The sequence below is a fragment of the Phyllostomus discolor genome, chromosome 7 (genome assembly GCF_004126475.2).
Source record: "Phyllostomus discolor isolate MPI-MPIP mPhyDis1 chromosome 7, mPhyDis1.pri.v3, whole genome shotgun sequence".
Taxonomy (NCBI): domain Eukaryota; kingdom Metazoa; phylum Chordata; class Mammalia; order Chiroptera; family Phyllostomidae; genus Phyllostomus; species Phyllostomus discolor.
Genome location: NC_040909.2, coordinates 85,015,357 through 85,273,209, shown reverse-complemented (window position 1 = coordinate 85,273,209; position 257,853 = coordinate 85,015,357). Strand labels below are relative to the sequence as shown.

General features: G+C 39.5%; 4 protein-coding genes, 1 long non-coding RNA gene and 1 pseudogene across 16 annotated transcripts; 2 read left to right on the top strand and 4 right to left on the bottom strand.

Annotated features, from left to right (window-relative positions):
* Nucleotides 1-28,370: 28,370 nt before the first annotated feature.
* On the bottom strand, nt 28,371-28,531 carry LOC114502223 (annotated as a pseudogene).
* Nucleotides 28,532-85,563: 57,032 nt separating this feature from the next.
* On the bottom strand, nt 85,564-135,611 carry LOC114502079 (carbonic anhydrase 13). Of its 3 annotated transcripts, none has more exons than XM_036031072.1 (7): nt 135,439-135,611; nt 119,334-119,531; nt 113,563-113,681; nt 108,736-108,831; nt 107,606-107,668; nt 104,931-105,086; nt 85,564-87,655 (listed from the first exon to the last, which is right to left on the bottom strand). In XM_036031072.1, the coding sequence occupies exons 2-7, from the start codon at nt 119,347-119,349 to the stop codon at nt 87,536-87,538; spliced, it is 570 nt and encodes a 189-aa protein (XP_035886965.1). In that variant the 5' UTR covers nt 119,350-119,531; nt 135,439-135,611; the 3' UTR covers nt 85,564-87,535. The 3 variants fall into 3 exon arrangements, with proteins under 3 accessions (XP_035886965.1, XP_028374716.1, XP_035886964.1); XM_028518915.2 differs by lacking the exon at nt 135,439-135,611 and adding an exon at nt 126,310-126,845; XM_036031071.1 differs by lacking the exons at nt 104,931-105,086; nt 135,439-135,611 and adding an exon at nt 126,310-126,490 and having other exon boundaries at nt 85,568-87,655.
* LOC118501699 lies at nt 126,525-131,679 on the top strand. The gene is made up of 2 exons (XR_004904335.1): nt 126,525-126,643; nt 130,148-131,679. It is a non-coding gene; the product is annotated as an uncharacterized LOC118501699 (long non-coding RNA).
* Nucleotides 135,612-135,789: 178 nt separating the features above from the next.
* RBIS (ribosomal biogenesis factor) lies at nt 135,790-145,133 on the top strand. 4 transcript variants are annotated; one of them, XM_036031074.1, is made up of 4 exons: nt 135,790-135,904; nt 142,626-142,742; nt 144,602-144,718; nt 144,999-145,133. In XM_036031074.1, the coding sequence occupies exons 2-4, from the start codon at nt 142,629-142,631 to the stop codon at nt 145,068-145,070; spliced, it is 303 nt and encodes a 100-aa protein (XP_035886967.1). In that variant the 5' UTR covers nt 135,790-135,904; nt 142,626-142,628; the 3' UTR covers nt 145,071-145,133. The 4 variants fall into 4 exon arrangements, with proteins under 4 accessions (XP_035886967.1, XP_035886968.1, XP_028374412.1 ...); XM_036031075.1 differs by having other exon boundaries at nt 135,790-135,911; XM_028518611.2 differs by having other exon boundaries at nt 135,790-135,915.
* A 155-nt stretch (nt 145,134-145,288) lies between these two features.
* Nucleotides 145,289-160,380, bottom strand: E2F5 (E2F transcription factor 5). 2 transcript variants are annotated; one of them, XM_028518610.2, is made up of 8 exons: nt 160,133-160,380; nt 153,772-153,881; nt 152,734-152,895; nt 151,460-151,503; nt 150,102-150,166; nt 148,811-149,078; nt 146,950-146,994; nt 145,289-145,867 (listed from the first exon to the last, which is right to left on the bottom strand). In XM_028518610.2, the coding sequence occupies exons 1-8, from the start codon at nt 160,343-160,345 to the stop codon at nt 145,758-145,760; spliced, it is 1,017 nt and encodes a 338-aa protein (XP_028374411.1). In that variant the 5' UTR covers nt 160,346-160,380; the 3' UTR covers nt 145,289-145,757. The 2 variants fall into 2 exon arrangements, with proteins under 2 accessions (XP_028374411.1, XP_035886963.1); XM_036031070.1 differs by having other exon boundaries at nt 146,950-146,997; nt 160,133-160,379.
* Nucleotides 160,381-162,714: 2,334 nt separating this feature from the next.
* LRRCC1 (leucine rich repeat and coiled-coil centrosomal protein 1) lies at nt 162,715-217,703 on the bottom strand. 6 transcript variants are annotated; one of them, XM_036031065.1, is made up of 20 exons: nt 217,692-217,703; nt 205,025-205,146; nt 202,908-203,113; nt 202,526-202,591; nt 198,873-199,040; nt 198,323-198,498; nt 198,021-198,230; nt 189,477-189,673; nt 189,063-189,210; nt 187,761-187,909; nt 186,513-186,717; nt 185,530-185,669; nt 175,583-175,784; nt 174,893-175,078; nt 173,980-174,154; nt 172,971-173,134; nt 169,573-169,781; nt 169,343-169,480; nt 166,247-166,382; nt 162,715-163,228 (listed from the first exon to the last, which is right to left on the bottom strand). In XM_036031065.1, the coding sequence occupies exons 2-20, from the start codon at nt 205,111-205,113 to the stop codon at nt 163,106-163,108; spliced, it is 3,087 nt and encodes a 1,028-aa protein (XP_035886958.1). In that variant the 5' UTR covers nt 205,114-205,146; nt 217,692-217,703; the 3' UTR covers nt 162,715-163,105. The 6 variants fall into 6 exon arrangements, with proteins under 6 accessions (XP_035886958.1, XP_028373844.1, XP_035886961.1 ...); XM_036031066.1 differs by lacking the exon at nt 217,692-217,703 and adding an exon at nt 164,596-164,740 and having other exon boundaries at nt 163,118-163,228; nt 205,025-205,171; XM_028518043.2 differs by lacking the exon at nt 217,692-217,703 and having other exon boundaries at nt 205,025-205,209.
* Between the last annotated feature and the right edge of the window lie 40,150 nt (nt 217,704-257,853).

Below are 257,853 nucleotides of genomic sequence, written 5' to 3'. Positions count from 1 at the left end.
AAAAGCCTGGGTGGAAATACTCATATCAGACAAAATAGACTTCCAAACAAGGGCCATAAAGAGAAACCCAGAAGGTGACTTCATAATACTTAAGAGAAGACTCCACCAAGAAGACATAAACATTGTAAATATATATGCACCCAACATAGGAGCACCCAAATACATAAAGAAAATCTTAGAGGACTTCAAGAAAGATATTGACAGCAACACAATTGTACCAGGGGATTTTAACACCCCACTGTCAAAAATGGACAGACCTTCCAAACAAATATCAACAAATATATTGTGGCATTGGACTTCCGGCAAGATGGAGGCATAGGTGGATACACTGTACCTCTACGCAAAACCAAGATTAGAACAACAACAATTTAGAGGCAGAATAACACCCAGAACTGACACAGAATTTATCTGAATGAAAGTCGTTCAGCCAAGAAGTTGAAGCAGACCCGTTCATTCAGACCGGTAGGAGGGGTGGAGACAAGCAGCTGGGCGCGGGGTCTCGGCACAGAGAACAGGGAGAGTTGGGCACATAAGGCAACTGGGAGTGCGTAAGGCATCTGGGGCGCACAAGATCACAGCTGGTGGACCCAGTGAGGCGGCAATAGTGGACCAGGGCAGAGTGCACAACCCTGGATCCCAGAGAAGGGACTGAGGTCCCAGGAGAATGGAGCTGCCGCCATTGTTCCCTCCCGCCCCCACATACAACGTCACAATCTACCGACTGGGGTGCCCAGCCCAGATGATCACCTAAGGCTCCACCCCTCACCATAACAAGAGCGACCAGACCAAAAAAAAAAGAGAGAGAGAAAGACATTTCTCAAACAGAAGAACAGATCAATGCCCCAGGACTCATCCTTTTGAGCAATCAAGAGATAGCCAATCTATCAGATGCACAGTTCAAAACACTGGTGATCAGGAAGCTCACAGAATTGGATGATTTTGGGTGCAAATTAGATGAAAAAATGCAGGTTACCATAAAAGAGATGAAGGAAGATGCACGGAGAACCAATAGCGATGGGAAGTAAACTGGGACTGAAAACAATAGAGTGGACCAGAAGGAAGAAAAAAACAACCAAACAGGAAAGGATGAAGAAATAAGAATTCAAAACAATGAGGAGAGGCTTAGGAACCTCCAGGACATCTTTAAACATTCCAACATCCGAATTATAGGGGTACCAGAAGGGGAAGAGGAAAAGCAACAGATTGAATACGTATTTGAACAAATAATAAAGGAGAACTTCCCCGTTCTGGCAAAGGAAATAGACTTCCAGGAAATCCAGGAAGCTCAGAGAGCCCCAAAGAAGTTGGACTCAAGAAGAAACACACCAAGGCACATCATAATTACATTAGCCAAGGTAAAAATGAAGGAGAGAATCCTAGAAGCAGCAAGAGATAAGGGGACAGTAACCTACAAAGGAGTTCCCATCAGGCTGTCAGCTGATTTCTCAAAAGAGACCTTACAGGCAAGAAGGGGCTGGAAAGAAATATTCCAAGTCATGAAAGGCAAGGGCCTGTATCCCAGATTACTCTATCCAGCAAAGCTTTCATTTAGAATGGAAGGGCAGATAAAGTGCTTCTCAGATAAGGTCAAGTTAAAGGAGTTCATCATCACCAAGCCCTTATTTTATAAAATGTTAAAGGGACTTATCTAAGAAAACAAGATAAAGAAAAAACATGTATAGTAGAAGGACAGCAAACTTACAGTTATTAACAACCACACCTAAAACAAAACCAAAAACAAACTAAGCAAACAACTAGAACAGGAACAGAATCACAGAAATGGAGATCACATGGAGGGTTAGCAACAGGGGAGTGGGAGGAGGAGAGATGGGGAAAAGGTACAGAGAATAAGTAGCATAGATTGCAGGTTGAAAATAGATAGGGGAGGGTAAGAATAGTATGGGAAACGTAGAAGCTAAAGAACTTATAAGTATGACACATGGACTTGACTAAAGTGGGGAAGTGGGTGGGAGAAGGTGTACAGGGTGGAGGGGAGTGAAGGGGGGGGAATGGGACAACTGCAATACCATAATCAATAAAATATATTTAAAAAAGATATTGTGGCATTGAACAATGACCCAGATGTAATCAACTTAACTGATATAATAGAGACTTCCATCCCAAAGAAGCTAAATACACATTCTTTTCAAATTCACGTGGAATATTTTCAAAGATAGACCACATGATAGGACACAAAACAAGCCTCAACAATTTTAAGAAAATTAAAATCATATCAAGCATTTTCTCTGACCACAAGGGAATGAAATTGGAAACCAACCTCAAACGAACCTCAAGGAAAAAAGAAACCCAAACACTCAAAATCATGGAGATTGAATAGCATACTATTAAACAATGAACGAGTCAAGAATGAAATTAGGGAAGAAATCAAAAAGTCTCTGGAAGTAACAAAAATGAACTCACAACAACTCAAAACTTATGGGAAACAGTGAAGGCAGTCCTGAGAGGGAACTTCATAGCGACACAGGCCTACCTAAAAAAGATAGAAACATTTCAACAAACAACGAACCCTACACCTACAAGAACTCGAGGAACAACAACAAAGACAGCCCAGAGCAAGTAAAAGGAAGGAAATAACCAAGATCAGAGCAGAATTAAATGACATAGACATTAAAAGCACAATTTTAAGGATCAATGAATCCAGGAGCTGGTTCTTTGAAAAGATAAACAACATCAACAAACCTTTAAGCAGGCTCATCAAGAAAAATAGAGGACCCAAATAAACACAACAGAAATGAAAGAGGAGAGATTACAACTGATACCACAGAAATACAAAGGATTGTAAGAATTCACTATGAAGAACTGTATGCCAGGAAATTTGAAAACCTGGGTGAAATGGACAAATTTCTAGAAAAATATAATCTTCCAAAACTCAATGAAGAAGCAGCAAAAAGCCTGAACAGACCAATAACAGCAGATGAAATGGAAGTAGTAATCAAAAAACTCCTGACACACAAAAGCCCTGGACCAGATGGTTTCACAGAATTCTACAAAGCATTTAAGGAAGAGCTAACCCACATCCTTCCCAGACTATTCCAAAAAATGGAAAATGATTGATGGTTCCCAAACTCTTTTTATGAAGCCAAAAATTGTCCTAAACACAAAACCAGATACAGACACAACGAAGAAAGAAAACTTCAGGCCAATATTGCTGATGAACATAGACACTAAAATCCTCAAAAAAATATTGGCAAACTGCATCAAGAACACATTAAGAAGATCATACATCATGACCAAGTGGGATTCATCTCAGGGATGCAAGGATGGTACAATATTCACAAATCAGTAAATGTAATACATCATATAAACAAAAGCAAACACAAAAATCACTTGATCGTATCAAGAAATACAGAAACAGCATTTGATAAGGTACAGCACCCATTTATGATAAAAACACTCAGCAAAGTGGGAATAGAGGGAGCATTCCTCAACATAATAAAGGCCATATATGAGAAACCTACAGCCAACATCATACTCAATGGGCAAAAATTAAAATCTTTTCCACTAAGATCAGGAACAAGGCAAGGTTGGCCACTTTCACCACTTCTATTCAACATAGCATTGGAAGTTTTAGCCACAGTGATCAGACAAGAAAAGGAAATAAAAGATATTTTATTCCAAATATCAGAAAGGAGGAAAGATATTCCAAATCAGAAAGGAGGAAACAAAACTGACATTGTTTGCAGATGACATGATAGTGTACCTAGAAAATCCAATAGACTCAGCCAAAAAAACTGTTTGACCTAATAAATGAATGTGGCAAAACAGTGGGATACAAAGTCAATATCCAGAAATCAAAGGCATTTTTGTATACCAACAATGAAACAGCAGAAGCAGAAATCAAGAAAAAAATCCCATTTGATACAGCAACAAGAAAAATAAAATACCTAGGTATAAACCTAACCAAGGAAGTAAAAGACCTGTATTCAGAAAACTGCATAACACTCAGGAAAGAAATCAAGGAAGACACAAACAAATGGAAACATATACTGTGTTCATGGATCAGAAGATTTAACATCATCAAAATGTCCATACTGCCCAAAGCAATTTACAGATTCAATGTAATACCTATTAAAGTACCAATGGCATATTTCACAGACATAGAACAAATACTTCAAAAATTTATATGGAACCATAAATGACCCCAAATAGCTGGTGCAATTTTGACAAAGAAAAGCAAAGTAGGAGGGATCACAATACATGATACCAAACTGTATTACAAGGCCACAGTAATCAAAACAGCCTGGTACAAACATAAAACAGGCACATGGACCAATGGAACGGAACAGAGAGCCCAGAAATGAACCCAAATCTCTATAGTCAATTAATATTCAGTAAAGGGGGCAGCAACATAAAATGGAGTAAAAATAGCCTCTTCCACAAATGGTGGAAGAAGTGACTTGAACAGACACTTCTCCAAGGAGGACATTACAGAGGATACAGAGACACATGGAAAGATGCTCAGTACGGCTAGTTATCAGAGAGATGCAAATTAAAACCACAATGAGATATCACTTCACACCGGTCAGAATGGCCATCATAAAGAAAGCAGCAAACAACAAGTGTTGGAGAGGCTGTGGAGAAAAGGGGGCCCTAGTACACTGTTGGTGGGATTGCAGACTGGTACAACCACTATGGAAAACAGTTCGGAATTTTCTCAGAAAACTAAAGATAGATATGCCTTTTGACCCAGCAATTCCACTGCTAGGATTATATCCTAAGAACCCGGAAACACCAATCCAAAATAACCTATGCACCCCAATGTTCACAGCAGCAAATTTACAATGACCAAGTGTTGGAAGCAACCTAGGTGCCCATCAGTAAATGAATGGATCAAAAAACTATTGTGTATATTTACACAATGGAATTCTATGCAGCAGAAAGAAAGAAGAAGCTCCTATCCTTTGCAACAACATGAATGGAACTGGAAAGCATTATGCTAAGCAAAATAAGCCAGGTGATGAGGGACAAATACTATATGATCTCACCTTTAACAGGAACCTAAACAAAAAAACAAAGAAACAAGCAAAATATAACCAAAGACACTGGAATAGAGAACAGGCTGACCAGAGTGGAGAAGGGAGGGAATTTCAGAGGAAAAGGGGTAGGGTTTGCAGGAACAAGTATATAAAGGACACATAGGCAAAAACTAGGAGGTGTGGAAATGGAAGGGAGTTGAGGAGGGCTGGGGGTTTGGCTAGGATGGGAGTAAAAGACAGAAAACTGTACTTGAACAACAATTAAATAAAAAAGAAGAAGAAGAAGTGCCAGAAAATCAAACTGCATGGAACTCCAACAACCTAGGAGTTAAAGAAATATTCATCCAGACTAGTAGGAGGGGCAGAGATGGGAAGCCAAGCAGAGAGGATGTGTGGCAAGGTAGCAAACCTGGCAGGAGAGGCAGGACTGGCTGAACAGGAAACTAAAGACTCAAAACCTGAGGCTCTAAAACATTGTGGGTGTTGCAATGGCAGGAGAAACTCCCTGTCTCACAGGAGAATTAGAAAGTAGGGCTAGAGTGGAGAGGCATTTTTCCCTCTCTGACCCCTCCCCTACAGACAGCACCAAAATGCAGCAAAGAGGGTTGCCCTGCCCTAGTGAATACCTAATGCTCCACCCCTATACAATGTAACAGGAGTACCCAGGCAAAGAAATATGGCTCAAACAAAACAACAGATCAAAATTCCAAAAAAAGAGCTAAATGATGAGGAGATAGATAACTATCTGACGCAGAGTTCAAAACACTGGTAATCAGGATGCTCACAGAATTCACTAAGCTTGGCCACAAAATGAAGGAAGAAATGAAGGCTACACAAAATGAAAAAAAGCAAAATATACAGGAAGTCAACAGTGGAGAGAAGGAAACCAGGACTCAAATCAACATCTAGAACAAAAAGAAGAAATAAATATCCAATCAGAGCAGAATAAAGAAATAGAATTTAAAAAATGAGGAGAGGCTTAGGAACTAGTAGGACAACTTTAATCACTACAACATCTGAATCATAGGGGTGCCAGAAGAAGAGCAAGAAATTGAAAACTTATTTGAACAAATAATGAAGGAAAACTTCCCCAATCTGATAAAAGAACTAAACTTCCAGAAAGTCCAGAAAGCCCAGAAAGTCTCAAAGAAATTGGACACAAGGAAGCACACACCAAGGCTCATCATAATTACATTAGCCAAGATTAAAGATAAGGAGAGAATCTTAAGAGCAGCAAGAGGAAAGGAGACAATTACCTACAAAGGAGTTCCCATGAGACTATCAGCTGATTTCTCAAAAGAAACCTCAGGGGCAAGGAGGGGCTTGAAAGAAGTCCTGACAGGCAAGGACCTACATCCAAGATTGCTCTATCCAGCAAAGCTATCATTTAGAATAAAAGGGAAGAAAAATGCTTCCAAGATAAGGTGAAGTTAAAGGAGTTTATCATTACCAAGCCTTTATTATATGAAATGAAAAGGGACTTATCTAAGAAATAGAAGATAAAAAACTATGACCAGTAAAATGACAACAAACTCATAACTATCAACAACTGAACCTAAAAAACAAAAACTAAGCAAACAACTAGAACAGGAACATAATCAGAGGAACAGAGATCACAGGGAGCGTTATCAGTGGGGAGGGGGAGGGGAAGAATTTGGGGAGAGTTTCAGGGAATAAAAAAATAGACATAAAATAGCCAAGGGGGAGTTTAACAATAGTATAGGAAACAGATAAGCTAAAGAACTTATATGTACAACCCATGGATGTGAACTAAGTAGGGGAATGCTGCTGGGGCGGGGGGGGGGGGGGGCATGCAGGGCAGAAGGAGAATAAAGGGGAAAAAATTGAGACAACTGTAATATTATAATTAGTAAAATATACTTAAAAAGTAAATAAACAATTGTATTAAACCATCAGCCATAAGATATGCTTTCAAATCTTTGCAAATGACCGTGTTATTTCTCTTCTCCCATCACCCTCTGCATTGCCTGCATTTTCATATTGAGTTAAACACCCCTAGTGACTTGGTTCACTCTCCTGATCATTCTCTTCTGAATAACAGCTGAAAAAATCTGAACGATATACTTCAGAATTGTGTGATAAGAGCAATGACCAGAAGTGCAATGACCTTCCTTTTTCTGGACTCTGTAATTCTTTTAACGCAGGATAAGGCACCTCAGTTTTTTGGCTTACACCTTCGGATCATACTGAGCTTGCTCTCAATTAAAACATCCAAGTCTTTTTCATGTGAATACCCATTAAGCCAGTTGCCCCTGCATCCTGTATTACTGTCAGCTCAGAGTTCCAGTCTGACAAAATCTTTTTGAATCCTGACTCTTTCTTTGAGCATATTAATGGTCATGCCCAGCTTTATGTCAGCAACAAATGTGGCCTGCCTGTCTGCTCTCTGTGTCTTCATTTAAGTTGTTGATAAGTCTATCAAATAAGATCCAGTATTGGGCAGAAGCCTGTCCTTTTTGGTTGAGATAAGACCATGAATTAACTTTTTTCTGCCTAGAGTTAGCCAACTCTTTGTGAGTCTCCCTAATTACATGGTCACTTCATTCCCATTCTCATGGGCTTTCAAGCCAAACATAACTGGGTTCAAATCCTTGCTTTGTCACATACTGCCTGAGCTTCTCTCTTTTAATTTACAGGATACTTTTTGATTAGTAGACTAGTTCCATGAACTGTTTTTTCTTGATTAATTACACTGGCTATGTCTTCAGTACAATGTTGGATTGTACATTGAATGTTGCAGTGCTGAGAGTATATATCCTTGCTCTGTTCCTGATTTGAGGAGAAAGCTTTCAGTCTTTCCCCTTTAAGTTTCATGTTAGCTGTTGGTTGTTTATAGGTGCTCTCTCTCAAGTTGGGGGAGTTTCCCTCTATTTCAACTAATTTTGAAAACTCTAAGTTAACTAATGTTAAATTCAATATCTCATATGCAAAAATAGAAAGCAGCCTATCCATTTTTTACTTCTTTACCACAGACCCGTCATTTGAATTAGCAAAAGAGTCTCTTAAATCTGTAGCCTGGAGAAGTATTGGTGGCATTCCTCCAAGCACATTAATATTGTCTAAGGATGTTCATCGTCAAAGAATTTTTCATTACAGGGAGTTTCATGGGGCTGAGATAAAATTCCTAAAATTTCAGAGCAGCAGGATTCCAAATGTTGGGGGTGATGTTTTCTTCAGTAGGATGGAAAGAGATAGAAATTACCCCTATTTTGCCATGTATAACACACAGTTTTTGCCCAAATTTTTGAGGGAAAAATAAGGATGCGCATTATACATACATGGTGCTAATTCCATATCTATATAAATGTTAATTCTTTTATTTATGCTTATGCATTAAAAATGTACATCTAGAAAGCAATAATGATATCCATATGCAAAATAATACCTGGGAATATGATCACCAGTTTTGTTTCTAAATATAAATTAAGAAATTGAATTAAAAAATTAAAACAAAAGATTTTTTTCCTGAAAGTTTGGGCAAAAAACATGGGTGCACATTATACATCGCAAAATATGGTAGCATGTGTTGAGCATCTACTAGACATAAAGCCCTTCCATGGTCCTCATGTCAACACAAAAAGCCAGAACCTACTATCTCCCATGTGAAAAATGATGCACTGATGTTGCACAGCTCCTGACAGAGATGAGACTCCAAACTGTCCTGAAGACCAAAGCCTGTCTTTTCAGCCATTCATGTAATAATAGAACTCAGGCTAGACCCATCCCAAATAGTAGAGCCTACAGAAATCCAAACCATAAAAACTGAGTAGCCAAACACAGAATGGTTGAGTCACGTCCAATCTGTACTCAGGAACAGTTTGTGGAAAAAAAAATAGCAATTTACATGAAAAATCAATGTTTGGTTTGTGACAGAAAAAGCAAAGAGAGACCCATATCCCTGCTCCTCCCTAACATATACAAAAGAGAAAATGTTTTATTCTTGTACCTTATACAATTCTCTTCAAAACTTTTATTTTCAGCATAGTTTAGGAAGCATGGCAAATATCTAACAAATATAAAAGTGTAAAATAACATAGTGGTGAACATTCAAGATGGGCATGTGAATCTTCCTTCAAGTGCAAAGTATACAAGCAGAGGTTCTCTCCTTCACTTTGCAAGGCTGGTATCACACAGCTCCTGAGATCCAGTCCCTCCTAATGAGTACCCAGGGACAGGTCCCCAGGGGTCTGATCTCCCCAAAGGGCAGTCAACTCTGCCCTGTGGGAAACTTCATTGCACAACCACAGACAACACTTAACCTTGGCCAGACATGGTGAAAATTCATTTCCCTGGTCAATAAAGGGATTGTGAAAGGACTGTGTATAACCTGGCACCCATACAAAGCATCCTTACTGGAAAAAAACCAGCTTGGTTGCCCAGTTTAACTGAGGAGCTGTCATTAGTGTTAGTACGGTGACCACATAATTTATCATCCAAACCAGTACCCTTTGAAGGGGGTGTTAATAAATACTCTGGGATAATAGGCATGAACTTGGGTTGCACAAGACAGTGGAGGACTTACATACCCTAGCAATAAGCATCACCTTCATCATGAGAAGGAGACAAATATCTAAATGAGACAGAATTGTAAGAAGCTAAAAAATTTCCTGGACAAGTGAAATGGGGAAACTGAAATAAGAAAATCAAACAAGGCTAAACAGTATGAGCAATTTTCAGCCAGCTAGTGAATTGCAAGACCCTATCTCTTCTGACCAAGGACACTTGAGAGTAAATGGTTTGTTTATACATCTCCTCCATTACCAAAGAATACATAACCTCCCATTCTAATGCAAATGGACAGATAACATTGAGATAAGTCAGAACCAGCTCTGGAAGGAGCTGAGGACTTCCCTTTCAGCTCTCCCTCCCAAGAGAAACCGTGCATCTGCTCTCCCCCTAGAAATTTCCCTGTCCCAAATTCTTACATTTCCCAATTTAAAATTGCTTATGAAAGCTCAAGGATTGTTAGGGTTTTAACCCACCACCTTCTCAGACTTTTAGCCTCTGATATTAATAAAAGTGCAAGTGTTAACCAGAAGCTCGGTTCTTCTCACTGATGGAATGCAGAATTACAGATCAGAGAGACAAAAGTGTATGAGTAAGAGTTTTATTAGTACGTTCTCAGGTGAGAGAACGGGCCTGCTGAAGGTGGCAAGAAAGGTTTAGCATAGAAGCAACAAGAGAGCCCAGGCTGGACAGCCTTAGATCACTGGGAAGTCAGAGAAATGGGGCCTTAGGGATAGGTTCAGGGGATTAGGCTGGGACAAGCTGCCAACTTCCCATTGCCTTAGAGTTTAGGAGTCAAGTGCTTTGAAGAAAGAAGTAGGGAGCAGGGGGAGAAGGAAAAGGAAGATGGCACTGGCTGCTCCCTGGAGGATGAGCTCATGCGCTGGGTCCTTTATCTTGAGGCTTTTACCTCTTTATTGCAGGCAAGAATCTTAGAGAAGGTCTCAGGGGAGAATTTCAGAAGAGTATTTGTCAGTTCTCCAGGTGTGTCCTTTCAGGGTTATGGTCTCTTCTGATTGGTCAATGGCAGAGCAAGGGGTCTTTAGTCATTACAGTTGGTTCTGGTGTCACCCACCTGGGCTTTTCTGGGCCTGGAGCTGGAACACAACTGAGGCCTAGATGTTATCTCTAAGAAGGTGACCTTTTGTATCTGACTGTAAATTGCTTGGCCATTGTGTTCACCTATCTGTCTCAGTTTCCCTATTCCACTTACCAAGGAAATTTTCTAGCTTCTTACTATCCTGTTTCACAATTATAATCCAATCACTGTCTCTCCTTTTTGGCTGAGTGGTAACAAGCAGCACACGCCCTGTACTCCATTGCCCCCCAGTTTCATAAACTGTCTACATGCACCATGTAGTGTTGCCAGCGCTCTGGGACCATTTGGGTGGAGGAAGTCTGCGTGTCAGGACCAGCTAGAAGCATAGCCCATCATCTTCTAACAGAGGGCCCTGTGTACAACAAGACCACTGTTCAATTTTGCTTTTTGTCCCAAGAATACAAGCTCTGAGGCAAAGTGCAGGAATATGGAGAAAACAACTGCCCTCTTTTCTGTGGCCTTATAGCATTTTGTTCATATTTAAGTTCTAGCACTTAGCAGGGTCTATGGCCCTTTTTCTGATTCTGTGTCTACCTGGGAGAAACTCAAGAACAAAGGTCATCTCTGTGGCCCAGTATTTAACAAGAACTGCACATGTGTCTTCTGTAAATAAATGCATAAGTGGTAAAGGCAAATGGTGGGAATAATGTTCTTAATTCTGAAACTATAGGATTTACTGCATGGATTAACATTGAGCTCAAGAAATGATTTTTCTCTCTTGCTTATTATAAACAAACCAACTGAATTTCAGAAAGAACCTCCATGAAAATCTGAGTGTTCCTCACCCTCACTTCTCCTTTGGTTTCAAATGCAAATGTAAGAATGAAAGCAAATAGACCTTTTCAGGTTTTTTTCCAAGGGAGCAGCAGGCTGAGAAGCTACTTTGGCTTCATGGTTACTACAAATTTTCTTCCAAATTTGTAGACCTTCTTGTTACTTGAGTTTGGTCCCATAGGTTATCAGTTTTACCAGCATATTTCTGAATCTGCTGTGCAGATCATGGCAGTGTTTCCCAAGATGATCAGAATGACAGATATTCTGTTTAAACTCACCCTCCACTGTACCTTCCTTTCTTCTCAGCCACCATGGAAACAGAGCACTAAATAGAGAGCTGACATGTGTCTTCAAGCAGCCAAATTCACCTCTGTTTATTTCACCTCCAGGAATATTCTTTGGCCAGAGGCCCTGGGCCTTTAGTGATCGCTGCTCAGTTGAAACAGACAATGACAGACTTCCAAGATTGCCTTTGGGCAAAAGTCCACTTGGGCCTCGCCAAAGTCTTTTTAGAAGTCCACAGGCACATGTGCATGTGTTTTTGGTAGCAGCTATGGAAGAGTTGAAGCATCATATCTCTTAGGAATGAGGTGGGATATAAATAAATGGAAATGATGCAGTTTCATTCCAGATATTTGTTTACAAGGAAAAGATGTGATCCTTCCCCCAATCCTCCATACTGCTGCCAGTGTCATAGTCCCAAAGTGAGAAACTGATCCTAGCATGGCTCTGCCTCCAATACCTCAAGCCTCTTTTGACCTATACCAGTTCACATTCCTTCCTTCCACTTACCAGGCCTGGGAACCATAGATCTCTCCACTCACTTCCCACCACTCTGTGACATGCCCCTTCCATTCCTTCCTGGTGACAGACTCATGGTGAACATGGCCCCTATTCCTTACACTGTACACTCTGCTAGGTGACTGTGCAGTGTCCATGGATTGCCCCACTCCCTCCATTTGGACTGGCCTAGAGACTTGCTTTGCTCAGACAGTGTGATGGCATGCTGGTCTCATGTACCAAGTACATAGGTTGCTGGTCTCAAGCGACCTATGTACTTCTACTCTTTCATAGACTCCTGCCTCTCTCAGAACCAAGTACGCATCAGTCTGGTGGAAGACGAGCTTTCACACAGAGCAGAGACAAGTCACCCTGGTGGAGGACTTATAGGTGAGCCAGCCCCCAGCTCTGGGAGGGTCCCAGCTGATCCCAGACACATGAGTGAGTCCTGCTTAGATGGGCAGAATGCAGTAGACCCATGTACTCTCCCAGCTACCCTACCTACAGATTCATAAAATATATGAAATACTGGTTGTAAGTCATTGAATTTAGGATGATTTATCATACACTGTCACTTTAGTGTGACCAAACACAACTGATAACACAACCCAACTGCTGACAGTTCCTGCCCCCATTCTTTCACTGCTTCAGTGTTTTTCAAGATGCTGTTTTCTGTGCTTAGAATGTCCCAATTTGGTCCATAATTATTAATATATCACCATATTGCTAACATTTTGCTCCCTCTCCTTGTCCTTACAACTCCATGTGCCCCTGCCAAACTCAGCAACATTGCAATGGACTAGGGTCTCCCTCATTTCTCTTCTCTCTCACCCCAATGTTATTTGCTCTCTTCTTCCTGCTTCTTAGCACTTTCAAGTTGTCACATTATATTGAATTTATTTTACTTTTCTGTCTCCACTAGATTGTAAGCTCCTTGGGAGGAAAGACCACCTTAGAGCAGCCAGAGCTCTAAGACAAAGCTACACATTTTAGTTGCACAACTAGATTAATTTTCTACTAAGAGTTTGCCTCTTATCAATGAAGCTCTACACTCATAAAATAAAGGTATAGAAATATGATATAACACAGATGAGGACAATATTTTAGGTACCTTTCTGTTGTGTGTTAGCATGATGCCAGCATTGAGGTAATAAAAAGCAGGTTAATTAAACCTATAAAAGAGATGAGCTAAGGTCAATGCAAAGATTCATGGGAGAGGTAACCCCTAAGTGATCAGATTTATCAAGACTTTTTTTTTCTTACTTTATCTAGAAACCAGAGGGCATATTCTTATTGGGGGTTTTCATTGTATAGTAACTCTGTATTGGCAAACATGTTTGATTACTACATGCAATTCCCACTTACAGGGTGTATTTTCTGACCAGAGGAGATGGCTTGATAAGTTCATGGATTGAATTTGTTTTATGTTACAGTGTGTTCTTCCTTTTTCATGGCACCCATGTTAAGTAGATATTTTGGAATTCATGGAATAAAGACTCAATCCAGATAGTTCAAGTGATGGTAGGTAATTACAAAGATACAAAGATAAGGCCAACAGAATCCTTAGTTGAAAAACTTTGAGGACAGAGACCCCTGGACAGCTGTGTTATAAAGAAAGGAATTGGGAAGGTGATAACCATGTGACCTGTCCCATCAGCTGCAGGAGTCACACATGCTCCCTGCCCTGTGATCTCCACTGACACTTACATTCAACTTCTTGAGATTCTGATCTGCCTCCTTCAGGGCCTCTCTCTCAAACCGACCCACCAGCTTCTGCTGCTGCCTGAGAATTGTTCCAGTTCATGTTTCTGAACTCTGATTGCCAAGAGAAATAATCTGATTGACACAAGTCTTTCCCACTTGGCTCAAACTTTCCATAGCATGCCTTACAAGCTACTGGCCACCCCGAGGTTGACCACTTCACTCCTTTGGGAAGAAGTGCTATGTCAGCATAGGAGTGAAGAATGAGATGCACATTTCCTCTGGGGCTTTAAATACTCATCATTAGCTTAGACTTTTTTTCCAAGAGAAGAACAGAAACAAAATTTTAAAATCCTGATGATTGACTTGTTTGAAAAAAGTAGACTTTGTTTTTTACAGCAGTTTTAGGTGCACAGCAAAATTGGGCAGAAACTACAGAGAGTTTCCATGTACCCTCTGTCCCTATGTTTACAGTCTCAGCCACTATCAACATCCTTCACTAGATGAAATATTTGTTATAATCCATGAACCTATACTAACACATCTTTGTCATCCAAAAGCCACAGTTTACATTAGGGTTCACTCTCAACATTGTACAATCTATGGGTTTTGACAAATGTATGGCATGTATCCATCATTATACTACCAGACAGAATAGTTCCATTGCTCTGAAAACCCTCTGTTCTCTGCCTAGTCTCCCTCCTGTCTCTCCAACTCCTGACAACCACTAATCTTTTTACTGTCTCCATAGTTTTGCCTTTTCCAGAACATCACATTGTTGGAATTACACAGTATAAAGCCTTTCTAGATTGGCTCCTTTCACTTAGTCATATGCATTTAAGTTTCCTCCATGTCCCTTCATGGCTTGATTGTTCTTTTATTTTTTTTTAAGCACTGAATAATATTCCATTGTCTGTATGGACCATAGTTTATTCATCCATCCACCTATTCTAGGATATCTTCGTGGCTTCCAAGTTTTGGCAACTATGAATAAAACTGCTATAAACATCCATATGACGGTTTTTGTGTGGACATCAGTTTTCAGCTTAAACGGTTGCTGGGTCATATGATAAGAGTATGCTTAGTTTTGTAAGAAACTACCAGACTGTTTTCCAATTGGTGGACTTTGAGACTTCTTGCTCTGAAAATCTTAATACTTTCTTCTCTGAGGCATGGGATTCTGTTATGTAAAATAACACAGCTATGCTCTGGTTAGTCCATGAAAACCCTCTGCCCAGGAGCCTTCTTGCCTCATACTCTTGTTTCTCTCAAAAACCTCGTAATCCTCTACCCCTCGCCCATTACCCACCCCCAATACAAGTCTGCAGTTTCAGACAATATGAGGTGACCAGGTTTGATACTCTTTGACTCTAAAATTACCTGCCCCCTACCCATCCTTTTGTTTGACACAAAGACCACTCTTCCAACAAAACATGGTCCTTTGCTGAATTCCAGGCATTCTGTACATTAAAGCATGATCTTATTTAATTAAGCCTTACAAGCGCGCTATGCGGTTGATACATATAATCACTTTTACAGATAAGGAAACTAAGTCTGAGAAACACTGGGAACTTTGTCAATGGCCCATTATTGTGACTAGTTCAGGTGGAACCCAGCCCTCTGGCAGGCGACTTGCTTTTGCACAGCAGAGTCCTAATAGTTAACACCTGCCAACAGGGTATCTGTATGCCGTGAATAAACTAACAATGTAAAATTACACTCACAAAAGAGGGACATCATTAGGACAATACTTACCTTAGATTGTTTAGTTCATCATTTATCTTCTAATAGACTTGGCTGGTCTTTATTTCGCCTCTCTTTTATCAGAACCAAGCTTAGTGTTATATAAATATATAATCATATTTCCCACAAGACAAGGTAGTCAGAGAAAGCCAGTGATGATGACATGTACTGGACATTAAGGAAGCCTGAAGCCACGCTTAAATTTCAGGTGGAGTCAGTTGTCCTCTTAGATGTCATCATTGCCAACAAGGGTTTTTATACTCTGGCTTCAGAGTGCTGGATTTCGAGTGATAGTTCCAAATGGTTGATTAAAATCTGGGATCAAAAAGCTACAGTGATGGTAGTGAATCTAAGGGCAAGATTGATTAATTGTATATTTATAGGCATGGCAGTTTTGAAATGATAATTTAGAGCAGCAATTTTTAACCAGTGTGCCACAAGAATTTTTAAAACATGCAATACCTGATTAGTCAGGGGCACTGACCTCCTTTTCCTTAGATTGTCAAATAAAAAAATGACAACAGCCAACACAACAATAGCTCTCTGGTGTGAATGAATCAAAACTATACCTATATTTTTGTCAGATTGACAAAAAATAAAATATATTTTTTGGCATGCCACATAAAATTTATGTGTGCCATGAGATAAGAAAGGTTGAAAATCACTAACTTAAGTAATCAACTTACCCTTCTCCCATTTCTCCAAGATTTATGGAGAATAGCTTTATTTTTGGAGAGTTTTCTTACTTTAGAGATGATGCTTCAGTTTTAGTACCACTCTGACATCAGGACTGATTTAGAAGAACATGCCAAAGCATTTAATATTTTTCCATAATAATCATATTAAAATATTTTAAAATGTAAAATAAATTTTCCCTAAGATATTCATAACCAGTTCTAAACTAAAGTAAAATCTGAACACAGAATTTATAAATTATCTGTATTCTGTGTCTCTCCTTTTGTTTTTACCTGGCTGTTGTCCAGCTATTAAAAGCCTCATAGAAATGAGAAAATAGGGAAAACAACTGTGTATATGCTTTTAAAAAAGAAAAAAAAATGGAAATTAACATGTCTGCATTCCAGTTAGTCATAGATTAAATTTTCCATATATTTGTTCCTTATTCTTGTTACCTTCTGGTAAAGAAACTTAGAAAGGTTTCTTCTTTGAGCATATATCCAAGTTTGTCTTGTAAAATTTAAATAAAGTCACCCTGAACATGGATTATAATGGGCAGCTTCTCTTTATAAGAAATAAAAACTGTTGACTAAAGGAAAAAATATAAATAAAATCATTAGAATGATTGAGTTCTCTTTTTCACTTTTGGTGATAAGCTGATGAGTAACCCAGTGTATTGCAAAGGAGGTTTCAGTGTGTTAAAGAGTTAAATAGATTTGGAACTGTATTTTCATCCTACTGCTAATGCCCAGTGTCCCAGCCTTAGACCCTTTCCCTTTTTTTTTTTTTTTGAGTGTCTGCCTCAAATACAGTCAGTGCATGGCCATCACCCCTGAGTAGAGCAGTTGTCTATGCTTTCAAATGTTGCCCAGCTCAGAATCTTTCAGCCCAGCTACACATCCTCTCCAGTGACCTTCAGCCAGCCTGGTCCTGGCATTGACATAAGAACAGGATATTAAAACATTCCTGTGCATGTTTGAAGTTGACATTCAATTCCCATCTTTATAGTGTCTTCAGACAGGTGTTGAGAATACACCATCCAAGAGAGTCAGGAGCCATCAAGGCACTATTTGTGAAATGAAGGCTCTATTGTGATGTTATTCATGGAACACAACCACAAAGCTTACAGGTCATCTTGTCCAACTCTCTATCTAACTCAAGAATTCCTTCTTTATTATCGTGGATGGAGGAAAGATAAGGAAGAACATGGAATTCATGGAATCAGGAGTTTTTGGCCTGGCCCTGGCTGGTATGGCTCAGTAGACTGAGTGCCAGCCTGTGAACCAAAGGGTCATCAGTTCAATTCCCAATCAGGGCACATGCCTGGGTTGTGGGACAGGCCCCCAGTGGGGGGCATGTGAGAGGCAACCACACACTGATGTTTCTCTCCTTGTCTTTCTTCCTCCCTTCCCCTCTTTCTAAAAATAAATAAATAAAATCTTTAAAATAAAGAAGTTTGGCTCCGGCTTACTCAACTCTGTTGTTACCTTTGATTTTGGGAAAATGCAAAGCATCTAAACAGCAGTTGCCCATGTACTGGGTACATTATTAATAAATAATCCCGCTGCATGAACAGGACAGTCCCTTGGAGTTGTATGTACAGTTCTCTAAATCATTCTCTTTGTCTCAGCTGTGCCCTTGGGCATTGCATGCTCTGTCTGGGATAACCTTTGCCATCTCTCTCACCATATCACTTGGTTAACTTGTACTTGTCTAAGGAAATTTCTGCATGAGAGCCCTACCCCTGTCACCTGCAGTCTAAGGGACCACTGTTAAGGAGCATGTGCTTATGTCTGTCATTGAACAAATCATGGGGCAATCATGCCTCTCCCTATGCCTGACTGCTAGACTGTGACATCCCTGAGGACAGGGACTGTTTTACCCCTTTACTTATGTACTAAATTATGTGACCAATTATACTACTGAGTCCTGTTTTAAAAAGTGAGACAAATAAGGCTTGAGTGATTTTGCTTGTTGCACAGCTCAGGTCTGCTTTGTGATACCTGAAAAACTCCAAGTTCTCCCCCATGATTGTAATTCAACCCTCTACCATGTTAAGCCCCGATGGGACCAAGCCCAATGTCAACACAATGCTTCCAAGGATCAGGATACTGCTAATACCATCACCTCTCCTGACTAAAGTGTAACTTTACCAAAGTATCCACCCTGTGCACCCTCCTAGGGCTGACAGAATTCTTCTGACTTCCCAGTGCTCAAACCATTCATTCTCATCCCCTTCTTTTCCTCCTCACCATTTGCAGCAGCAACACCTCCACCTGTCTCTCCTCTCCTCAAGTGTCTACTCTTCTTGCCTTCCAAAAGACTACAAAAAGGTAAAATTGACCCCACCCCTCAGATATGAGAACAGACCTCTGACCTATATGTACATCGGACTGGAGTGGCCTCTCACACACTGACTCTCTGTAACTGTTGGACTTGCCATCAGCCTACTTCCACATACCCCACAACACACATTTATCTGGTTGATGTCTGGCTAGAGAAGGAAAGTATTAGGAAATTCACACATATTCCAAATTGCTATCTCCCCTGGGGCAAGTTGCAACTGCTCTCATGTTTCCTTTATATCCCCAGAAGCAATGCACAAGGGTTCCAATTTTTCTGCATCATTGCTGACACCTATTTTATGTTTTGATTTGTTTTGTTTTGCTTTGTTTTTAATGATACTATCTACTGCATGTGAAATACATTTCCCACAGATGGCTCCCCAAAACCTGGGTCTCCCCTGGAGTTTAAAATTTTATTTGTGCAGATCTGAAAGTATCTATCAGAACTTTGCTGCTCTGTAATTACTTTGTGCAATTAAGTTCTTATCAATAGTAAAATTGTTATTCTTTCTCTAATGCTCACTCATGCTAGGCAAATTATTTTATTGCCTCATAAAGTAATAAATCAAAGGATATCTTTGGGTATTTATTTTTAAGTATATTTTATTGATTATGCTATTACAGTTTTCCCAATTTTTCCCCTTGATCCCCACTCCACCCTGCATCCCCCAACCCTCCAGCATTCCCTCCCTTAGTTCTTGTTCATAGATTGTACTTATAAGTTCTTTGAATTCTGTTTCCTATACCATTTTGACCTTTCCTTATCTATTTTGTGTGTATCAATTATGCTTCTTATTCCCTGTACCTTTTGTCCCTATTAACCCCCTTCCCCTCCCCAGTAAAAACCCTCCATGCAATGTCCATTTCTCTGATTCTGTTCCTGATCTAGTTATTTGCTTAGTTTTTGTTTTCTTTCTTTCTTTTTTTAGGTTCATTTGTTGATAGTTGTGAGTTTGTTGTCATTTTACTGTCCATAGTTTTTGATCTTCAATTTCTTAGATAAGTTCCTTTAACATTTCATATAAGGGCTTGGTGATGATGAACTCCTTTAACTTGACCTTATCTGGGAAGTACTTTATCTGCCCTTCCATTCTAAATGATAGCTTTTCTGGATAGAGTAATCTTGGATGTAGGCCCTTGCCTTTCATGACTTCAAATACTTCTTTCTAGCCCCTTCTTACCTGTAAAGTCTCTTTTGAGAAATCAGCTGATAGTCTCATGAGAACTTTTTTGTAGGTAACTGTCTCCTTTCCTCTTGCTGTTTTTAAGATTCTCTTCTTAACTTTAATCTTGGCTAACATAATTATGATGTGCCTTGGTATGTGCTTCCTTGGATCCAACATCTTTAGGACTCTCTGGGCTCCCTGGACTTCCTGGAAGCCTATTTCCTTCACAGATTGGGGAAGTTTTCCTGCATTATTTTTTCAAATAAGTTTTCAATTTCTTGCTCTTGTTCTTCTCCTTCTGGCACTTCTATAATTTGGATATTGGAACATCTAAAGTTGTCCCAGAAGTTCCTAAGCTTCTCTTCATTTTTCTGAATTCTTGTTTCTTTATTCTGTTCCAGTTGGATGATTATTTCTTCCTGTTGTTCCAAATCATTGATTCCAGTCCTGGTTTCCTTCCCGTCATTTTTGGTTCCCTGAACATTTTGCCTTATTTCACTTTGGGTATCTTTCATTTGCTCTCATTTTGTGACCAAGCTCAATCAGTTCTGTGAGCATGTTGATTACTAGGGCTTTGAACTCCCCATCAGATAGGTTGGTTATCTCCTCATCACTTAGCTCTCTTTCTGGAGTCTTGCTCTGTTCTTTCATTTGGGCCATACTTCTTTGTCTCAGCGCACCAGTCTGGTTTGTCTGGTTGACTGTTTCTTTAATTCCTTGGTTGTTAGAGTTCCATGCAGTTTGATTTTCTGGCACTTCTGGTTGCTTGTTGATTTCAGATTGATTGTTATCCTTCTTTTGGTTGGGGGAGGAAGCAAAGAGTTTCTACCTATGCCTTCATCTTGGCCAGAACTCCTTCTTTGGGTATTTCTTTAGAGAAATATTGTACTGAGAGGACTTTACCTATTTCTGACCAAATTTTGGTGTCCCAAAGGACAAGATAGGGTAGATGGCATGCATTTCTGGGTGCTTCCTTCACTGGGCTGATTTCTGCTTGGGTGTGTTACATGGAACACTAAAATTTGAAATATTTGGGGATCCCATTCTGATGTGGGCCTTGGGGTTCACAAAAACTCTGAAATTTGGGTATGTGTCTGAGAACACACTCCTGTCCATGCCATTCCACCAATGGAAACACATCCCCTTATTTATGACACTTTAAGTTTAAAATCATCATATAAAACACAGATGTGACTGAACGAAGTGAACATCTTAAATCATTTCCTGCCATTAAGACACTGGTGTGAATTGTTTTCAAGATGATTAACCAAGCAAGGTTAAACAAATTTGGATTTGGAGTTTGATAGGTCACAACTTCTTTGTTTTATATACAAAATCGGTTTCTCTGCACTTCACTTTTTATACTTAAGATACCACAAATGCAGTTGCCTACTATCATGATTTCATCTATCAGCCTTTAGGTTATTTTGAAATGCCTGCTCTTATAATATATTACATATTATTTCAAATATTTCATATTATACTTTACATATATTTCAAATTATTCTTGTTAAATTTTCAATAGCAATGAGCTCTGCATTGGGACCCAACTTTATGTACATTTTAAATTCAAATAAATATTATAAACTAGTGATTATAGCATGTTCTATTTCCACAAATAGTATTATCAAGTTTGTAAATTTTGCCCTCCCCTCATGCCCTCCCCCAGTCCCTATGGCTTCTCATCATTTTGATTTTCATTCGTACACTACTGGCCACAGGTGGACAAAGGGGCAAAGGTGATGTGTCTCTGTTTCAGAGGAGAAAGAGCACAGTGGACTTCACCCTCAACTGTGTGGATTAACCAGTTCTGCTCAAGGTTGCAGTTCTTCCCCAGAGATACTAGAAGCCACTTGCCCACTGTACCCTGGACCTGCTGACTCTACTGGCTGAATCTTGCCAATGGGACCTTGGCAAGGAGAGGGGGTCACAGACTGGAATCAAACTATCAACTTTCCCAGTTCCTTGTGTTTTCTTCATCTGTGTGCCCAAAGATAGTGGCCACAGTTGTTCTCCATGAACTTAAAAATAAATTAACAAGTCCAGGCTACATTGAAAGTAAAGGGGAAAAATTATTTAACTACTAAATGTGAATCAACCCTTTATTAAGTTATTTAGAATAAAACACAAGCAAAATCTACTAAGTGATCTACCAGTTCTTCCAAATGCTAATCTTAAAGTCTAAGTTCTGTGTGTTGGGGGGGTCCACAATGCTGTGAAGTCATGAAGACTGTGACTTCCCAGCTTGAAATGTGAGAAATTCCTTTTACCATAATCATATTAGCGAAGTTGTGTCCAGCCAAGCAGGCTTCACTTTCTTACATCATAGAGCTTTATAAGGTCAGGCAACATTTCAGAACAACTTAATCTCATCTTTCATCATCCACTGTGGTGGAGCTGAAGCTGTCTACTTCCAGATTCATATGCTTGTAAGTTTTTCATGTTGTACTAAAATTAGGCACCTATGTGTTTACTCTCCAGGTAATCTTGTGTGGAATATAGAAGTTATTCTTTTTTATAACTGAGGTAATATTGTCTTTCAAAACAAATGTTATAACTCAGTTCAGATGCCTTCATTGTTTTACAGACTGATGACAATCTAACTAATCATCCTGTTTCCTATAGCCCAGTTCATCTCTGATCCCAGACTCTTCCTCTGAACTCCATTAGTACCCCCATCTCTCCATATCATCTTCTATCTCTGTGCTGTTAGACTTCCTCATCCATCTCTTGGCTATAGAGGGAGAGCAGAGGGTTGCCTTCTGACCCAGTACCAGGAGCAGAGTGAGCACTCTCTCCCCAGCCTTCTCCAGCAGCTCCGCCCACCTGCCCTTCAGCTGGCTCTGCAGGTGGCTAACAGTCAGGTTAACTCAATATTCCCAGCTGTGTCACAGTTCATGAGCTATTAAAATTTGAAACATATTTATTCTCTAGTTAGGGAGGTTCAGATTTCTGGTACTAATATTAGACTAAGCCTTAGGCAAAGGGATGGTATCTCTCTCCTGAAAATGGGGCACTGAGATTCTACTACATTTTTCAGAGATAAGATTTCCTAGCTTGGTGTTATTTTAGCCATTATACCTGATTGAAAGGTCTGTTATTTCATTTCCAGGTGCATCTTATTCTTGTGGTCTTAAATGGCTTATTCACGTCATTGCAGACTTCCATGAAAATAAATGAACAAATTCAATTCACTTGTTTACCCATCTCAACATTTAACAAGTGTTTTTTTATCTGCTAAGAATAGTGGGAAATTCCTGGAATCTTATAATCTACCAAAAAGACAAGTATATGCATAAATATAACCAAGGTTTGAACTAGGAGAAGTATCATAAGAAAGACACAAAACAAATTCTATAGCCACTTAAACATCTTTTCCAAATTGGGACAATACAGATTTCATAAAAGACTCAATAAGGAGCTACATGTATCATATGAAATGCACTTTGAGTAATAGGTTAGATTTTCACAAGTGGATATGTGTATTCAGAACAGGATGCTGGGTGGTTTCCATGAAAGAGCAGCACAGGGCAGAGCCTGGTGGTAGAGAGATACAGAATCAATTTGGGAATAACACTTAGTCCTGCTTTCCTTAAATATAAAAAAATATAAAGGGAACTAGCAAAACATAAGATGGAAAAGTAGATCTGAGGCCCTTGAAAACCAGGCAGCAATTTTACCTTTTACATACAGAAATGGGAAGCTGTTGAAAGTTAATGGACCAGTGAGACTGGGTCAAAGATGGCAGCATACAAAGACCCTGAGCTCACTCTTCTCACAGAGACAACAAATATAGAGCTGCACGTGGAATAATTTTCCTCTGGAAAGAATCTGACAGCTACTTAAATATTGCCTCCACAATGAAATATAAAAGAGATGCATGGAGATGGGCAAGAGAGCAGAGACAGAATCTCTCCTGGGACCCCACCTAACCATGAAGACCCACAACTGGGAGGGATCAAAACAAATATGGAATTCTCCTCTGAAGAGTGAAGGGACTGTGCCTCACATCAGGCACCCTGACCCTTGGATTTGATGCTGGGAAGATGAGCCCCCAAGTGACTGTTTTACAGAATTAATGAGGATTAAATCTAGGAGAACCACAGGAGTGTAGGGAATGAAGAACCTGCTGGGTTTTTGGGTTTTTAAAAAAATCTTTATGGGCACTTTATTCAAATGGCCGGCAATCTGAGAAGACTGTAGGTTTGTACCCTAACAGACTGTCTTGAAGAACCTGCTCTTAAAGGGCACATGCATAGAGCCTTTCACACTGAGATTCGGTGCAAAAGCAGCAGATTGAAAGTACCTGTGTAACAGGGTGCAGCCAGGCCCCCCCCTCCCCACCTGAGTAGGGATTTGTAGTGTAGTCAAGAACTCAGGGTGTCCATGAAATATTAAAAAACTATAGGGTGTCCTCACCCCTACATGGGGGATGGGACATATGGAGCAGGAATATTGAGAGTTGTTCTGTATAGCAACAGTTTTGCAACTGACCTCAGGAATGGTCATTTAATACATCTATAACTTTTAACTGGTTTCATGGATATGTTAAATAGCTATGACCATGCTTTGAGCCAGGGAGATAGGAGTGACCTCAACCCATGATGTAACAAGGAGGCAACTCCCCCTGGCTACAGTGCCTGCATGAGAGCTTGGAGATGATTGGCTCCATGCCTGCCCAGACTTATTATGGCAGCCCAGTAAAGCTGGAAAAATACAGGGATGCTGGCAGGTGTAGTCAATTGTGGGAGGAGTTGGAAATGGGGTTGCATAGGAAGATTGGCACTGGCATTTAAACTTAGGTGCCATAACTATGCTAGGTTAGGGCCCACATGGCTTTGGCAAGAAGAGAGAACCACATGGCTTTGGGGTTCCCATGCCATGCAGTTAGGAAGCTGGGAAGCAAGGTATAGCAGCAATGTAGAGCTCTCTCTTAGCAGTTTGGAAGAATGCAAGAGAGATGCTTCAGGAAGGAAAGGGGTGAAAGGACTCTTGCTGATAGGCCATGAGAAGGTACCACTCGGGTTTGGATTAAGAACTGGAGATCATGGGGGTGATACAGCTGATGGTGCTGGGAACCAAGGGAGGCCTTCCATGGCCAACCACAGACTAGTGGGAAGAATCAGGGGCTACCTGAGCTTCTATTTCTTTTCCTAAGATACAGTACCCCAGACTGGGCAAACGGGGGAAGGAAGGACTGTGTGTGCTTATGGGTGTTTTAAGAGACTGGGATTTTAATGAAAACATTAAGTCATTACTCTTAAGTCTGTATAACTTTTGAATAGATCATTCCTCTCCCTTTCGCCAGTCTCTGACACTGAGAGCTATAATTCCCTGGTGGTGGGCAAGGCAAACTTAGTACAGGGGGCCCTGAAAGAGGGGGAGGGGAGTCCATTTGGTAATAGTATATCATTCATTACCACCCCGGGGCCTGTTCTGTAACATCTAGACAATAAGTAAGGGAGACACACTTACTGAACTTATAGCAACTGCCAGAGAAAAAGTAATCTACTGGGGCTTTCTCCAGGGACAGAACTGCTGGTGAGTGCCATTTTTACAATGTCATCCTAACATGCTCGTAACAGAGCTGGCTGGTGCCATTTTTTGGTGACCTTCCTCTATGCTGCTAATACTGGAAGGCATTCTCCACCTACTCCATGCAAGAACTAGACTGGACAAGCTCCCCACCCCTGCCTGCCCCACGGTGATTCACAACACAACTGAACCAGGTGAATATCCTGAGCCCTGCTCACTCCACAAGGCAGCTGCACTGCCACCAACCAACGCAGTACACCATAGCCCATATTCCCTGTGCCACAACAGCTAGGTAAGCATACCATGCCCTATCCTCACTTAGCAACCATGCCATAAATAAGCAGGAGAGCACACCAAGCTCACCACACTCAGGAGAAAAATAGATGAACATAGTGAGAACTTGAACAAAGAGATAGAAAATTTAAAACAAAATACCAAACAGAAGTTATAACAGAACTGAACAATACACTAGAGGGGTTCTACAGCAGACTAGATGAAGTAGATGTACATATGAATCAGTGAGCTGGAGGACAAAACAATGAACGTACCCAGACAGAGCAGCTAAATGAAAAAGTAATTTCAAACAGTGTTAATATCATAAGGGGCCTCTGGGATAGCATCAAGAATAAAATTTGCAATATAGGTGTCCCAGAGGCAAAGACAGAGAGAATCAGAAAGATTATTTTAAAAAATAAATGCTGAAAACTTCCCTAATCTGGGAAAAAAAACAAACATCCAGTCACAGCATAGGGTAAATGGAGGCAGTCTGGCTTCCTCACCCAGATGTCTGGGGAACTAAGATAAGCTGTGTTCCCATAGCCTTGAGACTGGGTCCAATAAGCTGTTCCCATAGCCTTGAGTGGGCCAGCACGTGCAGAATCATACTGTATTATACAATATTCTGGCTCTCTGTTGTCTTTGTGTACAGGTAGCCTATTAGGGAGTTAGGGGCTTCCTGCTTGGGGACACATGTGACTCACACAGTGGGACACATGGCTTGCAGCATGTGTGGATCGCCCACCCTTGTATAAAGAAAGACATGTCAAGCATCCCCATGGCTCCATGCATTTTCTTCTGTCCAAATCCAGAGTGAGTCTATCTGGCCTTGAATGGTCGCAACACACCCAGGAAGCCCAGAGAGTTCCAGATAATATAAACCCAAATTGAACTACACCAAGATACATTAAAATTAAAATGGTAAAAGTTAAAATAACCTTAAATGTTAAAAGACAAGAGAAGAAAAATGAACTAAAATTACAATAATTATTAAGGGAAGCATAAAATAGAAAGGTATAAAATGTGCCATTGAAAATACAAAACTTAAGGAAGAAGTAAAAGTGTAAAGCTTTGGAATGTGTTCAAATTTAATTTGCTATCAACTTAAAAGAGACTGTTATATATAGGATAGTATATGTGAACCTCACAGTAACTACAAAAACAAATGTAAACACACAAAAGAAAAAGAAAAAGGAATCTACTACAGAAAGTCATCAAACCATAAGGAAAGAGGGAAGAAGAAAGTAACAAAAAGGAATTACAAAACAGCCAGAAAATAATGAACAGAATGGCATACTTACTTTTCAGTAGTTACTTCAAATGTAAATAGTCCAAATTTGTTAATCCAATGAAAGAGAGTAAGAATGGCTGCCCAATCCAGGTGTGGATCATTTGGTTGGAGCTTCATCCCATAACCAAAAGCTTGCAGATTTAATTCCCCATCAGGACACATACCTTGGTTACAGGTTCACTCCCTGGTCTGGGTGAGTATGGGAGGCAACTTATTGATGCTTCTCTCTTGCATCAGTGTTTCTCTCCCTTTCTCTCTCTCTAAAATAATGAAAAAATGTCCCAAGGTGAACAGAAAATAAAGAGAGAAAGAGAGAGAGAGAGGAAGAAGAAGAAGAAGAAGAAGAAGAAGAAGGAGAAGGAGAACAAGGAGAGAAAGAAAGAAAGAAAGAAAGAAAGAAAGAAAGAAAGAAAGAAGAAAGAAAGAAAGAAAGAAAGAAGAAAGAAAGAAAGAAAGAAAAGAAAAAGAGAGGAAGGAAGGAAGGAAGGAAGGAAGGGAGGGAGGGAGGGAAAGAGGCTAAATAGGTAAAAAAATACACAATATGGAAATGCCACCTACAAGAGACTTCAGAAGTAAGGACACACATAGATGGAAAGTAAAGAGATAGAAAAAGATATTCCATGCAAATAGACACAAAAAGAAAGCTGGGGCCACTATACTTACATCAACAAAGCAGACTTGAAAACAAAGACTGTAATATAAGATGAAAGAAGGGCACTATATAATGATAAAGGGATCAATAGAGCAAGAAGGCTTTATATATATATACATACCCAACATAGGACAAGCAAAGTATAGAAAGCAAATATTAATAAACTAAATGGAGAAACTAAAACCAATACAATAATTGCAGGAACTTTAATCCCCTACTTAACAGCAATGGATAGACCACCCAGACAGAAAATCAATAAGGAAACATGGCAGAAAATTATTCTGAGTTCATCTGGAGGCAAGAAGAGTTCAGAGTGAGGGCAAATCTCTGTTCATGTTGACCCTTTTGCAGGAATGCTGAGTAGATGAGTTTTTAGTAAAAAGAGTAACATTTTCACAGGTATGCCTCAAAAGTATGTAAATCTGCATTTCTTAAATGATTAGCAGAGTACTTGACAGCATTTATCACCTGCATGAACAGAAATATTTATTGTGCATGGCACTCTTCCAAGGTCTGGAAAGTTGTGGGCAAAGGTTAGTTTTAAAATTAACGGTTAAAAACTGGAGTTTTTCTCAGTTGTAGTAAATGCAACAATGGGCTACTGGAAGCAAAAGTATTGAGAAAAATCAATGTTCCCTTTACTTTATTCTGTGAGTGGCTGCACATGCCACAAAATACTAAACATGACCATTAAGCAAACCTGTGTAGACTTAGCATCTATGCAGTGAACACCACTGTACTTCAGATATTGTGCTAAATGCTTTACATATATCATCTAATTTTGTCTATTTATTATCATTTTTGTTGTTGTTGGTTTCCTTTTTGCAGAGTAGATAGAGCAAGTTCCTATTCCATCTCCCAGCTGCAAAAATTTATTTAATATTATGTCCTCAGATAGAGGACATATCAGATATTAAAGTGATAAGAACAGATACTATACTTGATCTTAGCCAAAAGGCCAAGAAGCAATTATTTATTACCAGTGTTGAATCTGAGATATACAGTGCTTATCTTCTTGAGTAACTGGTGGTTTCCGATTGTGATTTCCTGTTTTGGTCATTATTTGTGGGAGTCCTGAGTTCTAAATTGGATGTCTTTCCTTCAGAGAAGTCAACAATTAGTGGCCATCACCAACCATGAACCAATTCAGTCCCTTAAAAATCTTAGGTCAACAGGAGAGTCACGTGTTCAGCTTCCAGAGGCCTAAGCCTCACAATTTGCTATTGGTACCCATTCTCAGGGTGATATCTCGCCTGGGTATCCAGTTCTCACTCTTGGGGGATTTTATTTTGGTTTTTATCAGAGAGAATGGATTTCCTGGAGAGATCAATTACTTCTCACATGACCAACATTTTCTCCAAAAGTGTGATTTCTCCAAAACTGGTGGTTCCACAAAAGAGAAATTAATGTGGAAGAGGATATTGCTAGGAAATTGGATAAAGTAGATAAACTTAAAATATATTTTGGAGGAAGAAACTACTAACTTTGCTAGTGATTTTATATGTAGGTTTCATGAAAGGAAATATTCTTAGGACTTCCAGAGTTCACCCCTGAGAAATTGGGATGGTGGTAATACCTTTACAGAGGCTTCCTGGGACTGCAGACAAGGGTTGCATTTTGCACACATTAATTTTGCTAGCTCCTGCTTTTATTCAGAAAAAACTTTAATGTTAAGTGCCCAGACCAACTTTGATATTTAATTTTTACCTTGTAAATTGATGAGAAAATGTCAGTAATATCTTGAGAATACATGTGTGCCTGTTCTCAGGGAATGCTGATACTTCGTCTCTTTTTTAAAAAAAATATTATCATCCTCACTTGAGGACATTTCTCATTGTTTTTAGAGAGAGAGGAAGGGAGAGATAAAGCAATGTGAGAAATATCAATCGGTTGCCTCCCATATGCACCCCAATTGGGGATCAAACCCACAACCTAGGTACGTGGCTTGAGCGAGGACCAAATCTGCAACCTTTCAATCCACAGTACAATACCCAACCAACTGAACCACACTTGCCAGGGTGGTATTTCATCTTGCAAATAAAACCTGGTTGGTTTGATTTTCTATTTAAGATAAGAAGCTAGTGAATATTTCAGGCAAGTATGATTAAAGGAGATAAATGAATGTAAAATCTTAATATTTTTTAAATCTTTCTGGAAGGATTTATGGAAAAAGGGCTGTGGAATTTGTCCCCAAAGACTGGATGACAAGGATTTAATGTGGCTTAAGCTATCTCTCTGTATCTTTATTTCTTGTTTGGTTTTTAATTTCTTTTTTTAACTAAATTCTGCAACCAGGAAACATAATCTGTGTGAAGGATCAGTACATGTTCTCCGGTTCCTCCCTGGAACCTGGTCTTCTTGTTGGTGTATCATATATAATATCAGTAAATGGGTTTTGAGTCAGCTGTGTTGACTTTGGTTTTCAGAGAATCTAGAAGCTCCAGGGTGTTGAAAGGAGGTCCATGCTCAGAGACAACATATGCCCACATTATCATAGCCCTGGTGAAAGGAGTTATGTTGTGACCTTCACTAAGTGGTCAATAAGATGTGAGGTGCCTTTGCAAGCAGCTTCCACTGGGTTCTTGCACAAATGAAGAAAAACAGACAGTAACCATTGACAAAAGTGCTCTTTCTGCAGCTTCCCCTTCTGCCACAGTGGATGGGGTAGAGGTGGGAGGTCATTCTACTGCATTTTCCTGGACTCGCTCATACAGCTTACGTAACTGGAATGTGGGCAAGTGGTGAGTCTGATAGGGGAACTCAAGAGTTAAAGATTTTAGCCTTAGTTGGTAGGCTTAAGTGACTAATACATGTGAAAGCTGTTATTCCAGGAACTGGAATGCATGATTTCAGGAGGTAGACAAGCAATTCAACCTTTGTGTTCCAGGGGTCTGCCAGTGATGGAGATGGTATCTTAGCCATTGCTTTCCAGGGAGGAAATGGCTCTGATGAAGATAAAGAATGGTGGATTAATAGGTAGTGTAGTAATAGAAAAATCAATTCTGAACTGCAACTCTTATCCAATTAACCTTTTTTTTTCTAAACTCCTTACCTACCCTTCTATCCAATTAACCTTTTCCCAAACCCTTTACTGACCATTTCTTCTCCTTATAAAAATGTCAGCTTGAAAGAAAATGTTAAGATGGTTCTTAAGGGTACCTAACCTGCCATCTTCTAAGATCATTGGCCATCTAAATAACATACCCATAAAGATTCAGTCCTTGTCTCTACTTATTGGTTCTGGTAGTGACAGACAGCACAAACTCCAACTTTTCTAGTTTCAAGTCCATTTGAAACCCTGGGATAATATAGCCTAGCTCTCCCAGTAGTATTTCCTCTTGAAAAAGGTAGAAACTTGGCCATGCTTTCTCACATAGTTTATGTGTGTTCTAAACACACACTTACCAAACTTCTGCTTGTGTTATCTGCTGATGTCCCATTGGCTAAAAATGTCATGTGACCAAGCCCACCATCAGTATGGTGGGGGATCCATGAGGACATGGATTCCAGAAGGCAGCATATTCAATGGATCCCTGGTGGCCAGTAATGTGACCAAACCCAAAACCCTGACTCATTTCCCAGAATACACCAAGATCTTTTTCACCTCAGGGTGTTTTCACAGTCTCTTCTTTTATTCATTCAGCCAGTGTTTTGAAACCCACCAATACTGGGCAAAATGCTCAGTGCTCTGGTGAATCTTCCCTTCCAAAGAGGGGAAGCACACAATTAGCAAGAGCAGAAATAAACCAGGTAACTTTAGATGTTGAGAAGAGCTCTAGAGAAATCAATCAGGGCAGTGGGTAGAAAGCACTTGCCTGGCAGAGTGGAGAAGTGGAGTGAAGTGAGGTCAGGAAGGCCTTCTGAAGGGATGGCACTGAAGTCTGAATGATGACAAGGCTGTGTGGCATAGAGGCTGTGAGTTCCAGACAAGACCCAGCTTCATGCCCCTGCACCAAAGCCCTCTCTCACCTGCCCTTTCCCATGTCCTCTTGGCACAACTGGTAGCTTCTCCTCTTGGCCTCATGCTCTCTTCCTTCCTTAGGGTTTCTCTGTCTGCCCAATGGAAAGTGGCCAGACTGCCCTCACCACTCCCCACCTCATTTACTCCTTAGGAGAACTCACCACAATTCTTTACTTAAGTACCCAATAAACTATAATTCTGTGAAGATAGTATTGTGTCTGAATTTTTCTGAAATGTTTTCATAGATTATGCTTATTCAACATTGAAAATAATTGCTAATAGAAAGCATACATGCATGCACAGTTACCCCATAGCTGGAAGTGTGACCACAGGGGTCTGGAGTGCTGGGTGGAGTAGGTTCCTGTGTCTGGTTCCTGATAACAACAACTTCTGCTGCCCCTGTCTCCAGACTGGGTTGGATTCTTTCTGGAGGCTTCATTGCAGGGGCTCTTCAGAAATTCCCTGACTCCACATTTAAGGTCAGCACTGCCCAATAGTTTTCAATAAATTTAAATCCCAGAGAGAAAGCCTCAAAGTCTTGACCATTGTTCCATAGTGGACTTTCCTGGGATTCTTACAAAAAATTCCTAACTCTTTCTCCTGCTGCCTTCAAATATTTCACTAAAAAAAGATTTAATGATGTTTCATTAGACACTACTTCCTGTGAACAATGATAGCAGTTCTCAATCATAGTGTGCTTTCCACATACCAGACACATGAAGCATATTATCACCTCCCCTTACTACAGTCCTACAATTTAGAAGTTCTCTTATCCAGCTTTCAGATGAGAAGGCAGAGGCTTGCTGAAGTCCAGCAACTTCCACAATGTTATTCAAGGATGAAATGGTAGATGGGGCCTTCAGACCCTCATGAGTCTGGATCTGATGATCTTCCTACCACCCCCACTGCTGTTATGGTGACCCATTCAGCATAAGAAATGGAAATACAGACCACTGTGCCTTGCTCCCAAATTTGAAATCCAAAACTTTCTAAAAAAACAAAAGTTTTTCTGCAAAAAACAAACCTGACTTGACCTGAGCTCATTTTTCAGTAAAACCTAAATGGATGCAAATCTCTTTATAGAAATGGCTTATTTCATTTGTTATGACTATGCATGCTTTTTGCCTCAAAAATATAATGTGTTAGGGACTTCCAGTCAAAATGGAGGCATAATTAAACACAACCCACCTCCTCACACAACTACAGAAAAAAATTAAAACTAGACCACAAAACAAATATCATCCAGAAGCATCAGAAAATAGAGCTGTCTGATAGCCAAGGATTTAAAGAAGCCACATTTATCCAGATGGGTGCCTTTTCTACAATAGACCATGCTACTAAGACAAGGAGTCAAAGCAGCTCTACCTAATACAGAGAAACAAACACAGGGAGGCTGCCAAATTGAGGAGACAAAGAAATATGGCCCAAATGAAAGAACAGAACAAAACCCCAGGAAAAAAAAAACTAAACAAAATAGAGATAACCAATGTATCAGATGCAGAGTTCAAAACACTGGTTTTCAGGATTCTCTAAGAACTTACTGAGTATGACAACAGCATAAAAAGACCCAGGATGAAATGAAGCTTACATTAAATGAAATAAAGAAAAATCTACAGGGAACCGAAAGTGGAGGGGCTTACTTTCCATCAGGCACTTAATATACATCATTAGACAGCCTTACAACTCAATAAGGTTGCTTTTATTATCTCTGTTTTACAAAAAAAGAAAATTGAGGTTCAATGAGCTTAAATATCTGCTTCCAATTGTACAGACAGAGGGTTAGGGTGAGCACTGAGGGTCCAGGTCCTCTCTGGAGCTTCACAGGAGCATCTTCTGAGATCAACACTCCCTGTGGATCAGCTTCAGGAGAGTTGTGGGAAGAAGGTACATTTTTCTGCTCTTCTATTCTTACTAGCATTAAGTGATAAGATGAAATATGTTTTTAATCTTAATACTCCTGAATGTGGTAGGAAGAGCCCTTGACCTGGAGGGATCAAATATCAATACAGCTACTCTGGTGTATGATTTAAGACAAGTGAAAAAATATTTTGGCCTCAATCTCTTCATTTGTGAAACAAACACCATTATATTCAGTCCCCATGTTGTTATGGGAATTACATTAAGTAAGAGGAAGACTAAATGCATAGACCACTTTTCCCTCCACATAAGGGTCACTATTAGAATCTTAGTAGAACATAGCTGAAAAGACATTGAAAAGAACAAAAATCTACATTTATAAGGTTTTAATATTATCACTCCTTCTTTATACAGTACTTCTTTTCTCAGTGCCCAGTAAAATATGCCATTAATTTCAACATTGTTTATAATGACTAGCAGTAACCCAAAGCCCACCAATGGAGATGGCTAAATAAAGAGTGGTGATCCATACAATAGAATATTGTGAAATCCCCAAAGAAGTGTTCTTTAGGTAGTGATACAGCCACATTTCAACATGCTAAGGGGAAAAAGTAAAGGCCAAAAAGTAATTATAGTATTTGTGTTTTTAAAATAAGAAAACAGATCCATTTATTGTCATGTTAGGCATCAAATACCTCTAAAAGAATATGAAAGAAATTGGCTTGGTTCTCTCTGGGCTGGAGGAGAGAAGGGAGATGTTTTTATTTAGTAGCTTTTTATTCCTTTCAATTTAGAACACCATGAATATATTATCCATTAAACATTAAAGTTACAAATAAAAATATCTGTACATGATTTTTTGTAATATGGAGAACTCCAAGCTCAAATGCTACACAAATTCACAGTCTTCTCTCATTATGTGTCATTAGAGTGGCTCATAGCTAATGGGTTCTGTTCTTAGTTTCACCGTGTTCTCATTTAGGTTATGTTTTTCCTCCCATTTTGGTCACTGGAGAGCATACACTGCCCTTTGCTGCTAGGTCAGGCTAGCCTACACTGTCCTCCTGCTGCTGGGGTCCCCATGCAGTATTGTTCCTTGGCCTGAACTCTCAGCCTCTGGTCCAAGCAATCACCTGGGCCTGGACTCAACCTTTGGTCAGTGTCAGGTCACAGAATTGGGGACAAGAGGAACCTGAACTTGAAGATGGGCTAGACTGGTGGGCAGGAGCCCTGAGAGGGTCTGTGGTGACCAAAGCCAAAGGCAAGGTCAGAGCCTGGGGTAGAGTAGGAGGAGAAGGGCTTGGGCCAAGGTCCAGAGAGCAAAGCTGCTCAGATGGCATCAGACAGGACTGAAACCCAGCACAAAAGTATAGGTTTGTCATTCAAGCTGGTACTAGGAAGAGAGGTCAATTTCCAGAAAAAACAGCTTCACAGATGTCCACACCAGGAAAGACTATGACACTGGCCCTGGACTGGCTTTAAGCACTTTTCCTGCTGAGGACACATGGGAGACACAGGATTTTGTAAGTGCACAGGTTACATGTAGCGAGACAGAATGACATTCTCGCTTCTCCTACATCCAGTGTGTCTAGCCCAAATTTTACCCCCTAAGAAGCCATTGGTCATGGTGATCTCAACATACCTTTACCATCAGTTCCCTGGAGTTGGGTTGAATGATTTTGGGTCAGCCCTGATGGTTCAGGAGGCAGACTGGTGATTTCAGTGGCATTGTGTAATTGTGTCACAAAATAAATTCCACAACCAGTATTGTGGGACTGAAGGCAGTGCCCAACTGCCGTGGAGCTATGTGTTCTTTGTTCCTATTATGATGAAGGGATTTAAGTTGTGCCCAATTTAGTCCCATCTGGATGCAAATCCTCTGTCAGAGCTGTTTTTCAGTCCTCCTGGATTGAATAGCCATAGTCAGAATCTCCAAGGTGCATTCATTGATCATTAATCCTTGTGCTGGTTCAATAGCAGCCTTAAAGTGACAAATACTATATCAGGTCCCACCTGTAGGCTCTCTGCAGAGGTAGTACAAATGCCTGGATTGTCAAGTTCAGGTTGAAGAGGCAAGTGGGAAGGAAAATGAACACAGATCATCATAAATCAGTTGTTTTAGGCAGGACACCTGCCCCGTCAGTCTCTGTGACATCCAAAGGAAAAAATGGTGATCTAGGGTTACCCTCAGGCGATGCCAGCAGCCACAGCACTGAAAGGTCATATCTATTACCATCAGCATTTCTCTCCCCTGGGATGTTTTTTGAGTGGATGTCAATCATACTTATCTCATGCAGAAGGCATGTTCATCAGGCCACAACATTGCCGCTCATATTTGGTCTGATAAAAGATACCCTGTCTTTCTTTTTTTCAGAATTTGTTTAGCTGCTGTTAAAAGGTGACTCCTTTCTTCCTCACCACTCCACCTTTATGTTTAAAGGACTCAAGTTCTTAAGCCAAGTTTTATTTGCCTCCTCTTATTTTAAAGTTAAAAATGATTATTTTAAAAACATTATAGTAACCAAAACACCTGGTACTGTCATCCCCATGCCCAGAAGGGATCGATGCTTTTCTGGAAGAAGACACTGGCCTTTACTAATCATATCATGTTCAGCAGAAAACAATTTGGCACTCTGTATGTAATATCAGAAGTCAGGGGAGGGCTCCAAACACAATCTTCACCAAAAACAAAATCAAGACAGAAAAGCGTAGCAACTGCTGGTGCCAGCTGCAAGCACCACACAGCAGAACCCTTCCAGCTCCACAGAGGTCTCTGAGAATGGAGCCAGGCAGGAGCACAAAAGACACACTGTGACAACCTCCAGTGGAAGCCAACTAGCACCCCAGGGCCAACCAACAGGAAGAATTGATAGCACTGCCTGGAATTCTCCACCCCCAGATCAAGTCAGTGCATACTCAGCTTCTTTATTCTGAAAAGTCTGCGCTGTACATGGCATTCCAACTGAAGCTTCATCCTTAGTCACTCAGGCCCTCATGGACCCCTGTGGACTCTATGGGTCTCCACTTTAAAAGCATTATTGACATGAACCTGGGAGGTGATTTTCCTGGCATTCTTTCTCACCAGACTCTTTCCAGCTCCCTCCTAGCTGATGATAGAAAACTTTCCAACATGTCATTCTCTCATTTTGTCATCCTTGGGTAGCTGTGCAAAGGTTATATGGAACGTTACTTGCTAGTTAAAGAGAATCTAGGACAGTCTTAGAGGGTTTAGGAATATTACTGCAATGTCTGACCATTGCCTGTTAAGAAACTCTGCCCCAGGGCCAGATAAACTAGGTATAAGGGGATGTGGTTAGGAGGCTTTTACTGAGCACTTTCCACTCTAAGCCCTGGAGGTTTGAAAGCCAAGACCTTTCAAGTCACAGTTGAGAACCTTTGCCCAAGCAATCTATCCAAAGTTTTCTGATTCCAGAAGCTAAAGAAGCCCTAAGAAACCATGGAAGACCATGTGCCCTCTGTCAGAGATCTTTCAGAGTTCTTAAAATTCTTCACTTACTTGCAGCCAAACCCATCTCAAAGATCAGCTTAGTATAACATATATTTTTAGGTAGCTCCTACTTGTTTGGAACAACTTGGAAAACAAATTGAAAAATAGAGCAAACTCAGACTAAAACACATAGCCTCTACTAACTAAATTAATTGCCAGAGTAATCTTTTGTATAAGAAAGACAGGATCAGAGAGGACTTTCATTAAAATCTTGCTATCTTATCTTTAGTTAAAAAGACAGGTATCTTGTATCTTCTCTGAAATCTTGTCATGAGACGTTTCATATAAACTTACTTTTTTTCTTCTCTCCCTAGAAATAGAAAGAAGGAAGATTTATTATGTTGCATCCTGTGTTCTGATCCTTCACCCCAGAACTAGGAGAAATGAAGTTGATTTTTGTGGAAATATGTGTTTACCAATTACATTGGACACAAGGAGTTTAAATTATGTATTGTTGGTTTCTCCACAAAAATGCTGGAGAGATGTATATCATGCTCCATGGGCCTGGAGAGGATGGATTTTGGGACACAAACACCAGAGTACGCACTCATTCAGGAGAGTTAATGGCCCACATCATACCTGGACCCCCATGGACCAACCCAAGTCCTGTCTGTGTTGAAGGTGCGGTGTTAAAGGTGTGGGGTTAAAGGTGTATTTTAGGGAAATTACAAACGACTGTTTGGAAGTAATAGATCACCAGATCACTGAACTCTTGTAGTAATGAAGTACAAAGTGATAGGAAAAAAAAAAAACCTCTTGTTAGTTTGATTTTTATAATTTGTCTTAGTGGAATGAATGCTTGGCACCATTTGAAGACCTGATATTTTAACGCTCACATCTGACCTTGGATAAGTGGCTCAGGGTCTTCATCTGTGAAAGCCTTTTTCTTCATTTTGTAATAGGAATGCTGATATTTATTCTATACACCTCTCCAAAGCCATAAATAAGATCATGTGAGCAAAAGTACAGTGAGTAAAAGCCCTTATTTGATGGGCTATTTTCAAAAAAAGAATTTCTGTCTAGAGAAGGCCTGTAATCATTCCATTTACTCCTTACCCATTTCTTAGCAAAAGCCCTGGAGAGAATTATGTCCCATGCTTTCAAGGCTGATTAGGCAATCACTTCATCTATCAAAGTCTTGGCAGTTCTGACACAGCCTCATGTCCTCCTTAACTCTCTCCCACCCACTTAACCAGAGTCCATGTAGTTTTCCATTATTACCAGTATATTCAGTAAAAAAATAATAGTAGTCTCTAATGGCATGCCTGTTAATGTGTCTTTCTGTCATTCTCATGAAGTTCTCTGCAAGGTGACTATTATTATTAATTCAGTTCACATTAAAGAAATAGTATTACCCAAAGAATGGGGTAGGCAGATAGAGAATTTTATACTTAATGGTAATACCTGAAAATGGCTGGAAAAAAAGATAGTCTTTAGAGATGGAAGGGTTACTGTGTATATGGCTTCATACCCATAGGTGTCTGTGTTCATTGTTTAAGATCAATAAACAAGACCTGTGTATAGTACTTCTGTGCACTCCACCATTGAATAACATGGTATTCTGCAGACCCTTGGTTCAATTAGTGCTCTGGCCCATTTTCTTTGATAGACCAACCAGGACAAGGATCATCTAAGATAATTTTCTGCAAGTAGCAGTTAGTATTTCCACTACAAAAAGCATTTGGTTATTAAGCCTTTCGTGAGCATTTTATTCAAATCCCACTACTGAGCAAGTCAGCACTATGTATTTACCATGCTGACCCAATGGATAAAAGGGCATTACAAAAATTAAATGTAAAAAAGAATTTGTTCTCTGGAATTGGGTACTAGTAAAGCCATTACAGAATTTAAGAAATATTATGGGGGAAAAATTAATTTAGTAAAACAGTATATTTTGAAGTGGCTGTGAGAATTCAGTATTGTTCCTAAAGGAGAAAGCATGAGAATGATAACATTTTGGGTCATTAAAAAGTGTTTGTAAAAGTAACCAAATGTGTTTTTAAAATACAACTTGAGAATGTTTGTCAAAAATACAGGTTCCCAGGCCTCATGTGCAGCAATTTAGATGCAATAGGTGCTATATTTACATATTACCTCAGTACAAATAATGGTTTTGTTCATATAATCTAATGCATAATAAAAATGCTTAATAGGGACTTCCAGCCAAAATGAAGGCGTAGGTAGACACACTGTGCCTCCTTGCATGACCAAAATAAAGACAACAACAGTTTAGAAACAAAAAACAACCAGTACTGAGAGAAAATTGAATTGTATGGAAGTCCAACAACCAAGGAGTTAAAGTAGACACATTTATCCAGATCAGTAGGAGGGGCAGACTGAGTGCAGTCAGGTGCACTCAGGCCACAGCAAAGCAGTGGCTAGTGGACCCCAGGCACAGAAGGTGACTGTAGGCATTCCCAATGAGGTGGCAGATTATGGAGGGGTGAGGGACACAAGGCAGCTGGCAGACCAAGTGGTCCCACATTCTCTCTCAGATAAACAAGGCAAAACTGGGAAGTGAGACAGACCACACAAACCAGGGTTCCAGTGCAGGGAAATAAAGCCTCAAATCACCAATTGAAAACACCTGTGGGGGTTGAGGTGCCAGGAGAAACACCCAGCTTCACTGGAGAGTTCGTTGGAGAGACCCACAGGATCTAGAAAGTACACAAACCCATGCACCCGGGAATCAGCACCAGAAGGGCCCAATTTGCTTGGGGGAAATGGGGAAAGTGAATGAAATCTGGCAGAGAGCAGAGCAAGCACCATAGTTCCCTCTAGGACCCTTGCCCCACATACAGCATCACAACCCAGTAAGTGTGTTGTCCTGCCCTGGTGAACACCTAAGGCTCCACCCCTCACTATGTAACAGGCATGTCAAGGCAAAAAAAAAAAAAAAATGGCCCAAATGAAAGAACAGATCAAAGCTCCAGAACAAATACAACTAAATGACGAAGAAATAGCCAACCTTTCAGATGCACAGTTCAAAGCACTGGTGACCAGGATGCTCACAGAACTGGTTAAATTTGGTCACAAATTAGATTAAAAAAATGAAGGGTATGCTAAGTGAAATAAAAGAAAATGTACAGGGAACCAATAGTGATGGGAAGGAAACTGGGACTCAAATCAATGGAGTGAACCAGAAGGAAGAAAAAAATATGCAATCAGAAAAGAATGAAGAAACAAGAATTCAAGAAAATGAGGAGAGGCTTAGGACCCTCCAGGACATCTTTAAACATTTCAACATCCAAATTATAGGGGTACCAGAAGGGGAAGAGGAAGAGCAACAAGTGGAAAAGTGATTTGAACAAGTAATAAAGGAGAACTACCCCAATCTGGCAAAGGAAATAGACTTCCAGGAAGTCCAGGAAGCTCAGAGAATCCCTAAGAAGTTGGGCCCAAGGAAGCACACACCAAAGCACATCATAATTACCTTAGCCAAGATTAAAGATAAGGAGAGAATCTCAGAAGCAGCAAGAGAAAAGGAGACAGTTATCTACAAAGGAGTTCCCAGAAGACTATCAGCTGATTTCTCAAAAGAGACTTTATAGGCAAGAAGGGGCTAGAAAGAAGTATTCCAAGTCATGAAAGGCAAGGACCTGCATCCCAGATTGCTCTATCCAGCAAAGCTTTCATTTAGAATGGAAGGGCAGATAAAGTGCTTCTCAGATAACGTCAAGTTAAAGGAATTCATCATCACCAAGCCCTTATTATATGAAATTGTGGAGGATATTGGCCCCCAGTATCCATCGCTGCAGATGCCCATTGAAACACGAGAAGAACATACACATGGACAACCAAATCCTATGGAGAAATAGGTACAAAACAGCCACTCTCTCTAGTGGTGAACACCCTGAGTTGCCACCTGAGCAGGCTTTTGTTAAGAATACAGACAGTTTGTGGATTACAGTCTGGCAGGGAAGATCAAAAGGAATAGGTAGCTTTCAAAGGTGCTGGTAGATCTTCCACTGGGATTCTGGGCAGAGTTTGAGGTTTTATCGCTTAAAGAGACTACAGGACCTAAAAGGCTAGTTTTGTTTCCTGCCTGTGCCTTCATATTCTAATTCAATAGCATCCTCCAGCAAGCAGATCTCACAGGATCTTGCATATTCTATGTCCCAGGCCTGATTACCCCAGGGGTCCGCCAACTCTGGTCTGGACTGCACCACCCCTGTTATTTCTGCAAGCCTGAGTCAGGCAGAGGAGACAAAGGCAGCCAGGAGACTGGGATTTCTCACAACTAAGAACAAGGACTCAGGCTTTGACAAAGCTGAGGGGGCAGGGGTTGATATCGATCACCCCTTAATTTCCATAGGCCCCTGAGCCTCTTCCCTGAGGCCTCCATGTGATCATGCTTATCTTAGGTGATTCCCCCCTTGGGAAATCTTACCCTTCACTGGCTAACTGATCAAGCATTGGGGGCCAGCACAGAACAGGCAGCGTTCATGCCAGGGAAATAAGTTTTGTCTCCTTAGTGTCTCCTGGTTTGGAGGTCTCTTACTCAGCCTTAGCCACGGGGGGGTTATAGCTTCCCTGAGACCAGGCAGGGTGGACCCCAACATGAAATGTTAAAGGAACTTATCTAAGAAAAAGAAGATAAAAAACATGTACAGTAAAATGACAGCAAACTCACAATTATTAACAACCACACCTAAAACAAAAACAAAAACAAACTAAGCAAACAACTAGAACAGGAACAGAATCACAGAAATGGAGATCACATGGAGGGTTAGCAACAGGGGAATGGGAGGAGGAGAGAGGGGGAAAAGGTACTGAGAATAAGTAGCATAGATGGTAGGTAGAAAATAAACAGGGGGAGGGTAAGAATAGTATGGGAAATGTAGAAGCTAAAGAACTTATAAGTATGACACATGGATATGAACTACAGGGGGGTAATGTGGGTGGGAGGGGGTTTGCAGAGTTGAGGGGAGTGAAGGGGGGAAATGGGACAACTGTAATAGCATAATCAATGAAATATATTTTTAAAAAATGGAAAAAAAAGAAAAGAATGTGTAATAGCATTCTAACCAGGATGTAACACCTTCAGAAGTGGCTATATTTGCCACTGGAGGGTTTAATACTAAATTAACACTAGAAGGCTTCTAATTTACTACAAAAGATTTGAGAAATAATTTTATTTTATTTAATTTTTTATACATTTTTTAAAAATTATTTTATTGTTGTTGAAAACAGTTGTCTGCATTTACCCCCCACCACTGCCTCCTACGCCAGCCATCCCCACCTTCTTCTGCCGCTTCCACCTTGCCTTGATTTGGTCCATTGTCCTTTATAGTTGTTTCTGAAAACCCTTCCCCACTTATCCCCATTATCCCCTCCCATCCCCCCTCTGGCTACTGCCAGGTCATTCTTAATTTCAATGATTCTGGTATATTTTGCTTACTTGTTTGTTTTGTTGAGTAGGTTCCAGCTAAAGGTGAGATCATATGCTATTTTTCCCTCACTGTATGGCTTATTTCACTTAATCATAATGCTCTCCAGTTCCATCCATGCTGTTGCGAAGGTTAGGAGCTCCTTCTTTCTGCTGTGTAGTATTCCATTGTATAAGTTTGCCACAGTTTTTTATCCACTCATTTACTGATGGTCACTTAGGTTGCTTCCAGCAGTTGGCTATTGTAAATTGTGATGCTATGAATATTGGGGTGCATAGGTTCTTTTGGATTAGGTTTTCAGGATTCTTAGGGTACAATCCCAGCAGCATAATTGCTGGGTCAAAAGGCACTTCCACTTTTAGTTTAGTTTTTTTTTTCCCCCAGGAAATTCCATACTGTTTTCCACAATGGTTTCACCACCAGTCTGCATTCCCACCAACAGTGAACTAGAGTTTCCTTTTCTCCACATCCTCTCCAACACTTGTTGTTTGTTGCTTTGTTTGTGATGGCCATTCTGACCGCTGTGAAGTGGTGTCTCATTGTGGTTTTAATTTGCATTTATCTGATGGCTAGTGATGCTTACCATCTTTTCATATGTCTCTGGGCCCTCTGTATGTCCTGCTTGGAGAAATGTCTGCTCAAGTCTTTTGCCATTTCTTAATTGGGTTGTTTGTCTTCCTGGAATGGAGTTGTGTGAGTTCTTTATACATTTTGGAAATCAAACCCTTGTCTGAGGTATCATTGGCAAGTATTATTTCCCATATGTGGGGGAGCTTTGTCCAGCAGAGACCCCTGGCCATGGTGGATGAGAATAAGTTTACCAAGACATGATCTTCTTGGAGAGATCTGCTCTCATAGAAGAAGAGCCTTGAACCTGTTCCTCAATGGGCTTTTATTGGGTTCAATTTGCACAGGAATACAAGTAAAGTTTATCAATTATTGTCAGGTAGGAATGATCAAACAATAGATAACATTCAAGGAACTATAAGGGCTTATTCTGAGTATGGTCAGTTAGCTAAAGGGCAATAAAACTTTGGGAAACTAACTCATTTTATGTTTGGGTTCTTATCAGAAAATTGAGGTCATTCTTAGCAAATCAAGTTTCAAAGGATTTTATGCATTCTTTCTTAGGCTTGATTGCACCGGTTAACCATCCATTCCTGCCCAGGGTTGCACTGCCCTCTGGCACTGTTTCAGGCTAAGACAGGCAGGGAGAAGTAAGGCAGCCAAGAGATTAGGAGACTTCTTGCAGACAGAATGAGGACTCAGGCTATTTCAAAGCCAAGTGGTGAGAGTCCATCACCCCCTTTTTCTATAGTCCCCTAAGTCCTTCCCTGATGGCCCCTTCATGACCATGCCTGTCTTAGGCCTTCCCTCCCTTGAGGAATCTTTCTGGTCATTGTTTAACCAGTTATTTGCCCAGGGCCAACTAGGGTGAAGTAAATGGGGAAGAGGAGGCGACCCTGCAAGAAGATAAGATTTCTCTCCTTAGTGGCTTATGGCCTCAAGGTCTTTTATTCAGTCTTAGCCATGGAAGGGTTACAGCTTCTGAAACCAGGCAGGGTGGTTCCCAACACTCATATAGTTGCCTCTCTTCTCATTTTAATGCTTTTATCTTTAGCCATGCAGAAGCTTTTTAATTTGATGAGGTCCCATTTGTTTATTCTTTCCTTTATGTACCTTGCTGTAGGAGACATATTGGTGAAAACATTGCTGTGTGGAATATCTGAGATTTTCCTGCCTATGTTCTCCTGTAAGACTTTTATGGTGTCACGACTTATATTTAAATGTTTTATCCACCTTGAATTTATTTTTGTGTATGGTGTAAGTTGTGATTGAGTTTCATTTTTTGGCACGTAGCTGTACAGATCTCCTAACACCATTTGTTGAAAAGGCTATTTTAACTCCATTTTATGCTTCTTCCCCCTTTGCCAAATAGAGACTCAGGTTTATTTCTGGGCTCTCTATTTTGTTCCATTGGTCTATATGTCTATTCTTATGTCAGTACTAGTCTGTTTTGATTACAGTACCCTTGTAATACAGTTTGATATCAGGTATTGTGATCCCTCCTACTTTGTTCTTCTTTCACAAAATTGCTGTGGTTATTTGGGGTCATTTATGGTTAAATATAATCTTTTTAAATGTTTGCTCTATATCTATGAAATATATCATTGGTACTTTAATAGGGATTGCATTGAATCTATAGATTGCTTTCAGTAGTATGAACATTTTGATTATGTTAATTCTTCTAATTGAAGAACATGGTACATACTTTCATTTGTTCGTGTGTCCCTTAATTTCTTTCTTCCATGTTGTGTAGTTTTCTGAGTATAGATCTTTTACATCCTTGGTTAGGTACTTTATTTTTCTTGTTGCTATAGCAAATGGGATTTTTTTCCTGATTTCTGTTTCTGATATTTCTTGCTGGTGTACAAAAACGCCTTTGATTTCTCAATATTGATATTATATCCTGCTGTTTTGTCCAATTCACTTATTAGGTTGAGTGGTTTTTTGGTGGAGCCTATAGGATTTTCTATGTACACTATCATGTCATCTGCAAACAATGACAGTTTTGCTTCCTCTTTTCCAATTTAGATGTGTTTTATTTCTTTTTCTTGTCTGATTGCTATAGGACTTCCAATACTATGTTGAATAAGAGTGATGAAAGCAGACATCCTTGTCTTTTTTCTGGTCCTAGTGAAAAAACTTTTAGTTTTTGCCCATTGAGTATGAAGTTGTCTGTAGGTCTCCCATATATGGCCTTTATTATGTTGAGGAATGCTCCCTCTATTCCCACTTTGCTGATTGTTTTTATCATAAATGGGTGCTATTCCTTATCAACTGCTTTTCCCCCATCCATTGATATGATCATGTGATTTTTGTCTTTCATTTTGTTTATGTGATGTATTACATTTATTGGTTTGCAAATGTTGTACCATCCTTGCATCCCTGGGATGAATCCCACTCGGTGATGGTGTATGATCTTTTCAATGTATTGCCGAATGAGGTTAGCCAATATTTGTTGAGGATTTTAGTGTCTATGTTCATCAGCAATATTGTCCTGTAGTTTTCTGTCTTTGTTGTTTCTTTATTTGGCTTTTGGATTAAGATGATGCTGGCTTCATAAGAAGAGTTTGGGAGTCTTCCATCTTCTTGGATTTTTTGGAATAGCCTCTGAGGATAGGGGTTAGCTCTTCCTTAAATGCTTTGCAAAATTCTTCTACAAAACTGTATGGTCCAGGGCTTTTGTGTTGGGAGTTTTGTGATTACTGGTTCAATTTCATCAGTTGTTATTGATCTGTTCCAGCTTTCTGCTTCTTCTTCATTCAGTTTTGGAAAATTATATTTTTCTAGGAATTTGTCCATTTTACCCAGGTTTCAAATTTCTTGGCATATAGTTCTTTGTAGCAATTTCTTACAATCCTTCATATTTCTGTGGTATGATTGTAATCTTTCCTCTTTCATTTCTGATTGTGTTTATTTGGGTCTTCTCTCTTTTTTTCTAGATGAGTCTGCTTAAAGGCTTGTTGATGTTCTTTTCAAAGAACCAGCTCCTGGATTTATTGATCCTTAGAATTGTGTTTGTATTCTCTATGTCATTTAGTTCTGCTCTGGTCTTGATTATTTCCTTCCTTCTACTTGCTCTGGGCTGTCTTTATTGTTGTTCCTCCAGTTCTTGTAGGTGTAGGGTTAGGTTGTTTATTTTAAATGTTTCTATTTTTTTAGATAGTTCTGTATTGCTATGAACTTCCCTCTCAGGTCTGCCTTCACTGTGTCACATGAGTTTTTGGTTGTTGTGAGTTCATTTTCATTTGTTTCCAGTAACTTTTTGATTTCTTCCTTAACCTCATTTTTGACCCATTCATTATTTAATAACTATCATTGTTTAATGCTATTCAATCTCCATGAGTTTGAGTGTTTTGGTGTTTTGCCTTGAGGTTGGTTTCTATTTTTAGTACCTTGTGGTTAGAGAAGTGCTTGATATGATTTCAATTTTCTTGAATTTGCTGAGGCTTGTTTTGTGTCCTATCATGTGGCCTATCTTTGAAAATGTTCCATGTGCATTTGAATAAATGTGCATTTTACTTCTTTGGGATGGAAGGTTCTCAATATATGTTAAGTCCATTTGATCTGGAACTTTGTTCAATGCCACAATATCTTTGTTGATATTTTGTTTGGAAGATCTATCTGTTTTTGACACCAGGGTGTTGCAATGCCCTAGTATAATTGTGTTGCTGTCAATACCTTTTTTGAAGTCTTCCAAGATTTTCCTTCTGTATTTGGGTGCTCCTATATTGAATGCATATATATTTACAATGTTTATGTCTTCTTGATGGTTTCTTCCGTTGAGGTTTATGAAGTAACCTTCTGAGTCTCTTTTCATGGCTCTTGTTTTGAAGCCTGTTTTGTCTGATGTGAGTATTTCTACCCTGGCTTTTTTTCCCCTGTCTGTTTGCTTGGAATATTTGTTTCCACCCCTTCAGTTTCAGCCTGTGTAGGTCTTTTGTTCTGAGGTGGGTCTCTTGTAGGTAGCATACGGATGGGTCACAATTTCTTACCCACTCAGCTATTCTATGTCTTTTGATTGGAGCATTTAATCCATTTACATTTAAGATTATTGATAGGGACTGATTCATTGCCATTTTACTTCCTTTTTGTACCTGTTTTCTCTCTCTCTCTATTTCTTTTTTTTAAAGGAGACCCTTTAGCATCTCTTGCAGAGCTGGTTTGAAGGAGGTGTATTCTTTGAGGCTTCTTTTGGAAGTTCCTTATTTGGCCTGGCTGTGTAGACTAGTTTTGGTTTCAATCCTTTGTTTTATATTACTTGCAATATTTCTTGCCATTCCCTTCTGGCTTGGAGCATTTTCATTGAGAAGTCAGTTGTTAGTCTTATTGGGGCTCCCTTGTATGTTACCTCCTGTTTCTCCCTTGCTGCCTTTAAGATTCTTTTTTTGTCTTGGAATTTTGCCATTTTAATTATGGTGTGTCTTGAAGTGATCCTCTTTGAGTTCCTCTTGACTGGCATCCTCTGTGTTTCCTGGATTCGTATGACTTTTTCTCTCATGAAATCAGGGAATTTTTCCATCATTACTTTTTCAAATAGATTTGCTATCCCTTGCTCTTCTTCTTCTGCTTTTGGTATCCCTATTATATGGATATTATTATGTTTAATGTTGTCTTGCAGTTCCCTTAACACCTGTTCATTCTTTCTGAATCTTTTTTCCTTTTCTTTCTCTTTCTGCATGTTTTTTTCTACCTTGTTCTCCAGCTCATTGATATAGTCCTCTGTTTCATTAAGCCTGCTTTTGATTCCTTCTACTATGTTCTTCAATTCAGAAATTGTATTCTTCATTTCTTCTTGGCCCTTATTGATAGTTTCTATTTCCTTCTTCATGTTGATATAGTTTGCAGTGAGTTAATCATAGATTCCCTGTAGTTTTTGGTAATTCTCTGTGAGTTCATTGAGTTTCCTTATGACCATTGCTTTGAACTCAGTATATGATCATTGACTTGTCTCTATTTCATTTAGTATTCTTTCTGAGGCTTCCTCCTTTCCTTTCATTAGGGTTTTGTTTGTTTGTCTTCCCACTTTTTGTGAAACTCTTCTTGTTAGCCTCTGCTTCTAAATTGATCTGTTCTGACTCTCTAGGTTTGTGGTGTAAACTTCTATGGTAGGAGATCTGTGAGATTCAGTGGTGCATTCTCCTTGATCTCCTGAACTTGCTGGTCTTGGGCTGTTGTTTATGTTGGTTCCTGGATGTTGGTGGGCCTTTCTTTGGTGGCTCCTTCCCTCCAGCTGCTTAGCTGAGGGTCATTATGCCCACCATATCTTATATGCTATTGTGCAGGTGTGGACAAGTTGTGTCAAACCTGGTTCTTCTGTCTGTCCAAAGTTTTGAGGGTTCTCTTTCACTATGGTTCAGTTTTTTGTTTTGGGTAATTTCTCCAGTATTTAGTTGTAATTCCAGATTGCTCTTGGGTGGAAGTTAGTGTGGCTTTCACTCCTTCACCATCTTCCTTTATTATCTGTTGGTGATTCCTTTGTTGGTGGGTTCTCTCTTCAAGCAGGTATATTGGTGTTCACGTTTCCCACCTACTCTTTTATGTGGTCAGTTGTTTGGGGAAGGCAAAATGGATTAAGACAGTGTGAATGTATTCTATGGGATCTGAAGTACCAACACGTAAAGAAGAGACAGGAGACCCTTTGGATAAGTATAGTGTTAACCTTGATATTTCACCCAACTAGCCAATTTTTAGAAAGGGTGGAGAAAAGATAAGACTCTTGTTAGAGGGGGGAGGATTGTGAGTTTAATCCAGAAAATATTGAACTTGTGAGGTCAGATTATGAGATATCATGAGAGTAAAGGATAGAGAATAGGCACAGTATGTGAAAGAATGGAGTTAACTACAACAGTAATAAAGTTCTGAAAGACAGTGAAATGGGCTAATCTGGGAGGGGTACTGTATAGTATTTGAAATTGTATGGAAAAACAATTATTTACAATAATATTTGAACAATAATCATATGACAGAATCTATATGATTTGAATAACAAAAATAGGAAGTACACGACCTAGAGTAGTGTGCTATTGGAACAGAAGTGAAGTGAAAGAAGAAAAATTAAAATACAATATGAAAGAGAGAATAAGGAAAAGCAGTCAACAATGCAATTAAACAAACAAAATGAAGAAAACTAAACAGAAAGAAGAGAAATAGAAAAATACTAATAAAATAAAAGAAGTAAAAATAATGAAAAAATATTAATACAAATGAAGAAAAACTTGAAAGCTCTCTGGAATAGCAAAGTGAAATTTTTCTGTTTCTCAGTTGTTGGGATGATCCCTCTTTCAGTCCGACTCTGGTCCTTTCATAGCTCTAGGTCTTATTTCTCACTTGTGGGTGAAAAAATGTTAAGGAAAAAAAGCCTCTTGCTGGCTTTAAACAGGCCAAGGGAGTTCTGCTAGTGTTCCTGGCTGCAGCAGGCTCAGGAGGGTTGGGTTTCGATTTTCTCCCTTCCTATGGCTTTACTAGATGGAGGCCAGATCTGGGTGGCTCTATTCATAGTTTCCCATCCTCCAGCCTAGTTCCTTAGTTTGTTCCCAGGCCCCCAAGTACCCTTCTGCACCAAGCCTGTTCCTTCAGTCCACCAGTTGTGCTGTCCTTGAGGTAGACCAGTTAGGGGCAACTGAAACACCATCTTCTCACTCTTTGCTGTCCTTGGTGCCAGGCACTCTCAAAGTCTCTTCAGGGTAGCTCAGCTTCCCCACCGAGTTAAGTCTTTCTGGTGACTGCTAACTCCCTGAGCCCTGCTGTTCTCCTCTGAGGACTGCCTCCTCCTTCCTCTTAGAGAGCTAGTCTGGTCCCGAAGGGTGGGGGTGCCACCATACCTATGGTGGTGGGTGCAGGTGCACACTGCTGGGGCTCCAGGTGTGGGCAGGCACCCTCCACTTCTGTAGCTGGTTGGAGGGTAATGGTGCATCTGTGGTCATGGTGGCAGGGGTCGACTGGTGGCTGAGGCTCTGTTGGCTTCAGGGGCACAGCCAGGGAGGTGGGTGTGGGCACTACGGGAGAGTTCTCTAAATAGCCATTGAGAGCCTTTTGTTTGTTTGTTTTTAACAAAATCCTCCTGTTCAAGCCTGCTGCTCCTAATAAGCACCCCACCTCTCACACATCCCAACTTTCTGACCAGATCAGACACTATCTGGGTCAGGGTCCATTGTGGCCCAACTCTTTTCCCTTCTCCAAGTGTCACCCAGCTCCCCAGTTTCTCTGGTAATGATCCAGCTGGTGTCCATAGTCTTAACAGTTGAACACTGCCCCTGTGGGTTTGCCACTTCATCTTTATTCCCCCCAGCGACTTCAAGCATCCAGTCTATCCTGGTGTTGTTCTAACCTGCCTGTTTGGCAGGGGAGAGAGCTGTTGATCTGGCTCTCTTCGAAGAATTCTGGGGCAGGCCTGGCAGGCACCAGGCCTGGGGCTGCAGTTGCCCTGGTCCCTGTGCTGGTCCCAGGGACCTTACCATCCCAAAGCAATCTTCTTACCATTTGTTTTTCAATGTACAGTTTTGGCCTCCAACCTTCATATATGCTAGTTTACCAGTGGCTGTTCACTCTGTTCTTCAGAAGATCAGCTAGATGTTCTACCTATGAGCAGGGGGAAGTGGACTGTGCTCCCACTTATCTCACCACCATCTTCTCTGCCAGAAATAATTTTATACTCATTAATGGTATCAAGAGTAGTGACTAACTAGGAAGAATTTGCTCTTGAATAAACAAGACACATGAGTGGACAAGTTCTGCCCTTGAATGACATTGCTGTAGCATATCAATCTAGGCCCCACAGGACCCAGCTGCCTGACTTGCAATCAAGATTACCAGCTCTGATGTCACCAAAGCCTATTTACAGTGAATCCTTCCTGCCAGGTGCTGATGGGTGAGCTTCACTTGCAGCCAGCCTTCCTGACAAGTTGAATGATTATTTTGCAACTGTTGGCTAAGAACAAATATACACTTGGGGAGTTTAGTCAAACTCAAGTTTGGTCTGCTTTCATTGAAATATATACCTTTGGGTAATTAGATTGTGGAGGTAGATGCATATAGCCCCCAGATATGTCTAAAAAGGCTACCAATACTTACTGAAAAAGCTTGATAACTGTTAGCCTTCCAACTTAGCTTGGGTCACTTCACAAAAGTGAAGGACTGGATGAGACACACATATGCATTTTAATTCACACATATGTGAGTCTGAGACAAGTGATCTACCAACCAGATATTAAAAAATACTGGTTTAAGAAAGGTCACATTCAATTACAAATGAGTTTTAGAAATCTAGTCTTTGATAAAAGAGTTTGAGAGCTAGCACAATCACCAGGGGAGTCTCCAGAAACTTTTTTTAAATCTTTAGATAACTTTTATGTAGATGGACCCCAAAAATGGTTGCACAAAAGATGTTATGTCAAGGTGACTGGTTTATCTGACCTTTATCTCCCTTAATATTTACACTTGAGAACTTCTTACATAGTTACATGGAAGATTTGGTTAAATCTGTAGCAAGCAAGTTTCTGTTATGCAATAGTTTGAATTTCTGGCCACATGTAATCATTTTAATTATTTTATTTTATTTAATCATGTATTTACCTGAAAGTTAAAATAAATCTCTTTTTGAGGGTGAGGGACACTAGAGTTGATCATTTATATCTGTGCATTATTTTGTGGTTTATGAAAGATTATCCATGTTTTTTAGATGAAAAATAGTGCTTAATAATGTTATCTTTTATAGAAGGACTCATCAATTCCCCTAAACAGTCATAGAAGATAAGATACAAATAGTATTTGGTCAGTTGTAAAAAATAAATGTAAAAATACAATTAACCCTTTCAGGTAACCCATTCATCCAGTAGAAGACATTCCTAATCATTAGCTTGAAATTTACCAGCCTGTATTCTTAGTGTCTCAGTATATCTGTCCAAGCACTAATTTCAATAAACATGAGAGTCAACCGGGTATATTTAAAATTTAATGTTTGCACAGGCATGATATTGTAAGAAACTGAGAATGCCTCTATGCTGTGGATTAAAATAGCCACCAATGTAGAGTTGACTTAGTTGTTAATAAAAAATACTCATCAGTGGATTTAAAAATTGCCCTAAAAATAAATATAAAATGTTCCAAAACAGGAAATATAAGGTTGAAAGTGTTAGAGTGATTACAGTGATAAAAGCCATAAATTTTTGAAATTCATGTCAAAAAGTTCAAACCACATTGTAGGAGTTAAGTTTTGACACTTACAAAGACCAACTTACCACTCTCCTGGCAATGAGTGACAAATACAGGTGGGTCACTTCATCTTTCCCATGCACAGAACTGAGAAAGGAAAGGCTTTTTCCTTAGTTCCAAATACGAGCATGAGTTCACCTGCAGCAAATCTTATTCACAGGTCCACACATCAGTGTGTCACACATCCCTGAGTTCAGATTAGCAGATCTGGGCCATTGCAAGCCCTGCAGAACTTTCTTCCCTTCTAAGTCTTTATAAAACATAATCATTGAATTTAAAAATGACTATTTAATCATCCTCTCTGAGTATTTATTGGGCACCACTGTTTTCCAGGCATATTATAAATCAAATGAACAGTGTTTAAAAATATACTCAAGGTCCTATAATCATTTTAGAGATGGTTATAGACATGAAGCAAGTAAATTAATTTCAAGATGCAACAAATGTTGTGGAAGAAATAATGAAGAATTGTATAATGGAGTTGTCGGGAGGTCATGAATGTCATCTCTGTGCAAAGATCTGAATTCAGAGCAATCCAAAGGGGACAGCAAGTGCAAAAGTCCAAACATGGAGAGAAGCTGGTTATGGCTGGAAACAAACACATCCATTGGAAAAAATAAAGCTGGTAAGACATCTTGTACCTGTGAATAAAAAGATCGGTTTGAAGGAAATGAGAGCTATGAAACCCAGGTAAGCCATCCTACCACTGAAATCAATTCATGGGATTTCCAGCTGTCTTGCTGCAGAAATGCCTAAGCTAATATGGAATGTTGATTCTCCAAAATCCACTTCTCCACCAGAAAAAAAAAAAAAGCTTTATCTCACCATTCTAAACAATACCACTTGTGATGGGGAAGGGAAGTTAGGGGGCAACATGAGAAGCACTCCAAATTGAAATTAAGAGCAAACTGACAGTAACCAGAGGGGAGGTGGAAGGGGATAAAGGAGGAAGGGTTTTCAGGAACATGTATAAAAGACACAGGGACAAAATCAAAGGGGAGGTAGGATCAAGGGTGGGAAGTGGGGATGGCTGGGGTGGGGGAAAATGGAGACAACTTTACTTGAACAACAATAAAAAATGTGAAAAAATATTAGTCATAAGATAAAAAAATTAAAAGCACCTGCAACCCTTTTAAAAAAAACAAATTTAATCATTTAAAATGACACTGGAGTTCTGGCTGGGTGGCTTAGTTGGTTGGAATGTAGTCCTATGCGCCAGAAAGTTGCAGTTTCAATTCCCAGTCATGGCACATGCTTGGTTTGTGGGTCTGATCCCCCATGGGGGTACTTGTGGGAGGCAGCCAGTCAATGTTTTTCTTTCACATTGATGTTTCTCTCTCTCTTTCTCTCCCTCCCTCACTCTCTAAAATCAATAAAAACATATTTTTAAATGACACTTGGTTTTTCTTAAGTGTATTTCCTTATTTCTAACCTAACCCTCACCCCTTAGCATAATGCACTATGAAATATTTCTCCTCAATAATAATAATAATGGTAAATATGTTAGCACTCTCCAAATTTCTTTTTGTTTTTATTTTTTGTAAAAGAATTTATTTACTTTGAAGGGAGAGGTAAAATTCTAGTATATGGTTTAAGGGTGGTTCTTCTTAGGATAATATATCAACAATTTATCTTTTAAATGTTTTCAGTAGTATTTGGCCTCTGAAATGGCTTTTCATAAGGTAAAGGAAGATAATTTATCTCTTTTTCCCCTTCAGCCTACTAATACATTTTCATCAAATTTTAAAATTAACCAATGCAATTATTAAAATTAAACCATTCTATACAGCATTCTTCCAACATTTAAAAATCTCTCTTTGCTAAAATCTTCATGCTTATTTTTCCCACTTTTATTAAAACATAATTGACATATAACTTGACACTCTTTCATGTTATTAACTAAGCAATTCTGTATCAAATTTATATATGTAGTTTTGCACTACTTTTAAAAAAATATTTGTGTTTGTTTTTTTTTCAAACAGCCTTGTTGGTCCTGATTCTTTTTCAAGTACATATGGATTTATTTGGCTGATTCTATCAGAAAAAACAAAGAACCTTCCTTCCTCACTGTGTGTTCATTTGAGGCCTTTCAGAAATAAACTGTTGAGAAGAGCAGAGGCTGAGAGGCTGAACTCAATATGCAAAAGCTGTCTGAAGACTACATACAGCTCAGGACAAGAACTTGGGAGGGGCCACAGTAAAGGTGAAGTGCAACATAAGAGGTTGAAATTTCATATGGATTTTTAAGTTGAAAAAGGCAAAGTTTATAAGCAGAAAAAGGGGTAAAATAAAAAATGGGTAGAGTGTTAGGACTCTAACCCTAGTGCTCATTAAATTTTACACCTTCTCTCTAGGGTTTTCTGGTCATGGGGACACAGGCACACCTTGGGTACACAATGCAGTAAAGGCTCATGGTAGTTCAGATTCAAAGTAATTGTGCCTCAACTTCTGGCCAAAATGGAGGCATAGGTAGATACACTGTGCCTCCTCGCACAATGAAAAGGACAACAACAAATTTAAAAACAAAAAACCAACCAGAACTGCCAGAAAAATCTAACTGTATGAAAGTCCAACAACCAAGGAGTTCAAGAAGAAGCATTCATCTAGACTGGTAGGAGGGGCAAAGACAGGCAGTGGGGGTGGGAAAGACTCATGGCAAGACAGAGGCTGAAGTACCAGGGAACGTGGTGGCCAGCAGAACAGAGGCACCTGCTGGCACAGTGGGCAGTCTCACAGCTGTGTGTGGATAAACTGGGAAAACAACTGGGAAGTGAGACAGATTGTGCAACCCATGGTTCCAGCGTGGGGGAAATAAAGTCTCAAAATCTCTGGCTGTAAAAACATGTGGGCATTGTGGCAGTGGGAGAAATTCCCAGCCTCATAGGAGAGTTTGTTGGAGAGGCCCACAGCATCTTAGAACATACACAAAACCACCCGCATGGGAATCAGCACCAGAAGGCCCCAATTTGTTTGTGGGTAGTGGGGGAAGTGACTGAAAGCTGGCCAAGAGCTGAGCAAGCAGCACTGTTCCTTCTCAGAGCCCTCCCCCACATACAGTACCACAACAGACCTAAATGGGTTGCCTTACCCTGGTGAATATCTAAGGCTCTGCCCTTTACTATGTAACAGGTAAGCCCAGACCCCCCCGCAAAAAAATATGCCCCCAATTTAATCTGTCCCAAGAACAGATCAAAATAAAACTAAGTGATGAAGAGATACAGGGTTCAAAACACTGGTAATCAGAAAGCTCACAGAAATTATTGAGTATGGTCACAAAATAGAAGAAAAAGTGAAGGCTATGAAAAGTGAAATAAAGGAAAATGCACAAGAAACCAAACAGTGTTGGGAAGGAAACCAGGACTCAAATCAATGGTTTGGAGCAGAAGGAGGAAATAAACATTCAACCAGAACAGAATGAAAAAACGAGAATTCAAAAAAATGAGGAGAGGCTTAGAACCCTCCAGGACATCTTTAAATATTCCAACATCTAAATCATAGGGATGCCAGAAGGAGAAGAGCAAGAGTAAGAAACTGAAAAATTTATTTGAAAACATAATGAAGGAGAACTTCCCAATCTGTCAAAGGAAATAGACTTCCAGGAAGTCAAGGAAGCTCAGAGAGTCCCCAAAAAGTTGGACCTAAGGAAGCACACAACAAGGCACATCATAATTACAATACCCAGGATTAACGATAAGGAGAGAATCTTAAAAGCAGCAAGAGAAAAGGAGACAGTTACCTACAAAGGAGTTCCCATAAGGCTATCAGCTGATTTCTTAAAAGAGACCTTACAGGCAAGAAGGGGCTAGAAAGAAGTATTTGAAGTCATGAAAGGCAAGGACCTACATCCAAGATTACTCTCTCCAGCAAAGCTATCATTTAGAATTCAAGGGCAGATAAAGTGCTTCTCAGATAAGGTCAAGTTAAAGGAATTTATCATCACCAAGCTCTTATTATATGAAATGTTAAAGGGACTTATCTAAGAAAAAGAAGATAAAAAATATGAACAGTAAAATGACAACAAACTCACAACTATCAACAACTGAATGTAAAAAAGCAAAAACTAAAACAAACTAAGTAAACAACTAGAACAGGAAAAGGATAACAGAAATGGAGATCACATGGAGGGTTATCAGTGGGGAGGGGGAGAGGGGAGAATGGAGAAAAAGATACAGGGAATAAGTATCATGAATGGTAGGTACAAAATAGAAAGGGGGAGGTTAAGAATAGCATAGGAAGTGGAGAAGCCAAAGAACTTATATGTATGACCCATGGACATGAGCTAAGGGAGGGGCAGACACAGAATGTGGGTGGGGGGGGAGTATAGGACTGAGGGGAATTAAGGGGAGAAAATGGGACAACTGCAATAACATAATCAATAAAATATATTAAAAAACAAAGTAATTGTGTCTGAAACTTTAAATTAATTACCATCCTGTATGAATTTTGGTGAATCACCATGTCATCATGTAATCAAAAAGGGGGTTGTCTTTTTTTCAAATATGTTGGTTAATATATTGGCTTAGCTTAAAGTTATTTTTTACCAAATATTAGGAGGGAAATCATTTGGCAAAGCATTGCTTGCTGCTGTTACTGTAAATGCTTTGGCCACCTGTGCCTGCAGGGCTGGCATGCAGTGAGCCTGAGGATTAAGCTTGACAACTGCTCATGTGAACCAGACCAAACTAGATCCACAAATTCAACCCTCTAGAAAACAGAGTCAAGTGCAGGCCAACAGGCATCTGGTGATGGTGGATGGTTAAGAAAGAGCATGTGGTTTGGAATTAGAGAGATCTACCTTTAAAACTGAGTCTTAAGGGATGTCAGCCACCCCTTACATGTTGTAACCCCAACAAGGTGTCCTTGCTTCTGTAAAGTGTCAATGTTTTCTTATGTAGAATACAAATTTGAATGCCAAATTTGGTTCTTATGAGAATTAAATGAATGATTGTAAAGTTTTTAGCATAGCATTTGAGATATGCTGGGTCCTCAATAAATTGAACCTTAAAAATAAATGTTTCGTTTTCAGTCAACTAGTTCCTTCTGCCTACTAGGACATGAAGAAGAAACCAGCGTCTTCCCTCTCTGTTCATGAGGTACAGTCACTCCACATCCCAGTTGACCATGATTAGCCAAAAAGAGGCAAACAACATGTCTGCTCTGGCTTGGTAAAGATTGCACCAGCCCTCGTCATCTACCAGAAAATTTCTGAGCAAGAGAGGAGTCCTGACCACCAGGCACAAAAAGCATCACTTTATTCTCTGGTGCTGAGTCCTCTGAACACAATTAAAGCATTGGAAGTGAAGACCCACCCAGGTTACAGGCAGTCAGATAAAGCACAACAAGTCGTTATAGGTTCCATATGGTTTATTAGTAAAAGATTCAACACTTTAAAGAGCAAAGAGAGAATTTTTGTAATGTTACTGTATATTCAGAAAACTGAGGAAGATTCCAAATGTTTCCTGCTTGACAAAGCTGACTGAGTCTAATCAAAGAGAGCTGGAGGACAGTGCAGCCTGCCCAGAAAACTCCTGACAAGCAGTATATATTGTGACCCAATTTTCTGTGACTTGATGGACTTGTGTGATGAGCTCCTTTGACTCAAGGAGACAGAGGCCAAGAAGCTGTTTACACTTGTACTAAACATAATTGTGCAACAGTATTAGACCAGTTTCACTGGGAACTTCTCTATATGACTATCAGTCTTTGGTAAGAATGCACTCACTTTGCAATTCAAAGTATTAAAACAATATCTTCAGATTAATTCACATGGAAATAAAGACATATGATAGTGGTGTTAAAATGCTGTGGGCACAATTCACTACAAGAAACATTTACTCAACAACCATAATGTGCTAGGCCCACCAACAGTACCTTATTCCAGAGCTCTCCTAATCTTACTTGTCATTTCCATTTCCATAGCTCTGTCAAGGTCATTGTTTCCCCTGGGATCATGGCTGCCCCAACTGGTGTCTCTGCCTCTGTTCTTGGCCTTCTCCAGGGCACGATTCAATGTAAACTAGTTCCTCTCCTGTAAAAACCCTGTAGGGTCTTCCTTGGCTCTTATAACTTCCATCTCCCAACGTAATTCTCTTACTTCACCTCCCACCACTTTCTGGTAGTTTCCTATATTCCAGATGTGTTTGAAATTCCCTGAACAGGCCACACTACCAAATACCTCAGTGCCTTTGCATACACTGTCAGCACCACACCCCACATGGCTCTGCTCCAAGGTGCAAACAAACATCTGCCTCATCTAAAAAATTCCTTGGTCCTTTAGGTAGTGAGTACACAGTGTTTCCCTCAGACCCAAGCAAGAAGGACCCTCGGCAGGGCCCTGCACTGAGGAGCCCCTCACACATCATAAAAATAAGTTCAAGAAAGAATAGACAGACACCTCTTTAAGGATCTGGTGCTCAGCATTGGGCAAGAGTCACAACCCTAAACGTCTGCTCTCAGGACTAGCATGACTCAAGCTCCAAGGAAACACGGCTCCATCTCTATGTCCCTGAAGCATAAAGCACTTCAGCTGGAAAATGCAGAGGTCTGTGGGTTGTGCTACTGCTGATGTGGGAAAAACTGCTTCAGAATGTGGGGAAAATCTGATCAGCAATTTTGCTTAAGTGACAGAGAGGCCGCAGTCATTACGCTTTCCAGATAGCATGTGCAGTAGATTCTCACAAAAGAAGCCGTGATTCCCAGTACAGCTAAATTCTCATTTTCTTGTTTGGCTATGTGCTCAAATTTACAGTTCCACAGCTACTCATGAATTAGTGAGTATTCACAATAGTTGTACAGGGCAAATAGAAATGTTTTGAAACTTTAAACAATTCACTTGACTGTTAAATTTGTAAAAAGATGTAACCTGGGATTTATCAATCTGATTAGCAACTACATGGACATTGGTTTCTACAATCCAAAATCATTTTATTTTTATAAAAATATTTAATAAAGTTTATTTAAAGCCCTGGCTACCATGGCTCAGTTGGTTGAGCACTGTCTAGCAAAGTGAAGTGTGACTGGTTTGATTCCCAGTCAGGGCACATACATACCTGGGTTGGGGGTTCAGCCCCCTGTCAGGGCATGTGCAAGAGGCAACCACCTCACATTGATGTTTCTCTCCCTCTTTCTCACTCCCCTCCCCTCTCTCTAAAACATAAATAAATAATTTAAAAAATAAAATAAACTTTATTTACATTTTCAAAACATTAAATTAGAAATTTAAATTTAAATTAAATTTCTAATTAATTGCCAATTAAAATTTGTGTTTTCTTTTATATTTTATTTTCATGTATAACTATTAATACTTCTCATAAAAATAAATTTTTGAAAAATTATGAAAATAATTTAAATTTGTGCACTTGTTTTAATTTATAATTTGATGATTATATATTCAAATTTTATATGCTTTGAACAAAAATATATATTTAGGCACATAATATTTATTTATAAATATATATTTATACATGTTTATATATAAATATACATAAAAAACCCATATTTAGACACATAATACTATATAATTAAGAGAAATTTTTTATTATAAAATTATTAGTTATTTTGATAAAATTAAGGTCATAACATTCATTTGTAGGATAAATAAATTTTATTTATGAATTACTTTTATTTTATTACTCAAACAGAGCCTTTCAACAAAATACCGAAACATGCCATTAATATTTAAATTCAGTTGTCTTTGATATTCTGCCAACTTTTAGTAATAAAAATTCATGGATTTATGCATACTTTTGATTTTTTTCATTATAAAAGCAGCTTTGTGAAATTCAACTTATAATTTCAAATATTTGGACACATAGAATGTGGTGTTCCACCTCTTCCCCAGCCTCTCCCATCTTAAGAGTGGGCCTTTGGTTACACTGCATCTCCACTCAGATTCCATAGCCACTATGTATGTGTCTTCTATGGATAGACAACATTGTCTCTTTTCCCAAATCTCTCTTTACCACCACACTAAGACTTTATCTTTGGAACCCAAGTGCCTAGGACAACTTGCAACACATGGTAGGGGTTAAGTAATTGGTTGAATTAATACATAAATAAAACAAGGCAACACTAAGATCATGAATTTCTAAATCTAATTGCCCAGGTAGGATTCCTGGCCCTGATTTTCTTCTAACCTGGAGTATTTACCTTAACCTCTCAGCCCCTCAGTTTCCTCATCTATAAAGTAGAAATGCAACAGTGTTGTTAAGTGTTGGTATTAGCATTGAAATAATAAATGAATTAATACATCCATTAATATTTGCAAAGACTTAGAGCTGTGGCTACACATTTTTAGCTAAATAAATGCCCAGTGAAGTCATTTTAACACATTCTTAGGTTTCTCTAGAAACTAACTTTTAGTATTTTTTTTAAAGATTGTATTTATTATTAGAGGGAAAGGGAAAGAGAAAGAGAAGGAGAGAAACATCAATGTGTGGTTGCCCCTCACATGTCCCCGAATGGGGACCTGGCCTGCAACCCAGGCATGTGCCCTAACTTTGGTTTGCAGGCCCATACTCAATCCATGGAGCTACATCAGCCAGGGCTAGAAACTAATTTTTCTTAAATTATCATAAAAAGATTTTAAAGGAAAAACATATTTTGAATATCAGTAACAAAACAATTAAAAGTTTAGTAGGCAATAAGTAAAAAAAAAAGTCATTTTATTGCTAAGTGTGATTAAAAGCAATGAGCTTAAATATTAGCCCCTAGAAATGCAGTATGCTCCTAAATGATCTTGGATATTGCAGTATTTTATGAGTACTATTGTACTTATTCTATGGTAAAGGAAGTACATGAGAATTATGAGTATCTTCCTGGTGAAAAAAATTATATGAAATTACTTCTGTCAGGTCATGTTCAGAGCTTAGATGATGATTTCCATGCTCCTTCCCAGAACAAATTAGAATTATTTTAGCACCATAGATGTTTGTGACTAAGTGACTTCTCACTGTTTCTATGCCATTAAGTTCATAAACTTTTTGTGAGACATTCTCTACCCACAAAAATGTTATAATCTAACAGGACAATAAAATCAACAGGCAGAGGTTTCATAAAATGTACCTGCTGGCAGGGCCAGACAGAGGGGGGATTTAATTTTATAAATCCAGGGATGTCGCATCATTCTTTGTTCATGCTGGCATTCTGAACTCAACAGTGTAGTCAGAAAGACACAGTGGGAAGTAGAGGAAATGTCACTGGAGGAATCATGCATGGAAGGAGAGGACCAGCCGTTTCCCTGCTGAAGCAAGAACATTGCACATGAGATATGGTCAAGAGGATGGTGTCATACTAGGAATGTCATAGATTTATACCAAATCCATAAACTGGTCATTTACCTGCTGGAACTGTAGAAAGGATCCACAAAAGGAGCAGAGAGAACCCCAAGATCATTGCATCTTGAAATGCAATTTTTCTTCTGTGAGCACTTTATCCTGTTTATGTATTTACTGCATATTCTTTAAGAATTTGTTTGCTGTACTTAGAGTGTATATCATAGACCACAGAGGCACGAATAACAGTAACTTTTAAGAGGAGTCATTAAAGAAAGAGAAAGAATGAAAGTAATCAATGTCCCCATGGAGTCCATCTCCCCAGCACTTGCCACACTTGTAATTACTGACTGGTATTTGTGACCTCCATGAGGTCAGGGATCCTATCATTTCACTGCCACATTCCAAACTCCCTAACCCATAGTAGGTGCTCCATAAATATTATTCATTTATACAGATAATTCCTTTGTCAATAAGGTAAGTTTGTTTTGTTTCTGTTCTGGGTGAAATTTTGTTGTTCTTGGGAGAGGAAAAAGTAAAGCAGATTTGTGGAAACAAACAGAAAATGTCTGCCAGAATTCTCATGGAAGAGTAACAAGGCTTACATAGAAAATACACTATATTCCTTATTAACTTCCAAAATCTTCCATTTCCTAAACTTTACAAATGGAACAAATACACTTAAAAGAACATGACCAGGAAAAGAGGATGGACTGGAGTGGGGCAAATTGGGAGGAGGGAAAACAGATTAGTAGACAGACTAAAGCAACCATCTGCACCTCATTTTCTAATGTGCAAACTGGGAATAATTTTTTGAGATGAGTAATTTTTGAATATTCTAAAGAACTACATATTAAAGAACATAATGCAATATCCATATTCAATGCATGTTTGTTCAATCTATTTAGTAGAAATATTGTCTTTTAAAAGAGATATTCTTAGGAGAAAAAGAGAAAGTTGATTAAGTTTAGGTAAGAACTTGGGTACAGAAAACTTTAAGAGCCCATTAGAAAGACCTTGCTATGAAATTCCCCATATCCACCAGAAGTTCTTAATCATTTTCTTGTTTACTGAGATGAAGATATGCTTCTTTCCTTAAACACTCTCAACCTGATTGAGGAAGGAACCTAATCCTTGTCTGCATAGTTTCATTTTTTAAACATCCTCCTCCATCTGTGTCCTGATGCCTTTAGATCTGTTGTATTTCCCTTCAGGACCTTGTGAGTGGGCGACTCTGGAAAAACAGATTTAGAGACCAAACACTTACCTGCTCAGCCCAACCTGTTTCAGAAGTAACTTTAAAAATTAATTTGAAAAATGCCCACATTTCACTCTGTGGTATAACATATTAAAGTTCAGTTTTAGTACTTTATTTAAATCTTCTAAATGAATATACAGATGAACTAAGAAGTAGTGAACTCATTTTTTACCACTGTACCCTATTGACAGCCTGAGTGCGATTAGATCAGCTAGTGTCAGTGTGGAAAAAAGACGATTTGGACATTCAATTAACAAAGCAACTGAAAGATAATACTCTGCTGAAATGAACTCTGAGCCAGTGCCTTTGTAGAACATTAAAGTTACCATAACACTGCTTGCTTACTTCCTGAACACATAAGTCACGTATAAGAACTGATTCTGTTGGCAAGAGCTAGACTCTTATCTAGCAAAGATTTTAATATTTGTTAGTAATCACACTGTGCTCTGAATTTGGGTGGGTGTCCCTTGTTAAATCATCTGGCATGGAAACATTGCCCTAATAATTCTGAGCTAAAAAAAATGCAGAATACAAAGGTATCTAACAGCAGTAACTGGCAACATTCTCCTTTTCCGTGAGCAAACTAGGACGATTTGTCATTGCTGAACCATCTTCATCTTGGGCATCTGCTGCCCTGTGGGATTCTATCTTGCTGGTCTTCTCTAGGAAGAATTCAGAACTCTTTAAAGGTTACCCAGAATGCTATGCTGTCTTCTGAACCTATGGAGACCTGGAGGTATAACATTGTAGATATGCAGAATCCGCTCCTTTGTGAGTAGAAGTGTGGGATTTTCCAGGATGTGAGAGTGGAAGACATGGGACTGTAAACAAGTTCATTGTATAAAATTTATGAAGTGTAAATAATCCTATGAATGAATAAAACATGTCCATTATCCTACTACCCAAATACTACTACTAAGATTTTAATCTTTGTCTCCCTATTTTGTCAGCCTCTTGTGTTTGTTCCTATGTATTATGTAGAGCTGCTATGACTCCCTGTCTTGGTAGCATGGCCTAATGTAGTAGGTATCCTATAGGGTCCACTGGTACTGTCTTCCCTATCACCCAAGCTGGGTATTCTAGGTGCGCCCTTTTGTGGATTGTGTACACCTTCCTTTTATAGTTAAGACTTGATTGCTTTTGGTAGGTCAATGGGAGGGATTTATCCAGGCTAGTCAATTGCAAGGACTGGCTGTGACCACTGACCACCAACCACCAGCCTCCACCCTACATCGAGGATCAGCTGTGTAGAAGTAGGGAGGTGGTGCTCCAATGTGGTCTGTAGCTGTCCACTGGGTGTGCAGGCTCTGGGGTTTCCCCAGGTGGTACAGTCCAAAGTCAGCCCCTATCTGTGTTCTGCCTGGGGTCACCCTGCCTGAGCTATAAAGCAATCTGAGATGGCTGCTACTTTTACTAGGCTTGGAGATTTCCAGGTGAAGCTGTGAGCCAAGCTGTGAATCTAGGCTGTCTGCTGCTAATGTTGGGCCTGGGAACACTTATAAGAGGTACAGGGACTAAGGGATCACTGAGGCCAGCTGTTGCTTGTTTGAAAGGATTTAGGAAGTTGTGAAGCATGAGCCAAGACAAGCCATTCATATGGAAAAATCAGTTAACAGTTTGGGTAGGCCTGTAAATTGACTGGGACAGAGTCTCAGGGGATCTCCAGGGTGGAGATAATCATATTAGCCAGGTTGATGGAGTATCAGATACAGCACCCACCTGTTGGCTCTGTAGCTCTGTCGGGGAGGGCTCAGAAAAGGGACAGTGCCTTCTGCCCCCCTTTCTGTCTGGAAGAAAGCTCTCCTCCAGCTCCCACCTTGTTTCCATACACTTCAGTTCCTCCCTGTATGCCACTAGGTGTCTTTAAGGCTACTACCCTGGTGCTAGAGCTCAGAGAGAATGAATCTGAGGAAGTCTGTGTATGGGTTCTTTAAAGGGAACTGCTTGGGACTCTAGGAGTTTCTTCCAGCATCTCAATTCCCACTGGTTTTTCCAGACAGAAGTTATGGGGACTAATTTCTCTGGCACTGGAACCCTGGGCTGTGGGTCATGGTGTGGGGCTGTAACTCCTCACTCCCAAGATATCACTGTAGAATATTTATCCACCACATATAGGCGTGGGACCATCACCTTCCACATCTCTACCCCTCCTATCAGTCTGGATAGATGTGGTTTCTTCAATTCTGTAGTTGTCAGACTTCCATTCAACTCAATTTCTGATGTTTCTGAGTGATGGCTGTTCTATATTTTAGTTGTAATTTTGATGTGATGTGGAAGGAGGTGAGCTGTGTTTACCTATGCCACCATCTTGACTGGAAGTACTCCCTTTCTTCTATATATTACATACACTTCTCTATTGCACAAAATTTGTCCATCTGCAGTTTATTCTCTGTGCCTGAATCTCCTCCTATAGGACTGGATCTTCCTAAAACAGAGCCAGAGATAGAACACTGGAGATATGAAGGTAACTGGGGGAGTCATAGTGAATACCTGATAATGATTTAAAGTGCACAAAACTGAAGGAAATTGAGGGAAGGAATCCAACTTTAACATCATGGAAAGACAACTTAAAATAGTTTCCACTCATGGTAGTCAAAAATTTTAGCAACTGCTTGAAGTATAAAAGCTTATTGGTATAACAAGATACCACATTACACCTACCAGGATGGTATTGGGAGGATATGAAGAAATTGGAACCCTTGTGTATTACTGGTGATCATGTAAAAATATGCATCCACTGTAGAAAACGGTTACACTAAATATAAAACTACCATATGGTCCAACAACTCTACTCCTAGATACATATATACCCCATAGAATCGAAAGCAAGGACTCAGATGGATACTTGCAGGCCAGTGTTCATAGCTGCATCATTCTCAACAGCCAAAAGGTGGAAGTAACCCAAATGTCCATCAGTAATGATGGATAAACAAAATACAGTTATACATGCAATGAAATATTATTCAGCCATAAAAAGAAATGAAGTTCTGATATATGTTGCAATATGAATAAACCTTGAAAACACTATGGTAAGTAAACAAATCAGACAAAAAAAAGATAAGTATTATATGAGTCTACTTATACAAAATATCTAAAATAGATAAATTCATAAAAACAGGAAGTGGATTAGAGTTTACCAGGGCTGGGAAGAGGAAGAAATGGAGAATTATTGCTTAATGAGTACAGAGTTCCCTTTTGTGGTGATGAAAATGTTTTGGAAACAGTGGTTATGGTTACACAACGTTGTAAGTGTAATTGAATGTCACTAAATTTTACACATAAAAATGTCAAAAACAGAAAATTTTGATATATATATTTTATCACAACTTTTAAAAATCAATAATGCAATACCAAAAAATATTGAATTGTACACTTTCCACAGGGTGAATTGTATTGTGTAGGGATTATATCTCCATAAAGATAATTTTTTAAAGTTCATTCATAAAAATTCTCCCTCCCTGTATCTGAATTACTATGATTAGAAGACTTAAGTAAATTTGAAAAATACTTTTAGAATTATGTTTCAGTAGCTAATTCTCCTTTTCATACTTTCAGTTCCTGGTAATACAGAAAAATGACTTTCCTGCACTGTTATATTTTAACCATATTTTTTAAGTGTGCATATTCTTATATATAGCAGCTTAACTCATGTTATTCGAATAAAACAATAGCTGATACTATTGGTTTCCATCAGAGCTGGGCTTCCTGCTATGAAAAGGATGAAAACCACTGTAATGAAGTTAGAAAGTATCAGCTAACCTGAGGCTGAATTAACCCCCATTTAAAAATTTTTTTAAATATGTTCAAAAACAGTTTTGAGAAAGTAATATATATTCATTTTTGTTCCATACATGTAAAAGAAAACCCAGATTTTGGAGAAAATCTTTCTTGTGCCCCAATACTCAAGGATATATAATAAGATTAGGAAAGAGAATGACCATTCTATGGTACAAACTATCTGCTTTGAGAATCAAAGAGAATCTTCCTGGTATTGTGGTAGCTTGGAGCCCTTTCTCAACCCTGATGGATGGAACATTTAACATCTTACCCCTAGTTTCTGTTAACTTATGACCTGAAGTTTTTCTCATGTAAAATAGAAATGATACAAACCAGGATACTTGTGAAGATCAAATGAGATGCTTTGTAAAGTGATCAGTAAATGTTAATTTTCAGCAATGAACTAGAAAAATCAGCTGAGGGGAATTTGTATGATCTTCTCCAGATTTTTCAGGCAGGAGCTGAAGATTTATTTCTTCCTTATTCCAACAGAACAGTCAGATCCCTCCAACTGAGCCACCAGACAGGGTGGGAACTGCCTGCCCACAGCCCCATGAAGAACCACAAGGAGATGTGCACTGCATCCTTCTATGCACCAGACCCAACTCCTCTTGTCAGGTATTTATGATTATTATCATAATACATCCTTGTACAAGTTTTCTGTTGCTACCATAAAAAATTAGCAACTCCTAGTGGCTTAAAACAATACTGATGTATTATCTTATACTTTTTAGGTCAGATATTCTACATAGCTCTCATTGAGCAAAAATCAAATTATTAGCAGGGCTGAATTCCTATTTTGGAAACTCTAAGAGTGAATCTACTTATTTAACTTTTGCAGCTTCTAAAGGAAGCTGCAGTCACCTGCATTCCTTGGCTCATATCTGTTGCCACCATCTTTAAAGCACACAAACATACAAATGGCCAACAGGTACATAAGAAGATGTTCAACATTACTAATTATCAGGGAAATACAAATCAAAACCACAATGAGATATCACTTCACACCTATTGGAATAGCAATCACACAAAAGACAAGAGATAACAGGTGTTGACCGGGCTGTGGAGAAAGTGGAACTCATCTACTGTTGGTGGGAATGAAGACTGGTACAGTCACTATGGAAAATAGTATGGAGGTTCCTCAAAAAATTAAAAATTGAACTGCCACATGACCCAGCAAACCCACTTATGGATAAATATCCATGGTAATGAAATCAGTATCTCAAAAAGATATCTGCACTCCTAAATTCATTGCATAATCATTCATAATATTTGGATATGAAAACAACCTAAATGTCAATGGATAAGTAGATAAAGAAAATGTGTATGCATATAATTAATAAATACAAGAATGACCTCTGTTTTGCATACTCACAACTATTTATGCCTACCCCTGTGTATGTCATATATAATAATGTACTGTAATTTATTCAACCATAAAAAAAGAAATTCTGCCATTTGTGACAACATAGATGAACCCAAAGGACATTATTCTAAGTGAAATAGGCCAATACAGAAAGACAAATACTAGATGATCTCACTTTTATATTAAATCTAAAAAGGTGAACTTATAGAAACAGGGTCAAATAGTGGTTACCAGGGACTAAGGGGTGGGGAAATTGAGGAGATGTTGGTCAAAAAGTACAAGCTTTTAGTTATAGATGAGTGAGTTCTGGGGATCTGATATACAGTATGATTAATAATAGTTAATATAGCTAATAATATTGTATTATATACTTAAAATTGGCTGAGAGAGTAGCAATTCTTAACACACAAGCAAAAAGGTAACCATTAGCTTGATTATAGTAATCATTTCATAGTGTATACATATATTAAATCATCACATTGTACGTATTAAAAATCACATTGCATAGCCCTGACTGGCATGGCTCAGCTGGTTGAGCTGATCCTACAAAGCTAAAGGTCACCAGTTCAATTCCAAGTCAGGGCAAATGCCTGGGCTGTGGGCCAAGTTTCCAGTTGAGACATGTGTGAGAGGCAACCTTTGACTATTTCCTCTCTTTCTCCCTCTGTTTCACTCTCTCTAAAAATAAATAAAATCTTTTAAAAAGTCATATAATATAACTTAAATATATATTATTATTTGTCAAACATACCTCAACAAAGTTAGGGGAATATAGTAAAAAATAATATTTTATTCCCCTATACCCTGTACCCACCACCTACCATCATTCCCCGACCTTAGTTCATGTCCATGGGTCATACATATAAGTTCTTTGGCTTCTCCATTTCCCTTACTATTCTTAACCTCCCCCTTTCTATTTTGTACTTACAATTTATGCTCCTTGTTCCCTGTACCATTTCCCCCATTTTCTCCCCTTACCCCTCCTCACTGATAATTCTCAATGTGATCTTTATTTCTGTGAATCTTTTCTTGTTCTAGTTGTTACTTAGTTCATTTTTATTTATGTTTTTGTTTTAGGGTTCAGTTGTTGGTAGTTGTGAGTTTGTTGTAATTTTACTGTTTGTATTTTGATCATCTTCTTTTTCTTAGATAAGTCCCTTTAACATTTCATATAATAAGGATGTGGTGATGATGAATTCCTTTAATTTGATCTTATATGGGAAGCACTTTATCTGCCCTTCCATTCTAAATGATAGCTTTGCTGGAGAGAGTAATCTTGGATGTAGGTCCTTGCCTTTCATGACTTGGAATACTTCTTTCTAGCCCCTTCTTGCCTGTAAAGTCTCTTTTAAGAAATCAGCTGATAGCCTTATGGGAACTCCTTTGTAGGTAACTGTCTCCTTTTCTCTTGTTGCTTTTAAAATTCTCTCCTTATCTTTAATCCTGGGTAATGTAATTATGATGTGCCTTGTTGTGTGCTTCCTTGGGTCCAACTTCTTTGGGACTCTCTCAGCTTCCTGGACTTCCTGGAAGTCTATTTCCTTTGCCAGATTGGGGAAGTTCTCCTTCATTATGTTTTCAAATAAATATTTCAATTTCTTACTCTTGCTCTTCTCCTTCTGGCACCCCTATGATTCAGATGTTGGAATATTTAAAGTTGTCCTGGAGGGTCCTAAGCCTCTCCTTATTTTTTTGAACTCTTGTTTTTTCATTCTGTTCTGGTTGAATGTTTATTTCCTCCTTCTGCTCCAAACCTTTGATTTGAGTCCTGGTTTCCTTCCCTTCACTGTTGGTTCCCTGTATATTTCCTTTATTTCACTTTTCATAACCTTCACTTTTTCCTCTATTTTATGACCATACTCAATAATTTCTGTGAGCTTTCTGATTGCCACTGTTTTGAACCCTGTATCTGAGATGTTGGCTATCTCTTCTTTGCTTAGTTGTATTTTTTCTGGAGCTTGAACTGTTCTTTCATTTGGGATATATATTTTGGTCTGGTCTTGCCTGCTACACAGTAAGGGGTGGAGCCTTGGGTATTCTCCAGGGCAGGGCAACCCACTTCATTACACTGTGGCACTGTATGTGAGGGAGGGGTCTGAAAGGGATTAATGCCTTTTCCCTAGCTCTCGGCAACTTTCAGTCACTTCCAGGGCTACCTACAAGCAAAGTGGGCCCTTCTAGTGCTGATTCCTGAGTGGGTGGGTTTGTGTATGTTCTAGGACCCTGTGGGTCTCTCCAATGAACTCCCCTGTGAGACTGGGAATTTCTCCCGCTGCCTCAACCCCCACAGATCTTTTCAGTCAAAGGTTTTCAGGCTTTATTTCCCTGCACTAGAATCCTGGGTTGTGGGGTCTGTCTCACTCTTTAGTTGTTCCTCCTGGTTTATCTGCATGCAAATGTGAGACTGCCTGCTCCACTAGCAACCATATTGCTATGAGTCTTCTCCACCCTGATTGCCAGTCTCTGCCCCTCCTACTGGTTTGGATGAATATTTCTTCTTTAACTCCTTGGTTGTCGAACTTCCATACAGTTCAATTTTCTGGCAGTTCTGGTTGTTTTTTAAATTTGTTGTTGTCCTTTGTTTGGTTGTATGAGGAGGCAAAGTGTATCTACCTATGCCTCCATCTTGGCCAGAAGTTTTATTTTTTAATTAAGAATAAATAAATCACTACTAGGAATGGTTCTCTGCTTTCAAAGATTTATGTGATTAGATAGGACCCACATGGAATAGTGAGATAATTTTCCACCTCAAAGTCTGTACCTTTATTCACATTTGTAAAGTCCCTTTTGCCATGTGAGGTAACTGAGTTGTGGCTTCTAAGGATTAGGATGTGAGCATCTGTAGGGGCCAGTATTCTACCTATCAGAATTTTGAGCAATTCAAGGATTTTTAATAAAAATGAGCAGAGAAACCTCCATACAATACTCACAGAGAACGCTTTTCCCTACGCCTATCCCATAAAGCTCTCTGACCTCAGACTGAATACCTAATCTACACAAGCATTGCACAAGTCATGGTTGAATTAAGCCAAAACTTACCTTTTTTGTCATTGTCCAGGACAATTTTACAGATTCTCATATCACACATTGACAGACTAAATTTCCATTGTGCCTGTTACTCTTTTCTGGATAGTGGTAGCAAAAGGCATCATATTTTTCTCAAAAAAACTGTATTGAACTTTAAGAAAGGAGACAAGGGAGGGAAGAAAGACAATACATTAAAATAGTTAATTAAAATAGTTGCAAATAACACCACAAAAGGATTGGTAAATGATAAATATTATTATTTATACTATGAAGAGCTTATTGTTGCTTTGCTGAAAATCTTCTTAATAAACTCTTCTGATCCTCCAGTCCATCCTATGTTAATGGGTTTGCATGTTCACACCTGGAGCCAATACTCACTCCTATGGCCCAAAGAAGTCCACTTCCCTCTACTGTAGGGTTGACATTTCTGCCTACAATGTCTTCAAAGGCCTTACAGGGTCATATTGACTCACATTGTGATACAATAGCTGGAACACTGTATTATTTTCCATACTCTTAAGAGAGCTCACTCTCAAAAGATGAGCAAAGAAAACTAACAGTATAGGTAAGGAAATCATGAACTATCTTAAGGTTTCCATCTGTACTTCTAGCAGTTCCATGCTATTCTAGAACATCAGCTCACACACCATGCAGATGTTACCTGGGCCATTTGCTGGTAAAACATTTGTCTTCCAAAGTAAAATCCAGGTTATTGTGTTCATTCTATTCGCCCTTGGATTTTGAATGTTTGAATGTCCTCCTATTCAATATAAGGGCTGCCTTACCTCATTTCCTGAAGTTCCTGCTAGTCTAGTCACCTGGATTATCTTCCTTCTGATGGGAAAGAATGACAGCTGTCTCTGCATCTGTCCTTTTAGAGGGATTTCTGACTTTTACCAAGTACCAGTTGACTATCTCAGGCTGTCCCTTTACCTAACACAGTTCATTTATAGCTGGCTTGCTTGGCCCAACTCTAGTAAACTCTTGCTCTAAGCCTGTGAGATGGGCTGATACTAAAATAAAGCCTGATGCAAGACTCCTATGCTTACTTGTTAAACTCTGCCCATGACGATGCCACACATTGGTGCCAGGCTGTGGATTGCTGGGCCCACAGAGTCTGGGTGGGGCTGTGGCCCTGGAGGAAGCTGCCTCTCTTGGCTCTCAGTCTAGGCTGTGGCAGGGGTGGCTGCTGTGGGAGGACAGTGCCACTCCAAATATCCAGCACATCCAGTAGAAACACTAGGATTGCTTCCTTGCTGGTAAAGGAAAGAGGAATTGCTCTTAAACACACCTTTTCTGGGAAGTGCAGATGAGAAATTAGATGTTATCTATGTATTTTTGCTACTAAAACTCTTAAAATGACCCTAACCACTCTAATTTCATGAAGGACACCATCCAAATTTAAGAACATCTTTCTATTACAGAATAAATAAATGGCCATAATTCATGCTTATAAGTCCATATCTCTCACAAGACTGGTGGTTTCAACTCAGGAGCAATGTCTACTCATCTTTGCACACCAGAACCTGTCACAATGCCTGGCATAGAGTGGGGACTCAGTAAAAGACAGCCGAATATGTAAATAACAAATACTGGAGAATAACCACTACTTACTTTTTATTAATATACCAGTAGTTATAACCTACTTACAAATAAATGAGTTTGTTCAATAATATTAAATGTGCATGAACACTACTATATGCCTGACAATATGTTAGTTCTGGGAATGGAAATATGAAGTAGACCTGACATGCACCCATCCCTGAGGAGCTGTCATCAGCCAAGAGTGGGAGAGGCAGCTAGAGGCCCCTGCATTTAAGGTGGGCTGAGTGTGAACAGAGCAGTCAAGGCTGAGATGAGGAGCTGTAGCTCTGCCCCATGGAAACAAAGAGTAACCAGGATACTCAGAGGAGGCTGCACATACACTGGTTTCCAGGACAAAGAAATGGAGGAAGGGGATTTAATGGGAGAGGAAGAAGCATGTGTGAGAAGAGGGAGGAGGAACAGGGTGTGTAGAGAATGGCAGGTGTGTCTGGACACAGCACAGAGGGCTAGTGCTGGGGATCCTGCAGGCAGGACCTCTGGAGAGTTTGGATTCTGCTCTGAGGCTGTGGCCATCACCAAATGTGTGACCAGGGAGCATCACTAGCCCTGCATCTTAGAGATGATGAGTTCAGAGGTGAGGCAGCAGCTGAAAGCAAGAGAGGTAGATGGTGACAGCCTGAGTGGGGGCCATGGGTAAGGATGAGTCCCTGCTCCAAGGAGACCTTCATGGTACACACAGTTCTGGGACCCAAGTGAATGTGTGAGGTTGGGGATTCTGTGGCCCTATTAATCCACTCCTGATTGTGCCCCACAGAGACAAACTTAACATAACATTTTCTATGTGAAAGACAAACATGACTCCCAATAAAAATCTGGGCATCTTCTCAAACACATATTTAATAAAGGCATTCTTTCCTTGTTTGTGTCATCCTTATTGCTGGCATCTGTGGACACTGGAATGTCTCTGCTTTATGAGAAGAGAGATTGCCACTTTGGGGCAGTGTGTGACATTCCCCAACCTTGGGCCACCACCTTGCCCTGGCTGATGTCACCTGGAGATGACAGAATGGTACAGCTGCACTGTTCTCTGCTGAGCTCAAAGGCAGAAAGGCCAGCGAGAGGGTTTACATGCTTGACTGAGGAAAGTAAAGTCATGCTTTAGAAAGCAGCCCTTGCCCTTCACATTATCAAGTACATTGGAAATTACTGCAAAATGTGGGATTCACAAGCATGGAGTCACATCTGATTTATCTGGTTCCTTCAATACTCCACTGCTTTATTCAATTCATAAAAAGTAAAAAAAAAAAAAAAAACCAAACCTTTATAAGAGCAAGATGCACTAGAGATTCACTTTTTAATCACTGAAAGGCAAAATGATCAGAGTTGTTAATTGGTGTGGAAGTGAGAATATGAGTGATTTTATATTTTTTCTTGCCTTTAATGTGATGTTTTAAATCCACTATCTGCATGAGTTAAATACATTAACATTTCCTGGTAGTGCTCTGATGATTCAGGCATTCTCATCTGTAAAATGGAAATAATGGCAGTGCCCATGTACTGAACGTTCAATAAGTTTATTTGTGTACAGTGCTGAGAACAGTCAGCAGGTTTTAGCTGTTATAAGTAATATCATTACTCATTGGACTCAGTTGTCATTAAAAAAGAGAGAGAGATTCCATCTCTTTCACTCAGGGTGGTAGGTTCCTGCCCAGCTCTATAGGCTGGAGCTGAGACACCTTAGAACTCAGCAGTTGCGGTGCTTCCACAGACCTACCTCTTTGTAATACTTGAGAAAATAGCATTTCCATCTTCAGACGGAGGTCTGAGTACCCCATATAGTAAGTACACTCAGTACAGGGATTCAAAGCTCCATCTCACATAGATCCTGACCCCAGGAATTTTTACTTTAGACTGTAGTTTTTCCTTTAACCTGATATAGACACACAGATCAGAGAAGGGACTTAAAATAAGGTTTGAATATGTAAATCCATGAACTACATATTGAATGGGAAGAAGATTCCTGTTTAGATAATGCTACCTGCCATACAAATAGAGTGTTGTGCCTCCTAAGGATGTTTTGGTCAACATTGGGCCCACATACAATGATGCACCCAACAGACTGCAATGTAATGAGGAATTTCTACATCTAGAGAGTCCAGGAGTGCTGATGTCACAGTCATGCTGACATCTTAGCATCATTACTTACATGTTTGTGGTATTGCTGATGCAAAGAGACCTACTGCACTGCCAGTCATATAAAAGTATAACACATACAGCTATGTATACTACATAGCACTTGATAATAATAATAAGTAACTGTGTTACTGGTTGGTGTACTTACTATACTATAATTTTGATTGTTATTTTAGAGTGTAAATTTTCTGTAAACAGTAGCGGTGTTATAACAGCAACAGCCTCACGCATCTTGTGTTTACCATGTCTCTCAATGACATTTTCTCTTGTGCTTTATTAATCTCATGTTGTTTGTGTGGTAATGTGCTGTGCAAGCTTATAGCCCAGGAGCAATGACTACACCATGTAGCCCAGGTGTGCAGCAGGCTAAAACATCAAGATCTGTGTAAAAGCCCTTATGATGTTCACACAATAATGAAATCACCTATCAATGCATTTTTCTGAACTTGTCCCTGTTATTAAGCCATGTGTGAAGATATGTTACAGAACAAACAAGGGGGGGCCTGGGACGATATACTATTATTGAAAGAAGGCCCCGGGTCCGTTATGTCCGCCACCCTAGGAAAGACGTCTCTCAATGCCAGAGATTCCTGAAAAGGAAAGGAAATGTTTATTTAATGCTATACTAACTTAAAGTAGTGACCTAATGTCTTTATCAAAAATCCTAAAGTCCCTAAAAACACCCACAAACACACACAGTCCTTCCTTCCTTCCCCCTTTGCCCAGTCCAGAGTACCATATCTCAGGAAAGGAAATAGAAGTCCATGGCTCAGGCAGTCCTCTGGTTCTTCGTTAGTACTCCATCTTGACTGGGAGACCTCCCTGGGGTCCCGGCACCCTCGGCTGAGTCGCCAGAATCTCTGCTAAAACCAGGTGGTGGATCCCCCTTCTAAAGCTGTGGGGGTCCCCACTCTGTCAAGGCACGTGGTCCTCTCTCCCAGGGCCATGGGAGTCCCCACTCTGCCAGGCTGCGTGGTTCTCCCTCTCTCAGGGCTGCGGGAAGGGAGAGTCCCCACTCTGTCCAGGCTGCGTGGTTCTCCCCCAATGGCTGCTGTGTCTGGGTTTAAATCCCCCGCGCCAATCTTCTTTTGCAGCCCCATTTCCGACTCCTCCTACACTTGCCCTCAATATGCTGTCTTCTCCAGCTTTTCTGGTCGCCATCGTGGGTCTGGGCAGTGTCACCCCATGTCCTGGAGCCAATCTTCTCCCAGCTCCCATGCAGGAGGTGTAACTCAGGGGACCTGCCCCCCAGTCACATGTTGGGGGGAGATCCCTTTCCATCCCCCTGGCCTTGAGCATGGCCATAGCTATTTAGCATATCTAAGTGACAAGCCAAAGGCTATAGGTATGCTAAATGACCATGCCATGGATTAGCTGCAAAGCTGCCCTGCATGTTCTTGCTCTGTGTGCCCCTTCCCCCAACTCACACCTGTGGGAGAAGGGGTGAAGACACCTTAAAATCTCCTGGACACCTTGAGTTCTGGACCCCTTTTCAAATGCCTATTTGGGATCCCCCCTCTTGGCTGCACCCTGTAACAGATACAGGGGTAGTAGGATACTTTATCTGTTTTTTTCCTCCTGTTATGCAGCTGTTTTCTAATGTCCCCTACACATCCACATCCAAGCCTTTAATTTCAGGGTCACATCAGAAGTAGCCAGCTTCTTAAATATAGCATCAGCATCACTTTTGTATCCACATCACTCAGTAACTCTGCAAAGTGCACTGGTAAACTTGCTGTCTAAATATGTTGACTAAAGCCTTACAGTTTTTCTAAGGCTGACTCACTTTTAATGTAGTATTAGGGAAAAGCTTCCAGGCTTATGTTCTTACCAAAGTAATCCCCCCTTTACCCTCTTTTTTCTTTAGGACTTTCTAAACATGACTTTGGGGAGCATGAAACATGAACAGTGACACCTAGTGCCCGAATCTAGAAGGCACCTGGAATTACTCAATTATTATTCTATCTTCCTAGTTGACAGGTACTGAGGGTGCCAGGGCCTATGAAAACTCTACTGAGTGCCCCAGCTCCTCTCAGAGGTATGACATGTTTGTTATGTTGATACTATTCTGCTTTGTGTGTGTGTGTTGGGGTGGGGGGTAGGAAAGTGAGACCTGGAGCAGTGCAGAGACTCACCACCACTGCTCTTCCTCCTCCTTCCTCCAGATGAAAATAGGTACTTTCTTCTTGGTCACTGCCCTTGACCTCAGATCCAAAATCCTGCAGAAAGAAGAGCTTAGAGTTGGCCTTGTGGAGTCTGTGGAGGAGAGACAAGCCCCAGAGGAGTAAGGACACCGAGGGCAGGTGTCAGGATGCTCCCAGCAGGGATGGTGACCTGGAGATGCACTTGGGGGAGGTGAGAGTACATTAGAGGACACCTAGTGTGAGCTGATTTAACTTAACCTTGAGCTCAAATGAGACATTCCCTGGGAACACTTGGGGGGCTGTCAGCACCCACAGATGGAGCAAAGCGGTGGTCACATGTTAAAAGCCATGTTGTCCAGTTTCCTGCAAGCCAGTCCAAGCCAGTAGAGCAAACCAGCTTTTCTTTTCCAACAGCACCGCTTGTGATTAATGAAGGAACAACCTCCTCTTGTCTAACACCTGCCCTTTTCACCCTTTAGGGAGATTATGCTCATTTTTCCTCTTAAAGTTTAATTCCTGTTAAAATATTCTTTTTTCTTTTGCTGCATATTCTCCTTTTCAAATAGTGGCTATTCACTGTGAGGACATCTTCCTCCCTATCCCCTTTTGAGCTTCACCCTGGTAGTATTGTTCTGGATGGTAAGGGGTCCACGGCAAAGCTACCACCTGACTATGAAAACATAGCATTCACTGAATTATGAGTGAGGGTCTTTGAGTGAATCCACTGCCTGGTAGTAAGAGTTATACCTTTGAACACTGCAAGAAAACTTTTGGAAACCTTTCAAGGTACTAAAGCACTATTAAAAATAACTTGTGAATATATATATATATATATATATATATATATATATATTCTCACTAACATGCTAAAGACTTCTTTCTAAAGTATTTTTAAAGTAATATTCCTATTTATGGAATTCTGCATACTCTATATAAAGCAAAGTTAATATACAATTATAACTATATACCCAGTCTTCTACAGAAGAACAAAACTAAACCAGAAAATTAAAGATTATATTGTTAATGTTATTTCATTTTTGTTGAGATGTAATTGACATATAACACTGTGTAAGTTTAAAATGTACAGTGTGATGATTTGATATCATTACATATCACAATGTGATTTCCATCATAGGGTTAGCTACCACCTCTACCACTTCATGTAATTATCATTTCCTTTTCTGTGGTGAGAACATTTATGATATAGTCTTTCAGCAGCTTTGAAGTTTATAATACAGTATCGTTGACTGTTACCACTAGGATGGGCATTATATCCCAGGACTTATTCATCTTCTAATTGCAAGTTTGAGCCCTTTGAACAACTATGTATGTTATGTAATGTACATGGAAAAATATTCATTTTCTCATTAAATATTTATTGATATTTATCATAAGCCAAGCACTACTAGATGCTGGGAACACTGGTTAGAAAAATAAAATCCCTGTTCTTAACAAGTTACATTCTGGTGGTACAGACAGAAAGACAACATTAGAAATCGATAGCCTAATGTTCTGTGCCTCATGTTAAGTGCTGTGGAAGAACATAAAGCAAGGTCAGGAGAAACAGAATAATAGTGCAACTTGGGAGCAATTAGGGAAAGCCTCTTTGAGGAGGTGACATTAGAAGAAATGAGGATGAACCACATGAAAACCCGGGCGGGGGGCTTCTAGCACAAAAGTTCAGATATGAAGGTCAGGAGGTCTGAGGAGGAAGGAATATGGGGGTTAGAGACTGGAGCATGGGACAGCAGCTGAGAGTGGGGCAGCAGATGCACAGACCATGTAGAGCCCTGTAAGCCAACTCAGGACTTGGATTTTCTTCTAGTGGTCACTGAGCAAGGACCTATGAGGAAAAGACCAGGGAGCTGAGAGCAGCGGGGAGCCCTGGGGTAGAAGAGTCCTCAGGTTTTGCTCACAGATGGTGGTTCAAAGACAGCGTTGAACATGGTTTTGAGTCTTGAAGATATGCTTATGCCATTTGCTGACACAACACTCCTGGGAGGGGGAGGTCGAAGGAATGGAGGTTTCTATGTGGATGGGTGGTTGGGTTGTTAGGTGTCTATCACACATGCCAGGGAGCTGTCCCAAAGGCAGCTGGACAGTTAGAAGTTCAGGGAAAGGTCTGGGGCTGGAGGTATGAATATAGGTGTAATCAATACAGTGAATGTTATATAAAGTCATGGGTCAGAAAAAATCACCCAGAGAGGGAATGAAGTGGAGAAAGAAGTACAAACCATAATGGAGCAGCTGGAGGGGAGGGAGGAAACCAGATGTCTCAGCAGAGGATGGAAGAGGTGGAGATGCACATCCGCACATACATCTGTATGGGTGCACGTGTGTGTATGCATGTCTGGTAAGTCATTAAATTGATGCATATGGTATTTCTTGGATTCTGTGCCAAGACTAAGGGGGACTAAGGGATGTGGAGAGGAGCAGCAGAGGCAACTTTGGCTTTGTTTATGACTTAGTTGCAGAGTATTCACAGGTAAGCTCGCCTGTATGAAATTATCACAGAACAACAGTATTTGAGTCATTTGAAAGATATTACCTGACTTGGTGGTAAATAACACATTTACAATAAACATTAATCAGAGGGACTAATTCAAGTATTTATTTTTAAACACTAGAAAATAATAGATATTATCTCAGTTCTTTCTTTTATTAAAAATTTCAAATGGAGTGTGTCCCTATATCATTTCCATCTTACTAATTGTTAACAAGGATATAGTTTCATTACCCATGACAAGAAGATTTTGCTCGCCATAGGAAGTATATCCTTGTAATCAGAAAACAGAGCTCTCTGCTTCCTCTTTTACTCCATATTGGTCAGAAGCCTGATTCAACTTTGCTTTTTCTTAATAGAGTCCGTTAAGTAGAAGAATCATTGGGGCTCAAATTTCAGGCTTGTGGTGAGTGAGCAAATGGCTAAATGTGCACCTCTAGAAAGCTACAAACACAACAGACAATTTCCTTGTTTAGTTGGGAGCACTCCAAGCCCATGTATGTCCAGCACCAGTTTCTAAAGAAAAAAGCTCAGACAATAAAGTGATGACACAGCTCACAGGACCAAGTAGGTGGGGGCTGTGGCTGTGTTGTTTCACTGCCTCACTGCAGATGTCTAATGGGCACAGTTGCCATGCCAAGAGAAAGGTTAGGTCAGTGATACTGGGGGGACCCTTGGGATCAGGGCTGTAGGAGCTTCGTGGATCCCAAAGATTCTTATTTTTTTTTATTTTTATTTTTTAATATATTTTATTGATTATGCTATTACAGTTGTCCCATTTTCCCCCTTCTCTCCCCTCCACCCTGTACCCCCCTCCCACCCACATTTCCCCCTTTAGTTCATGTCCATGTGTCATGAGTTCTTTAGTTTCTACATTTCCCGTACTATTCTTGCCCTCCCCCTATCTATTTTCAACCTACATTCTATGCTACTTATTCTCTATACCTTTTCCCCCTCTCTCCTCCTCCCACCCCCCTGCTGCTAACCCTCCATGTGCCCTCCATTTCTGTGGTTCTGTTCCTGTTCTAATTGTTTACTTAGTTTCTTTTGGTTTTGCTTTAGGTGTGGTTGTTGATATTTGTGAGTTTGCTGTCCTTTTACTATACATGTCTTTTCTTTATCTTCTTTTCTTAGATAAGTCCCTTTAGCATTTCATAAAGTAAGGGCTTGGTGATGATGAACTCCTTTAACTTGACCTTATCTGAGAAGCACTTTATCTGCCCTTCCATTCTAAATGAGAGCTTTGCTGGATAGAGCAATCTGGGATGTAGGTCCTTGTCTTTCATGACTTGGAATATTTCTTTCCAGCCCCTTCTTGCCTGTAAGGTCTCTTTGGAGAAATCAGCTGACAGTCTGATGGGAACTCCTTTGTAGGTTACTGTCCCCTTACCTCTTGCTGCTTCTAGGATTCTCTCCTTCATTTTTACCTTGGCTAATGTAATTATGATGTGCCTTGGTGTGTTTCTTCTTGAGTCCAACTTCTTCGGGGCTCTCTGAGCTTCTTGGATTTCTTGGAAGACTGTTCCCTTTGCCAGATTGGGGAAGTTCTCCTTTATTATTTGTTCAAATACGTGCTCAATCTGTTGCTTTTCCCCTTCCGATTCTGGTACCCTTATAATTCGGATATTGGAACGTTTAAAGGTGTCTTGGATGCTCTTAATCTTTTCCTCAATTTTTTGAATTCTTATTTCATCATGCTTTCCTGCTTGGTTGATTCTATCTTCCTTCTGGTCCACTGTATTGTTTTGAGACTCATATTCCTTCCTTTCACTATTGGCTCTCCTCCGCGTGTCTTCCTGCATCTGTTTTATGGTAATCTGCATTCTTTCATCTAAATTTCGTCCAAAATCCACCAGTTCCGTGAGCTTTCTGATCACCAGTGTTTTGAACTGCGCATCTGATAGATTGGCTAATTCTTGGTCGCTCAAAAGGATGAGTCCTGGGGGATTGATCTGCTCTGTTGAAAACATATTTTTTTTTTTCCCCGTCTCTCCTTTTTTTTTTTCGGTCTGGTTGCTCCTGTTACGGCACCGGGGCTGGGCACCCCAGTCGCTAGATTGTGACGTTATATGTGGGGGTGGGGTGGGAGCGGGGCGGGAGAAAACAATGGCGGTAGTTCCGTTCCCCTGGACTCAGACCCTTGTCTGGGCTTCTGGGCCGCGAGTTCTGCCCTGGTCCACAATCGCCACCCCTCTGGGTCTGCCAGCCGCAGCTTGCGTACTCAGGGATCACCGCTGCCTTCTTGCGCCCCCAGATGGCTTTTGCGCCGATTTCGCGCCAAACCTTCCCCGACCTCCGCGAGCCGCCGACCGGAGCCAGCTCCACACCCGCCGGCTCGTCTTCTCCTACCAGTCCGGATGAACGCGTCTACTTCAACTTCTTGGCTGCCTGACTTCCAATCAGATAAATCTTCTGCCGGATCTGGGTGTTATTCTGATAGTAAATTATTGTTGTAAATTATTGGTTTTCTAATCTTGGTTGTACGAGGAGGTACGGTGCGTCCACCTATTCCTCCATCTTGCCGGAAGTCCCCCAAAGATTCTTATTATATAACAACCCTGAAAATTGTCTTCTAAAGTCTCTATACCTGCAAAACATCTACTTGGTCACAGAACTGTGACTAGCCTGACTCAAATGGATCAGTCAATGCCTCTCATGTCATCTATCTTCTTGATTTTATCCTACTGCTTCTCATCTGCATCAAAAGGTAAGTTTTCCTGGAAGAAAATTCCATGAAAATAAAACACAGTGAAATGAAGAAACAGGCTATATTAAATTATTTTAGGTATGCTATATCATTTTACTTTTTTTTCTATAAAAATGAAACATCATTTTTGATACTATAACATCAACATTGTGTACTTGGGGAGTCTACTGGGACTTTCCAAAAAAAAATCTGAAAATAAGAAAAAGAAGTTTAATTCTTTTTCCCTAAGGAACCCGCCTTTTCCAGCACCGGGGTGCAGCCATTGCACCCCGCTTAAAGGCTTAAGGCATTGTTTCAGGCTTAAATCAGGCAGGGGAAGTAAGGCAGCCAAGAAGTAAAGTTCTATACATCAGCAAAAAGAGCTCTAAGAGTTGGGTCTTATAATCTATACCTTATAGATAAAAGTAGACATATAAAAATTTTCTTAAAGGTCAGAGCGTCCTTTAGATTTGAAACTACTTGATTTGAGTGAATGTATTGACACATTCAAAGAATCAGGGAAAGGTTGATTTGTCACAGAAGAATAGAAAATGGAAAACCACAGAAGTACATATTAATGGAGTTTATCCAAGTATGATCCAACATTAAGAAAACATTATCCAACAGACAAACAATTTTAGTCCTGTTAGAAAAATAATCCATATTTTGGAGATAATGCTGAGAGATACAGCCAACAAAATTCTATTTTTATGAAGTCACTTTGAAAATCACCCTTTGGTGAGTTGGAGTTTTCAGACTATTCCAGGTCTAATAATATAATATAAAGCACTTACTTCTATTTGTATCCTTTGTTCTGAGTTCCATACTCACCAAGCCAACTGCTGATTCTGTTGAACTATCATGCTGATTGGAATATTCCAGCTAATGCATTACTCATTATGCATTAATAACTTGACTTTTACTCTATATATCAGACTTGTAAACTCGGTTATGGTGTCTGTACCTGAGAAAGGAATTTATTTTGCTAACAAATTAGGTTTCTGACCTTGCACAGGTAAGGGCTTAACTCTGGACCTGAAGTATTTTATCAAGATGTATCAATTTACAAAACTCCTTAAGAAAATAGCCCCTTGACTTACACCCAGACACACATTCCCTTTTGCATGGCTATGACCTAGTAAGTGTTAGGGATCTTTGCTCACAGAGTCCCCTGTCCATCGAGGATGAGAATAAGTCTACCAAGACATGACCTGCTTGGGGAGGAAAAGTGGCCAATCTCTCAGAGGAGAAGGACCAAGAGCCTTTTCCTCAATGGGCTTTTATTGGGTTCGTTTTGCACAGGAATACAGGTAAAGCTTATTAATCATTATCAGGCAGTAAGGATCAAACAAGAGATAACATACAAAGAACTCTGAGGGCCTATTTTGAGTCAGGGTCAGATAGCTAAAGAGCCATAAAACTTTGAGGAACAAACTCACTTCCTGCTTGGACCCTTATCATTTAATTGAGAGAATTCTAAACAAAGCAGGTTTCACAGGATTTTACATATTCCTTCTTAGGCCTGATCACCCTAAGGAACCCGCCTTTTCCAGCACCGGGGTGCAGCCATTGCACCCCGCTTAAAGGCTTAAGGCATTGTTTCAGGCTTAAATCAGGCAGGGGAAGTAAGGCAGCCAAGAGATTAGGAGACTTCTCGAAGACAGAATAAGAACTCAGGCTATGTCAAAGCCAAGGGGTGAGGACCCATCACCCCCTTTTGCTATAGCCCCCCAAGTCCTTCCCTGGGGCCTCCCCATGATTGTGCCTTAGGTCATTCCCCCTTGGGGAATCCTACCCGTCATTGGCTAACTGATCAAGCATTAGGGGCCAGGCAGGGTGAAGAAAAAGGAGCAGAAGCAGCACTCTGCGAGGGAGATAAGCTGTGTCTCCTTAGTGGCTTATGGTCCTAAGGTCACTCACTCAGCCTTAGCCATGGGGGGGTTACAGCTTCTGAAACCAGGCAGGGCAGTTCCCAACAAGCAAGAAAGCTAGCTCATCCCCAATCTGCCAAGATAGATTATGGCTTATTTCTGAGAGAAGGAGCCAGAACTTGAAGAGAGGGCCCTGGACACCCTGTGAGGGTAAAGGAGAGGGATGAGAGCGAGGGCAGTAAAATACAAGGTGAGACTGGGACAGGATGTGGCACAGAAACATGGAATTCATGGTCAGACCATACAAAAATACATGATCAGGAACGGGAGAGGGCTGAGAAGGAGTTTTTAAAAACTGAGTGCTCAGAACAGGAGTGACAATATGCTAGAAGCAAACATAGGTGAGAGATTTATGTTGGCAAAATCCAGGGAACTTCTCAGCCAGGACCTTGAGTGACAACAGTTTGCACTCGAATTTAAGTACTTAACCCAAATTTAGAGAAAATGATACAGTTCCTCCAGAACCTAAGCAGAAATTAACACAAATTGGTTGGCTTAGAGTTGATGTTGGGAAATAAAGTGATAAGAACGATGTAACAGTAAAAGTGAGGAAGGGCCAGAAAGGAAGAGTGAACCCACAAGTACCTGAAACAATAATTAATCCTGTGTCAGATAATGTGAGATGATGGGATTGTGATTCACCTTTTATAGTAAATTGCATCAGAAAGCAAGGAAGTGGAAACATGATGAAGGACACAGGCCAGCTTGAATACAATCCTATTGGCCAAATTAAAATCAATCTGCCAGTGAAAACAGATGGCAATAATGATAATAGACTAGAGTCCACTGAATTAAATAAAAAATGCTAAGTCCATACTGGAAATAAATGAATAAATTAGAAGTTTAATGAGGTACAGGATTATTTATGTGGTCTCAGTGAACATCCCTGCACAAATATGTTTCCTACAGAGGATAAAATAGTAAGCACAGTGGAGAAGCCCCACAGATGCCACCTTAGCCAGTGCTGAAAGTGAATATATGCTATAAGAAAAGTCTGAGGTTTCCTGATCACAGACAGTGTGGGGGGTGCAGCATGGGCATTGCTTTGGGAATAGTCCTTCCACCCATGCATAATCATAATCTAATCCCAATGAAGCAGGGAACAAACCCAAATTGAGGGACATTCTATAAAATAACTGGCCTTGCCCTGACCAGTGTGGCTCAGTTGGTGGGGCATCATCCTGCAGAGCAAAAGATTGCTGGTTCAATTTCCAGTTAGGGCATATGCCTGGGTTGAGGGCATTGCTGTGGTTGGGGTGTGTACAAAAGGCAACCAGTTGATGTTTCTCACTTGCATCAATGTTTCTCTTCCTCTCTTTCTTCCTCCCTTCCCTGCTCTGTAAAAATAAATAAATAAAATCTTAAAAATAATTTGCTTATCACCTTCAAAAGAGTAGGCTCCTGAAAAGCAAAGACTGAGGAACGGTACCCAGTTTCTAAGGAAGAAGGTGATGACAAGGCCAGTTCACCTCACGGTCAGCTGTTTTATGTCATGTAGGATAAATGTGCTAGCTCACAGGACAGATATTCAAGTTTGTAGCAGCAGGTTGGCAATTTACTGTCAAATAATTGAAAACAAAAATGTTTTTTGCTCTGCTTGCACTTTTTCTGTGAATTTGAAATTATTGTCTAAATAAAAACTGTTAAAATGTAATCTCATTCTGTGTCTTACAGATACAGGTCCCTAATACAGTTCAAAGTTTGTCTCATTTTCTTTATTGTGGTTGAATCCAATTTAAATTAAAATACAAAATGCCTAACAAACATACATCCAATATATGTTGTGGGAAACAAGATAGAACTCTACTAGCTTTTACAGCTCTTTAATAGTCTCAGAAGATGACAACTTGAACACGTCCTGACAGCTTTTGCCTCTGAGAGATAAATAAATTAGCAAACAATCTTCAAGGTAACATTTTTAGTCCATGAAAATCCAATTTGTAGCATGGAACCAACCCAACACTGTAGCAGAAACCACAAGTTACAAAGAGGTACCTCTCACACCCAGTAATTAGAATCCCCACCCCACACAGGTACACCCCTCCAGGTACAACAACTTACCTTCTCTGAGTATAAAACACTTCTTTCTCAGACTAGGATACTTCACAACATGTCTTTCTAAACTAAAGAAGTGCCTTCCCATTGGTATTTTTAAAACCATTAGAATGGCTGGTTACACAAGTAGATTTAATAAGTATTCTTTTAAGAAGAAACCATTTTCAAGAGATAGCTCACATTTTACTTGTTACATTAACTTAGAGGGCATTGATCCCAAGCAGTAAGAGAATTACCAAAGATAAAATAAAATTAGAAAAAAATAGTTGATTCATTAGATATTTATTACATCATTAGAATTCTCTGCAAGGTCTCAAGCTGGATACTGGGGTGTGGGGGTGGGGAGGGTAAGAATCACAGTGACTAAGCTGTCATCCTCAGTCTCCAGAAGCCTGTCTTTTGCAACCACATGCATAACTATTACACAATTTACTGACACTCAGTTACCTTGTCAGGAAGACTATCACAGAATATTTTCAATGACAAAATCTACACCCTGAAGAAGAGAGGTGTCCTAAACAAATCATCAAAATCAAGGAAACTTGGTTAAACTTCTCTCAGAAGATGACAGCATGTGGTCAGGTCTTCTGTGTGGCTACTAAGTTAATGAATAATGTTACTCCTTGTACCAGAAAGAGCAAAGAGATCCCCCACCCCATCCTCCTTCACCCAAAACAAATACAAATATACCAGAGTAACAGGTTAAAGTGAACATTAAGAGCCACCTTGCAAAATTACTTAAAGACTAAAGGACATGGTTAAGGGGAGATGAGTTTTGCCCCAGAAATGGATGGGTTTATGGATGGCTTGTACATTTATCTAAGACTCAGGTAAGTTTTCCCAGCCATTGACAGAAGAATGAGCTGCAGAGATGGCCATGCTCTGTGGCCAAAATGCAGGGCGGAGAAGGCCATGCATCAACATGTCTCAGCAGCTTGCACTGTGTCTGTGAGCTGTTCCTTTCTAAGGACCTCTTGCCCTGAATTGGCCAGCACTGCATCTCATCAGTCTTTAGCCAGTTTATCATTAACATCACCAGTGAATGTAATGAGCAACAATTCATTCAAGTTTAAACAGACACATATCCTGAGGAATTCTTCACCAAAACTGTGGGCTATTGCTGAGCATGTAGTAGACACAGGAAGTGGTTATATTCCACCACCACTCCCAACAACTCTCATATTGTTCATTTTGCCAAAGGCATCATCAATCAGCAACATAATCAAAACCAAATGCTCTTTAAAATTGGAAATATTATCAATTTTTTTATGAACTGGAATGATACCAAGATATTAAGCAGAATCACTCATTTAGAAAAAGGTGTTCCAATTCTATCATTCTGGAAATGAATTTAAGTTTTTCACAAACATCACAGACAGACATGATCAATTTGGTCTATACAACAAGGGAAAATATTTCATACATTCTAAGATTTGCCTTGCCAGCATGTTTTCCCTCAGGTTGAAGAGGACATATTTTATGGGTTTTAACACACATGACACAGTGTTTCCTGCTTGAAGACCCAAGAGTGCAAATCTGAGATGGACAAGTCAAGTCGGTTTGATTAAAGGGATCTGATTTTCTTGGTGTTCCTGGAACTCACAGCACAATGGTACCTGTAAACTAGAATTCTAGGGAAGAACCATCAGTAGGAATTTTTGTGTCCCGATTGGTTTTGTTTTCTCTCTGCAGGCATGTTTGGGGTGGTCCACTGGCAGCACCATTTAGTAGAATGAGGCCCTCACTTGTCGGCCCTTCAGAGGCTGAGGTGGACGGTGATTGCTCAGCAAGAAGGTGGCTGCTTCACCCTCCTCGGTGCAGAGGAGGGTACGGAATGTGGCCAGCTGTCAATGAGAAGAGAAGACCATGTCAACATACAATGTGAGCAGTGTTAGTGCAGTGACCTGCTCAGAAAGCTGAGAAACATCACCTTCCCTCTACCAGGAACTAAAAATATTATAATGAAAATTTTCTAAGTTATAGGTCATATCTGATAAAGCAACTGTTTTGCTAAATTCTCACCATTGTACAAATACAATGGATTCAAAAATTAAGTATATCAGCATTCTTCATTTGAAGAGCGAAGTCATGAGAGGAAACATTTGGAGCGTTTGAAATGTACATATCCAGAAATCAGAGTGTTACCTCAAAGGCAGAATGGGACAGTGAAATGGGGCTCAGGCTTTCTGAGCAAGGACCCAGGTCTGGTTCTGCCACAACCTACATGACCTTGGCTTCACTTTCCTCAGCATGAAGTGAAGCCTTGGATTAGGTCACCTCAGGGGGTATCTTCAGCTCTTGGAATCACACTGAACACCTGTAAGCTCCCCAGTATCAGCCAGGCCCAATTTTCATAATAACCATGTTCATCCTGAAACATTTTGACTTTTATGTATTATTTTCCTTTAACTAGAAAATGTTGCTTATTTTCAACATGTTTGTGCCTTGTAAACAACTATCTGTGGGAAAAGCCTGAGGCCTTTCAACTTTTGATAATGTTTAAGCACAATTTAAGTGGTATACACGTATTTCCCACCAAAAGGGATTAGTTTTTCTTATTACAAAAAGCATACTTACCTTACAAACTTCATACAATACCCAAGTATCAAGAAAAAAATAGAAATTACTAGTAACTGCATCACAAGATGTAACCACTGTTAACATTATAAAGTGTTTTCCTATATATAAACACACACATATTTAAGATGTTTTATTACAAAAAGTGTGCTTAACAAAAATGTTCTTTTGAAACCTTATTTTTTCTATGTACAGGGTATGAAAAGGTAGGTTTACAGGTAAGAGTATGCAAAACACAAAGTTTATTCTTGTATTATTATTAATTACTCTATTATTTTCCATAAGAACTATAAACCTACTTTTGCCCCACCCTGTGCATATACATCTCTGCATATCAATAAATATGAATTACTGTCACTATTCTTAATTTCTAAAAATTTTGTATTATAAGCATGTTTAATATTATTTATTAGATTTAGCATAGGTCTACAGCAGTAAAATAAAGATAGGGTAAATGGGGTAAATGCCTTGAGTAATTTTACTCAAAATAACTCAGGTCCTGCACTTGAGGGGAGGTTTCTAAGTTTCCCCTTTTAAGCTTTCAACATGTTTAGTTGCACTTTGTTTCAATAAAGTTGTTGCATTCCAAAACAAACAAACAAAAATCTTAAAAATGTTCACCAAGCTCTGGTCAGCATGGCTCAGTTGTTTGGATATCATCCCATAAAGTGAAAGACCACTGCACTGGTTCAATTCCCAGTCAAGGCACATGCTTGGGTTGCAGATTTTGTTCCCTGTCAGGCTGTGTGCGAGAAGCAGCTGATGGATGTTTCTCACATTGATGTTTCTCTCCCTCTTTTTCTCCCTCCTTTCCCCTCTCTCTAAAAATAAATAAACATTAAAAGAAATGTTCACCAAAAAGATATTGCCAGTTAATACAAGTAAGTTTTTGATATTTGTTTTGCTGTTTTCAGTGAAAACAAATAATTAAATTACTGAAAATGACAGCCTCCATTCTCTAAGTTTTGCTAGTCACTTAATCACTAAGTCAAGCAAATTCAGACCAGGACCCTTCAGTTAGGTTCCCACCATCATCATGAACCTAAACCATTTCTCACAGAGCACTTGCCAGACTGGGAGGAAGAGGCAGGGAGGGCCCTTCTTGTAAAAGGCAGCTTATAACCACACTTTGTGGATGTAAATTCAGATCATGTACAAGCAGCTGTGCATTTCCACAAATGATATTTTGAGGCGTCCTTTATTTATTTATTTTTTTAAGATTTTATTTATTTATTTTTAGAGAGGGAAGAGAGGGAGAGAGAGAGAGAAACATCAGTGTGCGGTTGCTGGGGGTTATGGCCTGCAACCCAGGAATGTACCCTGGCTGGGAATCGAACCTGGGACACTTTGGTTCCCAGCCCGCACTCAATCCACTGAGCTACACCAGCCAGGGCTTGAGGTGTCCTTTAAAAGGGTATAGGTTTGGGAAGGATAAGACAAGTATTTACAATTTGCTGTCATTCATGTGTCATTAGACCAAACCATTGCAGGTAAGCCAGATGAGATAGGTTATTCTTAGAAAAGTCAAGCAGCAGAGGCCATAGGGAAGACTCCCCCAGCTTAGAGCAAACCCCAGTAACCCTGGTCTGTGTGAAGCAGCCATTCCAAGTAGGAGGCTGTACAGGAATCCAGAATTCTGAATCAGGGCACTGCTGCACCAGCCTCACAGAGCACAACCAGCCTCCCAGGGAAACTGAAGCCTCTCTCAAAAACCCCCTCCCTTTCTTACCACCCTGCAAGCTCACCATGGCTCCCTATCTCTCTGATACATTAGCCTCATGGGTCTCAGGCTGGAACTTACTCTAGAACTTTCTCTGACCTGGTTGCTCATTTTGGTAAGACTTCCTGGACCTGTCTTGATGTCCCATTAAACTCCTTCCCTTCCTCACTCTGCCTCCCACTTACTTAGCCCAGTAAGGTAGGCCCTGCACCTGCCAGTCCCCACTTATATTTCTCCCAGCTTCTCCCAGCTCTGGTGTTGACAGATTAAAGGGACATTAAGAATCCTCCCTGTTTATGCGCAAGCCATGACCTTTATTGGAAGAATGAAATATAGGCATGCTATCTCTCAGGGAGAGCTGGCCCTTCTCCCTGGGAGATTAATACCTTTAATATTTAACTCTTCCTTCACGGAGAACTGGCTCTTCTCCCAGAGGTACCTGTTGGTTAGTTAAGTTACACAAGGCCTTTGGTGCATAGCCACTTTTGTCTAAAACATATTTAACCATATCCCCAAAGTGAGACTTTGGATTCTCACCCAAGAGAAGAACGCTTGGCTTGGGACTTTCCCAGTCGGACCCTGAATGCTATCTCTGGGATTCCCCAGCATCTACATTAGGGTGTTGATTTCCCATCTGGTGATGTGTGATCTTGATTCTTGCTTTCACTTTGCTCTCACTTAATAAAGTGCTTAGCTATTCACCTTTGACTTGGGGTTTTTATTGTCTGCACATCCAAACCTCCAAGTTAAGTGGCCAGGATGTTGTACATGCCCCTTAACTACACAGGTGTCCCCTGCCACTGCCCTGGCCTTGAAATGCACACCTTGGCTGGTCCCTAACAGTCTCATCCCTTTGGTGCCCTAGGTTCATTAAGGCAAAAAATCTACTCCTCTGCCACTAAAGCTGACTCTGCATTCACCTGGTTCTGGGCAGGGGGCCTCCCAGGTGAGCCTGGAGGCTCAGGTGGGTGTGACTTGTTTTGCTATTTTCTTTGGCTCAATAATGCAATTTTTATTTCTTTCTGTAGTAACCCCAGTAAACAGAAATACACGGTGTAGCATAAGTAATGCCCCTCTTTTATTACAAAACCATAGGCATGTAATTCTGTAACATAACAATGTCACACTCAAGCACACCACATGACATTTCAAGTGAAATGTTCAAATAGCTGTCCATTTAGTGTGAGACATAAGTATGGTACCCTACCAACCACACTCAAGTGTTAGTTGTGCTGGACCCTGTCCTCTTTTCTAGTGCTTTGTAAATAGATTTCTGTCACTCTGGTGCTCAAATGTCTGCCAAAGTTGAATCATAATAAAATAAGCTCTATTATGGAACATGGTGGGACAGGCACTGTGCTAAGTGCTTTACATTACATTATCTCAACCCCCCAAACAACCCTGTCAATAATGTACTGTTATTCCCATTTAAAGGTGAGAAACTTGCCCTGGCTGGCGTAGCTCAGTGGATTGAGTGTGGGCTGCGAACCAAAGTGTCATAGGTTCGATTCCCAGTCAGGATATATGCCTGGGTTGCAGGCCATGACCCCCAGCAACCGCACATTGATGTTTCTCTCTCTCTCTCTTTCTCCCTTCCTTCCCTCTCTAAAAATAAATAAAATAAAATGTTAAAAAAAAATAAAGATGAGAAACTTGAAGGATAGCAAGGAAGGTTTGTAGACAAGCCATCTGGCAAACAAGCCACAGCACCTTAGTGCATCTCTAACTTTGTCTATTTTTTCCTTTTTTCCCCCCATTTTCCCCCAATCTCTTTTTATTTACTTTTTTGTTATGAAAACTTTCAAACATGCACAAATGTAGAATAATAAAGCATAGTGAACCCATCACCAGCTTTAACAACTACCTATCTACATGTGGCCAAGTTAACATCATCCATACTCTCACCCATTCTCTCTCTCTACCTCCTGCCTGTCCAACTGGATTATTTTTATGTAAATTCCAAATACTATATAATTTCAGGTATAAATTATATAGTACAGGTGTAACTCTAAAATAAGGGACATTTCTACCTCTATAAAGGCACTTGTTACCATGGCTTCTGAGCATCTCTACCACCCAGTTCCAATTAACCTAGATTATCTCCGGTCACTTCTATACACATTTCCCACTTTCAGCCAGTTGGTGACAAGTGGTCCCCGAACACCTGAATAAACACCTGAACACCTTTGGGCGATTTAAAAAATTCATGTACCTAGATCATCTCCCAGAGCTTCTGAATCAGAATTTCTGCTAAGGCCCAAGGATCGACATTCTGACAAGCTTTCCTAGGTCATTCTTGCAGGCACTGAAGTTTGAGAACCTCAGGTATAGATTCACCACTTTCCCTTTCCTGCTGTTTCTTCTTGAAATTCCCCCTTATCCTGATTCCCCCCAGCCCATAGTCATCTTCTGACCAGGCCACATACCAGGCCTTTCATGAAGTTTTTTCCTGATTTTCCAGTGAAAAATCATCTTGCCCCTTCTGGACTTCCCATATACCTATGCTCTCTTCTAGTACCAGGAATAGCCAAGTTGTCACAGTTTTTATGCATTCCTTTTATCTGCTCTGTTAGATTATAAACTACTAGAGAACAAGTGATACTTTTTAATACCTCTTTGTATCTCTTGCATGAATTAGCAATTATTAAACAATTTTAGAGTTAACTTGTACTACCTCCTGTAGTTTAGAAATTTAATTTCAAAGCTAATCATACAGAATTTTATATATTGAATTAAAATTAATGTTCAAGTAAATGAATTCTTTCCTCATTTCATAACTAGTCTGAAGATGCAGAAGTAAAAAAACACATTATTAGGTCATTAGTTATCACTAATATAAAATATTAAATTTTACTATTAAAAAATGACACTAGGAGATTTGCTTCCAGATTTGCTGGACTAAGACCCTGCAGACCACCTCCACATAGAAAACAACTCTAAAACCAGCCATGGTGCAAAAGAATCTGGCTGCTGGAACTGCAGCAGGAACATAAGCACAGGGACTCAGCAGTGTTCTTAACTACACCCTTAACTACATGGGAAGGAGTGGTGGGAGATGTACAGTAAATTCTTGTCTCTCCAGTTTATCACCAGGAGCTGGTGGAGTCTACAATGAGGACACCTGTTTTACAAAAAATGAGCCAGAGAGAAATCTCCAACTCTATACCCACAAACCATGCAGGGCTGAACTGAAACAAGACCTGCAATACAAGAAAAAAAACTGCAGTTCGAGCCTAGCCAAGAAAATTATGTGCTAACACCAAGGAAACAATACTCATCAGAGAAAAATAACAGAATCCAGAATCTCTATATCTTAACATTCATAATACATAGAATACAATAAAAAAATCACTCAATATGAAGAAAATGGAACACATTCTCAAAAAAAGAAAAATTAACAGAGTCCGACCCAAGATGAACCAAATTTGAAACTTACAAGGGTGTTAAATTGGCTACATGAAATTGAACAAAGCATCTATTTGGATGTATGAGAAATCTCAGCAGAGTAATGGGAAGTCTCAGCAGAAAACAGAAATAATAAAAGAAAACCAAACAAATTTTAGAACTAAAACTATTTTTAAAACAAAAAGTTCACAGGATAGACTTAACAGTCATATTGATATGCCAGAGGAAAGTAAATGAACTTGAATACAGATAGATAGAAATTATCCACAGTGAAGAACAACAGAGATAAAAAAATTTAATAGAGCTTAAAGGATGATATTAAAAGGTTAAATACAGGTGTAATTAGAATATCAGAAAGAAAAGAGAGAATGGGTGTGGCATACATAAAATTTAACTCATAAATAATCAAAAACTTAAATGTAAAAGCTCAAACAATGTAGCAAAATATTTTGTCGTATATAGTTAGGGAAAAAACTTCTTAAACAGAGTTATTTTGCACAAACTATAAAAGATAGGTAGATAGAATGGATTTAATTACAATGAAGAACTTTTCCTCTTCAAAAAACAAAGTAAAAAAAAAAGCAATCCACAGACTGTGAAAAAACTTTTACAGAAACATGTATTGAAAAGGGGCTCTTTCAGAAAACCAAAAATGGAACTGCCTTTTGACCTGGCAATTCCACTGCTGGGACTATATCCTAAGAACCCTGAAACACCAACCCAAGAGAACCTATGCACCCCAATGTTCAGAGCAGTACAATTTACAATAGTCAAGTGCTGGAAGCAACCTAAGTGCCCATCGATAAATGAATGGATCAAACAACTATGGTACATTTACACAACAGAATACTACATAGCAGAAAGAAAGAAGGAGCTCCTACCCTTTGCAAAAGCATCAGTGGAACTGGAGAGCATTATGTTAAGTGAAATAAGCCAGGCAGTGAGGGACAAATACCCTTTAACTAGAATCTAATCAACAAAACAAACAAGCAAGCAAAATATAACCAGAGACATTGAAATTAATTTTGCCCTGTCTGGTCTGTTTTTCTTTCTTCTTTTTCTCTTTTATCCTGCCATTTTTCCTTTTTTCCCTTTTTCTTTTTCCATCTCAAATTTTAATTTTTCCTTCTTAGCCTGGTTTTCATTCCTCACGCTGTATTCCCTCTTCCTCTCTCATCTCAAAATCACTTCCCATTCCTCTAACATCTCTTAAGCCTTTCCGTCTTTCTTTTTCCCGTTATTCTCATCCCACCTATATTAATTTTAGCTCATTTGTTGTTGATAGTGCTGTGGTAGGTCTTTTTCTCCAATTAGGCTCCTATATTTTTATCATTTATTTAATTTTTCCTTCCTTTTTCTTTCTATCACTTTATATTATGTTAATATCTGTTTAAACCTAATACTATACACTTTCCTCCTCTTATTCCAAACTACCTTCTTCATTCCCTTTTTTATTTACTTTACAAATTTTACTTTCTCTCTTTGCATTGCTCTGATTCACAACTCTTATTTATGCTCCTCCCTCTATCCTCTCAAAATCATTTTTCTTTTAGTAGGTCATCTCATATTCACTCTCCTTTCCTATAATAATAGTCTTAATCTCTTTACACCCTTATTTTGTTTTAAATTGAATTAGATGATTTTTTAAAAGATTTTATTTATTTATTTTAGAGAGGGAAGGGAAGGAGAAAGAGAGAGAGAGAGAAACATCAATGTGTGGTTGCTGGGAGTCATGGCCTGCAACCCAGGCATGTACCCTGACTGGGAACCGAACCTGCGACACTTTGGTTCGCAGCCCACACTCAATCCACTGAGCCATGCCAGCCAGGGCCCTCTTTACACCCTTATTAATACTGGTTAATTTGCTATTGATAGTGGGATTGAAGGAGGGAGTTATTTTGGTGGGTGTGGGTTTGTTTCCTGGGCTTTGTGTTTTTTTTCTGGCAGTACCTGCACAAGAGCATACAAGATGTCGTGGTGGGCAGAGTGACCATCAGTCAATCAGCTGGAGGGAAGGATCCATCAAGTGACCCAATAATTAAAACCCAATTACATCTAGGAAGGGTGTAATGGTATAAAACATAACTGGTATAAACAGTTATAAACCAATATAAATGGTATAAAAGGCATCCCAAGAGCATCAAGTTCAGGAGATCAAGAAGACTGCACCACTGAATCACACATGTCTCCTACCATAGAAGTTCACACCACAAATTCATGGAGTCAAAACAGATGTCCCAAAAAATGGGAAGGCAAAGAAGTAACTCCCAATCCAAAAAAAGTAGAAATTCTCAGAAACAGTAGTAAAGGAAATAGAGGCAAATCAACTATCAGATATTGAGTTCAAAACAATGGTTACAAAAAGGCTCGATGAGCTCAGTAAGAATTACCAAAAACTACAGGGAAGCTACAAGGAACTTAGTGTGAACTGTATCAGCATGAAAAAGTACATAGAAACTGTCAACAAGAGACATGAGGAAATGAAGAATACAATTCCTGAACTAAGTAGAAGGAATTAAAGAACACATTAGAAGAACACAGTAGAAGAAATTAAAGGCAGGCTGGATAACACAGAGGATTGAATCAGCAAGCTGGAGGACAAAGTAGAAAAAGATTCCTGGAAAGAGCAAGAAAAGGAAAAAAGACACAAAAAGAATGAATAGGGGTTAAGGGAACTTCAGGACAACATGAAATGTAATAATATCCACATAATAGGGATACCAGGAGAAGAAGAGTAGCAAGGGATGGGAAACCTGTTTGAAAATGTAATGATGGGAAATTTCCCTAATTTGGAGAGAGAAAAGGTCATACAAGTCCAGGAAGTACATAGGGTATCAATCAGGATGAGCCCAAACAGACCAACTCCAAGAAACTATTTATATGATTAAATAGTTAATCATAATTAAAATGGCAAAATCCAAAAACAAAGAGAGAATCTTAAAGGCACCAAGGGAGACATAGGAAGTGACATATAAGGGAGCTCTGATAAGGCTAGCAGCTTACTTCTCAACAGAAACAAGCCAGAGGGAGTTGGAAGAAATATTCCAGGTAATGAAAAGCAAAGGCCTGCAACCAAGAGTACACTACCCATCAAGGCTCTTAACTAAAATGGAAGGTGAAATAAGGAGTTTCCCAGACAAAAGAAGGCTAAAAGAATACCCCTCCAACAAACCAGCATTAAAAGGTATCCTAAAGGGATTGCTTTAAGAAAATAAAGACAAAGAGCATGTGTGAGAGAGACACAGGAAACCAGGTACAAAGGGGAAAAATGAATAAATACCTATAAATAAACCATAAGTGTAAACAGATGAAATGCTCCAATCAAAAGACATAGGGTAGCTGAATGAATAAGAAAACATGAGCCACAATAATACTGCCTACAAGAGACCCACCTCAGAACAAAAGACCTACACAGACTGAAAGTGAAGGGTTGGAAAAAAATATTCCAAACAAATAGACAGGAAAAAAAAAGCTGGAATACCAATACTTATATCAGACAAACAGACTTCAAAAGGAAGGCCATAAACAGAGGCCCAGAAGAACACTTCATAATACTCAAAGGAAGAATCCATAAAGAAGGCATAAATATTGTAAACATATATGCACCCAACATAGGAGAATCCAAATATATAAGGAAAATCTTGGAGATTTCAAGAAAGATATTGACAGTAACACAATTATAGTAGGAAGTTTTAACACCCCACTGTAAACAATGGATAGATCTTCCAAACAAACTATCAATAAACATATTGTGGCACTGAACAATGTCCTAGATCAATTGGACTTAACTGACATATATAGAGCCTTTCATCCCAAAGAAGCAAAATACATATTCTTTTCAAATGCACATGGAACATTTTCAAAGACAGATCACATGATAGCACACAAAACAAGCCTCCACAAATTCAAGAAAATTGAAATCATATCAAGTATTTTCTCAGACCACAAGGGTTTGAAATGAGAACCAACCTCAGGGAAAAAACTCAAAATTTTCAAACACATGGAGACTGAATAGCATGGTATTAAAAATGAATGGGTTAATAATGAGATCAAGGAGGAAATCAAGGCTTCTGGAAACAAATGAAAACAACACATGACAGTCCAAAACCTATGGGACACAGCAAAGGCAGTCCTGAGAGAGAAGTTCATAGCAATACAGGCCTACCAAAAAAACATAGAAAAATTTCAAATAAACCACCTAACCCCGCATCTACAAGAAGTGGAGGAACAACAACAAACAAAGCTCAGGGAGAATAGAAGGAATGAAATAATCATGACCAGAACAGAATTAAATGACATAGAGAATAAAAGAACAATTCAAAGGATCAATAAATCCAGGAGCTGGTTCTTTGAAAAGATTAACAAAATGGACAAACCTTTAACCAGACTCATCAAGAAAAAAAGAGAGAGTACCCAAGTAAATAAAATCAGAAATGAAAGAGGAGAAATTACAACCGATACCACAGAAATACAAAGGATTGTAAGAAATTACTACGAACAACTATGCCAGGAAATTTGAAAACCTAGGTGAAATGGACAAATTTCTAGAAACATATTATCTTTCCAAAATAAATCAAGAAGAAGCAGAAAGCCTGAACAGACTGAGAAAAGCTAGTAAAATTGAAGCAGTAATTAAAAAAAAAAAAAAACTCCTGGCACACAAAAACCCTGGGCCAGGAAATTTCACAGGAGAATTTTACCAAACATTTAAGAAAGAGCTAACCCTGATCCTTCTCAAACTATTCCAAGAAATCCAAGAAGAGAGAAGACTCCCATACTCTTTTTAGGAAGCCACCATTATCCTGATCCTAAAATCAGACAAAGAGACAACAAAGAAAGAAAACTGCAGGCCAATATTGCTGATGAACATAGATACTAAAATCCTTAACAAAATATTGGCAAACTGGATCCAGCAATACAGTGAAAAGATCATACACCATAATCAAGTGGGATTCATCCCAGGGATGCAAGGATGGTACAATATTAACAATTCAATAAATGTAATACATAAACAAAAGGGAAGACAAAAATCACATGATGATATCAACAGATATGGAAAAGCATTTGATAAGGTACAGCACCCATATATGAAAAAAAAACCTCATTGAAGTGAAAGTAGAGGGAGCATACCTCAGCATAATAAAGGCCATATAGGAGAAACCTATAACCAACATTTTACTCAATGGGCAAAACCTAAAAGTTTTCCCACTAAGATCAAGACAACTGTGTCTGCTTTCACCACTTCTATTCAACATTGTATTGGAAGTCCCAGCCACAGCAAGCAGACAAGAAAAAGAAATAAGAGGCATCCAAATTGGACAGAGGAAGCAAAACTGTCATTATTTGCAGATGACATGATAGTGTACATAGAAAATCCTATAGACTGCACCAAAAAAACTGCTTGACCTAATAAAGAAATCTGGCAAAACAGCGGAATACAAAGCCAATATCCAGAAATTAAAGATATTTTTTGTATACCAACAATGAAACATCAGAAACAGAAATCAGGAAAAAAAAATCTCATTTGATATAGCAACAAGTAAAATAAAATACCTAGGAATAAACCTAACTAAGGAGGTAAAAAAAGACCTGTACTCAGAAAACTACACAACTTAAAGAAAGAAATTAAGGAAAACTCAAATAAATGGAAGTATATACCATGTTCATGAATTCTAAGAATTAACATCATCAAAATGTCTATACAACCCAAAGCAATCTATAGATTCAAGGCAATCACAATGACGTATTTCATAGATAAAGAAAAACACTTCAAAAATTTATATGAAACCATAAACAACCCCATATAGCCACAGCAATTTTGAGAGAAAAGAACCAAGTAGGAAGGATCACGATACATGCTATCAAACTATATTACAAGGCCACAGTAATCAAAACTGTCTGGTACTGGCATAAGAACAGACACATAGCTCAATGGAACAGAATAGAGAGCCCAGAAATAAACTCATGTCTCTGTGGTCAATTAATATTCAACAAAGGGAGCAGAAGCATAAAATGGAGTAAAAATAGCCTCTTCAGGAAATAGTGTTGGGAGATCTGCACAGCTACATGCAAAAAAAAAAAATGAAACTTGATCACAAACTTATACCATACAAAAAATGAACTTGAGGTTGATAAAAGACTTAAACATAAGCCATAACACCATAAAAGTCCTAGAGAAGAACATAGGCAGGAGACTTTCAGATATTCTACCCAGCAATATTTTCCCCAATATGTTCCCTAGAACAAGGGACATAAAGGAAAGAATAAACAAATGGGACCTAATCAAATTAAAAAGTTTCTGGGCCCTGGCTGGCGTAGCTCAGTGGATTGAGCACGGGCTGGGAACCAAAGTGTCCCAGGTTCGATTCCCAGCCAGGGTACATTCCTGGGTTGTAGGCCAGAACCCCCAGCAACCGCACATTGATGTTTCTCTCTCTCTCTCTCTCCCTCCCTTCCCTCTCTGAAAAAAATAAATAAAATCTTTAAAAAAAAAAGTTTCTGCACGGCTAAAGAAAAAATCAGCAAAATAAAAAGCGAACCAACTGTATGAGAAAATGTATTTGCCAGTGATACCTGAGACAAGGGTTTAATCTCCAAAACATATAAAGAACTCACATGACTCCACACCAGGAAGACAAATAGTCCAATTAAAAAATGGCAAAGGACTTAAACACTTCTCCAAGGAGGACATACAGAGGGCCCAGGGGCATATGAAAGGATGCTCAGTATCAGAAGCCATCAGAGGGATGCAAATTAAAACCACAATGAGATACCACTTCACAGCAGTCAAAATGGCCATCAAAAATAAATCAAGAAACAAGTGTTCGAAAGGATGTGGAGAAAAGAGAATCCTAGTGCACTGTTGGTGGGAATGCAGACTGGTGCAGCCACTGTGAAAAACAGTATGGAATTTCCTCAAAAACTCAAAGATGTAACTGCCTTTTGACCCAGCAATTCTACTGCTGGGATTATAACCTAAGAATCCTGAAACACCAATTCAAAAGGACCTATGGACCCCATTGTTCAAAGCAGCTCAACTTACAATAGTCAAGTTTTGGAAGAATCCTAAATGCCCATTAGTAAATGAATGGATCAAAAAACTGTGGTACATTCACACAATAGAATACTATGAAGTAGAAAGAAAGGAGTCCCACCCTTCTCAACATCAAGGATGGAACTGGATAGCATTATGCTAAGTGAAAAAAGAAAGGCGCTGAAAGACAAATATCATATGATCTCACCTATAAGTGGAACCTAATCAACAAAACAAACAAAATAGAACTGGAGACTTGTAAATAAAGAACCACCTGACAGTAACCAGGGGTTGGGGAAGGGGAATTACAAGGCAAAGAAGGGAAAGGGTCATCAAGGAACATGTATAAAGGACCCATGGACAATAAAAATAAGGACAGAGGAGGACTGAATGTGGAAGGTGTGGGTGGGTTGGGTGGGGGAAAGTAATCGGGTAAAATGGGGACAACTGTAATTAAACAATAGAAATATGTCTTTGGGAAAAAAGAAGACAATATGGCAGTGCCTTATAACATCAAACATGAGTTTATCCAGTAATGACAGTCCTAGGTATTGCCACAAGACATAAAAATGTGTTCATAGAAGTGTGTATATCAATTATTCCTAACATATAAATATGGATAGCTACATTCATAACATCTCCAAACTAAAAGTTACCATAATATTCATCAATTGGTAAACAGATTTTTTAAAAAAGTTGTGATAATATTTGTACCATAGAATATGAGTAACAAAAATAAATAAATCGGGTGAATCTTTAAATCACTATACTGAGCAAAAGAAATAAACACAGAAGTGTATATCTGTGTGACTCTATTTGAGTAAAATTCTAGTGACAGTATCTCAGTGGTGTCCCAAGGCCATGGGTGAATGGAGTGCAAAGGGGTATGAGGAAACCCTCTTGCCCAGGGATGTATTCTTTACCTTGATTGTAGTGGTAGTGGTTGCTTTATTGCATAGTAATATACAATAACCACAACCATGAACTGCACACTGAAATTCATGAATGTTGTTATATGCAAATAATATCACAACAACAAAAAAGAATTTTAACAAAGAAACCTAGAATTAAAGCCAAGTATCCTACACATTGAGTTTCAGCAAATGAATAAGCCAAAGTAGATAATTTAGGATAACCCCAAAGAGACTTGGCAAGAAAAGTTAGCCTGCCAAAGAGAATGACAGATCTGTTACCCAAAGTGTCAGAAAACAGAGTACCTGTTTCCTGACCTGGCAGTTCAATCAAGCATTTCAATCAAGCATTTCTGGGGAGAAAAATGGACTTAAATCAAGAAAAAGAAAAACAATAGAATCTGCCCTTTAGGTCAAACAGTGGCTTGACAAAAAAGAGCAATGGGAAAAATACTGGCACCAACTTACTAGAAAGTGAATTTATGGTTGGATTAAAAAATTTAAAAAATGGCCTGGTTGGCGTGGCTCAGTGGATTGAGTGCTATCCTGCAAAGCAAAGGGTTGCTGGTTCGCTTCTCAATCAGGGCACATGCCTGGGTTGTGGACCAGGTCCCCAGTAGGGGGTATCAGCACACGCTGATGCTTCTCTCCCTCTCTTTCTCCATTCTTTCCCCCCTCTCTCAAAATAAATAAAGAAAATCTTTTAAAAAATTAAAAAATGACATTTTTTAAAAGATTTTATTTATTTATTTTTAGAGAGGGAAGGGAGGGAGATCGAGAGAGAGAGAGAGAAACATCAATGTGTGGTTGCTGGGGTTCTGGCCTGCAACCCAGGAATGTACCCTGGCTGGGAATCGAACCTGGGACACTTTGGTTCCCAGCCCGCGCTCAATCCACTGAGCTACGCCAGCCAGGGCATAAAAAAAATGACATTTTCCATCAACTTCAAAAATAAAGAGCTGTCATCATCAAGATAAAAGTCATGTTCTGAAAAGTACTTCTTAGGTCAGTGGCATGCACAAAAGATATTTTCATTTTATTTTATATAAAAGAGACTGGCAACTGAATAATCTTATCAACCCTCTTGTGTTTTGGATTTTTAAATGTATTTTTATAACAGTTTTAGGTTTACATAATTATTGCAAAGATAGTACAAAGGTTTCTTGTATACCTCACACTCAATTTATTCTATTTTTACCATTTTTATTAGTATGTTACATTTTCAAAATTAATGAACCAAGATTAATCTTATCCATAACTACTAAATTCATCCTTTGTTCAGATTTCCTTTGTTTGTACCTAATGTCTTTCTCTGCTCCAGGATCCCACCAGGAAATAGCATTACACTTAGTAGTCATGTCTCCTTGAACATTTCTTTATTATGATGATTTCTCAGACTTCCCTTGTTTTCTGGTAATATTGACAGTTTTGCAGAATGTTCCTTAATTGGGCTTTGCCTGATGTTTTTCTCATGGTTAAAACTGGGATTGAACTTTTAAAATTTCAATCCTTTATTCTTATATTGTTTTATCTTTTCCTTTATTCTTGTCTTAAAATCACTATAACATTACATTGTAATACTTTGGATTATTACTCAGATAATCATTTTAATCTAGTTACAAATAAAAATGTCTGAAAGTGTTTCTGCTACTGCAGGTTTAAGTGAATGCTTGAAAGTGAATTATCAATCACACTAAAGCTCTAAAATTCAGCTATTATTTTATGTACTGTATTGTACAAAAAACAAATTAATAATTAACATTAACTAATTGAGCCTCAAAAAAGATACAGTAGTAAATCCACAGCCAGGCAACCATAATTTCAAAACTTGCAAAAAGTTATTCTTGATTAGGTTAACTTTATGCATTTTAAGAAACAAATATATACTTTGATATATCTCTTTCAAATCACATGTAGATTGTTAAAAAGCTATTTTCCAAGTGGCTTTAAGAAATAAAGATACCCTTGAAATATCAGAAAAAAAACATGACCCCTTTACTGTTACTGCCTTGATATTATAATGTTTTAACTCTTACTATTTCTCTAACTCTTCAAATTTAACAATGAGTTGTGAAAGTAAACACTTTGGCACATGATGGATATAAAATAAAATCTATTAGTAAGGCCACTGACTCACTGACAGGTGATTATTCTCATTACACAACTCACTTTCTTTATAACAGAATAAATTCACAGGAATTTTTGTGTCAAACTCTGGATTTCTATCCACACCTTTGTAAAATTTTAAATTAAGTATGTCCCAAGTATTATTTGGCTTTTATCCTAAAGACAAAGTTAACAGAATTTGCATGTGTTCCTCACACAAGGGGAAATATTCCCTCACATTCCCTTGGTAAATATCAACTAGCTCTAGTCTTTGGGGGAAAAGTAGACAGGTAGGCAGATGGGCCAGACCCAAACAGAAGGGCTTTATTAGCTGCAAAAATTACTATACTATGTTCTTGCTATGGTTTTGTGCACACAATTCAAAAAGGAAAAAAAAAAAAAAACTTACTAAGCACAGCATTCCAGTATACATAGCATCTATCTGTCAGGTGGGTCAGCCACAGAGTTCCCAGCCCCTGAGCAGAGCCTCTGGCAATGGCATCCTGAAGCTGCAGACTTATCAGAAAAGTGAGTGGGGAAGTGTTTTCACAAGAGCACAAGGGGCCACCCACAACCTCTTAGTAAATGCTTAATGCTCCTGAGGCAGCCCCACAGAAACTATGTCAACAAAGGGCAAAAAATCACATAGATTTCTTCTTATACTCAGCGGGCACCCACATTTGTGGCTGCTCTCACTGTCTGTTCTGAATGTGAAACTTGTAGGAGGGGCAAGTCTAGGGACAGGTCGAAAGGAGAATGCCACCTTTTAAGAGCAGCATCTCTCCTTATTTTTCTTTTATATCAGCCCCTTTATTTCCCAGGCCAAACAAAAGGAAGCAGAAGTAAAAAATGATGCCTTCAGCGAGGTGCCTCACTTCCTGCAGTGTGACCGTGGACATGGCATCCATGAGAGGTGGGGAAGAAATCACCAAATCCCAGAAAGTCAAAAAAGAACAGGACATAAATCTCATCTGGTGCAACCCCATTTAATTAATGAGGGGAAAGCACAGACTTCATCTTGTAGCAGAAATTAGAGCAGAATTGAAAAAAAATCAGCCCAGTTTCTTCTAGGGCGATTTTCAACTGGTGTGCCACAAAAATCTTTAAAGTATGCAATACCTGATAACTTAGCCAAGGGCACTGACCTCTTTTCCCTTAGACTGTCAAATAATGAAATGAAAACATCCAACACAACAATAGCCATCCAGTGGGAATAAATCAAATTACACCCATTTTTTTGTTAGATTGAAAAAATATATTTTTTGGTGTGTTGCAGAATTTTAGTAATTAGTTTATGTGTGTCATGAGATGAAAGGGTTGAAAATCACTCCTCTAGGGGATTAGATGATCCTGGAGAAGTGAAGTACCTGTTGAGAGCTGATACTTATAGGTTGTTTTAAAACGATCCACGTGACACTCTCAAGAAGAGGTGGGACTGTAAGAGACCCAGGGTAAGTCCAGTAATCCCAGGATGGAGGAAGCAGACATAATGGGTCAAAATTCGTGAATCGAGTTTGTTTACCCTGGGGCAGAAAAGAGAATGCCACAGATTACATTGAGAAAACTTTCCAGAGACCTCAAAAACATACACCCAATGAAATATAATTTCACGGGAATTCATTAATTTATGGAATTATTTAGTGCTCCTTTTGTACTTTTAAATATATTTTATTGATTATGCTATTACAGTTGTCCCATTTTACCCCTTCACTCCCCTCCATCCTGCATACCCTCTCCCACCCACATTCCCCCTCTTTAGTTCATGTCCATGTGTCATAAGTTTTTTATCTTCTACATTTCCCAAACTATTCTTGCTGTCCCCCTGTCTATTTTCTACCTACTATCTATGCTACTTATTCTCTATACCTTTTCCCCCTCTCTCCTTCTCCCACTCCCCTGTTGCTAACCCTCCATGTGATTTCTATTTCTGTGGTTCTGTTCCTGTTCTAGTTGTTTGCTTAGTTTGTTTTTGTTTTAGCTGTGGTAGTTAATAATTGTGAGTTTGCTATCATTTTACTGTACATGTTTTTTATCTTCTTTTTAGATAAGTCCCTTCAACATTTCATAAAATAAGGGCTTGGTGATGATGAACTCCTTTAACTTGACCTTATCTGAGAAGCACTTTATCTGCCCCTCCATTCTAAATGTAAGCTTTGCTGGATAGAGCAATCTGGGATGTAGGTCCTTGCCTTTCATGACTTGGAATACTTCTTTCCAGCCCCTTCTTGCCTGCAAGATCTCTTTTGAGAAATCAGCTGATAGTCCTATGGGCACTCCTTTGCAGGTAACTGTCTCCTTTTCTCTTGCTGCTTTTAAGATTCTCTCCTTCATTTTAATCTTGGCTAATGTAATTATGATGTGCCTTGGTGTGTTCCTCCTTGGGTCCAACTTCTTTGGGACTCTCTGAGTTTCCTGGACTTCCTGGAAGTCTATTTCCTTTGCCAGATTGGGGAAGTTCTCCTTTATTATTTGTTCAAATAACTTTTCCACTTGCTGCTCTTCCTCTTCCCCTTCTGGTTCCCCTTATAATTCAGATGTTGGAACATTTAAAGATGTCCTGGAGGTTCCTAAGCCTCTCCTCATTTTTTAAAATTCTTGTTTCTTCATTCTTTTCTGTTTGGTTGTTTCTTTCTTCCCTCTGGTCCATTCCATTAATTTGAGTCCCAGCTTTCTTCCCATCACTATTGGTTTCCTGTGCATTTTCCTTTATTTCACTTAGCATAGCCTTCATTTTTTCATCTAATTTGTGACCAAATTCAGCCAATTCTGTGAGCATCCTGATCACCAGTGCTTTGAACTGTGCATCTGATAGGCTGGCTATCTCTTCGTTGCTTAGTTTTAATTTTTCCAGAGCTTTGATCTGTTCTGTCTTTTGGGCCATTTCTTTTTGTCTTGATGATGCACCTGTTACTTAGTGAGGGGCAGAGGCTTAGGTATTCCCAAGGGTGGGGCAACCCAGCTGCTAGGTTGTGATGTTGTTTGTGGGGGAGGAGTACACATTGGTACTCCTCTGAGTACCCTGAGAGGGAACAATGGTGCTTGCTCTGCTCTCTGCTGGATTTCAGTCCCTTCCATAACTTCCCCCAAGAAACTGGGCCTTTCTGTTGCTGATTCCCATGTGGGTGGGTTTGTGTATGTTCTAGGACCCTATAGGTCTTGCCAACTAACTCTCCTGTGAGGCTGGGAGTCTCTCCTGGCACCTCAACCCCCACAGTTTTTCAACTGATGTTTTGAGGCTTTATTTCTGTGAGCTGGAGCCCTGGATTGTGTGATCTGTCTCGCCCCCCAGTTTTGCCTGGTTTATCTGCACTTGAATGTGGGACCACCTGGCCCACCAGCTGCCTTGTGTGCTGCACCCCACCACAGTCCACTGCCTCACTGGGTTTGCAAGCTGCCACCCCACACCTGGGGTCTGCCAGCCGCTGCCTGTGTACCTCGTGTCCACCAGCCACCGCTTTTTTTTGCCGTGACCCCTCTCTGCCCTGCTACCCGACTCCGCCCCACCTACCATTCTTGATGAACATGTGTATTTTAAATTCTTGATTGTTGGATTTCCATACAGTTCAATTTTCTGTCAGTACTGGTTGTTTTTTGTTTCTAAATTTTTGTTGTCCTTATTTTGGTTGTGTGAGGAGGAACACTGTGTCTACCTACACCTCCATCATGGCTGGAAGTCTCTAGTGCTGCCTTTCACATTTTAAAAAGAGAATTTGCCTTAATCTAAACAATTTAGAGGAAGCCAAGTATCACTTAGATTTATTTGAAAAGGACAAGATTTTTTTCATATAAGTGGTTTTAAAATGTGTTGCAGCTAAAGACTTATTTTGTAACACTCCAATAACAGAAATTAATTATTCATAAATTGATTTCAGGAGATAAATAGTGACAGATTACTTCTGCTCTATTGGTCAAGGTTGCTCCAACCTGCTTCAAAGACGGCAGCACATATGTCATCTCAGGCCTACATTTTTAAAAGGAGATAAGAGAATTCAGCTGAAAACAGTGAATATATTAGTCATTAGTCAACAGGAATTAATTTTACCTTTTCTTTAATGGAATCCAAAAGGTCAATAATCTTTTCCAGTTGGGGATTAAATTCACCAATCTGAAAACATGAAATTTTATAAGAAGTGGTTACTGTCTCAGATCAGGTCTGAATTATTCCATTTCAGTCACTATTTTAAAATTCCTTAAAAAACAAAACAAACAAAACAAAACTAAGCCAGCCCAGAACAAACAGTGATTATTCCATAATGAAACTCTCTTTCTACTTCTGGCCTTATCCTGCTTAAAGAATCTGAACAAGATAATATTACAGGGGCTTCCTGGACAAACTATAAGTTTCATTCCCAAACTGGTAGTAACAGCTTCCTATTTCTTCAGCTTCAGATGCAGGTGACCTTGAGAGAAACCTGGCTTAGCAAACTCTCATCATACCTGCACTATGAAACCAGGTGTGACTTTCAGACCCTCCACCCAAATGGACTATTGTGACATCAAAACATTAGAGAAAAAACTTCTCCCACATTCATCCTGAAATGACTGGAGGTCCTGAATCAAGGCAATGTGTCATCCTGAGCGGAATTCCTCAGAAAAATATATGTACTTCTTTCCTGTTAGAGTGGGTGTTGGAACAAAAAGGAACACCCTACAAGAATGTGGTTCCAGGAGGAGTAGAGCAAACCGCACCCACCCACAGGTATGACCACAGCAACACCTGTCTGACCACATGTAAATAAGACACAAAAAATACAACCAAAAAAATGGCCATTGCATTTGGGACAATAAGCCATTGTGGTCAAACCAGTGCTTCAAGAATCAGGGAGTTAAGCTCCACTCTCCCCTGTGTCTCTAAATGCTGTGCAATCAGAAGAACCTAGACTAAAAATTTCTTTCTTGGGGGCTTAGTTGTTCCTTTGGGCACTACTGTTGCTGCTGCTAGTCAATAAAAATGATCAGTGGACAACAGGAGGGATCATAAGACAAAGCTCCCAGGGCAGTTCTGAGCCCTGAGATGAACCATAAACATATAGAATTTTAATATCCACTTCACAAGAAAAACATTAAACCTAGAACTAGTTTGCTATTAAATAGTAGAATGTCTGCTCCATGAGTGTAACTCTACCCAACACAGTTGATTAATTATTTCAAATGAAACCAGTGGGTTCTCACCTGTAAAAATACTCCCAAGACAGCTAGTCCATCAGGCTCATGAGCTGCCTCCACAAAGCTGGGGTATTTGTCAGAATTCCAGTGAACAATGTGGAGCTGAGAAGGAAGAACACAGCTTCACTCCAACATTATTTTTTTAAAACATTCTCAAAAACATAAATGTAAATGAAGCATATATACAGATGTTCTGGGGCTGTGCATTTATATGTATAATGTATTACACACATTCATGTCTACATTGCTGTTTAGAAGGGCTATAGAGCTTCCTGCCACACCCCTGGAGCCCAAACAGTCTTCAGCCATTGTTCTGAAGTGACTTAGGGCTCCCACATATCCCACACCCAGGACTGCAATCGGGCAGCCTGAGATCAGACCCCAGCTAGTGGCAGAGTCAAGGCTGAGAGGCAGGTGGGAAGGTCAGTGGGTACCCAGGGACAATCCTGCCATGAGGACAGCGTCAGTGGTTCTTGGGACTGCCCAGTCAGATGCTCATCATTGTAGCTAAAGACTTTTTATGACTTGAAAATGTGAATTCCTCACAGGAGTAACTATTTTAAGTAGTATTCACATACTTACTACCTTCTTGGACTATGTTCAGATTCTTTACTAAGGTCACATTTTAATAGGGAAAAAGCGGCTTTGGGTCCTGGAAACAGCAGTGTCAGAGGAAGAAAAGGAGAGGCAGCTGCTCCTACTGAGGAAGGGGGAGAAAGAAGGGGAGGTGGGCAGTGGAGAACCTGGAACTCTAGAAAAGTGGCTTCACCAACTTCCTAACTCATCCCCAGTGCATCTGGCCTTCTGCCAAACCCAAAGGTGTCCACATGTCCTCCCACCATACACTACACAGTATCCTAAAGATATGGACAAGTGGACAGGCTACAGAATAGTATACATTAAGGCAGATAGCCATTCCTGGAAAGCCTGCATTCCTGGTTAAGGAAAGGACAAACTGAAATGGAAGCCACAGGACAATGTGACACATCCTGATGACGTGGCCAAGGTCATGACCAAGCCATGCTGTCCAAGGACCTGTGAGAGGGACCAGTTTAGATGAGACATCCTTCAAGGGACTTCTCTGACCCTTCAGGGAGGAAACATGAAGGGCTTCAGGCACAAATCACCTTTCTAGCTAACTGTTAGAGAATTTAGCATACTCAGACATGTTTTATTTCATTCTTTAAATATAACTTACATCTTATGGGCAATTAATATGGGGGATTTCTGAATAATGAAGAATGACTATAAGTAGTGAACTATAAAACTATGAAACAGTGCATATTCCTCACCCCAAACAGTGGAGGAAGACTGGCTACCCAGACAGAGAGACAGTGTTTTCCATCTTCCAACTTGTGAGACAGTGGGAGGAAGAAGCCCTGAGATACTGGATAATGAAACACACTCCACTCAGCTCACAGAAGATAGGTAATGCTCCACCAGGAGGGCTAGGAAAGGATGTCAGTGTTGATGCCCATGCACTAGCACACCTGGTAAGAGATGACACCACAGACAGAAACATGGGAAGCAACTTCTTACTTCATGACCACCACTGATTAGAAAATGAACGTGTAACCAAAGAGAGAAGAACCTATATCCTTCCACTAGTTCAAGAGCAACGACTGTTTGAAACATTATGGGAAACTAGAGCAAGAAAAATCTTTTGTTTGTTTTAAATGAGTCCTTCTCTCTCCCACACACCTTGCTTAACTGTCTCCAACACCTTCAGAGGAGCTGGTGTCACCCCCATTAGCATTTGTGTTTGAACTGAGAAAAAGCAAACTCACATTTCCTGACTAACACTGAAAGCTGAAGTGATTTGAGCTATAGGAAAGAAGTTATTGTAGCTAATGCAAAAATAGAAATGATTAAGATTCTCCCCTATTTGAAAACAATTTCTGAATAACAGTATCATTCAATGTACTTTTAAACTGTATTATTGACACAGAATATGCTTAGCATGCCAAAAATCACCATAATGTTGAAAACATGGTTTTACACTCAACTACATATTTAACATACTTGTGTATACTAGGCATAAACTGTAATCAGATAAAGTTCCAAACGTGCTGTGACTGTTAGCTTACTTTTCCTAGAAGCGTAACTCTTGGAATAAAGCTTTTTAGGACTTACATTCCGTCAATCTGTCTATAGCATCACAAGCCATCAGATTTGGCTCCAAATCAAATTTTAATATGTTACAGCTTTAAATGGTGTTTTCCTTTTGTTTTTTCTTTTCTTTTTCTTTTTTCTTTTCTGTTTATTAAGAGGACACAACATGATGATGGTCCTGAAGTCAGGTACAAAAGTAGTTGGAAAAACTGCTTCCACAACCTTCTAATCTTGTCTCCAGAGTTCCCAGTTAGTCCAGCCTCTTCTCCACAGAGAGCTAGTTGTGTTTATAAAATAGGGCATAGCACTGTCACCCCCCTGCTCAAAATCTCCCATTGTCTTTTTCCTGCTACACCTTTATGAATGTTTCAGATGGTTAACCCTAACTGCTTGCTGGGCCCTACACAGCTGACATGGCATGGCTCCACCTTCATCTCTAGGACATGGCTATGATTTTTCTCCCATTAATTCCAATCCTAGAAGCCAACAACTTTGTCTTCTCAAAAATGCCGACCTCATTCCTGCCCAAGAGCACCTGTACCTACCATTCTCTCTCTTGCTGGATTTTCTCAGAGTGGCTTCTGGTCATTCCGTCTCAATTCACATAGTGTCTCAAAGGGACCCTTCCTAAGCACTCAGCCACTCTACAGGATCACATGGTAATGCTCCTGTCAGAGAATTTACCCTTTACCATTCATGTGGTTAGTCTGCCTGTAGCAGCATGTCAACTCTGAGCTGTCACCAGATTTCTCCCTCTCTTGCAGCATCCCTATGTCACAGCATACACCTGCCTCCTTCCTCTGTCACCCTCAAATCCCATCAACCAATGGATCCCATGGATCCTGCACCTCTTACCAGCCATCTGGCCACCAGCACTGTCACCTGGACTCCCCCAGAGCTGTGACCATTTTTGCACTTTAAAATACCATTCAAATCTTTTAAGTGCAAAAATAGGTGCAATTTAAAGACAGTCAGTGACTTATAACAGTTCACAGCCCTACCAACCTCAGCCACTGAGCCTCTGCCACACCCACTATGGTCTGTGCTCTAATCACACTGCATTGTCTCTTTCCAGTGTATGGACTCTCTCCCAGCCTGAGCCACACATGATTCTGGGCAGGCCCACTGCAGTCTGTCCCACTGCCTGCCTCACTCCTGCTTTTCCAAAGGAATGCATCCCTGCCCATCCCCACTTCTGCTGGGCACTCCCTTTGGGACAAGCGCGGAAAGCTGGGCAAAGGTGGGGGATGATTGGAATCTCAATGAGTTCTTGGAGTAAATGAAGGAATGCAGGAGTTCAGAGACAAATGAACTAATGAAACGAGAAAAATCCTCTAATATTCATTAAAGCCCAGTAAGCAATTCCAGTCAAAGTCTTACCCACTTCAAAAGGAACCCCACAAAGAGTCCTTGCAAGTCAGAATTCTGAGCCTCTGGGCACAACTAAGGATAATGAGGTCATTCTTGGGAGACCATGTCAACTCAGAATAACCTCCCTGAGTGTCCACATTCAAGTGTGTGGAAGATGGAACCACTTTTCCAGACCTGCTTCAGAAAATGACAAGTCAGTGACTCAAAGCCAGAGCTCTTCTGCCCCACAAAAAGTTTTGAGGTGTAGAATATGTTAAGTTTAGACACAACACTTTACAAAGCAAACAAAAACTACTTGACAGTATAAACTGAGGCACCATACGGACTCAGGGTCCCACTTTCCACATTCTGGGCATCTCTGTTCATTGTCACAGAGCAGTTCCCATACTGGGAGACCCTGGTCTCAAACAAAGTGCTTCAGGAGGCAAGTGGACCTTTGGTTAATAGCCCCAAACAGCACATGTACACGTGCTACAAAGGAGGGTCTAACTCCCAAGTTCAGTAACCCTGAGAAAATGAAGGAACCTGCCTGGAACATCCTCTGTCTGCCTAGATGGCCCTCAGGCCACATGATTCTCTCTGAAATAGCCTTAGCTGAGTCATATGATAATTCACTTGTATCTCAGTCTCATGGTAAAGTTAGGGGTTAACAGTATCTAACTGTATTAAAACTTGAGCATGGTATGATTTTTCTTTTAGCCACAGGATTAGAAAAAGTAGAATATGCTTAATGAATATAATCATAAAAAGAAAGCAACTTCCCAGTGAAAAAGAAGTCAGAAACACTTTATTGTGTTCTGTTTTACTGGCAACTAAATGATTCACAGAGATCCCATTTCATACTTGTAAATGTAGAGGTAATGGAGGGTTGAAGAGTTTATGTCTTTGTTTTTTTTTCTCCAAGAGGTGCTTTGCCATTTATTTTCACCTCTGTAATATGGACTTTATCTGATATAAGCATATATCTGTGTCTGGACCAAATATGCACACAGCTGGGCCTAAAACAAATCTTTCCCTTCTCACTGGCCTTTCAGGAAATAGGACAAACATTGTAGAGTCTATAACTGGTATCAGACAGACCTGATGCTTCCTGGATCAGTTAATCTCCCCTAGTGTCCAGTTTGCTCATTTTTACAATGGGCACAAGACCCCAACTCTCAGAGGCTGGGAAGGGCCATTCACAGCTCTTACACTGACAAACTTTTATACTGATGGAATAAAGCAATTTCATAGACTGAGATACCTAATAGGCTTGGGACCTATTGGGGGTTGAGTAAGTCATTCTCCATGTCTCTTTCCTCCCAACAGAAAGGACATCTCTGAGTCATAAACCTGCACTGGATGGCTTACCTCGGCAGCATACCTCACTCCATCCACCACATGCTCCGAGCCGTGGTCATCAGCAGACCCCCAGTGTAGGTGAAATTGTCGCAACCTATATCTTCCAGTGAGTGGGCCCCCATGCAGAACTAAACATGAACATATTTTAAATTGTTAACAAGATAAAGTGTTTCTGTGTGCTCCCCAACCCACAACATCTCCCTGAATTGCTCAACATGTCCATGTCCTCCGAGGAATGTTTTACAAATGTGCCATTGAGTTTGCTGACAGGCATCCAACTTTTAAGTGTATGAGGAGTGAAAACAAACATTTTAAAAAGTGAGAGAGTTCAAAATATGGGTTGTATGGAACATGTGGTTAAGAATTTATTCTGCTTACTGGAGGATGTCACGCTCTGTGCATAAGGACATGATATGCAGGGTGCATCGTGAACTCCATGGAGCAGCCCAGCTCTCCAAGATGGTTCACAGATAAGTAACTTGAAAAGCACATGTTCCTAAGTGATGGCACACAGCACGGATGCACCAGTTGTTAAGTGAAATCAACACATTGGTTGTCCTGTGTTTTCTTTACTGTGACACAATAAGATCTGAGCTGAGCCAGAAATTCACCCTTTCACAACTAAAACCTGTATTAGATTGGATCAAGTAATCAGTGTGGAATTGACTTTGGGAGAACACATGAACAAGCTGGCTCTGGAGAAACACCGTGATACCAAAAAATACACACCATCAGAGGAAAGTCCAAGCATCATGGCTGATCTCTGGCAAGCCTGCTTTGAATCCAGAGTTTAAACTCAGATTAGCACAGCTCCACTTAGTTATGCAGAAAAGCTTGCCTGGCACTTTACATAACTGGACTCCACATGTGAGTGTTTCCTCTAAAATATCCAACCTATGACCATGACTGGAAAATGCCTAATGTGAAGACTACCTCTCAGAGCAGGGCTTTACACAGGGTGGGGAAAATGAGTCAAAATATCATGGTTAACTCAGGACTAACTTTGAGATAGTTTGTAATAAAACAGTTAAACTATGGTATAAATAAATAATGGTGGCAACATTATTTTTAATGAGAATTATTTAGTGCTGTCAAATGTCAATTTATTCATCTTATTATCCAGCCTAGATAAGTAAATATATATCACTGACTCCATCTTAAGTCTAAAAATAAGAAATCATTTCTCCAAAATCACACTTGGCATACATATAGAGTTCACTTACCATTTTATTCAGAATTTTTAAGATTTTTATTTATTTATTTATTTTTTTTAGAGAGGGAAGGGAGGGAAAGAGACAGACAAACAGACAGACACAGACAGACATCAATGTGCGGTTGCTGGGGGTTATGGCCTGCAACCCAGGAATGTACCCTGGCTGGGAATCGAACCTGGGACACTTTGGTTCCCAGCCCGCACTCAATCCACTGAGCTACACCAGCCAGGGCTTATTCAGAATTTTTTAAAAAATCTATTTCAAATAATGCACTCAGATAAAGAGGTCTACACAGATTAAGAAACCAGGGTTAAATGCCACAAAAGATTGGGAAACACATAATATCGTAGTAGAAGAGTCACTGTTATTTGCTATATGCCTCAAAGTTCAACAATGTTGTGATACTAAAAACATAAGTGGTACTCGATTGCATTTGACTTTTTCTTTTTATTATTTATTTAAAATTATTTTATTGATTATGCTATTATAGTTATCCTGATTTTCCCCCTTTGCCATCCTCCACCAAGCACCCCCACTCTCTCAGGAAATCCCCCAACCATTGTTCATGCCCATGGGTCATGCATATAAGTTCTTTGGTTGCTCCATTTCCTATATTGTATGGTACGTCCCCATGACTATTTGATACTCTCTATTTGTACTTCTTAATCCCCTCACCTCTTCAACCATCCTCCCACACCACCTCCCATCTGACAACCATGGAAATATTCTCCATATCCATGATTCTGTCTCTGCTCTTCTTTGCTTAGTTTGATTTTTACATTCAATTGTTTATAGATAGGTATTCTAGCCATTTCACTGTTCATAGTTTTGATTTTCTTTTTCTTAAATAAGTCCCTATAACATTTCCTATGATAACAGTTTGGTGATAATAAACTCCTTTAGTTTTTTCTTGTCTGGGAAACTCTTTATCTGCCCTTAGATTCAAAATGATATCTTTGCTGGGTAGGGCAATTTTGGCTGTAGGTCCCTGCTTTTCATGACTTTGCATATTTCTTGCCAATTCCTTCTAGCCTGCAAAGTTTCTTTTGAGAAATCAACTGACAGTCTTATGTGAACTCCTTTGTAGGTAATTCTCTGCTTTTCTCTTGCTACTTTTTTTTAAGATTCTCTCTTGATCTTTAACCTTTGGCATTTTGATTATAATATGTCTTGGAGTAGGCCTCTTTGAATCCATCTTGTCTGGGACTCTGTGTTTCCTAGACTTGCATGTCAATTTTCTTCACCAAATTAGGTAAGTTTTCTTTCATTATTTTTCCAAATAGATTTCCAGTGTCTTGTTCTTTTTCATCTCCTTTCCGGCACCCCTATAATGAGAATGTTGGACCTCTTAAAGTTGTCCCAAAGGCTCCTTACACTATCCTCATTTTTTCGATTCTTTTTTCTTCTTGTTCTCCTGATTGGTTGTTTTTTGCTTCCTTACATTCCAAATCATTGATTTGATTCTTGACTTCATCCACTCTACTGTTGTTTCCCTGTAAATTATTTTTTATTTCAATTAGTGTACCTTCATTTCTGACTGGATCTTTTTTTATGTCACTAAGGTCTTATTATGTCCCTTGAGCACCCTTATAACTAGGGTTTTGAACTCTGCATCTGATATATTGCTTATCTCCATTTCATTTAGCTCTTTTTCTGGAGTTTTGATCTGTCCTTTCACTTGGGCCATATTTCTTTGTCTCCTCATTTTGGCAGCCTCCCTGTGTTTCTTTTTATGTATTAGGTAGAGCTGCTTTGACTCTGTGTCTTGGTAGTATGGCTTAATGTAGTAGGTCCTGTAGGGTCCAATGGCACAGCCTCCCCTATCACCCAAGCTGAGCACTCGAGGTGTGACCCTTATGTGAGTTGAGTACACCCTCCTCTTGTAGTTGACCCTTTGTTGCTGTTGGCAGATCAATGGGAGGGATTTATCTAGGCCAGTCAGCTGCAAACATTGGCTGTGACCACTAACCACCACCCTCTGCCCTCCAAGGAGAATCAGCTGTGCAGCAGTAGGGTGGTGGTGCTCTGATGTGGCGTGTAGCACACTGGAACACATACATACGAGGCAGTCTACTGGGTGCACTGGCCCTGGGGTTTCCTGGGTGGTGCAGGCTAAGGTCAGCCCCCTATCTGTGTTTTGCCCACGGACACCCTGCCTCAGCTATAAAGCAATCTGAGATGGATGCTGGGCTTGGAGATTTTCAGGCAAAGTCAAGCTGTGAATCTAGGCTGGCTTCTGTTAGTCCCAGGCCTGGGTGTGGAGAGCCAAGCAAGATAATGTGTGCCAGGGGAGTTGGAAGCAGGCCTCGGGTTCAGCACAGCTGCCCTAGGCCATGGAAGGCTGCTTGATAGATTGTTGTAAGGAAAGAATGACTTGGCTGCTTGCTATATCACTGTACCAAGAAGGAGCAGCAAATATTCTTAAAAAATAAAATGTAGCTAGCCTTGCAGTTTGTCTTTTTCATGCTCTGCTTCAAAGCTTACTCAATATATACAGCCTGACTTCAGCAATAAACAGTTCCCTCCTCTGCATCCCAGAGAAGGGACTCCACCTGACCCTGCTTCGATTCTGTCTCTTTATTTCTTAATCCCCCATTGCCTTCCCTCAGGACCTGACCTGACTGATCCAGCCACGCAGATTGCAGCACCTGGGACTCACTGAGGCAAGCTGTTGCTTGTTTGAGAGGATTTAGAAAGTTGCGCAGCATTGTGCTGCATGAGCCAAGATCAGCCATTCGTATGGAAAAGCAGCTTGAGTGGGGGCTGAGTCTCTGGGGATCTCCAAGGTGAATCAGACAGCATTAACCAGGTTGATGGAATTTCAGATATGGCACCAGCTTGCTGGGTAGGTTTTAGAAAAGGGACAATGACAACTGCTTGTCTTCATGCCAGATACTTCATTTCTCCCAGTATGCTGGTGCCATTTAAGCTGCTACCCTGGTGCTGGAGTTCAGCAGGCATGAGTCTGAGTAGGTGAGTCCATGTGTGGGTTCTTTAAGAGGAAGTTATGGGGACTTACCTTCCTGGCACTGCAACCCTGGCTGAGTGGCCTGGTATGGGGCTAGGACTCCTCACTTCCAAGATATCCCCCCTGAATTTTTATCCACCATATTCAGTGTAGGACTAGACTGTTCCACATCAATGTCCCTCCTACCAGTCTGGATGGATGTGGTTCCCTCAATTCCATAGTTGTCAGACTTCCATTCAACTCAATTTCTGGCAGTTCTGAGTGATTGTTTTTGTATATTTTAGTTGTAATTTTGATGTGGTTGTGCGAAGAGGTGAGCCACATCTGCCTATACTGCCAGCTTGACTAGAAAACTCTCATTTGACTTTTAACATTGTTAGTAACTTCCAAATCCTACTCATTTTCTGAAACTATATTGCAGTAAGCTGCCTTAAATAGTAAGCAAGGCTAGCAACACAATCAGAAAAAAACTAATTTAAAAACCACCACATTTGTGTCTTCATACAACTTCTGTCTATCCCATTATGATACAAACTCCATTAAGGTGGCTCTATCTTGTTCCTTTGTGTCCTCAATACCTAGGACAATAACCAATCAATTAATACACTGGCATAAGTGCAAGGTTGCTACTGAAGTGACCTGGGAATCACCAAAGAGCATACTCTAGGACTAGTGAGTGTAATGGTGAAGTGCAATCTAATCACTTCTTATTCTAGAACTAGCAGTGTAGCCTCAGTTTTTTTTTACATGTGAGATATTATAAACAGTATCCAGCTATGACTGTGGGTGGTATAACTTTATATTGAAAGCCTTGGACTACTTATTGTATGACCATATCTATGAGCCCATTACATCAACCATCTCTATTAACTCAGATTCAGATGAGTGTATAAAAAAAGACAATTGCACATATGAAAAGCAAGGTCCCTCCTCCCCCCAAAAGTTGAAAATACCAAGTGTTAATCTTTCTTTGTGCATTTTTGCAATGCTCTGAATAATAATGATCACTTTTACAAATTTGACAAGTATGAGGAAGAAATTTTATGGGCTTATAATTTTTACTAACAATATGGCATTACATAAATATAGGAAATATTTATGTAATTATTAAACCAAAGTTGAGCTTAGTAAGTGAAAACTTTCTTCCATTTAAGAATTAAAAATTTTTAACTATATGTATCAAGTAGGGCAACTACAGTGTCATCCTAATATTAGACTAAAAGTAAAAGTAATTTGTGAGAAGCCTTAAAATATTATTCTCTCTAATCTCTCATCTTGCTTTTAAAATCTGTAGCATCTATTTCTCTGGACCGTAGCTCTGCTTGAGGAAGGATTAATTATTTATTTTAAGGAAATACTCTTTTCTACTTCATTTAGCTAATTTGTTATATATAAATAATACTAAAGTTTTGCTTGGTCAGTCCATTATTTATTGACAGTGTAAAAGACACTGTCCTATGAACTTCAAACAGAACTTTTATTATAAGTTCCAGCAAAGTAAAACAAGGCCATACACTGCATAGGTGTTTCAAATATGAGAGAAAAGAAGGTACCATCCAAACACCCAAGTTCCTCATTTCTACCCCCAAAAAGCCAACCTGATTTGTCTTCCATGTCATCAAAGTCAACGTTGAAGGAATGGCCACTGTTACTGATGATTTTTGCTGAGCTTGCATCATACTTGATACAAAGTGGTTGGAGGGAAGAGTCATACTTCACTTCCTTGGTTTTAATCTCAATTGGGGATTGCTGGTCCCCATCAGCAATAGGGAAAAGCTCATTCCAGTGAACAGGACCTTGAATACAGGGGGCCAAAAGAAAAGGACTAAACAAGTGATTTCATTCAACAGGTACTTGTTGCATGCAATGCATTGTGCTTGAGATTGAAGAGAGAATAAGGATTAATAAAATGAGGTTTTCATGTTCAAGACCTTCACATTTAATTGTGTGTTGATGTTTTTAAAAGACTAGTTGCTCTTATTATAGGTATGGAAACTTCCTGGTTTACCTTCATTCCTTTTCAGAATTAAACAAATCCTTGCAGACAAATGAGCATGTACGCTTTATAAGGTACTTTCCAAAGGTACTGTTGTACCAAAGTAAAAACAATAGCACAATTCTTCACTGAGAACAATGAGGTTCAGTCTCAGCTCCAAGAATGAGCTGTGGTAGCTGCAGAGCTCACCAAGTTTATGACTGAAAGAATTTAAAGACCTGAATGAGCACAGAGAGTGTGAGTTCTTAAGAATGCCTCCTTCTTTCTTCCATCACTTGGTGGTATCTTCAGATGTCACCCAGCCCTTACTCAATGACCTGTGATATGCAACAGGCAATATATAAATTCTCACATGGGATAATCCAATACAATGGCCGCACCATGTTAGGAAATGTAGTGTTGTAGATGATCTGCAGTGCAGTCAGGTAACAATTTATTATTCTCCTTCTATATTTCAGGATGTCCTTCTGTGGTTATTTTGCCTATGCTACATTTGAATTCCAAAACACAGGACAATGATCACCCTGATCCTCTACTCAAACGCCAAAACTGCATCAAGTTCCCAAACCAGACATGTTTGGTAAATTAATGTGAACCAATAGGCCAACAATTCCCTTGTCTGGTCTCTGCATTTCTCTGGGAGAATCAGTGTGAGTTCTGCCTTTCGGAAGCAACAGCAAGGTGGCAGCTCTACATAAGCTCCAGGTCCATGGACAGAGCCTCATCACTCCGAGTCAGAGGATATTGTCTCCTCTAATGATCTGTAGCCAAAACAGCCACCATCAGCTAAGAAAAGCTAATGGCCACTGGCTAAGCTCTTCCCTTCTTACCAACCAACTTACCTGGTTTCTCCAAAACTCAAGTACTTGTAAAAATGACACAGCATGACAATTAGCTAAACATTGGTGATTAACAACACAAATATTTTTAAAAGATAAGGTTAAGAATAATATTTCATGAAAGGTAATAATATCACAATTAAAGATGAAGGCATAGGTATACACACTGTGCCACATCGCACAACCAAGATAGGGACAACAATAATTTAGAAACAGAATAACAACCAGAACTGACAGAAAATTCATCTGAATGGAAGTCGGACAACCAAGAAGTTAAAATAGACACTTTCATCCAGACTGGTAGGAAGGGTGGAGTCAGGCCACTGGGCTCGGGTTGAGGCGGAGAGCAGACAGTGTTGGGACTGGGCATGTAAGGCACCCAGGGTGCACAAGACCGCAGCAGGTGACCCTGAGCACGCAAGCAGTGGCTGGCAGACCCCAGCTGAGAGGTGGCAACCTCAGACCCAGCGAGGCAGCGATTGTGAAGCAAGGCACTGCGTGCAACCCAGGATCTCAGTGCTGGGAAATAGAGTGTTGGGCCACTGAATGAAAACACCTGTCGGGGTTGAGGAGCAGGGAGAGACTCCCAGCCTCACAAGAGAGGTCCTTGGAAAGTCCCATGGGGTGCACAAGCCCACCCACACAGGAATTGGCACCAGAGGGGCCCAGTTTGCTCGGGGGAAGCAGAGGAAGGGACTGAGGTCTGATGGAGAGCAGGGCAAACACCATTGTTCCCTCTCAGATCCTGCCCCCACATACAATGTCACATCCCAGCAACTGGGGTACCCTGCCCTGGTGAACACCTAAGGCTCTGACCCTCATATGTAACAGGCGAGACAAGGCCAAAGGGTGGGGGGAGATGGCTCAAACAGAATTGAAAGGTCCACAACCAGTACTTTTAAGTGACTGAGAAATAGCCAACCTATCAGATGCACAGTTCCGAGCATTGGTGACCAGGATGCTCATAGAATTGGTTGATTTTGGTCGCAAATTAGATGAAAAAAATGAAGGCTACACTAAGTGAAATGAAGAAAAATGCACACGGAACCTATAGTGATGGAATGAAAACTGGGTCTCACATCAATGGAGTGGACCAGAAGGATGAAAAAAACATACAACCAGAAAAGAATGAAGAAATAAGAATTCAAAAAAAATGAGGAGAGGCTTAGGAACCTCCAGGATATCTTGAAATGATCCAACATCTGAATTATAGGGGTACCAGAAGAAGAAGAGGAAGAGCAACAAGTAGAAAACTTATTTGAACAAATAATAAAGAACTTCCCCAATCTGGTCAAGAAAATAGACTTCCAGAAAGTCCAGGAAGCTCAGAGAGTCCCAAAGAAGTTGGATCCAAGAAGAAACACACCAAGGCACATCATAACTACATTAGCCAAGATTAAAATGAAAGAGAGAATCCTAGAAGCAGCAAGAGATAAGGAGACAGTCACCTACAAAGGAGTGCCCATCAGACTGTCAGCTGATTTCTCAAAAGAGACCTTACAGGCAAGAAGGGGCTGGAAAGAAGTGTTCCAAGTCATGAAATGCAAGCACCTACATCCCAGATTACTCTATCCAGCAAAGCTTTCATTTAGAATGGAGGGGCAGATAATATGCTTCTCAGATAAGGTCAAGTTAAAGGAGTTCATCATCACTAAGCCCTTATTTTATGAAATGTTAAAGGGACTTATCTAAGAAAGAGAAGATAAAAAACATGTACAGTAAAATGACAGCAAACTCACAATTATTAACAACCACACCTAAAACAAAAACAAAAAGAAACTAAGCAAACAAGAACAGGAAACTAGAACAGGAACAGAACCACAGAAATGGAGATCACATGGAGGGTTAGCAACAGGGGAGTGGGAGGAGGAGAGAGGGGGGAAAGGTACTGAGAATAAGTAGCATAGATGGTAGGTAGAAAAAAGACAGGGGGGAGGCAGGAACAGTATGGGAAATGTAGAAGATAAAGAACTTATGACACATGGACATGAACTAAGGGGGGGAATGTGGGTGGGAGAGGGTGTGTGGGTGGAGGGGAATGAAGAGGGGAAAATGAGACAACTGTAATAGCATAATCAATAAAATATATTTTTTAAAAATGTCACAATTAGTAACAACTTCGATCTTTAAATCTCATATCCCTGATTACTCATTTTGGCAAAAAAGGAAGCATAAATGTCTTCCTTTACATAAGCTTCGGGTACAAAACATCCCAACATGAATACACACCCACACATGCAACTCAAAAGTTGTTCTCTCACAAATCTGACATTTTGGACTTCAAGGCAACTTGAACATTGGAAGTTCTTCCTTACAACTTACTACAGAAAAAAATTGCTATTCCTTATTTATTAAGTATTCTCACATACCTTTCTAGTACTCTCAATGTCTACAATCTAGTCTTTTTTTTAAAAAGATCTTATTTATTTAGTTTTTGAGAGAAGGGAAGGGAAGGAGAAAGAGAGGGAGAGAAACATCAATGTGGGTTGCCTCTCGCGTGCCCCCTAGTGGGGACCTAGGCATGTGCCCTAGACTGGGAATTGAACCAGCTACGCTTTGGTTTGCAGGCCTGTGCTCAATCCACTGAGCTATACCAGCCAGGGCTAGTTCTGTTTTTTTGTTTGTTTGTTTGTTTGTTTTTAATGTTCAAGTTTTCTATCTCATAGCCATCAAGTATGACTTAACAGAGAGAGAATTAGATTTCAAATATGCAATGCATGTGTCACAACATGTTGTTGACTTTTTTCCAATCAGGAAACAGTTTTTTTCTCCTCCTAATTACTTTACTCTCCTCTTTCCAGTTCTTTATAACCAAAACCATTTTGAAATACTCAATTTTAAATATTAACTATTAGGGTAGGTTCATTTCCCTGCCTTTTAAGAGACCCCTTTTTAGAAAGTTTTTCAAAACCTTCAACTTTAAAAACATTTAAACATGGTTCTTAAGGAGAGATATATGAGGTCTGTCCAGAAGGAATACAGTCATGTAATATGAAAAACAGAGACATTTATAGAAGATACAGGATATAAGAAACATTGTGCATAGGGCAATGTCACCTCAGTCTTCTTCAACGTAGGCACCTTAGAGCCTCACACAGTTCTCCCAGTCAACATCAGCTGCCGTATCAGATTTTCATGAATCTCAACAAAAGTCTGAAATCACTTCCCTTTCAAAGCTCATTTTGGCTTTGGGAAAAGCCAGAAGTCACAAGGCCCCAAATCTGGGCGGAATCTCCTGGGTGATTTGATGTTTTGCCAAAAACTGTGCACGAGATGTGATACATGAGCAAACATTTTGTTGTGATGAAGCTGCCAATCACCAGATGCCAATAGCTGCAGCCTTCTGAACCATCAAAATAGTTTCTGCAGAGAAATGTTCAAGTTTAACACAAAATTTGATGCAGATTTGTTGCACTACTTGCTCAGTCATTGTGAATGTGATGGCCACACAGTACACATGCTCACTCAATGGCATCTATCCCCCCACTGACTAGTACAGTGAAGCTGCCATTGTTCACACATGCACATTCTACCATTCCAGTCCAGTCTCCTTGGTTGCCAGGTTACACTGATATCCCAGAAACAATTCTCGTTATATTAACAATGGCTGGACATTTTCTGGACAGACCTCATATGTTGTTTCTTCCTTTTATTCTGGAGCTTTTGAATATCCATAGTGATATATAGTTTTCAGTAATTGTCACACTTTCTAAACTAAGCCAATAAATCTTTCTAAGTTTAGTGAAAGATATTCTAAGTTGTTTGTGAAGGTGGTTGCCCCCTTCCAAAGCCTCATGTCACCTGCTCATTTATGGCCTTTGCCAGTCTAAGCAGAAAAGATCAGACCCACCAGCCAGGATGCATAACTTCCAGCACGATTTTTGGCACAGGTGAGCCTTTGGAGTGCTACTTCTTCTAAAGCAGGGAATGGCCCAGCAATTCGTAGAGAACTATGAAATCAGTCTTTGCTCATGGCTTTCCTGAGGGTTTTTAAACGTTCTAAAGACACCTTCAGTGTTTTCTAACATATTAGAAAGTAATGAATACTCATTGATCAAAAATATTTTTCCTAACCATAATTACTATTGTTACATAGTAACTATTAATTAATAATAATAATACAACCCTAGCCAGGTGGCTCAGTTGGTTGGCATGTTGTCCAAAAGGTTACAGGTTCCATTACTGGTTATGGTACATACCTAGGTTGTGCCATACAATCCCTGGTTAGAGTACGTATGGGAGGCAAGTGACCCATGTTTTTCTCTTACACTGATGTTTCTCTATCCCTCTCCATCTCTCCCCCTCTCCCACTCTCTCCCCCTCCTCTCTCTTTAAAAATCAATAAACATATCCTAGGGTGAGGATTAAAAAGATAATACTACAAATTTTTCCAACAGAGAGGAAAATTTCTAAAAATTCAAACATAAATTAGAAATTAGCAAAATGTAAGATTATAATTGTAGCTTTTATCAAAAGTAATCTACCCAAATTATTTGTTTCATTTTTAAAGTCTTAAATTTTACCTGCTGCCATTTTTAATTGGCAAGTTAATCATAATTCAAAAGGCTAAAGTTAGAAGTGAAACTTTTCTGCCCTGGTCAGTGCAGCTCAGTTGGTTGGAGCTTAGTTCTGGAACTAAAGGGTTGTTGGTTTCCAGACCCAGCACATGCCTGGGTTCTGGTGTTTGATCCCTGGTCCAGGTGTGTACAGGAAGCAACCAATGGATGTTTCTCTCTCTCCCGTCCTCTGTCTGTAAAAAGCAGTGAGAAAAAAATGTCCTCTGGTGAAATTAAAAAAAGAAGTGAAAATTTTCTTTTTTGTGTGTGAAAGTTTTTATAAAACTATAGTATAGAATACCATTCAATAATAAACACATTAGTCAAAAAATATTATTATCACTATGATTCCTAGGACGTATCTGAGAGTGATTCACTATAAGGCTTTATCGGTGTCACTTTGCAATTAGTTTAAATAAACAGTATTTGAAACAATAAGTTTGGTTCAATTTAATATAAAAACATAAGGAAATGTTTTACTTTCGATAGTTTAAAATAGATAAGAAGTATTGTACATGCCTAATTACTGCTGTACCCATCAGTAAATGCATTTTGCCCACCTGTTTTAATTTCAATAACACTTTGCTGATCATCAGTGTCCACAGGGTGTATGCCAAAGAAGAGAAGGGGAAGACTGCAAGAAGCCTGAACTCCTTCCAGAGAGAACCTAAGTCTGAGTCTGAGCCAAGTAGGGACTCAGGGCGGTGTCCAGTGTCATAGTTAACCCAGAAACCAGCAGCCTTGGGGTTCTCAAGCAGGCAGGCTGAATTTTCAGAACTGCAATTCAAGTTATTCAAATTTCTTAAATATATTTCCCCATGTCTCCATTATTTGTTTCCCCGGAGTGAATAATGAACTTACAAGACTGAAAGGAAAGTTGTCCTCGAGTCATTAAAGTGTGTCCTCAGACCACATTTAACCCAAAGGTGCTGTCGCTAGGGCAAGTCCCCCCACACAGTCCGCTTCCGAAGGGCGGTGCACGGACCAAAGTAAAGTTTGGGGTCTGGTAACCCCTGGCAGGCTGTCATCCCTGTACCAACACCCCAAGAGCCACCCCCCCGCACGCAGTCCGCGAGGGCCTCATGGCAGGGGACCCTTGTGTCCTGGCGACTGTGTGCGCTAAGTGGGACTCCTAGCCCCCAACCCCCTGGCTCCCCAGGCTGTCTGTCAGCGGGGCACTCACCGTTGTGCTCTGCATACCCCCAGCTATGCCGCGACATGGTCCCGGTAGGAGGTTGGAAGGAGGTTGGAAGGGCGGGATAGCAGGGAGCTCGGGCGGTGCCGAAGTGGGGGTGGTGTGCATACTTGGCCGGTAGCCTGAGGGGTGCTTGGTCTGCCGCCAGGGGACTCGCGCAGGGCTGGCTGAGCCAGGGGCCTGGGTCCCATGCTGCTCTGAACCCAGAAAAAGGTGGGTGGTGGGGAGGGGAAGAAGGAAGGAGGAAAAGGACTCTGGGGACTTCCCGCCTGCTGCAGGAGTCCCAGGAAAAGGAAGCACTGCCTGTAAGCTGCCCCAGATGGTGAGTCACAGGAGGTGGCCCTGGTAGGGGTTTAAGCCCAGAACTAGGACGGTGGCAAAGCCCAAAAACAACAGCAATATTCATGAAGGGCACGCTCAGGTCAGGCCAGCACATTTATCCACATTTTACAAGACGTCCTCCCAGCATCTGCTGAGGAAGATACGCCAAATGCCAGAGTCAAAGGGCTCAGTGACCGTTTTTGGCCCTACTGGGCCTGCAGGTCCCTCCCACCCCCACATCCCATTGGCTCTCTGTCATCCTTTGCATCATTAGGCACTGGGTGCCTAATAATGCTGCCCTTTGCATCCCACAGGAGCAGGGTGTTCAGGCCTCTCCTGGATGCTCAGTGGCCTTGCTGCCCTGGACAGAAGTGAACTTTCTGTCTTGGAAGGGTGGCTGTGCTGAGCTCCCAGTGAAAAACAGACACAGTGTGATCTGCTGGGATTATAATTACTGTCTCAGAGACTAAGGCTTTGAGTTTAGTCCCTTGGAAATTTCAGACTGAACTCTGTAGTTTTTTATGAATAAACTAGTGCCAAGGGCTTCTTGATGGCATGAAACTTCGATTAAGATGGAAGAGTGGCTGTTTAAATACCATCCTTCCTTTCCTCTTGAGGGGGGCATAGGAAGAACTCTGAGACTGCAGTGCTGTTACTGATCAGCGTTTGGCATCCTGGTTGCCAGGGAATGCCTTTTATAACTTAGGTAGTTTGAATAGTAAACCGAGGCAGGGAGGAGGAAGGAGACAAGTCTCACACACTAACTCAGCAGTCCTGAGCCTGGTCTGATAATATTGCCAGGTGTTCCAGCATCACAAGAGACACTATTTTAACAAGAAAGAAAGGAAGTCCTTGAAATTCTATGTAGCGTTCCCACTATCTGGGAAAGAAGGCCTTGAAACTGTGCTTTCATCCCAAGGCCTGTAATGTGGGAGAGGGTCCCCAGTGTCCAAAGAAGAAGCCCATTAAACAACTTTGGTTAATTGTCTACCTCTGGTCACTATCTGTTTTATGAGGGAGTCCCTGATGCTTACAGAAAGAGCCCATAAATAACTTTGGAAAGTGCCCCAATTTTAATTAACTGCCTCCTGTCACATATTTGTTTTACAATGAGATGAACAAATGGGGTCTGGAGCAAGATAAGGATTTGGGCTAACAGACCCCCACACATACCTAAGTTTAGGTAGTCACATTCCCCCAGGAAAGCTGGCACACACTTACTTGTTAATCAACATGTAACTTTTTTCCCCCTATCCCACCAGCTATATAAGTCCTCAGAATAAAAGACTTGTTCTCTCTCTTGGGGGTTGGGGTACTCCTGGCCTTCTTAGCTCTTGGGCCACGGGGCCTCTGGCCACCGGGCCTTGAGCCACGTGGGGGCTTGCCACCCTGGTCTTTAGCTGCTCTTCCATGTTTGCTGCCCTTCTTTACCCTGAAACTTTGCCTTTCACCTGTCATTCTAGCTAGGCCCCTATTTCATGGGAACAGATCACTAATAAACTGATTGCATGCTAATAGATTTGCTGTTCTATAATTCTTTACATGCGTCAGCAAGAAGAGCCAAGTCTCTCCCATCACACTTTTGCCCTCCACACAGCAGCTGCACATGTGGTAACTGCATGTACCAGTAGGTACCTCTTGATACTGCTGTGTTGTTTAGGGATGACTAAAATAGGCTCAATTTGAGCTATTCTTTAGATTTCACCTGAACACCTCATAGTGCAGCCTGTCTTCCTTCTGCTTCTGTGATTATCACTGGGGTTATAGCACAGCAGGAGGAAAAGTTTTCTACAGAACTAAGTACAGTCAACTTCATGCTCCTCTTGCACCTAAGGGAAAGTCCTGCATCCTTCATCCACCTCTCTGGCACATTTGGGTTCATTTGTGCCAATATAATAGGAACCAAACTTTGAGGAATAAGTTTGAATATATATTAAAGGACTTATCCAAAATTACATAAAAACTCTTAAAAGTCAAAAATAAGCAAACAAACAACCACTTGGGCCCATATAAAAATAGGCCAAAGACCTTAACAGATACCTCATCAAACAAGATACAATACACAGATGGCAAATAAGCATATAAAAGATGCTCCACAGCACCTGTCATTAGGGAACTGCCAATTATAACAACAGCAAGATCCCACTACACATCTATCAGAGTGTCCAAAATCCAGAACACTGACAACATGAAGTTCTGACCAGGTTGTGGAGTATCAGGAACACAGACTGACTCATAGCTGGTGAGGATGGGAATGGTTGCAGCCACTTTGGAAGACAGTTTGGTGGTTTCTTACAAAACAAAACATACTTTTTCTATGATCCAAATGAGCTGAAAACTGTTTATAGCAGCTTTGTTCATAACTGCCAAATCTTGGAAGCACCCAAGATATCCATCAGTAGGTAAATGGCTGATTAAATTGTGGTTCATCGAGACAGTGGAATATTATTCATCACTAAAGAGAAATGAGTTATCAAGTCATGAAAAGACAGAGAGGCACATTAAATATATATTGCTAATTGAAAGAAGCCAATCTGAAAAGGCAACATACTGTATGATTTCAACTATGTGACATTCTGGAAAAGGCAAAACTATGGAGACAGTAAAGAGATCAGTGGTTGTCAAGGGCTGGGAAGATAGGGGATATATAGAGCACAAAGGATTACAGAACAGTGAAAATAATCTATATGATTCTATAATGATGGATGCATGTCATTATGCATTTTTCCAAACCCACAGAATATACAGCACCAAAAATGAACCTAAGGTAAGTTATGAACTTTGGGTGATAAGATGTCAATGTAGATTCATCATTTGTAACAAATGTACCCTTTGGTGGGAGGAGTTAATAATAGAGGAAGCTATGCATTCATAGGGGCAAAGGGTATATGGGAAATATTCTGTACTTCCTTCTCAATATTCCTATGAACCTAAAGTTATTCTTAAAAAATAAAGTCTTAAAAAAAGGTAAACTCACAAAAAACTAACAGGGTCATGTAAAATATACAACACTTACACAGGAGCTAGACTATAAGAGGTCCCATACCAAATTTGGGATCATTCGGCCATCAAAAAGAATAATAATTGTAAGAGATTATAATATCCTACCCCAAAAATACCCATGAGGAGAGAGAGAGAGAGAGAGAGAGAGAGAGAGAGAGAATGCTTCTTTATGAGAGAATGCCAGCTATTGGATACAGATGAAATGATAAAATTTTAAAACAATCATTTTTTGCAAGGCCAATGTAATATCTGGTTCAGGCAAAGCTCAATCATGGGAGCTAAACCTTCTGGATAAAAGGTTATAGACAGACAGGATATTTACACAGTCTAGGATTCAGAGATAAAATATACATAAAAACCAAACACAATGTGTGATTCTCAGTTAAGTCCTACACTGGTAAAGGGGGTGGAAGGAAGCTAAAATAGGTGCTTTGGGTCAACTGGAGAAATGTTGATATGGACAGCATGTAGGTGGCCTCATTGTATTGATGATAATTTGTAGGTGCCATGATGTGCTGAGGAGACTGTAGAATATGAATGCCGAAGCCATCGGGCTGAAGTACCCTGGTGCCTGCAACTGACTCACATGTCTTGGTCAGTAACTGATGGATCCAACTGAAGGATATGTGGATGCTCAAGAGATTATTTTTACAATTTCTCTGTATATATTAAATTTTTTCAAAAAAATTTGGAGTCAATTAACCCATTAACTTGCTAAATAACCCTTCATAACTATTTGTGGGTTTTCTTCTTAAAAAAGAACCCATTTCCAGATTCACAACCATCAAGTACAAACAAATAAAAGACTAACACTAACCAGTGAACTCAGGATTCCTGACCACAGTCATCATCTCCACTTCACTCTTGAACCAACTGGATCTGGCTCAATCTCTGTGCAGCAAACATGGTTAATCAGCTCTTCAAAGCATCAGACACTATGTTGTAAGCTGCACTCATTAAGTTATAACCTTTCACATAAAAATATTTAATGAAGTGTACTAATATAGTAAGGGAAAATTAAAGTGATGTTGTTGATACTGAGTGAATTGATGCTGTTTTATCAGAGCATATGCATAGGCTCTCTGAGGTGCACATTTTCCCCAAGTACTTCCTTTTGGAAAGCCTAAATGTGAACCCAAGTGGCTATTTTCATCTGATTTTACCAAGCAGAGTAAATAGCTGAGTAAGATTCCTCAGTTACCCAGACAGGCCAGCCACACAGTGGGACATAGTGCCAGTCTGCAGAGTCCCAAGTCCAAGGTGCTCTCCAGTAGTGCCTGTTTCTTACTTTCATTGCGTCCTGTGGTTTGTACAGCTGGGACTTATTAACCACAGGAATGTCTTATCATTTGCTATCTTGTGAAGGGTGTTGATTTTATGGAGCTGACGTATGGAGTTTCTATTATTTTACCTCCCCATTCTTCAGGTTACCCTACCATGGGGATGCATAATGCAAGCTGCCTAGGAGAGATCTCTCTGACAGATTGCACAGAGGCCCAAGGGGCCAAAGGACTTGCTCAATGACCCAGGTTTCATGTCAGAAGGAGAATTCTCTGACCAAAATTGAAAGGGTAACTCCAGTGAATCATGGCTCAAGACACTTCTCAGATTCCAGTTTTAGAAACTGGAGGCAAACATTTTGTCAGACAAGAATACAATCATTGCTAAAACCCTACATTGTACATTTCTATTCTGTTTCTTCTCATATAGTTTTTAAATAATTTGTCCAATTCCTATTTTTAGTGTTTCATATCTTATTTGAGCATATCACAAAAGTAAAGTATGAAAAATAAAAGGAGATAAGATTATTTAAAAGGAAGTAAAGTTGTATAGACATCAGATCAATGTTGAAAAGCCCTGATAATTCAGGCCAAAATAATCCAGCTGTCAAATAATTTAGTTAATTATTCCCTGGATTCAATAAATAAGTCAGTCTTATTCTATGGCTATATTATAAATGTTCATAACCTTACATCATATTCCCAGACATGCTCCCTACAAAGCTTTATTTAAAATGGTGTTCATCATAACGGAGTTATAACAGAAAAAATCTAGAAACAGAAATGCAAATGGTAAGAATTGAAATAACTTATTGTGTATCAAAAAGATGTAATTTTAGAAAGACATGAAATACTGCATTTAAAAGTACACTTATTTGTGTTTATATTTATAAATTTTTATCTAGAGAGATAATTCTCATTTTTCATTAACAACATAGTATATTGCACAGAAAAAAAGGCTGCAAAGAAATCTATTTTTAAAAATCTCAGTGATGGAATATCTTCATTGTTCAAAAATATTTATTGGGTTCTCTTTATGTGCTGGCACTGTTTCCAGCACAGGGGATGGAGCAGCTGCATAGCCAGCCCCTTGTGGCATCTCCTTCCTCCCTGAATTGGACTGGCAAAGTGACAGTGTGTGACATCTGCGTCCAAGTCACAAGAGACATTGCAGTGTCTTCTTCTCTTGGATCCTCAGTCTGAAGGCTGTCAACTTCCATGTCATGGGGACACTCAGGCCTGCAGAAATGTCCTTCTAAAAGGAGTCAGGTACTTGGCAGTGGCCAGTGCCAGTGGCAGCCCTGAGCAATGTGCTTGGCTAGCCAATCCCCATCCCCAGCTGAGCCTTGAGGTGACTGCAACTCAGCCAACATCTAACTGAAACCTCATGAAAGACCTGAACCAGATCCATCCAGACAAGCCCCTTTCAAAGTCCATCCCCACAGAAATTATGAGATAATAAATGATGACTATTGTTTCGAGCAACTCAATTTTTGAGTGATTTGTTACACTTTAGAAAACAAATACAGCAGAAAACAAAGCCAGATAGAAAAGCTCTGCCTTTATGGAGCTTACATTCTAGCAGAAGACAGATAATAAGCAAAATATATAAACTATATACGATATGATAATAATGGCATAGCAGGATGGGGGTAGGGGAGTAAGAGGACCCCTGATTTTACAGAGGTACTCATGAAGCCCTCTCTGAAAAGATGCCTTTTGAAATAAGACCTGAGAGGTGAGGGAGGAGCCTAGCAGATATTTAGGGGTAAATGCCCTGGAAGATGGTCTGGAGAAGCAGGAACACACAGGTGCCATGATTAGAGGACAGTGAGAAAGCAGTGGGGGTTGATGCATCAGAGGGGCCACGGAGGGGCTGCAGGCCGTTGTAAGTATTTGGCTTTTATTCTGAGTAATGTGGGAGCATCAGAAGTTTGGAGCTTATGAATGACATGATCTGATCGCCATTGCAGCAGGACTCCTCTAGCTGGTGGGATGGGTACAGATGAAAGCAAAGGAACCAGTTAGGAAGCTGTTACAACAATCTGAGTGAGACAAAGAAGATGGTGAGCTAGATCTGGACCCAGTCATGTCATGGCTAGTGGTGCATTTCTTTTTTATGCTTTTTTTTTTAAAGATTTTATTCATGTATTTCTAGAGAGGGAAGGGAGGGAGAAAGAGAGAGAGAGAGAGAGAGAGGGAGAAACATCAATGTGTGGTTGCTGGGGGTCATGGCTTGCAACCCAGACATGTACCCTGACTGGAAATTGAACCTGCGACACTTTGGTTTGCGCAGCCTGTGCTCAATCCACTGAGCTACGCCAGCCAGGGCTTTTTTATGCTTTTTTGAATTTCCAAGTTTCTAAATGACTCTCCGTGACTTTTATAATCCAAAAGGAGAAAAAGAAATTTTTAAGGAGCCAGATGTTTGTTTTTGGTTCTATTTAATCACAGTATAGACACCCATGTAATTCTTAACAAAATTTCAGCACAACAGGGTTCTAAAACACCACAGGTCAAACACTGTCGACTTTGGTCTGTGAAAACTAACAATTTTAACTGAAAAACAAAATCACTGTTGAGCTTTAGAAAGTTTGAATGTTGACTTATCAACTAAACTTGATAATTACAAAGCACAGCATCTGCTTTTTTTTCTTTGAACACTGCTGAAATTGAAAGGTCAAATCCTAATTTAATAACACACATCCTTCTTTGCCCTTGGTGATTTTCTGGGTTTTAAACATGTACCTGCTGCTTCACAATTCCTGTCCTTTTTACCATTACTTTCATTTTAACCAAGCATCATAAAAAATGTGAAAGGACTTTATGTACCCTTTAAATATTTTTATGGCCTTTGTGATATGTATTTGATTGTTCCCAACCTTCAGTTATTGCATACGTCCTTGGTGACTGTCATTAGTTCAGATTCTGGATTTCTAGGTATTAGGCCAGGAGGTTACTCTGGATAAAATCTGCTTCTTTAAATTGAAAACATATTTGTGGAGAACCAATCACTTGAAGGAACAGAGATAAAAAGAAGTATTCCTCTAGGTATTTTAGAGTCGTTTTCCATGGACTGGCTACAGTCCCTGTTTCTTACACATCAGAGGATTTTCTGTCATTGAGGAAATGTTACGTCACAACTCCATGCACTGGAATTACAGAACCCTGGGTGGGATACAAACATGGCATAGTAAAAAACCCGACAGACTGCATGCGTGATTGCAGACAAGCAGACATACAGGTCATGTGATGTTTGAATAATAGAAAATGCAGAGTGATTCCAATTCTTGGCTATTGCAAATAACACTGCTATGAACATAGGGGTGCATAAGTTCTTTTGAGTGGATTAAAAAACTGTGGTACATTTACATAATGGAGTACTATGCAGCAGACAGAAGGAATTCCTACTTTTTGTGACAGCATGGATGAAACGAAAGACTATCACGTTAAGTGAAACAAGCTAGTCAGTGAAAGACAAATACCATATGATCTCACCTGTAAGAGGGATCTACTGAACAAAATAAACTAATGAGCAAAATAGAACCAGAGGCATAGAATCACAGAATAGACTGCTGGAGGTAGGAGGGGAGGAGGGAGGGTGGGGGGCTATTTGAAAGAAGGTGAAGGGATTATTAGTCAATGAACATACATGAAAGACTCATGGACATGGACAATGGGGTGGGGATTGACTTGTGGAAGTTGTGGGGTGGGCTGGGCAGAAGGGGACTGAGGGGAAAATAATTGGAACTGTAAAACAGTAAAAAAAAAAAAAAAGAAACAAAATACAGAGTGAACAGTTAACACCTGAGACCTGTGTCCTGTGGAAGGGAGTCATTTTCCTTCACTACAAACAGCTAACTGTTTTCTATTCAAAATGAAATCAGTACCTGTACCTTTGTTTGAAACCTGGCTTTTCCATGACAGCAACAAAGGAATTAGCAGAACACGTGACACTTTAATGCAGAGATGCTCTTGGAAGCATGGGATCACTTTCCTAGAAAAGTCAACCCATAGGTCTTAACTGGGACATCTGCACACACACAGCCAGAAGGCAGACATCATCGGAATTCAGGCTGCCTGTCATGCACAGAACCCAATAAGCTGAGACAGGGATTGAATTTTTAAGGGCGCTTTATTCAGATGGCCAGCAATCTGAGAAGATGGAGGGTTTGCACCCTAACAAACTGTCTTACCTTTTCTTTCCAAGCCAGTGTTTTTATAACAGGGAATAAAGAAGGTGTGGTGAGTGTTTTTGAAATGCAGGGAAAATTTAGGTGAAAGAAACTGCAGCATTCTCGTGCTGGGCAGTTGGCTGTACCCAAGGGGCATGTGGTTGTCTGTCTCTTCCTGGAACTCGATGGCCTGGATGCCTCCACCTGTTTCCCAGACGGTAACCTCTAACAGTACCCCAGGAAGTCCGCTGTCTGCTGGGAGTGGTGTGCCTTATCTGCAGTTCCTGAAACAAAAGCTTTAACATATGCATTACCTCCTAGACTTATTAACTACTTACCTTAAACTAAAATTTTCCAATTCTTGAGTCGCCTATCATTTCCTGGGCGTTTTTGAAGCTCCCTGATACTCGTGTGACAACATCTTCAAAACGCCCTGCGCTCCTCCCCTGCTGCACACAGTGCTCTGAAGCAGGGAAACAACCCGGAAGAAAAACACCTTGGCTCCTCCTTTGCGCACGCCGCCGGAGATAGCGCGCCCCCGACCGCCTGAGAGCTTACGTCAGGGAGCGGAGGGCGCAGAAGGGCGGAAGCAGGTCCATTTTGTTAAAGGGCGGGGTTTCATTTACGAGTTGGGCCGGGATTGTCTCCTAGGGACTGGTAGGACTTCGCCTTGTGGGCGGGGCATTTCTGGGTGGAACCACAAACTTGGAGAGGAAGCTTAATTGGCTTCCTCACCTTAAACTTCCTGAATCCGGCTCGTAAAGGAGTGCTGGGGCGACTGTTCGAGTGTCTGCAGTCTCTCTGGTGAGAGGTTGGTGGGCCAGGGAGGGGCTGGCTGGGCTCGCACCGCTGCAGCCCGGGGTCGGGATCCGCCGCGCTCCTTCAGGCTGTTCTCTTCAGGGGCGGCCCCGCCGGTGGGCCTCAGCCCTGGGCCAGGGATCAGTTTTTGGTTGTGTCTGTTGTTATCATGGTTTCCATGTGGTTGGCAGGGATATTCCCCGTCCCCCCTGGATAGAATATTACCTTCTCCATGAACCTGCCTTTGACAGACCCTGTCATTATGTGTGTGCCATACCTGGTAAATAATAGTAATTGATTAATGAGTACTAGATGAGTGGTTGGATTTTGGTTAATATTGGGAGGATTGTAGATCATTTAATTTAATTTAGTATGTGTATGTTCTGTTTCTTCTATATTAATGTATTTTTATCGTGTTCGTTATTTTTAAGTACTGTTGGGGTCAAAAGCGTTGCTATTACGTAGTTGTCTGAGGTCAGACGTGGAGGATGTAAACTTTAGTCAAGAGATACAATGTGAGCAAAAGGAAGAAAGTAAGAATGTTCAAGTATCTTCAAAGAACAATATGCAGAGCAGGTGGGTGCAAATGGAGAGGTAGCAGGGTAGTGTGACAGATGTATTGTGGATCCGTGGTTCCAACAGTAAAGACAGAGCATATTGCTTCTTGTGCTCTGGAGGAGCTGTCACAGGTTTTTAACATTGGAAGGTTCATTTCATAGATTATGCTGGACAGACTTTAATGCATGTGGCTCATGTCAGAGGTGGGCAATCTTTCTGTAAAGGTCCAGATAGTAAATACTTAAGGCTTTGTGGGTCACAGTTGTAGCAGGAAAGCATCCATAGACATAATCAATTGGTCATAGATGTATTCTAATAATATTTTACAAAGACGGGTACCTGACTTGCTTTGGACTATAGGTATAGCTTGCCCAGCCAATTCTAACCAAATATACCTAGGGATGATAGCAGTAACCCAGTAAATATTATGTCATATTTTTGTATTGCATTTTTACTTATATAGGGTTGACCAAATGCAGGTTTAGTTGTCTGTGGGGAAAATAATACAATAATTAATAAATAATACAAGAATGAATTGTCTCACATACTTACAACTGTAAACCTACTTATGCCCCTCCCTGTACAAGAGAGGCCACCAGGTCTACCTTTGAAACTTGACATTACCCGATTATTCCCAGTGTGATAATGGGCACATTAACTTCCCTTCATATCAGTTTTTCTTTTTTGTTAATTTGTAGAATGGGAATAAACAGTACCTTCAACAAAGTTTTATGAGGAGTAAATTAGTCAAAGCACATAAAACATAAGCATGGTACACCTAGTAAAAGCTCAGTAAATCTTAACTATTAATATTTTTAAATATATTTTGATTATGCTATTATAGTTGTCACATTTTTTTCTCTCTTTTATTCCCCTCCACCCAGCACCCACCATCATTCCCCATCCTTAGTTCGTAGCCATGTGTTGTGCATATAAGTTCTTTGACTTCTCCATTTCCTGCATTATTTTTAACCTCCACTTGTCTACTTTGTATATACAATTTATGCTTCCTATTCTTTGTACTGTTGCCCCATGCTCCCATGCCCCCTCCCCACTAATAACCCACCATGTGTTCTCCATTTCTGTGATTCTCTTCCTGTTCTACTTATTTGCATAGTTTTTGTTTTTGTTTTTTTGTTGTTGTTGTTGATAGTTGGGAGTTTGTTGTCACATCACTTTTATTGTGATTATCTTTTTTTTCCGTAGATAAGTCTCTTTAACATTTCATATAATAAGGGCTTAGTGATGATAAATTCCTTTAACCTGACCTTATCTGGGAAGCACTTTATCTACCCTTCCATTCTAAATGATAGCTTTGCTGGATAGAGTAATCTTGGATGCAGGCCCTTGCTTTTCATGCCTTTGAATATATCTGTCCAGCCCCTTCTTGCCTGCAAGGTCTCTTTTGAGAAATCAGCTGATAGTCTTCTGGGAACTCCTTTGTAGGTAACTGTCTCCTTTTCTCTGGTGCTTTTAGGGTTCTCTCCTTATCTTATTTTTCTAAATATATTTTATTGATTATGCTATTATAGTTGTCCCATTTTTCCCCCTTCATTCCCCTCCACACCCTCTCCCACCCACATTCCCCCCCTTTAGTTCATGTCCATGTGTCATAGGTTCATCTTCTACATTTCCCATACTATTCTGGCCTCCCCCCCGTCTTTTTTCTACCTACCATCAATGCTACTTATTCTCCATACCTTTCCCCCCTCTCTCCTCCCCCCCACTCCCCTGTTGCTAACCCTCCATGTGATCTCCATTTCTGTGGTTCTATTCCTGTTCTAGTTGTTTGCTTAGTTTTTGTTTTAGGTGTGGTTGTTAATAATTGTGAGTTTGCTGTCATTTTACTGTATATGTTTTTTATCTTCTCTTTCTTAGATAAGTCCCTTTAACATTTCATAAAATAAGGGCTTAGTGATGATGAACTCCTTTAACTTGACCTTATTTGAGAAGCATATTATCTGCCCTTCCATTCTAAATGAAAGCTTTTCTGGATAGAGCAGTCTTGGATATAGGTCCTTGCCTTCCATGACTTGGAATACTTCTTTCCAGCCCCTTCTTGCCTGCAAGGTCTCTTTTGAGAAATCAGCTGACAGTCTGATGGGCACTCCTTTGTAGGTAACTATCTCCTTATATCTTGCTGCTTCTAGGATTCACTCTTTCATTTTAATCTGGCTAATGTAATTATGATGTGCCTTGGTGTGTTCCTTCTTGGGTCCAACTTCTTTGGGACTCCCTGAGCTTCCTGGACTTCCTGGAAGTCTATTTCCTTTGCCAGATTGGGGAAGTTCTCCTTTATTATTTGTTCAAATAACTTTTCCACTTGTTGCTCTTCCTCTTCCCCTTCTGGTACCCCTATAATTCAGATGTTGGAACGTTTTAAGATATCCTGGAGGTTCCTAAGCCTCTCCTCATTTTCTTGAATTCTTGTTTCTTCATTCTTTTCTGGTTGTATGTTTTATTCTTCCTTCTGATCCACTCCATTGATTTGAGTCCCTGTTTTCTTCCCATCACTATTGGTTCCCTGTGCATTTTCCTTTTTTTCACTTATTGTAGCCTGCATTTTTTCATCTAATTTTCGACCAAAATCAACCAATTCTGTGAGCATCCTGATCACCAGTGCTTTGAACTGTATGCCTGGTAGGTTGGCTATTTCTTCATTGCTTAGTTGCATTTGCTCTGGAGCTTTGATCTGTTCTTCCATTTGGGCCTTGTTTGTTTGTTTGTTTGTCTTGTCACGCCTGTTATGTATGAGGGGCAGAGCCTTAGGTGTTCACCGGGGGGGGGGCAACCCAAGTCACTGGGTTTTGAAGATGTATGTAGGGGCGGGGTCCAAGAGGGAACAGTGGTGCTTGTTCCACTCTATGGGATTTTAGTCCCTTCCGCAGCTTCCCCTAAGCAAACTGGACCTTTCTGGTGCAGATTCCTGTGTGGGTGGGCTTGTGTACGTTCTAGGACCCTGTAGGTCTCTCCAACTAACTCTCCTGTGTGGCTGGGAGTCTCTCCCTGTGCCTCAACCGCAACACAGGTGTTTTCAATTGGTGTTTTGAGGCTTTATTTCCCCGTGCTGGAGCCCTGGGTTGTATGGTCTGTCTTGCTCCCAAGTTTCACCTGGTTTATCTGTGCGTGAATGTGGGACCACCCAGTTAGCCAGCTGCCTTGTGCGCCATGCCTTGTTTCACACTTGCCACCTCACTAGGTCTGCCCGCTGCCACCCTGTGCCTGGGGTCTGTCAGCCACCTGGGCACCCAGGGTCTATCCGCTGCTGTCTTGTGTGCCTGGGGTTTGTCAGCTGCTGCCTTGTGCACCTGGTGCCACTGCTGTTTTGCCTCGACCCCTCTGTGCTAGGTAGCCCGACTTCACCCCTCCTACTGGTCTGGATGAGTGTGCCTATTTTAACTCCCTGGTTGTCAGACTTCCATGCAGTTCAATTTTCTGTCAGTTTGCTTGTTATTTTGTTTCTACATTGTTGTTGTCCTTATTTTGGTTGTGGGAGGAGGCACAGTGTCTACCTATGCCTCCATCTTGGCTGGAAGGTCTTTCCTTTTCTTTAATCTTGAGTTATGTAATTATGATGTGCCTGGGTGTGTGCTTCCTTGGATCCAACTTTGGGGCTCTCTGAGCTTCCTGGACTTTCCAGAAGTCTATTTGCTTTGCCAGATTAGGGAAGTTCTCCTTCGTGATTTTTTCAAATAAGTTTTCAATTTCTTGCTCTTCCTCTTCTCCTTCTGGCACCCCTGTGATTTGGATGTTGGAACGTTTCGAGGTGTCCCAGAGGTTCCTAAGCCTCTCCTCATTTTTAAAAAAGTCTTTATCTACTTTGAGACAAGGGAGGGAGAAAGAGAAGGAAAGAAACACCAATGTGTGGTTGTTTCTCACACTCCCCTTACTGGAGACCTGGTCCGCAACCCAGGCATGTGCCCTGACTGGGAATCAAACCTGAGACCCTTTGGTTTGCAGGCTGACACTCAGTCTACTGAGCCATACCAGCCAGGGCCTTCTCATTTTTTTGAATTCTTGTTTCTTCATTCTGTTCTGGCTGAATGTTTATTTCTTCCTTCTGCTCCAAATCGTTGATTTGAGTCCTGGTTTCCTTCCTGTCACTGTTGGTTCACTATTTTTCTTTATTTCATTGCATATCCTATTTTTCTTTGCGTATCCTTCACTTCCTCCTCTGTTTTGTGACCTTACGCAGCCTTTTCTGTGAGCATCCTGATTACCAGTGTTTTGAACTCTGCATCTTGTAGGTTGGCTATCTCTTCCTTGCTTAGGTCTGTTTTTAGATCTTTGATCTGTTCTTTCATTTGGGCCAATTTTTTTTTTGTCTTGGGGTGCCTGTTACATTCTAAGAGGTGGAGCCTTAGGTATATGCTAGGGCAGGGCAACCCACGCCACCGAGTAGTGGTGCTGTATGTGGGGAAGGGGTCCAAAAGGGAACAATGTCTCTTGCTTAGCTCTGGGTCACCTTTCAGTCACTTCTCCTGCTTCCCACAAACAAATCAGGCCCTTCTGGTGCTGAATATGGAGTGGATTGGTTTGTGTATGTTCTAGGACCCTGTGGGCCTCCCCAGTGAACTCTCCTGTGAGGCTGGGAGTTTCTTCTGCCTCCACAATTCCCACAGGTTCTGAGACTTTGTCTCCACCAGAACCCTGGGTTGTGGGCTGTCTCATTCCCCAGTTGTTCCTCCTGGTTTATCTGCATGTGAAAATGGGACCACTGGGTTGACCAGCTGCTGCCTTGCCCATGTGGTTCTCCAGCTGTTGCCCTGCTCTGCATCCTGTCTGCCCTGTCCGCCCATCTCTGCGCCTTCTACCAGTGTGGATGAATGTTTCTTCATTAACACCTTTGTTGTCAGACTTCCACATAGTTTGATTTTCTGGCAATTGTAGTTTTTTTTTATATTTATCCTTTTGGTTGTGGGAGGTGGCAAGTGTAACTACCCATGCCTTCATCTGGGCTGGAAATCCTTAACTATTAATATTTTAAAAATTGTTCCTCATGTTCATTGCTAGATTGGAGAGCTGTGTCTGAGGTTGAATTTACAGGCTAACTGCACATTTGGCTATAAAATGAAGAATATCTGAAGTTTCAAGGCAAGAGCTTTTCACAGAGAGGAGACCTGAAAATGGTGAAAGTAATTTAAGGGAGGAGAGGTAGGAAATGCAAGATTAATTACTGATTTTGAGGAGGGGCACACAGGAGAGGATGTCGGATAAGTAGGCAAGAATGGAAAGAAGGTAGGAGTCAGTCCTAGGGTATGATGGGCACCAGGGTGGTACAGTAGCATGTGAACTAGCAGGATGGATAGTGATGGTGCACTTGGTCAGATGTGCTGCAGGGAGCTGAAAAAACAATTGTGTTGATGTTAATAATTCAACCAGCAGAAATGAATGTGACGTCTTCTATGGGCCAGGTGCTGGAGATGCAGACAAGAATTAGATACATACCCTGCACTCCAATAGCAGAAGACATGGAAATAATTTAATACATACAGCAAATTAAAAAAAAAAACAGCAGTAGCCCTCACTGGTGTGGCTCAGGGGATTGAATGCTGGTCTGGAAACTTAAGGGTCGCCAGTTTGATTCCCAGTCAGGGCATGTGCCTGGATTGTGGGCTAGGTCCCCAGTTCAGGGCGCACGAGTGGCGTCCACACACTGATGCTCTCTCCTCATCTTTCTCCCTCCCTTCCCCTCTCTCTAAAAATAAATAAGTAAAAGCTATCTATTTTAAAAAATAAAAATAATCAGCAGTAAGATGGAATTTTTTTTTTATTTTTAATTATTGTTCAAGTAGTTTTCTGCCTTTTACTCCCATCCCCCCCCCCCCCCAGTCCTCCCTCCCTCCCACCCACCCCCCACCTCTTGTTTTTCTCCATGTGTCCTTTATACTTGTTCTTGCAAACCCCTCCCCTTTTCCCCTGAAATTTCCTCCCCTCTCTCCTCTGGTCACTGTCAGCATTTTCTCTGTTCAGTGTCTTTGGTTATATTTTGCTTGCTTGTTTGTTTTGTTGATTAGGTTCCTGTTAAAGGTGAGATCATATGGTATTTGTCTTCAACCCTAGTGCACTGTTGGTGGAATTTCTTAGATTTTAGTTGGTCTCTTTACTCTAAAAACTCTGATTTAGTCATAAATGTGGGCAGCTTAATTGAGCTCCTTTTCTTTTCTAGACAATGGCTAAGAACAAACGAAAAGGGCAGAAGTCCAGGAATGTATTTCACATAGCCAGCCAAAAAAACTTTAAGGTTAAGAATAAAGCAAAACCAGTTACCACTAAGCTTAAGAAGGTGAGTATTAAGCACCCTGACTTGAATGTTTACAAGCAAAGCATAATGGTCAAGCTACTGAGAAACTGAACGCTTTTATTTAAAACAGGTTGTTAGCCTTTCCTACGAGGGCAAGAGTATTTTAAACATTTGTTTTAAAAAATGGAGAAGAATAACGTCCCTTTCTTGAATCCAAATGTACAAAAAGAAAAGAAATTAATTGTGAATGTGTGAGGCTGCAAATAAGTTTGAGCACTTTATTAGAATACAGAAAAAAAAGAAACCCGGTATCAGAACCAGTTCTTATCTCTGAACTCACATATTCAAGAACCTGTCAAATGAAGATAAAATATTGTTTCTTAAATGCAAAATCTGAAAAGGAGCGTATCTTCTTTGTTTTTACTGAAAATATTTGGGAAATGGGAAATTTCTTCATTAAGATATAGTATATTACTCAAGAAAATGTTTTGAAGTTTAATATGTGGTGGCAGCTCATCGGGTCTTGGTAATTATCATAATAGCCCACTGAAATGTAACATTTTATTTTTCAGTTTTCATGAACTAGTTAAGTTCAGCTTTCTGACTAAGCAGTTTTATGACTGGAAATCCTATGAAGTACAGCTGGGTAATATGATGGGGTTTTGGAGTGACAGTTGTCTTCCGAGTTGACACTGGAGCCAAGACCTGAAGGATATAAGGAGCTAGTGGTGCAGAGCAGGGAGGTGCTGGGAGCAGCATTTTCCAGGCAGTGAACAGCAAAGGTCCTGAATATTATTTCATTAGGTGAAAGTGCTGGAAGCTTCATGTATGCTGGTGGGAAACAGTGGAGAGGGAAGTCCGTGGGTAGGCAGCCTGATGGTGTTCTCTTAGAAACGAGCCTAACATGAGGGGAGTGCATAAGGTTACCAGGCACTATGTAAATGGTAAGTTGAAGTTTGTGGCCATGGATTTAAAGAGAAGCCACTCACCTAATTATGATTTTCTATGGCTTCCATTGTAGGCTCAGGAAAGTCTGAGAGTTGACTAGGTTGCCAAGCAAGTATGGCTAAGGAAGAGAAGTTAAGGAAAGTTAAGTGATTGGTGAAGTAATGGTCATGGAATTTGTGCTGGCTAAAGGAAAAAGTGAGGGTAGGGAAGTGAAAAATAATGGAATTGGAGGTTTAGTGAGATTTAAGAATTGTGAATAAACTAGGTGAACAAGGATAGGAGATGAGCACCCAGAGAGGTGACGAGGCCATAGGATTAGGTTTCTGCTGAAGCCACTAAGCAGTGACATCAGACCTCAGAGATCAGTTAGCTGAGGTTCAACAACGTTCATGAAGGAGCAAGTAATTCTGGAGTTGGCAGGTGACAGTGGGGAAAGAGAGGGTAATAGGTCCAGGGGTATAAGGTACACAGGAGGTGAGTTTTGAAGGAGAAATGGTTTGGGAGCAGCAGGAAGAATAGGACCACTACTCCACTGTTCACATTTAATAGAGGAGGGCTGCCAAGGTGGTTGGCTTGATTGCCAGGGATTTCTACCAGGCCAAGGAGGGGCTGAGAGGTACTGTTAGCAGGACACTAAGCATGGGATCCAGGCTCCTTGTTTCACAGGTGAGAGATGACAGCTCTATCTAGAAAAAGTGTAGTCCATGCTTTGGTCTGCTTATACCAGTGAAATCAAGGTATGGGGTATTCCACATAATTCTTTTAAAAAATAGAAACTTTTGTCTAAAATTCCCCAATAAGACTAAGAGTTTTGGTGCAAATCCTCCCTGCAAATTGGTATGATTAAGTTTTTTTAGATTTTAGGCTTAAAAAGGTTAAATTAAGATTGAATATATTTTAAGTTTAATGGTCAGGAGATCATGGATTAATGTTATTTTTTCTTTTTAAAAAAGATGAACATTATGAATGATGAAAAAGTTAGCAGAATGAATACAGCTTTTGTTGACATACAGAAGGAGCTTGCTCACTTCTCAAAAGGCCTTTCCCTCGAACCTCTGCAGAAACAGCTGGTGGGTAGAAAGCATTTCCTTTTTTAAACTGAACACTAATAAATTAAATCTCAAATTTCCTAAGCTATAAGTTGCATGTAATTTTTAGTACTTGGTTCTCTGATATACATGGCTATACAGTTGCATATTCATAAACCATTGAGTGTGAACATGAGAACTTACTGTTCTATTTCCAAAGGTATGACTATAAGAAATTAAATTGGATAATAGATCATAAGTCATTTTGTCCACCATTCTTATCTAAACTTCTAACTATTGTACAACGCTTTCCTCCCTCCAGATTCCTCAGCAGTGTCATGAAAACGAACCAGTTAATGTTGAAGAAGCTACAAGATTAATGGCTCAGTTGTAATGTATTGGTGATGCATCAAATTCCCCCAAAACACCAATAAATTAAATATTTTATACATTTTTATTTTTAAAAATCTTGTTAATGTACAGGCATTGGCACATTTTAAAAACAAACTACATAAACAGATCTTTCCTATAATCTAGGAAAGCAGAATACCAGAAGTCAACCAAACGTGATAAACTTAAAGTGCTAAAATAGAAGGCACTTCACAAACTCTGTTCATGGAAACAGTGACTATATTTTAGTCTATACCCTTCACTTTATATGTGGCAGTGAATGTCTGTCTGGATTGGAACACAGAGAAATATGGAAAGTTTTGTGGCAGTACAAGCATAACACAAGTAAGTGATGAGTCCTTGGCCAACATTTTCATTTTTTGATGACCTTAAGCCTATTTTAACTTTTCTTCTCATTAGAGTAAGAAACAGGAGTCAGAACTGTAAGAAAAACTGAAGTCCCAGAATGCAATTACTAGAGGATGGGGTGTGCGTGGGTATTAAATCACTTTCACCTGAAGCAATAGAGCCCTTTGTGTTCATGGTTGAAGTTTTATGAAGAAAGTATTAGGGAAGGAGACAAAAATCAGCAAACTAAACAGGTGTTATCTTCATTATAAATACTTAGGTTATTAAGAAGTCTACAATATTACAGTTAGAGGTAGATAACAGTCCCGCGTTTCCATGGAATCTAATAATTTAGTATCTGCACATCGAACAGGTCACACACTCCTTCATTATCATCTAAATTAAAGTTGTAGTCATCCGCTGGGGTTGGAGAGAGCCGGAGGAGAGGAAACACTGCAAATAGCATAAGTTCAGGGTTAATGACAGCTTCTCCAAACACAAAACACAAAGCCGTCCATTAAATTATGGTTTCTGTATTATACAAGAATTTAAAATATACACTGGGAAAAGCAATTACAAATTATTTGTGTTTAATGTGTATTTGAGAAGATTGTTTAAAGATAATTATGCATTGATTATAAGCATAAGCTTGAGAAATAGGTTACAATTTTCATTGGTTGACTTGTCACTAAAATAACGATTAAAAAATGTAAGTCCAAGTATGTTCTCTGATCTGCTAAATGAGCTACTACTTTGAAAACAGAATAAAGCAGGCTTAGGTTAATAAGTGTTGGTCTTCAGAAATGCTGAAGGAAAGAATCAAAGTGGTACAGTTCAATTGGCTAACGTAACAATTGCTCCTTCTCAGGTCTCGACTATAGTTGTTAGGGGCCAGGACTCTAAATCCAAGAACTTCCAGAAAGGTGAAACCAAGAGTTATCAGTGAAGTAATTACAGTGTTGTAGCTGTTGATTTTTACGAAGGATTTTAGATTAGATGATTATGTAGTCACTTCATGTCCCATGGTAGTGGGGGTGACTTACAAAACTGTTTTCCCCCCTTCACCTGAGGCCATTTTTTTCATCATTTTTAGAGAGGAGGGGAAAGACAGAGAAACAATGATGGGGGTTGCCTTCTTGTAGGCACCCCAACTAGGGATCAAAACCCATGACCTTTGTCTACAGTATGATGCACCAGCCAAGTCATACCAGCTAGGTCATAAAGCTGGGTTTTCAGACTGGTTACCTGTGCACTTATATTATTCTACTGTTCTTGGCCAGATTCTTGAGGAGTGAAAGGGCTAGTGTGCCACCCACTTAGCAGTTTCCTCAGTGCAGGGTAAGTGTCCCCTTATGGAGTCTTCCCTTGAAACAGAGGCAAAGACAAATGCAAGAGGATACCTGTAATTTACTCTAAAATGTTATTAAAGGAGATTTTTTTTTATGACTTGTCATACTAAATTAAGTAAACAATAAATTATGTGCCATTATAAATTCCAGAAAAGCATTAATGATAAGGTAGTTAAAATTACTTACCATCAGAAGACATCAACTCATCAATGATATCTCCACTAATAGATCCTGCTGGAAAGAGAAATGTGATAAATGTTCTGTGACATTTCTGTAATAGTAAAGGCAGTTAGTTGTATTTCAACACAGTATATACTAAACATAATTATATTTAATCAGCAGCAGCTTAACAGCTCAAAGTTATGTACTAGAACTTTATGGAAAGTTATCTTCATTCATACCTACTCTGCTTTTAAACTTACAAACTCAAGACGTAGACCAAAAGCCTCATCCTCCTCCTAAAACAGACTCCTGAGTTTTACAGTCAGTGGTACTGTAATTCTCTATCACCTGATCTTAAGCAGTTGTCACTTTCCATTCCTCCTATTAGTTTCATCTCCAGATCTCACACATCAGATAGTACTTATTTTGCCTAAACAGTATTTCTCACCTGTTCTCTCTTTCTACACCGTCACCATGCTACTTTGGCTTTAAGGTTCTCTGCCCTGTGCTTCTCAGGTACCTTCTCCCTCATCATGTCTGTCTGGCATTCAGCACCCTGTGTAGTCCTCCACAAGCCACTTCCCTGGTCATAGACCCGCACTGGCTATCCACTACCTCCTCACTCAGTCTCATATATAAAGCCCTCTTCAATCCAGTCCCAAATTACTTTCCTTACTATTTCCAAATACAAAATCATATACAGAAACTAACTGCTCAGAATTTTTTGACTGCTAGTGGAAGCCAATGTACTAACTGGGTCTGAGTTAAACCTTACAAAGCTTGCTTGTTTTCTTCACCCCCTTTGGATTATACTTAAGAGGACAGGCTTTTTAACGACCATACTTGCTTTTGTGCATCCCCGTGGCCCAAGGTAGAAATTCTTACAGGGAGCATAGGAGGGATGGTGTGGGAACACTATGCTGAGTGACATCCCGTGTGTTGTCAGACCCTTACAGCCTCACACTGCACTACCGTGAACAGCCAGGGCAGCAGACTCCTGCTACAACCCAGAACATGTTCCAAGGTACAAATAAAACTGGACAGTGTAGGTTGGAATAATCTGAAGCACTCCAACTAGACGGACATTGATTGTCATTCACTGAGCAAGTACGCTCTCCAGATACAGCAATACAGACTGAAGGAAGAAGAGGCATATGTTACTGTATACTCTATAGCCTGACTGTTCTTCAAGATGGTTAGAGCACATGTCAATAATTTGTCCTCGAGGTACTGAGAGATAACTGTACAAAGTAAACCTCAGATAAAAGCAGATGTGTAAATAGTAACAGGGATGCTGGCTACTTCTGAAAATGAAATCCTAAAGAAAACTGAGCTTTAGACCCATTAATCATCATTCTCTTGCTGAGTATTTACAGTTACATTCTACCACGTTGTGTTTAGAATACACAATCAGATGGTGTGTGTATAAAAAATATGTATCTTAAATCTGTAGTAATTAAAAAACATAATACATATAATTACAATCAAACATATAATAAATAATATAGCCTTGGCTGGTGTGGCTCAGTAGATTTGAGTGACGGCCTGTGACCCAAAAGGCTGCAAGTTCTATTCCCAGTCCCGGCACATGCCTGGGTGGGCCAGGTCACCAGTTGAAGGTGTGTGAAAGGCAACCAATCCATGCATCTCTCCCACATCGATGTTTCTCTTCCTCTGTTCCCCTCTCTCTAAAAATAAATAAAATCTTAAAAATATATATATATGACAGGTTTTTAAATCTCCCTAATAAAACCTGTCCCCATGCTGAACACATATAGTGTTAACTGAATTAACACATGTTGATTAAGCTTCCTACTTTCCTCTTCTATCAGATAATAGTCACATTACAAGCTATGACTTTCTAAAATAAAGGCTCTGGGCCCACCTGAAGCTAAGTCTGTGGCTGGCATGTGCTGGGAGCCCTGGTCCTTTTCAGGTGTGGGCTGCTCAGGGGGTCTCCGAGTGGCTGGGCTAGGCTTGTGCGAAGTTCGGGGAGTCGAGGGCCGAGAGGAGGGCTGTGTGAGGTCATCCGGTGGGGGAACTGGGAAAACCACGGGCTGAGATGAACTGGACTCTTTATTTATAAGCAGCACATGGATGGGGCCTGAATGACTCTTTAGGTTGATCTGGTATTTCTTCTGTCCATTCTGACCCTTGAAGTTAAGTATAACCAAATGAATAAATATTAACATTAAAAATGAGATCAAGTTACTAGGGACTAAGTAAATTTGCACAACAAAAGAGAGGCAATAAGTCAAGACACAAGAGTGGGGACCAAGAGTAGGACACGATATTAAGGCTTTAAGCCACCTGTCTAAAAGCACGCTTTTTTTCAAAAACAGCATCAAAAGCTCTCAGTTATAGAATTATGGCAATCTTCCATTTTTAATGTAATCACTCCTCACATTCTCCTTATGTGTGAATACCACCCCGGCGGTTGTAGGCTGCTGTGGATGTGGTCATCTCAACATGCTTTATTAAATGGCAACCATTTCACAAGTCAAACTGTTTTATACTCAGCAAGCATAAAAAACACTGGTTTTCCTACAGACATGTTAAGTGTACCACCCCTGTATTTTAAAAGGTTATCTGTAACCCAGGGCTTCAGAATCCAGTCATATAAATGCTTAAAAACAAACCTCTAGAGTAGCTGAGGCAGGGAGGTAAATGAGAGTTACTATCTTTTTCTACTCCCTTCTTTGGTTGGTACAGCTTTCAAATCAGTTTTAGGAACTCTGAATCCAAAACTAAAATCATGAAATATATATTACACATAGTCAATAAATATTATTTGACTCAATAAGCCAAAAAAATTTTTTTAAAAAGGCCCGATGTAAAGCAATATATTATTGTTGATATTTAAATTGAACTTCTTCACTCAGGATTGGTACATCAGTTACAGATATAGTGAAATTAATTTTTTGTTTTAAGATTATTTATTATTTCTTGACTCATTCCTGTAGCCAAATAAAATCAAGTTAAAAATAAAACGTTATATAATTCATTCAGTCACATCTACAATTTCACTCAAGTAATGAAGACAGCCCAAATTTAATATCAATACCCTAAACAGACAACCTGATGGTGTTCACACACAATTAGCTCATGTTCAGTGAAAGAAAACACATTTGTATCTCTTGAGACAGCAAGTTCATTGTAGCAAGTCCCCCATGTACCATTTCTGGAATAGGAACCTCCAGTTGTGTACCAGAAGGTGCCTGAATGGCCAAAAGTGTGTCACCTGTCAAAAAAAAGAAATAAAGATTTTCACATTGTAGGAAATACCATCGATCCAGGAATACAGTGGCAACGAGGTAGATCTTGGAGTCAGAACACTCGGGTTTACATCCCAGGCTCAGGCATGGGTTCCTACAGGGCATATGACTTACTGTGTAGGTTATTCTCAGGATGATGAGGTCATAGATGTTGCAGATCTCAGAACAGGGTAAACACACAGTGTTAGATCGATTATTATTAATAAGTTCACTTCAAGTTAATTTTGCTTTCACTCAGTCTCATGTTAAGTTTGGGACTCTGGAAACCTTTTAACCTCAAGTAAATCACATTGTTTTTTTTTTTGTTTGTTTTTTAAGATTTTATTTATTTATTTTTAGAGAGGGAAGGGGGGGGGAGAGAGAGAGAGGGAGAGAAACATCAATGTGCGGTTGCTGGGGGTTATGGCCTGCAACCCAGGAATGTACCCTGGCTGGGAACCGAACCTGGGACACTTTAGTTCCCAGCCCGCGCTCAATCCACTGAGCTACGCCAGCCAGGGTGTAAATCACATTGTTTACTTGATTTAAACTACTTAAATGACTGGGGACATCATAGATAAAGTGTGACACACTGAAATCTTGAACTTAATTAAACTTACTTGTGAAGCCAAATTCTACAGCTGTCTCTGAGGAAGACTAAGAAGACTTCCCCCATGGTGGCCAAGTGGAGCAACAGCCATAAATCTGCCTGGAAAGTCAGTGACAGGCTGTGCTCTTGACAGGCACGATTAAATAAAATGTGCATGCACAATTTCATTTATTTGTGTTAGATACAATTACCAGCGAACAGCCCCGGCCTTTCAGCTATTAATCCACTATGTTGTCATTTCAGGGGAGATCACGAGGTAGAGTGGATGGGGTAAGGAACGGTTTTCCTGGTTATAAACCGATTCCCTAACTGTCCTCATGCTGTGTTCCATTTGTAACCAGCACACTCGCTGCAGTTTCATAAACACTGATGAGCACAGTGTTCATATTCAAGTTCTACCACTGACTGTGAAACTGTGACTTGAGACTATTGTTGCTTCATTCTTCTCTGACTTGGTTGCCCCTCCCACCCAGTTTAAGGCCACCAATGCAGACAATGATGTGACCTGTGAAAAGCGGTTACTGTCATGGAAACAGAAATATCAGTGGCCTACGAATACGGCACAGTGAAGAGTGAGATGAGATGTCCACTCCCGACAATAATGACTGGGGAATGCAAAGGATTCTGATTCACTGCAGTGAATGGGCTGAGCAGAGAAGAACGTAGTTACCATTAAAGCAACTGCAGATATCCTCATGAGTTACGTAGGAAAATGTACTGTCATAAGAGTTAAGGAACAACATTTGTATCAAAGTCTAGGCATTTCCATTAAGATAATAAATCAGAGGCCAAAATAAACAAAATGACAAATGCTTGTGGGGCTGTCGGCTATGGTTAGACTAAAAAGAACAGAAGTCTTCAGTCTGAAAAACCAAAGACAAACAAAAGTCCCCAAAAGGAAGGTTCATCCTGGGCTCTAAGAAGCCACTTTAGATTTCTGTGATATCTGATAATCCTTGGTAGATAGATGGAAAACCTATTCATCAAAGAGACAGGCTTCTGGGGGAAAGGTACTGATGGGGAAAAGGAAGCTACAACCACAGAAATCTCCACATCCAAAACTTTCTTAGGCTGTGATTTGGGGAACTGGGAGTGATCAGAACCTTGGAAAGCAGTGCAGCAAGGTCCAAGATCAGCTAATTCAATGGGTTTTGAACATTGGGGATACACAGTACTCATCCTGAAAACCCACTGTTATAAAACTTAAGGAGCTCTTACCCACAGAAAGAAAATAACAAATGAGATCATGGACTTGTGCACCCAGGACAAGATAACATAAAACATAACTGTATAACTTAATCAGGAGCTCATGAAGGTATAAGATCGATGCAGTTAGATGTTCCATAGAGCACAGGTATGCTCACGAATCATGAGCTTCACAGATATCCAAGAGAACAGCAATTGTAAGAAACATGGAGTGTATCACCCATCTTTCCAAAGATGACAAGATAACCACAGCCTTGGAACCCTACCATCGTATAGTTAGTATCAGGCTGAAAGTATCCTGGGTTGATTTCAAGGCCCATGATATTTCATCTTCCAACCGTTAATTTTTCAAAACTTTGAGAGTTGCTGACTGCCACTTCAGAGCATGGAACATAATGATTTAATGATAACCTATGTACTTCACAATGACATCTAAAGTTCACAGTCGCTCTGAGCATACTGGCCTGTGTATCATATCCTATCAATGGGTAGACCAAAAGTAGATGGAATGTTTTTTCTCAATACAATACAAGGATGATGTTACTAGATAAGACTATATAACAGAAAAAGATAAAATCTTTAAATTATTAGAAACATAAAACTAAAATGTTATATTTATTTCCTAAACTACATCTCTAAAAAAAGTACAACAAAGTACCCAATCTTCTACCTGGAACAATGTCAGGTAACATATCATCTCTGGCTGTGTGTGCACGTCTAACTTATAGAAAAGGATATCTATTGTTAATGGAATCATCCATAACATTTTTGATGCTTTGCTGAAGCCATGCCTTCTGCTGATCCAGTTCTCTTTCCTTCAGTTCCAGGTCCTCAATCTCAGCTTTGAGATCTCGCAGTCTCTCCAGGACCTCTTTAGTGTTGCAGCCAGCACCTACACCTCTTTAAAAGAGGTGAGAATCAACATCTCCCTATTATACCCAGGTTAACATCAGTTGCTTTTTATAGTAATAAGATTGACTTAATTAGCAATGTATTCAAGACAAAAACCTTTACACTCTTCTAAAAATTAAGGATTAAAAAATTTAAATACCATACCTCTGAATGTGTTTGCTTAGAGTATTTTTTGGCAAGAACAACAAAACTACAAAAATTCTCAATATTTTAGAGTGCTTTTAGTCACCAGGAAGGTCAGGCTGGTGACAGATGCACCAAAAGATGTCATGGCCAAACAGTCACACTGGGACATCTCATAGGTACACTGAGATACAAGTAAAATCAATTATGACATTTAAATATTAGAGTGAGATTTTGACTAATGAAAAAAAAAACACTAAGGCCAAAGGAAACAAATTTGCAAAACAGAAAGTATTTGTCACATTCAAAAGTACTGTATAACCACACCAAAATTAACAGGACAAAATGTGTTTCAATCAATTATTATTTATAAGGTCCATATTTCTACATATTAAGATGCAGTTCCTGCTTGCAAAGCATTTATATTACTTAACTGGCCAACAAACACTTAGGGGGAGAGGGATTAAGAACACAAAGCAGTGTGCAGGGTTTGCCAAATGAGGGCTACAATTTGAATTTGGAGAGTATAAATTAAACAGCAGAGAGCAAGGGAATGGCCTAACTGAGGAGCAACAACACATGGGGACATGCACAGAAGCCCTGAGAGGCAGGTCCCTGGAAAAGTGGGACCCAGTATGTGGTGAGAGAATTTAGGAGACACAAACTGGGGAATGACGGATTTTACAGAGCACTGGGAAGATAAAGCAGGGCTTCAGAACAGAGCACTGATTTATAACTTACTTCCACTGGATGCTATTTTTTGACTTCTTTTCAATCAGGTCAATTCCTTCCAAGACATTGGTGATATCATAAATTCTTCTTTTTTGCCTCACAGCCAAAGTATCTGCAGCCTGTTTTAAAGAAAAAGGGGTGTGGGGGGGGGGCATGGAACAAAGACCAATAACATAAATTACAATTCACATTTTAAAGCCCAAAACATTGGTTACTAAGTTCACAGCACCAGAGCCCAATCCCAGATCTAACCCAGGCAGCTGTTGGGAACAAGAGCTGGGTGTGTTCAAAAGCAGCTCTCACACCCTGGGAAGACCATAGAAATTATTCCATTTAAAAGCCAGCAGATGTTGAAATGGAAAGAAAATAAAAAGGTCAGGACACGAAGCCCACAGAAATGAAAGAACAGTGAGAACACCTCATATCATCTCATTGACTAATCCTGGGGGCTGCAAACTGCCGAACCTGTCATGTCCTATCTCATTTCTCTGTAAAGTCTTGTCTAGAGACAGCTTCAATTCTTCTTGGGAAAGTTTGAACAATTATAGCTCAGCAATTTTTTAAATAATTCAGTCCACTTATTTGGTGGCAAATTCTGAAGGATGGATACTTACATGGTGAAACCTTGAAATACACTATCAGCATTTTTTAAACTCACAGTAAAAACTGAACACACAGCATCATGCTCTGGTCTGAGATGGTACCAGCAAATGGTACACAAGAGCTTGGTATTCTCACTCATATTTGACAAGTTCAATAAAAACATTCAAGTTATGACTGAATTCAGGAATGCTAACAGTTCCTCTAACTAGTTCTCACTCACATTTCTGACACTTGTTTCCTAAGATAATGAATGGAAACTTAAGGGGGACCCCACAGCTCTTTTTCAGTGGATTAGGCAAGAGCCCACCTGAAAGTGCAGTCACATTCTCAAATTCATGGCAGTCATGAAAAAACACCTTTGTGTCCTTACTGACAACAGTTAGCAAGTTATCTAAATTAGTGAATGGTAATGAGCTTCATGTACTGGTTTATCAGCCATCTGAGGACATCGCTACTTTCTTGATTGCATAAAAAAGCAGCTCCTATAAAACCCAGTTTTGCCAGCTGGACCCTCCCTCCATGGGAGCATGTGTGACCAACAGCTCACCTCACAGGTATCTGGAGCCTGTAAGTGCAATGTCAGTCCTAGCAATCTATTTGTTGTGCCACCAAAATGTCCAGGTTACTCCTGCCCAGTCACTCAGGTCTTCAGGGAGGGGATCCATGCCTCAAACAGTAGACAGGAGAGTCAGCAGGATGTGGCAGAGACAAGGGAGGACCAGAAGTGAGGCTCTTCCATCCAGGTAATTGTTAAGTAGAACAAAGTCTGGTCTCACTGGCGCCCTCTTCCCTTGTGTTCAGCAATCCCTTTCTGTTTATCTGCCTTCACAAGAGTTTCTGTTGTGTAGTGTGAGGCTATTTTCCTGAGGAGCAGTAGTCACTGCCAAGTTAACTCTAGAAACTGGAGTTGTAGGTACATTTCTCCCTTTCCTCCGATGAGGCCCCTTGAAAGGGAGCCCAGGTCTTCCAGGCTGCTGGGTCATCTGCATCCAAGTGCTCAGATAGTGTAGTGCTATGGCCACCCCATAGTTCACTGGTTAGACCACCAGGACATGTTTGCATGAATCAGACCACAAGAGCTGTCCTAGGTCACTAGGCAAAGGGCCATCAGTTGTCACTGTTTGCCCAATCTTTAAAATTTCTTACAACTTAACAACTATCAAGGTTAACCCTTGATTTCTAAAACTCAACATTATTTCCTAAATATTCTTCTAAGCACATGAGCATATAAATGGCCAACATGTATGCCCAAAAGCACATCACTTGGACAGGACCTGTAGGAGGCTTGCACATTAGCAGCCATACCAGCATTGGGAAGTCAGATGAAACAGGGCATGCCAAGGTGTCCAAGTGTTGACTGGGGGAAACAAGGGGCAGCTGGCCCTAAAGTCAGAGAAGGTGAGAGGTCCTAAAAGCCCAAGGGAAGAGTGAGAAAAGATAAATGCCTCAAGAACTGCTGTCAGGGAGTCAGAAGCACTGACAACTGATCCTTGGAGAGGACTATGGAAGGACCACTTGAGGACCATGTCCTAGCTGGACAATACCAGGGGCTCTTGGGCAGCAGCTGCAGGTAACTGTGGGGTCTCTCTCCACTAAGTGTTCTTTCAATAAAGACGCAGGTATGATGGTAGACAGGTATGGAGAGGTAGGATATCTCCTTGTGGTGGCTTTTTATTTTCTCATCAGTGGGGGTGCAGTGAAGGGAGAGGGGAGGTAATGGCTAAGAACAGAGTGTGAAATTCCCCTATAGGAGCAGGAGGGAACAACAGAAGCAATGCTGGGCCCCTGCTGGGCTTCGGTTATCCCTGTAGTGAACTGCACTGACACCCCAGCATCACTGGTTTTCTCCACCCCTAGAGATGGGCCTGGGTACTGATGAGGTATGCATAAGGCAGAGTGGCACATCCTCTTCCCACTCTGCCAGTCATGTGCTTCAGTTTTGCTTACAAAGGTGGTTATCTGAGTTACAGGATTTGACTTACACAGCCATGACGGAAGCATCTAATTGAACCACACTAACTCCACTTTCAGGAAAATATACAAGCAAATGTAACCCTCAGGAGGAATAGATCTCCCCTCCAAACATTAAATCCTGTTCTAACAGTGTCACCAGTGGTGAGCAAAGTGATGTGTACAGGCAGAACAAAATCCAGTCTAGGGATGCTGCTAGGAGTTGGGCAACACAAAATTAGGAGAGGAGATCCCTTGTAAGGGCTAACAGGGCTTTGCCCCATGTGCATTTTAAAAGAGCCCAGTGTGAGCTCTGGGAGAAAGGACAGATGCCAAGGTAGCTTTATTTGTTTAGGATTAGTTGCAGCTCATTTGCTCAAGGATGTTCAGATGGCATGAGGTCCTGAACATGAAAGAGTAACTAGGGAAACATCCTGTCTCTCAGGTTCTGCAGTGCAGGTCAGCTGCTCTCTGGAGCTACAGCTGTCAGTATATGTGCTCTCAAGTGTTTGGGCTGCTGGGCATCACAAACAAATGTGACTGCATCCAAATCCACAAACATGCAAAAGACACTACATATGACCAATCTGTTACACACACACACACACACATACACACACGAAGTGGTGGTCTGGAAAGAAAGGTGGTATGACCCCATGTAACACAGCAAGACTGCCCATGAAATGTGTGTGTATAACTTTATATATGTCTATTTTATATACATATATTTTTAATCCTTATCAGAGGTTATGTTCATTGATATTAGAGACAGAGGGTAAGAGGGGGACAGAGAGACAGAGACAGACATAGATGTGGAAGAAAAATATGGATCAGTTGCCTCCTGACAGGAGATTGAACCCCCAACCCAAGTATGTGCCCTGACTGGGAAGCAAACACACCTTTCTGGGGTACAGGACGGATGTGCCAACGAACTGAGCCACCTGGCCAGGGCTGTCCATGAAATATTTTAATGAGAATTTCAAACCCCTGAGTGAACACATTTTCAACTATGTCCCACAATGTGTTATGTCCATCTCAGGATTTTAGCTAATTTCAAACACAGAGAAATTAATATAGAACTTTCATAAGCCAGTAAAAGGATAATCATTATAGATCTTTCATAGATATTACCTAATTCAATGGTCACAACTGCTTTGTAAAGTAGCCATTGTTCTATTTCAGGAAACAACTTCAGAAAGCTAATGAATACTCAGGTACAATCTAGCATTAATTATATATTTGTGGAATACATCTGTGGCAAAACATTTTCAAATGGGTTTCCATAGTTTCAAAAACACTTAAACAGGTATGCAGTCAAAAGTTCCCCAGCTATTTAACTGCCCTGAAGGAGCAGTTCGGGTACCACTGATCCACAGGTGCTTTCACCTGGAGTGTATGAAATAGTACGGAAAAGGAACATTTTTATTTCCACTTATTTATTCATTGAAAATAATAAACAGTAACAAAAAATTGTATGTATGTCTAAGGCTCGGGGCTATAGTGACAAGTTGTACAACGAGGTTTAAAAAATTAACAGTCTCATTAAAAAAGAGGTTAGATGGAAGCTAATAAGAAAGAGTTCCTGGAAAAGGCTACTATGTGCTCTCAATTGAGAGCATTAATCAGATAGGGAGCATTAGGGAGCATTAATCAGACAGGAAATTAAAAACCAAGAAATAAGCTTACTTCAGGGGCACAAAGGCTCCCCCAAGAAGCAGCACATTGTTTTAACTCCAACTCAGCACCCAGGCCCACAGGAATCTCTCCTAGAAATGTAAGCAGTGCATTCCCTACCACTGGACTCAGGATTTTTGAAATGCATATGCTTTAAATTTGCTCCATTTTTTATTTCTTGATTTATTTCTTGAATAAACTGCATCAGCTTTTACAATGGAAGTTCATTGTTATTGTCTTACTCTTCAGTAGTATTGTATAGGTCACAAGTTAGAAAAGAAACAACATCCACATGGTTTGGGATATTTTATGTATCCAAGATATGTGGATATGAAAGTTGTTATAATTTTCATATTCATATTCACAAAAAATGATGCTTCTTTAACAGCTTCTTTAAAAATATCAAGTATATAACTCAAAAGTGTCAGTATCTTATGATGAAATAGACCCCCTCAAAATAAAAATGTTAAGAGGAAATGTGATTTTTTACATTAGAGGAAACGTCAAAAACGTGTTAATGATAAAAAAAAATTTTAAATGTGTTAATGATGTTTTACTATGGTACACAGTACCATCATTGGAAAGATTTCAATGTAAGATTTTTAGACACATAAGATTTTACACACACATATATAAATGAATGAAAAATATATGTAAATGACATTTTTTCATACAAATGTGAAAGATTGTTCTCTAGAAGGAAGAATCACTAATAAGACAATGTTATTACAAAAACCTCTGAACTTTTAGTAAACTGTGAATAAATATCAAATCCAGTTCCTGATCACTGGCCCTGTGACTCCAGGGAGCAATTTCATGAAACACAACAAAACCAAAGAACCCCCAAGGGCACATGGGTCTCAGCTGTGTCATATTCCCAGGCAAGTGGAGAAAGAAACCCTCCAAGTCAGCACTCGAGTTCAGTTCTATCTGTAAAACCCCAAACTTGTGGTATTCCTTTTTCTCAAGTCACAGGCTACAGCTAAATTTCTAGATTTTCAACATGAGTTTGTAAGTTGTGTTATTGAAACATCCTCACGACTGTGAAATTTTTTAAACAGAATGCATTATCGCTCATGACCATTTTATTATGGTGTATTTGCCACAAAGCCGGGAGAGAAGGGGCTGTGGGAAATGAGAATAGGAATTTGCACAGGTGGGAAGGAACATCAAGTACAACGCTTCATGCAAAACACATGCAGTAGGCCCATTTGTTCAAAGCAGAGACAGAGACAAGTCACAGCCACTAATTCAACACGGAGGGTACCCAGGGAAGCAAGGACCTGAAGATACCCCACCCAGGGCAATCTCGGGTGTCAGAGGATATTCTGGTGGCCACAGTCACACTGTCCAGCCAGGTGGGCATCCTGGGCTCCCATGGGCGCGGATAAAACAGTGTTAGCCAAGGCTCACGACAGTGCCTCGGGCGGGGGGAGGGCGTCTTAAGTGACTGCGACTGATTGCTTAGTACTTAGTGTCATTTGTGTGTTTACAGCCTGGTTCTCACTTAAACTTGGCGGTGGGTGACTTTTCACTATGGCGGTCACCTTGTGTCCCTGCGAGCTGCTGAATCCTGGCAAACTCTGGTTGGGGCGGTCAGGTCGCTGCGTGTTACCACCGGGCTTCCGTGCTGTTGTGGTTTGAAGGACCCGCGCTGGAGCCTAGGACAGGGTGCGCCCCCACGACACAAGCGACTTCGAAGGAACAGAAGAGCCCTTCTCGTGACATGGAAAACCCCACCTTAGAGACCTGCGACTGATGCCGAAATAAGTCACACACCGAACGTTCCCCTTAACTGCCGGACCATGAAAAGTGGACGAGGAAGAGGATTTCGTCACCATTATTTTAGTGGGCAGGAGGGGGGAGGTGTTACATTTTTTCCTTCTTTCATCCAGAATGTATGGTTAAATAGCTTTTGTTTTTGTTTTGAACAAGGCGGGTACGGTGGCCATCAGAAGGGCCCGTGGAAATCACCGAGTCCCAACAGCGGTGACCTCGGGACGCGGGCCCGAAACGCGGGACAGCGGCTCTTTGTCGAGCGCGGGCCGGGATGTGGCCACGCGGCGGGTCAGGCTCCCGGCCAGCATCCCCTCCCCCCGCCGTTTCTGCCCCCGCCCCCCGCATCCCGCGGCGGTGTCCTCACCGCCTTGAGGTCCAGAACGCCGTCCTGCGCCTCCTGAAGCAGCGACACGAACTTCGCGGTGAGCAGCCCCAGGCTCTTCTCGTGCCGGCTGCTCCCGCCCGCCGGGCCCCCGACCTGAGATGGCGGAGCGGGAGACGAGGGGGGAGGCCGGTGGCTCTGCCCCTGGCTCTGCTGCGTCGCCTGCCCGGTGCTCCCGGGCTCGGCCGCCGCCATTCCCCGAGTGCGCCCCGCCGACGCCGAGTTTAAATGGCAGGAAGTGACGCCAACCGCGGTTGCTGGGAGACGCACGGGCGGTGGGGGGTAGGGGCGGGGGAAGAAGGCGGGGCCTTGAGGAGGGGGCGGAGCCAGTGTCTCCACCTGCCTAGCCCGCAGCTCCGCAGCTCCTCAGCTCCAGAGCTCCCCCACCCCCGCACCAAACGAGGCGTTTCCAGACTGTTGAATTCCATCAATGAGCACATCCATCTTTATGCCAGTGACAGTCTCGGTTACTGGTTTTTCTAGTAAGTTTTGAAATCAGGAATGTGCGTTTCCCAACTTTGTTTTCCGTTTTTGACATGGTTTTAACTAACTACTTTAGTTCCCTTTAATTTCTTTGAATTTTAGAATCATTTTAGAAACTTCTGCAAACAAGCTAGCTGGGGCTTTGATAAGGATTGCCCTGAATCTGTAGCTAAATTTGGGGAGGATGACCATCTCAAGTCTTCCAACCCATGAATAGCTTTCTAACAATGTTTTGTACTTAAGATTCGCCCTTCCTTTGTTAAATTTAACCTAATAACTTCCTTTTTTATGACAATGCCAATTAAATTTTTCTAAACCACTTCATTTAGGTAAAATTGACATATAAAACATTCACATATTATTCTTAATGAGTCATGAAATTATCACCATGAAGACAATGAACATAGTTATCAACTCCCACTTTCCTCCCGTCCCATTATTATTATGTCCTTGTTTTCATTGCTGATTGTAGTGACTTGAGTCTTGCTGGCTCCTCAAGCTGAGGGGAGAGGCTGTCAGCTTGCCCAGTCTGGTGACTGACAGACTGAGTGGATGGGACACCTATCTTCTTGGCCATAACCATCCACCAATGAATTTCCTTTAGGGTGAGCAGAAGGTGATGGAAGGAGATGCATGTGGTTCAGTGCTTCAGGCTTTTGCTGTTGACAGAGATTTAGTAAGTCTTATTCAATGAATGTCTTTACTTGCTATTGCTCTTAGGACAATTTTCAGAGTTTTTAAATGGGTGTTTTAAAATCTTCGGCAGTTAAGGTTGTTTTGCTGGGAAACAGGCCAGCAGAGTTCCTTGTGCTCCTTTCCAGAAGTGGAATCTCCTCTGCTGACATTTTAACTATGATTACAATATGTATTTTAATTTATCAGTCTTTTTTAGATCAGTACTAATTTGGTAAAATAACTTACTACAATATAGCTGTATTTCCCTCTTCCAATTCATGCTATTTTTTCACATATCCTACATATGCTATAAATCCAAGTGTTATAATTGCTTTACATAGTCTTCCAGTGGAAGAAAAATATACTTAAGGTCTCATGTAAAAATTTACCCACATTTGTTTCCAATATTCTTTATTTCTTCCAGTGGACTTGAGTTACTGTCTGATAACATTTCCTTTTAGCCTTTAGGACAGTCTTTAACTTTTTTTTTTTCAGGCAGTTTGGCTAGCAATACATATTCTCTTTCCTCTGAAGGATGTAGCATTCTAGACTGACAGTTCCTTGTCTTTCCACACTTCAAGTATGTCATCTTCTATCTTTGGGCCTCCACTGTTTCTGATGAGGTCAATTGTTAATTATATTGCTCCTCTATATGAGATAAGCCATATTTCCTTGTTGCTTTCAAGATTTTCCCAACAGTTTGACTATAAAGTGTGTAGGTGTGGTTCTCTTCATGTTTGTCCTGGGTTTTATGGAAACTCTTAGGGCTGTAGGTTGATCTTTTTAGGTTATTATTTTCCCAAATATTTCTTATGTCCTCCTCTCCCCCTAACTCCCATTCCTCCTTGGTATGCTCAGTGCTGTCCCACAGATGTCAGTGTGAAGCTTGCCCATAATGAAATGCGATTCTCCCTTTTAAAAGCATTTACATTGTTTTCTGATTCCATCTAATTTTTAAAACTTAGTTCACTCAATATTTGTTAAACACACAGTATCATATTCTTTTTCAAAAATTGTGAGAATAGTATTTAAGTTTTTGTTCTGTATATATAGGAACATAAGAAATGACAAAAGCAAAAGAGTAATAAGTGACCAGACTAATGAAAGAAAACTGTTTCCAGTTGCAAAATAAGAATTCCCTTCATATATATAATGATTAAAAGGAAAAATGAAAAAATGAGGGTGAAAGAGTAGTGTTCCTCTTGAGGAACAGACAATGTTTATGAAACCTTAAATGTAATCTTTAATAAAAAAAGTCATATATATCATAAAAAAGGGGTCATTAGGAGTAATGTGGAGATGGCAATATACACTTTCTTATCAGTGTCACATCTTTTGATCATACAGATTTCAGATACCTTTTGGCTGTATGTATGAGGATTTTGAAAGAATGGAGCTACATCAACTAAAAGACAACCAATGAATATAATTAGTTCTTCATCAATACAATAAGGCAACATTGTTAAAATACTTTCCCTAATATAGTTAAAAGCTAACTTAATGTTCATTTACATATTTATAGGCAAATGTGTAATTATCACACAATGTATAGCACAGAAACAAAGTGTCTTAACGTCTAGTTATTTTGATAGGTTTTTCTAATACACATATTTATAAACAATTTGTTATAAAAACCTACATATACAATTAAATACTTTTTCAAGTCTTTTAAAATATCAGAATGAAATGTGTAGAAAGAGACATTTCAAAGTCATAGCAGTTACTACTATTACAATATTTAATCATTTTTACAATAGGTCAGATGGTCCATTTCAATTAAATTCATTCTCAGAACCATTACAAGTCTTGTTGAATTTCATTTAGTGCAAAAGCCAGTTGCTTAATTTTTGCTTCCATTGCTTTTTTGTTCTTGCAGTTTTCTTGCAGAAGTTCACGCATTTCTTCTTCAACCTGATGAACCTAAATCAAATATAAATTTTACATTTAAATTTCTTAAATAGATTTTAAAATGCATTCTGAAAGCAAAAGGTCAAAAATTGATTCTATGCACTTTGCAACTGTGACATTTATTTAAAGCCAAGAAGTTGTAAAAGGTAACTTGTTCAAATACTAATTGGGAGTATGATGTTTATGCTGGATACAAAGTATATACATGTACATTATCTATTTCTCATCAGTTCTGGTGATGAACACATGGTAATTTATTTAAACTCTATTATAGAGCTTTAAAAAATCTGTTGAAAGTTGTGCAGCTTCTCAGTAGCATGTCTGGACAGAAAGTCTTCTGGCTTAATCTTTGTACTATTCTGTGATGCAGTGAAGGCTGAGACATGAATTTACCTTAAACATGAGACCCTTAAGGACTTTCAAATCTGACATAACCTCCCCTCCCTAATACTATAGTAAAGTTCCTTACTGCATTTCTACAGTTGCTGTTGGTGGTTATAAACTACCTTCTATTCGAGAGGTCATCATTTATTCCTAAACCTACACTTTCCTAGAATTTTCTGTAATTGATACTATTAATTTCTGGTTGAAACTCTCTTCTATGATACATACAGCTCTCCCAACAGAACTATCACAAGGCTTGTCACTTTTCCTAATCTCTAATATAGATTCCCTAACCCTCAGAAAGCTAGTATTTCTCCTATTTTTCTTTCTTGTCACATGTAAGTTCTGGTGCCATTAATCTAACTCCTAAACAGACATATCCCTTTAATATTACACTATATCAGCAGGAGGGGTCCAAATCAGAACTCTGTTTTCCCTTTAGCCAAGGGCCTAACCTTATGCTTTATTTAGTACCTAATAAACCCTAGCCAACACTCCTCAGATTTTAAATAAAACATTTGAATCATCTGTTAACTTGACATGAAGTAAAGAATTCTGAAGAAATTAAACTTCCTTATTAATTGTGATTATTTCCAAAGCCCTCATCCATCTATCTTCACTGGCTCCTGAGGACAATCAATATCCACTAATAAAACCACCTTGATTATAATGATATGGAGTATGCCTTTCCCTTTCTGTTGTTTGACTCTTTTCCATCTACTCATTTCTGAGTCTCCAGTCTTACAGAAGACAGTCATCCCACTTATCCATGGGGATACGTTCCATGATCCCCGCGCCGTGGCTGCCTAAAACCACAGATAGTACCAAACCCCATATATGCTACATTTTTCCCTACATGTACATATATATGATAGAAGCTTAATTTATAAAATAAGCACAGCAAGAGATTAATGATAAAATAATCAGAGCAATATACTATAATAAAATTTATGTGATGTGATCTCTCTCAAAACATCTTACTGTACTGTACTTACCCTTCTTATTCTTGAGATGATGTGAGGTGATAAAATGCCAAACCTATTCCTGAATCTGTAACCATCCCTCACTTGCAGTAAATGGCCTCATGTCACTCATTTGAGGGGCTCCCTTGCTGAAGTCCTCACACAGGCTCAGTGCTTTCTGAGCAACACGTTGCCATCAATCAGAATACATTTTCTGTTCATGTCTTCCACCCACAAATTTAATGCCTTTTTCATCTTAGCTAAGCACTCATCACACACTGTGGCTGTAACTTTTGCAGTCTGAGGTACAACAGCAGAACTAGTACAAATTTCTTTTTCCTTCTTCAGAATTTCATGATAGAAGATTCATTCTTAATGTAGATTTCAGCAACCTCAGCATACGATTTTTTCTTTCTTTATTAAGTCCAGAATGTTCACCTTTCCACTTAAAGGAAGCTCTTTATGGCTCTCTTTGGCATGTCCGAGTTGCCAGCATCACAACTCTTGCACTTTGAGGCCATTATTAACTAAAATAAATGTTACTTGAACACAAGCACTGTGATACTGCGACATCATAACAGTCAGTCTAATCACCAAGGTGGCTACTAATGCTAATGGGAAGGGAGTACACGCAGCATGGAGATGCTGGATAAAAAGATGATTCACATCCAGGGCAGGATAGATTTCATCATGCTACTCAGAATGGTGCTCAATTTAAAACATATGAATTATTTCTGGAATTTTCTACTTACTATTTCAAACCACAATTGCCCATGGGTAACTGAAACCTCAGAAAGCAAAAGGGCGGATTTCCATAGAGGGGACTACTGTATTTGTTTCTTACTACCACTTCAAAATCAGGGAAAAATAAAATTTCGTAACTGTCTGCTCAGCTGGCGGATCTCAACATAGGAGTCACATCTGAATCAACTGTTGAGTTTTAAAAATACCTAGATCTGGCCTGGCTGGTGTGGCTTAGTGGATTGAGTACCAGCCTGTGAACCACAGGGTTGTGGGTTCGATTCCCAGTCAGGGCACATGCCTCTGTTGTGGGCCAGGTCCCTGGTATGTGGCACACTAGAGGCAACCACACATTGATGTCTCTCTCCCTCTCTTTCTCCTTTCCTTCCCCTCTTTCTAAAAATAAATAAATAAAATCTTTAAAAATAAGTAAATAAATAAAAATACCTGGATCCGATCCCAGACTTAGTAAACAAAAATTTCAGGGGGAAGCTCATGCACATGTATTATTAAAAGCTCCTTTGTAAGTGATATTAATATGATAAACTTGATAGTCCTGAACCTTAATTATTAATAAAATAATTCTTGAGAATTTTTCCAGAGTAGTGATGGATTATATTTGATACATTCAATTTTCACCCTGCTTATGTATAAGTAAATGGGCTTTGCTCTGAGACTGGTTAGGGAGATGGCAATTTTTATCAAGAGATCACAGAGCAGGTGCACACCGGAATCAAACTTTCAATTTTGGTTTAATTAGAATTCTATTCTATAACCACTTTAAGAATTACCAATATTTTGGCCTGGCTTCATGATAGTTTTAGCAACATTCGTCGTATCTATTTGGTTATTAAATGATGCTTCCTTTTTTCTTTATAATTTTCAATTTATTTAGCTGTTACAATTCAATACTCATAATCAAAGTGCATTTTACTTACAGTACCTTTAAATTTGCAGAATCAATATATTTCTGCTTTTCATTTTCCAATTGTATAATTTCAGCTTGATGAGCTTCAACAATTGCTTCAACTTGTTTTTTAAAGGCATCATCCATACTAGAAAGCTTCTCCATAGCATCCCTTAAAAACACACAAAAAACCACACATCTCTGTGCATAAAAGTTAGGATGTTTTTCTTTTACTTTGAGATGGCAGCTTGTATATTCATTTTTTTGAAATACGTGCCTGAGAATACATTTATTGATTTTAGAGAGAGAGAAACATCAATCAGCTGCATCCCATACCTGCCCAGAATGTGGACCAAATCCACAACCTAGGAATGTGCCTGGACTGGGAATTAAACCCACGATCTTTTGGTGCACAGGCTGATGCTCCAACCAACTGAACCACCTGGCCAGGATAACAAGCATATTTTAACAGAAGCATAACTCTATTAAATAGCAAAGGGTCATCTATCTCAGGTAACTCTGAGGAGATATGAGCAGTTCACCATACAGGAGGACCAGTTAGTAGCAGAATAGGGTAGGGTAATCTCTGCATATTTGTTAATTCCCACCCTCTGAAAGTTTTGAGTACTCTGGTTCTCATTTATTCTGAGTCTAGGGAAATTGTTTATAAGCACCTTCCCAGATATCTATCATCACTTCTTTTTCCCTCCATGTATTTGTGGTGTGATAATCTGAGAAGTAAACCACAGGCAGGTTTACACTTACAAACAGGTATGTCTGGCTTCCCTGTGCTAATGCTTATTAGATAAAACCCTAGGTTAATAAACACATTAAGTAGTATTCACAAAATTTTAGTGCTAAAAGCTTGAGCCAAAACATCAATATGAATGATTATTAAATATGAATGATTTATGTAAAAAGTTAAGTCCACAATGAAACATTTTCTGGTTTTGGCATCGCCCATAAAAACAGCAGACTGAACATTAGGACCACAAATCAGAGCCTCTTTTATTCCCAGTTACAACACAGTAACCATGTAACTGAAGGGAAGTTAAACTCTACAGTCTACACTGAGGTTTTTCACTATAAAAATAGAATAATCCTGCCAACCTCATTGCTGAGTTAAAAAAATACAAAAAAAAAGTCAATTTATATATTAAAAAGCTATACAAGTAAAAATGTTTTTATTAACAAGAACTCATTTTATTAAGATTCCATTGAATTAAAAATCATATCTACCAAACTTAGTCTTAAAGGTATTAACACATAAAATCAAGTCTATTGTTTTGCCATGAATGAATGACACGCTCAACAATGTAATGTAAGGGATTCTAAAACTTGTCAGGCTTTATGATTTTTATTAAGTTTAGGAATTGCTATTTATAAGGATGATTCTTTCTTACAGTATCTAAAGGACTGCCAATTGCAAAGCTGTGACAGGCAGGGGAGAAAGTTGAACAGGTTCCAAGCTGAGGACTCTGGAACAGTTGGTTAAAAAAAAAGTATAACAGGGTGTGTTAGCAGACAAATGAGTAAATACTGTCAATCAATCAATCAATCAAATCTTTCTGGAGAGGATTAACACTTTCAATTTCATGAAGTTAAAATCTGAGGACTCCAACTCCAGGTCCTATGAGGTATGCTGGAATGGGAACCACCCATATGCGAGTCCGTGTGCGCTTCTGTCTATACCACTCTGTATCTCAACATGAGACTGATGGTGAAACTGCACTACCTATTTCCAAGGCAATCAACTTTATAAATTATTTTAAAAGATTTAGCTATAGATCTTAGAAAGTAAAACCTACATTTCCTCTAGAGCATTTATGAAACCCACACAACCAGAACCCTGGAACACATTTTCTTCCCCTTTGAAATCAGCTGTTGCTTCTGTCACTCAGTGCCTGCAGAGGTCAGGCGACTTACTCCTCTGAAGCCCACATACAATGGCCAAAAATACCACTGGCTGCTATCAATCAAAGAGCGTGAAAACATATGGAATGATAAAAGGGAAAGAAAGTATTTGCCAAATAACTGCCTCCAACATGATTTTGAGGCAGGAGACAGCATAGGAAGAACTCTGAGACTACAGTGCTGTTACAGACCAGCATTTAGCACCCTGGTTATAAGGAAACGCCTTTTACCAATTAGGTAGAATAAATAGTAAACCGAGGCAGGGAGGAGGAAGGAGACAAGTCTCACACACTAACTCAGCAGTCCTGAGCCTGGTCTGATAATATTGCCAGGTGTTCCAGCATCACAAGAGACACTGTTTTAGCAAGAAAGAAGGGAAGTCCTTGAAATTCTATGTAGTGTTCCCACTATCTGAGAAAGAAGGCCTCAAAAGTGTGCTTTCATCCCAGGGCCTGTAATGTGGGAGAGGGTCCCCAGTGTCCAAAGAAGAAGCCCATTAAACAACTTTGGTTAATTGTCTACCTCTGGTCACTATCTGTTTTATGAGGGAGTCCCTGATGCTTACAGAAAGAGCCCATAAATAACTTTGGAAAGTGCCCCAATTTTAATTAACTGCTTCCTGTCACATATTTGTTTTACAATGAGATGAACAATGGGGTCTGGAGCAAGATAAGGATTTGGGCTAATAGACCCCCACACATAACTAAGTTTGGGTAGTCACATTCCCCCAGGAAAGCTGGCACCACATTTACCCATTAATCAATATGTAACTTTTTTCCCTCCTATCCCACCAGCTATATAAGTCCTCATAACAAAGGACTTGCTCTTTCTTGGGGGCTCGGGGTGCTCTTGGCTCTCGGGCCTTTGGGCCTCTGGCCACCCGGCCTCAGGCTGCCCAGGGGCTTGCCACCCTGGTCTTCAGCCGCTCTTGCTTATGTCACCTGTTTTGCCCTGAAACTTTGCCTTTCACCCCCTACTCTACCAGTCCTGTTCTCTTCCATGGGAATGGGCCACTAATAAACTGATTACATGCTACCAGATTTGCTGATATGTAATTCTTTACATGAATCAGCAAGAAGAACCAGATCTTTCCCCTCAACCATTTCAGCTTCCTCCCTCCTTTCCTCCCCGTCCCTTTTTCTTTTATACATTTCACTCATCCCAATCCAGTGTTTCCATTTAACAGAGGGCTCTGCCACTTGAGGACTTAATGCTTACTTTTGTAGTTCAATACTTTTGTCTCTCTCCGCTTTGAGTTTCCTTTCCTTGTTTTCAAATTTCTCTTTCACTTCTTTTACTTGCATTTCCAGATTACAGAGAAGTTCCCCTTTATCATGCCACTTTTGATTAAGTGTACTGAATGAGAAGAAATAATGTTAGAGATAAAACCAGTTATACAAAATTATTAAGGCACATTTTACTTCTCAATGGGAAACACTGTAGAATACCTGTAAGCTTTTCTAATTTCTTCAAGTTCTAATTCCTTTATTTGCAACTGCTGTTTTAGTTTTTCTTTCCTTTCATTGTGTCTTTCTAGTTTCTCAATTATGTCATCCAGTTGTGAAGATTTTTCGTTAAGTTGTTCTTGAGTACATTTCTGTATTTCAGTGATCTTTTGCTGTAATATTTTGACTTGTTCCTCTTTTTCCTGTAAACACTTCAAGAAAATAATCAATACTTTATTAATCTAGGGTGTCTCATTTCCTAATTAATTAGATATGGTTTAAAATTATTATAAAAACTACAAGTTAGAAATAAATTGAATGTTCAATGTGTGTTTTAGAAAAGATTTACAGAATATTGTTTATCACAGTCACTAAGAAACATCACTACTATTTTAAGTGCTATTAACAAAGAAAATTTTTGTCCTATTCACACTTTCCACTTCATGAAGTTAGTAACTGTTACCCACACAGGGAGTAGAAGGGAAAGAGAAAGCAGCAGAATGAAAATTTCAATTAACATTATCTTGCATTTGAAAGAATCTGTGTTCTCATGACAGGGAGAGAAAGAAAACCCTACTATGTGGCTGATAGCAATACAATAAAGGCTGATGGTCACTGGATGCAATGGTATAAATCAAATTATTTCTACTGTGCAAATACTTTAAAATGATGATTTCATCCCTACTAAAATTTCACATGCAAACAGGCTTTATATCTCCCCAAACTTCCTTTTATTATGTCTTCTGTAATGTGAGTCAGACTCACAGGAGGATCAAACCACCTGAAGCTCTGTGCAATGTTGCAGATTCTAGGCCTCACATAGGCTGTTTATCCCAATGAACTTGGTCTTCTGAATCGGGCTGTCTGGGCCTCTGGGGCAGCCTGCTGCACTGGGTTGCAGGTGAGAAGATGGAAGTGGATCTTACTTTTGCTCTTATTCTTCCCTGCCCTCCTTGCCTTTGCCTTTTATTTCTCTTGGAAAGATGGGGGCAAACAAATGCTGGGCAAGTCTAATTGAAGTGCAGATTCTTAAGTCTCGTACAGAATGTGGTTCAGCTCCTCACAGTGTTACAGAATTAAAAATTCTGAGCAAAGGTAGTCAGGTAGTCTTGATCAACATTTGCATGAGTCATGAATTGTTTATTTTCTCCCATAACTCCCTGAACTACTTAGGAGTGAGCAGTCTTGGTATATATTACCAAGAAACCACAAAAGCCATAAAGGATTCTTATAAAATAACCCTATTAACAATAACATTGCAGCATCAGAGTCTTATGATCCATACATGCTGAAAAGTACCAAAATAATACATGGAGAGGAAACAGAATTTCAAAATATAGATCTGTTTCTGACTTCCATAATCAGAAGCTAACTATACAATTTACTTAGTTGAAACATCAAACTCGAAATTTTTCTGATTAGGTCAATATCCCTTTAAGTTATTAGCTATGTTGACTGTTAGAATGTACTGGGACCTGGGCCTATCCCATCACCAGCTAACACCTGACCATGAGATTCCCCATATCAGAAGCAACTGAGGCACAGCCCGTAGCTTCCTGCTGGAAACCAGTGGAATCCTCTCTGCCTCCTCCCTCTTGGCTTCTACCTTTCTACAGAATAAGCCCTCCCTGATCAGATACCCAGGACACCTGGAGCAGATCAGCAGGATGACTCATCCTCCCCCAAAGGTCCACTACATACTTTAAGAGCTCTTCTACCTTTGCCTTTGGGGCTGCTATCCATTCAGACCCAGCTTGCCTTGAATAAAAGCCTTTAGCACTTAATCGGACTTTTCTGATTCCCGGTCTCCTTAGCCACCTTGGTTACCTAACACTGACTTTACTGCTGAAAGAAATTATGCCTGGTTACCTCTGTATGTTATGTGATTATTTGGAAGTACCATTAACACTCATGTCTTTGAGGCTGAGAGAATGTTCTTTAAAGTAAATGTATTAGATTGTGGAGAAAAAATATTGGGTAAAAATCTAAAAATCTTTTGTATATTTTACTAAAATCTAAAACTAAAATCTATCTTGTTGTTTGGCTCCACTATGGCATTATGTCATTTTCTTCTAAAACTCTGCTCAGATTGAGAAGGCATCAGTCTTACTGTGTGGTTAAGTCAAACACAATATACTATGCCAAATGTATCACCTGCTTTGCCTTGTGAAACTTAAATACAAATCACTAGCCTTTCTGTTTCATATATTACTTTAATTCAAAAGAAAATAAGCTTAGCTAGATTTTTTTAAGATTTTATTTATTTATTTTTAGAGAGGGAAGGGAGGGGGAGAGAGAGAGAAAGAGAGAAACATCAATGTGTGGTTGCTGGGGGTTTATGGCCTGCAACCCAGGCATCTACCCTGGCTGGGAATCGAACCTGGGACACTTTGGTTCCCAGCTTGTGCTCAATCCACTGAGCTACGCCAGCCAGGGCGCTTAGCTAGATTTTTAAAACAAGAAAAAAGGCCTACTTCTAAAAAATTTATTAATTTTCAGTGCAGTTTGGCACATATGACCAATATATTTGAAATACTGACTATACTGAGACCAAATTTTCAACTGAGTTAAGGATAGTTCAAGCATTCATACCTACATCTAGCTATGTAGGTATGAAGCAATATGCGGATAAATAGGTTCATTTTCTGTACTTGATGAAGTTAGGTTCTCAAGAAGTTTCTTAAAAATGACCAAGGAAAAAATCTTATCTTAGGTAGTTATAATTTCTCTAAAGAGTGAGTTCCTAATTTTATGAGTGATAACCCCATTAAGAAGTTTCTTTTAAAAAATCCCCTTTCAGTTATTTTTACAATTTAAGATATAACCTCTAGAAGAAAATTTTGAAATTCAAGTTTGATTTAATGCTCAAGATTATTTTCAGTAAATTTCTCTGGAGAATTTTCAGGTAAGATGCTTTGAAACAAGTGATATTTGTTAGTATTCTCTCAAGATAGGCCCAACTGAAGAAAAGGGTATACACAGTGTCCTTGGGAACTAGGATGAATCTTGTAATCTATTCATATACCTTTAAGGATAGCAGGTTTGTCATACCTTTGAGAAGTGAGTTAGCAATATTGAATGATACTAAACAATGCTTTTAAAGGATATTTTAAACATATAAAACATTATTGACACTATTTCCAGTTATTTCAAAGGGTCCTAAAAAATATTCTCCATAAAATTTTGAAGTGAAAGTAATTTTAAGTTAATAAATGAGTGCCCAATACTACTTTTAAAAGCAAAGGGGCAAATATTGCAAAAGGAAACAAATGATAATCTGTCATAAAAATCACAATGGTTGGGATTCAGAGACAAGCATTAATTGGATATTCTGATCCACAGACTCAATGTTTTTCAAACCTGCCATACGCCCTTTTCCCAAAATAAAACATCAAACTTACAACTTTTAATTTTCTGATAGTCTCAGTTTGGTCTTCTATGATTTTGCACTTAATTCTTAACGTGTCACTGTCACGCTCATTTGCCTTCCGCAGAGATTCATTTTCTCTACATAAACTTTCAATCTGCACCTCTAGTTTCCCACGGTCCTGGGCTAGAGAGGATCCTGAGAAAAAAACATCACCAGTAACAAACTTTAGAAGGCCATGGAGGATTTGTATTTTATAAACACACACATTTTAACAATGCATAATAGAGTAACACAAAAGAACTGATTAAAAAAAGAAGATAGATTAGCACAATATGAAGAGGAAAGGGCCAGAGAACAAAAAGGCCTTTTAAATACCCGTAGCTATTTGAAAACCTAAAACAACAAACTGAGAACAAGTAACTCAGGCAGGTACTATCACATTTAATTAATCATGTTATGGCACACAACCAACCCAAACCACGTGAAAAATATTCTTATGTGGAATGACAGATGAATTATGCTCCATTAAAACCAATATCTGTCAACTGTCCATGTAAGTCCTAAAATGAGCCATCTCCTGTTGTACTGCGATTGGAAAGGGAATGGACTGAAGGTAAGTTTACCTAAGCAGATAGTGGTTTTCATCGATAGACCATTTCACATTTCTCCATGTATAACAAGATAACTATTACCAACATTTTTAGAAAAAACCTGAATGCTGTTGCATCTGTACAAATATTCAAAATCACTGTATAGGAAGTAATTATTTTCAACAACTCATTCAACAGATAGCACTCTAGAGGTAGACCTGTTGAGAAAAGTAACCCAATTATACTGGGAAGAAAAGCAACAACAAAAGAATCAGAGTGATAACCTATAGTTGGTATAATAACCTATTTCCTGTTCCCAAGAGGTGCATAGACAGCGTGGCCATTGCTCTTGGTTGTAGTAGCAGGAAAGCCCTTCCTTTTCTCTCTAATACACAGATTTGTTCCTTTAGAAAAATGGGCTATTTTCCGTTAAAAATTTGAGAATTTTACCCTGTTGTGCCAGTTCATGTCCCCACACTTTTCTTTCTGTCCTTAAACCATAAATTAGTGATTCCTTGGCTGCTAGCTCAGAAATAAGCTGGACCTTTTCATGCTTGAGAAGTTCGATTTGGATACTCTTCTGCTTGTCATCTTCAATCAGGATTTCAAGGGTGTTGATTTGATTCTGTATACTCCCAAAAAACATTGAAAAAAAATGCAAAATAATCATTATATTTGAATCCTTTATTTTCTATTTTTGCATTTTATAAGAAAAAGTGTTATTTAAGCAAATGCCAAGTCAATGTTCCTCAGTTTTATATCAGAAAAAGTTTTAGTTTTATTAACTAAAGACAAATGTAGGTGAGGAAATAAAAAGTCAAATTATAAGAGGCTACTCTTTCTAATACTCTGAATTTTATTCTAATACCCTAAGAGAGGAACTAGACCTATAACACTAAAGATTTCTCAGCATTTATATCAGCAGTCTAAAGGTCACTTGCAGGAAGGAAGTCCTCTTGGGCAAAATATCCCTAAAGTTTAAAATGGCAATAACAGAAATTAACTTAAAAATTATTACAGTAGTTATACTAAAAAGCTGGCACTACCACAAAAGTAGTTCTAGTGACTCACTGGCTATTTCCCGAACTTCAACTATTTGAGTATCACCATCAGAATTTTGCTGTCACTGTGCAACTGCCACCTAGTTACTATGTTTCTTAAAATTAATTCACTTATTTTATTTAAATACTATTTTAGTGTAAACAGCATGTTCCAAAATCACATTACTCTCCTAGTTTTATTATTTTTCTCATAGGCATCAAATACACAATTAGTATTTGTTAAAACTGTGCACTTCCTAAAAATTACTTCAGGCCCTTGAGAAGATGAAACAATTTGAAAAGAAAGTGTTACAATGTCTTACCTGCAAGTTTGCTGCTGTTTCCTGTTTCAATTTGGAAACTTCTGCAAGTTTTGTCTTCTGCTCCTTCACCATGCAAGTCAGATCTTCAATTAAAGAGGAAGACTCGTTTTCTTTCCGTTGAGCCCAAACAAGAGCATGTTTGCTCTTTGCTAACTCAGTTGCAACACTTTCAAAACCATCTTTAACCTATATTGCAAAATTACATTATAAATAGTTCTCCAAATACTTAGAAAATAGTTGTTTCTGGAAACAGTTTACTTCTTTTATGTTTAGAATCACACAAGTTTAACATAAGAAAAAAATTCACAGATAACTGGATTTGCAGGCTAGGCCAGGTGACCTGTCTGTGTTGACATTACACAATAGCATAGCTGTTTTGTAGTAACATTTGGCAAACGGAGGCCAAAGCTGGGGTTTAGTATGCCAATGTCTGCCCTACAGAAACCACAGATTCAGGTTTCCAAATCCTCTGTGTACCTGACCATTTACAATCTCACTGGCTTTGAGAACAGCTCTGACAATAAGTTATTATTTCAGCAAAACAACTAAGGCTCTAAGATTTTAAGTGATCTGCTTAAGGTCAGATAGCCAACATGTCAACAAAGCTAGAACTCTATAAAGTGTGGTTCTCTCATCAAACCATATGCTGCTGGTTCTGTTTTCAATAAAAACCTAAATAGCAATTCTTACGTCTTTAAATCTTCTGGCTTCAAGAGTTAAAGCTATACGAAATTCATTCTCTAAATCCAGGTACTGCTGGTTTAATGTGTCAATTTTTTCTTGGTATTCTTTTATCTCTTGCTCATGCTTTGTCTCTTCTTTAGCTACTTCCTTGGCTAAGGCTTCCCGGAACTCAGCATCACTAAAAAACTCCCTTGTTTCAAGTTCTTTCCTAGAATTAAAAAAAAAAAAAAATCACAGGATGTTGTTCCCCTGGAAAGTACACTTTTAAATGTCTTTAATTTTTTTATTTTAACTGTTGTGAAAATACAGTTTTCTGCCGTTTACTCCCATCCCAGCCCACAACCCAGCACTCCCCACCTCTGTCCCATTTCCACCCCCCTTGTTTTTGTACATGTGTCCTTTATACTTGTTCCTGTAAACCCTTCCCCTTTTCCCCTGAAATTCCCTCCACTCTGCCTCTGGTCACTGTCAGCCTATTCTCTATTTCAGTGTCTTTGGTTATATTTTGCTTGTTTGTTTGTTTTGATGATTAGATTCCCACTAAAGGTGAGATCATATGATATTTGTATTTCACAGAGTGGCTTATTTCGCTTAGCGTAATGCTTTCCAGTTCCATCCATGCAATTTTGCTGTTGCAAAGGGTAGGAGCTTCTTCTTTCTTTCTGCTGCATAGAATTCCATTGTGTAAATGTACCATAGTTTTTTCATCCATTCATTTACTGATGGGCACCTAGGTTGCTTCTAACACTTGGCTATTGTAAATTGTGCTGCTATGAACATTGGGGTGCATAGATTCTTTTGGATTGGTGTTTTAGGGTTCTTAGGATATAATCCTAGCAGTGAAATTGCTGGATCAAAAGGCAGATCCATTTTTAGTTTTCTGAGAAAAATTCCATACTGTTTTCTGTAGAACTTTCTGCGTGGCGTGGGCCCAGCTGCCACTTGGAGATACACAGGACCCACGCCCGTGGATAGGTTCTCCCGTGGGGAATCAGGCCTGCAATGTGCCTAGGCCACTTGGAGTCTTGCTCTTGTTAAAAAACTCCCTCAACCGTGAATTGAGGACATTTACTGCAAAGTTAACTTCCTAAACTCCATGCTAAACGTTCTAAGTATTAGTGTAACCAGTTCAACCACTTTTGCGTTTTCATTTGCAAATATCCCTCTTCTGTGATTAGCAGCATTGGCTCCTTTGTTTTCTATAAAAGGTAACCACCTAAAGCGAACCTGTGCATAGTAAATAAGGACCATCATGTAATGTGCTGAGAAACCCAATAAAGGCTGGTCACGGCAAGGACCAAAGCTTTTGCTTCCCTTGAGAGAAAAGCCATGCTGTCCATTTTCCTCCACCGGAATTGGTAGTTGTCCATGTGAATATCTCATTTCGTCCATAATGACATGGACACTGTTGGCCAGAGTCTGCATCAGTTTTCTATAGTGGTTATACCAGTCTACAATCCCACCAACAGTGCACCAGGGTTCCCTTTTCTCCAGAACCTCTCTAACACTTGTTTGTTAATTTGTTTATGATGGTCATTCTGACCATTGTGAAGTGCTGTCTCATTGTGGTTTTAATTTCCATCTCTCTAATAGCTAGTGATACTGAGCATCTTTTCATTTGTCTCCAGATACTCTTTATGTCCTCCTTGGAGAAGTGTCTGTTCAAGTCCTTTACCCATTTTCTTTCTTTTTTAAAAAATTTTTATTTAAAATGTTGTTGCAATACAATTTTCTATCTTTTACTCCCATCCCAATCCACCCACCCAGCCCTCCTCTCCTCCCTCCCATTTCCAACTGCCCCTAGTTTTTATCCATGTGTCCTTTATACTCAGTCCTGTAAACCCTTCCCCTTTCCCCCTGAAATTCCCTCTCCTCTCCCCTCTGAACTCTGTCAGTCTATTCTTTATTTCAGTGTCTTTGGTTATATTTTGCTTGTTTCTCTGTTTTGTTGTTTAGGTTACTGTTAAAGGTGAGATCATATGGTATTTGTCTTTCACTGCCTGGCTTATTTCGCTTAGCATAATACTTTCCAGTTGCATCCATGCTGTTGCAAAGGGTAGGAGCTCCTTCTTTCTGCTGCATAGAATTCCATTGTGTAAATGTACCATAGTTTTTTCATCCATTCATTTACTGATGTGTATCTAGGTTGCTTCCAACACTTGGCTATTGTAAATTGTGCTGCTATAAACATTAGGGTGCATAGGATCTTTTGGATTGGTGTTTTAGGGTTCTTAGGATATAATCCTAGCAGTGGAATTGCTAGGTCAAAAGGTAGATCCATTTTCAAATTGGGTTGATTGTCTTCTTAGAGTGGAGTTGTGTGAGTTCTTTATATATTTTGGAGATTAAACCCTTGTCTGAGGTATTGTTGGAAATGTTCTCCCATACAGTTGGTTCTCTTTTTATTTTAATACCATTTTCTTTAGCCATGCAGAAGCTTTTTATTTTGATGAGATCCCATTTGTTTATTCTTTCCTTTATGTTCCTTCCTTTAGGGGACATAACAGTGAAAATGTTCCTGTGTGAAATATCTGAGATTTTACTGCCTATGTTCTCCACTAGGACTTTAATAGTGTCATGACTTATATTTAAATCTTTTATCCACCTTGAATTTATTTGTGTATGGTGTAAGTTGGTGCTCCAGTTTCATTTTTTTGCATGTAGCTGTCCAGTTCTCCCAATACCATTTGTTGAAGAGGCTATTTTTAGTCAATGTTATGTTGTTGCCCCCTTTGTCACATATTAATTGACTGTAGAGACTTGGGTTTATTTCTGGGCTCTCTGTTCTGTTCCATTGGTCTATATGCCTGTTTTTATGCCAGTCCCAGGCTGTTTTGATCACAGTGGCCTTGTAATAATATAGTTTGGTATCAGGTATTGTGATCCTTTCTACTTTGCTCTTCTTTCTCAAAATTGCAGCAGCTATTCGGGGTCATTAATGGTTCCATATAAATTTTTGAAGGGTTTGTTCTATGTCTGTGAAATATGCCACTGGTACTTTAATATATATTGCACTGAATCTGTAAATTGCTTTAGGTAGTATGGACATTTTGATGATGTTAATTCTTACGATCCATGAACACAATATATGTTTCCATTTGTTTGTGTCTTTCTTAATTTCTTTCTTCAGTGTTGTATAGTTTCTTGAGTACAGGTCTTTTACCTCCTTGGTTAGGTTTATTCCTACGTATTTTATTTTTCTTGTTGCTATATCAAATGGGATTTTTTTTTCTTGATTTCTGCTTCTGCTGTTTCATTGTTGGTATACAAAAATGCCTTTGATTTCTGGACATTGACTTTGTATCCCACTGTTTTCCCAAATTCATTTACTAGGTTGAGCAGTTTTTTGGCGGAGTTTATAGGATTTTCTATCTACATTATCATGTCATTTGCAAACAGTGACAGTTTTGTTTCCTCCTTTCCAATTTGTTGCCTTTTATTTCCTTTTCTTGTCTGATCATTGTGGTTAAAACTGCCAAAGCTGTGTTGAATAGAAGTGGTGAAAGTGGCCAACCTTGTCTTGTTCCTCACCTTAGTGACAAAGATTTTAGTTTTTGCCCATTGAGTATGACGTTGGTTGTAGGTCTCTCATATATGGCCTTTATTATGTTGAAGAATGCTCCCTCTGTTCCCACTTTGCTGAGTGTTTTTATCATAAACAGGTGCTATACCTTATCAAATGCTTTTTCCGCCTCTATTGAAATGGTCATGTGATTTTTGTCTTTGCTTTTGTTTATATAATATATTACAGTTACTGATTTGTGAATATTGTACCATCCTTGCATCCTTGAGATAAATCCCACTTGGTCATGGTGTATGATCTTTTTAATTTATTCATGGATGTGGTTTGCCAATATTTTGTGGAGGATTTTAGAGTCTATGCTCATCAGTGATATTGGCCTAGTTTTCTTTTCTTGTTGTGTCTTTTTCTGGTTTTGGGATTAGGATGATGATGGCTTCATAAAAAGAGTTTGGGAATCTTCCATCTTTTTGGATTTTTTGGAATAGTCTGTGAAGGATAGGGGTTAGCTCTTCCTTAAACATTTTGTAGAATTCTGTGAATTGGTCTGGTCTAGGGCCTTTGTGTGGTCGGAGATTTTGATTACTACTTCCATTTTGTCAGCTGTTGTTGGTCTGTCGAGGCTTTATGCTTCTTCTTTATTCAGTTATAGAAGATTATATTTTTCTAGAAATTTGTGCATTTCACCTAGGTTTTCAAATTTCTTGGCATACAGTTCTTCATAGTAATTTTTTACAAATCTTTGTATTTCTGTGGTGTCAGTTCTAACCTCTCCTCTTCCATTTCTGATTGTGTTTATTTGGGTCCTCTCCCTTTTTTTCTTAATGAGCCTACTTAAAGGCTTGTCGATTTTGTTTATCTTTTCAAAGAACCAGCTACTGGGCTCATTGATCCTTAGAATTGTGCTTTTAGTCTCTATGTCATTTAATTCTGCTCTGGTCTTGGTTATTTCCCTCCTTCTACTTGTTCTGGACTGTCTTTGTTGTTGTTCCTCAAGTTCTTGTAGGCGTAGGGTTATGTTGTTTATTTGAAATGTTTCTATCTTTTTTTTTTTTGGTAGGCCTGTGTTGCTATGAACTTCCCTCTCAGGACTGCCTGCAATGTGTCCCATAAATTCTGGATTGTTGTGAGTTCATTTTCATTTGTTTCCCGAATTTTTTTTATTTTTTTCCCAATCTCATTCTTGACCCATTCATTGTTTAATAGCATGGTATTCAATCTCCATAATTTTGAGTTTTTTTGTTCTTTTTTTTCCCTTGGGGTTTGTTTCTAGTTTCAGTCCCTTGTGATTGAAGAAAATGCTTTTTATGAGTTTAATTTTCTTAAATTTCTGAGGCTTGTTTTGTGTCCTATCATGTGGTCTATCTTTGAAAATGTTCCATGTGCATTTGAAAAAAATGTGTATTTAACTTCTTGGGATGAAGGTTTCTATATATATCAGTTAAGTCCATTTCCTCTAGGGCATTGTTCAATGCCACAATGTCTTTGTTGATATTTTGTTTGGAAGATCTGTCCATTTTGACAGTGGAGTTTTGAAATCCCCTACTAGTATTGTGTTGCTGTCAGTATCTTTCTTGAAGTCCTCTAACATTTTCTCTATGTATTTGGGTGCCCCTATATTGGGTGCATATATATTTACAATGTTTATTTCTTTTTGGTGGATTCTTCCCTTGAGTATTATGAAGTGACCTTCTGGGACTCACTTTATGGCACTTTTTTTTTAAGTCTAATTTGTCTGATATGAGTATTGCTACCCTAGCTTTTTTTCCTGACCCTTTGCTTGGAAAACTTGTTTCCAGCCCTTCATTTTCAGTCTGTGTAGGTCTTTTGACCGAGGTGGGTCTCTTCTGGCAGCATATGTGTGGGTCATGCTTTGTTATCCATTCTGCTATTCTATGTCTTTTGATTGGAGCATTTAATCCACTTACATTTAAGGTTACTACTGATAGGAAGTTATTCATCACCATTTTCATACCTATGTCCCTCTCTTTCTCTCTCTTTTCCTTCTCTTCCTTAAAGCAGTTCCTTTAGCATCTCTTGCAAAGCTGATTGGGTGGAGGTGTATTCTTTTAGACTTCTTTTGTCTGGGAAGCTCCTTATTTGGCCTTCTACCTTGACTGAGAGACTTGCTGGTTAAAGGAGCCTTGGTTGCAGGTTCTGGTTCTCATTACTTGGAATATTTCTTGCCATTCTCTTCTGGCTTGGAGCATTTCCATTGAGAAGTCAGCTGCTAACTTTATCGTGGCTCCATTTTATGTTACTTCCTGTTTCTCCCTTGCTGCCTTTAAGATTGTCTCTTTATCTTGCAATTTTGCCATTTTAATTATGATGTGTTTTGAAGTGGACTTCTTTGGGTTCCTCTTGACTGGGGCTCTCTGTTTTTCATGGATTTGTGCAACTTTTTCTCTCTTCAAATTAGGGAAGTTTTCCATCATTACTTTTTCAAACAGGTTTTCTATCCCTTGCTCTTTTCCTCCTTCTGGTATCTCTATTACAGGGACATTATTACATTTCATATCGTCTTGCATTTTTCTTAATTCCTCTTCATTCTTTCTGAGCCTCTTTTCCCTTTCTTGCTCTTTCTGGTTGTTGTTTTCTACTTTGTCCTCCAGCTCACTGATCCAATCTTCTGCTCCATCGATCCTGTTTGTGAATCCCTCTACTGTGTTCTTCAGTTCAGAAATTGTATTCTTCGTTTTCTCATGGCCCTTGTTGATAGTTTCTATTTTCTTTTTCATGATGATATCATTTCCAGTGAGTTCACTGTAGTTTCCCTGTAGTTTCTGGTAGCTCATTGTGAGCTCATTGAGCTTCCTGATAACCATTGCTTTGAACTCAATATCTGATAATTGAGTTGCCTCTATTTCCCTTAGCAATCTTTCTGAGGCTTCCTCCTGTCCTTTCATTTGGGGATTGTTTCTTTTTCTTCCCATTGTTTGTAAGACTCTTCTTGTTAGCCTCAGCTTCTTAAATTGGTCTGCTCTGGCTCTCTGGGTTTATGTTGTGAACTTCTATGGCAGAATATCTGTGAGCTTCAATGGTGCAGTCTACTTGATGTCCTGAGCTCACTGGTCTTGGGCTGTATTTTAAGTTGGCTCTGTGTTGTCTTTGGCTTTTGATTGTTGTTGGGTCTTTCTTTGGTGGGTTCTTCCCACCAGCTAGTTAAATGAAGGTCACTCTATCCACTACCTCTTGTATTTTGTTGTGCTGGTGTGAGAAGGTTGTGTTGAAGTTGTTTCTTCTGTGTGTCAAGGTTTGAGTATTCTCTCTTGTTCTTGTTCTTGTTCAGTTGTTTGTTCTGGGTAATTTCTCCACTATTTAGCTGAATTTCCAGATAGGTCCTGGATTGAGGTTAGTGTGGCTTCCACTCCCTCCTTCACTTTCTTCTGTTTTAATCTGGTAGTGGTTCCTTTGTTGTTGGGTTTCCTCTTCCAGTTGGTATCCTGGTGTTCACAGCTTCCACCTACTCTTTTTTATGATCAGTTGGAGGGGGAAGGCAAAATGGTTTAAAACAGCAAGAGTGTATTCTACTATATTTACAGGAGCAGCCAGTAGAGAAGAGATAGGAGATCCTTTGGTTATGTATTGTGTTAACAGTGATACTCCACAAAACTAGCCACTTTTTAGAAAGGATGGAAAGAAGATAAGACTCTTCTTGGGGAGGGAAGGATTGTGAGTTGGATCTAGAAAGCAGTGAGGTTGTGGGAGGTCAGATTCTGAGGGAAAGTGAAAGTAAAGGATAGTAAATAGTTGTAGTGTGTGAGAGAATAGAGTTAACCACTACAGTAATAGAGTTCAGGAAACCATGAAGTGGGCTAAGATCTTGGGAGGGGTTTTGTGTAGTATTTACAATTGTATAAAACAGCTATTAGAGCAACAATCATATGACAGAATCTGTGTATTCTGGATAATAAGAATAGGAAAGTCAGACCTTGAGTACTGTGCTCATGAAACACAAGTGAAGTGAAGGACTATAATTTAGCAATACACTATGACAAGAGAACAGGGGAAAACTTTCAAATGATATAATATAACCAGCCAAACAAAGAAGACTAAACAGAAAGAACAGGAACACAAAAATAGTATTAAAATAAAAGATGTAAGAATAATGAAAAAAATCATATAAATATGCAACAACTTGCAGGTTCTCTGTAATAGCAAAGTGAAATCTGTCTCACTGTCTCAGCTGTTGGGATGACCCCTCTTTGGGTCCAATTGTGGTCTTTTCACAGTTCCATGTTTTTTTGTCTCATTTGTGGGTATTTAAAAAAAAGAAGAAGGAAGGAAGAAGAGATCAAATTTGAAAGGCAGAAGGAATAAAACAATAAAGGAAAGAGAGAAAAAAGGAATTGAGACATAAAAAAATAATAAATATCAAAAAGTAAAGAAATACTTAAAATAAAAAATCCTCTTGCTGGTTTCAAACTGTCCAAACCGGTTCTGGTGGTCTTGCTGGCTGCAGCAGTCTGAGGGGCGATTGGTTTCACTTTTCTCTCTTCCTGATCCACACTCAATCAGCCTCAGTTACACACTCTCCCCAGGGCTAGCCAGGCGCCTCTCCTCGGGGCTTTGGGTGTGGGATCCAGGCCTTCCTCAAAGCGCCCTCTCCCCAGGTATACATGTGTGGGCTAGGGGTCCTTCTGCCACCCTACCTCAGTTGCAGGCACATGAGTTCAAGCAAGCTGCCTCCGGTCTCTCAGGTTTGGGTGCGCACCCTTACCAGGGTTATGGGAGTGCATGCAGGGCCTTCCATGCCACCTCAGGAGCGCTGCCCAGCTGAGCTGGGAGGAGGCCGGAGTGACTAATGCAAGAGAATTCCCCAAACAGTGTATGTTTTTTCACTTTTTCTTTTTGAAAAATTCCTCCTACTAAAGCCTGCCACTTTGTACAGCAGCCTGGCCTCCCACGCAGCCCAATTCTCCAACCAGGTCGAGGACTCTCAGGGTCAGGGCCCGTCACGGTTTGACTCTCGACTCTCCCGAGCTGGTGTCCAGACTCCGTGGGTGCTCACAGCCCCTGTATGTTTGCCACTTAGTCCTTATTCCCCTCTCTGCGACTTCAAGCAACCAGGTCTCTCCTGGTGCTGCTCAAACCTTGTTTGGCCGGGGAGGGAGCAGTTGATCCAGCTCTCTCCCAAGAGCCCTGTGGCAGACTTGGCAGGTGCCCAGACTGGGGCTGCAGCTGCCCTGATCCTTGGGACCTTATTGTCCTGAAGCGCTCTTCTTACTGTCTGGTTTTTTAATGTCAGCTACAATTTTTGGTCTCCTATTTTCATATATGTTGCAGTACTGTTGGCTATTTGCTCTGTTCCTTAGATCAGCTAGGTTTTTCTCCCATGTATAGGAGGAAAGTGGAATCTGCTCCCTCCCACCTTGACACCATCTTCTTCCCTTTTAAATGTCTTTAAATAGTAATTAAATAGTCTATATTTCCTAATTTTAAGATGAGCTCTTCACTTTCACACAGAAACTGGGATAGGATAGAGAAGGAATATGAGTTTTACTTGACTGAGTGTTCAGTGGTGATGGGGATCAGAGGTGTACCCCATATCTAGGTTCATGGAGATAGTTCAGGATCCCTGAACTATTACATTTTCTTTAAATGAGAACTCATTCCTTAGAGTTCTCCATTATTTTTCTTGATTAAATCAAGCCCATAAAACAAAATCCATTGTTTCTGGTTTTGGTTTCTTTAAATTAGAACAAGAAGTTAAAAAATATCTGTAAATGAAGCTAAGTACAAAATTTTAGATTTTTAAATTATTCCCCTCAATATTTTGTAGCTATTCTGCCCACACATAGGATATCAATTTTCACCAGCGCATCTACATTTAATTTATACATGAAATCACGGAATTAGCTGATGGTATTAGAAGATAAGCAGCTGAAAGTGTCCCCATCACTGGGGACTCAGAGCACAGCAGGTACACTGCAGCCCATGGACCCAGATGGCCTGTGCCCTTTTCTGGAAACAAACTTTTATTGGCACACAGCCACAACATTCTGTCTTACATTCTGTCTGGCTTACATTCTGTCTACAGTAAAGGTAGTCAGGTGTGCACTGCAAAGCCTGAAATACTTTATATCTGACCCTTCACAGAAAAAGTCTGTTAATACCTGCTTCACAGGAGTAAAAAGCATGGAGTAATTGAACATGCAGTGACCTGAAGGTCCATTAAAATAATTTTGTGTTGGGTTTGCAGAAATGCAAACACATCTTCCCTGTTGCAGGCCACACCTCAGTAATGTCACCTGTGTATCTGTAAAGTATCGGCTACAGTAGAAACTGACTTGGACAAGCACATCCCCTTCGGAGCTCCACCAATGGCCTTTCCACTGCTCAGTGCCTGGCTAGTGTTTGGGGATTGGGGAGGAATCAAGTGGCTTCTTTCCTGTGCATGAATGACAACATTTCCTCGTTTGTTTTCATTTACCTGTGCTCTTGTTCTTTCAGTGCAAGAAGCTCATGAAGCTGCTGTACCTGCTCCTTTTCTTGATGAAGGGAAGTTCGCAGTAAGCTTATTTCTTGGTCAGCAGCTGCAGCTTTGAGTTCCACCTCTTCAACAAGTCGCATCTGAGTAGAAGACACACAATTACATTCTTCGGATTCCTTCTGCTTCTATTTTAATACCAGTTACCCAAAGAAAAGTTCCTTTTAAATAATGGAACCTAGTACCCAAATTGATTTTCAAAATGTCATAGGAGAATGATGCTGTGATCACATGAGGTACAGCCTCAGAGGCATCAGACACACTCTTGTTTTCACATACAGATCTTACTCAAAATTCTCACTCAGAAAGGTGAAATAACTTCAGAACAAAACAGATATAGGCTCAAAGATACAGAGAACAGGCTGACAACTGTCAAAGGAGTGGGGGGCTGATGGGTGGGGTTAGAAAGTTGAAGGAATTAAGCAAAAAACAAAACAAAAAGAAACAAACAAACCTCATGGACAGAAAACAGTATGGTGATTACCAGAGGGAAAGGGGGTAAAGAGGGGATAAGTAGTGAGGGAAGGAGGCTTGACTGTGGGTGGTGAAAACACAGTACAAAATACAAGTTGTGTAATATAGAATTGTACACCTGAAACCTATATAATTTTATTAACCAATGTCATCCCAATAAATTCAATAAAAACAAAAGAAATGTTTTGGGGTACCATCAGGTACCCCAAAGAGACTTTAAATACCAGCTCTTGGAACACAGCCCAACAACTTGCAATATGTCCACCAAGTCTTCTGGTTGCCTCGTGAATACCAAGAGCTTTAACTCGGAAGTAACTCCACAAACTAAATTGCCATACTATTTAATTCTTGCACATTCTAAAATCTCAGTCTACCATATAACCAGAGTTGTTTCAGTACACAGCCAGGATTGGGTGTTAACTCAGTGACTAACAGACAGAACAGAGAAATACCTGGGCTGCTTGCTGCTGTCCTTTCTGCCTCTCCATCTTTTCTAATGCTCTCTCCAGGGCTCTCAAGTGTCTGATGTAATTTTCTTGCTGATCTCTTGCTTTAATTAATTCAATAGTTAGTTTTTTAATTTCATTTTGAAGTCTGTGAACCATAATTTCGAGTTGCACTTTGGAATTTCTTTCTTTAAAAATAATTTCCTTTAACCTAAAGTAGAAATCAGACATGTACATTATACATAAAAAAGGACAAAAACTCTCCTTTTTTGTGTATAGTCAACATCAAAGCTCACAGTAGATAAGATTTGAAGCATGTTTCTAACTCATCAAATTAAAAGAAAAGGCTGAAAAACAGAAAAATATGTCTCTTGCCCATTCCTGAAACTAACATTGTATCAAAAGGAAAACCATTTTACCTGAGTTAATGAAACTTTATCTTATGTGAACTTTATTCAATTGCAAAGCTTTACTTAACATTTGTTTCAGGCACTGTGCTTGGTGTGGGCTTAAAAGTCAATAGCATGAGCCCTGGCCGGGTGGCTCAGTTGGTTGGAGCATTGTCCCATACACCAAAATGTTGCAGGTTTGGTCCCCGGTCAGGGTACATACCTGGATTGCAGGTTCAATCCCCAATCAGAGTGCATAAGGAAGGCAGCCAATCAATGTTTCTCTTCCTCTAAAAATCAATCAACATATCCTTGGGTGAGGATTAAAATAAAAAAAAATAGCCAGTAGTATGAATGAGGAACAGCCTATTCCTTCAAGGAACTCTTGCTGGCTTTACTTGGAAGACTTACTAATCTGTCTGATGCCTCTAGCTAGAGGGCTGAAATAAATGTGGCCTGAACTCTTTATTTATGCAACAAGTTGATGAAGCACTAAATCTTTGAATACAATTAGTTCAATTTGAACTGAAACCATATACACCATAGGTGGCAAACACAAAGCTCTCGGGCTGAATTTGGCCCTCCACCATGTTTTATCTGGCCTGGCACCTTGTTTCTACCCAGTGTCAGCACCAAGCTTTTTGCCCCTAGTTAAGGAGTAGTTACATTTATACAATCCTAAAATTACATTTGGCCCTTTGAAGGCAACCATGGGGCTGATGTGGCCCCTAGTGAAAATGAGTTTCATACCACTGACATATACTGTTTTGGTCTCACTACAGTTGGTTTAAACAAAGGTGTTCCAGCTGTGAGTTCACTGTTGTTTGGGTGATAAGCTAGCTCCAGGTGTAGACCTTCCCCTCACCTATTTGTGGTGAGTAGAGCAAGGCTATGGATATCTTTCTTTTCATTTGCATGTTTATGTAGTTCATCAATATAATCCATAAGTTTCTTTTCAGCTTGTTCAGCTTTCCATCTCTTCTCTCTCTCCTGGTCTAGTTGTTCAACAAGTATCTGAAAGAAAATAGTAGTGTTATGTGAACTTGGAAAAGTTACCTAATCTCTCATTGCCCTAATGTTCTCATTTACAATACGGGAATAACAGCATCTCATTCAGAGGGCTGTGAGAGAATTAAACAAATTAAGGTAAGTGAAGCATACATAACAGTGCCCATCACTGAATGACGACTCAAGAAGTGTTAGCTGCCACTACTACCATAATGACAATTACTGTTGTTTCTCTCAATATTAAAGCCTCTACACTTGAGAATAAAAGGAGGAAATCAATAGCGTGAAAAGTGAGAAATAGCTTAAAAAGCAATTATGATATTGGAAGAGTGCACATTTCACTCAAAACCAGTACTTCACAAATAAAATTAGGGTAAGTTAATAAAATCACAAAGAAATCAATGTGTACTAAAAATTCTTAACACTTGAGAGTGATTAAAGCAAATACTGAAGAATTTTTAAATCCTTAAATGCCTCTTAATCCGGAATCCATGGGTCCAAACTGGGTTTTGGGAGAGTCTCTGACTTTACACACATTTTGTGAGTGTGCATAAAAGTAGACTTCTCTAAGAAGACCAATAGATTTCCTTAGATATTTAAAAATGTCCAAGGCCCAAAAGTTAGGAACCACTGCTTAACAAACAGGAATTTGAAAATTTAAATAAGTTTCTTCCTCCACAATTATTTAACACAATTTCACTGAAATCTGATCTTAAATGAACATGTAATTTCCATTCCTTTATAAATTATTAAAGTAATAATATCACACAAAATCTAGAAACCAGGAAGAAAAAAATAAACTAACCACTCCAATAGAAATACATACAATCTTTTGTGCTTATAAAAGCACAAAATATTTTTCTGAGATTGACTTCATTTAAAACTATTCACATTAGCCCTGGCTGGCATGACTCAGTGGGTTGAGCATTGGCTGCAAAGCCAAAGGTTGCCAGTTCAATTCCTGGTCAGGGCACATGCCTGGACTGAGCACCTGGTCCCCAGCTGGGGCACTTTCAAGAGGCAACCAACAGATGTTTCTCTCACACACAATGTTTCTCTCCCTCTCTTTCTTCCTATCTTCCCCTCTCTCTAAAATAAATAAATCTTTTTAAAAAGAAGATTATTCACATTCATTTTTCCTGAATCTCTTGAATCCTACCCGGTACGTGTTGTCTTCAGGGCTGCTGTTGTCAACTTTAATTAGTTCTGTCTTCTGCTCCTCAGCTTCCTCTAATCTGTTACAGTTTGCTAGAGATGATCTTATATACAATTCTTTAAAGAAAGGCTGTTTCATTTTACGATTATAACTGCAAAGAATAAAACATAGACAATAACCCAGAGAAATGGGCAGTGTTTATGTTTTTTACAACAGAAGGACAATCTATCATAGATAAAGGGAGCTTTCTGTATAAATTTATAAGAATGTACTGACCACATCTGAACTGGCAAGGCTGAAACTTATATCACTGGCATTAGAAGAGTAAAGAAATATCAACCACAAGATAACTAAGAAAGAAGCCAGAACATTAACTTCTGTGCACCTTATTTCAATTTCTAAAACTGAAACACATACCTTATAAATGGGTTGTTGTTTTTATTGTGGTGCTTAATAGTCTGAATTGTTTTGGAATAATATGGGATTTTTGATCTTCTAGGAATTTTTCTATTACATTCTTTTCTGTTTCCATAGTCACTTTCAGAAGTCATATCTGTGTCTCTTTTTGGTCTCAGGTCTTTCTCAGGAACATTGTCTATTAAAGAACTAGAAGTCTAGAATTAAAAAACCAACATGGTTTGTTAAGAGGTTGATATGGTATAAAAAACTAAAATTTGCCCTGGCTGGTGTGGCTCAGTGAATTGAGCACTAGACTTCGAAGTAAAGGGTCTTTTATTCAACTCCCAATCAGGGTACATGCCTGGGTTGTGGGCCAGGGTCCCCAGTGTGGGGCATGTGAGAGGCAACCACACATTGATGTTTCTCTCCCTCTCTTTCTCCTTCCCTTCCCCTCTGTCAAAAATAAATAAATACAATCTTTAAAAAAAAAGACTAGCCCTGGCTGGCGTAGCTCAGTGGACTGAGCTCGGGCTGGGAACCAAAGTGTCCCAGGTTTGATTCCCAGCCAGGGTACATGCCTGGGTTGCAGGCCATAACCCCCAGCAACCGCACATTGAAGTTTCTCTGTCTCTCTCTCCCTCCCTCCCCTCTCTAAAAATAAATAAATAAAATCTTTAAAAAAAAAGACTAAAATTTGAAATCTCCCAAAATATAATGACCTTTTACATGATTAAGGGTTTATAAAGTATGTTTGGAATTAAATACAGGGATTCTGCCTCTTGTATGACAAGTAAGTTCCTCCAAGGTTGACTCTCTCAAGGTAACAATGATAATGATAAACTCTGGGAAAAATACAAACAAAACCATGAACAAAAACTATTTAGAGGCCCTAAAAAGTGAACAAAAATAGGTTTATTCTAGAGAAGAGTTGACACTTTGGAAAATAACCAGAATGAGGTATTTCTGTCTTTCTGGTATTTAGCCTGAGAACATATCACAAAGCGTAGTTCCATGCAGGGGTGTCCAACCTGCGGCCTGCAGGCCACATGAGGCCCAGGGTGGCTATGAATGCAGCCTAACACAAAATCGTAAATTTACTTAAAACATTTTTTTTTTGCTCATAGTTTTCATTAGTGTTTGTGTACCTAATGTGTGGCCCAAGACAACTCTTCTTCTTCCAGTGTGGCCCAGAGATGCCAAAAGGTTAGATACACCTGATAAGAGTCTTAAATTCAGGTAGAAAAACTAGGTTTCAGGTTCTGAGTAGTCAAAGGACAGTATAGAAATGGCAGGAAGTCCCATAAAGGACAAAATTCAGCAGCCCAAGAGACAAAATAATAGTTCAAATCAAAGCAAGTTAAATGCTTGCCACAACAAAAATATTGAACTCTTTGGAGACTCATAACAGTATCAGGTCTCCATAATGTAATGTTCACAATATCAGGAATAAAAGCCAATGACACTCACCATAGGAAGAGCCAGGAAAGTATGACCTACTCTCAAGAGAAAAGGCAATCAATGAGACCTAACCTGGGGGAACCCAAATGCCCAAATAAGAGACAATGACTTTAAAATAGTAATCATAGCTCTGCTCAATGATATAAAAATTATGCTTGTCATGAATAAAGAGAGAAAATTCAGCAAAGAAATACAAATTATTTTTAAAAAGAGAATTTCATAGTGAAAAATAAAATGTCTGAAGTAAAAATTTACAGGCTGGGCTTCACAGAAGAATGAGTTAATAAAAATAAGAATACATGAACTTGAAGACAATTCAGTGGAACTTATTCAATAGGAAGAATACAGAGGAAAAAAGTTGCTAAGATACATGTTTACAGTCTCAGGGATCAGAAGATCAAGTGGGATCTGAATAACTGGGGGAGAGAGAATGGGGCATGAAAATATTTGAGGAAATAATGTCCACATTTTCCTAAATGGATAAGGACACAATTTAAAGATTTAAAATGCTCAGAGAAACAAACCTTAGGCCGGATAACATGAAGAAAATCATCCTTAAGTGCAACAGTCAAACTGCTAAAAACCAGGAGTAAATGTTAAGAAAGTTAAAGGGGCAAATAGAAAAGACAAATCCACAATCTTAGTTGGACATTTTAATATCTCACATACAAGCAACAGAACTCAAAACCAAGTCAGTAAAACATGAAACATCTGAAAATACTATCAAGCATCCTATCCTCATGTCACAACTGCAGGATATACATACTGTTCAAGAGCACAGATAATAATCCACAAAAATAGGTGTATGCTGGGCAATGAAAGAGGTCAGAGCAAATCAAAAGACAGATATTACCCAGAATATGTTCTCTGACAAAAACAGAAATAAATAAGACACTTCAAAATAATTCTTGGATAAAGTAAAAGAGCAATTGGACGATATTTCTAGCTAAAAAATAAAAGAATAATCTGTCAAAAGTGGCTCAAGCAGTGCTTTAAAAGAATATTCATCATTTTAAATGATTAAATTAGAAAACATGTCCAAAATCAATAATGTAAGCACTTACATTATGAAGATAGAAAATGGAATTTAATTTGGTTTCCAGCCAAGATGGAGGGGTAAGTAGATACACTGTGCCTCCTCACACAACCAAAAGAAGGATAGCAACAAATTTAAAAACAAAAAATAAGCAAGCAAAATTGTCAGAAATTGAACTGTATAGAAGTCCAACAACCAAGTAGTTAAAGGAGAAACATTCATTCAGACTAGGAGGAAGGGCAGAGATAGGCAGCCAGGGAAGAGAGGACGTGTGGCAAGGCAACGGCTGGCGGTCTCACTTTTTCATGTGGATAAACAGGAGGAACAGTGGGGAGGGAGACAGACTGCTCAACCCCGGATTCCAGTGCCAGAAAAGAAAGCCTCAAAACCTTTGGCTGTAAAAACCTGTGGGAATTGTGGCAGCAGGAGAAACCCCCAGACTCACAGGAGAGTAGCTTGGAGAGACCCACAGGGTCCTAGAATGTACCAAACTTACCCACCTGAGAATAAGCACCAGAAGGGCCCAATTTGCTTGTGGGTAGCAGAGGAAGTGACTGAAAGCCAGCTGAGAGCCAAGCAAGAGGCATTGTTCTCTCTCTGGCCTCTCCCGCAACATACGGTGCTAAAAGGAAGCCAAGTGGGTTGCCTTGCCCTGGCAAATACCTAAGCTCTATCCCTTACAATGCAGGTGCACCAGGACAAAGAAATATGGCCTAAATGAAGAACAGAGCAAAACTCCAAAAATAGAACTAAGTGATGAAGAGATAGCCAACCTCTCAGATGCAGAGTTCAGAACACTGATAATCAGGATGCTCACGGAAAAGGTTGAGCATGGTTGCAAAATAAAGAAGTGAAGGCTATGAAAAGTGAAATAAAGAAAAATATACAGGGAACCAATGGTGATGGGAAGGAAACCAGGATTCAAATCAATGATTTTGAGCAGAAGGAAGAAATAAACATTCAACCAGAACAGAATAAAGAAACAAGAATTCAAAAAAATGAGGAGAAGCTTAGGAACCTCTGGGAGGGACACCTTTAAATGTCCAACATCCAAATCATAGGGGTGTCAGAAGGAGAAGAGCAAGAGCAAGAAATTGAAAAATATATTTGAAAACATAATGAAGGAGAACTTCCCCAATCTTTCAAAGGAAATAGATTTCCAGAAAGTCCAGAGAGTGGAGAAAGTCCCAAAGTTGGACCTAAGGAGGACCACACCAAGGCACATCATAATTACATTAGCCAAGATTAAAGATAAGGGGAGGACCTTAAAAGCAGCAAGAGAAAAGGAGACAGTTACTACAAAGGAGTTCCCAGAAGACTGTCAGTTGATTTCTCAAAAGAAACTTTGCAGGCAAGAAGGGGCTAGAAAGAAATACTAGAAGTCATGAAAGGCAAGGACCTACACCCAAGATTACCCTATCCAGCAAAGCTATTATTTAGAATGGAAGGGCAGATAAAGTGCTTCCCAGATAAGGTCAAGTTAAAGGAGTTCACCATCACTAAGCATTTATTATATAAAATGTTAAAAGGACTTATCTAAGAAAAAGCAGATGATCAAAAATATGAACAGTAAATGACAACAAACTCACAACTATCAACAACTGAACCTAAAAAGCAAAGACAAAAACAAACTAAGCAAACAGCTAGAATAAGAACAGAATCACAGAAATGGAGAACACATGGAGTATTATCAGTGGTGAGGAGGCAGAATGGGGGAAAAGGTACAAGGAATAAGAAGCATTAATGGTAGGTACAAAATAGACAGAGGGAGGTTAAGAATAGTGTAGGAAGTGCAGAAACTGAAGAACTTATATATACAACCCATGGATATGAACCTGGGAGGGGAATGCTGGTAGGAATGGGGGTGCAGGGCAGAGGGGAATAAAAGTGTGAAAAATGGGGCAACTGTAATAGCATAATCAATAAAATAAAATCATTTTTTATTTTTACTTAATAAAAATAAAAAATAAATTTAATTTGAACAAAATTTAAAAAGCTAGAAAATGCGTAAATTAAAAGTGGAAGAAATAATAAAACGTAGAAGTTGACAATGTAAAAAAAGTACATATAATAAACAAAGTTGATCTCTGTAGAAATCAATAACACCTCCAGCTAAATTGACTAAGAAAAATAAAGAGTTGCCTTAGAGTTAATAAAGAAATTGAATTCATTATTTTTTTAAAGATTTTATTTATTTATTTTTAGGGAGGGAAGGGAGGGGAAGAGAGAGAGAGAGAGAGAGAGAGAGAGAGAGAGAGAGAGAGAGAGGAAGAGACATCAATGTGCGGTTGCTGGGGGTTATGGCCTGCAACCCAGGAATGTACCCTAGCTGGAAATAAATTGAATTCATTATTAAGAACCTCCTAGGCCCAGATGATTTCACCAGTCAACTCTAAAACATTTAAGAAAGAAATAATTCCAGTCTTACAAAAACTTTTAGAAAACAGAAGGAGGAAATGGTTCTCAACTTATTTATGTAGGCAGCATTAACATATAACATTAAAACTAAAGACCCTACAGTAAAAGCATAAATCAATGTCCCTCATGAGCAAAGACATAAAAAACCCTTATAATATACCAACAAATTGATTTCAGGAGTATATAAAAATATAATATATCATAATTAAATGAGGTTTATGCCAAAAATGCAATGTTTAACATTAGAAAATTAATCAATGTAATTCACCCTATTAAATGAATACAGAGGAAAACCACACGATCACTTCAATAGATGTAAAAACATTTGAAGAAAAAAAATTCAACATTATCAGAAAATTCAGCACATTGAGAAGTAAATTTAATTTGATGAAGAACATCTGTGCACAACATGCAACTAACATCACACTGAATGGTCATATAGACAGACCATGCTCTGGAACCAGGAAAAGTGCCCACCTCACCATTTTTCTTCACACTGCACTAGAGACCCTAGCTGTTGCAATAAAGCAAAAAGGAACAGCATAAAGATCAGGGAAGAATAATTAGTCTCTAGATGATTGTTTATGCAGAAAATAATAAGAAATATATAAAACAACGACCAGAACTAATAACTTTAGCAAGGTCACAGGATACAAATTAAGTATACGGGAATCAAATACATTTTTACATACAAGCAGCCATCAATTGGGACACAAAACTACAACAATTATTCAGTTACAAACATGTTATAAAACAAAATTCTTAGGAACAAATTTAATAAAAGATGTGTAAAACCTGAATGTTGGAAACTACTGCTGAAAACAATGAAATGAATCTAAACAATAGAGATATGTTCAGATTTAAGACTCAGTATTAAGACATCAACTTTCAAGAAACAGACAAGCTGATTCTAAAGCTTAAAGAAATGTAAAGAATCTAGAATACCCAAAATAATTTGGAAAAAAATGAAAAAATTGGAAGACTTACATTACCATACTTTGAAAAGTACGGTAAAGAAACAAAAATCAAGACAGTATGGTTCTGCCATAGGATCAAAAAATGGATCAAAGAAACAGAAAAAAGGGATCAGGGATAATTCTGTAGTTTGTGAGGTCATGTGATTTTTTTCAACAGAGGCATCAAAATAACCCAGGAAAGAAAAGCCTTTCCAGCAAGTGGTGCTGGGAGAACTGAATATCCACATGGAGAGGAACAGATTCAACCCTGCCTCATCACAGACACAGACCTCAGTGCAAAAGTAAAACCATAGCTTTTTAGAGAATAACACAGGGGAATATCTTTGTGAGTTGGGGATACACAATAGTTTTAAAATTCACAGAAAGCAATAATCACTAAAAAGATAAACTGGGCTTCAATAAAATAAATGAATATGGAATTCACAATTTGAACAAAAAATATTCATAAATATTTGACAAATATCTGACATTAGAATGCAGAAAATATAATGAATTCTTTCAACCCAGTAATAGACTAACAACTCAATAAAAATATGGGCAAAAAGTTTGAAAAGACACTTCACAAAAAATTTATGAATATTCAATAAGCCTATAAAAAGTGCTCAACACTGACAATCATTAGTGATATTCAAATTAAAGTCACAATGAATACCCAAACATACCCAGCAGAATGGCTAAAATAAGATCAGTGCTTATACCCACACTGGTGAGGATGTGGGAAACTGGACAGTTGCTTCTGCACTGTTGGTGGGATTAAAATGTACTGACCATTCAGGTAATCTCTGGAAGTGTCTTATGTAACTGTATACACACCTAGCCTAGAATCCAGAAATTCAACTTCTAGCTATTTACTGAAGAAAAATGAAGACATAAGTTCACAAAAAGACTTGTACAGTATTATCATAAACCTAGAAATAACTCATTGGAGCCTCAAGAGGTTAATGTAAAATACATGTTGTTATTCAATAAAACAACAGTTGTTGTTACTCAATAACATGTTGTTATTCAATACATTCAATAGAACACTACACAGCAAAACCAAACTAGGGATAGACATATTCTGTGCATTGGTTTCAAGGTCATCAGGTAGGGTATCAGGAGATTTGGAATTGAAGCTCAATTCTATCTTACTAACAAAGAACTCTTAGATAAATTCCTGGGTTTCTTTTCCATGTAACAAGAACACTGACATATTAACTCCTACCTACTTGGCTGGGTTGTAGTAAGAATGACATGATAGTATAAGAGAAGCTACAAAGTTTACTTCAAATTTAACTTAAGCTGAAATATTAGTTTTGACACTGGTCAAAGAGTTGGCCATTAGACAAGATGGAGAGGAAACCTGAGGAAATGAAGGAGTCAAAAAGCTTAGCAATATGTCATCAGCGATGTCAAAGAACATTAGGCCAGCACTGTGCCCCAGCTCTATCACTGTCTCCATCTGTGGCCCCAAATGAAATAAATCTCTGGGCTCTCTGGCATGGAGAATCCCTGCAGTCTCAGTCACTCAGTCACTCACTCACTCACTCATCTATGGCAGACCTTGTTTATTTAGCATTATTAGTGTCAGACCTATGAAAATAGTTCAGGATGACTAAAAACCCACCGAACTGTGAATATCCCATAAGCATTTTGTTTCCCATCCCCACCCCATCTTCAGAAAAACAAAACATTAAATATTAAAATTATAAATATGGAGGTAAAACTGATATTTGACTAACAGCCTAGCCTCTCTGGCCTATCCATAACCTTTCTACCCTATATCCAGGTAGGGGATAAAGTAATAGTCTGCTTCGTGCTGGGAGGTGTGGTGGTCAAGACAACATCTGCCTATCAGAACAAGATTGTTGGAGCAAAAGCTGCAGACCCAAGCCCTGGCTGGCGTAGCTCAGTGGATTGAGCACGGGCTGGGAACCAAAGTGTCGCAGGTTCGATTCCCAGCCAGGGTACATTCCTGGGTTGCAGGCCAGAACCCCCAGCAACTGCACATTGATGTTTCTCTCTCCCTCCCTCCCTCCCTCCCTCTCTCTCTCTCTCCCCCCCCCCCAAAAAATAAATAAATTAATTAAAAAAAAAAAAAAAAGCTGCAGACCCAAACAGCAATAAATTCTAGGAATTGTAGTTCATCCACAGGTTCAAAGATTCTAAAAGTCAGTGTAAAGGGTAAAAAAGAATGAGTATCTTAGGGAAGTAGAGATTAATTTGGGGAGGGTCTACTGGAAATAGAAGTTGAAGCAGAAAGTATATAAATGAACTTGAATTCAGCTGTGAGTCCCATAAGTGGTTTTAACCACCAAACAACTGAAGAGATAGGAGAGGTCAAAAGTGACTCATAATTCCCCATGTTAACAGACATAAATCCAAAGAGTTCTGTTTCCTTCAGTTTGAAACAATATAGGTAGGTCACTGGAAATAATGTAAAGTACAACAGAAATTACATAATGAAGGTTTGAAGGAGGATGACAAGGAAAATGAGGGAAGAAAGGGTGTCACCTTTTCCTACCACTAGTACTGTAACAATTTCATTTCTAGAAAAGACAAAAATATGCATACACATGGATGCAGCAAAGACACTCCTAATTGGTCCACTTGTACCGATTTTTTGTTTTAAATTTTCTGAACTACTATTTATTCAACAAACACACTGCTTAGAAAAATAGAAAAAATAGTTACTTCATTAAGAAGCTGTAAAAACTGATCATCTAATTTCTGAAGTTTCATCTCATTCTGAAAATCGCTTTCATGATTAACCTTCTCTGGCTCAGAAGATGGACACACAGACATAAAGGACGGCAAACCAGTGTCAGTTGGTGTACTGGCAAACTGATCCAGGGGAGCCATTTCATCGATGGGGGCTGTTTCCACTGGCATGATGTCAATGATCTAGGACAGACACAACCCAAATCCTTAAAATTTGTACTTATTAGTTAAAAGCTGAAGTTACCTTCATATTAGGAAAAAACCCAATACTGTACCTCATCTTCACTTATATTTAAGGGAGAATCAGATGAAACTAAATTATCCAAAAGACCTTCAAAACACTGTAGATTTGATGAATTTATTTGTGACAGATTTACTGGTTCACCAAATATGTTCTTGCAATCCAGGATTCGAAGCTGTGGCAAGGTTTGGAGCATAACTGCTCTGTACCCTTAGAAACAAATCATTTAAAAGGAAAAGTCAGGCATTAAAAAACATTAATTACTTCTAGAATCTACTTGACTCATTAGCTACCAGATGCATCACCTACAGCGGCAATGTTGTACTATAAAATATATCATAATGACATAATTTAATTTTGAGGCACTTGGTTATCAAATATAGCTGTCTAAATATAATTACTAATCTGTTCACACTGTTTTTCTTTTAACAGCAATTTGTCTAAATGAAACAATTTATTTGCAACTATATTTTTCCAAATACATAAGAAGAAGTTACAAAGCTTAAGACAAATAAAAGCAGGTTAGAACACCAGTTGCTTTGAACGCTGTTAACAAAAATTTGAACATTGTTAGTTGTTCCCACCTGGTACACGGCAAACGGGATTATCCTCGCTATCCTTCTCCAGAACAAGATTCGTCAGGAAGTGCAAGCCCACCACACACTGAAGTAAATGATGAATGCTGTCTATGCAGTTACTGTGCAGGTCGATGTATCTAAGTTTATGTTTGATTCCATGAAGGGGCATCAAACCTGCAAGCCAAAAACACCCTGCTAATGCAACAGCAGCAACTTCCCCAACAGCTCACTAAACATTTGTATGTGGGTTCTATTTCGAGAGGCAAAGCAGCAGCATGAATGATGACTCGCTGTGAAAGCTCAATCTCATGAGGAGTGTTCAGATGAGTCAACTGTTGTTTTTAAAGAACAGAAGTTCTTGGAGTCTGGTTCTCTTCAAACAAAACAAATGGGCCTCTCTAGGCCACACAGGTACTTACAGAACAGCATAAACGATGGCTCCAGGCTCCTTTTTCATAAGGAGACACTGACTACACTTCAATTTCTGGTTTGGGCATAAAATACAAACAGCAACCCTTTGATTTAATTCCCTGGTAATATCTGTAGCCCCTGCTTACCTAGTGTATGGTGATGCTAGGAACTCCAACTCTGGGCAGCCTCTGATTTGGCTCAGCTGTGGTGCCCCAGGGCCTTGCACCTTGCCTATGTACTCCCTGAAGCACTGGCTGTTTCTCTATTTTGCTTGCTAGTCCATTTTGTTCATTAGATTCTACATATGAGTGAAATCATATGGTACTTATCTTCCTCTGACTAGCTCATTTCACTTAGCACAATGTTCTCCAGGTATATCCATGCTATCACAAAGGGTAAGATTTCCTTCTTTTTATGGCTGTGAACTATTCCATTGTACCACAGCTTTTATATCCACTACTCCACTGATGAGCACTTGGGCTGTTTCCAAATCTTGGCAGTTGTAAGTAATGCTGCTATGAACATAGGGGTGCAACTGGCTGTTTCTCTCCTGCCTCAGAACTTGCTTCCAAGTGGAGCTTGCTGAGCAACAGTGCAGCATCTAAGTGTGAGGGCAACAATGCCTGCAGGACTCCCTTTAGTCCTAGAGAAGGGATGTTGTCAGTGGACCACTGCCCCAGCCTCCCTTCTTCTGGAAGGCCCACCATGTCATGTGTCGGGGTCTCCAGCCCCAAATCCTGATTGCTCCCCCACCACACATGTCTAGCAGACTTCTCAACACCTCATTTCTACATTTTCCTTCCCAATCATCCCACATCTGAAAGCAGTCCCATCATCCGCCTGTGACTAGAGAAAACTTGTGTTCATTATCTTTGACACCTTTTCCTTCATTCCCTAATCTTATTCATCAGCAAGTCCTATGATGTCTATCTGCAAAACATATTTACCAATCTCCACTGTCTCTACCCTAGTCCAAGTCTCCTTCATCTCTCTTCTGGACACTGGAGCAGCTTCCCACTGGACACCTGACTTCCATTCCTATACTTCTAAAATTCACTCTCCCTCCCTGAGCAGCCAAAGTAACCCTTTAAACACACACACTATGTCACTTGTTTAAAACTTCCAATGGCTTCTTATTGTACCTATGAAAACAAGTAAACTTCACTCTTTGCCTACTTTCTCATCTTTCTTCTTGCACACAAACCCCTTACTTATTGTGCTCCAGGCACACTTCCTTCGGACCCTCTATCATGGCAAGCTTGAACAAGCCTTAGTGTCTCTACATGCTGTAGCATATAAACTGAAATTATTTATCAAGGTGTTGCTGAACAAATAAAATACTATCATTCTAAAAATCATCTATTAGAACTTCTAGAGTGGACTACTACATTTTCTTCATATTCCTTATTATTATTAGTCACAAAAATGCACTTTCACCAACATACAGTTGTTTAATCACTGCAATGACTGAGATATAGAATTTCTACCACCCAAACTGTTACAGCCCTATGTAACAATTTTCTCTCCCTATCTTCAAGCCCTGACAACTAATGATCTGACTGCTGCCTTTATAACTTTGCCTTTGTCAGAGTGTCATATAAATGGATTCATACAGTGTAGCCTTTTGGGTCTGGCTTTCACTTAGTATAATTCTTTCTAGACTTATCCATGTTGCTTCATGTATCAATAGTTCATTCCTTTTTATTGCCAAGTAGTATTCCATTGTGTAGATACATCATCATTTATCTGTTTACCAGGTGATAGATAGTGGGTACTTTCTGGTTTTTGGAGATTATATATAATCATAGAAACATGATGATATGAAAAGCTACATAATGATATAAATATTCGTAAGTACAGGTTAGATTAGACATATTTTTATTTCTCTTAGGTAGACGCCTAGAGTGGGATTGCATGATATGATAAGTTTACATTTAACATAAGAACAGTTCAAACTGTTTTCCCAAGTACTTGTACCATTTTGAACTCTACCAGCAACTTCTGTAGCTCCTAGCTGTTCCACAACCTCACCTGCACCATGTGCTATAGTTTTTAAAGCTACCTATTCCAGTAGGTGTGAAGTGGGTCTCACTATGGTTTTAATATGCATTTCCTTAGTTACTAAGGATGCCAAACATCCACTTTTCATGTGCTTACCTGCTATTTGGAAATCTTCTTGGGGAATCATCTGCTCAAATATTTTGCCTATTTTGGGTGGCTGACATGATCTGACTTGTTTTTCTTCCTCACTACAGTATAAGCCCTGTAGCAAGAACTTTATCTGTTTGATACGATGATTTTTAATAAATATTTGTTGAGTAAATAAATGAACTAGCTTATCCAACATTCACATTTTTCAGATAAGGAAATTGCATCCAAAAAGTAATAGCTCTACTCAACAGTATACAGCAGTGACAGACCTACAGCCAATACTCAATCCTAATACTTTCACATCTTTGGAGAAAAACGTTTAAAAAATTAAAATACTACTGCTACTCAGGCTTAAGGGTAGGGATAAGATCATTTTATTTTTTTGTATAGTAAACACCTAATGTTGGGTAGCATTTTTCTAGCAGGGAGAAAACAAACAAATGAATAAGGCTGTTTCAAGTATTGATAAAGATTACAAGATAATTAGAGGAACTGAAGGGTCTAACTGGTTATTTGAAGAATAATTATGAATGCTAAAGTCAAAAAGAAAAATATATATATTCAGTCTTCAATTAGCCATAGCCTTTGGGATGCTATACACATATACTGTCCAATATGACAGAACAACCATAGGTGGTTTTGTAATCTTAAATGAATATTTTATTAAAATAAAATAAAATGACAAATTCAATTCCTCAGTGCACTAGGCACATTTCAAGTGCTCAAAAGCCACATCTGACTATTGGGTACCATCCCAGATGGCAGAGATATAGAATATTTTCATCACTGTAAAAAGTTCTATTGGAACTCTTCTTCTCTCTATATATAACAGTATATTCATTAATTATCTAAGACTAAAATATTATTTCCCCCAAATGAGGTCCTTCTTATCCAAGTATTTTCTGTTATGGATCACTCTAGTTTTTGTCATTCATAGTAATTTTTCATTCAGCTGTAGCTGTGGCACCAATACATTCTCTAGATGAGGTTTTTGGTCAAAAATTGGACTATTCAGATTTTTGACATGCTGAGCTCAATCTAACTCACCACATGTGGCAAATATTCACCATATATAAAAATTAAGCACATCTACTTACCACTAAGATCATTTATGTGGTTATAGGATAAATTCAGTCTAGTCAGATTAATTAGTGCTTCAAGCCCTAAAATAAAATAAAATAAAACTTTTATAGGTTTCAAATAATTAATTAATTAGAGCTACATAATACTATAATTCTAGTTTGCACTCTTTTGAAGAGTCTGTACAGTCTCAAATTAAATAATAGTGAAATCCATTTTATTGGTATTTTACAAAATACTCTTAAAAAGACTGATAACTTTGCTAGAAGTAAAAATTTTATACAATAAATTTGAGTCAGTTTTCAAAAGTTTAATGTTCATCCCATTCTTTTGGGAAGGAAAAGAAATGGACTTAAATGATCTTCCTTATTCATGTAAGATTACATGAAAATCACAAACCTTCTATTCTTGTGATCAAATTGCAGGACAAATTTAAAGTGCGTAGTTTTGTCAGTGTGCTTAGCCCTTCGATTTGACTTATTTGATTAGATGACAGATCTAAGTGTTGCAAATTCCAAACATGATCAATGGCTTCGATCTTCGAGATGTTGTTGCAATGTAGATTGATGGCATGGAGGGTTGAATCTAAGGATAACTCTGATATGCTATAAAACAAAATATGTGTTATCAAAAACAAGTAAAAATGGATTTTGAAATCATGACCAAAAAATTAAAATGAACCCAACAGCATGTCAATAAGTGTGACCTCTACTCATTCTATAATGAAATCCTTCCTACTTGTAGTAGCCTTGGAATGTCTCATAAGGTATAGTAATTTGTATCACAAACCAGCATTTTGGACCATTTACATAAACAAGAAACCCACTCAGCAGAGGCAAGTAACCCTGGGCACTTCTAGCTTCTCTATGCAAAATCATCAACACCCTGTAAAGGCATCAGTGTAAAAGCCCTGGATCCTAACAGCCCAGCTCAAATCTGCACTCTACCACTTCTGCAGTTATTTGAGTAAATGACTTAACCTCTCTAAGCCTCAGTTTCCTCATCTCATTCAATTCTCAAAATTCTTAAGAGTAGGTATCATAAGAAAACTAAAGTTTACAGAAATTAAGTAATGTGTCCAAGTTATTGTAGTTATTACCTAACTGAGCAAGTATAAATCCAGATTTGGCTCTGGAGTTTGTAATCTTACTTCACTGTCCACAATGGCTACTTAACCCAGAGTGTAGCTAATTTCTAAAAAACCCATTAGGTATTGCTATTTCTACTGAAAAAGTGCCTATATTCCCTCCTGGACATTTGAAGTGTACCACCCCTAAATGGAACTCATCTTTCATTCTCTCAATTATTGTCATTTAAACCAGAACCTCTCTGAAGACAGCAGTCCCAGGAATACAAACTATTACACATAGTTGAGGGGAGTTGGATAGAGGCACAGTCAGGAACCAGGACACACAATGACATGTCATCTGCTCCATGTTCTGTGTACCCTTGAAGAAAATGATGCAGCATTTCTACAAATCAAACTAGCAATCTCTACAGGTATGACTGAAATTTTCCCAATTATCTAGCATCTGTCATTTACTGAGCTATTATTTAGTCCAGACTTTATGCTATTAACACGTGCTCTTAATGACAACCATTTGCTTTCTGAAACATCTGAGTTTCTGGAAATTAGTATTATGCAGATCATACGGCAGAGTAGAAAAAGCAGACAGGGAAATTAGAAATAGGTGTGAACTCGAACTCAATCGCCCATCGGGTGCATTAGGCTGGAAAAGTTATTTATATTCTCTGAGTCTCAGATTTGTCATTTGTAAAATTAACTCCTTGCAGAATTGTTGTTGAGGACCAGTGATAATATATGTAACATGGGCACACAGATGGCATTCAGTATATAACGGCTGCTATTAAATATAAATATTCCTTTGAAAAAACGTCTTCCTGGGGTCTTCTGGCAAATTTTAGGCCAGGATCCAGAGCAAGATGCTTTAGTTATGAGCAGTCAGGCTCGCAAAGGAACAGCACGTGCAAAGGAACAGAAGAGCAGAGGCTGGACCTGCTATCATTCAGCCCGGCAAATTAGACTGTCGGTGGGAAAACGGTTAAGAAAGACATGTGGCTGAACAGTTGGGCAGGGGCCAGTTAGTAACACACAGAAACGGCCAGATACACCATGCACAAGACTGGGCTGCACCAAGGAGGGAGTCGGGGACCTCAATAGGGTTAAGCTTAGTACTTGCAAAAAGTATGAGGGCACAAGCATCGCGGGGCTCTGCAAAGGACAAATTGGAACCCGGGGGAAAAAAGACTCCAGGCACAGCCAATGAAGGGGAGGTGAACGCGGCTCCTCAGCTGCCGGTGGCGTCAGGGTCAAAGAAGGGACAGCGCTGGGACGGGCAGGATCAGCGGAGATGGGGGAACTGACAAAGCAAGGAGGATGCCAAGTGTCTGCCAAGGACCAACACGTCAGGGTGGAAGGGGCGCAATTCCCGCACCTCCGCGGGCATTTTTGGAATAAGTCCCTGGGCAGAGGCCCGTCCCCGAGCCCCCATCACCTCCGCAGGTCTTTGTCCATGCAGCACAGGTCCCCGTAGCTGCTGTCACCGTCCTCATTCTCTACTTCCACCTCCCCCGGTGCCTCCATGGACGCGGAGCTGAGTTTCAACCGGCTCCCGGGCTCCCGGCACTGAGCGTGACCGCCGGAACAGGCCTCCCGGTGAGCGTACTGGCGGCCTGCGGGGCGGGGCCAGGGCTCCCCCCCCCCCCACCACGCCCTCCCCAACCGCCGGCCGGAAGTCGCGGCCTCCGCGTCAGAAGCTTCCCTTCCTTTAATGGCAGACGTGGCGCCATGCCTCGAACTTGACTTAAAGCGGGTAGCTTTCGGTGTGCAGTGCAGGGGAAACAAATGAGTCCTTTATTTGGCTCTTCTGTATCTTTTCTTCGTGTTGCTGGCACTGGCTTCTGGAGACGGTTTCACAACAGCTTATCTTTGCTGACCTAAAGTCTTACACATGCAAAAATTGGCCTCCACTGGCTACGGTTAACGTTGAAGATGCTTTCCAATGCCTGGCCTGCCCTCTGCAGCAGGAGACAGGGAGCCGATTCTTGCCCTGGGAGCTTTTACAATTCAGTGGGGGAAACAGTCAGATGGGGTGAGCACTGATGAAACAATGTAGGGGTAATACTAGTCTCTACCCTGACTGAAGGAATGAAAGTCTTATAAGCCTGACCATGACTCCTTACTTTCAGTAAAATTACAAGAATTTAACCTAAGCATCCTTAATGGAATGAATGTACAATGACATCCTTTCTTAACATCAGTTCTGCAAAATAGTTATTTTGTCCAATGGTAACTAGAATGTTTGTGCAAGCATTATTTTACAGGCCTTTTCAGGTGGTCAACTGACCATGGAAAACACCTTGTGACTACTTGGGGATCAACTTTAGTCTGATAATGATTACAGGACAATTGACCTCATCCTCATTCCCAGCCCTAAACTGATTCCAAGGCCCCTGTATAAGCCATCCACAAAATCTCTCAGGGAGTTCAACTTCCTTCCTCTGTCCTACTCCCTTGTGCACAAGCTCTTTTCAATTAACTCTATCTGCTTGACCTTGTATTGAGTTCAGTGCTCATTTTTATCACATTAAGACTCAAGAACCTGGCACTGAAGGTCAGGTAACACTAGGAAGCATTGAAGCTGACTGCAAGTGCTATGGGTAGTAGGGTTACTGCTATGAAAGGAAGTTACTGATGACTGAGCAGAGTCCTGCTAGGTCAGGGGAGCTCTGACAATGCATGACATTCCAAAAGGAAGAAAATACCTGAAGAAAGTCAAAGAACCTCCTCATTAGAGTGCTCTTTGAGTCCGAGTTGTAGCTCAACTCTGGAGCTGTCACTACTGAAATACTATCTGATGTACCCCCTCATTACTTATCAAATAAAGGCCTCTCTCACTTAATATTGAAAATTTTTACAGGCTTAACTGTTATTAGTTTATTGTTTAGCTGTCAGTTCTCTGCTTCTAAAATCACTACTGGTCATTCAGGAATAAATTCAAAAATTGGAAATTTTCTAAGTGTTCTTTATTGTCAATAAACTTTTATTGAATATCTGCTAAGTGCCAGGCACTATGAGAGATGCTGGGGCCATAGGGATAAGCAATGCAGACATGGCCCTGTCCACATGCAATTTACTGGCAACAAGAATTCAGAAACAAAACAATGATTACAGATGATAAATTGGAACAGTTTTAAATACAAAGTTTGTGAAAAGACTTAAGATGCTACTGGGATGTAGATCAGGATAACTAGCACAGACCTCATGAAGGAAGGCTTCTGAAGAAGTGAGGTCCACTCTGGGTCTGCAAGATGAAGACTGGCAAAGCAGCTGGTTGAAAACATGCCCTTTTAAGGCTGAGAGATGGGGGAGGATGTGGAACAGAGACAAGGCCATGCTGCTACTTCAGGAGCAAAAGTGGGTAGGGGAAGAGTGGGATACAAGGCTGGTGAGCTTCCCAGGGTCCTATCATGAAAGGTCTTGGGTTGAGTCTAGGGCAGGTGGGTAGCTAAGAATTATTGTGAGCACACTAATCTTGTGATTGCATTTACATTTTTTAACAGATAACTGTTGTCACCCTTGCAGTATGATTAGATCTTGTGAAGTTTCCAACTATTCTCAAGTTGCTCAAATCATTGGACTAAAACTGTTCACCAAGGAATAACTGAAATCAGTGTATAGGAATAGTGGCTTTGGGGGTCTAACTTAGATCTAGCGAGGGACAGGCCTTGGTTAGTGTAGCTCAGTGAACTGCGATTCCCAGTCAGGGCACATGCCTGGGTTGTGAGCCAGGTCCCCAGTATGAGGTGCATGAGAGGCAACCACACATTGATGTTTCTCTCCCTCTCTTTCTCCTTCCCTTCCTCTGTCTCTAAAAACAAATAAAAATCTAAACAAAAATTTTTTAGAGCTAGTGAGAAATGAAGCTCCCAAAATGAAACAATCAAAAGAAAAATTGGAAGAATATGTATGAATATATAAATATACAAAGCACGTATAAGTATGTATAAATGTGTGTGTATATGTATATATATACACATAAACACACACCACGGCTAAATGTTCATGGTCGATGTGACCTTTATTATAATTATTTTATTTTCCTAATATTTATCTTCAATTGATATTTAGTTGGAATTATAAGATATGAGGGATTCAGAATGAGTTAAATTGGCATGGCTTTGCCTACTTTTTGTAATTTCTTTTATATTATGGATAATATAATATTTTTCTCTGCTATGAATCTATCGTAGTGTGGCCCTTATCATTGGAGTCTTCCTTTGGTCTACATGAAAAACCCAAGCAATAGGAATACGTTGTATAACTTAATAGAATTTTGAGGGTTTTTAGAATTTTACATCTTAGTGATCATATATTTGGTGGATTTCACACTGTTTTTTGTAGAATCTTAAGCAGTTCCTTGAGGGTATCTCATAGTTTACTGGGAGGCAGATGAGGGTTCAAGCTGACAATACTCTGCCTCCCCTTCCCCAGGCAGAAGAAGCCCTGTTTATCTGTTCACCTTTCAAGCAACATTTTCTTTGAAGAGAGTTTTATGCTGTTACAAAGTTGGAAACACTCTTATCTCATCTATACACCCATTTTCATGGAGGACACTGAGAGCAATGTTGTAAAAGGATTTCCCAAGCTTTTCCCGGACATCTAGTGTAAGCAGCTCTCTAATTTTATGTCCCACAGGTATGCTGATATGAAATGAATTTATTTGAGTTATTTTATTGAGAAAATCCAACCATTTCAATAAGAAATAGAATTTCCAGAGGAAAGTGGAATTTTGAGTTGGTAATAGGCCCATGGAGAAGGGGGAAACATTACACCAGTGTGTGATAAAATAGTTTTATTGTTTCAGTTGTGCTGCTCCATTTAGCTCTATGTTTATATATAATAGCTTTTACTATAGTCCCTTAGAGATAAATAAATGTCCAGTAAAAAAATTTCTGGCTCTTTTTAGAAATATTTAGAAGGAAGCTGCGCAGGAATTAGTAGAAAAGAAGTAGCAAAATATTTTTCAGTTCAGAATTGGCAGAATCAACTGCAACCTCCATTGACTGCTGTATATCATTTTATAGTCATAATGCAAACATAAGGACATGGATGACATTTTCAGATTAATAAGACATAAGTTTAAATGCTGTTATAACAGGATAGTTAAGAGCACCATGAAAGGTCAGTGGAGGCAACCTGTGGGAACGATTACTAACCACTGTACTTAACCACCAGTAGGATGTGAGAATAAAGCAGTTAGACTAGTTGTGGGTTACAGGGCTGGAAAAGGGTTTGGGGGCTTCTCTGCTGTGTCAGATATTATCACTTCAGTCACTGGAATGCTGGGTTGGCTGGGAGGGATAGGGAACTTGGGACAGTAACCATTTACCAGTAGTATGAAAATATTTCAATGGACTGGTGTGTGTGGCTGAAAGTTAGCCTTTGTCATGAGAATAAAGACTCTCTCTTTGAAGAATATGGTGCTGGAAATTCACCTCAATCTCCCAGATTTGGTTCTTAACTCTCTGCTATTGCCCATTTGTGCAATTTGTGCACTCATGCAAAATTTTATATAGATTTACTCTTTGGATTCAGATATCACTGTGGTTTGTGATCTTATCTTGATCTCCCTCACATTCACTGATCTTTCAACCTTTGATGTATCAGCTATCTTTGCTTTTCCTTGTGACAGACCTCAATTTATTGCTGTTGATCACTTTGCTAAAATTTTGGTGTTTCAAAGGATGCTATTGCACTATACAGTATAACTTAACAAAGGTACAGAGGTAACATAAGGATCTTAAAAATTTTAAAGGGAGGTGAAAGATGGAGGCCAAGTAGGTGGAAGCCAAGTCTATTTGCTTCTGCACCCGACTTGGACACTTAGGTAAGTTTCTGAAAAATTAAGTGAACAGTCAACAGAATCTTAGCTGATATGAAGTTTGGAAGCCAAAGAGTACAGAAGACTCTAAACAGGGAGCAAGGAAGCTTTATGGGTGGTCAGGGAAAACCCCCAGACATGGAGCCAGTAGTCCCAGTGCTAGCAGCTATGTAGTGCATGTAGCTGGGGCACCTACATCTGTCATAGATTGTAGCTTAGCAGCCCCTTCCCTTCCTAGGACAGGGAATCCTCAGACCTGGGCCAGGAGCAACTTGGATATAAAAAGTCATTGGGAAGAACCAGGCTGTACACACACACACACACAGCTAGCTGCACCCTCATAGCTGCAGTGGTAAATGCCAACCAGGAGAGTGCTGGAGAGTGAGAGAGATACTATCTGCACCTGGATCTGGTGGAGGAGGGCCACAGCTGGCCATGACAGTCAAAGACTCTTGAATTTTGGAGAGGTGGTGTCTTGCAGCCTTTCAAGGCCAGGCAGCTTCATACAGGATTTGGACAGATGGGAGAAAATTTGCAGAGATGTGAGAATGTCTGACACACTTTTATTCAAGGGTGGGGTGATCCATGCATGCCACAAGCCACTTGTTGCACTGCAGGAAGTCCCAACTCTCTTTTACACTAAATGCACACAAAGCCAGCAGGATGACAAGATATTATATAACAAAGCATCATTGTGCACACGTAGGCCCATTCTTAAGGTTATGGGAATACTGCTTCTCTTAGTTGCCTGGACATCCAGGTGAGGGAGCCTGAATGATTCTATTTCCCCTACAGGTGGTATGTATGGGAAGCCAGACAGTAAGATGGAGCTACAGTGGGAGCACCCAGAGACACTTTTTTAAAAGGGGAGCTGAGGCATCCTAGCGCCCAGACCATGTATGTACAGCTGCCCTGCCAACAAGGAAAAATGATTATGGACGTGATTTTCTCCCACTCAGTACATTTGGGTACGGTACAGTGATCAAAAAGGTGCAAAGTGAGGTGATTTCTTGGCCCCAGCTCAGTGCAGAGTGGAGAGTATAGGCCACTGTATGCTATGAGAGCAGTGGGCTGGGAGGGGCACACCTCAGATTATTTAAAACCTGACTGAGCCACCTTCCTTGGTGAACACAGGGAAGGGAAGTTTGTACCTAGCCCCCACTCCTGCAGGAGTGGAGGGCAGGAGGCAGGGGATAGATGATGTGCAAAACCAGTTGAGCAGGCTTAACAACCCTGCAAGAGGCATTTCCTCCACAAAAGAAAGAGACCAAGAAGAATGCCTAAAAGGGCCCATTTTGAAATCCTCACAGGGAGACAAAGTACACTGGGTCCTAGGAGCCTATTTCACTAAGGCCTTCAAAGCAAAAAGCTCATTATGTGTGCAGAAAGGGAATTCAGGACTCTACCCAGCCATGGCTTGCACACAGAGCTACAGACCACACCAAGTAGGAGAGAGCTGACACTTTTACACAGATTGTCCTCCTCCCCTGACCACCCACTGTGAAAAGGACAGCTATTTAATCAGAAACTATACATTATTGAAAATAAACTGGGACAGACCAAGATGGAAGCTGTAGGGGCAGGTGGAACACACCCACAATTTTCCTAGAAGACTGAACAGTGCCTCCCATGGGAGACACAGAGGCCCCACCCTCTCAATCACAATAGACAATCCCTCTAGATACAAATGAAGTAGATACAGGTAGTGTTGCCAGAAGTTGGATGACCCATCCTGGGACCTTGAGTTGATGAAAAACCAGAGATGGATCCAGAAGGAAGTCAGAAGATGAACACCAACAGCTGAGATGGTTTTCACCTTGGTCTTCCTCAGAACTTCCGTGGTTTATTTTTCTCTTTTCCTTTCATATAGCCTTTTAATATTTTTTTCTTTTGCTTCAGTTGCATTCCAACTGACTCATTACTCTTGGTCTTTTATTTTGTATTCTTTTTATTCAAATTATATATTTTTTCATATTATTATTTCAAATCCCATATTGCACCCTTCCCTGGTCTTATTCCATTTTGCCTTCTGCCCAACCTTTCTCATTGTTGTAAACTTTATTTTCTCCCACATTATGCTATGTTTCTATTCCTTACCCTTACTCTTACTATTTCTCCTCCATATATCCTCATAAAAGCATTCTTTTTTCCTAAGTCAGCTCATATTCTTCCCCCTCCCCTTACATTAGTCTTATTCCCTTTCCACCTTTATAAAATGTAACTAGTTGGGAAAGGATATCATGGTCACTTCTGTTCTACTCCAATGGTATTCCTATTTGTTCACTATTTGATTGCAGTTCAAATCCCATAAGATGCTCCCCCAGTCTTACTCCATTTTGCCTCCCCCCTGCCCTTGATCAGTTGAGTTAGGAATTTTATCTTAATTTTCCTCCTTTTTAAGTCTGGGTTCTATTCCTTACACTCATTAGTTTTCCTCCATCATCTATTCAAAATCATTTTTCTTTACTGTAGACATCTCATATTCACTTTTCTCCTTTGAATAATATTCTTATATCCTTTCCACCTTTATTAATCTTCACGAAGCTGTTGTTATTGACTCTGCTGTGGTTTTCCTGTAATTTTGTCCCAGCTGGTTCAATAACTTTTTAATTTTACTTCAAACTTCATAGTATACTCTTCCCTTTTCTTACTCAATTTTTCCCATTGTTCTTCCCTGTTTTACTTACATTTTAAATTTTATTCTCTCCCTTTCTTTGCCTCATTTCTACCCCCTATTCTTGTTATTTCTCTTCCCTCTACCCACTCAAAATCACTTCCTCTTTTAGTCATCTCATGTATCCTTTTTCCTATCTTATTCTTAATCTTTCTTCACCTTTATTAATCTTTGCTCAATTGCTATTGATACTGCTGGGGTGGTAGGGAGTATTCTTGCTGGCGTGTGTTTGGTTTTCTGACAATATTGCTTTGTTAACCAATACCTATATAACAGCATCCAAGACAGAGTAGGAGTTATGACTACCAGTAATCCAGCTGTGGGGGAGAATCCACCAATGAATGAACCATCAACAAGAAAAGCCCAAGTACAACAAGAGAGGCTGCACAAATGGAAGAAGGGGGAAACCTAGAGCATCCAGATCAGGATATCAAAGAGACTACACAACTGAGTCACACAGAACTCACACCACAGAAATCCCCCACACAAAAGTGGGCAGGCAAAGCAGAACATACTGAGACACAGAAATAAACAAAAAAGTCATCTAAAGTTGGGAGACAAAGGAAGGACACCCAATTGAAAGGAATAAAGGAATCCGTAGAAATGGAGCTAAATAAAATTGAGGCAAGCAATCTATCAGATGTATAATTAAAAAAAAAATAGTTATAATGATGCTCCAGGAACTCAGTCATAGCTACAAGCAACTAAGTGGGAATAACAACAGCATGAAAAGGGAAATAGAAACTATGAATAAAGGCCAGGAAGAATGCAATACCTGAAACGAAAAATATACTAGAAGGAATTAAAAGCAGGCTGGATGGAGCAGAGGACCAAATAGGTAATCTGGAAGACATGGTAGGAAGAAATACACAGGCAGAGGAAAAAATGCAAAAAGACTCAAAATGAATGAGGATAGTTTAAGGGAACTTCAGCACAACATGAAACATAACAACATTCCACCATAGGAATATGAAAAGGAGAAGAAAATGAACAAGGGATAGAAAACCTGTTTGAGACTTCTGGGCAAGTTGGAGGCATAGGTAGATATGCTTTCATTCCTTGCACAACCAAAAGAAGGAGAACAACATATTTAAAAACAAACAAACAAACAAACAAAACAACCAAAACTGCCAGAAAATTAGACTATATGGAAGTCTGTCAATCAAGGAGTTAAAGAAGAAACATTCATTCAGACTGGTAGAAAGGGCTAAGGTGAGCAGTGGGGGTGGAGAGGACATGTGGCAAGGCAGCAGACTGGGAGGGTGAGGAGGAGCCTGGCAGACCTGGTGGTCCCATATTCATGTACACATAAGCCAGGAGGAACAACTGGGGAGTGAGACAAACCATGTAATCCAGGGTTCCAGTGTGGAACATTTAAACCTAAAAACTTCTGTTTGTAAAAAACTGTGGGGGTTGCGGTGGTGGAAGAAACTCCCAGACTTACAGGAGGGTTCATTGTAGAGATCCACAGGGTCCTAGAATGTACACAAACCCACCCACCTGTGAACCTAGGAATCAGCCCCAGAAATGCCAGATTTACTTATGGGTAGCAGAAGAAGTGGCTAAAGGCAGGGCAAGAGCTGAGCAAGCAGCACTGTTCTCTCTCTCACTACTCCCACAATGCAACAAAATGCCAAGGCAGGGCCACCCAAATACCTAAAGCTCTGCCCCTTATAATGTAACAGGTATGCCAAAACAAAGAAATATTGCCCAAATGAAAGAACAGGTCAAAACTCTAGAACAAGAACTAAGCAATGAGAAGACAGCCAACCTATCAGATGCAGAGTTCAAAACACTGATAATCAGCATGCTCACAGAAATGGTTGAGTACAGATGCAAAATAGAAGAAGTGAAGGCTATGCAAAGTGAAATAAAGAAAAATATACAGGGAAACAACAGTGAAGGGAAGGAAACCAAGACACAAATCAATGATTTGGAATAAAAGGAAGAACTAAATATCCAACTGGAACAGAATGAAGGAACAAGAATTTAAAACAATGTGGAAAGGCTTAGGAACCTCGAGGACAACTTTAAACATTCCAACATTCTAATCATAGTGATGCCAGAAGAAGAGGAAGAAAAAGAAATTTAAAAATTTTGAAAAAAATAATGAAGGAGAAGTTTCTCAATCTGGCAAAGGAAATACACTTCCAGGAAGTCCGGGAAGCTCATATACTCCCCAAGAAATTGGACCCAAGGAGGGAACACACCAAGACACATTATAATTAAATCAACCAAGATCGAAGAAGAGGGTCTTAAAAGCAGCAAGAGAAAAGGAGTTATCTACAAAAGAGTTCCCAAATGACTACCAGTTGATTTGTCCAAAGAAACCTTACAGTCAAAAAGGGTTTGAAAGAAGTATTCAAAATCATGAAAAGCAAGGACCTACATCCAAGATTACTCTCTCCAGCAGAGTTATCATTTACAATGGAAAGGCAGATAGAGTGTTTCCCAGATAAGAGCAAGTTGAAGGAGTTCATCATCACTAAGCCCTTATTATACGAAAGTTTAAAGGGACATATCTAAGAAAAAGGAGGAGATGAGAACTATAAACAGTAAAATGACACCAAACTCACAACTATCAACAACTAGAACATTAGAAACAAAACAAAAACAAACTAAGAAAAGAGGTAGAACAGTAACACAGAAATGGAGATCACATAGAGGGTTATCAGGGAGGACAGGGAGGGGGGAGAATGGGGAAAAGGTACAGGGAATAGGAAGCATAAATGGTAGGTGCAAAATAGACAGGGGTAAGTTAAGAAGAGTATAGGAAATGAAGAAGCCAAAGAACTTATATGTATGACCCATGGACATAAACTAAGGTACAGGAAGGATGGTAGGAGGGGGTATGTAGGATGGGGGTGAATAAAGGGGAGAAAAAAATGGGACAATTGTATTAGCATAATCAATGAAATGAACTTTAAAAAAAGAAAAACTGCTTGAAAGATTAATGACTGAATACTTCCCTAACTTGGTAAGTGGAAAAGTCATACAAATTCAGGAAGCACAGAGGATCCCAAACAAAAGAACCTAAAGAGACTTATTCCAAGACACATCATAATTCAAATGCCAAATGTTATAGACAAAGAGAGACTTTCAAAGGCAGCAAGGGAGAAACAGCAAGTAACACACAAGGGAGTTCCAAAAAAACTATCAGTGGATTTCTCAACAGAAACACTACAAGCCAGAAAGGATTGGCAGGAATATTCCAGATAATGAAAAACAAGGACCCATAACCAAGACTGCTCTATCCAGCAAGGTTCTCATATAAAATAGATGGTGAATGAAAGAGCTTCCCAGAGAAAAGAAACCTGAAAGAGTTTCCACAAAGCCACCACTGCAAGATATGCTAAAGGGACTGTTATAAAAAACAAGAAAGGGAGAGAGAGACCAAGAGAGAGGGAGAGAGGGAGGCAGAGCAAGAGAGAGGGAGAGAAATAGAGAGCAAGAAAGAGAGAGAAACATGGGTATAGAAAATGGCAATGAATAAGTACCTATCAATAATAACCTTAAATGTAAATGGATTAAATGCTCCAATCAAAAGTCATAGTATGGTTGAATGGATGAGAAAACATGAGCTGCATATATATTGCCTACAAAAGACCAACCTCAGAACAAAAGACCTACACAGACCGAGAGTGAAGGGTTGGGAAAAAAATAATCCAAGGAAATGGACAGGAAGAAAAAGCCAGGATAGCAATACTTATATCAGACAAAATATACTTCAAAACAAAGAGCATAAAAAGAGACACAGAAGGACACTTCATAATACTCAAAGGAAGAATCCATAAAGAAGACATAAATACTATAAACATATATGCACCCAACTTAGGAGCACCCAAATATATACGGATAATATTGAAGGACTTCAAGAAAGATATAGACAGCAATATACTTATAGCAGGTGATTTGAACATCCCACTGATAACAGTGGACAGATCTTCCAAACAAAGAATCAATAAGGGTATTGTGGCACTGAATGCCACACTAGATCAAATGGACTTAATTGATATACACAGAACATTTCACCCTAAAGAAGCAAAATACACATTCTTTTCAAATGCACATGGGACATTTTCAAAGATAGACTGCATGGTAATGCACAAAACAAGATTTAGAATTCAAGAAAATTAAAATCATATCAAGCATTTTCTCAGACCATAAGGGCTTGAAACTGGAAACCAAGCTCAAGGAAAAAACTCGAAAACACTCAAACTCATGGAGACTGAATAGCATGCTATTAAACAATGAATGGGTTAAGAATGAGATCCTTATTCTTATTATGAGGAAATCAAAAAGTTTCTGGACACAAATGAAAATTACTCACAACAATCCAAAGCTTATGGGACACGATGAAGGCAGTCCTCAGACAGAAGATCATACATAGTAATACAGGGTTATCTAAAAAAATATTAAAAAAATTCAAATAAAGAGCCTAACCCTACATCTACAAGAAACAGAGGAACAACAACAAAAACAGTCCAGAGCAAGTAGAAAGAAGAGAATAATCAAGATCAAAGCCAAATTAAATGACATTGAGACTAAAAGAACTATTCAAGGGATCAATAAATATAGGAGATGATTCTTTAAAATGATAAACAAAATGAAAAGCCTTTAGCCAGACTCATCAAGAAAAAAGGAGAGACCCAAGTAAATAAAATCAGAAACAAAAGTTTATTCTCTCTCTTCCTCTCTCCTCCTCGCTCTGTATCCTCTCTGTTTTTTCTTCCTTCCTTTTCTGTTCCAACACAACTTGGACTGGAATGTTCACCACATAAAGGAATGACTCCTCTCCTATGTTTCTACAGTAGCAATGCAAGGCCACTTGGTGAACTTGGAAAAGTCACACAGAGCTGCCACCTGGGGCAACTGTTTCTGTGCCAATGTAGAAATTTCCTGAAAGGAAGGTGTCAACTGGGTACCCTCTGTGGGCAGAGAAACTTGGCTGGAGTTGCTTTGTGTTGTAGTAGCACATGGCACTGTGAAACATCCATAAACAATAGGTAGTTACAGAAATGGTAATCATTGCAATGAGGATATGATATATGGTCATATGTTTACTCTTTTTTAAAAAAGAGCAGTATGATTTTAATAACCTCATCATAAGTTTGCATGGAGAAAACTGAGTAGATATTTTGGGCTGATTGCACTGTAGGCATAGTAAATGTCGAATCATCTTCAAGTAGTAGGCTGTTGTATACCAGCCATATTTTAAAAAAATAAAAAGTGTTACACAGCATTTATATGTCTGCCTTCCATCTCCTTCCACTTGGAGAAAGCTTAACCATCCTATATGCAGTATTTTTAAGTGAGCAAGCTGGCAAGTATGGGATTGACCAGTCAGTTTCTTGACACAGTTGCTATGCTCACCAGCCTAAGTCCAGGACTGGACAACCGGTCAACTTCAGCAACCAGGTAAACAATTATCCAGGCAGAAAGAGAAGTACCTTGTAAAGCTGAAAGCTATGGGTGGGTGGCACTGGAGAACCAGTCGTGGACACCTCCTCGGATGGTCAGATAGCTAGGATGTGGGAATAGGAAGAAGCAGATAAGACAGGAGGCAAGACAAGAACAGTGTCCAGCCTTTCTCACCCACAGGACAGCTCACTGCCCTCCCAAAATTGGGTCTTCAGGGAAAACAGTGTAGAAAAATTGAGCCGAATTGCTGGTACCCAGACTTACACATGTCCAAACAGACTTGGCCTCTGAGTGCCTCCATGCAGAGCACATGGGTGTACCCACCTCTGGAACTTGACTTGGCAAGAAAATCTTCTTTGGTGACAAGCACCCAGGCCTACACACACATGGGCCAGGTAGACAGCAGCTGGAACCCATGTAGGCAGAGGGTGGCCTTTCTCTTTACATCTTCAGATCAAGACTTAGAAATATTTCAGAGGCACTGCCAAGAAAGGGCAGGACCCCAGTTGCAAAGGTGGCTAGGTGCACCAGCCTGTCCATCCACCCCATATACCCAGAGCCCATAGGCACCTCTGGAGCAGACTCCAGGCATCAATATCTGCTGATACCAGGCAGCATCACCATTTGGTCTTTGGGTTTTAGTGGGAGAAGAGGCAGCATCAGCAAGTGCAGGTGTCCTTGGAGAGGTGGGGAGCCACTCTCTCAATAGTCCTGCAGGTCCAATCTCTGGAACACAGGCTGAGCAATGATCCCTCACACCACTTGCATGATTGTGACCATACCACTGGCACACTAGAAGTCATCCTTCTCCACCACCACTGCCAAATCACCTCCTTTGTGGTTCTGGAGGAAATAAATATATAAGCAGCTGACAGGTGGTACCCAACAAGAGGCTTGAATGTCAGGGGGACTGAACCAGATCACAGAAACAATCTATTTCTGCATTCATCTCTTGAAGGGTACAGAAAGGATGTTTAAAAAGATTAAGGAGAAAGCTTGAAAAGAGAAGGGGCTCTCACTAGTATCTGTACAATGGATTCTGTGGGTCTGAACTTCACAAAGTCAAGTTCCATGTTCTCTGTAGGCACAGGATGAAGATAGTACAGTTTATGGTGAACATGCATAAGCAAAACACCATTGGTTAAAGGAAATAAAATAAAGTGGCAACAATTTTAGAAAGTCTCTTCAATGAGTAGAAGTATTTTTCTTTTAAAAAATCAGAAAATAGTGGTAATACATGCCAAAAATAAATCTAAGCAACTCTATAACAGCATTAACAAGAAAAATATTAAGCTAATGTCAGGCCTGCCTCCTCTCCCAGAATTTCAACAGATGTAAATTACATGCTCCTTACATTTATTCTGATTCATTCTAGCCCTGTCCAACTTCCATTTCTTCAACTTGACAGCAGCATCATCCCTCTCCCTGCCTTCCAACTGATACTATTCCTGCCAACTTGTTTCTGTCTTCAAATTGACACCAAGTCCACAAACCTTTCTTGAGCCCTTCATACTTCTCCATCTTCCAACTTAATCCAGTCTCACCTATGTCCCCATTCCTTCCAACTTGTGACATCCCCTTCTCTGTATGCTTAACTTCCAACTAACAAGAGCATTGTTCATTTGATCCTTACCAGTCCTGTTTCTATACATATTTTCATTCAACTCCTTTTTAATCCAAAGCCCAGAATCTGAAAACACCAGTGTGCAAAAACACCAATATTGGTTTATTCTGTATGAAGACTGAGCATCCTTAGGTGAGACATCCCAAGAGGATGCCCAAGCAAGACATGAAACTGGGTCTATTTTTAAAATTCAGCTCGCTCTAGCTCTCTACCTAGTGTGTATCTCTATTTCCAAGTCCCAATGCTTCTTTCCAAATGCTTCCAAGTTCTTGTGCCTAACGTATCTCATGCAATATTTATTACATACAGGAGGACAAAATGTAGCAAATCAAATACTTTTCACTAAGTACCTCATAAAGGACACACCTTTGATACATTGCAAAGGGCACATCATCAGTTTACAGCATCTCAAATCCCATACCACATATTAATATTTTGAAAGCTAATCCCCAATATGCAGTGTATGCATTCACACTAGGGCTCTTATGTACATAAATTATTGACATTTTAAGTCAAATAATTTATTTTTAGCTTCCTTGCATATCATAAAATATTTGGCAGCTCCTTTGTCCATACAGAATAAATGCCTCCAGAATCTCAACCCCAAAGAGAGATAGAGAAGAGAAAGCCACGGATTAATTGAGAGTTTAAAAAGACAAGAGGAAGATGAAAACACATAGAGCCATGACTGATGTGGCCCAGTATGTTGTGCATCATCCTGTCAACCTAAATGTCACTCATTCAGTTTCAGTCAGGGCTTGTGCCTGGGCTGCAGGCCAGGTCTCTCTTTGGAGAATGTCAGGAAGTTAAAATAGATATTTCTCTCCATTTTTCCCTACCTTCCCATCTCTCTACAATAAATAAAATTATTTTAGAAAGATGAAAATATTTATGTTGAACCTAATTAAAAAAAAACACAAATAAATAAGCAGATAAAATGTAATCAGAGACATTGAAATTAAGAACAATCTGACACTAACCAGAGAGGAGGTGGGTGGGCCTAATGAGCGGCAGGGGGTAAAGGATTCAGGAACAATAAAAAAGACACATGTACAAAACAAAAAGGAAATACAATTAGGGGAGGGAGGTGAAGATGGCTGGGGGGAGTGGTGGGAGGTAAATGCAGACACCTGTGCTTGAACAACAATAAAATAATTACAAAAAACAAAAACAAAAGTGATGAAAATATATTTTGGAGATCAAAACTTTGTCTGAGTTATCATTGGCATATATGTTTTCTCATATGGTTGGTTCACTTTTCACTTTGCTGGTGCTTTGTTCATCCATGCAGACAATTTTGTTTTGATGAAGACTCATTTATTCATTCTTTCCTTTTTGGCCCTTGTTCTAGGGGACATATTGATGAAAATATTGCTGTGTGGAATATCTGAGATTTTCCTGCCTGTGTTTTCCTCTAAGGCTTTTATGGTGTTGTAAGTCATTTAAGTTTTATATCCATATAAAGTTTATTTTTTCTATATGGTATAAATTGGTCAAGTTTCAATTTTTTGCTTATAGCAGTGCAGATCTCAAAACATCATTTGTTGAAGAGGATATTTTCACTCCATTTTATGTTTCTGCCCCTTTTAGCAAATAATAATTGACCATAGAGATTTAGGCTTATTTCTGGGCTCTCTATTCTGTTCCTTTGATTAGTGTGTATGTTCTTATGAAAGTACCAGACTCTTTTGATTACCATGGCCTTGTAATACAGTTCTATGCCAGGTATTGTGATCCCTCCTCCTACTTTGTTCTTCTTTTCAAAATTGCTGCAGGCTTTCAGGATCATTTATGGTTCCAAGTAAATTTTTGAGATATTTTTTCTATATCTGTGAATTATTTCATTGGTATTTTACCAGGGATTGTGTTGAATCTATAAGTTTCATTGGGTAGTATGGACAATTTGATGTTTTTAAAACAACATGCTTCTAAAGAATTATTAGATCAAAGAGAAAAACAAATAAAAAACTAACTCTACCTTGAGACTTGCACACATGGAAAAACAACCTAACAGAATATAGTATGTTAAAGCAGTTAAAAGAGAAAAGAGGATAGCTATATAGGGCTACCAAAGAGTAGTAAAATAATCCCCAAAATTGTTAACTTTATCCCTGAAGAAAGCAGAGACATAATAACACACTAACACATAAGTAAAAGAAAATTTATCACAAAGATCTGAGTATAAATAAGTAAAACAAAAATATAAGATAATGACTAATAAAATGAAGCTTGACTCATTGAAAAATAAATAGAATGGACAACCCAATAGTAAGATTCATCAAAGGGGGAACAAAATTAAATAAAATAAGAAATAAAAATGAAAATCTCATGTAATGCCACTGGTTTAAAAAAAATCATTAAAAATATTACAAACCATTACATACCAAATATTTGAAAATCAAGATAAAATATATTTTGCAGAAAAACATGCAACCTCCCAAGGCTCAACTAGAAAGAAACAGAGAATCTCTATAGACCAATTCCTGGCAATGAAATTGAAGCAGTAATAAAAACTCCCAACAAAACACAAAATCACAGGATCACATGACTTACAGGTCAAGTCTACCAAATATTTAAATAATAATTAGTATATTTTTCCCTTCAAATACTTTAAAAACCAAGAATAACACTTCCAAATTCATACTATAAGGCCAGCACTAATCTGATAACAAAACCAAAGAAAGATCAAACAAAGGAAAAGGTTACAGGCCAATATTCCTAACCAACAAAGGTGCCACAATTCTTAGAATAGTAGCAAACAGTATTTTTCAGTATTCAAAGGCTGGTGTGGCTCAGCGGATTGAGTACCGACTGGCCTGTGAACCATAGAGTCCCTGGTTCTATTACCATTCAGGGCACATGCCTGGGTTGGGGGCCAGATCCCCAGTAAAGGATGCACAAGAGGCATCCATACATTGATGTTTCTCTCCTTCTTTTCTCCCTCCTGTTTCTCTCTAAAAATTAAATCAATAAAATCTTAAAAATAGAATTTATCAGTAAGTTCAACGAATTATATTTTATAGTCTAGTGGGAATTACACCAAAAATACATATCTGCTCAACACCTTAAAACATTAAGGTGCCCTGACTGGTGTGGCTCAGTGGATTGAGCCTGGGCCTGTGAACCAAAGGGTCTCAGGTTTGATTCCCAGTCAGGGCACATGCCTGGGTTGCAGGCCAGGTACCCGGTGGGGGGTGTGCGAGAAGTAACCACACACCAATGTTTCTCCCTCTCTTTCTCCGTCCTTTTCCCTCTCTCTAAAAATAAATAAATAAAACATTAAGGTGACTGCGGCAAAAATGGCAGTGAGATAGGTAGGAGCAGAGTCCACTTCCTCCTGTGCATGGGTAAAACACCTAGCCAATGTTCTGGGGAACAGAGTGAACAGCCAATGCTATCCCAGAATATATGAAGATTAGAGACCAAAAATTGTAAAGGACATTGAAAAATCAGATGGTAAGGAGAGTATTTCAGGAAAATAAGGTCCCTATGAATAGTGTGAGAACCAGGTCAGTTGTAGCCCTAGGCCTGGTGCCTACCAGGTCTGCCACAAGATTCTTGAGAGAAAGCCAAATAAGGTTTGAGCAGCAACAGGAGAGACATGGATGCTTTAAGTCACAGGGGAGGATAAGGATGAAGTGGCAAACACACAGGGGTGGTGTGCATCCCCTGAGACTGTGGATGCTAGCTGGGAAGAGGTGGGCAGTGACAGACCCTGACCTGGTCAGTCCCCAGTTTGTTTGGAGAGTTGGGCTGTGTGAGAGGCAAGACACTTGGTTGGAGCAGCAGGCTTGAATAGGAGAAATTTTTCAAAAAGAAAAGGAAACAAAAGAGGCACTCAACAGCTCTTTGGGGAATTCTTTGCAGCAGTCATCCTTGCCTCCTGTATCCTGACCCCTGCCCAGCTCCACTCTCACACCCCAAGCCCCAGGGACAGTGCACACCCAATCCCATGGCACTGAAGTTGCCCTTTCCACCCCAGTAGCAGAGACCAAGGGCACAGGTCCACAGCTCCTGGATTGAATGCCCCTGACCCAGCTGCCCAGAGGCACCTCTCGCCCAACTCTTGGTCTGAGAGCAGAGCTCACTGGCTCTCTATGAGGAAGGTGGAGATGTCCCCACAGAGGAGAGCTGCAGGGCTCAGGGAGTCATAAATCCTCAGAAAGACTTAACTCAGGTGGGGGGGCTGAACTAGCCCAAAGAGACTCTGAGAGTCCCTATCATCTAGCACAACAAAGAGCAAGAAGGGTGTGTGTGAGCTGCCCCTAACTGGTGAACCACAAGGACAGCACAACCAGTGGACTGAAGGCATGGGTCGTTCACAGAAGGGCATTGGGGGCCCAGCATCAAACTGAGGAAATGGGCTGGAGGCTGAGCAACAGTAAAGACTAGCTCAGGAAGGGAGAAAAGTGAAACCCATACCCATTCAGCCTGCTGAAGCCAGGAAGACCAGCAGAACTGGCTTGGCAGGTTTAAAGCCTGCAGAAGGCTCTTTTTTAAATTTTTTAAAAATTCCTTCTTCCTTTCTTTCCTTCTTTCTTTTTTATTCCTTCTTCTTTTCTCTCTTATTTTCCCTTTTTATCCTTCCTTCCTTCCTTCCTTCCTTCCTTCCTTCCTTCCTTCCTTCCTTCCTTCATTTTAATCCCCACAAGTGAGACAATAAAACCTGGAGCTCTGAAAAGACTAGAGTTAGAACCAAACAGGGGTCATCCCAACAACTGAGACAGTGAGATAAATTTCATTTTGATACTCCAGAGAACTTGCAAGTTATTGTATATTTGTTTTATTTTTATTTTTTCACTATTCTTACGTCTTTTAATAGTATTTTATTATTTCCCTTCTTTCTGTTTAGTCTTCTTTACTTGGTTTTTTAAATTGCATGGTTTGACTGGTTTCCCTGGTTTTCTGTTTGACAGTGTATTTTTAATTTTCTGCCTTTCTATTCATTTGTGTTCCACAAGCACACTACTCTAGGTCCTTTACTTCATATTCTTGTTATTAAGATCACATACATTCTGTCATATGATTGTTGCTCCATTACTATTGTAAATAATTGCTGTTCAATACAGTTGAAAATACTACATAGATAACAATGGTAAAGGGTGAAGAAGGCAGTGGAAGCCACACTAACCTCCACCCAGGACATATCTGGAAATACAACTAAATGGTGGAGAAATTATCCAGAACAAACAACTGAACAAGAGCAAGAGAGGAGCCTCAAAAGCTCATGCATACAGAAGAATCAGCTTCAATACAACCTGTCCACACTTGCACATCAGAATACAAGATGAGGTGGATGGACTGACCCTAAGTTAACCAGCTGGAGGAAAGGACCCACCACAGAAAAACTCAACAACAATCAAAAGCCAAAGACATACACAGAGCCAACATAAATGACAGCCCAAGACCAGCAAGCTCAGGAGATCAAGGAGACTGCACTACTGAATCTCACAGGTCTTCTACCATAGAAGTTCACACTACAAGCTCAAAGAGTCAGAACAGATCAATTTAAGAAGCAGAGGCTAACAAGAAGAGTATCACAAACAATGGGAAGACAAAGAAACAATCTTTAAAAGAAAGGAAAGGAGGAAGCCTCAGGAAGATGATAAATGAAACAGAGGAAAGTCTATGAACAGATATTGAGCTCCAAGCAATGGTTAAAGGAACCTCAATGAGCTCACAGAGAACCACCAAAAACTACAGGGAAATGACAATGAACTCACTGAAAACAATATCAACATAAAAAAGGAAATAGAAACTATCAAAAAGGGCCAAGAGGAAATGAAGAATACAATTTCTGATCTGAAGAACACAGTAGAAGGAATCAAAAGCAGGGTAGATAAAGCAGAGGATCATATCACTAAACTATAAGACAAGGATAAAAAAGCACTCAGAAATATCAGGAAAAGGAGAGGAGGCTCAGAAAGAAAAAGAGGGGTTAAGGGAAATGCACAAAAACATGAAATGTAATAATATTTGTATAATAGGGATAACAGAAGGAGAAGAAGAATATCAAGGGATAGAACACCTGTTTGAAAAAGTATTGATGGAAAACTCCCCTAATTTGATGAGAGAAAAAGTCACACAACTCCAGGAAACACAGAGAGTCCCACACAAGAGGATCCCAAAGAGGCCCACTTCAAGACACCTCATAATTAAAATGGAAAATTCTAAGACAAAGAGAGAATCTTAAAGGCAGCAAGGAAGAAACAGGAGGTAACATACAAGGGAGCCATGATAAGGTTAGCATCTGACTTCTCAATGGAAACACTCGAAGCCAGAAGAGAATGGCAAGAAATATTCCAAATAATGAAAACCAAACACCTGCAGCCACAACTAGTTTATCCAGCAAAGCTATAAATGAAAATGGAAGGCCAAATAAGGAGTTTCCCAGACAAAAGAAACCTCAAGGAATCCAAAACAGGCTCTCCAAACAAGCTCTGCAAGAGATGTTAAAGGGTCTGCTTTAAGAACAGGAAGAAAAGGAGTGAGAGAGGAACACAGGTAAAAAAAAATGGCAATGAATAAGTACCTGTCAATAATCTTAAATGTAAGCAGATTAAATGCTCCAATCAAAAAGCATACAAAAGCTGAATGGATAAGAAAACATGACCCACACATATGCTGCCTACAAGAGACCCACCTCAGGACAAAAGACCTACACAGACTGAAAGTGAAAGGCTACCGACAAATATTCCATACAAATGGATAGGGGAAAAAAAAAGCCGGGGTAGCAATACTGATATTAAACAAAATAGACTTTTAAAAAAGAGCCATAAAATGAGACCCAGAAGGTCACTTCATAATACTCAGGGGAAGAATCCATCAACAAGACGTAAACATTGTAAATATATGCGCACCCAACATACGAGCACCCAAATACATAAAGAAAATCTTGGAGGACTTCAAGAAAGATATTGACAGCAACAAAATTACAGTAGGGGATTTGAACACTCCACTGTCAAAAATCGACAGATATTCCAGGACTTCCGGTCAAGATGGAGGCATAGGTTGACACACTGTGCCTCCTTGCACAACCAAAAGGACAACTACAATTTAAATACAAAAAACAACCAGAACTGACAGACAATTGAACTGTATGGAAGTCTGACAACCAAGGAGTTAAAGAAGACACATTCATCCAGTCTGGTAGGAGGAGCAGAGACAGGCAGCGGCAGCAGAGAGGACTTGCAATCAGGAGGTGGCTGGAGGACCAAGGTGGTCAAGGAAGAAGTGGGTGGACCCAGCTAGGCAGCTGATTGAGGACTTGGCAGTCCCACATTCTCATGCAGATAAACAGGGAGAAACAACTGAGGAGTGAGACAGTCAGTGCAACCCAGGGCCTCAATGAGGGAGAAATAAAGCCTTAAACCACTGATTGAAAACATTTGTGGGGGTTGAGGCAGTGGGAGAAACTCCCAGTCTCACAGGAGAATTCATTGGAGAGACTCACAGGGTCCTAGAACACACACAAATCCGCCCGCATTGGAATCAGCACCAGAAGGGCCCAATTTGCTTGTGGGAAGTGGGGGAAATGACTGAAATCTGGGAGAGAGTGGAACAAGCACCACTGTTTTCTTTCAGACCACTTCTTCATGTACAGCTTCACAACACAGCAACATGGGTTATCCCGCCCTGGTGAACACCTAAGGTTCCACCCCTCGGTATGTACCAGGTGCATTAAGACAAAAAAAATGGCCCAAATGACAGAACAGATCAAAGCTTCAGAACAAATACAACTAAGTGATGAAGAGATAGCCAACCTATCCGATTCACAGTTCAAAACACTGGTGGTCAGGATGCTCACACAATTGATGGAATTTGCTCACAAATTAGATGAAAAAATGGAGGCTACACTAAGTAAAATAAAGAACAATGTACAGGGAACCAACAGTGATGGGAAGGAAACTGGGACTCAAATTAATGGTGTGTACCAGAAGAAAGAAAGAAACATCCAGCCAGAAAAGAATGAAGAAACAAGAATTCAAAAAAATGAGGAGAGGCTTGGGAACCTTCAGGACATCTTTAAACGTTTCAACATCTGAATTATAGGGGTACCAGAAGGGGAAGAGGAAGAAAAACAAATGGAAAATTTATTTGAACAAATAATAAAGGAGAACTTCCTCAATCTGGCAAAAGAAATAGACTTGCAGGAAGTCCAAGCTCAGAGAGTCCCAAAGAAGTTGAACCCAAGGAGGCACACATCAAGGCACATCATAATTACATTACCAAAGATTAAAATGAAGGAGAGAATTCTAGAAGCAGCAAGAGAAATGGGAGCAGTTACCTACAAAGGAGTGCCCATCAGACTGTCAGCTGATTTCTCAAAAGAGACCTTGAAGGCAAGAAGGGGCTAGAAAGAAGTATTCCAAGTCATGAAAGGCAAGGACCTACATCCCAGATTGCTCTATCCAGCAAAGCTTTCATTTACAATGGAAGGGCAGATAAAGTGCTTCTCAGATATAAGGTCAAGTTAAAGGAATGCATCATCACTAAGCCCTTATTTTATGAAATGTTAAAGGGACTTATCTAAGAAAAAGAAGATAAAAAATATGAACAGTAAAAAGACAGCAAACTCACAGTTATTAACAACCACATCTAAAAGAAAAACAAAAAGAAGCTAAGCAAACAACTAGAACAGGAACAGAACCACAGAAATGGAGATCACATGGAGGGTTATCAACAGGTGAGTGGGAGAGGGAGAGCGGGGGGAAAAGGGTACAGACAATAAGTTCCATAGATGATAGGTAGAAATAGAAAGAGGGAGGGTAAGAATAGTATAGGAAATGTAGGAGCCACAGAACTTATATGTGTGACCATTGGACATGAACTAAAGGAGGGGAATGTAGGTGGGAGGGGTTGTGCAGCATGGAGGGGAGTGAAGGGGGGAAAATGGGACAACTGTAATAGCATAATCAATAACATATATTTAAACAAATAAATGGATATTCCAAACAAAAGTTATTGTGGCATTTAACAATACCCTAGGTGAAATGGACTTAACTGATATATATAGAGAATTTCATCCCCCAAAAGCAAAATTCATGTTCTTTAAAATTGCACATAGAACATCTGCAAAGATAGACCACATGATAGGACACAAAACATGCCTCAAAAATTCTAGAAAAGTGAAATCATAGAAAGAATTTTCTCTTAGCACAAGGGACTGAAACTAGACATCAATCTCAAGAAAAATAAAACTCAAAACACTGAACTCATAGAGATTGAAAAGCATACTATTAAACAATGAATGGGCCAAGAACAAGATTAGGGGAGAAGTCAAAAAGTTTCTGGAAAGAAAGGAACTCATGACAGTCCAAAACTTATGGGACATAGTGAAGTCAGTACTCAGAAGGAAGCTCATAGCAATATAGGCCTACCTAAAAAAGATAGAAACATTTCAAATAAACAGTCTAACCCTATGCCTACAAGAACTCGAGGAATAACACAAACACAGCCCAGAGTAAGTAGAAGGAAGGAAATAATCAAGATCAGAGCAGTATTAAATGACATAAGAGACTAAAAGCACAATTCTAAGGACCAATAAGTCAGGAGCTGGTTCTTTGAAAAGATAAACAAAATCGACAACCCTTTAAGCAGATCACTGAAAAAATTACAGAAGACCCAAGTAAATGAAATCAGAAATGAAAGAGAAGAGATTGCAGATGATACCACTGAAGTACAAAGGATTGTAAGAAATTACTACGAAGAACTATATACCAAGAATTTTGAAAACCTAGCTGGAATGGACAAATTTGTAGAAAAACATATTCTTCCAAAACTCAGTGAAGAAGAAGCAGAAAGCCTGATGAGACTAGTAACAGCTGATGAAATTGAAGCAGTAATCAATAAGCTTCTGACACACAAAAGCCTTGGACCAGATGATTTCAGAGGAGAATTCTACAAAGCATTTAAGGGAGAGGTAACCCCCATATTTCACAGATTATTCCAAAAAATTCAAGAAGATGGAAAACTCCCAAACTCTTTTTATGAAACCACCATCATCCTAATTGCAAAACCAGATAATGACATAACACAGAAAGAAAATTTCAGGCCAATATCGCTGATGAATATAGCTACTAAAATTCTCAACAAAATATTGGCAAACCTCATCCAGCAATATGTTAAAAAGATCACACACTGTGATCAACTGGTGTTTATCCCAGAGATGCAAGGATGGTACAGTATTCACAAATCAATAAATGTAATACATCACATAAACAAAATGAAAGACACAAATCACATGATCATACCAATAGATGTGGCAAATGCATTAGATATGGTACAGCACCCATTCATGATAAAAAACTTAGCAAAGTGGGTATAGCAGGAGTATTCCTCAACATAATAAAAAGGCCATATATGAGAGTCATATAGCCAACATCGTACTCAATGGGCAACAACTAAAATCTTTTCCACTAAGATAAGGAACAAGACAAGGTTGTTCACTTTCACCACTTTTGTTCAATATAGTATTGGAACTCCTAGCAATAGCAATCAAACAAGAAAAGGAAGTAAAAGGCATCCAAATCTGAAAGGAGGAAGTAAACCTGTCATTGTTTGCAGATGGCATGACAGTATACATAGAATATCCTATAGACTCCACCAAAAAACTACTTGACCTAATAAATGAATATGGTAACACAGTGGAAAAAAAGTTAATAGTCAGAAATCAAAGGCATGTTTGTACAACAATTAAATAACAGAAACAGAAATTAGGAAAAAACCCCATTTGATATAGGACAAGAAAAATAAAGTACCTAGGAATAAACCTAACTAAGGAGGTAAAGGAACTGTACTCTGAAAACTACAGAACACTCAAGAAAGAAATTAAGGAAGACACAAACAAATGGAAGCATATGCCATATTCATGGACTGGAAAAATTAACATCACCAAAATGTGCATACTACACAAAGTGATTTATAGATTCAGTGCAATCCCTATTAAAGTACCAATGTCATATTTCACAGATATGAAACAAACATTTCAGAAATCTATATGGAACCATAAATGACTCCCCATAGCTGCAGCAATTTTGAGAAAGAAGCACAAAGGAGGAGGGATCAAATTACCGGATATCAAACTGTATTACAAGGGCACTGGAATCAAAACAGCCTGGTACTGGCATAGGAAAAGACAGATAGACCAATGGAACAGAACAGAGAGCCCAGAAATAAACCCAAGTCTCTATGGTCAATTAATATTTGACAAAGGGGGAAGAAGCATAAAATGGAGTAAAAATAGCCTCTTCAGCAAATGGTGTTGGGAGAGCTGGACAGCTACATGTCAAAAAATGAAACTCGATCACTAACTTATGCCATACATAAAAATAAATTCAAGGTGGATAAGAAACTTAAATGTAAGTTGTAACACCATAAAAGTCCTAGAAAAAAACATTGGCAGGAAAATCTCAGACATTCTATGTAGAAACATGTTCACAGATATGTCCCCCAAAGCAAGGTACATAAAAGAAAGAATTAACAAATGGGACCTTGTCAAGTTGAAAAGCTTCTGCATGGCTAAAGAAAACAGCATTGAAATGAAAAGTGAACCAACTGTATGGGGAAACATATTTGCCAATGATACCTTAGACAAGGGTTTGATCTCCAAAATATACAAAGAATTCACATGACTCCACTCCAGGAAGATAAAAAAAAACAATTAAAAAATGGGTAAAAGTCTTGAACAGACACTTCTACAAGGAGACCATATGGAGGGCCCAGAGACTTATGTAAAGATGCTCAGCATCACTAGGGATCAGAGAGATACAAATTAAAACCACAATGAGATACTACTTCACACCAATGAGAATGGTCATCATAAAAAAACAACAACAAACAAGTGTTGGAGAGGATGTGGAGAAAAGGGAACCTTAGGGCACTGTTGGTAGGAATGTAGACTGGTGTAGCCATTGTGGAAAAAAGTATGGAATTTCCTCAGGAAACTAAAAATGGAACTGCCTTTTGATCCAGCAATTCCACCGCTGGACTATATCCTAAGAGCCCTATATCCTAAGAAACACCAATCCCACAGAACCTATGCACCCCAATGTTTATAACAGTACAATTTACACTAGCCAAGTGCCAGAAGCAACCTAAGTGTCCATCAGTAAATGAGTGAATCATAAAAATGTGGCACATTCACATGGTGGAATACTGACTGCACAGCAGAGAGAAAAAAGGATCTCCTTCCCTTTGTGACAGCATGGATGGCACTGGAGTGATACAGACACTGGACCACAGTGTCAGTGTCATTATGGGTGAAATGAGACATTCACACAGACTACTGAGTCTGGTGGAGGAAAAGGGGCAGCATGGCTTTTCTCTCAAGGGGAGCAAAAGCCTTGGCCCTTGCTGTGACCAGCCTTTATTGGGTTTCTTGGCACCATACATGATGGTCCTTATTTAGTATGCACAGATTCACTTTAGGTGGTTACTTTTTACAGTAAACAAAGGAGTCAATGCTGCTAATCACATCACAGAAGAAGGATATTTGCAAATGAAAAGGTAAAAGTGGTTCAACTGGTTACACTCATCCTTGGAAGGTTTAGCATGGATTTTAGGAAGTTACTTTGCAGTAAATGTCCTCAATTCAGGGTAAGGGAGTTTTTTAGCAAGAGCAAGACTCAAAGCAGCCTAGGCAACTTGCAGGCTTGATTCCCCATGGGAGAACCTGTCCATGGGCATGGGTCTGAGTGGGAGCTGCGTCCATACCATGCAGAATGGTCTCCTACCACTGGAGAGAATTATGTTAAGTGAAATAAGCCAGGTGGTGAGTGACAAATACCATAGGATCTCAACTTCAACTGGAACATAATCATCTAAAGAAAAAAGGAAACAAAATATATCCAGAGACAATAAAATTAAGAACAATTAAACAATAATTGGGGGGAGGGGACAATGGGGGAAAGGGTCTTCGGGAGCTATTATAAAGGACACACAGACAAAACCAAAGGGGAGGGTGAAAGCAAGGGAGGGAGGGGTGTTTTGCTGCGGTGGGGGAAATTGGTGGAAGGAAAATGCAGATAACTGTAATCGAACAACAAAATAATTTAAAAAAATAAAACATTAAGGTGGCTAAACAAATCAACAAAATGAAGAATTATAGTCACATGATCATCAAAAAGTTGCAGAAAAAGCATTTGGCAAAAATCAATATCAATTTATGATTAAACAACATTCTCAAATAAATACACAATGAAAATCCCTCAAGTTGATAAAGGCTATATAGAATAAGCCCACAGCTATTATCATATGCAATTGTGGAAAACATGAAGCTTTCTTTTTAAGATCAGAAAAAGAATAAGAAATGTTCACTCTCTCCACTCTGTTTCAACATACTGCTAGAACTTGTAGCCACAACATACTAAAAACAAACAAAAATAATCAATGCATTTACTCTATAAGTGTAAAAATAAAACTGCCCCTTTTTGCAAGTAATAGCAGTATAGAGAAACCCAGAAGAATAAAAAAACTGATAGAATTCAAAAACAAACTTAGTGAAGTATCAAAATACAATGTTCACATGCAGAAATTTGTCACAATAGTATTCACAAGTAACAAAAAATCTGAAGAACCCTGACTAGTATTACTCAGTGGGTTGGGCATCTTCTCAAAAACTGAAAGTCACTAATTCACTTCAAAGTCAGAGCGCGTGCCCACAATGCAGGCAAGGTGCCCAGTTGGGTATGTGTCAGAGGCAAGTGATCTATGTTTCTCTCACACATTGATGATTCTTTCTCTCTCTTCCTCCCTTTCCTACTATCTAAAAATTAACAAATAAAATTTAAACAAAAAAATCTGAGGAACAAATAGAGGACATAATCCCATTTCCAGCTGCATCAAAAAGAATCAAATGCTGGGAAACCAATGGAATTAAATATGCGAAAGTACTCTAGAATCATAACTATAAGAAAATGAGTAAAAATTTGAAAAGGACACAGAAAAATCATGCTAATAAATACAAAATGTTAGATTACTAAAAATGACCATACTTTCTACAGCAATTTACAGGTTTTATGCAATCTATCATAATACAAATTTCAGTCCTCTCACAACCAGAATGAATAATTCTAAATTTTATATGGAACCAAAAAGACTCAAAATTGCCAAAACAATTGAGAAAGTAGAATAGAGTTGGAAAAGGTCAGAATCCTAGATCTCAAACCACATCACAAAGAAATGCTAATCACAACAGTATGTTATTGGTACAAAATGTCCACGAAGATTAATGGAAATAAACAGAGAGCCCAGAAATAAACCTTCACTTGTATGGACAAGGAATGTATGGCAAATGATTTAAAAATATACACTGCAGTAATGACAGTCTCTTCAACAAGTGGTCTTCAGGAAATAGAACAGACCCATGCTCAATACAACCTAAACAATCTCTCAAGGAAAATATAAGAATACACCTAAACTGCTCCAGCCCTACACAACTTTCCCAGAATTCCAACTGATGCTAGCCCTGCTCACCACTTTTTGTCTTTAAACTGATGACAAAATTTCCACACCTGTTTATCTTCCAGCTGATACCAACCCTGCTCACATTTCTGAAATCCAGCTGATGATCTCCCTGCCTTCCATCTGATGCCAGCTCCACCTGTCTTATCTAAGACCTGTCTTCTGTTCTAATGTTTCTTCACACACCTCATTTTTCAAAAACTCAACACCTGGGATCACAAGTGATAAAGAATACCAGAACTGCAACACACCTATTCTGACTGAAGCCTGACCTGACTCTTTGAGACCTTCAGAGAAGATGTCCCAGAGAAGCACATTGGAGGTTCTTTTGGTTTCTAAGACTGGGTCTTATGGCTTCAGCTCTTTCCAACTCTCCACCTGGAACTGCCACTGCCTCTCTGGCTACTGGCACCTGGAACCCGCTAGTAAATTTTCTACCCTCCCAAGTCTCATAGCTTTCATACTATATCTACCAAATTTAAAGTGAGAAAATGTAGCAACTCAGAAATGCTTACCAAATGTTCCTCATGGATGACTCAGCTTTGATTCATCATAGAGCTACATCCACAGCTGATGGTGCCTTCAAATGCACACCATATATAAATATTTTTGAAGACTAAAGAAGAGAAAACACTTAGTATGCATCTACATTATGCTTTTCAAGTATAGTAACTATCGACATTCTAGGTCATGTATGCTTATTCTGGGTGGCTGTCTTCTGAACCAAAGTATATTCATTAGCATCCTGTCCTCTACCTCTTCCAAAGTCCTTATAGTTCCACAACTTCTGATATAGATGTAAAAAAGGAGACAGAGACAGGGAGAGAAACAATGAGAGACAAAACAAGAGACTGAAACAAAATAAAATAAGAAAAACAACTCAAAGAGTAAATAAAGGTGGCATTATCATTAAATATATCTTGTGTGTGACTTATCACCTTGGCTGTTGTCTGTTGTGGAGGATCTGGTTGGTAACCACTTAGTGGTGACACAAAGATGGACATATTAAAAGGTAGGGCCTACTGAGAGCCAAATAGTTGGCTGCCCACCATGTACCCTTCTTTTAGGCACAAGGCCTGATGATAAGTATAACAAGAGGGCATAAAATGTATGAAATAAATAACATCTTTGTATTCTTAATTTTAACCTCTTTAAGGGGAAGAGCTAAAAATGTGGCCTAGTGTAGTATGCCTTTCTCAGGATCACATTGCTGAAATTCAAGCCTTCTTGTTATTTTGCCATCTCTGAGTTTTTGCATCAAACAGATGTAACAATGGCCCAGAGATGGTATAGGTTTTTTGTTATATGCACCTAACACTGTCTCTAGGAAATAGTTTCTTACATCATCTCCACTGTGCAGCTATGGTTACTCAGGAGGGTCAGGAAGACACGTGCATTATGCAGGAAACTAAATGAATCAGATATCAAAGGTCTAACTGCAGCTCTTTCTCCTGAAAGATAGGACCATGGCTTCACTATTGAGAAGTCATGAGGAGAGCTGGGTTGGAAATCTTTGTATATTTATGGAGGTATTGTAAGTGAGCAGGTCCCCTGAGTGGTTTACAGGTAAGTCTTTTAAAGGAAAAGCCCCATGGAATAGAATGTTGAAGAAGTTACTTCACTTCTTTGGTGACCAAACCATACAGACCTTAGAACTCTGGTAACCAGGTACCACATTTCTGAGACTGGCCCCTACTAACTTACTTGACTGAAGAGAGTTGAGACAGCAGGATGTTTTCCCATCATCTCCAGAATTTCTTAGACTTTGACTTTTGGAAATCCTATACTAAAACTGTTTCACTCACTATAGACAGTGGCTCTAACCTCTTCTTTGCAGACTGAAGTCAATCAGCAGTGTGGAGCCTCAGGTCAGTTATGACAGCCCAGGGAAGACCCATGACTGTGATCCCATGTGAGAATCTTACCAGTCCTGCCACTTCTCCTGCTCCTGTGTGTGTTGGAGTGGATGAAACTGTAATTGTTCACAGCTTTCTTTAATGATTCTTATTTGTTGTGTCAGTTAAAAACTTTTTAAAGAAGTTTTTTTTAAAGATTTTATTTATTTATTTTTAGAGAGGGAAGGGAGGGAGAAAGAGAGAGAGAGAAACATCAATGTGCAGTTGCTGGGGGCCATGGCTTGCAACCCAGGCATGTACCCTGACTGGGAATCGAACCTGCGATGCTTTGGTTCGCAGCCCGCGCTCAATCCACTGAGCTATGGCACTGAACTATGCCAGCCAGAGCCTTTTTAAAGAAGTTTTGTTTATTTATTTGTCTTTCCCTGCTTGACAAGTTACAAGAAGCAGGTAAATTTTAAACTTTTTTCCAAAGAATTAGCTCTTAGTTTCATTACCTGTTTCTTTGTATCCCAATTGTATTTATTTGTGCTCTGATATATGTTCTATTTATTCTTCGACATGAATTGTTTTTTATTTTCTCTGGTTTCTTCAAGAATAATTTGAAATGGGTTTTTCATATTTTCTCCTGTTGATATAGTCCTGAAATGTATACATTTTTTCTATAAATACTTTCAGTCTGTCTCAGGTTTAGTTGTTTTTTTCTATTTTCATGTGTTTCAAAATAGATTCTGTGTTGTTTGTTAGTATCTTTAATTTATTGTTTGTTTAAAAAATGTTGGTTAGTCTTCAATTACTTGTGTTGTTTCTGGTTTGTTTTCTTGATTCTAGATTTCAACTTCCTTATAATTGGAGTGAGATAACATGGTAGATATAATGTGACATGTTTTTAATTTACTGGGACTTGATATGCTGCCCAGTACAAGATTTGTCTTAGAAAATGTTCCATGTACAAAAAAAATATGCATAACATGTAGTTTTTATTTAAATGGGCTATAAAGGTCTTCAATAACATTCTGGTTCAAAGTTGTAAATAAGGTCATTATTATCATTTTAAATATTTTTAATCCTCAAATGAAAATATATTTTTCATTGATTTTGGAGCATAATGAAGGGTAACAGAGAAATGTGGAGAGAGTTGTAGAGAGGGAGAGAGACAGAGAAAAAGAGAGAGAAAGAGTTGAAGAGAAACACTGATATGAGAGAGAAACACTAATCAGTTGTCTTTCCTGTGCACATTGAGTGGGGATCAAACCTGCAACACACGTATGTGCCCTGACCAATTGAACTCACAATCTTTTGGTATAACACTTAAACCAATTGGGCCACCTGGCCAAGGGGAGTTCTTAAATGGCTAACAATACAGTATTTAGAAAATAAGAACTATACTTGAACAACAATAATAAAAGTAAAAAAAGTAAAAAAAATAACATTACTTTAAAAGCACAACTCATACCACATTTAACTTTGATGGGAAACATTAGGTGACTTCACTTGGTGTGGTGGTCACAACACAATATGCATATGCCTTATAGCATTATACACTTAAAATATTTATAATTTTAATAACTATGCCACACCAATACATTCCATTTAAAATGTTAAAAGATGACATTTGAGGTGTTTCTTAATCATGTTCTTATTAAAACATTTGATTGTCTTTATTATTATTCTATTTTAAAGGCTTAGGAATAAATTTAATAAGCATAAGGTGAATTAGAAGACCTTTTCTATGATCATCACAGTTTCTGCATAATGTCCCAGCATGTGAAGGTGGCATTGTCTGGTACCCAAGTTTTCACATTGACAACTCATAGGCTCCAGTAGCACCATTGCATGCAGAGTACAGAGCCTTGAAAAGCCAGAACTGTGGTGCCAGAGTGCTGCTTCTGTGCAAGCATGTGCTTCCTGCCCCCCACAAGTGTCAGAAAAAACGGTAAGTAAGAAGCTTCTTTAAATGCTGCTCCAGTTGACAAGTGTTTCAAATGTTTTATCATCTCACTGCATAGCTTGTGTGCCCTGGACAGAATTCTTGACTATGTCATTTCCTAAAGAAACCCCAATATAAGAACAATAAAGAAGAAAAAAGAAATGTTGCTGCTAAAAAGGATTGTATCCTATAGGAAAAATAAAAGGGAGAAAAATGATGAAAGCTGCTGAAAACCATCATTTCTTTGGTTTTGTTTGTTTAACAGAAATGACAAAAGGATCCACAACTTGTGCCAAAAACATCTAGGTTGCCCCTTCTTCTCTGCTCTGCACCTTGGGTGCTTTCTGCAATCATATGTGAAATAAAGACTGAAAGACACAAATATCAGAACAAATAAGCATCCAGCTGTATATCCTTTACCATATGCTGCCAGACAGAAGGAAATATCAAAAGTCTCATCTAGAGATTGTTCTACATACAGCTTTTGCAACTAGTAGCAAACTAGAGCAAGTGTGATCAACCTGCTATAAGTGGATTCAATATTGTTTAATTAGAATGATAGCCACTCATACTCCCCATTATCTCTTTTGTCCAGGTCTTCCCTCATAATTGTAGTTTTCATAACATCTCCTTTATTTATTTTATGGAGATAATTTAAGATACTTTTTCTCTCCTATCTTGAATATTTCAGTTCAATATACAGGCAACTATCCAAACATTTTCTCTGTGTGCTGATGGCTGTTACCGAAATGCACAAAATTAACTACTGTGGCACAGATTCTGTTTCTAATTCAGAATTTCATAGAGTGAAGTTTCCTCTCTAGGGTTTATTTTATTTTCCACAAGCATTTCACACATAGTGGAAGTTATATTCACATTAAGTTAAGGAGTACAGATAAAGAACATACAGATTATAAATTCCCTCTCTATATTTGAGGCTGAAAGAGGAGAGGTATTGATCCTGTTGATCCTGTCAATGTTGCCCTTCTTAAATAACAATGACAGAACTTCACCTTCCAAATAAACTACTGTTTAGGGTTTTGATCCAAATGAGAGACCTCAGAGAAACAGCCTCAATATAAGTATAAACTAGCTTCACAATAATTAAACATAAATCAATATATCAATCAATATAATATATATATCACAATTAAAATAAACAAAATAAACTTGCAACCTTGGGACATTTTCCCACCAGAAACACAAAATATAGCCAAGAAGTGAAGTAATGAGGTCAACTGAAGGGACAATATGGAGTGGTGGATTCAGGGAAGTGTCTATTACTAGACTGAGGATTAATCCCTATTTGTTGATAAGCACACAGCAAACATTGTACTGTGCACCACTGTAATACAGACTTCTATGTCCAAGTGGCAGATAAGTGAACATGCTCAACACACACTTGAGAAATAGAAATGCATGTTTCTATTTCCCAAAAGAAGAAATAAACTACCAGGGGAATGCAAGACCTCCATGAATCCACAATACCTGGGTTTCTGAGGGGATTGGTGCTGCTCTCACTTAGGGGCAGCTGTAGCTGCTCAGAAGTGATTACCCTGAGAAACCCAGTTTGAGATACAAGAATAATGCCTCCTCTTCTCAAAGGTGGAAGAATTGTAGGAACTGACATTGGAGATTTCTGACTTCAATTCCCTGATGATGACACTTAATCCCAAGAGTTCAATGGTTTTTTTTTTTGAAAGAAAATAGATTTTGGGAGAGAGCTATTTTACCTGAGGTTTTGGTGTTTGAATTACAGAACAAGAAACAGAGAAACATGCGGAAGAGTTTTTATTTATTGTGTATTGAATTTATAGAGATAATGTGGCATAATAAATCGATGAAGGTTTCAAGTGTACAATATTATTACATATTATTCACCTATATTATTGTGTTTTCATTATCCAAAGTCAAGTCTTTTTCTATCAATACTTATTTTTCCCTATTCTACCTCTTTCCTTCTTTGATCATCATACATTTTTCCTTGTCTATGAGGATTTTTCTTTCTATCTTTTTCATTATTTCTTAAAAGCTTTCAAACCCATTTCTTCTGATATCTGTCAGTCTCTAGTTTCCATGATTCTGTTTGAATTTTTTTGTCTATTTTATTAATATTATACTAATAAATGAATCCACGTGGTCCTTTTCTTCCTCAGCCTTATTTCAATTAGCATTACATGCCATACACCTATTAATGTCACTACAAAAGATATTTTTTTTTATGGCCGAGGTATATTGAATTATGTAGATTTATTCATGCACTGCTTTTTCAAAAGATTTTTATTTACTTCTCTTTAGAGAGGGAGCAGGGAAAGAAAAAGAGAAAGAGGGAAACATCAATGTGTGGCTGCCTCTCACAAGTTTCCCACCAGTGTCGTCATCAACAAAACAGGCATGTGCCCTGACTGGGAATCAAACTGGCTACCCTTTGTTTTACATAGGCCTGGTGCTCAATCCACTGAGACTCACTAGCCAGGGCCTCATGTACTATTTTGGGAATGTTAATTACTGCAGGAACTATAGAAAATTCTAGGTAGTTTCTTCAAAATATTAAAAATTAAATTGCCTAATGACCCTGCATTTCCACTTGTGGAATTACATCTGAAGAAACTCAAAACACTAATTAGAAAAAATTATGCCCTGATACAGATAGATCTGATTGAGATAACTCAGATTATTGGGGAAGTAAGAGGAGCTATAGTATGAGTTTGCCTAGAAAATGTTGATCAGTCTAGGATGGGATTGTCCAAGAAGCTAAAAGCTTCTAGAGCCAGTGAGAAAAAAAGAACACTGGCTGTAACTGGGAGGCTCCGGGTTTTGCTGGAACTCACTGGCTCTTGGGATGGGGTTCTCTGTCTTGTGATTCCAGGCTGTTCTTCCAGATGGAGGCCTGGATTATTGTGCTGCAACTGCCTGGATTTCCCCATGGATCACATTCTCTATGGGTGACAACTCTGGGCAAAGCCTAGGGTCAGGCTGTCCTGGCAGAGGGTGGCAGAATATTTTTTCCCAGTGTTCTGCTTGGGAGCAGGCTCTGAGGCAGATGCCTGCCATTCTTCCAGAATTGTGTAGTTTTTGTATATGATGTTGTTTTTACTTTGTAAGCTAACTTTACAGAAACAAGGAAACTATTGAAACAGGGAAGGGTTGAGAACATGGTGGCTTGATAGGTATGAGTGGATCCCAGTTCTCCCTGTGCCCAGCTGCAACACATAGATGAGCTTCTTAGGAACAGAATGTACAGCCAATGTAATACCAGCTCATATGACATTTGGAGGCCAAAAATTGCAGGGGACATTGAAAACCAAATGGTGAGGAGATTGTGCTGGGACAGAAAGGACCCTGGGATCTGGGCATGAACCAAGGCTGCTGTGGTCCCTGGCCTTATTCCTGATGCAGAATACAGGAAGGATAGTTTGATCACAGGCTCCCCCCACTACCAGAGTTGGGAGGGCAGCCCAGTACCAGGAGGGACCTGGATCCTGGAAGTTGCTGGTGGGAATACAGAAAAAGGGGGAGACACACGGAGGTGGTACACATCCAGTGGGACTATGGATGTCAGCACCAGAGAAATTAAGGAGCCAGATGACACATGGAGAAGGAGGGAGTTGGGCCATTTTGGATCCCATCTTGGATAGTCTCCAGACCGGTTCAAAAGTTGGGCTGTGTGAAAAGTCATTAAGAACAGCGGGCAGCTGCTTTATAAGGAACTCTCAAGCAGGGCAAGTGGCTCACTTGCCCTGAGGGTGATTTGAGCTGCATGTACCCAGAGACTGAGTAGCTAAATGGAACCTCACACCCCAGCTTGTCTGGCCTTGTGCACCCAGAGGCTGATTGGACCTGGGAACCTGACACTGAGTGGCTGAGTGAAACAGTGTACCCAAGATTGATTCACACTGTGCACCCAGAGACTGAGTGGCTGATTTGAGCCTGGTAGCTGATGGAAGACCAGGGCTGGAGCCCAGGAAACTGAATATTTTGGCCCAGACCTGGTACCCATTCTCTCAAAACCATTAGAAGGGAGAAAGGCAAAGTATAGCACCCTTCTTCCTGTGACATCTAGAAGACCAACAGAACATGCTGAACAGGCTTAAAGTTAATAGGAGGCTTAGTATTTTTTTTCTTTCTTTTTCTTCCTCTTTCTCTCTTTTTTTTTCTTCTCCCAAGTGGGACGATAAGAACTGGAGTTATGAAGGGTCTAGAGACAGATCAAAAGGGAGAGCACAAGGCTAAACCCCAAAACTGAGAAACTGAGCCAAATGTCACTCTGCTATCCCTTAGTGCTGGCATTTTATTGTTCATGTGTATTATTATTTTTTTCATTAATTTTACCAATTTTATTTTATGAGTATTTTTTATTTCTCTTCCTTATGTTTAGTATTCTTCATTTTATTTCTCTGATTAATTGCATTGTTTGACTGGCTTTTCTCAAGCTCTCTCAATTCTATTTTAATTTTTCTTCTTTCACTTCACCTGTGTTCCATTAACACACAACTCTTGATCAGGTACTTTCTATTCTGGTTATCCTAGTCATATATTTCTTTTCATATTATTCTTCCCAGCAACATTGTAAATAATTGTTGTTCCATGCAAATGTACATACTACACAGCAACCCTCCCTGATCTTAGCCCACTTCACTTCAATGCTAAGCATTATAATTGTTGTGGTTAACTCTCTCTCACACTATGCCTACTTTCTATCATTTACTCTCACTATGTCTCATCATCTGACCTTGCACAAGCACTCTGTTTTCTGGATTCAGCTCACAATCCTCCTCCCATTTAACAAGAGTCTTATCTCTCTTTCACCTTTCATAAAAAGTGGCAAGTTGGGTGAAATATCACAGTTGATGCTATAATTATCCAAAGAATCTCTTATCTCTTCTCTACTTGCTGGTACTTTAAATCCCATAAAATACTCTCCTGCTGTCTTAATCCATTTTGCCTACCCTGTGCCACTGATTACGTACAAGAAGAGGTGAGAGCTGCAAACATCAGTATACCTGCAGGAAGAGAGAAACCACCAACAAAGGAACCACCAAAATGTAAAAACCCAAGTACAACACGAGAGCTCACACCAACAGAAGAAAGGGCAAACCTAGAGCACCCAGAAAAGGAGATCAAGGAGAACACATCACTGAACCCCATAGAATTTCTACCATAGATATTCACCCTACAAAGGCAGCTAGCAAAGTGAAACATCAGAAAGTGCAGAAAGAAGTGAAAAGAGTAGTCTAAAATGGGGAGACAAAAAAAGAACATGCAATCAAAGAATGGAAGATGCCCCACTAAAAAGAGCTAAATGAAATTGAGGTAACCAAACTATCAGGTATAGAATTAAAATTAATGGTTATAAAGATGCTCAAGGAACTCACAGACAACTATAAGGAACTGAATGAGAACTACATCAGCATGAAAAAGGAAATACATATACAAACAAAACTAGGAAACAATGAATAATAAAAATCTCAGAAATAAAAAACATACTAGAAGCAATTATAAACAGGCTGAATGAAGCAGAGGATTGAGTCAGCAAGTAGAAGGATAAAAAAGAAAAAAACCACCCTGATAGAGCAACAAAAGGAAAAGAGGATCAGAAAAGAGGAAGATGTAGTAAGGGAGTCAGTAAACAACATGAAACGTAATAATATCTGTATAATAGGGATATCAGAAAAAGAAGAACAGTAGGGATAGAAAACATACTTGAAAAAGTAGTGACGTAAAGCTTTCCTAATTTTATGAGAGAAAAAGTCACACAGCTCCAGGAAACACAGAGAGTCACAATCAAGAGGACCCCAAATAGGCCCACTTTAAGACATATCATAATTAAAATGGCAAAATTCCAAGACAAAGAGAGAATCTTAAAGGCAGCATGGGAGAAACAGGAAGCAACATACAAGGGAACCCCAATTAGACTAGCAGCTGAATTCTCAGTGGAAATGCTCCAAGCCAGAGGGAATGGCAAGAAATATTCCAAGTAATGAAAACCAGAGGCCTGAAACCAAGACTAGTTTATCCAGCAAGGTTCTCAATTAAAATGGAAGGCCAAATAAGGAGTTTGCTGGACAAAAGAAGTCTAAAAGAACACTACTCCATGAAACCACCTCTGGAAGAGATTCCAAAGGCAGTGCTTTAAGGACAGGAAGAAAAAGAGTGAGAGAGAGAGGAACACAGGTACAGAAGAAAATGGCAATGAATAAGTATGTATTGATGTAAATGTATTAAATACTAAATGTATTAAATACTAAATGGGACATAAAGAAAAGAATAAACGAAGGGGATGTCATCAAAATAAAAATCTGCATGGCTAAAGAAAACAGCATTAAAATGAAAAGGGAACCAATTATATGGGAAAATATATTTGCCAATGATACCTCAGACAAGGGTTTCATCTCCAAAATATATGAAGAACTCACATGACTGCTCTCTAAGAAGTTAGGCAACCCAATTAAAAAATGGGCAAAGGTCTTCAACAGACACTTTTCCAAAGAGGACATACAGAGGATCCAGAGATATATGAAAAATGCTCAGTTTCCTTAGCCATCAGAGAGATGCAAATGCAAAATAAAACCACAGGAGATACCACTTGACACTGTTGAGAATGGCTATCATAAACAAATCAACAAACAAGTGCTGACAAGGCTGTGGAGAAAAGGGAACCCTAGTACACTGTTGGTGGGAATGCAGACTAGTTCAGCCACTGTTGCAAACAGTATGGAATTTCCTCAAAAAACTAAAAATGGAACTGACTTTTGACCCAGCATTTCCACTGCTAGTATTATATGCTAAGAACCCTGAAACACCAATCCAAAAGAACCTATGCACCCCAATGCTCATAGCAGCATAATTCACCATAGCTAAATGTTGGAAGCAACCTAGGTGCCCATCAGTAAATGAAAGGGTCAAAAAACTATGGTACATTTACACAATGGAATTCTATGCAGCAGAAAGAAAGAAGGAGCTTCCACCCTTTGTGACAGCATGAATGAAACTGGAGAGCATTATGCTAAGTGGAATAAGCCACGTGATGAGGGACAAATACCATATCATCTCACCTTTAATATTAACCTAATGAACAAAATGAACAAGCAAACAAAATATATCCAGAGACATTGAAATTGAGAACTGGCTGACAGTGAAAAGAGGAGAGAGGGGAGGGAATACTGGTGGGAAAGGGTGAACGGTTTATGGGAATAATGATAAAGGACAGGTGGACAATAAAAGGGGGATGGAAAGAAAGGAAGGAGGTGGAGTGGGCTGGGATGGTAAGGAGGGGTGGGGGGAAAGGCAGAAATATGTAATTGAACAACAATAAAAAAGAAACTAAGAAGGAAAAGATAGGACAATTAAGGAGTTAGAGTTTAGCCTTAATTGATGGGCTTCAGTGATTAAAAGTGTGATTTGATAGGCTTCAGTATCTGCTTTTGAAAAGAGGCCTTTGCCTCTGAAGTTTTTGCTTCTGGCTTGTGGCAGTGGGCAGCAGAACCCAAAGTGCTGTTTGGTAACGCCTCTATTTATTGTCATGTGATTTACATTAGCCAAGACTCATAGGCAGACTTAGAGCCCATCAATATATGAATGGGGAAAAAAGCCTGAGGAATTCTGCTTAAGTTATGCTCCTTCACTTATTTTGTTTACAATTATGGGGTTTCTCAGAAAACACAGTTTGTGGCAATAGCAATTATGTTTCAATTTTCCATTTCTTATATAGCTGATTCTAGTTTCCTACAATTCTGGCCATTATTATCTTAGTAATATTTTTTAAACTCAGTACCTTAAAATAAAACTATTGTCATTTAACCATTTTATTCCATGTTGAACTGTCAAAAAAGTCCTCTAAGCCCTGACTGGTGTAGCTCACTGGATTGAGTGCCGGCCCTCAAACTAAAGGGCTGGTATAGATCAGTGGACTGAGCGTGGGCCTTCAAACTAAAGGATCGCGGTTTGATTCCCAGTCAGGGTATATGCCTGGGTTCCAGGCCAATTCCCAGCAGGGCGCACACGAGAAGCAACCGTACATTGATATTTCTCTCCCTCTCTCCTTCCCTTTCCAGCTAAAGGTAAATAAATAATATCTTAATAAAAAGAAAGGTGTTTTTTAAAATATCCTTATTAGAGAAGAAAGAGGCAAAATGTGTGTTGGTAACCGCCCTGACTGGTATCAGAAGCTGAAACCCCCTCCTAGGCTAAGGCTAAGGGAACACCCTTGGAACCGTAAGCTAGCAAGGAGACAAAAGCTTATCTCCCTGGCAGGAATGCTGCTTCTGCTGCTTTATTCATAACTGAACCCCAAAAAGCTTGGTTGGTTAGCCAAAGACGGGTAAGATTCCCCACAGGGGGAACGACCTAAGCCAGGCACGATCACTTTGGGAGGCCCCCCAAAAGAAGGATTTGGGGGGCTGCAGCAAAAGGGGGTGATGGACCCTCGCTCCTCGGCTTTGGCATAGCCTGAGTTCTCATCGTCTGGGAGAAAATCTCCTTACTGCCTTAGTTCCCATGCTAAGCCTGAAACAATGACAGGGTGGTGCAGCTCTGTGCTGAAAAGGGCGGATTCCCCAGGTGATCAGGCCTAAGAAAGAACATGTAAATTACTGTGAAACCTTCTTTGTTTAGAATGCTCTCAGTTGAATGAGAGGGGTCCAAGGAGGAAGTTAGTTTGTTCCTCAAAGTCTTACAGCTCTTTGACCCCGACTCAAAATAGACCAGCAGAGTTCCTTGTTTTCTATAGTTCCTTACTTCCCCCTGATGAGTACTGTACTTTACCTGAATTATTATGCAAAATAAGCCCAATAAAAGCAGGTATGGATGGTAAATCAGGGCGCTCCCCACTAGGGGGGGTGGCCATTTCGTCCCTACTTCCCCACAGAAACTGGTCTGTCTCTGTGCATGTTTGTTTCTCGTGTGTTTTTCGGCGAGCCATCCACAGCGTTCCATGGTCACTGCTGGCCGGTGACCCACGTGCAACAAATGTGACTTCTGTACTCTGTGGCGGTTTCAAGATTCTATTGTGAAATTTTCAGCCATATGATGCCTCAATATCTTTTTTAAACTGTAGCAAAAAAACTCAAAGAGTACAGAAACTGTGGGTAAAATAGGAATAGTCTTCTGAGGGATCTCATAATATTTTGTACAACTGTCTTTGTGGAGTTGAACTTCAGAGACTCTGCCCTCACAAACTGGTTGGCACAGGCCAGAAATAAATAATCTGTGTGTGAAGGGCACAAGATCAAAGCCATCAGCTACACTGAAAAGGATAAAAAGAGTCCATGTCATAAGAGAGGCTTGGGCAGAATCCAGACTGTGGCTAGGACATCCTCACTTGCAGTGCAAGGCTTATCTTTCCAGCACATGCTCTGTGGTAACATGAGGCCCTTTTCCTAAAGTCAAAGCTTAATCACATTGTTAAATGTTCCTGTGATCCATCATTCTCGGCTGTATTGGGAAAAACCCTTGAGATACATAGAAGGCTCCAAAGATACCATCTGTGCTACTTGGAGAAGAGAAACATATGATGCCTATTTCCTCTACATTTCTAGTAAAACTGAAGCTCCAGAATAGTGTTAATTTTTTTCATGAGTTATGCTGTGCCACAGAAAGTGCCTTCAGCTAGCATAAAAAACTATATATATATGTGTATATATATATGATTACATATATACACATACACAGAGACATATATAGGTAGTTGAATATATATGTAGTTGAATAAATATATATTTATACACATATATACATATGTGTGTGTGTAGCTGAATAAACTCCATGCAACATTGAACCAAATACGTGAGTTAGTTTGGGGCTTCTCTGCAGCCCCCAGATATTTTAACCTGGCCCCAATAAGGACAAAATCCATGATGAGAAAATTAGCATATATAATTTCTTCACAGGTTGCTTTCCAGGTGCTTTTCCAAAGTCTGAATGGCCACAGGTCAGTGAGGAAAAAGGCAGAGAGCTTCTTATGACAAAGTGGAAAGTTATAAATGTGAAGAACCACCATATTTCCATCAGGATATTATGCACAACAAAGCACCAGCTATACTGGTCATGGCTGATACAATTAATCTCACTAAAAATTATGCAAACTTTATTTAACTACTCACTTTCAGAGAGGCAAACTGAAGCTCAAAGAGATGATGAATATTCCCAGATAGAAGCTTAATGTAGATAGGGACATCTTGTGCTGTTGAGAAATCACCTAGTGAAAAGCTGGTCCACGATATACTGTGTGGTATTAAATGCATTTAGTTGAACAGCTAGGTATTGATGTACATGGATGTTCTACATTGAATGGTAAGTATTACAGATACATGGGACACCATTTTCTAATTCTTCCTGGATAGCCCTTAAGGTATAAGTTTTATTCACAGATAAGCTGGTGTTATCTTCAAACTAAGTAAGTAGAAAACAGACATAATGCAGGCAACATCCCTAGAAACCACCAAAAAGATCATGGTATGAGCATCACCCAGAAACACTGAGTTCCTTATGGACATGGCTGGAGGAATGGAGATTTTTAACATAAAAATATTCTGAGCAATAAATGTACAATTTCTGTTTATTGGTTTGAAAAAATACATACATGCATTTTTCCTATACATGGAGATCACATGGAGGGTTATAAACAGGGGATTGGGAAGGGGAGAGTGAGGGAAAAGGTACAGAGAATAAGTAGCATTAATGGTAGATAGAAAATAGACAGGGGGAGGTAAGAATAGTATAGGAAATGTAGAAATCAAAGAACTTATATGTATGACCCATGGACATGAACTAACGTGGGAGGGTGTGGGTGGGAGGGGATGTGCAGGGCAGTGGGAGGTGAAATGTGGAAAATGGGACAATTGTAATAGCATAACCAATAAAATATATTAAAGAAAACTTTTGAAGGTGAAGTGAATAAAGAAAAAGAAAAAATACATACAATTATTTTTTTTCAGGGCATTTTGTTAGGTGAGGAACAACAGATCTTCCTGTAGGAAATGTGCCTTAACAGCATTGTCCCAGTGAGTCTGCAAGAATCATCCTGAGTATCGAGACTAGAATATAGAACCTTATGGATTTGAATGGCTGCTCAAGCTCCTTCAAGTCAGAACTGACAACTGCCTAAAACACATCTCTCCACATTCCCTTTACCTTCTGAGGCTTGATCTGACCCTGACATGAAACAAAATGATCTGCAAGATGTTATCCATTTTCAGTTTGAACACACTGTGCAAAAAAAGGACACATTGTAATAACTTTTAACATTTCAAGTAAGTATGTTGATTGTTCTTCCTTTTGCATTAAATCAATTTTTAATACCATCATTATGAACCTTTTAGATTTATCAAAGGGGTAATTGGACAATTCAGTTGGCAAGATAGTCTACTACAGGGAAAGAATTTGAGCCAATAACACAGGAATAGACAAGCCTTTATGTGGTCAATGAACATCTGATAAATCCTTACAGTATTGATGGAATAAGGGGTTATGAAGGAGCACTGAGGGAGCATGAACAACCTGACACCAGGTAGATTTAAAACTAAAACAATAATTATGCCTGCCTTGTAAGTCAAGTCCCCACTAGGGGGTGCGTGAGAGGTAAGCACACATTGAAGTTTCTCTCCTCTTTCTGCCTCCATTACCTTCTAAAAATAAAGAAATAAGATCTTAAAAACAAGAACTCAGAACTAGATGAATATTCCAGCCAAGATGGAGGGATAGGTAGAAACCCTTCACTTCCTCACACAACCAAAAGGAGAATAACAACCAAACTAAAATCAATAAGCAACCAGAAGTGCTGGAAAATCAAACTGCATGGAACTCTGAAAACCAAGGAATTAAACAAATAGTCAGCCAGACCAAGCAGAACAGTGAGACAGATGGATGGAGAGAACCTATGGTGAAGGTTTATAATGCGTGGGTGAAGCAGGCCTAGAGAAAAGTGGTGTGGAAGTGGACCATATGGGTGAGGCTGGATAAACTGGAAACTGAGACTCAGAGCTGACTGTGGAGTATGGTGGGAGTTGCCATGATGTGAGAAACTCCCAGTTTCACACAAAGGTTCCTTGGAAAGTGAGCTATGGCAAAGAAGGTGATCTGCATGGTTCCCTCTCTGGTCCCTCCCATACAGGATGGCAAGGCAGAGATGGCAGGGACAGTGGAGAGTTTTAGCAGAAAGGCATTGGCTGCAGTACCAGGGCAGGCAAAGCAGTGACTGGTGGACCAGGTGAGGCAGCTGGCTGTTGAAGCTGTTGGTCCCATATTTTCATGTGGATAAATTAGGAGGAACACCTGGGGAGTGAGACCGACTAATCAACCCACAGTTCCAGCATGGGAAAATAAAGCCTCAAAACCACTGACTGCAAAAACCTGTGCAGAGTGAGGTGGTGGGAGCAACTCTCAGACTCACAGGAGGGTCCATTGAAGAGACCCACAGGTTACTAGAATGTGCACAAAACTACCCATGTAGGAATCAGGGCCAGAAGGGCCTAATTTCCTTGTCAGTAGCAGAAGTGACTGAAAGCAGCGGAGAGTCAGGCAAGTTGCATTGGTTCCTGTTGGAACCCTCCCCAACTTACAGCCCCACAACACAGTGATGTGGGTTATCCCACCCTGGCAAACACCTAAGCCTCCACCCCTTACTACATAACGGGTGCTCTGAAACAAAAAAAAAAAAAAATTGCCCGAATGAAAGAACAGATCAGAACTCCAGAAAAAGTACAACTAAATGATGAAAAGATAGCTATCTAGCAGATGCACAGTTCAAAACACTGGTAATCAGGATGCTCACAAAAATGATTGACAATGGTCACAAAATAGAGGAAGAAGTGAAGGCTATGCAAAGTGAAATAAAGGAAAATATACAGGGAATCATCAGTGACAAGAAGGAAACTGGGACTCAAATCAATGATTTGTAAGAAAAAAGTGAGAAATAAACATTCAACCCAAACAGAATGAAGAAATCAGAATTCAGAAAAATGAGGAGAGGTTTAGGAACCTCCAGGAGAATTTTAAACATTCCAACATCTGAATCATAAAGATGCCAGAAGGAGAAGAGGAAGAGGAAGAAATTGAACACTTATCTGTAAACATAATGAAGGAGAACTTTCCTAATCAGGTGAAGGAAAAAGACTTCCAGGAAGTCCAGCAAGCTCAGAGAATCCCAAGGAAGTTGGAGCCAAGGAAGCACACACCAAGGCACTTCATAATTACTTTAACCAAGTTGAAAGATAAAGAGAGAATCTTAAAAGCAGCAAGACAAAAGGAGACAGTTACCTATGAAGGAGTTCCCATAAAACTATCAGCTGATTTCTCAAAACAAACAAACAAACAACAACAGCAACCCACAAACATATGGGCAAGAAGGGGCTGGAAAGAAATTTTCAAAAGCATGGAAGTCAAAGACCTATAAGGTAGATTACTCTACCCAGCAAAGCTATCATTTAGAAGGGAAGGTCAGATAAAGGGGTTCCCAGATAAGGTCAAGTTGAAGCAGTTCATCAACACCAAATCTTTATTATATGAAATGTAAAAAGACTGATCTAACAAAATGAAGATGAAAAATATGCACAATAAAATGATTAACTTACAACTAGCAACAACTGAACCTCAAAACAAAAACAAAAACAAAAAAACAAAGAAAACAGCTAGAACAGGAATGGATTCACAGATATGGAGATCATTTTGAAGGTTATCAGGAGGGGGTGGGTGGGGAGCAGAATGGGGGTAAAGGTAGAGGGAATAAGAAGCATAAATGGTAGGCACAAAATAAACAGGGAGAGGTTAGGAATAGTATAGGGAAAGGAGAAGCCAAAGAACTTACATGTACGACCAAGGAACATGAACTAAGGCTGGTGAAAGGTGAGGTACAGGGTGGAGGGGAATAATGGGGACAAAAAATGGGACAACTATGATAAGCATAAGCAATAAAATAGATATAAAAGATGAAAAGGAAAATCTCAAAGGATGCCACAGGTTAAAAATTCATGAAAAACATTATGAACAATTGCATACAACCACATTTGATTTTCTAGATAAAATGGTATTTCCTCAATAATACAGAGCCTCCCAAGGCTCAAGTAGAAACAAACAGCGAAAGTCTACAGAGCTGTTCCCAGCAGTGAAAAGTGAAACCATAATCAAAACTCCCAAATAACAAAATCCCAGGACCAGATGGCTTATAGGTGAAGTCTGCCAAATATTTAAATAGTAATTAGCACATTCTGTCTTCAAAGTATTTGAAAAACCATAGAATAACACTGGAGAGAGTGTATGAGGGCATTGTTACAGTGGCTTTGTATATAAAGCATTGAGAAGGTACTAGGACTTCATTTTGGGGGAATCCTTCCATAAATCTTCCCTACCACTGTGCTTTGATCCCCAACCTCCCATGTTCTGTCTGTACCCTGGGATCATTTCCTTGCATGGCATGTGGGTGTGGACCAAGTTACTTGCCAGATGGCAATTTGAACTTCTTCTCATCCGGTCTGGGCAAAGAATCCACCAAGTAAATGGGAACAGGTGGATGTGTAAGGGTTCTTCAGAGGCTTTCAAGAGAAATAATTTAGAGTGTCTCAGAGAAATGTGATGTCTGGGGGAGGTAGGAATGTCACCCAGTTTTGACATCCCTAACACTTTATCCTCTGTTCCCTCAGTGACTGGGTGTCCACAAGATGAAATGTGCAGATTGGCCCATGATCACATCAATGTGGTTGGGAAAAGAAAATGGAATTTGCCACTATATCTGATACAGGTTTGACATCCAAAATTTATAAAGAATGTAGAAAATCAACACCAAAACAGAAGTTATGAGATTTTAAAAATTGGAAAAGAACATGAAGAGACACTTTTGCAAAGAGGGCATAAAAGGTTAGACATGAAAGATTCTCAATATCACTAATCATTAGAATAATAAAAATTAAAAGCTGTTACATAAATAGTCAAATGCCGTGTTTCCAAGTGTTTTCTTTTTTAGACAATAAAACTTACACAGTGATTCACATAGTAATTTTTTAATCAAAGTCTTTTCTTAAAAAGATTGTGTGTACTTAGTTTTAGAGAGAGGGTAATCAAGGGAGAAAGAAAACGGGAGCAACATAAATGTGTGAGAGAAACATTGATCAGTTTCTTTTCAAGTGCTCCCAAAATGGGACCTGACATGCATCCCAGACATTTGCCAGTGACCTTTCAGTTCACATGGACACTCACTATAGTGAGCCACACTGTCTAAGACAATGAAACCCTTTATAAATATTTATGATGTTAAGTGTTTTCATGTGGCAGTTAAAGCCAATATTTATAATTAATTTATTAACATAGAGTATTATAAATGAAAATTACTGCTCTTTAAAAATTGTATTCCATGTTTATTATCCTAAGGACATTTCGGTCAAACCCATTTTAATCCCAGTATTTCAGATAAAAATCACAAAAGGGAAGTTTTATGCATAAAAATGACCATGTATCTGTGGCAGTTCCAAAATTTTAGACTTGGAACTATGTATATTTTCAGCTCTTCATATCTTCTATAAATGTAGAAAACAATTCAAGGAGAGTTTGGATAAACCTGGAAAAGAAATGGGCTTTCTCACTAGTGGTTCTAACCAGGTTTTGTACAAGTGACTCTGTGCAACTGGACTTTACATAGTCTGGCCACATGTATTCTTATGGTACAAACCAATGATGGCGAAGGAAGTGGTGATGGACACCAAAGTAGAGCCAGCACCTGAAATGAGATCAAATAGAAGACACAAAATAGGATGGACTTGGACCAAATCTAGGATTCTGCCATGCCTCCCTCATCCACAAAGTAATGCTCTCCAATTAAACCTATGTTCTGCAGAAACACAAGGTTTTTCTTCTGGAAACAAAAACACTCCTTTTGTATATGGTCCTGTGATCCATCCTCATCCATCCCTCTAGTGACCATTTGAAAAATGCCACCAGATGCAACAAAGACTATGAAAATACCATAAGTGACCTATAGGAAGAGATTTTAAATAATGTCTTCTGTAAATGTTTACTCTCCTACTGAAACTTAGGTTACCAGATTTTGTCCTGCCTCCTTCACTAGTGTTGTAAGTTGTCTCAGAATGTGTATACATTAGCAGATGTATAATATAGAGTTTTATGAATGAAGTGTATTGAAAATCATATGAAAAATCTGAGTGGGCCTTGGGAGTTTGGCTGTCTGCATGAATGCCTTATCTGGCCAATGCAAAACACAAACCAGGACCCCATAAATTGCATCAAAAGCTCCTTGAGGGTTGCTTTTCATGTACTTTTTAAAACTCATAATGGCCACAGGTAAATAAGAAAAAAGGTAAGTGATTCTATGGAAAGTTGAAATTTATGAAATACAATCACAGCTGGGCCAGCTACATATTCTGCAAGAAGAAGCATAAGGGGGAAACCTGCCATGACTGCTCCAATTAATACATCTAAAATTACACAAGGTTTATTTTATACTACCAAATTCTCAGACATGCAAAATCTGTCTCATACAGATGATGAGCTACTCTCATGACACAAACTAGATGTTGGCAGAGCCACCTTGAGCCAAGGGGATGACCTAGTGCCCATTTTCTGAAAATCAAGTATGGAATGTGTTGTTTGGTGTTACGCCAGATAAGTGAGCATGTAGGTAGTCATGTAAGCAATGGTTTTACACAGGAAGGTTGGTATCATACAACACTTTATGTCAATAAATTCACTCAGAAATTGGGCTGTGCATAGAAAGATAGCCAGATGAAATGATATATATATGCTATAGCTTGATTCGAACTGGATAGGCTGGAGTTATCACATTGTTATCTCTGTTTGATTTTAGCTACTTTACTGAAAATGGCCTGTCAGTGAATTTATCATTCTTTTAACTGGAAACAGCCCTTGTGTACTAGTCCTCCAATGTGTTTTGTCTTTGGTCATGGATGAGCACTTCTTTTAATGATACTTTGAAGCACCTGTAAGCTGGGTTACCTGCAAAACAGATTTCTTCCATCCTGAGTCATCATAGATTTCTTATTGGAATGTGCTATTTCTCTTTGTGAAATCATTAAGTATTTGCCACTTTTAGCAATTTGGAATCTCCATAATAGGAGTATCAAAATTCAATTTAAAGTAAACCAAAAGCAATCTGTATCTTCATTTGAGGTCAAGAAGGCTCTCGCTGTGTGTGTTGTTCCTGACACTGTCTCTGGATTGGGAAGGAAAGGCATTCTGCAGATATTTTCCTCCATTTCACAGGCAGATGAGGGTTCAGAGGTTCATCCAAATATCATTCTTCCAGACTTTAGGGGGTTTGTAATTCTGAGCTGTAAGCCTTTGAGGGACAATTTGAAATCTTGAGGCCTCTCTTTTCTTTTTTAATAATCTCTAAGCCTTTCTTTTTATTGTACTCTTTATTCATTCATTTTTAACTTTATTTCATTCATTTTTATTGTTGTTCAAGTACAGTTGTTTGCCATTCTTATTTCTATAATCAGACTCACTGGGACAATGCTCTTGATACAGACTACCCATAAGGGGCAACCAGTTGTTCCTCAGCTAACAAAATGCCTTGAAGATAATCATTGAATAATTTTCCTCACCATTAAACTCAAATTATACATTTATAGCTGAGAGTTTTTTTTTGTCTTGTGTACATCTGTCCCTGCAAAATATCTTTGATGTGCTGAGTATTCCTGGGTGACATCTGGAAGTGTATACTTCTACTCGTTAAATGTAATGTGGCTGACATTTATGTCCCTTTTTGTATCATTTATTGTGAGCATGACATTATTTTGTCTGTGGATGAGGCTTGCATATTGAGGTCTCTCTGAAGGCATAATGGTGAAGTGCCCATAGTGTCCATGGTACTAAACTTCACATGTAGGACCTTTGTTTCCATGACTACCTACCTATTTTCTTTTCTGACATCCAACAGCACCCAAAATATCCTGGGACAGGTTTTCTCTAGGTGACCACTGGTCAACTCCATGTCACATGGTGACACTGCCCATTTCTAGGATTTGCCATGAGTCTATACCCTCATCTTTCTGAGCCTCAGTTTGCTTCTGTGAAAGTTGTTAGAAAATATATCTTATATGTATTTGGATGGATATATTGCATCAGCCATGGCTGGTGTTTACCTGGTACTTGGTTTTGCAGAATACATTGCTGGACCTGCTGTGCTTGTTGATCTTCATACACTTCAACTCAGACATAGAAGGCCTTCTGCCTCAATCTCCTCTTGCCCATGGCCTTCCAAAGTTGAAGATAACACCTTCCAAAGTTGAAGAAAACACTGCCAAGGGGTTTCAGATGCCATTTATCTAGTCCAGGTTTTGGTTTTGGTGTGGCCTGTTTAGGAGTTTACAGGGGGGAGCTGAAAATCCCAAGGCCCACTCAAGATTCGTATCATTTTGGATGCAGTTCACTCTTTTAACTCTATATCTTATATATCTCATTGAAGCAAGCCCTCCCTGAAACACTTCCCATATCTCAGTAAAAAGAACAAGCAGACACAAGAATTGATCTTCACTTTTGATCAGAAGAGGATCTGGCAGTCAAACTATGCATCACTGTGTGTTTCCTGAACATATTTCTTTCTTTCTTTTTTTAAAGACTTTATTTATTTATTTTTAGAGAGAGAAGGGAGGGAGAAAGAGAGAGAGAAACATCAATGTGCCATTGCTGGAGGTCATGGCCTGCAACCCAGGCATGTACCCTGACTAGGAATCGAACCTGCGACACTTTGGTTCTCAGCCCACGCTCAATCCACTGAGCTACACTAGCCAGGGCTAACATATTTCATATGTGGTATTTTCTTAGAATGCTTGTGTCTGGAGACATTTTCCAAATGTGGACTTGAGTGAAGAATCACAAGATAATAGATATAGGTTAGTGATCTTTGAGTCCAGAGGAAGCACCTCCATTTTTTTAGTACATGTCCTGAGGAGGAGAGAATCACATATGGGTGAGGAGGGCATGATAGTAACCTGGTTATGGTCCATCCCCTTTCTAAACTCGTTGCCACTTTGCTATTTTTTTACACTTTAACTGCTGGCCTTGGATTAATGCCTTTGCATGATCAACTGTATGATCTTCATCCTGTGCCATACAGACAACCTGTGACTAGACTCTGTGAACTTCAGACCCACAGAGTCAAGTGTAAAACTACTGCTAAAAGCCCCTTGCTAGAGCCACCTAATTCTCTTTTCCATCCATCTTGTTAATCTTTTTAAACTTCCTTACTATATTATTACTAGATTAGATATGGATGGTAGGGGAAACAGTTCCTGGATGACAAATTGGAAATCCTATTAATTGTGTTTTGAATTTAAAATAGTTAAAAGGCCTTTTACTTTCCTTGTCTGTAATGCTGAGGTGGAAAACCATTTATTTCAAGGGTTCCTTTTGAGAATTAAATGTGGTATGGAATGATTAAAGAATAGTCACATATTAAAGCACTGTGTTTTAGACAATTAAAAAAATAATAGATTAACTGCAAAAGAGGTTTCCTTGATAGATATTTGTAGACCATTGCATTTAAAACTGCAGGCTACACATTTTTCTTTATTTTGTATGGAAAACTTTCTAAGATAGATCTTATACTAGGAGAAAACCCTAAATAAATTTAAAAGTTTAAAGTTATATGAACCATATATTTGTTTTCTTTTTTAAGTGATATTATTCATTTATTTCTAGAGAGGGTGAAAGGGAAGGAAAAAGAGAGGGAGAAAAACATCAGTGTGTGGTTGCTTCGCATGCACCCCCAGCTGGGGACCAGGTCATCAGCCCATGTACGTGCCCTGACATGGTATTGAACTGGTGATCCTTCAGTTACAGCCCTGTGCTCAATCCACAGAGGAACACCAGGCAGGGCTATGTGAACCATATTTTCTTCCCCCAGTAGTAAGTAACTGGAAATGACATATAGGAAAGAAAACAAAACAAACAATATATTTGGGAATTAATCAACACACTACCAAACACTCAACAAATCAAAAATTAAAATAAATGGCCTGGATGGTGTGCCTCAGTGAACTGAGAGCTGGCCTTTGAATGAAAGGGCTGCTGGTTTGATTCCCAATATTGGGAATGGCACATGCTTGGGTTGCAGTCCTGTTCCCCAGTAAGGGACATGTGAAGGCAAAAAATACATTGATGTTTCTCTCCCTATCTTTCTCTCTCCCTTCCCCTGGTCTAAAATAAATAAATAAATAAAATCATTTAAAAAATTAAAGCAAACAGAAAACCCACAACTGTACTCAGACAAAAAGAAAATGTATTAAATATGGTCTTCAAAAACCTGCATTTATTAGATGCTCTTATAAAAGGAGCCTATCAGAATACAGTTGTAACTAAAGAGCAAAAAAACTGCAAAAAAAAATCATTTGAGTTTCTAGAAAAACAAGTGACTAACCAAAAAGTAATTTGAAATAAAAATAAAACAAAGATCAGTGCCATGATAAAGAAAAAAAAAAAGAAACAGTGTAATGAATAATAAAACTA

Excerpts from the sequence above, each read along its gene's own strand:
- RBIS (XM_036031073.1), top strand. The coding sequence starts at position 136,131 with ATGAACCTGCCTTTGACAGACCCTGTCATTATGTGTGTGCCATACCTG. Across the intron at positions 136,179-142,625 it reads TTATGTGTGTGCCATACCTG|ACAATGGCTAAGAACAAACG; the intron begins GTAAATAATAGT and ends TTTCTTTTCTAG. Across the intron at positions 144,719-144,998 it reads AACCTCTGCAGAAACAGCTG|ATTCCTCAGCAGTGTCATGA; the intron begins GTGGGTAGAAAG and ends TCCTCCCTCCAG.
- LOC114502079 (XM_028518915.2), bottom strand. The coding sequence starts at position 126,757 with ATGTGCTGGCCTGACCTGAGCGTGCCCTTCATGAATATTGCTGTTGTT. Across the intron at positions 119,532-126,309 it reads GGGGTATGCAGAGCACAACG|GTCCTGTTCACTGGAATGAG; the intron begins GTGAGTGCCCCG and ends CCTGTATTCAAG. Across the intron at positions 87,656-104,930 it reads TAAGTATCAGCTCTCAACAG|CTGGCCACATTCCGTACCCT; the intron begins GTACTTCACTTC and ends TCTCATTGACAG.
- E2F5 (XM_036031070.1), bottom strand. The coding sequence starts at position 160,345 with ATGGCGGCGGCCGAGCCCGGGAGCACCGGGCAGGCGACGCAGCAGAGC. Across the intron at positions 153,882-160,132 it reads GCGTTCTGGACCTCAAGGCG|GCTGCAGATACTTTGGCTGT; the intron begins GTGAGGACACCG and ends TCTTTAAAACAG. Across the intron at positions 152,896-153,771 it reads AAAAATAGCATCCAGTGGAA|AGGTGTAGGTGCTGGCTGCA; the intron begins GTAAGTTATAAA and ends CCTCTTTTAAAG.
- LRRCC1 (XM_036031065.1), bottom strand. The coding sequence starts at position 205,113 with ATGGAGGCACCGGGGGAGGTGGAAGTAGAGAATGAGGACGGTGACAGC. Across the intron at positions 185,670-186,512 it reads GACAGCAGCAAGCAGCCCAG|ATGCGACTTGTTGAAGAGGT; the intron begins GTATTTCTCTGT and ends TCTTCTACTCAG. Across the intron at positions 175,785-185,529 it reads CTGAAAGAACAAGAGCACAG|GAAAGAACTTGAAACAAGGG; the intron begins GTAAATGAAAAC and ends TTTTAATTCTAG.